The sequence below is a fragment of the Megachile rotundata genome, chromosome 13 (assembly GCF_050947335.1).
Source record: "Megachile rotundata isolate GNS110a chromosome 13, iyMegRotu1, whole genome shotgun sequence".
NCBI classification, from domain to species: Eukaryota; Metazoa; Arthropoda; class Insecta; order Hymenoptera; family Megachilidae; genus Megachile; species Megachile rotundata.
Window position 1 is genome coordinate 10,477,612 of NC_134995.1, and position 288,358 is coordinate 10,765,969.

The following is a 288,358-nucleotide window of genomic DNA, read 5'->3' on the forward strand; positions in this document are numbered from 1 at the left end:
GTGGAAACTTGGAAATTTGGAAATTTGAGAAGGTTGAAATTTGGAGGGTGGAAACTTGAAAATTTAAAAATTTGAGAAGGTGGAAATTTGGAAATTTAGAAATTAGAGAAGGTTGAAATTTGGAGGGTAGAAATTTAGAAATTTACAAAATTCTCATAATTTACAAAATTTACAAAATTAGCAAAATTTACAAATTTACTCTTATCCCATACCATAAAGCACCCATCACCCAACAACCCTTCCACCCCCCATCCCCAATGCACGTACACCCCAAAATCTATGTTACTCTAAATCGACACGTACCCTCCTCAACAGCTGATTCCACGTCACCCTCTAAATTTTCACTTTCCTCGAGTTGAACGAACTTGCACCCCTGACATTTTCCTCCTACTCCTCCTAATTCCCTGTCCTGTTCCTTCCACGTGCCTAATGCAATAACGTTCGACCCGTCATGGGGTTTAGCCCCGTTACCACGTGGTTTATGCGCCCCGATGGTCCCAGAAGGTGACGAGAACATACGTAAATTGCTACCGACATTACTTCCTGGTTATATTTAGTCCCTAAGGAAGATCGGATTTCTGGCTCGAGGCGAAAGCTGCGATAACCATCGAATCCATGGATGACGATGGATCGACGTTATCTGATTCGACATATTCGCCCTGCTTTCACGGCGAACAAATATAGACTAGATTCGAGTGTCCCTTATTTTCCTGACATCCCTTCTTGCTTTTTTAATGCACTTTTTTCCTGCGCTCCCTCAAGTATGCGGTCTTTAAGGCTTCCTGGTGTTCGAGGATGTTAATGCGGGGCACGCGTGCGCCCGGGATGACACGTGCGCTTACTTGTCAAACTTTCTTATGGACGAGGAAGTGGTAGAATGCTATTGTATGATTGATGCGTTTAGATGCACTTTAAATTTTCTATGAAGTGGAATTTCATTTTCTATGAAAATTCCATAATTTCCCAATTCCCAATTCGCCAGTTTCTCAATTTTCCAATTCCATAATTCCCCAATTCCATAACTCTCCAATACCATAATTTCTCAATTACATAATTTCCTAATTCCATAATTCTCCAATTCCATAATTCCCCAATTTCCTATTTCCCCAAATTCCCAATTCACCAGTTTCTCAATTTTCCAATCCCATAATTCCCCAATTCCATAACTCTCCAAATTCCCATTTCGCCAGTTTCTCTATTTTCCAATTCCATAATTCCCCAATTCCATAACTCTCCAATACCATAATTTCTCAATTACATAATTTCCTAATTCCATAATTCTCCAATTCCATAATTCCCCAATTTCCTATTTCCCCAAATTCCCAATTCACCAGTTTCTCAATTTTCCAATCCCATAATTCCCCAATTCCATAACTCTCCAAATTCCCATTTCGCCAGTTTCTCTATTTTCCAATTCCATAATTCCCCAATTCCATAACTCTCCAATACCATAATTTCTCAATTACATAATTTCCTAATTCCATAATTCTCCAATTCCATAATTCCCCAATTCCCTACTTCCCCAAATTTCCAATTCGCCAGTTTCTCAGTTTTCCAATTCCATAATTCCCCAATTCCATAACTCTCCAATACCATAATTTCTCAATTACATAATTTCCTAATTCCATAACTCCCCAATTCCATAATTCCCCAAATCCCAAATTTCCAATTACCAAAATTGCCCAAATCCTAAATTGCCAATTACAAAAATTCCCCAACACCCAAATTTTCAATTACCAAAATTCCCCATTCCTAACTTGCTAATTACCAAAATTCTCCAATTCCTAAGTTTCCAAATACCAAAACTCCCCGACTCCTAAATCCTCACGTACCCGTATTCTCCATTTCCTAACTCCCCGCCTTCTATGAAAATGAAATTTGTGTAGATTTCTGTGGATGTGGACATTTGACGATTTTTTAATTTTCAAAATGGCGAATCAAATGTACTTGCAAGCTTCGTATATTAACAGATTATAAGACTTTGAAGTCTTCAAATTTCTAAATTTGAAAATATACAAATTGAATTGCACAAATCTCAGACTCTTAAGCATTAAATCTATAGATTTGTACATCGGTATTCAATATTCTTAAACCTCAACATGTCCCTAGATCCCAAAATCCATTATAATATTCTTAAAACCCAACTTAGGCAAACTCCAACATCCCTCGAAATCGAAAGACCTTTTTTCACACGTGATATCGAAGCGCGATCATGGGGGTCGTGCACCTCAGCTACCGAGCGGAAATAGAGCTTCCTCTAACTACGGCGATCTCGTTTTTTTCGTAGCAGCGTAGAACAACGTCCCTTTGCGTGTCGAAGGGCGAGCGACGTGTCTAAATCCCGACTTGTCTCCCTTCCTTCCTTTCTGTCGATGGTAATGCTTGTTGCATCCGTAGGTGCGACGCCTTCGAGGGCGCTATTTTTGTCGACGACCAACAGTTACTAGTAGTAGACACCCTCTTGCTAGCAGCCGGAGATCTTGGCCCGTGCCGCGATACCCTTCATTCCTGCACACGCATGCTCCTCGTCTCGTTAGACTCTATCCTCGAACTTACATGATGAATGGTCCAATCAGAATAGTAGCGATAAAAAATGTTGGTTGACTTCAAACGACTTTTCATTTGAGCTACTCTGTAGATTTCTATTTTGTTGAGAAGTGGGGGAATTTTTAAGTTAGGGGTATATGGCAAGTTTTTATAGGTTTGCAAATAGTATTTGAAGTTTGTATGTTATTAGGGGGAGATTTTAATATTTCAGAGGGATAATTGTTGAAATTTTGACATGGTTTCATTTGTTTGTTATTGGTTTATGTTAATTTGTTACTGAATAATGTTTGAAGTGGAAAGTGGAGTTTTATGTCTTTTGGGTGTATGTAAGAGAGGAGCTATTAATTGTGAATGTGTGGACTAAGTTGTTGGGATTATTTGTAGATCTATTAGAGATTGATACATTTTGTGAATTGCAAGTTTTCGAAATTTTTCATTTTTAAACTTGTAAGTTTTCGAATATTGAAATCGTAGAATTCGTCCATTAATATCTGAATTTTTCAATTCCTAAATTTTCATATTTTTAGGTCTCAATTCCATAATTCTCTAATTCCATAATTCACCAATTCCATAATTTCTGAATTCCATAATTCCCCAATTCCATAATCTTCCAATTCCATAATTCCCGAATTCCATAACTCTCCAATTACATAATTATCCAATTCCATAATTTCCCAATTCCATAATTCCCCAATTCCATAACTCTCCAATACCATAATTTCTCAATTACATAATTTCTTAATTCCATAATTCTCCAATTCCATAATTCTCCAATTCCCTATTTCCCCAAATTCCCAATTCTCCAGTTTCATAATTTTCCAATTCCATAATTTCCCAATTCCATAATTCCCCAATTCCACAATTTCCCAATTCCATAACTCCCCAATTTCATAACTCCCCAATTCCATAACGGCTCAATTCCATAATTTCCCAATTCCATAATTTCCCAATTCCATATCTCTCCAATACCATAATTTCTCAATTACATAATTTCTTAATTCCATAATTCTCCAATTCCCTATTTCCCCAAATTCCCAATTCTCCAGTTTCACAATTTACCAATTCCATAATTTCCCAATTCCATAACTCTCTAATACCATAATTTCTCAATTACATAATTTCCTAATTCCATAATTTCCTAATTCCATAATTTCCTAATTCCATAATTTCCCAATTCCCTATTTCCCCAAATTCCCAATTCTCCAGTTTCTCAATTTTCCAATTCCAATAATTCCCCAATTCCTAAATTTTCAATTACCAAAATTCCCCAATTCCTAAGTTTCCAAATACCAAAACTCCCCGACTCCTAAATCCCCGCATACCCAAATCCTCCACTTCCATTTTTCCCACCTTCTAAAATCCCCAACCAATAATTCCCCACCCCTCCAACTCCCCAAATCCCAAATATCCAAACTCCCCGTCTCCTAAATCCCCACATACCCAAATCCTCCACTTCCCAATTTTCCCACCTTCTAAAATCCCCAACCAATAATTCCCCACCCCTCCAACTCCCCAAATTCCAAATATCCAAACTCCCCGTCTCTTAAATCCCCACATACCCAAATCCTCCACTTCCCAATTTTCCCACCTTCTAAAATCCCCAACCACTAATTCCCCACCCCTCCAAACCCCCAAATTCCAACATCGCCGAAAGCTCAATAACCCAAAACCCCGACTCCAATTTTTCATTGATCAAATTTTCACCTTGAAGAGTGCGACCCGCAAATAGAACAGCAGTACGCTCGCGTCAGAGTGGTCAGCTGATCACTCTCTTCCTCAACTTTCCCGTAATTCAACCTTCCACAAATATCCCTAATAAACCCTCCATGCATCTGTTCTAAAAAATTCTCATGCTTGCAAGAACTTTCTTATTGTGTCCCAAGACAATTTTAACTTCACTATAAAGAATCGGTATGCGCAAAACGAAAAAAGGACTCTCGAACGATTCCCTTTTTTCCGTGGCAATACAAAGGCTCGCGAACTATGCACCTCAAGTTGGCGAAAAGAGATTAACTCGGACAAAAGCTCACCGGTTTCAGCCTCGAAATAGCAGCGGACGTCGACTCAGCTATCTCGCGTTCCACGGAGCAACGACACTTTTCCTCTTCTTCTTCTTCGAACGCACTTCGGTTCGCGAGTTACAGGAATTTCATCGGACATAAGTTGGTTTAAATAAATAAATAAGTTACACAAGGTTTTTCCATCATCCCTCCATTCAGAGGAACACCGAACCTGACGACGCGCTTTCGACGACTGCACCACGTTGCAAACGCTCCCTTCGAGACGCGACGAAGCTCTCGTTTGTCCAGCAGCCTTTTTTCTCTTTGCCGCTTTCCCCACCAACTCCATGCTTTTCCCCTACTTCCTTTGGGGTGCAGCTTCTTCCAGACTTTTCTTGACAGTATGTTGCAATGTGTCGATTATGTACTTTATTTAGAAGTTTGTTGTAAAATTGTGTGGTAAAATGTTGAGCAGATTTTTTATTAATGTGATGAATATATTTGGGGTGCAACTTCGGTGCAGCTTCTTTCAGACTTTTTTTACAGAGTCAGTATGTTGCAATGTGTCGATTATGTATTTTATTTAAAAGTTTATTATAACAAAAATTGTGTAGTAAAATGTCAGATACATTTTTTATTAACTTGATAAATATATCTGGGGTGCAAACAACATTGGTGCAGCTTCTTCCAGATTTTTTTTACAAAGGCCCTTCAGTATGTAATGTGTCAATTATGTACTATATTTAACATTTTGTTGTGACAAAAATTGTGTAGTAAAATATCAAGCAGATTTTTTATTAATCTGACAAATATATTTGAGGTGCAAACAACTTTGATGCAGCTTCTTTCAGATTTTTTTTACAAAGTCCCTTCAGTATGTAATGTGTCGATTATGTATTATATTCAACATTTTGTTGTAACAAAAATTGTGTAGTAAAATGTCAGATACATTTTTTATTAACATGATAAATATATTTGGGGTGCAAACAACTTTGATGCAGCTTCTTTCAGATTTTTTTTACAAAGGCCCTTCAGTATGTAATGTATCCATTATGTACTATATTTAACATTTTGTTGTAACAAAAATTGTGTAGTAAAATATCAACCAGATATTTTATTAATGTGACATTTATATTTGGATCAGGTTTATGTAATTTAAAAATGTTATTTCTTCTTCAGGTTTCACTATCTTAATATTGCAAGTTTCAGCATTTTGTTATATTTTTTTTTTATTATATTAAGTTTTGGATAAAATTGTAAGCTAGAACATTGAAGTAGTGCATAATATTATAATTGTATAGTTGTACACATGTGTAACAGAGTTAGAGTGAAGTAAGAATAAAACAATATAATAGTAAAATAACAAAGTTGTAATAGTACTATAATAGAATTGCTGAAATAGAGAAAAGTGAAATTTGTAAGCAAGAACAGTAGAGTAAGACAGTAAAATAGCAGAGTAGTAGAATAAAACAGAATCAGTATAGAGTTAGTGAAGTATTGAAACAACCACTAAGTGTTAGTAATAGCAATAGTACAATAGAACAACAAAAAACAAAACAACAAAATGATAAATGCCCTAAAACTATAAACTGAATTCGAGTAACTTTTAATCAAACATTCAAAATAGCTTTACGTAAAAATTTTCAATTTCAGTATCGCGTGTCTTACTCCTGTCTGCATCTACTGAGGCGCAGCCAAAGTAGAAGCGTCCACACGCAGTAAGACCCGCGATACATTTTCGAGAAGATTGTAATTGGGAATCAGAAATCAAACATTTAAATCAAAGCGAAATTCTTGTTTTATTCATCGAGGACGTAATTCAAGTTTAAATTATTTTATGACGCATTATGGAAGATTCTAGCTACTTTTGAGTGAACTTAATTCTAATCTGATGTAGATTTCCTTGGAGGATATCAGCAAATGTGCATGTCAATGAAATTTTGTTTGTTCTTGTACACTGGTCCCCAGGAGCCATACTTCTCGTTTTTGTTCTTCGGCTGCTGTTGTGTCGCTGCTTGGCTCTTCTCTTTCCTGTACATTAAGACAAATAATTGCAATCTTGGAAATTGAATATAGAGGGTGTCTCATAATTAGTGGTTCCTGAAATGAGGGTGACGTGATTCTGAATGGGATGGGGTTTGAAGCAAAATGGCCCCGTATTTCCACGCGGCGTAATTCCACGCGTTATATTTCCTAAGCCTCCTAAGGCCACGCGTCGTAATTCCACGCGGTATATTCTCTACTCCCCCTATTTCCACGCGTTGTAATTTCACGCTTTGTATTCTCTACGCTCCATATTTCCACGCGTTATATTCTCAACTCCCCCCATTTCCACGCGTCGTAATTTCACGCTTTGTATTCTCTACGCCCCGTATTTCCACGCGTTGTAATTCCACGCTTTGTATTCTCTACGCCCCCCATTTCCACGCGTCGTAATTCCACGCTTTGAATTCTCTACGCCCCGTATTTCCACGCGTCGTATCTCCTACGCCCCGTATTTCCACGCGTTGAATATCCACGCGTCATAATCCCACACGTTATATTCTCTACTCCCCCCATTTCCACGCTTTGTATTCTCTACGCTCCATATTTCCACGCGTCGTATCCCCTACGCCCCGTATTTCCACGCGTTGAATATCCACGCGGCGTAATTCCACGCGTTATATTCCCTACGCCCCCCATTTCCACGCGTTGTATTCTCTACGCCCCCTATTTCCACGCGTCATAATTCCACGCGTTACATTCTCTACTCCCCCATTTCCACGCGTTGTAATTTCACGCTTTGTATTCTCTATGCTCCGTATTTCCACGCGTCGTATCCCCTACGCTCCGTATTTCCTCGCATTAAATCTCCACGCGGCGTAATTCCACGCGTTATATTCTCCACGCCCCCTATTTCCACACGTCATAATCCCAAGCGCTATATTCTTTACTCCCATCATTTCCACGTGTCCGTATTTTCCTCAATAATTCAAAAACGAAGCTTCACACCCCATTTCTGCAAAGGGAAATATTATTCAAAATCACGTCAGCTACCCCCCATTTCAAGAACCTACACTAATTCTAAGACTAAACACTAAAGTAACCCTAAATAAATATAACCCTCAATATAATAATATTAACAGAGTTTAATTAAAGTATATACCTGACACCCTCTTGTGCCTTTTTGTTCATAGAACTGTTGATGTTCGTGAAACCCATTTTCTTCTTCCCGATTACAATCCCGTTCAAGCCAATCGAATTCAGTCTTTGATGCGGACAAATTTTCGGTATACGAAAATGTGTCCGATTTTCCGATCACCTGCAAGAACTAATTTATAAAATTAGTATTGAAACTTGCAATATTATTTCAAGTTAGAAATTTTTTTTTACGGGTCTCTGGGATCGATCCCTCTCTGTAGGATTCGTTTACCGTAAATAGAAACCGTACCCCAGCTTATTTTGTTTGATTATACTCACTCTACGGCACGTGATGCAAATGGACCAGAACCAACAGTTCTAAACGATTTGCGGTGTTTCCTCGTCGACTTCCCTTGCGAGTACTGAGGTTTTTAGCAAGCCTATAATTAAAATGAGTACCGTACTTCTGAATCAAACATTTCTTTTTTAAACTTTGAAGTGATTGCATCTGACTTCAAGTTCTTAAAATATTTGTAAATAGGCCTTGAAACAAAATAACGTTCGGACATTTTCACCCTCGTATCTTAATACAAGAAACAAAAAGTAAAAGCAAGTTGTTCTGCACCGAGAAATTTCAGTGTACGAAAATCATTGATAATTATGCAAGTAAAAGGCAAACAAGTTTCAAGGTGTTCCTCTGCGTGATTCTTAATCAGGGATTAAAATGTTGCAACGGAGTAGATGGTCGAAATGCAAATAGAAACCTGTTTCCACGTACTTACCTAACACTCGGTAAAAATGTCGGGATGTTGCCTTGACAGTCTAAGACTTTGCACCTCATCGACACATAGGTGTTCTTGATATTTCACGAAAAACTATCAGGTTCTCGTCGGCGTTGGCTTGAACGTACGTTCGACGTCTGCTCGATTCGATTGCTTCGGAAAAAATCAAGTCAGAAACGTTTGCACTGTGGTTTTAGAAGGACTACAGGCTCCTCGCAGGTTCTGGCGTCTCTTACATAGTCTCCGGATGTCCCCTTCCTTTTGCCGATTTATATCGAGTGGGGATCGACCACTTCCTCACACTGCTGCAGAATTTCTGATGCGTAATTGTGAAACGGATGGTTTCACTTAATGGGGTTTTTGATTCGAGATTGGTTCCTCGAAAGCTGAGAATACATTTCTGTGACTGGTGTCGCGTATTATACTCTTCAGTTTCAAACTAGATATCTATGTTAAATAAAACTCTTAATACACTGACTTAACGCTGTTGAGAGTTTAATAAAATTTACACAAAAATTAAAATCTTACTTTTTACAATATTATTAGAATTTTTATATTCTCCACATTTAAAACTCTGAGTCGACTTCGACCTTTCACTACGAATTCATCGATGGAAAATTTTCGTATCAGTCGATAGTTGTATTACACCCTAAATCTTAAACTTTGAGTATTTTCCTCCTGACCCAAAAATGAAATTATTACACAAAATCTTTCGAGTAACTTGAAATTGAGTCAATTATGCCATCTCGAGATCTTGAACTTGTTTACTCGAATGACCAGTTCATTACTAATGTGCATTAATTATAGAGAATATTAATTCTCAGGAAAGATTTACCCTGTAAAATTTTCCTTAATCGCTTGCATTAAACATGAAACGGTTTCGTTAGAATATCAATGAATTTGATTGGATAAACAAAGTTGGGACTAATTCTTTTAGGAAATGTAGATCAGTATTATCATTGAGTCTAAAACAAACGAGGAAAATTTGGAGCCCTCGCTGAACTAACTTTAGGGTGAAGAATGGGACACCTAATGGTCGTAAAGGGCGACGGATCTTGACATAAATCGAGGGGACATCAATCTTTTTGACACCTTGAATGACCTCGACGACCTCGTCATGTACTCGGAAAAAATGATTACAATCATTAAATGAAAGATTTGCAATTTCGCGAAGCAGTCGTTTTCAGTGACCAACCCATCGGTATAAATTATACATTCAGGGGAGAATGAAAAAAATAAACAGGTGAAACATTCAACCAAAGGCAAACTAGAATCTGACGCAACATCGTTCCATACTGGCGTCAGACTGTTGTTTTAAAACAACCGAAATTCTTTTTTTTTTAATGAATGAAATGTGGTTAACATTTCTTCCCTCAAACGGTACATACTTCTTAACGTAAACAAGATATTGAATGACGAAATTTTTGTTGAAACTTGGGGAAAATAAATGTATTCTGAACAAAATTATTTACAAATAAATAGAATCTATAAAATTTTGTTACAGGAGTACTAATTAATGGATGGATATGTATCACATTTATGTAAAACAGTGTATAAATTTATTAAACTCTGATCATTTTATAATTGCAATAAAAATGAATATGTAGTCTATCTGGCTTCCACCATGTCACGTTGCTTGACTGGACTCAGATTGATTAGATTATTCGAGTTCTCTACCAGTTCGGTGATGCTGACTCTACCACGTTGCCTCACAAACTTTGCGACAGCTTCAAGTTCCTCTTGAGAGATGTAAATGAATTTTCCTCTGTCGTCGATCACACCAGTTAAAGTTCCAGTGGTTTGAAGTTCCTGTATTCTTTCTACTACACTGATAGTCTTCAGGCCAAAATGTGCAGCTAGGTCTTCAAGGACCACTACTTTGTTTTCTTGGATGTATTGCACAAATGCTTGCAACAAATTTTCTTCTTCATCTCTGTCCTCTTGTTCATACCCTTCTTCCTCTACACTGAATGCTTCTTTCATTTTTATATATTCTTCATATTCTCTCTTTTCTTTCTCCTCTCTGGCTTTCCTCTCTGCTTCTTCTTGCCGTAATTCCTCTTCACGCTCCTTTTCATATTGCTTGTCTCTTTCTTCTTGGAGAAGTTGTTCCCTTTTCTTACGTTCTTCTCTTTCCCTTTCTGCTGCTTCCCTTTGTACTTTCTTTTCTGCTTTAGCTACTAATTTTGCTCTCTTCTTTGCACCTATCTTGTGATCAGGGACAACTATTTTTTCGTCCGCTTCATCATTGCCATCAGATGCATCTTCATCATGGACCTCTTGCTCATTTGTATTTGCTTGCATACGACGTCTAGCATTTCTCTGACCTGCTGCTCGCCTTATTTGTCTACCCTGGCCTACTCTTTCTTCTGCATTGGTTTGTTCCTTTTTTGTACCTGTAATGTATGTAAATAATGAACATTTAATGTCCTGTTTCTGTATTAAATATTCATGACATGCAGAAATATCAATCTTTACAGTACAGAGTAGGATATTTTAAGTCCTTTAAAATTTATTGGTCTTGTAAGAAATAGGATAATAATTCTCTGTTAAAAAATAAATACTACAAGTTGGTTTAATGGATTTTTAGTGGAGGACTTCATTAATGCCACTCTGTAATTTAAAGGTTAGCAAAATTGAAATTGTCAAAACATCTGTTTCATAACAAATTTATAGGTTAGGAAGTAATACAATTACAATGACAAATACATGCTTTTCTAATGGCAAGTGAATTAAAAATATACGAAGAACGTACCGGACCTTCGTCCTGAGAATATTGTACAAACAATAATTAAAACTATAATTAAAACAGCAATAGAAACTAACAACGACACGTCCATTTTTTAAACGAAACTTCTACAGTCGTGATTCGGCCCAGGATGTTTGATTGTCAAACTCGAATTCTCAAACTTCCAAATTTTTAGATTCCCAAATTTCTAATTTCTAAAATTCTTAAAATTCCACTTCCTTAAATTTTTAAGTTTCTATTCATAATTCGAGTGTCGATTATCGAGAAAATTGACATCGATAAGGCTCAGTGGCGCCACGTACGTGACCGTACCGACTGATTTCGAAGGTGACGTGTTCTGTGTACAGGTTTACGTAGAATTTTGCTTGTCGTTTATTGTGCTGTGCTATTAACAATTTAATAATAATGTTAAAATACGGAAGTATATTTATAATTTTCCTTTGCCTCCTCGAATATGGGACGGGTCTTTACTTCCACATCGCTGAAACCGAACGAAAGTGTTTCATCGAGGAGATTCCAGATGAAACGACAGTTGTAGGTACGTAAAACATGTATATGTCAATAAATATATTGTTAATTGTCTTTATTACAGTTTCCGCGATAATGAGGTTTTATTTTTCTTCTCATAGTAAATTATAAGGTCGAATTATATGATCCACGAACCGGTGGATTCGCACCAAGTGGTGCAGGGATGGGAATGCACGTGGAAGTTCGGGATCCTGACGATAAAATGATCCTTTCCAGAGTGTACAGTTCAGAAGGAAGAATTTCGTTCACTTCTCACACACCTGGTGAACACATTATTTGTTTATACTCCAACAGCAGCTCTTGGTTTAGTGGTACTCAATTGGTAAACAACATGACTACATAACTCAAGTGATACGTAACAGTTCAGTGTAATTAATGTCATTTTATTTGTCAGAGAGTGCATTTGGATATCCAAGTAGGTGAACATACTATCGATTATGCTAATACAGCTCAGAAGGAAAAGTTCACTGAGCTGCAGCTAAAGATACGTCAACTTCTTGACCAAGTAGAACAAATAACAAAAGAACAAAACTATCAAAGGGTAAGTACTTGTGTAGTTCCTGATTTAGGTTAGATTGCAATTATTATTTTGTATTATCTGTTGCCAGTATCGGGAAGAACGCTTTAGACAAACATCAGAAAGCACACACCGTCGCGTATTCTGGTGGTCTCTTGCTCAAACTGTGGTTTTACTAATCATGGGTGCATGGCAGATGAGACATTTGAAGAGCTTCTTTGAAGCAAAGAAATTAGTGTAAGATCAAAACCAAATTTATTCCTAAAACATAGTCACTTGACAAATATCAGTTCGATTTGGCCCTGTGTCAAATCTGTGTTATAATTTATTGAACAAAAAAAATAGGGTATGAACATTGAAAGGTCTGTTTTGAAGATATTTGTACTTTTCATATGTAACCAATTTAGGTACATTCACATACGTTCACTGATCCGTGTATTTAAATTCTCATGTAATAAAAACATTGTATGGAGTGAATTATTGTTGTAATAAAATATTAATTTTCAAAGAAATAGTCTTGTATTTATTTCACGTGTAATTTCTAGTGTAATGTAGAAATCCTTTGGACAAGTTTTAGCATAGAGTCTTTCATTACCGGCTTTTGGATTATTCCCAACGCCGCCATTTTACCTACAGTAAGTGGGGACACACATGTGAACATGTCTTTAGTCAAAGTTGTGCAATACGTCTGACACGCACGTGAAATCATGAAAGCTATCATCGTTGGAACATTTTAATATCACTATAATTCAAAAGTGTTTAACATAAAAATTTTCATCAATGAATCTATAACATTGTGAAATTAAAAATTCATTTTAAACAAAGTTTCAACATGTTTTCTTTGCGACAAGCATTTCGTTGTGGCACACGGTTGATTCTGACGAATAAACCTACAAATTTGCATCGGCTTCCATGGACTACTAATGAAAATCTCGAAGTCAATTTTTGCGAACGAATGTGTATTCATTCGAAGACGAATCTCTGCGAATCATCACAAGAGAATAACGAAGAAACCAGTAAGAAACAGGTGCTTGGAAAGCTCGAAGGAAAACTGAAGCTGATGTTTACATGTAAAGTATGCCAGTATAGAAGTAGCAAAATTATATCGAAAGTGGCATACGAAAAGGGAGTAATTATAATTCGTTGCGATGGTTGCAAAAATAATCACTTGATTGCTGATAATCTGGGATGGTTCGAAGATTTAAAACGTAGAAACAACATTGAAAAATTAATGGCAGCAAAGGGAGAGACTGTTCAGAGGATAAGAAATAGCGATGGATTCATTGAAGTTATTGAGAAAGCAGAATATGATTTGTTACAACATAATATGAAATGGGAACAGGATTTAATTGAAAAGCAAAAACAGACAGATAGTCAAATAAAGAAAAGTGGAAATTCAGAGGACACATAACTATTATCTAAGGAAAAGACTTTATTTTAAAAATATAGTGGTGAAAAAATATTTAGGCAAATGTAAATATTTCGAAATTTATTACATTACTATTTCTATGTTTTTTATATTATGTTAAACTTACAAGTACAGAGAAAAATAATATCAAAAATTTGGTCAATATCGAAAGACTAAGATTTATTTTTGATCCTTTAAACTATAATTGTTAAGGAAAATAGCACTGTCCCTATTGTATGCAAATATAATTCTTTAGTTATAGCAAATGTAAATAATATTTCTAATATGTACAATTTAATAAAAAATATATATTCTCGGATAAAACTCTTCAGATCTTATAAAAATTCTATAAAACTTGCCTCTGTGTGCAATAGAATAACCATCCTATAAGTTTTTATTATAAAGTTTGATGCTACAATTGAGTGTAATATCAACATGGTTTCACTCCAAAAATGGCATACCTTGGCACAAGTAGAAGTTGTATGGCAAGTTTTAATTAAGAAACTGTTGAATAATATAAATTTCAATCAAGATGTATATATATGATACATTCTTTTATAAAAATGTTTTACTAAAAATATATGGAACATAATTAAATCTTTTATAAATGTGTATATATATGTATAATATAATACATACGTATGCATATAAAATATATAGTATTAGAAACAGAAGGAATGACTTATTTTTTTCCTTATCATGCATTTATAAAATATATTTTGAAGAAATTATATTCATATAGATTTTAAATATCTGAAGACACAACTTATAACAGTATTATAATAAAGAGCTATGAATAGTTATGATATATAATAATAATATTGAAAATTATAAGTCTCTAAGTACACCAAATGTTGGAATGACATGCAAATTTATTTTTTAACTTTCTTTCACTTTTTCATTAAATTCTACATCATGATATAAGGCACTATATCTTTTTTATAGCAATCAGTCACTTTCATATCATTAAAATACTAATGCTGTATTTTTCTAACCTATCATATTAATAAATTTAAATATATAAAATCGTTTTGTTTCTAAAATAATTATTTCTATACAATTGACAATGATTAGGAAGACTAGTATTTCTTAAACTAATCTTTGCACAAGACAAATGTCATTTCATTCCTGAATTTAAATGACAAAATTATAGAATATCAGCATTTAACTTTTCATTGTTTAAAACGATAGAAATGAACCTATTCTAGTCACAATAAAGACTAGTATGTTATGATTTTCGAAAATTAAGAATCTCTGGTGTAAATATAATTATTATATTTATCGAATTGAATCGCTAATTAAGTGAAATTATATAAAATTCTTTCATACCCTTTTTGGTTTTGACACAATTGCATATTCGCTATTATTGAAGACTTTATGCTTTGGACCCACAGTACTGTTACCAGACACAGATTCAGGAAGACTTGCTTTCTTTCTAATAACACCATATCCAAGATGGCTATCATCTGCTAATCTCACAGCAGACATATCTTCAACAATTTCGTAGTTAGACCAGGCAGTATTAGTATCAGCCACAGAAGTATTTAAAGAAATATTGGAATGTGAGGTTTGCGACGCACCACTGAAATTCCCGAATTTATATGCACCTTTTTGGGCGAGTTTCGACGCAGAACCAAAGTGTTCCAGTTTATCATAATCTGATTCCTCATTGGACTTGCAAGGTACCTGATTTATCGTTGAAGTAGCCACCCCACTATCCGTAATACTAGACTTACTTTTTGAAGAGCTTTGAGAAGACATAAATGGCATCATAGTTTCGTATTGGAAATCATCCTCGTTTTCTTTATTTTTGTCATTATGTAATAACGAGTTTGGTCTCTCTGTGTGATGTATATTATCGATACCGTGCGTTTTCCAAGCATCGTTTCTTACTTCTACTAAATCATACGGATGCTTCTCTTCATCATCAAGGATGGAGCTTCCAATTGTTTTTTGTGACAACTCTGGAGAGGTGTCACGATTTAACGCTTTGTACTCTCCACACGCGGACGAGTCGGACAATTCAGGATCCACATTTTTCTTATCTAGCAGGCCTGTAAAGACACATTTACGCGGTGGCTTCGCAGGTTTTGATTTTCCAATCGATGAAGATGGTTTAGTAGATATACTACTATCTAAATTCGAAGAAGAGGTGGAGTGTTTTTGTGAATTTTGTGGGGAAAAATCAATATCAATTAAATTAGCAGAGCTATTTGGTGATGGAGGTAATGCTGCTCTAGAACCGGCTTCCATAGATAAGGCAGCATGATATTGAGCATCATTACAATCGATGCTGGGACTACTTTCTTCATTCATCAACTTTTTCATTGATCTCATTTTAGAGTACATGCAACGGAAGATCTCATGCTGGCTACTGTGTTCCAGACGAAAAGAACCTTCCCCCGATTCACATTTCCTTCCAGCTTCAAAAATGAACTTTCCATCTTTGTAACCATATCTTCTAATGTATCGATATGGCCAAGTGAACAATACCACATCACCATCCATTAATTTAATGTCAACTGCAGCTACCACAAGAGTATAATTTCTGCTCTCTAAACCACATCGTTTAGATGCATCTGTCTCTACAACTTTAACAGAAAATACTCCTTCCCCACTGGTACAGTACAGATCATTGTTTTCCTCTATTGTTTGATTAGATACACTATCTTTAAATGCCACTAATTGAAATGCAGTGATCCAATGACTCATATCTGATTCGGAATAACATCCGAAATAATGAATCCCTGACTTAGTCACAACCTATGCAGAAAAAGAAATAGATAAGTATTTTTTAAATGAACATTTCTAGAATTCATAAGTCCATACTCACGGTAAAAACATGTGACTGATTACTGGGTGCAATTTTGATACATGCATCTAAGGTGATGATACGAGGAGTATGAAGCTGTAATATAGCTTCCTCTTGATTGTCATAAATTTCCACGCGTTTGATTCCATAATTGCTAGTCCTAAACAGCTGACAGAACCTTTTGTGCCATGTTTTCTGTAAAAGAGAAATACCACGCTTGTCTCATAACGTCGGTAAATGATTTCCAACGAGGCGAAATGAACGTGTAATCTAAATATGTCGAATAAATCATCGTTACGAATCAAGAGCGTGATGTCTTAACATTTAGCACCAACTTATACGAGTCTGAAATGCGTGGAATGTTATCGCGTATGCTTTGTAGGTTATTTCCGTGAGATCACCGATAACGAAAAACCTAATCAATTAACGTGCTCATGAACACGAATAATCGACAGAAAAGAAATCGCAGATTACAGGTCCATTCGTCGAAGAATTATGATAACTCGAAGTATCTTTTTATTCGTATCGACGTAAACCAACCTTGAGTTGGCCTAGCATTCCCTGCGGTGGTAACAGCAGGATCCCTTGTATCAAAGGTTCTTCGGGCTCCATCGTTCCCGCGAAACATCAGCAATCCCACGTTTCACTAGGAGCGTGCCTCTATCCCTTGTGTAATTTCGAAAAAGTAAATTTTTCCACTTTCACTCCCACTTTTCCCCGTCCGTGCTATTCCTCTCACTGGTTCGCCTCTGCTTTCGAATGTTGCTCTATCGTTCGCGCTCGTTCTGACAATTTTCTCAAAGACATTCAACCCATCATAATGTACGGTGCTTGACATTTCACAAAAGCTTGGTGCCCGACGTGAACGTCGACTAGGATTTCCGGGAGAAAAAGTCCTGCTGTATGTGTGTACGTGCTGCGCGAATACGTCGTGTGTGATATTATACGTACACGAGCAGTATAGTTCCTGTGTACAGTTCCCGACGCATTCGGAGCCAACTATCGTCGAGTAATAGAGGCACGCACGTCCTCTGCCGTACGCGTACGATGTTACCCGAATTCTCACGAGCGGATGTATAGAAGCGCGACTATTCCCGGAGATAACTCCTACCACTTGTTATTTTAACTTGTCAACTTCTCTAACTTTGTTTGCATCGAAATTTTTATCACACCGTACGTTCCTGTACCAACCTTTCCTTTAATCCACCACCTTGCATTCCAGCGTAATCGCTGAGAACTCAAATTCTATGCGTTGCTCTCCCGACTTCCGTTTGCCTATTTTCCTTTTCCCGCCTGTTACAATATTTTTAAAACAAACAACACACGTTCTGCATTACGTTCATAATGAATATGTAAAATGAAGTAAAAAATTAAATCAAATTTAATTAATAATAATTTTATAATTTTCTTTATCTGATTTCTTTATATCTATTAATTTTTATCTGTCAATCTCTCCTCAGCCACTTCCGTTTTCCTAAGAATCTTACGTAGAGTATTACCGTGTGTATAAAATGATAACAAAAGATACGAAAGAAAAATATTTTAAGTACGAGTACCTGTATGATTGATTTCGCGCATAATACAGGCGTGTAGTCATCGACGAGCGGAACAAAGAGCAGTATGTTACAATGGAATCTTAAACGCGCCGACGTTGAAGAATAAAGTTGCGAGGCAATGCTTGATCATTTTTTTATGGATTAACAACGACCACGCGTAGGTTGAGGCAGTCGACGCCATCAAGTTTATCTCTGATTTCGCTACACGGAAGTGGGAACCCCTAACCGATATGAAACAATACAATTGTCTCGTGCCGGCTACGGCAATGCTGTCCATACCTTGCTATTTCAAACAATTTTTGGCGGGAAATAAACTAAATTCAAATTTTATTTTAAAATATTGGCTAAATCTTTTTGAGAGTTTGTAGCAAAAATTAATTTATTGAAAATACATTATTTTTGGTTTATGAAAAATGTTAAATTAAATATTTTTAAGGGTTTGTAGCAAAAATTAATTTATTGAAAATGCACTGTTGCTGGTTCATGAAAAATATAATTAAATTAAATCTTTTTAAAGGAAATTTGTAGCAAAAATTAATTTATTGAAAATATATTAGTTTTGGTTTATGAAAAATGTTAAATTAAATATTTTTTAAGGGTTTGTAGCAAAAATTAATTTATTAAAAATGCAGTAATTTTAGTTTATGAAAAATATAATTAAATTAAATCTTTTCAAAAGAAGTTTGTACCAAAAATTAATTTATTGAAAATGCATTGTTGCTGGTTTATGAAAAATATAATTAAATTAAATCTTTTTAAAGGAAGTTTGTAGCAAAAATTAATTTATTGAAAATACAGTAATTTTAGTTTATGAAAAATATAATTAAATTAAATCTTTTCAAAAGAAGTTTGTACCAAAAATTAATTTATTGCAAATACACTACTGTTGGTTTATGAAAAATGTTAAATTAAATATTTTTTAAGGGTTTGCAGCAAAAATTAATTTATTCAAAATACAGTAATTTTAGTTTATGAAAAATATAATGAAATTAAATCTTTTCAAAAGAAGTTTATAGCAAAAATTAATTTATTGCAAATACACTATTTGTTTATGAAAAATATAACAACATTTTTTTTATTAAAATTTGACATTTGTGTTTGAATAAAATTGTGTTAATTTTGTTAAAATTTGAGTGGAAGATAACATATTATGAATGATATTCGTAGAATTAAAAATCTGTTTCCAGTGAATCTTTTTTCTCCTTGAGGGTTGGTGTAATATTAAAAGCGAATTTTGTAATGAGTCAGCAAGTTCACGCAACTAGGTTAAACAATGTCCTGTTCCAATTTCACGGGGATTCGATCGTTGCTCAATAAGTTATTGAAGAATTGACCTTTCCTGCGATTCGTGGTGCATCGTGATCACATTAGGCCTAGTCGGTTCGTGATTGCGCTCTGACGAAGTTGTAATAACACATAGTCCAAACTAATGAAGTGATATATTATTCACAGGTGTCCTCAGTTATATACTACTCGAACGATACTCGTAACTTCATTTGTCAATAGAAATGTTATCGGTTCTTTTGCTTCTTTGGAACGTCAATTACGGGAACAGTTTCAATGATTTTCCATCCTTGATTAGCACGAACGTCACCATGGGTACGAGTCTTTTTTCGTTTTTAAATGATTCATATCGCCGATCAGATCGAACTATCACTTTGTTAAACTGTCTTTGCTATATCAGTGATCAAGGTGAATCTTCAAGCTCGAATTATCTACCGCTTATCAATAACGATTTTTAAATCCTTCTCACACCGAGTTAAAATTTTTTATTGGGACATTGTGAAGTTATAACGTTTGAAGTTTTTAAGGATGAATTTTTTTAATAAACGAAAGAAATTTGTTTGATCAGCGGTGGTGGTCGACAGAAGCCTCTTCGACAGCAAAGAGGAGTACCACAACATCGCCGGGGTCATATACGATCTGATCACCGACACCGTGAAGAAGGAGATGCAAGTCGGCGGAATCGTGGTGCAAGTGTTCCGCGACGGGAACGTCAATTTGCGACAAGGTAAGGATACTCGATGAAGATTAATTACTCGCTAATTCTTCTACTTATTCTTTCGTTCACGTTCGCCAAGATTACACGATACTTTTGTCCTTTGCGTCGTGCTATTTAACGTGGCGTCTGCACGAGGCTGCTGCGAACAAGGAGCTCATGCATCTTGCAATAACAGGTACTAATAAATGTCACACTTTTACAAAATTTCGTTACTAAAAATTTGTACAGAAAATACTAAACCTACCAGCACATGTGTACTTAATTTGAAATTAAAAAATAAATAAACAAACGAGAAAACATAAATTAGTACACACATTTATTCTTTGCGTTGATGAAAATCAATTCTGATTTCAAGGAATGTTTAATGAAATGAGTACCTTATAATAATAAGCTTGTGGAGCGGTCATTTGGGAGTTTTAGTGTTAAATGAAGGTACAGAAAGTATAGAAACAGTAATTAAGGGGGGCAATACCTTTAGACAGATGAAAATAAGCTGATATTTGTGAATTTTTTTGTATAGGACACCTTTGTTTTGCGTTTTCGAAATTTCAGGTATAATTTATTATAACTATTGCCTGTTACAGAATATTTTCTGTTTTGCAAAATATTTCAAAATGCCGGAATTATGAGAATCCTTTCTGGAAGTGTTTTGGCGTGTCTCGTGAATCGGCGTGGGTTCTAGCTTTAGATATATTGGTCTGAAGCAAGTTTGCAGACAATGTTTCGAAAACTAACATTCACAGTTAGATGAACCTCAGAAACGTGCAAAATATGTAAAATTGAAGAAATGGCTTTTAAAGAAAAACTTTGAATTTTATTGAAAATTTTTGCAATGTTTTGCAATTAAAAGGACTTTAATGTTCAATTTATTTCATACATTTAGGTTCATATGTTAGATAGTATTGTCATGGATATGTGCAAAAAATTTGAGCGCGATTGATAAACTAGTTTTTGAGTTATCAGCCACGGCAATTTTAAGAACGTAGTTTTGAGAAAAACGCGTTTAAAGTTTCAGTTCTCCGCAATGAACGCGTGTATACCCGCGGCGCTAATCGGCCATAACTTCAAAAGGGCTTCGTATTTCACTTGAAAATTTTGAGACAATATTTTTCAGATGTTACACTAACATTTTATAGAAAAAAAAATGTAATTTTTTAAGATTCTAAAGGTATTGCCTCCCTTAAATGGAAGTACAGAAAGTATAGAAACAGTAATTAATTAAGTTTGAAACTGTTAATGAAACAGTAATTAACTGAGTTTGAAACTGTTAATGAAACAGTAATTAACTGAGTTTGAAACTGTTAATGAAACAGTAATTAACCAAGTTTAAAAGTGTTAAAGTTGAAAGTGTTAGTAATTGATTAAGTTTGAAATTATTAATTGAAACAGTAATTATTGAACATCTGTCGAAGATCCAGATTGTCCCCGAATCCCAGAAACCGACGGCCTGAGCGTCCCCCTGATCATGCCCGGCAAAGAGCTCTCCCAGATCTTCCTCGACCTCAGGATGACGAACATTCTATCCTGGAACGTGATCAACATTCTCCACGACGATACATTCGGTGATAAGAATAGCTAGTAGTAGATAACGTTGAACGACTCTTTTATCTTCAATCGTTTACGGTTCAGACAGGGACACGATCAGCAGAGTGATGAAGGCCATATCGGATAAGCTACCGAACAGACAATTAAGTCTGGTCTCCAGGTCGATCTTCACGTTGAAACACGAGGACACGGAGATGGCGAGGAAGAAAGCTGTGAAGAAGATACTGGACGATTTTCATGTGGAACAACTGGGACACTGCTTTTTGGTCATTGCGACGGTTGACATGGTTGTTGATGTCATGACGGTGGTAATATGGCTGTTTGGTGTTTAGTTGATGATGTTTAACACTAGATTGCCTAAGGCAGTCATTTTGATTGCTTTTCAATTTCAATTAGAAAAACAATTGTGTATAGAATGACACAGCTTCTTAGAATTTTGTGACTTTTTGTACAACATATAAATGCGTTTATTAATAATTGTAGTTACCTCCCCCCTCCTTTATTTCCGGTATATATGTATGTGTTATACTTATATTGCCCCAAAGCAGTCAAAATGAATCAAAGTTTCAGTCTTTCTAGTGTTAAGAGATGATGTTTAAGAGATTCATACTGTTAGGTTGAATTTAGTGAAGAAGTATTATATGGAGAATTTGAAGTAATTCGATGTTTAGCTTAACCCTTTTGCAATCGAAGGTAATAGCAACTTATTACTGGAAAAGTTAAATGAATTCTTTTGAGGTTATTTCTCTACTAATAATTATTCTAATTGTGGAAATTATTGATAAAACACAGTTTGTTTCACTGTGTGTATACATCACGTGTGTCATATTATAACATCAGTTAAATGCTTATTTCAAATTATTGTATTAAACAAAATGGCGACCGAGAGTCACCTCTCGAACGCAAAGAGTTAATTTTGGGTCTTCAAGGTAGCTCTTCATGTTAAATGAGAAATTAATCATGGAATCATAGAATTGACCATGGAGATTAATCTGTGTTACGTAGACTAACTCTGGTTCTTTGTCTTCATTTCAAGTTTTCATCTTCATCTTAAATGAGTCCTTCACAAATTGACTACAGAATTAATTTGTGTTATGTAACCTAACTGCAGCTCTCCTCTGGTTCTTTAACTTCATCTCAAGTTTTCATCTTCATCTTAAATGAGTCCTTCACAAATTGACTATAGAATTAATTTGTGTTATGTAGACTAACTGTAGCTCTCCTCTGGTTCTTTAACTTCATCTCAAGTTTTCATCTTCATCTTAAATGAGTCCTTCACAAATTGTCTATAGAATTAATTTGTGTTATGTAGCCTAACTGCAGCTCTCCTCTGGACCTTTGTCTTCATCTCAAGTTTTCATCTTCATCTTAAATGAGTCCTTCAGAAATTGTCTATAGAATTAATTTGTGTTATGTAGCCTAACTGCAGCTCTCCTCTGGTTCTTTAACTTTATCTCAAGTTTTCATCTTCATCTTAAATGAGTCCTTCATAAATTAACTATAGAATTAATTTGTGTTATGTAGACTAACTGCAGCTCTCCTCTGGCTCTTTGTCTTCGTCTCAAGTTTTCATCTTCATCTTAAATGAGTCCTTCACAAATTGACTATAGAATTAATTTATATTATGTAGACTAACTGCAGCCCTCCTCTGGTTCTTTGTCTTCGTCTCAAGTTTTCATCTTCATCTTAAATGAGTCCTTCACAAATTGCCTATAGAATTAATTTGTGTTATGTAGACTAACTATAGCTCTTCTCTGACTCTTTGTCTTCATCTTCATCTTAAAAGAGTCCTTCAAAAATTAATTATATAACTCGTTTGTGTTATGTAGACTAACTGCAGCCCTCCTCTGGTTCTTTGTCTTCATCTCAAGTTTTCATCTTCATCTTAAAAGAGTCCTTCACAAATTGATCATAGAATTTGTGTTATGTAGACTCACTCTCTTCTGGTTTTCCTTTCGATCTTCATTTTAATTGATTTCATTTTACTTTAGCTTTCAATCATTCATCTCTTCATAGACAAACTACCCTATTCTTACACTCACATTCCTTTTCAACAAAGAATATTTTAAATCTTTCGAAACTTGTTCATCAAATGCTGCTTTAAGGCAAGATCACTGAGGATGGTTCACCCAGGCAGCCAATGGCTGTACGTAGTAACGAACACCGCCCCGAACAGAACCAACATCACATCCTTCGTGGAGTTACTAGCCGAAGGAGGAAACGTGGCCTTCATATACAACGCGACCGATTTCAATGACTTCTGTGAAGTAACTATTATAATAACTGTCTAACAGAATATTGTATAGAATAATTGAATAATTGTGAAAAGACTCTTCAGGTCAAAGTGACGTACTACGCGAAGAAACTGGTGCAAGCTTTAGCCAAAGCGCTGGAATACTCTTTGACGAACGAGATCGATATGCTGAAGAGAGTCGGTGGAGAAGACTTCGAGATGATCAGGTTGACGAAACGGGAGAGACGGAAGGAAATCCTGACGAATTTCAAAGTCAGTTTCATTCTTAAAAGATTGCAAATTTATTTTCTTAAAAGTTTTACTCTGTGAGTTTAATGGAGTACCAATTAAAACTGTGTCAAAACTTTTGTCAGATGTATCTGGAGAGGGATGTACTGAATTCGGAGACGGTGCATGGTAGATGCGTGTTGTGGAAGTTCACCTCGTCTATAACGTGGGGAAATTTTTTTTCGCACGGTAAAAACGTGGCGCATTTATTGGACATCGGCACGTGGACTCTCGCTGCGGGGGTTAATTTAACGGACGATATTTTTCCGCACATCGTGCATGGCTTCAGAGGAATTAATTTGCCGATCACTACGTATCACGTGGGTAAACACTCTGAAGTTTGATGCATGGGTCATACGCCAAATCGTTCACCATCTTGCTCTAAACAAAATATGTTGTAGTCCACGTGAGATTAGGGGAGGTTTAAGTCATCATTTCGCCGGTTTCGAATTTGTTACAAAAATAACAAGCCTTCAAAGTTTGCAATTTTTGCCCATTCTTACAAAAATAGGTTTTACTCACGAATTTTTTTCTCAGAAACTACTCAACCTATTTGGCTAAATTCTTTTTTGTTTTATTCAAGAAGAATTGGACTATTTTAAAATATTTTTTTTAGTTCCGTCAATTTGTTATGGAATGTCGGAAAACTTAAACGAATTCCTTTTTTGTATTTTTTTTTCAGTGAGGGGTGTAATGATTTTTTTCCAATGAGACACAACAAATTCACGGAAGTAAAAAAAATATTTTAAAATAGCCCAATCCTTCGTGAATAAAACAAAAAAGAATTTAGCAAAATCGGTTGAGTAGTTTCGTAAAAAAAAATTCGTAAGTGAAGCCTATTTTCGCAGAAGTGGATAAAAATTGCAAACTTTGAAGGCTTGTTATTTTTTTAACAAATTCGAAATTGGCGAAATGATGACTTTAAACCCCCCCCCCTAATTTCACATGAACTATAACACATTTTGATAAAAACAAGATGGTGATATCTTAAAGTGATCGATTTGGAATGACCCGTATTCCCCTTGGAAGTGGTCCATTTTTAAAGGGGTTGTTTTAGAACCCACCGTGGCAGGTGATCACCGTAAACGAAAAGGGTGAAAGATCGTACGAGGGGTTAGTTTTCGACGTGATCAACCACCTCAGTAAAAAATTGAACTTTACGTACACAGTTATCCTACCGGAAGTGAACAGTACGAAGCCCTGGAGCTCTTCACGATTTTCCAAACTTGGAGACGTAAGGTCACTTCTACATGAAATAATATAAAATATATTATAACAATATATGTTCTTAGATTATTTGTAATAATTAATAATTGTGAGAACTTGACTTTCCGCAGAAAATTAACGAAATGACGATGTCGAATACGAGGAGGGTGCCTAAAGAGGTGATTAAGTTGGTTCGAGAGAAGAAGGTACTGTTAGCAGCGTGTGCTTATACAGTACAAGAGTATGAGGACACCATTAACTTCACTGTACCCGTTTTCGTGCAGACTTATAGCTTTTTAACTACTAGGCCTAGGCAATTGTCTAGGGCTCTTTTGTTTGCCTCGCCATTTACTAAAGAGGTACCTTCACATTTTATGGAAAATTAGGTTATGGGGTCAATTGTGATTAATGGGAATTTTTAGCAAGTTCGGGTGGTTTTGGAAATTTGGAATTTGGGGATTTTGGACTTTTTTGGGATTTTGGAATCTTTAGGGATTTTTGAATTTTTAGGGATTTTGGAATTATTGAGGTTTTGGGGATTTCAGATTTTTGGGGGAATATGGAGATTTGGTGATTTGAGGGTGAGGGAATTTGGGAATTTTTGAATTTGGAGAGTTTGGGGATTTAGGGGTTGAGGAATTTAGGAATTGGGGAATTTTGGTATTTGGAAATTTAGGAATTGGGGGATTTTGGTAATTGGAAATTTAAGAATTGGGGATTTTTGGTAATTGGCAATTTAGGAATTGGGAAATTTTGGTAATTGGAAATTTGGAAATTGGGGTATTTTGGTAATTGGAAATTTAGGAATTGGGGAATTTTGGTAATTGGAAATTTAGGAATTGGGGAATTATGGAATTGGGGAATTTAGAAATTGGGGAATGATGGAATTGGGGGATTATGGGATTGGGGAATTATGGAATTGGGGAATTATGGAATTGGGGAATTATGGAATTGGGGAATTTAGAAATTGGGGGATTATGGGATTGGGGAATTATGGAATTGGGGAATTTAGAAATTGGGGAATGATGGAATTGGGAAATTATGGAATTGGGAAATTATGGAATTGGTAATTATGGAATTGGGAAATTATGGAATTGGGAATTATGGAACTGGGAAATTATGGAATTGGGAATTATGGAATTGGGAAATTATGGAATTGGGAAATTATGGAATTGGGAAATTATGGAATTGGGAAATTATGGAATTATGCAGTTATGGGATTGGGGAATTATGAAATTGGGAAATTTGGAATTGAGGAATTATGGAATAGGGAAATTATGGAATTATGCAATTATGAGATTGGGGAATTATGGAATTGGGAAATTATAGAATTGGGAAATTATGGAATTGGGGAATTTTGATATTTGGAAATTTAGGAATTGGGGATTTTTGGTAATTGGCAATTCAGGAATTGGGGGATTTTGGTATTTGGAAATTTTGGAATCGAGAAATTTTAGAAATTGGAAATTTAAGAATTGGGGAATTTGAGAAATTGAACAAAAAATTTCAATATTCAGAAATTTAGAAATTGTAGAATATTAATAATCACTTAATTCAGTAATTAATTTCAGTACTTGACTATTTAGAAATTTGCAAGCATAGAAACTTTCTAACGTGAAAATATACTTTGGAATCTAGAATTTATTTTGAAGACTTCCCAATTTGCATTATAATGCAATCAAGATTTATAAATAAGATTTTTCCAAAACTTGAAACTTTGAAATTTGTTTATTTCAATGAAATTATCAAAGAAGAATAATATCTCTTACAGTGACTCCAAAGAAGTGCAATAAACTATACCATTTCATTTTGCTTCAAAAGTTCTGTGTCTTCAAGCCAATTTATTACAGCGTCGTTTCAGACATGGTTCTGTTTGGCTGTGACCGTTATCATAATGGGTCCGATCTTGTACCTGATTCACAAATACAGTCCATACAGCACGAAGACCTCGGGCCTGAACTCATCCTGGCAGTGTGTGTGGTACGTGTACGGGGCTCTTCTTCAACAAGGTACCATTTTATTACCCGCTAAACTGTCTCCATTTCTCTTTCGTACGTGAACATTCACCCGATCGGAATTCGTGTTTGCTCCTGCTGCTCGACAACGATCACGCATTTAACGGCTTGTATACTCACGAATTTTACCAGCTGCGTACCACGGAGATAATTGTATTTGCACGTTGATAATGCTTATGGTAATTATGGGATAAAAATGGAGGTTCGTAACGAGACTTCGGAATAACTGCTAATAACTGTATATAAATTATTATCTGGGGACTTGGTGGTTTTAATTATTATTTATTGGTGCTTTTTTATTTTTTGAGGTGAATTATGGTCTTGGAGATAGGACTTTTTGGAACATTTTAAATATTATTATTGTTATTATTATTATTATAATATTACATTATTATTATTGATTTCAATTATTATTTATTATTGCTTTCTTATTTCTTTCAATGAATTGTAGTCTTGTAGATAGGTCTTTTTGGAATTATTTAAATATTATTATTATTATATTAGTACATTATTATTATTTTTAATTATTAATTATTATTGCTTTCTTATTTCTTTCAATGAATTATAGTCTTGTAGATAGGACGTTTTGGAGCATTTTAAATATTATTATTATTATTATTATATTACATTACATTATTATTATTTTTAATTATTAATTATTATTGCTTTTTTATTTCTTTTAGTGAATTATGGTCTTGTAGATAGGACGTTTTGAAACATTTTAAATATTCTTCTTCTTATTATTATTATATTACATTATTATTATTTTTAATTATTATTTATTATTGCTTTTTTATTTCTTTCAGTGAATTATGGTCTTGTAGATAGGTCTTTTTGGAACATTTTAGATATTATTATTATTATTATTATTATATTAAATTATTATTATTTTTAATTATTAGTTATTGCTTTCTTATTTCTTTCAGTGAATTATGGTCTTGTAGATAGGACGTTTTGAAACATTTTAAATATTCTTCTTATTATTATTATTATATTACATTATTATTATTTTTAATTATTAGTTATTGCTTTCTTATTTCTTTCAGTGAATTATGGTCTTGTAGATAGGTCTTTTTGCAACATTTTAAATATATTTTCAAGGCCATCTCATGTAGAAAATTAATTTGTGCACAGGAAGTATAACTGAATTTGTTTGTGATAAATTCAGAGATTAATTTCATTGGTTAGGTTAGGTTAGGTTTGCTTGTTTAGTTCAATTATTTAGTTTAATTGTTTTAATTTAATTATTTAATTTTATTACTCAAGTTTAATTGTTTCATTTAGTTGCTTAATTTAAATATTTGATATAACTGTTTTTAATTTAATTGTTTGGGTTAATTGTTCAAATTAATTAGTCAATTTAATAATTTCATTTAATTGTTTAATTAAATTATTTGAGTTCTTTGTTCAATTTAATTATTGATTTAATTATTTTAATTTAATTATTGATTTTATTATTTTAATTTAATTATTTGATGTGACTGTTTATTTTAATTATTCAAATTCATTGCTCAATTTAATTATTGATTTAATTATCTTAATTTAATTATTGACTTTATTATTTTAATTTAATTATTTGATGTGACTGTTTAATTTAATTATTCAAATTCATTGCTCAATTTAATTATTGATTTAATTATTCAATTTAATTATTTGATAATAACTGTTCAATTTAATTATTTGATAATAACTGTTCAATTTAATAATTTGATAATAACTGTTCAATTTAATAATTCGATTTAATTATTCATTTCACAAAATCATTATAGAATATTCTTCTTTTTAAGTTGATCATATTAATTGTTTTACATAAATTATTTACAACAGAGGATTAATATATATTAATTTAAATTTCAGGAGGAATGTATTTGCCTCAATCTGACAGTGCACGCATGTTAATCGGAGTATGGTGGTTAATCGTGATGGTGGTGGTAGCAACATACTCCGGAAGTTTGGTCGCTTTTCTCACGTTTCCCAAAATGGACGCATCCATCTTAACAGTGGAGGACCTTATCGCACGCAAGGATAAGATAACCTGGGGTTTTCCTAATGACAGCTTCCTAGAACTGTATCTTCGAAACACCGATGAGCAGAAGTATCAGATTTTGTTGGCATATTCGGAGAGACACAATGATACGGAAGAGGAAACGTTGGTGGAACGCGTGAAACAGGGGAAACATGCTTTGATTGATTGGAGAAGTTCCCTCAGGTTGTTATCAAAGTTTAATATTTTTAAATACTCAAGTTTCTGAATTTTTAAATTGATATTTCTTAGATTTGTAAATTGCAGTTCCCAAATTTCTAAAATTCACGAATTTTCAAATGTTAAAATTTTTATATTTCCACATTGGCAAACTTCTATATTTCCAAATATCAGAATTGTCAGATTCTCATATCCCCAAATCCCTAAATTCCCAAATCCATAATTCCCCAATTCCATAAATCCCTAATTCCATAAATCTCCAATTCCATAAATCCCCAATTCCACAATTCCCCAATTCCATAAATCCCGAATTCCATAAATCTCCAATTCCATAAATCCCCAATTCCACAATTCCCCAATTCCATAAATCCCGAATTCCATAAATTCCCAATTCCATAATTCACCAATTCCATAAATCCCCAATTCCACAATTCCCCAATTCCATAAATCCCGAATTCCATAAATTCCCAATTCCATAATTCACCAATTCCACAAATTCCCAATTCCATAATTCACCAATTCCACAAATCACCAATTCCATAATTCACCAATTCCATAAATCCCCAATTCCACAAATCCCCAATTCCATAAATCCCCAATTCCATAATTCACCAATTCCACAAATCCCCAATTCCATAATTCACTAATTCCACAAATCCCTAATTCCAGAAATCCCCAATTCCATAATTCACCAATTCCACAAATCCCTAATTCCAGAAATCCCCAGTTCCATAATTTCCCAATTTCCCACTTTCCCAATTTCCCAATTTCCCAATTTCCCAATTTCGCAATTTTCCAATTTTCCAATTTCCCAATTCTCAATTCTCCAATTTCCCAAATCCCCAAATCCTCAAATCCTCAAATCCCCAATTCCCAATTCTCCAAATTTCGAATCCTAACCTCAAAAATTCCACAATTCCTCAACTAAGGAATCACTATTCCACTTCCTCCCAGTCACTTCCCTTAGAAAAATCCATCATACATCCACACATGCACTAACACATACACACACATACTAATCAATCAACTAAACTAATAGGTTCTTAATGAGGAAAGATTTGCTGTTAACCGGAGGATGCCATTTCTCTTTGAGCGCTGATGAGTTTCTCGATGAACCGATTGCCATGATCATTCCTCAGGATAGTCCTTATTTGGCCGTCATTGATGCAGAGTAAGTAACACGTCTTCTCTAAAGTATCATGGTACATCATAGTAATTTAAATCGAATACACTGAAATTCTCTGAACCACGTCGAGTATTTACGGTGTAGATTGCGTCGAATGCAGGAATCTGGTCTGATGAACAAGTGGATATCCGAGAAGATGCCGATGAAAGACAAATGCTGGGAAGTTCCGGGCAGTAATCAAGCGGTGAATAAACGGAAGGTCAACGTCGCTGATATGCAAGGGATATTCTTTGTTCTCTTCATGGGTAAATTATCAAAATGAAATTTAATACATGAATAATAACAGTTTATTTATTTATGAAATTCATAAATAATAAATAATAACAAAATTTATAAAAAATAAGACTAGTGTCAAATTCAGGAAAATAGTTTTTTCTTCACAAAGGATAGATCTTATTGATAAAATTAATCATAGCTTGTTTTTCATAAAAATGATGAATGATCACATTACATGAATAAGAATAATTAGAATACCAATAAATAACAATATTTCCATTCATATTTATAACATTCTTCATCTATTTTTATTGATAAAATTAATCATAGCTTGTTTTTCATAAAAATTATGAATAATCACATTACATGAATAAAAATAATTATAATAACAATAATTAACAATACTTCCCTCCATATATATAACATTCTTCATCTATTTTTATTAATAAAATTAATTGATAAAATTAATCATAGCTTGTTTCTCATAAAAATTATGAATAATCACATTGCATGAATAACAATAATTATAATAACTATAAATAACAATATTTCCATTCATATTTATAACATTCTTCATCTATTTTTATTGATAAAATTAATTGATAAAATTAATCATAACTTGTTTTTCATAAAAATTATGAATAATCACATTACACGAATAACAATAATTATAACAATAAATAACAATATTTCCATTCATATTTATAACATTCTTCATCTATTTTTACAACATTTTTATTCATGTGTCCCACTAATATTCATATGGACATTTTTGCAAGACCAATTTTTATAAACGAACAAACAATTACTTTTAAAAATAATATTTAACTTATAATGTAAAACTTGCACTCATCTATTACTTCTGCTACATCTAATCAATTTTCTCAATTATTCCAGGCGTCACGTTGTCTTTCCTGTTCCTGTTCTGCGAATTATACTGGAACAAGCGCAAGGTATCCAAGGAACGCAAACTGATTCGTCCATTCGTCTCCTAAAGCAGTTTCCAAGCTAGTTGTTTCGTTAGACAATGATTTTTCCTCGAATAAACGAAGCAGATCAACGTTACTTCAACAATTATCCCACCTCGTTAATCTCTCCGCGACAATTATCGCTTTTTGTCATTGTAACCGTGCTTGGCACCGGAAGTCGCAAAGGTCCTTGCACAATCCCGTCATCGAACTTCCTCGAACCTTTTTTTTTTTCCTCGTCGGCCATGGGTGAACGACGCGAAATGGCAATCGAACGTTTTCATCGATAATTGCTAGAGACAGACACGAAGCAAGCGCGAAATAATTCTCGCCAATGAAATTGCAATCCACCGATGGTCCACGGACGTTTACGCCACATTTGCAATTACCATCACGAACGAATGGCTAATTTGCGGGTAACGGACGACACCGGATATTGCGTGGATATCCACGCAACGTTCGACATCGGCAATGATCGATCCTTTTGCGTGATGGATGTGTGCATTGGCGTAATGCACTTTTGTGCGGAGGGAGCTTGGGTTTACTGGGATTAGTGGTGGTAATTTGGTGTGGTGGAGTTGAGAAGAGTTTGGGATTTTGGGAATTGGGGAATTCAGGAATTGGGAAATTATGGAATTGGGGAATTATGGAATTGGGGAATTATGGAATTGGGGAATTGTGGAATTAGAGAATCATGGAATTCGGGAATTATGGAATTAGGATGTCATGGATTTGGGGAATTATGGAATTGGGGAATTATGGAATTGGGGAATTGTGGAATTAGAGAATTATGGAATTCGGGAATTATGGAATTAGGATGTCATGGATTTGGGGAATTATGGAATTGGGGAATTGTGGAATTGGGGAATTGTGGAATTAGAGAATTATGGAATTTGGGAATTACGGAATTAGGATGTCATGGAATTGGGGAATTATGGATTTGGGGAATTATGGAATTGGAGAATTATGGAATTGGAGAATTTGGGAATTGGCGAATTATGGAATTGGCGAATTATGGAATTGGGGAATTGTGGAATTAGAGAATCATGGAATTCGGGAATTATGGAATTAGGATGTCATGGATTTGGGGAATTATGGATTTGGGGAATTATGGAATTGGAGAATTATGGAATTGGAGAATTTGGGAATTGGCGAATTATGGAATTGGCGAATTATGGAATTGGCGAATTATGGAATTGGGGAATTGTGGAATTAGAGAATCATGGAATTCGGGAATTATGGAATTAGGATGTCATGGATTTGGGGAATTATGGAATTGGGGAATTATGGAATTGGGGAATTGTGGAATTGTGGAATTGTGGAATTAGAGAATTATGGAATTCGGTAATTACGGAATTAGGATGTCATGGAATTGGGGAATTATGGATTTGGGAAATTGTGGAATTGGGGAGTTATGGAATTGGGGAGTTATGGAATTGGGGAGTTATGGAATTCAGGAGTTATGGAATTGGGGAATTATGGAATTAGGGAATTTAGGAATTAGGGAATTATGGAATTGGGAAATTATGGAATTGGGGAATTATTGTCACGTTTTTACATTGATAATTATTTGGATAGTTTATATTAATTTCATGGGGGGAGTTTGCTAACTGGTCCTCAGACCTCAGAAGTCTGGACCGAGACTTAGCTTGTAGACGTTTAATATAATTTATAATATTTTTAGGCTGTAATCTTCTTCAAGGTTGTATTTAATCACTGTACATTGCCACATTGATTTTCACTGTCATATTAATAATTATTCGATCAGATTGAATTTATTTCAGAAGGGGAGTTTGCTAACAGGTCCTTAGACCTCAGAAGTCTGGTACATAACTTGTAACTTATCGATGTTAAATATCACTTATAATGTTTTTAGTCTGTAATCATCTCTCTACTTCAAGTTTAATTATTGCACATGACCACACTATTGTTTACTACAACATTGGCAATTATTGGATGAAATGTTTAGGTTAGGTTCATTTCAGAAAAGAGGTTAGTGAACTCTCAGGAGCTGAGCATTTTATTTCAACAATAATTTATACTGTTTTACCACAGTAATCTTCTATTTCTTTCATATAATATACACACTACACACTTAAGCACTATATAACATTATAAAAAATCAGCATCGTCAAAAAATAAAATTTTTAAACTGGTCCTCCATGTCTGATACATTAACATACCTTCCATTTTGTATGCATGTATTTTACCAAAGAAAAAAAGAAAAATAGTTTTTATTAAAAGGCAAAGAATATACATGTTATAAAATACGTTTGTAATAATTTGTTTCTGTAAAGACAGCAATTAAATAATCGATGAAAGATGAATTACATTCCCATAATCCCGAGTTCATTGTTCAAATGTAACTTAGAATCTTACTCTCCGTTCTTAGAATCTTCGCACACGTAATTTCCCATTCTTCTGGATGCGATCTTAATAAAGCAACAAGTTGTAGCAACTTCCACCGTAACGTAACAAGAAGCAACCTAAATCATACGCGTCATGTTCATCTTACCCAATCTTATTAAATGCGGAGTCTTTCACTGAAATTAGCACCTTAAGGAAACAATGAAACAACTAACGAAATGCTTGTTCAAAGACTACACGGGCATCAATTTTTCTTTTGCTATCATCGAGAATGGATCTGTATAGTGGGTTACACAATTGAGTGATTTTTATCGCGGAGTAGTAAGATCGTTGTCGGATCGAAGGGAAAGATGGCGGCGGGTAATGGCGGAGGAAACTTTCGTCATTTCTTTCTAGTTTTTTGTAGACTTTGATGGTAACATTAAGGATTGTTGTATTAAGGTTTATACTAAGGATTATTGTATTAAGGTATATATTAAGGTATATATACATACTCGTATATTAACAGTTTATTAAGGTATATTGTTTTCTTTCAAGTAAAGACGATGGATGCTGCATGAATGTAAAGAGGTTAGGAAGATGAGTTTATGGAGAGTTGTTTAAATGGGAAATAATCTTGGTGACTAATATGAAATATTAAAGGGAGAAATTTAGAAATCTTCAAGGTTATCAATTTTTAAGGTTCAACCTTTGATTTTCAAGTTTAAAAATTTTTCAAGGTTAAATTTAAAAAATTAAGTTCAAATGGGAAGTAATCTTGTGGACTATTGTGAAATATTTAGGGAGGAAGTTTAGAAATATTCAAGGTTAAACATTTGTAAGATTCAAGTAATAATTTTCAAGTTTTTCAATTTGTCGAACTCCTCAATATTTAACTAAAAAATTTGCAAATTTTAAATGACTCAAAATGTTCTGATTTTCTAATTTTATAATTTGTTCCTAAGATGCCAAGCTTCTATACTCCCAAATTTCCACAATTTCTATTTTCTCTAACTCCCATGTCCGTAAATTAATTAATCGCTAAATTCCCACGTTGCACGATACTTAATTGTATTCTCACGTTTGCAAACTTCTAAATTTGTGAACTCCCACGTTACCAAATTCCACAATTCCTATATTGTCAAATTCCTTGATTCTCAAGTTTAACAACTCCTCAAATCCCAAACTTCTACATTTTTAAATTTCTAAAATATCAAATTCTCAAATTTCCAATTCCCCAATTCCCAATTCTCTAAATTCCCAATTTCCCAATTCCCAATTCTCCAAATACCCCAATTCCCTAATTCCTCAATTCCACAATTCCCCAATTCCCCAATTCCCCAAATCCCTAAATTGCTACCTTCCCACTTCTCTAAAGTCCCAATTCCCCAATTCCCCAATTCCTCAATTTCCAATTTCCTAAATTTCCAAATTCTCCAGTCTCTAAACTCCCAATTCCCAAATTCCCCAAATCCCTATACTCCCAATTTTCCAGTTCTCTAATTCCCCAATTCCATATTTCCCCAATTCAATAATTCCCCAATTCTATAATTTCCCAATTCCATTATTCTCCAATTTCTAACTTCCCCAATTTCTAAACTCCCCAATTTCTAATTTCTCCAATTCCTAAACTCCCCAATTCCTCAATTCCCAATTCCTCAACTCCCAATTCCCCAATTTCCAATCCTAACCTCAAAAATCCCACAATTCCTCAACTAAAGAACGAACGAAATAAATATAAATATAAATAAATATAAACTATCCAAATAATTAACAATATAGCAACGTGTCAATATACAATAAAGTAAAAAGAATACACACCAAAAATATTAAAAATGTCATCAATGATAAGTTAATCCGCAATCCCGAGGACCAGAGCTTCCGTAGTCAGAGCCATCTCCCATGGTAGGAAGCTATATCCCTAGGAGGGAATCCGAGGAAAGAGAAGGGCGGAGGCGCGATATGACGGCGTACATAGACACGGGTTTATCTACCTGACGACCTTGCCGTTCAAAAAATCCTGGAGTGGCCGGCAGGGCCTGGAGCGGGCGGCATGCACCATCCGCGAGCGAGCCAGTTCCGACGTAGAGCGCAGACGACTAACACTAATCCTAATAGAGCTGTCGGTTCGTTTCCGCAGCGACGTGTGTCATCCGAACAATCGTTTTCCATGCTCCTCGTTTCTTCACCGGTTTCGTTCGCCAGTGATCCTACCAGTCGCGGTTAACATGGAAGCGCGGATGTCCTGCCTCATCTTGATGCAGTGTACGTATACATTTTGTCTTTCTGCAAGTTTAATCAAACCTACATTGATTTACTGTATTTCGTTATGAATCTTAGTGAAAGTTTCAGAGCTTTCATAAATCTTGTTTGGTTTTATTGATGTCGTTCATTTAATCGCTGCTGATTTGGACGCCATGCTGTTGAACATGGATCACTTTTAATTAAAAGTTAATTGACACTGACAATTGAAATCATTTAGCCTAACCTTGTTTACTCCGCTATTTTTGGGTTAAATAATGTCCTTAGTTTTGTGAAATGATATAATAGTATACTGTCAGAGTCACTCTGTATCTTCCATGTGGAGTCATGTATAAATGAAAATCTAGCAGTGGACCTAGCACTGTTTAACAAAATACCCTAAGAAGGTTGATATATTTGTCAAAGAAAGGTGATACATGACTTAGACAAGTATTAAAAAATCTTGTAGTAGCTCCACAACCTTGGTACATTCAGTACAAACAATTTTCACAAAGGTCAGAAAATGACAATAGCCAAATCACGTGATGAGTCCTCAGTGTATCACAACACGGTTGAATGTTCTGAATATATTCTAGCCAGAACGTTAGAATTACGTTAACGAGATAAGTCAATAGCAGCACCCCTCTATATAACTCTATCAGAAATACGAATTTTAACAAAGTGACTGAAAAATATTCACGGAGCAGTGTGGTCGGTGGTCGTCCACGGCTACGACAACGTGGGGTTCGACGGCTGGTATCAACCGGTTCCGCATCGGCCGGTCGACATCATCACGGACGTTATTAACGACCTAGGCGTGAGGATTCTGCAGCAGTACACGTCCCACGGGAACGTCGCATTCTCTCCGACAGGGGTTGCCTTCGTCCTGGCGGCGCTCTACGAGGGCTCGGCTGGCAGAGGAAGGCAACAGATCGCGGATGCCTTGGGTCTGCCACGCGATCGCGATATCACCAGAATCGGCTTTCGGGACATTCATCGCAGACTTAGGGTAAGCGCAATTTACTACGTAATTTAACTATTGATTTCTCGGTTGATCGCTCTTTGAACGAGTTTCGTAAACGTGTTTATTTGTGAAGACGTATCTGAACGCCAATGGATTCCTCGGGGGTCTGACGCTGAATCAGGAGAATACTAATCTGAGACCGGAGTATGAGGACATATTGAGGTTCTATGGGTTCGATTTGTCAATACCGGAGGATATGAATGATACTACCATTGTACCGGAAACTGAACCCACGGAGAAAAATATGGAAACCGAAACTGTGACGGGTACTGTGCCGAGTACATCGACCACCCCTGTGGAGACCTTGGGGACCATGACTGCTGATGTTCAGAACAGATTCACGCAGACCACTTTGCCTAGTACCATGGAGAGTACTGTTACTGTGGAATCGACTGGAGCTGGGGAGACTGATGTACCTGAAGTCTCTACGATGTCATCTGTGACGTCATCTACAACCATGGCATCTGTGACGTCACCTACAACTGTGCCACCTGTGACGTCACCTACAACCATGTCACTTGTGACGTCAACTACAACAATTTCACCTGTGACGTCACCTACAACCATTGCACCTGTGACGCCAGCTACAACCATTTCACCTGTGACGTCACCTACAACCATTTCACCTGTGACGCCAGCTACAACCATTTCACCTATGACGTCGCCTACAACAATGTCAGCTAGTACAGAGCCTTTCATGACTACTGAGGATGTTCTGTCTACGTTGACTGCAGATGATCAACCTGTTACAACTCTGTCTTCAAGTATGAATACATATTTTGATGAGTTTAGAGGTACTGGTATAGTGTGACTGTAAATTGGAGATGATAGGAAACCATTGGATGTGTTGTATAGTTGATATACATGTAGGTATTAATACTGGTATAGTGAGATTGTAAATTGTGGGAATGATGGGCAAACATATGATGTCATACATAGTTGTCATGCATTTAGGTATTGGTATAGTGTGAGTGTAAATTGTGGAGATGATGGGCAAACATATGATGTGACCATAGTTGTCATGCATCTAGGTATTGGTATAGTGTGACTGTAAATTGTGGAGATGATGGGAGAACATGTGATGTGAGTGTAGTTGTCATACATGTAGCTGTTAGTACTGATATAGTGTGGCTGTAAATTGTGAAGATGAAAACAAAGGAAGTATGTATAGTTGCTATACATCTATCTACTGGTATTGCTATAGTGTGGCTGTAAATTGTGAAGATGAAAACATAGGATGTGTGGATAATAATCATGAATCTCCATACTGGTAACGATATAGTGTGGCTGTAAATTGTGAAGATGAAAACAAGGGAAGTATGTATAGCTGCCATACATCTATCTACTAGTATTGCTAAAGTGTGACTGTAAATTGTGGAGATGGAAGCATAGGGTGTATGTATAATAATCATGAATCTCCATACCGGTAACGATATAGTGTGGCTGTAAATTGTGAAGATGAAAACAAGGGAAGTATGTGTAGCTGCTATACATCTATCTACTGGTATTGCTATAGTGTGGCTGTAAATTGTGAAGATGAAAACATAGGATGTGTGGATAATAATCTTGAATCTCCATACTGGTAACAATATAGTCTGACTGTAAATTGTGAAGATGAAAACATAGGATGTATGTACAGTTTCTGCTATACATCTACCTATTGGTCTTGATATAGTGTGGCTGTAAATTATAGAGACGAAAACATAGAGTATGTGTACATATAGTAATCATACATCCACGTACTAGTATTAATATAATCTAACAGTAAATTAAACATCATGGTAAATATATTATATGCCATCTTACGTGTCATATACTTGTCATCTCCCAAATTTACGACCACACTATATCACCTTCCCCACTCTACTAAAACTTCAATCTCCCTCAGCATCAACCAGTGCATCAACCAGTGCATCAACTAGTCCAACAACCAGTGCATTACCTATGGAATCAACCATTCCAACCGATTCTACGATCACTACGGAATCAGGTGTTACTGAACTCCCAGAGTCAACGACCACGTCAACTATCACAGTGCCTACCACAGTTAACGTTATGGAAACCTCGACAAGTTCGACGATCCCAACGCAGACGGGATTACCAGATGTGGATGCAAATACCGTTTCAACGGGCTCCTCGAACAATCAGTCTGTCTCAGACGAGATTGGATCTACCGACTCGCCAATCACGACGATTATCGATACAGGTGAAACCGGGTCGAATGAACAGACCACTGTAGAGTCGACTACGAGCGGCACGATCAATCGAAGGAAACGTAACATCAGAGCCCCCAGGGGATTCTTCTCTAGCTATCCAGGTTTGGAAACTGGCTTCTTAGCATTTTTATTATACTGTCGCGCTGATTGACCGATGTGATGGATCGATGGTATTGGTTGACGAAATTTGGATACTGTTAGGTTGAATATTTAAGTTGGATTGTGGTGATGAATAGTGGAGGTCAATTTTGGAGTCAAGCTATCTAGCCATATTTCAAATATATTTTGTCTACGTCATAGACTTATACTCATATAAGATTGTTATCTTGTATATATAGGATTATTGTCTATATGGATTCACATAAGATTGTGATCACATATGTCACATATGTAATTTTGAAAAATTATTTCATGACAGAAAAGTGTCGCAAAATGGCACTTGTGATACATCAAATTAAAGGTTAAACCTTGAGGAAAACGACTGTATCAATATTTTGTTAATACATTTACTATAAATTAACTAGGTCGTTGTTAAGGCAAACCATGACACGACATTGAAAATTGGATATCTGCTAATAAACAATGTTAATGTCAAACCAGTTAATTTATTGTCAATGCTAAAATTATAACGAGTTATGTATATAGTTATCTTTGTTGAACTTCTAGCTTTAAATTCATGTATCATAAGTGCCATTTTGAGTTACTTTTATGTCATGAAATTATATCAGACCTTTTAGCACAAACCTTACTGAATATGAAGAATAATGAACCTAAAAAATTTCTCAAAAAATCCTTAAATTGCAGACGAAGGAATCTGGATGCAGGACCTAGGAATCTGGAAGCCCTACTCTTCAAGTCTAAACGAGGCCTCCGTCCGCGACTCAACGGAGATCTCATTTCTGGTGAACGGATGTGACGTTTCCTCGGTCACAGCCAGCAGATACATCGCCGTGTTACCGTTCGCGTATTTCCCATCGCTGCACGCGGTCGCCCTTGAATTTCCCCTGGACGTGAGAATCATTTTTACTGTTCATAACTCTGGTTCGTGGAACGTTTCTAATCTGTCCTTTCAGGATCCCAGGTACAATATCCTGCTAATGATGTCCACGGACAGGAGAGACACGTATCGGTTGGCCAGAGATCTCGGTGGGAAGTCATTAAGGTTGTTGAGGAAACAATTACAAGCTACTTGGGTCAGGGCCACCATTCCGTCCTTCATGTTACGCGGTTTTGTCACCTTGACGTCCTTCCTGCAGAGGGTATGAACTATGTCACACTCTTCAAATAATAAAAACTTAAATTACACAGTTCCATAATTTCCCAATTTCGTAATTTCCCAGTTCCTTAATTTCCCAATTCAATAATTTTTCAATTTTATAATTTTCCAACTTCATAATTTCCCAATTCAATAATTTTCCAATTTCATAATTCACCAATTCTATAATTTCCTAATTCCATAGTTTCCCAATTCCATAGTTTCCCAATTCCATAATTCCCCAATTCCATAATTTCCCAATTCCATAATTACCCAATTCCATAATTCCCCAATTCCATAATTTCCCAATTCCATAATTTCCCAATTCCATAACTCCCCAATCCCATAACTCCCCAATTCCATAATTACCCAATTCCATAAGTCTCCAATTCCATAATAACCCAATTCCACAATTTCCCAATTCCATAACTCCCCAATTCCATAAGTTCCCAATTCCATAATTCCCCAATTCCATAATTTCCCAATTCCATAATTTCCCAATTCCATAACTCCCCAATCCCATAATTACCCAATTCCATAAGTCCCCAATTCCATAATAACCCAATTCCACAATTTCCCAATTCCATAACTCCCCAATTCCATAAGTTCCCAATTCCATAATTCTCCAATTCCATAATTCCCCAATTCCACAATTTCCCAATTCCATAATTCCCCAATTCCACAATTTCCCAATTCCATAACTCCCCAATTTCATAACTCCCCAATTCCATAACGCCCCAATTCCATAATTCCCCAATTCCACAATTTCCCAATTCCATAACTCCCCAATTCCATAACTCCCCAACTCCATAATTCCCCAATTCCATAGTTCCCCAATTCCATATTCCCCCTATTCCATAATTCTCCAATTTCATAATTCTCCAATTCCTAAACTCCCCAATTCACAATTTCCCAATTCCATAATCCCCCTATTCCATAATATCCCAATTCCATAATTCCCCAATTCCTAAATTTCCTAATTCCATAATTCCCCAATTCCTAAATTTCCCAATTCCATAAATCCCCAATTCTACATCTCCCCAATTCCATTATTCCCCAATTTCCCAATTCCCCAATTCCCAATTCCTCAACTCCCAATTCCCCAATTCCCAATCTTAACCCCAAAAATCCCACAATTCCTCACCTAAAGAACGAACCACTATCCCATCATCTAAACTAAACAAAATTTTTGTGTAAAAATTTCTGAAAGTATCCAGAGTCAAAGAATTTCGATGCAAAACCTAAGAAAACCTAGCGTAACCTAACGAAGGGTTAATTAAGGTATCCAGAAGGTTTACCAGCGGATTTCAACGGCAGAGTAAGAACAGTATCATTCAGGCCTAACCAAACGTTTCCCCGTGCAGGTTGCTCGATATTTTGCCATTAGTCTCGGACATTAAACTCCTAATTACTTAATCGCGTTAGTCAAGATCTTGAGTGCGCTTTCCGCTTCTCAGCCATGGTTGCCTTCCACGAACCATGTTATCGGTACACGTGGCCTTCTCGACGACACGTAATTGACGATAATTCGAAACAAACGCCACCGGAGGGGAGGGCTGAACGCGAAAAATGAGAATTGCCTAATGGTCGTAATTCAGAGATAGGTACCATTGCCGTCAGTTTTATGGCCGTTGCCGGACGTTTTTCTACGTAATGAGCATTCCTCGGACTGTTTAGCGTCGTTTATTCTTCCGACGTTTTACCGGGATAGTACGTCACTTCTTCTGGTTGATTTCAAATATTCTGAGGTGAGGGTTTTGTAATAGTTTTGGGATTTGGGGTTTGGGGGTTGGTGGATCTGGGGATTTTAAGATTGGGAAGTTTGAGGATTTGGGGATTTAGGGATTTGGAGAATTGGAGATTTGGGAATTTGGGGATTTGGGGATTGGGGGTTTTGAGGAAGGGGTATTTGGGGATTTGGGAATTTGGGGATTTGGGGATATGGGGATTTGGAGATTTGGGGATTTAGACATTTAAGAGGATTTGGAGATTTGGGGATTTGGGTTTTGAGAATTTGGGGATTTGGGAATTTGAGAATTTGGGAATTTGGGGATTTGGGAATTTGGGGATTTGGGGATATGGGGATTTGGAGATTTGGGGATTTAGACATTTAAGAGGATTTGGGGATTTGGGGATTTGGGTTTTGAGAATTTGGGGATTTGGGAATTTGAGAATTTGGGAATTTGAGAATTTGAGAATTTGGGGATTCGGGGATTTGGGAATTTGAGGATTTAGGGATTTGGTGATTTGGAGATTCATAGATTTGGAGACTTAGAGATTTGGAGATTTAGAGATTTGGGGAATTATAGACTTGGATATTTATAGACTTGGTGATTTATACATTTGGAGATTTAGTGATTTGGGGAATTATAGACTTGGATATTTATAGACTTGGTGATTTATACATTTGGAGATTTAGTGATTTGGGGAATTATAGACTTGGAAATTTATAGACTTGGAGATTTAGAGATTTGGGGAATTATATACTTGGAGATTTATAGATTTGGGGGATTATAGACTTGGAGATTTATAGATTTGGTGATTTATACATTTGGAGATTTAGTGATTTGGGGTATTATAGACTTGGAGATTTATAGATTTGGGGAATTATAGACTTGGAGATTTATAGATTTGGTGATTTATACATTTGGAGATTTAGAGATTTGGAGATTTATACATTTGGAGATGTAGAGATTTGGACATTTGAGGATTTGGAAATGTAGGAACTTGGTAATTTAAGGTTACAGGGACTTAGAAATTGAAGCATTTGGAGATTTGAAGATTTGAGGGTCTATAAATTTGAAGCTTTGACGATTTTTTAATTTAGGAACTTAGTAATTTAAGATTGTAGTGACTTAAAGATTTGAGCATTTGGAGATTTGAAGATTTGACGGTCTGTAAACTTGAAGATTAGAAGATTTCAGAATTTACAAATGTGTGAATATGGTCATTTATTAATTTTTGAACTAAAAAATTTGAAAATCTATATACCTAGAGATTTTAGTATCTGTTAACCTACTGACTTCAAGATCTAAAGATATTCAACCACAAATACTTAAAAATCCTAAGATTTGTTGACTTATTACTTCAAGTTCAGAGTTCTCAAAACTTGAATACCCTTTCATACTCAAAATCTTGTAAATTTAAGTAAACTTAAATAAATTCAGTATAACGTGACTATCCCTCTACCAATGCACTCCATACAATAATAAAATGTAATATATTTGTTACAGCTGGGTATTTTGGACGTCTTCGAGCCCCGAGCCGCCGACCTGTCACCAATGACCCCAGATCTCGGCGTCTACGCAAGAGACGTCCAGCAAAGCATCGGCGTCAACATCAGAAATTATATGAAACCCGATAGGACCCACTCTCGTGAGTCGCCCAATTCCAATCTCCGCTTCATTCCACTACGTCGGGACTATTACCGATACTATCATCCAGGTTTCTGTTCTCTATTCTCTACGTACTGCACTTCGTCCTCTCCTTTAAACTTCGAACTCCATAGTCATCAAAATGGCTGAGAAGTTGCTTTAGACCGCCATCTTAACTTCCACTCATCTCTCCTTATCCCCAATCGAGTTTGCCGAAGTTTCTCAATTTTAATGCAACTTTTTGAACCTGCTTAATCCACCAATCATGAAGCACGAGCTCGAGGAGGAAACGATAAGAGGATATCTTGAATTACCGAGAGAGGAAGGAACGACTTTCGATAAAACGTTCAATCATATCATTAACATGATGCAACTTTTGCAACACTGCAATTTCTTTACAAATTACCATTTCTTATTGGTAAAATTGATATTTTTTAAATGAGAACTTTTTTAGAGGATTATACTAATTTTTGAGTTTTAGTGGGATTTGGAAGTTCGTTCGATTTTATGCTATTTATTTATTTTTTTGGTTAAGTTTCGATTTGAGGTTATGTTTGATGTTGGTATTTTTATATGAACATGTGTGACAATATTTTGATTTTTATAGATGCATATAAAAATTGATTTTTATGTGAATAATGTTGTATATTAATATTTTGATTTTTAGACAAACATGTTGTATGACAAGTTGATTTTTAGACAAACATGTTGCAAGTCAATTTGATTTGTAGACAGACATGATGTATGTTAATTTGATTTTTAGACAAACGTGTTGCAAGTCAATTTGATTTGTAGACAAACATGTTGTATGTCAAATTAATTTGTAGACAGACATGATGTATGTTAATTTGATTTTTAGACAAACATGTTGCAAGACAGTTTGATTTTTAGACAAACATGTTGCAAGACAATTTGATTTTTAGACAAATATGTTGCAAGTCAATTTGATTTGTAGACAGACATGATGTATGTTAATTTGATTTTTAGACAAACATGTTGCAAGTCAATTTGATTTTTAGACAAACATGTTGCAAGTCAATTTGATTTGTAGACAACCATGTTGCAAGACAATTTGATTTTTAGACAAATATGTTGCAAGTCAATTTGATTTTTAAACAAACATGTTATATGTTAATTTAATTTATAGACAAACATGTTACATGTTAATTTAATTTGTAGACAAACATGTTATATGTTAATTTAATTTGTAGACAAACATGTTGCAAGCCAATTTGATTTTTAGACAAACATGTTGCAAGTCAATTTAATTTGTAGACAAACATGACGTATGTTAAATTAATTTGTAAACAAACATGTTGTAAGTCAATTTGATTTTTATATTTTTATTTTTTATCATATGTCAACATCTTGATTTTTAAACAAACATGTTTTATGTTGATTTAATTTGTAGACAAACATATTGTAAGTCAATTTGACTGTTATATTTTTATTTTTTATCATACATCAACATCTTGATTTTTAAACAAACATGTTTTATGTTGATTTAATTTGTAGACAAACATATTGTAAGTCAACTTGACTTTTACATTTTTATTTTTTATCAAACATCAACATTTTGATTTTTAAACAAACATGTTATATGTTAATTTAATTTGTAGACAAACATGTTACATGTTAATTTAATTTGTAGACAAACATGTTATATGTTAATTTAATTTGTAGACAAACATGTTGCAAGTCAATTTGATTTTTAGATAAACATGTTGCAAGTCAATTTAATTTGTAGACAAACATGACGTATGTTAATTTAATTTGTAAACAAACATGTTGTAAGTCAATTTGATTTTTATATTTTCATTTTTTATCATATGTCAACATCTTGATTTTTAAACAAACATGTCTTATGTCAATTTAATTTGTAGACAAACATGTCGTAAGTCAACTTGACTTTTACATTTTTATTTTTTATCGAACATCAACATCTTGATTTTTAAACAAACATGTAGTAAGTCAATTTGACTCTTACATTTTTATTTTCCATCGCGTGTCAACATCTTACTTTTTGAACAAATAATTAGCACATTAATATTTTAAATTTTAAACCAACATGTCGACATCTTGACTCCAGTGAAACAAAATGGAGATCGACATTCGAGGCTTAACGTCCGTTTAATCAGTGTCAGTTGCATAATGAAAGAGTCTTCAATCGATAAATGTCGAATGGTTCCCCATTGCTCAAAGAGCCGTTGTTTCCGTTTTATTGTAACGAACGATCGGGAATATTCTCAGTATTGTTATAAAGTTAGCTGGATTTAATCGCTGATATCCGCCGCCTGACTCACACCAAGGGGAAATAAATAAAAAGACCTTGCGGTTACTCTACTAGGAATTTCTAAATCGTTGTCGCAAATGCCAGCCATAAAGTTATGGTTCCCATTTCTGTATTCTATTACCACTCTAATTTTATTTAAGGGGGCCAATACCTTTAGACAGATAAAAATAAGCTGATATGTGTGAATTTTTTTTGTATAGAACACCTTTGTTTTGCGTTTTCGAAATTTCAGGTATAATTTATTATAACTATCGCCTGTTACAGAATATTTTCTGTTTTGCAAAATATTTCAAAATGCCGGAATTATGACAATCCTTTCTGGAAGTGTTTTGGCGTGTCTCGTGAATCGGTTCTAGCTTTAGATATATTGGTCCGAAGCAAGTTTGCAGACAATGTTTCGAAAACTAACATTCACAGTTAGATGAACCTCAGAAACGTGCAAAATATGTAAAATTGAAGAAATGGCTTTTAAAGAAAAACTTTGAATTTTATTGAAAATTTTTGCAATGTTCTGCAATAAAAAGGACTTTAATGTTCAATTTATTTCATTCATTTAGGTTCATATGTTAGATAGTATTGTCATGGATATGTGCAAAAAATTTGAGCGCGATTGATAAACTAGTTTTTGAGTTATCAGCCACGGCAATTTTAAGAACGTAGTTTTGAGAAAAACGCGTTAAAGTTTCAGTCCTCCGCACTGAACGCGTGTATACCCGCGGCGCTAATCGGCCATAACTTCAAAAGGGCTTCGTATTTCACTTGAAAATTTTGAGACAATATTTTTAAGATATTACACTAACATTTAAAAAAAAAAATTTTGTAATTTTTTAAGATTCTAAAGGTATTGCCCCCCGTAATCTCTTTCCTCATCCAAAACTTTCCAATTTCCAATTAAATTAAAAAACCCAATTTGCACTAGAATTTTATAAAACCTCGATATCTTGATAAAACCTTTTAAATGAATTTTCTTTCGCAGGTAATGGATTATTCGAAAGAGCCGGGCCAGTGCCATTCACGGTCGTCCAACCGTACCTTTACTTCATCATCGATGCTGAAACATCAGTGACTTTGATCGCTGGCCGAGTTAACGATCCGCTCAATTCACGGATACTTTAGAAAACGTTGCGCTGTTTAAAGGAGGACAGAATTTCATAGTAGTAATAATAAACATATGTTTATTTGACATACTTATAAATATCGTTATAATCTATAAACAATTATATATATAATATTTAGACGAGTTTTTCTAATTCGCACACACCTACCTTTAAGTATTACGATGTATATCTGTACAAGGATTCGCAAGTTGTAAATAAAAGAAAGACGGACAGACAGACAGAGACGAAGGTAAAGGGATTTTAATTTAATTGATACTAGATGGGCAAGAATTTAGCATTTACAGGCTTCGCTATACACAGGGGAGCTTGCTGCTGAAAATGTCTGCTCTTTTTGTACAGTAGACTTTTGTTATATTGCATCGCGTTGTATGGTCATTTTTACGACTTATATTTTTTGTATGTCAAATTTTTCTCGCGTTAGATTTTTCAGGCGTTAGGTTTTTCACATATAAGATTTTCCACGCGTTACATTTTTCACGTATTAGATTTTCTGCGCGTTAGAGTTTTCATATATCAGATTCTCCACGCATTAGATTTTCCACGTGTTAGATTTTTCACATATAAGATTTTCCACGCGTTAGGTTTTTCACATATTAGATTTTCCACGCGTTACATTTTTCACGTATTAGATTTTCTGCGCGTTAGAGTTTTCATATATCAGATTCTCTACGCATTAGATTTTCCACGTGTTAGATTTTCCATATATAAGATTTTCCACGCGTTAGGTTTTTCACATATTAGATTTTCCACGCGTTACATTTTTCACGTATTAGATTTTCTGGGCGTTAGAGTTTTCATATATCAGATTCTCCACGCATTAGATTTTCCACGTGTTAGATTTTCCATATATAAGATTTTCCACGCGTTAGATTTTTCACATATTAGATCTTCCACGCGTTAGATTCCTCACATATTAGATTTTCCGCGCGTTAGATTTTTCACATATTAAATTTTTCACGCGTTAGATTTTCTACGCATTAGAATTCCATATATCAGATTTTCCACGTGTTAGATTTTTCACATATTAGATCTTCCACGCGTTAGATTTTTCACGTATTAGATTTTCTACGCGTTAGATTTTTCACACATTAAATTTTTCACGCGTTAGATTTTCTACGCATTAGAATTTCCATATATCAGATTTTCCACGTGCTAGATTTTTCAGATATTAGATTTCCCACGCGTTAGATTTCTCACATATTAGATTTTCCACGCGTTGGATTTCTCACATATTAGATTTTCCACGCGTTATATATTTTACACATTAGATTTTCCACGTGCTAGATTTTTCACATACTAGATTTTCTACGCATTAGAGTTTCCATACATCAGATTTTTCACATATTAGATCTTCTACGCGTTAGATTTTTTACATATTAGATTTTCCACGCGTTAGATCTTCACACATTAGGTTTTCCACGCGTTACATTTTTCACGTATTAGATTTTCTACGCGTTACATTTTCCACGCATTAGATTTCCCACGCGTTAGACTTTTCACATATTAGATTTTCACGTGGTATATTTTTCACACATTATATTTGTCTCATATTAGATTTTTTATGAGTTAGATTTTCTGATAATTAAATTTTACATACATAATATTTTGCATTAAATGTACCACTTTTCAGATTTTCTATATATTTTTCTCTGATTAGATTTTCCACACTAAAATTTTCAATGCTTCAAATTATTCATCTATGACATTGTCACATATCCTATTACCAGTCATTAAATTATCCAACTACTATTTTTCTCGTCTCAAATATTCCACGCATTAGACATCCTCTCGTTATATTGCCACATGCAACACTCTCCACACACCACATCCTCCATAACATTCTCCATCACATCTGTACACATAGTACATCCAAACATTCTTCCCTTCCACGCGTTTCAAATAAAACTCGTATTGTCTCGCATTAAATGGCCACGCGTTACATAGCATACCTCGCTACGTTACACCTCAACGCGTTGTGTATGTTAATTACCGTTATCGAAGCATCGCCATACTTCTACCCGTTGTATGTAAATTCGATTGTTGTATTGTCACGCGTTGTACGTAAATTCGATCGTTGTATTGTCACGTGTTACACGTAAATTCAATTGTAGCATTGTCACGTTATACCAAATCGTATATCAAAAGCTCAGATATAACAAGAGTCTACTGTACGCGTTCTAAAAAATAATTTCTCAAAGGCCTTTTCAACGTCAAGCTGGCAACTCTTTTTCATATACACAGGACAGAAGCTGATACAACGTAGCTCGATCCATTTGACGAGAAATATATTATTATCTTATTTATATGTATATATATATAAATACAATTCTTGCGAGTTTCTTCGTTTTGACGACTTTATCGGTCTCGTACGTGAAACCTTCCACAGTCTCGCGTAATCCGTTCGATTCGCTTCGCAATTGAAGCGACAGTCTTCAAAGACGGAAGTTTCTCAAACTTCTATCCGACACGCGTTCTCCCATGCACATTTTATTTGTCTCGAAATAAAATCACGTGGCAAGGAAGCGTTTCGAGTCTCGTGTTCTCTTGCGGGGATTCGACAGGTGTCGAAATGAAAATTTCACGTAGGTATATTTGGCAGTGATTTGTTCCACGTTGAGTAAATCATCGAAGCAATCGACACCCGCAGAGCAACGGACGATCGTTAAGCTGTCAACATCCCGTGATAAATGGTGGGCGACAACGTGAACGGGTCAAGTGACGTTCTTCAGAATCCACGGGACGAACTTCGAGATCCTCGTGCACACGCCTGGCAAGTTGGCCTCCGCGCAACCGATTCCCCAGGATATTATGCCGGCCAGAAAGTAGCGACCGTCTTTTCCCCTCACTTGAAGAGGACCGCCCGAGTCGCCCTGAAGCATGCAGTAAAGTCTCCTTATTATTCCAGGCCTTTTGACAGACTTCAATCGTAAATTAGAGTAGGGTTTAGCTAGTTAAAATAGTTTAAAAATGACTTTGAAAGCAAATAAAAAATATTAATGTGAAATAAAGATGCTTTAATAGTGGATGGAGGTACGATGCGAGGAGATACAGCGCATGGAGATACGATGTGGTGAGATATAGCGCGTGGAGGTACGACGCGGGGAGATATAGCATGTGGAGGTGCGACTTGAGGAGATACAGCGCATGGGAGTACGACGCGTAGAATTACAGTACGTGGGAGTACGACACGTGGAATTACTACGCGTTGAATTAGGGTGCGTGGAGTTACGACGCGTGGAATTACGACGCATGGAATTACAACGCGTGGAAGTACGAAGCGTGGAATTACTACGCGTGGAATTATGGCGCGTGGGAGTACGACGCGTGGAATTACGGCGCGTGGAAGTACGAAGCGTGGAATTACTACGCGTGGAATTATGGCGCGTGGGAGTACGACGCGTGGGAGTACGACGCGTGGAATTACGACGCGTGGAATTACAGCGCGTGAGAGTACGATGCGTGGAATTACAGCGCATGGGAGTACAACGCGTGGAATTACTACGCGTGGAATTAGGCGGCGTGGGAGTACGACGCGTGGAATTACTACGCGTGGAATTACGATGCGTGGAATTACTACGCGTAGAGTTATGGTTCGTAAAGGTACAGTACGTGGAATTACGGCGCATGGACATATAGAACGTGGAACTACGAAGCGAGGAGATACAGCACGCAGAACAGAGATTCACTGCACGTTAAGAAAATTGTTCAAATTGACTTTGAAAGAGTACCTGACAGGAATCTTGTCCTCCACTTTCGTATCCGGCGCACAGGAATATGTCTGGTATGAACTCGTGTCTACCAGCCCTCAGGAACATTGACTTACATCTATCGTTACTCACTATAGGCACGGAAACCTGGAACAAAAGTTGTAAAATAAATTCTCAATTAGCACTTGATCCCTTATGACTCCATATAAATTCCTATGAACCCCTCATGAATTTTCCTTTATAATTCCTTCATCCCCATTTTAACAACGTCAAACGTTATTTACCTCCTGCAGCACCGAGGGTAAAGTACCACCCTCGCTCAATCTTCCCCAACCGGTAACAGTCGCATTTTCTCCGATCAACAAATCATCAGTAGCTGGCAAACAAATCGGCGATATATGCGGGGCAAATGTCAATGAGCTTTCTAGCCTGACCAACGCCAGATCGTACTCGTACGTGAAGAAATTGTACTTTGGATGCACCACTTTCTTCGCTACTCCCCGTTCCACGTATGGTAGTCGCTCTTGGACGGACGAGAAGTCGTATTCGCCAACTCTTATGCGTATTTGAGAGGTTAATAAGCTGAAACAAGGTTAATAATAATTATATTATAGCTGCAAGGTTTAACATTGGGGGAAATATGGGGCGGGAACATATAGGACGTGGAGATACGGCGCGTGGAGATACAGCGCCTGATGTTACAAGGTGTGGTACTATAATAGGTGGTAGTGTTATGCATGAAGTTTCAGAACGGTGACATGCAGTGGATGTTAATGTGAGACGTGAAGATACGGGACGTGGAGATACGGAACGTGGAGATACAATGCGTGGAAATATGACGCGTGGAGGTGCAGTGCGTGGAGATACGGTGCATGGAGATATGACGCGTGGAGGGACAGTGTCTGGAGATACCACGCGTGGAAATACGGTGTGTGGAGATATGACGCGTGGAGATACAGTGCGTGGAGATACCACGCGTGGAAATACGGTGCGTGGAGATATCACGCGTGGAAATACAGTGCATGGAAATATGACGCGTGGAAGTACAGTGCGTGAAGATACCACGCGTGGAAATACGGTGCGTGGAAATACCACGCGTGGAGATACAGTGCGTGGAGATACCACGCGTGGAAATACGGTGCGTGGAAATACGGTGCGTGGAGATACCACGCGTGGAAATACGGTGCGTGGAGATACCACGCGTGGAAATACGGTGCGTGGAGATACCACGCGTGGAAATACGGTGCGTGGAAATACGGTGCGTGGAGATACCACGCGTGGAAATACGGTGCGTGGAAATACCACGCGTGGAGATACCACGCGTGGAAATACGATGCGTCGAGATACCACGCGTGGAAATACGGTGCGTGGGGATACCACGCGTGGAAATACGGTGCGCGGAAATACCACGCGTGGAGATACAATGCGTGGAAATACGACGCGTGGAGACACCACGCATGGAAATACGGTGCGTGGAGATACCACGCGTGGACATACGGTGCGTGGTATCTCCACGCGTGGAAATACGGTGCGTGGAGATACCACGCGTGGAAATACGGTGCGTGGAAATACCACGCGTGGAGATACCACGCGTGGAAATACGATGCGTGGAGATACCACGCGTGGAAATACGGTGCGTGGGGATACCACGCGTGGAAATACGGTGCGCGGAAATACCACGCGTGGAGATACAATGCGTGGAAATACGACGCGTGGAGACACCACGCATGGAAATACGGTGCGTGGAGATACCACGCGTGGACATACGGTGCGTGGAACTATGACGCGTGGAGCTACAGTGCGTGGAGATACCGCGCGTGGAAATACGGTGCGTGAAGGTATGGCACGTGGAGATACTATGCGTGAAGATATGACGTATGAAGATACCGCACATGCAGATACTGCATAGAGATAGAACACGCAGCAATCCACATCGTTGCAACGCCCATGAATACAAACGTGCACAACACACGAAGCCACTAATCTTCGATATATCGCATACCAATACAAGTGGAAAAACAAGTCACAGGAATTCTACGCACGTTACTATAACGCCTAGCCATTTAACGCGAACGATCGCAGCAATCTAACACACAGTAATTTAACATGTAGCAATCTAACGAGTAGTAATTTAACGCGTAGCAATCTAACGCGGCAATAAAAGGAAAGATCTAATACCCGTATCGAGACTTATTTTTGCCGGCGTTTAAAATAGTAATAGGTACTAAAATAGTAACTCACTCGTCAACGCAATGTCCCGCGGTCGCGATCCAGTTCTCGTTGAGCACCGCCCCGCCGCAGCGATGAGTGCTTGAGAAGCCGAAGAACGAGGTGCGCCTCACGGACACCTGCCAAGGCCATCGACCGAACGGCGCGTCCTTGCCACCGACGATCCTCGTCTCTGGACGCGGAAACAGTGGCGGCACACCGCACTGCATATCTTTGCTCTCGGCTGCCGCGGGAACTGTCAACACGGACCCCGTCCTGGTTGCCGCCTCGCTCGTGGTCATGGTCGTGTCTGGTCTCGGAGTGGTCGTGGTGGTGGTCGTGGTCGTGGTAGTCGTCGTAGTCGTGGTTGTGCTGGTGGTAGTCGTTGTGGTGGACGTGGTGGTCTTCGGCGTCGGTCTGGGCCTGGCGGATGTCTCGAAATGGGACGTCGTTATGTAGTGTGCTGAACCGAGTGGTTTGTGGAACTCGGTGTTCTGTAAAAAGAGTACACGCTCGAAAATACCTGACAAGCAGCCGAACGTGTGGCTTCCGGATTGATTAATTTTGCAAACGATCAATCAAGTCCGGTGCTCAATGGACTGTGTAATGGAGTCGAAGGCTAAATCGATGCTTCTGTGTCGCGATTAACAGTATCCAACGTTTAAAGGCTGCTGAGAGGATCTAATAACGTTACGGGATTCTATGGCAAAGAAATAACTTGATGAAGTTGTTTCTGAAGAAAACGATTTATAGATAAGATGCTGCGTAAAATAGTGTATCGAAGAGGGAAGTATGGATTGTAATTATGGCCAGTGGCGCGTGGAGCGGACCGTTCATGTGGACTCTGTTATGTTTCAGCGGGTAGAGAGATGGTTAGCTATTTGTCAAGAACCTTTTAGAAACCCCATCTTATAGCTTTCATCCCTGTGTACTATTGTCAAACTCAAATCCATTGTGGACCACTCAGGGAAATCTTAAGATGAACTCTAAGGAGGATCAGGGTAAACCTCAAAGAGAACCAAGGAGATCTTAGAATAATTTCAGAAGAGACACAGGATGAATCCAGAGGAGGGTACCTAGGATGAACCCAGAAGTGCAGATCCAGAATGAATCCACAAGATACCTAAGTTAAGCCTAGAAGAGTAGGCCCAGAGCAACAGAGGATACCTAGGTCAAATCCATAAGAGGAGGTCCAGAATGAATTCAGAAGAGGTATCTAGGATGAACCCAGAAGAGCAGATCCAGAATGAATCCAGAAGAGGATACCTATGATGGGTCTACCCAGAAGTAGACCCAGAACAACAGAGGATACCTAGGTCATACTCAGAAGAGAAGGTCGAGAATGAATCCAGAAGTGGATATCTATGATGGGTGTACCCAGAAGTAGACCCAGACCAACAGAGGACCTAGGTTAAATCTAGAAGAGGAGATCCAGAATGAATCCAAAAGTGGATACCTACGATGGGTCTGCCCAGAAGTAGACCCAGAACAACAGAAGACCTAGGTCAAACCCAGAAGAGATCCAGAATGACTCCAGAAGAGGATACCTATGATGGGTTCAACCAGAAGTAGACCCAGAACAGAGGATATGATTGATCTACCCAGAAGTAGACCCAGAACAACAGAGGACCCAGATCAAACCCAGAAGAGACCCAGAATGTATCCACAAGGGTATACCTATGATAAACCCAGAACAAACGACCCAGAAGTAACCGATAATAGAATGCGGCTATTAGCGACTTAAATAGGACGCAAAACCATGAAACACATATCAAAGTACATAAAGGCAGACGTACTTCCTGCGGTTCGGTCGGTTTGAAACTCGGTCGCGGTGGAAAGGTTTCAGGTCCATTCTGAAGGAGGCCAGGATTATCCGTCCAGTGTGGTTTCAAGGACGGTCTAGGTGGAGTCCAGCTGTTGTCCGACCAGAAATGGGAACTGGCGACTATAGGTTTAGCGGTTTCGGAGGAACTCATCGGCTTCGTGGACGACACTGGCCTATGCTTCGTCACGAACGCTGGCTCTGTGGTCACTTGCCAGTGAGAAGTTTGTGGCACGGATCCGGCTGCGCTAGAATGAAAGACAAGTTTGAAGTTGCTGTTCCGAGACTCGTGGAGTTGATGCTGTGACAAGGTTGAAACAGATGCATTTGTAACGACAGTTTGTCAAGTTTATACTGGTAACATCTTGACTTAGCGTTTAGAATTTGAGAACTTTGCACAAAGCTTAAAATCAAATATTCTGAACAAAGTCATAAATATTCTACGTCAACCCTGTCATGTCCTACAAGATACTAGTTCATTTATAAAAAAAAATTAACTAGGACCAAAATTACCGCTTCAGAACGTAAGGACATATTCGAATACCTGGTTGTGGTCTGGCTAGTGTGTGGTCTGGCAGTGGTCGTCTTCGTAGAAACATTTAAGGTGCTAGGTTTGGAGATGAAGTTCGGCCTAGTGTCCGACTGGTCGTTCATAGAAACAGGCCTATTAGTGGTCGTCTTGATAGAGAAGAACGGTTTCGAGAACTCCGTGGTCGGTTTAGGTGATACTGGCTTGGTCGCCCACTGAGGACGTTCGGTGTGGATGAAGTTCAAACTGGGATGAGGTTCCTTCGCGGTATCCTGACAACAGTCTCAAACATTCCAAACCTCTTCTCTACACTACAACTACAATATCACAACTACTCACGTCTACGGAATTGACGCTAGGTCGATGCACGGACTCCTGCACGCTAAGATCAGCATCCTCCGTCTTGCTATCGTCAGGTCTGGACTCGGACGGTCTTTGGTTGTTCGGCCTACTGGGCCTGATGTTCTCATTGACGTGCTCCTTGCCGGGTAGCCTAATCACTAACGTGTTGTGTCCCGTGTCCACCTTGTCCTTGAAACTCTGGTGATGATTCGGATAGCTGTCTTTGTCCTTGACAGCTGTGTGGTCATTTTCTGGCCTGGTCTTCTGCTGGGTACTCTGATGACCAGGCCTCTTCGCGTTCTGAGTGCTGTTCCAGAGATCAGAGATGCCAGGTCTCTTAGTACTTTGATGACCCGGCCTCTTCACACCTTGCGAACCCTTCTCCGAGTCGGACGCTGGCCTCTTCACGTTCTGCGACCCCTTGTCCGAGTCGGGTGTCGGTCTCTTCACGTTTTGAGATCCCTTCTCCGAATCGGCCGTAGGTCTCTTCACGTTTTGAGATCCCTTGTCCGAGTCGACTGTTGGTCTCTTCAGGGTTTGAGACCCCTTCTCCACATCGGTTCCCGGCCTCTTGCTCTGGGACTCCCAGAGGTCGGACGGTCTTTTGGTGCTGTGCGACTCCTTCTCCCACTGACCAGACACCGGTCTCCTGGTACTGGCCTTCTCCCAGTGCTCGGACCCGGGTCTCTTCGTGCTCCCCTTCTCCCAAATATCCGACGGTCTCTTCGTGCTCTGCTGGTTCTTCTCCCAGAAATTCGAGGAGGCCGCCGCCACCGAGGTCTGGATCCGATCCTTGTGATCCGAGGCGGGTTTCGCGTGCGGTCTCTTCTGCAACGGCCTGCCAGAACTGCCCGCCAGTGGTCTGTGCGGTCGGCCATGCTCCGCGAAGGACCCGAACGTCTCGGATGAATGGTGTCCGGGTCTGGAGGTGCTCGAATCCGTGACCAGGAAGCTGGACAGGGACGTGAGCGTGGGCCTCGTCGACTCGTTGCCCAGAGCCTCGGCCAGGGTAGGCCTCAGGGGCTCCGAGGGGTGCTGGTGTGATGCGGTGATCGCGTTCGACGTCGAATTGTGCACGCAGCAGCTGCCGAACATGAACGTGTCCACGCACACGCCCACGTGCGTGCCCTCCGACTTGATGCATTCCCACACGAACATGCACGTGCCCTCCTTCGACTCCGGGCCGGGGACTCGACAGGGCTTTGGGGTGATTTTGTAACCTGCGGGGAGACGGCTGGTACAATTATATTAGCTTTCTTGGTTGGGGACGATGTGGATTGAGGGAGGAGTTTATTTGGCTGGAGTTTATGTCACTCAGGTGTAAGGCTCATTCAGATGTGCACACATGTGGAGGATGTGGATGTGGACACATGTGGAGGTGGAGGATGTGGACACATGTGGAGGTGGAAGATGTGGACACATATGGAGGACGTGGATGTGGACACATGTGGAGGATGTGGATGTGGACACATGTGGATGTGGAGGATGTGGATGTGGACACATGTGGATGTGGAGGATGTGGATGTGGACACATGTGGATGTGGAGGATGTAGATGTGGACACATGTGAATGTGGAGGATGTGGATGTGGACACATATGGAGGACGTAGATGTCGATACATGTGGAAGATGTGGATGTGGACACATGTGGATGTGGAGGATGTAGATGTGGACACATGTGAATGTGGAGGATGTGGATGTGGACACATATGGAGGACGTAGATGTCGATACATGTGGAAGATGTGGATGTGGACACATGTGGAGGATGTGGATGTGGACGTGTGAGCATATGTAGATGGATATTTGTGGATTTGGATTTGAATGGTAAAGAAATTATAGATTTATAGGGTGGTACAAGGGATTCAATATTCTTGAAAGTCCCAAAATTCCTGTAGACCCAAATTTCCAAGGTCCTAACTGCATGTGGTCCCAAATTCCAAACTAGCAATATCCCAAAGTCACAAAATCTTAAAATCTCAAGTTCCCCAAATCCCAACACCTCAAAATACAAATACCCTGAGTTTTAAAGTCCTATAGTCCCAAATTTCCAAGCTCCCAACCTCCTAAAGTCCCCAAAGTCCCAAAATGTCCACATCCCTAACCCCAAAACTTTGAATCTCCAAATTCACAATACTCCAACCTCCCAAACACCCTAAACTACTACTCCTACAATCTACCCATTTGATGCATACAACTATAATCCATATATCATCATTCTATCCACATGCCATCTTTCCAGCCACACACACTATCTGCCTCTCTAATTAAATATGTCCACATTTCAGATAAAATGGACACTCTAACAGGTAATAAACTATGAATTCAATCTTTATGTGTTCTTCCAAGTTGACCCACATCGCAGTTGACGCGGTGCGTGATAAGCCACCGTTTAAAGAGTCTCCAGGTAATTCCCTCTATAATTAACGGACGCATTCAGGGACCCGCGAGGTCACGTGTACAAGGAATAATGGCGGATCGATACGTTCGTCCATACATTTTGGATGAGTCGTTAAACGAGTTCATGTTGCATCTTGAAGGAAAGAGGTGTTATAGAACGAGGAAGGAAAAAGGGAAACTTAATCGTCTGGAGTGCGTAGACCCGGGCCAGGTCGTTAACCGAGACGTTACCACGGTTCACAGTGTGTTCACCGTTTCGTTTTCTCCGTTAGAAATACGTTCGCGTATCGTTCGTTGCACTTTGGTCTACTGTTAATTAGAGAACCGCGCTTTTGCGAGAGATCGAGAACGTAATACCAAAATATTCAGTTAGGTAAAATATTTTGTTGCTTTTCTGAGAGAGAAGGTATTAAAATACCAAAGTTAGGTAAAATATCTCGTCGTTTTTTAAGGACTCGCTCACGAGTCCACATAGTCTTCCATACATCTACCATAAATTCTATTATACATATTTTTTTAACTTGCAAAGAGAGTTATTAAGATTTCAGTATAATCATTCAGTATAATCATAACTATCTTCCATAGAAAATTGTGAAGTAGCACAACGAATGTCAAGTTCTACAGAAAAGACAGGTAATAAGGGTGCGTTCTTTTGTTGCGACGAGACCATTTTCCGTGGAAAAATGGAGATAGTATTAAAACGCTTAATTAACGCTGCAAATGAGATACGCCACAGGTTTACGAGTATGAATTATCTAATGTATTGCGGACGATCAATTTCACTTGTTACTTTCTTATAAAATATTTGGATCAAGGATTGCAGAATAAGAAATGACTTCCAACTTGTTAGCCAGTCGGATTAATTAATATTGATTTAGCGTATGTAGATAGTAAGCTTATCTTCTTGACATTCTGTGTTAACTTTTCAATTTGTCTCAATGAAATTCTGTTATTAGATATTAATTTTTTTGTCTCAATGAAATTCTATACACATTAATTTTTTGTCTCATTGTCAATGAAATTCTATACACATTAATTTCTTGTCTCAATGAAATTCTATAGGTATTAATTTTTTATCTCATTGTCAGTGAAATTTGATACATATTAATTTTTTGTCTCAATGAAATTCTATGCACATTAATTTTTTGTCTCATTGTCAATGAAATTCTATACACATTAATTTTTTGTCTCAATAAAATTCTATACACATTAATTTCTTGTCTCAATGAAATTCTATAGGTATTAATTTTTTATCTCATTGTCAGTGAAATTTGATACATATTAATTTTTTGTCTCAATGAAATTCTATACACATTAATTTTTTGTCTCATTGTCAATGAAATTCTGTACACATTAATTTCTTGTCTCAATGAAATTCTATAGGTATTTATTTTTTATTTCATTGTCAGTGAAATTTGATACATATTAAGTTTCTGTCTCAATGAAATTCTATACACATCCATTTTTTGTCTCATTGTCAATGAAATTCTATACACATTAATTTTTTATCTTATTGAAATTCTATAGGTATCAATTTTTTATCTCATTGTCAGTGAAATTTGATACATATTAAGTTTCTGTCTCAATGAAATTCTATACACATCCATTTTTTGTCTCATTGTCAATGAAAATCTATACACATTAATTTTTTGTCTCCTTATCAACGAAATTCTATACACATTAATTTCTTATCTAAATGAAATTCTATACACATGAATTTTTTGTCTAAATAAAATACCACATTAATTTCTCAACCTCTCTCAATGAAATTCCACGTCAATTTTTAAGCTTGCCTCCATTACACCTAACAATAATTATTTTGCAATTTACCTTCATTCAAAAATTGCAGATCACGTCAGAACTTTGATAAATGTTATCTAAAATTGATACGTGAAAGGATAACTTTCTTACTGTCTGAGTAAGAGTATAATATACCGCAGGGTTTTCTAAGATGTATCTTATTTGACCCACCAAGGAATCCGCCCCTTCGTTCGCTTTTCTTTTCTCACGCTCGACCGACTGCACCTTGACCGAGTTCCTCGTTCAATTAGGCGTTACACATTTCAGAGGACGTTCCCGGCACGAAGAAGAAAGAGAAATGTTCGAACAGGTGGGAAAAGGGAGTACACTCGGGTACGATGTTGCCTTTGGATGTGGATTGATACGTTAACTTTGTCATTACTGCATTTCTCAATTATTAGGGTTTAAGGTTTTCATATTTTGGGGATTTTTAGATTTGTGGATTTTTAGAGTTTTAGATTTTGAGATTTTGAGATTTTGAGATTTTTAGATTCTTAGATTTTTAGATTTTTAGATTTTTAGATTTTTAGATTTTTAGGGTTCTAGATTTTGAGATTTTTAGGGTTCTAGATTTTTAGATTTTTAGATTTTTAGATTTTTAGATTTTTAGATTTTTAGATTTTTAGATTTTTAGATTTTTAGATTTTTAGATTTTCAGATTTTCAGATTTTCAGATTTTCAGATTTTTAGATTTTTAGATTTTTAGATTTTTAGTTTTTTAGATTTTTAGGGTTCTAGATTTTTAGGGTTCTAGATTTTTAGATTTTTAGATTTTTAGATTTTTAGATTTTTAGATTTTTAGTTTTTTAGATTTTTAGGGATTTAGATTTTTAGATTTTTAGATTTTCAGATTGTCATATTTTGACATAGTTCTATTGTCATATTGTCAAATAGTTAGATAGTCAGATAGTCAGATAGACAGATAGTCAAATAATCAGATAGTCAGATAGTCAGATAGTCAGATAGTCAGATAGTCAGATAGTCAGCTAGTCAGATAGTCAGCTAGTCAGATAGTCAGTTAGTCAGATAGTCAGCTAGTCAGCTAGTCAGATAGTCAGTTAGTCAGATAGGCAGATAGCCATATAGCCATGTAGCGATACAGTCATGTAGTTATACAGTCATACAGTCATACAATCATACAGTCATATAGTCATATAGTCATACAGTCATATAGCCATATAGTTATACAGTCATATAGTCATACAGTCATACAGTCATACAGTCATACATTCATGTACTCATGTAGTCATGTAGTCATGTAGTCATGTAGTCATACAGTCATACAGTCATACAGTCATACATTCATGTAGTCATGTAGTCATGTAGTCATGTAGTCATATAGTCATACAGTCATACATTCATGTAGTCATGTAGTCATGTAGTCATGTAGTCATGTAGTCATGTAGACATGTAGTCATGTAGTCATATAGTCATGTAGTGCTACAGTCATATAATCATGTACCTACAGTCATATAGTCATACAATCATGTAGTCATATTCTATATTGTCATATTCTTATGTGGTCATATTGTCATATTTTTATAGTCATATCTTCATATTGTCAAGTATACAAACGATCAAATCCCCAGTCTTCAAAAATTACCCAACAAGTCTCTTCATCCCAAGAACATTCTCCCCAGTTAGATCTCTTTTCTTCCCATAAACAAGGGTATAGAATAGGAAACGTTTACCAAGGGTCGACCTGTGAAATGCAACCATAACCACCTACATTGTACTCCAACAAACGATACCTATCTGTTTCAGGTTAAGGCGTGTTTCTTTGAATAACTGTTATTCGCAGCAACTTGCAGTCGTCGATTATTCGATCATTGAACGATTAATACCATGTTGAATATTGAATATCGCACTGGCCGGTATCACGAAACCGTTCCAGAAGACAGGAATGAAAGGAACACGATGGATAAACGTATTGTATATGGTCGCGATCAAATCACCAAAAAGAGTATTACTGACTGTGACCTCGATTCAGCGTGCTGAGAGACCTGGCGATGCCCGACCACCAGAGAATTGTGGCCACGTAACCGATCCACCGCATCCTGATCCCTGAAATCAGAAATGTACCACTTTAGCGTTGTAGTATCATGCGAGGCGTTCTTGTAGAATCGATACATGGCAGTTCGATTTCTACGAACTGCTACCAAGGAGTAGACAGAGGCGACACTAGACAAGAAACCTAGAGAGAGACAGGACCAATTTAAATGCCCGAATCAAAAGAATCGGGGGTGCGCATGCGCACAGTGTAGAAGTATGGCGGTCGAAAAAGAATAGTTTAAACTTGCATATTCACCAGTAATTTATTTCGAATAAATATTTTGTCATATCTCTGTAACACACTCATCCGTAATTTCTTGTGATAGTTTTTCATTTTCTTAGAAGTTATTTGTAATAATCATTTCCGTAATACATATTCTTCAAATATATTTTGTAGAGCAATCATTTTTATTCTTTTCTTTTTCAACTTTTCACGTCGTAAAATTGATAAAAGTACCTCGAAAGACAATATTATGTACGGAAAATTTATTACGAATATATTGCAAATTATTGGAGATTGAAAGTAGATTTGCTCGATTTAAATTTCCCGCTCGTTTGTATGTATAACCATTTTAAAGAGACGCTGCGTTATTAGTTGTTAAATTACCTAGCGTTAAATATCGATTATTGTATCGATCCTATTTTATACTCTACAAGAAACTCAGAGATATTTTACCTGTCTGAAATAATTAATAATATTATGATTGATCGCGATATGTACATAACTAATGCGCATACGCGATCTTCATACGCACAGCGCATGCGCGATGTCCAGACGCATGCGCATTAGAACTCTCTCCACTTCAATTACCCTCCATTTTTATTACAAGCTACATATTATATCTCACACGAAATATATTCCCATTTATATACAAAATTCCCATAAAATGAATGACCAAATAAATTTTCACAGGGATTAAAAATAAACTCCAAACAATTCAGAACAATAAATATTCAAAGTAAAACGTACACTAACATTTGGGCATAGCACAAGATTGTCCGTTTAGGTTAATCTTGAAACATGATGCAAATTGTACGTTAGCTACCGGTAGCAAAACTTTTCAAATCCTTTCAGATAGGAGCACGTGTTTATCCAGTTATTCACCGACCAGTTACACCTGTATGACTCGAGTTATTGCCACTTCCGTACCCGCCAGCTTTGGTCTTGATGCGTTTCTACACACGTATCAGATATGACCCTCTCTTTCCCACCAATTAGCGAGCTTCTGTTGCTAATAAGCATGCCTAATGCTCCACGTTCCTCACGTGCCTTGGCGAGAAAGACTTGTGCTTATATTTTCGATTATTTTGTATTCGCTTTGGATCAACTGCACTTTATGTGTAAATATTTATGTGCAATGGTTTTTAGGATTGTAAAATGGGAGATTGGGAAATTAGCTGATTGGAAATTTGGGAAATTGGAAATTGGGGTGATTGGAATTTGGGGAAATTGGGAAATTAACAGATTGGAAATTGGATGAGTAGGAAATTAGCAGATTGGAAATTGGGAAGGCTAGGAAATTAACAGATTGGAAATTGGGGATTTAGAAATTTGGGAGATTAGGGAATTAGCAGATTGGAAATTGGGGGTTTAGAAATTTGGGAAATTGGAAATTGAAGTGATTGAAAATTGGGGAGATTGGAATTTGGGGAAATTGGGAAATTAACAGATTGGAATTTGGGGATTTAGAAATTTGGGAGATCAGGGAATTAGCAGATTGCAAATTGGGGGTTTAGAAATTTGGGAAATTGGAAATTGAAGTGATTGAAAATTGGGGAGATTGGAATTTGGGGAAATTGGGAAATTAACAGATTGGAATTTGGGGATTTAGAAATTTGGGAGATCAGGGAATTAGCAGATTGGAAATTGGGGGTTTAGAAATTTGGGAAATTGGAAATTGAAGTGATTGAAAATTGGGGAGATTGGAATTTGGGGAAATTGGGAAATTAACAGATTGGAATTTGGAGATTTAGAAATTTGGGAGATTAGGGAATTAGCAGATTGGAAATTGGGAGTTTAGAAATTTGGGAAATTGGAAATTGAAGTGATTGAAAATTGGGAAGATTGGAATTTGGGGAAATTGGGAAATTAACAGATTGGAATTTGGGGATTTAGAAATTGGGGAAATTAGGAAATTAACAGATTGGAAATTGGGGAAATTAGGAAATTAACAAGTTGGAAATTGGGGATTTAGAAATTTGGGAAATTGGAAATTGGGTGATTGAAAATTGGGGAAATTAGGAAATTAACTGGTTGGAAATTAGAGATATAAAAATTGAGGAATTAGGAAATTAACAAGTTGGAAATTGGGGTGATTGGAAATTGAGCAGATTGGACATTGGGGAAATTAGGAAATTAACAAGTTGGAACTCAGGGATTTAGTAATTAGGCACAATAGGAAATTAACAGATTGGAATTTAAGGCTTTAGAAATGTGGAACCTTGTAAATTTGGTAGCTTAGCTATCCACACCCTAACAAATAATTAGCCCTTCAAAAAGAACCCCTTTTTTCACCACTTCTCGTAAAAGATCCCTGATCAAAAGCGTTGATAGATTTCGCAGCAGCACAAAACGCCTTTTTTCCATCGACCATCGATTTCAGCCGGTCGACCGTATTTCCCCGGTGTCTGAAGTTGAAATACGAGGCTCGATAAAACCGCGTTATCCATTGGAACAAAAACGGTGAGGAACCGGTGGTCGGATTCCCTCGCTCGTGAATCGGTGTCAACGAGACAAATTGTCCGAAAAAACGACCGAGAAAGCTCGAAAGTCAGCTCGATGACCCGGTATGCGAAACCAGAATTCGGTAACAAGCTGGCTGTGGTTCTTTCTGCTCCGATCACCGCGTTTTTTTGCTGTGCACCTGCACATTCAATCACCTGCATCATCCCTCCGATACACTTGGATGCGGCTCGATTTCGCGGTTTAAAGGGGGCCTTTTCTTTCCGTTGGCTCGTTATCGAAACGCTGTTCGACGATATTTCGAAAAGAAAAGTGTAATAAATTGACTTGGGGTATAATAGCTTCCAGGGCGTTGATTACGTGAAGCTACAAATTGATATAAGACCTGTTTCGGCATTATGTTATTGAAACATAATCTAAACAGTTACTGAAACGACTGGTAACCTAACAATCTAACCTTTGTATCAATAAAACGAACATAATCTAACCTGACATTTATGTCTGTCAATTTAACCTAACTTGACTTTCATCTTGACTAACATGACTAACAGACTCTAACTTGACTTTCATTAACTTTCAACCTAACAACCTAACATGTCCTCTAATGTAACCTAACAACCTAACCCACAGTCTATAACATTCGTGTCTACTAATCTAACCCAACAATATAATCTTGCTATCTATTAATTTAATTTAACCTGCTTGTATATTAATCTAATTCTCATGTCTATTAACTTAACCTAACTTTACGATTGTGTCTGCTTAACTTAACTTAACCTTTGTGTCTACTAACCTAACCTTCACATCTACTAATCTAACCTAACCTTCATATGCACTAACTTAATCTAACCTAACTTCCATATCCACCAATCTAACCTAACGTCCATATCGACTAATCTAACCTAACCTCTATATTTACTAACCGAATCTGACCTAACCTCCATATGTATTAACCTGATCTAACTTAACCTTCATATGTACTAACTTAATCTAACCTAACCTCCATATCAACTAATCTAACCTAACCTCCATATTTACTAACCTAATCTGACCTAACCTCCATATGTATTAACCTGATCTAACCTAACCTTCATATGTACTAACTTAATCTAACCTAACCTCCATATCAACTAATCTAACCTAACCTCCATATTTACTAACCTAATCTGACCTAACCTCCATATGTATTAACCTGATCTAACCTAACCTTCATATGTACTAACTTAATCTAACCTAACCTCCATATCAACTAATCTAACCTAACCTCCATATTTACTAACCTAATCTGACCTAACCTCCATATGTATTAACCTAATCTAACCTAACCTTCATATGTACTAACTTAATCTAACCTAACCTCCATATCTACTAATCTAACCTAATGTCTATATCGACTAATCTAACCTAACCTCCATATCCACTAATCTAACCTAACCTCCATATCCACTAACCTAACCACCATATCTACTAACCTAACCTATCCTCAATATCTACTAACCTAATCTAACCTCCATATCTACTAACCTAACCTATCACTTCTGATTTATCGTGCAAAAATAAAATAAATGAAATGCATTCAGTTTCCAATACATTCATAACACTTGAAACATGAAAATCAGTGCAGAAGCAAATGTAGAACGATAATACAGGAAAGTAGCATTTGCATCGAGGTTGAAATACAAGCGGATTAAATTTCCTATATTTCCAAACGATCTGATTTCCCTCGTAGCCCGGTTTCAACTAATATTCGCGAATGCTCTGCGAATTCCTGCTAAATCAATACCATGATTGACCGATGCGCGATGCCCGCGGCATGCGTGTACACGCATAAAGCCGTTCCCTTTTCGTAATATTCAAAGCAACACCGATAGAAAACGCGCCCAGACGTCCGTGATGAAGCGTTACGCGATATCTCGCGGTTTTACTGCCACGCGGTTTCTTTTATTTGCATAATTGTCGCTGATGACCCGTCGTAAACGCGATGGGAGCGTTTGCGCGGACCTCGCCCCTTTCACCCTCTCCACTTTTTCTTACATACGTTCGACTTTTCCGATATAACCATTTCCGTTCACCATTTCACCTTCTTTTACCTTTACTGCGATTAGAAAGTCAACATTTCTCATTTGCAACCCTTGTTGTAGATATCGTTACCTCTATGGTAACGTAATTTTTATTAATGCAATTTTACTTACAAGGTTTCTATTTTTATGACAACGTATTTATCATTAATAATATGTAATAATTAAGAAAGATATTTAATATTTTCACTAATATAAGTTTTGAATGATCTAATCTACAAAATTTGTGGCTTTTAAGTTGTAAAGTTTGATTCTGAAAACGTAAGTCAGAAGGCACAAAATGGAGAAACAAATGCGCATGCGCAGTGCGTCTGAAGAACGCGCATGCGCACTACGAACGTACATAGATCGCGATCAATCATAATATATTAACTGTTTTAAACAAATAAAACATCTATGAATTTCTCACAGAATATAAGAATCGAATAAAGTATTAAAAAGAAATAAAATAATCTAATTAATGCATTAACACAGCTTTAATACATTATAGACATACATATGTTCATGTCTCTTCCTTCGACGCCATCTTGTTTTCAAACCTCCACAAAGGATTTCAAATGTATTCACTTCCCGATTACATACGTATAAATATAAAGAACTACAATGAATCTCAACAAAAAGCATTGAATAAAGAATTCATAAATACTGAAGATATCAAATGAACCAAACCAAAATCAATTTTAATGTCTTTAACCATCAAAATTACTACTACAACATTCAATATTCAGATGCATTTGAACGACCGTGATTACGCGACTAGCAGTTCCAAATAACGATGTGAAGTGTTTATGAACCCGTTGGTTTGGAAATTGAGGTTAGTCCACATTTCCCGCGTGAAGCTGAAATTCAGTTCCATAGGTGGTTTGCAGGGTCCATTATGTCAATATTAACTTTCACAGTCCGTAAATTCAAAGCTACTGACATCCAAAATTATTTCAAAATTCAGCAAACAGACAGTTCTCACGAATTCAATTTTTCTCGCGATCGTAGATTACGATTCTCGTAAAGATGAAAGCGATTAATACTCGATAGCAAATGTTACCAATCTCCAGACAAAAGATCCATTTGAAATTCTCTAAAACGGGTTTTAATCGGTTTCATCTCGAACAGAGTTTGGCCGAGCGATATTTACCGGCGTGGCTCATTATCATTTTAAGTGAATCACGCTCGCGATGACGATCAACCTGAATGGTTTAGTCTCAAAACATTGATTCGCATTCATGCTAGCCGCGCGTAAGAAACGTCAACACATTTCACGCCACATAAATCAACGGGCACTGGGTTCGATTGTTCGATGCGCTTTCGACGAAAGGATACCGCAACTGGGTCAATTCCTGCTGATTCGTGTCACCACGTTTTGTATCGTGAACTCTTTACTACGGAAATATGATTCTCGTTCTTTTAAGAGCGCAGTGAATGTAGAGTACAATACATACGTTCTTTTTTACCAGGTAAAGTCGATTGGAAATTTTTTGGTTGGTGGATTGGTGGATTCGAGCATTGATAGATTGGTGAATTGGTAAATTGGTAGATTGGTACATTGGTATCTTGCTAGATTGGTACCTTAGTAGATTGGTACCCTTGGTAGATTGGAAGCTTGGTACATTCGTGCATTGGTAGATTGGTACATTGGTAGATTGGTGCCTTAGTAGATTGGTACCTTAGTAGATTGGAACCCTTGGTAGATTGGAACCTTGGTACATTCGTGCATTGGTAGATTGGTACATTGGTAGATTGGTGCCTTAGTAGATTGGTACCTTAGTAGATTGGAACCCTTGGTAGATTGGAACTTTGGTACATTCGTGCATTGGTAGATTGGTGTATTGGTAGATTGGTACCTTGCAAGATTGGTACCTTAGTAGATTGGAACCCTTGGTAGATTGGAACTTTGGTACGTTCGTGCATTGATAGATTGGTGCATTGGTAGATTGGTACCTTGTTAGATTGGTACCTTAGTAGATTGGAACTCTTGGTAGATTGGAACCTTGGTAGATTGGAATCTTGATAGATTGGTACCTTGGTAAATTGGTACATTGGTATATTGGTACATTGACAAATTAGTATATTATTGTATTGGTATCTTGGTAGATTGACACCTTGGTAAATTGGTACCCTAGTAGATTGATACATTGGCAAATTTGTGCATTGTAGGTTGATACATTGGTACATTGGTAGACTAGTACATTGCTACATTGGTAGGTTGGTAGAGTAGTACATTAGTACATTTATATATTAGTTCATTGGTATACGAGTACATTGGTACATTGGTGTATTGGTTCATTGGTAGACTAGTACATTGGTACATTGTTATATTGGTGAACTAATACATTGATGCATTGGTACATTGGTACATTGGTATACTAGTACATTGGTACATTGGTGTATTGGTTCATTGGTATACTAGTACATTGGCACATTGGTGTATTGGTTCATTGGTAGACTAGTACATTGGTACATTGTTATATTGGTTCATTGGTATACTATTACATTGGTACATTGGTGTATTGGTTCATTGGTAGACTAGTACATTGGTACATTGTTATATTGGTGAACTAGTACATTGATGCTTTGATGCATTGGTACATTGGTACATTGGTAGACTAGTACATTGGTACATTGGTGTATTAGTTCATTGGTAGACTAGTACATTGATTAACTAATACATTGATGTATTGGTACATTGGTACGTTGTTACATTGATGAACCAATACATTAATACATTGATGCATTGGTACATTGGTACACTGCTACATTGGTACATAGGTACCTTGCAACCAAGATACAACAAATGCCTAAGTTTCACTTGTAAACTTATAATGACCATGCAAATTTTTGCATACAGAATGACAGCAGATAAAGGGTGACGAAGAAACCGACTGGTAAAACACGTAGCAAGAGGAGCACGCGAGGAATAGAACGAACGTGTTCCTCGCGGTTGCAGGGGAACTGGGCCGTGGTCTCGTGTTACCCGTTTCCCGTATGGTGCACGAGAGCCCGCAAAAAGTGACACATATTTCAGGGCAACGAGAGGAACGAGAACTCGGTTGACCGCGAGCACGCGGAACGATATCCGGCAAATGATTTTCGCTGGCTCCACAACATCACACTTCCGCGAATTAATTGGTCCTGTACAAACATCTGCAAGTTTTTATACTTCGTCTGTACTGATATTCTGAAGTTTGCAGACAAATACTGAGCTTAATATTTTCTGGATCAGGTTGGTTTTGGAAGAATGCTAAATCGTCGATCAAATGTTTTGTTCATGGATGCTGAGAGTGTGGCTGCAAAGATGGCGCGTGGCTCTGATTGGCTCTAGTATTGTGAATCAATTTTTTAGATATGTATGTTCTCAAGAAAGTGATGAATTGATACAAATGGAGTAAACCAGAAAAATTGAAGTTGTTGAACTTACTCTCGGCAGCCATCTTGTCTTCCATATGATGAGATTGATATTTATTTACTCAAGAGAGTAACGTTTCTATACAATCCAACTTCATATGAGAAATTCACGAGTCTTTTTATGAAAAATAACAAAGATAAACACGGATTAGTCCGGTTTTATCCAGCTATTAAAATTTTTCCCGCAAAAAAGAGAAGCAACCACTCGTGCAAACCGCTGGAAACCGCTTCCGGATATGAAACTGATGTTTGCATACCACTCTCGTAGAAGAGTGCATTTTCTTCAGCAAACAGGAACATCCTCGAGCCGAGAAGTGCATCGACCAATAAGCAAAATAACCACGGAAATTTTGAAACTTACAAAATCGAAGATTTGGAAATTGTCTCTTTCTCCGCAGGTAACAATTTCTCCGGATTGCTGCGTTCGGAATACAAAGTCAAGAACCTCGTTCAAACTTTCCAGCATTTAAATGTAAAGTGGAGAATCGCGAGGGGTAGCATAAATATGCCATTAATCATCCGACTGAAACCACGAATCAAGCATCCTCAGCATCTCAGTGGAAAAATTACAGGCCGTCTCGAAAACAAACTTCTTTCGTCACGAACGGGCAATCTGTCCAGTTATCGATCGCACCCTGCTCATTCAACGTCCCTGTAATTCTCAACGGAAGACAATCTGAAGAATCTTATAGCTAAGATACTCTTCAAGCATCTCAGAGGATTAAAAACTTCAAGGACCGCTTTAAAATGACTTCCAAAAAAATAACATTTAGAGTATCTTTCAACACCACCCAGATATGTTGATGCATCCACGTCAATAAATGTGAGGGTACAAGATTAGTATATGTGAGGCATTATTTAGTCACATAACCTCACTTCTCTTGAACTCAATTATAATTTAACTAGCTTCAAAGCTACATCTTTCAACGCCATCCAGATGTGTTGATGCATCCACGTCAATAAATGTGAGGGTACCAGATTAGTATATGTGAGGCATTATTTAGTCACATAACCTCACTTCTCTTGAACTCAATCATAATTTAACTAGCTTCAAAGCTACATCTTTCAACACCACCCAGATATGTTGATGCATCTACATCAATAAATGTGAGGGTACAAGATTAGTATATGTAAGGCATTATTTAGTCACATAACCTCACTTCTCTTGAACTCAATTATAATTTAACTAGCTTCAAAAGCTACATCTTTCAACGCCATCCAGATGTGTTGATGCATCCACGTCAATAAATGTGAGGGTACAAGATTAGTATATGTGAGGCATTATTTAGTCACATAACCTCACTTCTCTTGAACTCAATTATAATTTAACTAGCTTCAAAGCTACATCTTTCAACACCATCCAGATATGTTGATGCATCCACGTCAATAAATGTGAGGGTACAAGATTAGTATATGTGAGGCATTATTTAGTCACATAACCTAACTTCTCTTGAACTCAATTATAATTTAACTAGCTTCAAAAGCTACATCTTTCAACACCATCTATTGATGCATCTACTTCACTAAATGTGAGGGTGACGAATACTCTTACGAGTTCCACAAAGAAATTTTTACCTACAGAAAACTTCGCAACCATTATACGTATGCTGAGTAGAAAGTTTACAATCCGTAAAAGAAGAAACTTTTCCCATATTTCACGATCAAAGTTTGAATACCCTTCCTATATGTTAGAAAATATTTTTCAGTCATTTGCTGAAAGCAACATCTACGGAATTTCAGTGTGTATTTTTCTTCGAGACATTATCACAATCGAAAGCGAAAGTTTTCAGATTGCGAAACATGCCTGAACTCTTACGCAAACCTGTCAGGAATATGGAACGAAATTTGAATTTTTATTAGGAGCGTCTATGGAGATCGACCCACGTCGATGCAGCCTGTTTCTGAATGTCATGCAATTTCTCCGGGTTTGATGGGGCAAAATTGTACGCAAGGAAAATTGCATTCTGCTTATTGGAGTGATTCTGCGTGGGCTGGATTATTGATGAACTTTAGGAGCGAGTTTGCAAACTTTTAAAATGTGAAATTTTGTAATGTTTACATTTGGACATTTTTGTAATTGTAGGTATTCTGAGTTGTGAATTTTTAGGATTTTTAATAGGAAAATTCTTAAATCTTCAAATTTGTATATTTTTGAATGAATGAATTTTTAAATTGATAGGTTTGAAAATTCTCAAATTATAAAATTATCAAATTTGTAATTTTCCAAATCCTTTAGTTTGTAAGTCACTAAATTAAAAAATTCTGAAATTCGTAATTTTTTTAAATTTTGAATACTTAAGTCCAATAATTTTAATTTTTTTAATTTTACAAATTAACCAAAATCCCTAAAATTCTCTAAGTTTTCCAAATCCCTAAAATTCTACAAATTACTCAAATTCCCCAAATACCTAAAATTCTCTAAATTTCCCAAATTCCCCAAATCCCCCAAATCCCTAAAATTCTCCAAATTCTCCAAATTCCCCAAATTCCCCCAATTCCTCAAATTTCTCAAATTCCTCCAATTCTCCAAATCCCTAAAATTTCACTTTTCCAAATCCCTAAAATTCTCCAAATTCACCAAATTCACCAAATTCCCCCAAAGCCTCCCTATTCCCCCAATTCCCCAAATCCCTAAATTTCTAAAAATTCCCCAAATTCCGTAAATCCCTAAAATTCTCCAAATTCCCAAAATTCCCCGAATCCCCCAAATCCCTATAATTTTCCAAATTCTCCAAATTTCCCAAATTCCCCCAATTCCCCCAATCCTCCCAATTGCCCAAATTCCCCAAATTCCTCAAATTCCTCAAATTCCCCCAATTTCCCAAATCCCTAAATTCCACAAATTTCCCAAATCCCTAAAATTCTCCAAATTCACCAAATTCTCCCAAGTCTCCCTATTCCCCCAATTCCCCAAATTCCTAAAATTCTAAAAATTCCCCAAATTCCTTAAAACCCTAAAATTCCGTAAATTTCCCAAATCCCGAAAATCCTCGAAATTCCCTAAACTCCCCAAATAACTACAGTTATTATCATTTGATTATGAGTAAAAGATCCCGAAGCAGGTTGATCGTCCTGCAGGTTGGTCACTGGGAGATAACTTCAAGGATACGTGGCGTGGCGATCCGATCGGCATGGACCGAGACCGTTAAGCGTCCAACTACGAGAAAGAAACTACTGCTCTACCCTACATGCTTCGAATAGTGTTCCGATCGGTGGCCTCTCTGGGGCAAGGTCAAGAAGCAAAGAATATAAAACTGTCGCTGACCGGTGTTTCCAGACACGCGCACGATGACCTCTTTCCACTAGCAATCGTTCAGAACCGCTCGTACATTCCTTCTAAATAATTGCTTTCATAGACCTCTACTTCCCAACATTTATAATTATATTAACTTTTATTTCTGTTATCTCCAAATCGGAAATGTGTGCATGTATAGACCAGATATCTACTTAACTTATCGTACAAAAATTTAGAACCATACTTCGATGAAAAAATAGTACTTCAAATAGACTTAGAGTACTTCAAATTACACCCTCTTTTATTTCACTCAACAAATCACTTAGCAAAATAAAATAACGTGCTTATTAATGAGAACGTTTACCTCGTCGTTAATTTCTAATATCACGCTTTCCATAAATCGTCCCTCCAGAATCCCCGAACTTAAAATTTAACCCAGTCGTAAATTCGATTTCTGAAAAGGGGGTTCGTAGCGTGAATTATTCTCGAAACGCTCTCCGGCGAGACAGTCGGATGAGTTTCTTCGCCGTGTTTATACTTTCTGCAACGGTCATGGTAAACGTCGCCGCTGTCTAAGTTGCCATTAACATTCATAGTCGCGAGGTTTCATAATGCTCCCCTCCGACTTCCTAAACACGTGCGGGATCCATACGTGACAGGTTTTCGCGAACGTCCGCCGGGAACACCCGCCTGGGGACAAATTTATGCTCGCACATTTTCGGCCTGTCTGCGCAAATAAACGTAAACAGAACATGGACCTTCTGGGATTTCTTGCTACGTCATGTCTCAATGTTTCTACTTCCCTCCTTAACTGCTGGTGCATTCCCTTCTTAACTGTTCATGAACTCCCTTCTTAACTGTTCGTGCACTCTCTTTTTAACTGTTCATGTACTCCCTTCGTAACTGCTCGTGCATTCCCTTCGCAACTGCTCGTTGTTGGACGTTTAATTTTTGATCAATTGTTAAACACACGTTACTTGATTGTTGTGTAGAGAAGAGAAACATGTGTTAGTGTAATTTTAATATTTTAACATTGTCAAACGTTCAACCTAACCTAACCTCAATTTCTGGCTCACACACTGTTACTATAGTCTACTATATTTTCATATATTATCAATACTACAGACATATTTATTATAGTCATACAATCATACTTGTTACGTATAATCATTACACAAGTTCCATTATTTTTCCGTCATGTATATAATCCTAACCTAACCTCAATTTCTGGCTCACACACTGTTACTATAGTCTACTATATTTTCCTATATCATCCATACTATAGTCATATTTATTATAGTCATACAATCATACTTGTTACGTATAATCATTACACAAGTTCCATTATTTTTCCGTCATGTATATAATCCTAACCTAACCTCAATTTCTGGCTCACACACTGTTACTATAGTCTACTATATTTTCCTATATTATCCATACTATAGTCGTATTTATTGTAGTCATACAATCATACTTGTTACATATAATCATTACACAAGTCCCATTATTTTTCCGTCACGTGTATAATCATGCTTGATTTATAAGTTTCATTTTTGACAATTTATGTGCACAGGTCTTGAACTCGTCTTTCAAGATAAAATCATACGACAAGTTAATAGCTGAACAATTAAATTAGCATAAATACCTGTTCAAACGACCTTGAAATATAAATATGTAACACGAAGTGAAAATAAAGTCCATAAAATGTCGGTGAATGTCATCCATTTTGTGAAATAAAGTCACGTGACCGTAAAAAAAACGTTCCGTAACGAGTAGCGGTTATCATAGACACGTTCCCGTTTCCGCGTTAATCGTCTCCGTCCAGACAGCGAAATACCGCGATTCACCAAACGAAGAAGAAGAGCAAGAAAGGTTAAACGCGCCTTTTCATTGTGGCTGAAAGTGTACGAGAAGGTCAGATTTCAAGGAGCAACCGCAATTTAACCTCGTTACCCACGCATTACCGATACCTCGCCGATTCAGAAAGAGAAGAAAAAAAGAAGAATGCGTCAATTAACCTACTAACCGACCAATTAACTGGCCCCTGTCCCTAACGGGGACAATACGTTGTCGCAACGGGGACCGTGGCAGATTTAATGAACGTTTTCGAGCGGATAAGCCGAGCGTTTGACAGCGCGGTCGACCGAGTGAAAAGTTGCTTCGTCCCAGAGAATATCCTTTACACTCGGGTCATACGAGCGTTTAACTTTAAAATGACGCTGCGTTGCGAAACTCAGTTTCCGCGTTTTCGAGACACGTAGTTGACACGTAATAGAGACGTAATGGGGAGCGTGGGGATGTGAAGGTATTTCAAGGTTTGTGGTTGATTATGTGGGGATTTGGGGTTTGGGAAGTGGGAGGTGGGAAATTTGGGAGATGGGAAATTTGGGAGGTGTGAAATTTGGGAGATGGGGAATTTGGGAGATGGGAAGTTAGGAGATGGGAAATTGGGAGATGGGGAATTTGGGAGATGGGAAATTGGGGAGATGGGGAATTTGGGAGATGGGGAATTTGGGAGATGGGAAATTTCAGAGATGGAAAATATGGGAGATGGGAAATTTCGGAAATGGGAAATTAGGGAGATGGGAAATTAGAGAGATGGGAAATTTGAGAGATGGGAAATATGGGATATGGGAAATTTGAGAGATGGGAAATTAGGGAGATGGGAAATTTGAGAGATGGGAAATTAGGGAGATGGGAAATTTGAGAGATGGGGAATTTGGGAGATGGGAAATTAGGGAGATGGGAAATTAGGGAGTTGGGAAATTTGGCAGTTGGGAAATTAGGGAAATGGGAAATTTGGGAGATGGGAAATTTGTGGGTGGGAAATATGGGATATGGGAAATTTGAGAGGTGGGAAATTAGGGAGATGGGAAATTTGAGAGATGGGAAATTAGGGAGATGGGAAATTTGAGAGATGGGAAATTAGGGAGATAGGAAATTTGAGAGATGGGAAATTAGGGAGATGGGAAATTTGAGAGATGGGAAATTAGGGAGATAGGAAATTTGAGAGATGGGAAATTAGGGAGATGGGAAATTTGTTAGATGGGAAATTTGTTAGATGGGAAATTAGGGAGATGGAAAATTTGGGAGTTGGAAAATTAGGGAAATGGGAAACTAGGGAGATGGGAAATTAGAGAGATGGGAAATTTGAGAGATGGGAAATTAGGGAGATGGGAAATTTGAGAGATGGGAAATTTGAGAGATGGGAAATTTGGAAGATGGGAAATTATGAATTTAGAAATTTGAGAAATTTGAAATTCAGGTAATCGAAAATTCTGAAGATTGGAATTTCAGAAAATTGGGAAATTAGCATATTGGAACTCAGAGATTTAGAAACTGGGGAAATTGAGAAATTAACAAGTTGAAAATCAGAGATTCTAAACATACTCTAACCACCGATCAATTACCCAAGAATTTAAAAACAGACTAATACAATAAACATAACGTAATAGATGTAACGGAAATCCAAGGCATGTAAAACACATCGTTGGACAAAACAGCCATGATCGGCGCCACAGATCAGCAATCCCCAACGACTAATAATCTATGATGGATCGCAATTAGCAATGGTTGACTCGTAGCCAACCAGCCCAAGTCCCGTCACACGCTCGTCAAATTAATTAGCCTCCGATCGAACGGTTCATTTCGAGACTCTTTTGACGAACGTTTAGAAACCAACATCGTATCCTTCTCTGTTTTTGCTCGGTGGAAATCATTGGTTTCCGAGTTGGCGAATTATTCCCCATAGGCGGCTACTTGATACTCGATGGTAATTTAATTTATGTCTTTCCTGGCGCGTTCAGACGCGCCGTCTTAACAAGCGGGTGTAGCGGAGCTTGCAGGAAATGGAGGATGATTGAAGGGGAACAGGAAAGAAGAAGCTTGTTCGTCAGCCTGGAATTTGGTTGTTACCGCTACCATGGGAAAGTTCGAGTGTGCTAACGATTCCTTGTTATTATCTTATCGTTCATTCTCACGATTATCGAATTATACCAACATCCATCATTTTCGAATACCTTGGATGAAACTTACTTTGCCATCGAATTTCATTTCATTTCAGGGCCTCTCGTTATATTGCTCATTTTATCTTGTTGGTACTTTATTGACCTTGCAAATTATGTATTTAAACTCGTTAGTCAATTATAATAGCAATTTATGGCAATGTAAGTATATGGCAATATAACGAGAGTTTACTAAATTTCATTTAAAATTTGAACTATCCACTTTTTAGTTGATGTTGCATCATATAGTTACGTTTAATGTTAAATATTTTAGAAGGTACATTGTTATTAGTAAATGGCAATATAACGCGAGTTTACTATACTTCATAGAAACAACTGTATTATCCATGTTTCATTGATGTTGCATCGTATGTTCACGTTTAACATTAAATATTTCAGGAAAAAACGTATTGTTAGTTTATGGCAATATAACGAGAGTTCACTAAATTTCATATAAAAATTTGAACGGTCTATTTGTAGTTAATGTTGCATCATATATTTACGTTTAACACTGAATATTTTAGCAGGAACATTGCTATTAGTAAATGGCAATATAACGCGAGTTTACTACATTTCATTTAAAAATTTGATAGATCCATTTTTTATTGATGTTACATTGTATGTTCACGTTTAACATTAAATATTTCAGGAAAAACGTATTGTTAGATTATGGCAATATAACAAGAGTTTACTAAAATTCATATAAAAATTGAAATGATGCATCCTTTATTAATGTTGCGTCATATGTTTACGTTTTACATTAAATATTTGAGGAGAACACTTATTGTTAGTTTATGGCAATATAACGAGAGTTTACTAAATTTCATATAAAAATTGAAACGATTCATCTTTTATTAATATAGCGTCGTATGTTTACGTTTTACATTAAATATTTGAGGAGAAAACTCATTGTTAGTTTATGGCAATATAACGAGAGTTCACTAAATTTCATACAAAAATTAGAACGATTCATTTTTAATCGATGTTACGTTGATTTAAGTTCCAAGTTTTCGATCGATATTCAATTTTGTTACGGAAGATTTTAAACAGGAATCTGTTGATCTCTAAAGGGTGCAAATGCCATGCGAATTAGAGCGTATCATAATTGCCCGCCTGTTTTTACATGATTTATGCCTATTAATAAACTACCCGGGTATTCATGATCCACCGTGTTGCCTCGAGAACGTCTACTTTTTGTCCATTCGTTTCGGGATACGATCGAGCGAGCACGAATCCTGTACAGTTACTTATACTCTCCTAGAAGAGGCACCTCTCAAGGAAGTTACGTGTTTGTTGTGAAAAATGAATTTTCAGTCATTTCAGGAATTTTCTATGCTGCTTTGCATATCCTGTTGATTATAAAACGACTATCTGAAATCTCTACATTCTTAATTTCTTCAAGACCAGATGCACATTCCTGTTTGGGAAAGTTGCATAGTATACAATTTTATTAAAAAAATTCGTGAAGAATTATTATTAATACTGTTAGAGTTCTTCCTTGTACTGTCAATACTGTTACAGTAATTTATTGTTAATATTGCTACAATTAATATTGCTAGAATTAACAATTAAAATGTCTCTGAAGGTTGTACAATTTGTATGAGATAGGTGCTTCATAGCTCCGCCATGTTTGTATCACGTGACCTCAGATGGCGCGAAAATTCAAATTCATTTATATACAGAATTATGACACAAACATTTTTATTAATTCACTGCTAAATATGTAAACGTATAAGCACGTATATGTCTATGTACGTAATATTTAAAGAACACGTGACCTTAGTTGGCGGGAAAATTCAAATTCATTTACATAAAGAACCATCACACGTTCTTATCAATACGCATATTTAAACGTGTATGTATAAGCACGTAATATACACACGTTCTAACTTATAAACACATCTGACATTAAAATAATTACTAAAATATAATATATTTAAATTCCGTTATTCAGGAAGAAAATGGCGTCGACCCAAGACCAATAATTCCCCAACCTGAGAAGTCTATTATTTCCCAAAACAGAAAAAGCTGAAAACGCGAGAAATAAAAGCGAAAGAAAATGTTCCTGTTTCGATCCGTTCCCGTTACGCTCAGACGAATATAATTACGTTGAGACAGAACCAGTTATTAACAGCGCGCAAAAAGATCGTCTAGTAGCCGACGTACGAGGGTCTCACAATAGCGCGAGAGCGATCGCGGACGCGTTGTATGTCACGCTTAAAATTTCACGGGGACGCGGTTCGTTACGATGGAAGTTTTATTGGTCGATAGAAGATGGTCCGTGGTATCTGGTTGTTCGCGGGTGGAACGATCCACGGTCGGATAACGCGGCGAGTGGAAGCGTTTTTGCCGCGATAGGCGCGAAATCGAGGCACCAAGATCCCGTTGCACGCGGCAAAAAGGAAGAAAACCACGCGAGTTCACCGTGAGATAACGTCTCGATCGGCTTCCTATAACGTGGCGATCGATGACGTGCGCGTTGTCGCGCCTTTCAGAAACGGATCGGACACGACGGCCCGTGAAAACCCGAACCGGGTTGCTTGGAGACGGACACATGCAAGACCAACAGAAACTTTGCTCCGGTCGATAGGCGGGTCTACGGTCTTTCTTTTTTTCACCGAGGTGATGAGATCGTGATTTTATCGAGCGATCTTTTTGCGTAGACTTTGTCTCGATGAATAATGGAGGTGTCATTGATCTGGGTTCTTCTACATTTTTTTATGCAAGATGATATGTATAATGTGCAAAGTATTTATATGTTGTTAAATATTTCAGGAGAAGACGTATTAGTTTATGGCAATATAACGAGAGTTCCTTAAATTTCGTATGAAAGTTTGAACGATCTATTTTTACTTGATGCTGCTTCATATATTAACATTTAATATTGAATATTTTAGAAGGAAGATTACTATTAGTATATGGCGATATAACGCGAGTTTACTATATTTCACAGAAACAAATGAATTATTCATGTTTCATTCATGTTGCATCGTATGTTCGCGTTTAACATTAAATATTTCAGTAGAAAACGTATTGTCAGTTTATGGCAATATAACGAGAGTTCCCTAAATTTCATATAAAATTTAAACTATCCACTTTTTAGTTGATGTTGCATCATATTTTAACATTTAACATTGAATATTTTAGAAGGAAGATTGCTATTAGTATATGGCAATATAACGCGAGTTTACTATATTTCATAGAAACAGATGAATTATCCATGTTTCATTGATGTTGTATCGTATGTTCATGTTTAATATTAAATATTTTAGGAGGAAACTTATTGTTAGTTTATGGCAATATAACGAGAGTCTACTAAATTTCATATCAAATTTTGAGCAATTCATTTTTGATCAATGTTGCATTAATTTCGTTGTTTGGTAGTGATTAGATGTGGATGGAAAAAAAGGATTTATTACTAGGAGATTAGGAAATTAACAGGTTGGAAATTAGGAAGAGTGGGAAATTAATAGATTGGAAATTGGGGGAGTAGGAAATTAACTGATTGGGAATTGGGGAGAGTAGGAAATTAACTGATTGGAAATTAGGGAGAATGGGAAATTAACTGATTGGAAATTGGTGAGAGTAGGAAATTAACTGATTGGGAATTGGGGAGAGTAGGAAATTAACTGATTGAGAATTAGGGAGAGTAGGAAATTAACTGATTGGGAATTGGGGAGAGTAGGAAATTAGTAGATGGGAAATTGGAGAGTGTAGGAAATTAACAGATTGGAAATTGAGGAGAGTAGGAAATTAACAGATTGAAAATTGGGAATTTAGAAATTTGGGAAATTGGAAATTAGGGTGATTGAAAAACGGGGAGATTGAAAATTGGGAGATTAGGAAATTAAAAGGTTGGAAATTAGGAAGAGTAGAAAATTAACAGATTGAAAATTGGAGAGAGTTGAAAATTAGTAGATTAGAAATTAGGGAGAATAGGAAATTAACAGATGGGAAATTGGAAAAGGCAGGAAATTAACAGATTGGAAATTGGGGAGAATAGGAAATTATCAAGTTGGAAAATAAAAAATTTAAATTATAGAATTTATCCCATGTTTGCAAACTTAATTTAAATTTTCTTCCATCATTTACACCTCAGGTACCTAATATGCATCGTCCTCAGTATAATCATAGTGACCGATAATTTCTGAAAGACAAGTGATTGACGACAGAGAAATTCTTCGAGAATTTCTCGAAGACACGCTCAAGGTTCTGTCGTCCGATTCAAATACGGAAGACGGAAGTGGACTATACCCAAGGTACGAGAAAGTTGCACGGAGCTCGTTGCAACACGTTGCTTTCTTTGATCTTCGCCGGCGAGTCGACGTTTTTCTTCTACGATACGCCTACGAGGAATTGTTGCCCGGACAGAGAGTTATCCGTAACTATAAATTCAACGAATTCATCGGCATTAATCAAACCGAGTCTTGCTTTCTGTATTCGACCAAGCGAAACATTCGACTGACAAATGAGTTTTCGAAAGAATGAAACATCCAGATGAATTTTTAATAATGTCAATATTATGATGCATAACTTTGTAGAAAGTTTAATGCGCGCATAATTCTTGTGTCTGACACATGGCTGCGTCTACTGCAAAATGTAACTGAGTAGATTAAGACGTAACACAGTGTCAAAGATAAACCGGATTAGTATAATTATAAATTTCTTATTAGTATAATTAGTATCAGTATAATAGACCTTGTATCAGTATGATTATAGTTTCACTTTTTAATTGGTTAATATAACTTCATGTGCATAATCGAAACAAAGTTTGCATGTTCAGAACAGGTCGCGTTAATTCTAATTACGATTATTTCAGTCTTAATTTAATCTTTCTTGCCTCGTGTAATTACTATGATTTTAATCCTTGCGATAATAATCTGGTGGTTTCGTGACAGGGGTACTCGTATTAATTATATAGATGTAACAGAGTTTATGACTTTCCAAATGTTATCATTACTATACTGCTGTTAATACTGCAAGTATTAATATTGTTGCAACACTGCGAGACTTTTAGACACATTTAAGTAATACTGACAGACTTACATTTTTAAAAAATGTCTTACATCCTGAATCTTATAAATGTGGGACTCATATGATTTTTTGAAAACTTGCATTGTATGACGCTTATACTGCAAGGTTACACTTGCTGTCTTAAAAAGTGCTTTACACTACAAGCTTTATAAATTTGCTTTTTTAAAAATTTGTCCAGTATGACATTCACATTATAAGATATATACACTTACTGTATTAAGGAATAGTTTACATTACAAGATTTATAAATTCACTTTCTTATAGACAGTCTTATAGCATGAGATTCATGATTCTCTTCTAAAAGACCTACAGATCTAGACACTTTCTCAAACATACTAAAAGTAGACTTTGAAGATAAGATTTACATTAATAATAGACTATACGACCTACACTTATAACATACAATAAACATAACCTAACCTCACCTACTTACATTCAGTTAACCTAACCTAACCTACTTAAATTAAGCTAACCTAACCTATTTAAATTAAGCTAATCTGAACTAACCTATATAAATTAAGCTATTCTGACCTAACCCATTCAAATTAAGCTAATCCGACCTAATCTATTTAAATTAAGCTAACATGATCTAACCTATATAAATTAAGGTAATTTCACCTAACCTATTTAAATTGAGCTAATCTGACATAACCTATTAAAATTAAGCTAATCTGACCTAACCTGTTTAGTTAAATTAGCCTAATCTAACCTAACCTACTTAAATTAAGCTAACCTAACCTAACCTATTTAAATTAAGCTAATCTGACCTAACCTATTTAAATTAAGCTAACCTGACCTAACCTATTTAAATTAAGCTAACCTGACCTAACCCATTTAAATTAAGCTAACCTGACCTAACCTGTTTAGTCAAATTAGCCTAATCTAACCTAACCTCCTTAAATTAAGCTAAACTAACCTAACCTACTCAAATTAAACTAACCTACTTAAATTAAGCTAAACTAACCTAACCTACTTAAATTAACTAACCTAACCTAACCTACTAAAGTTAAACTAACCTTAACTAACTTAACCCTCAATGATTTATCTAATAAATATCTTCACACATACTTAAACATGTACATATGTACATACGTATATGAAGAGTATTCAAAATGAAGATCATAGATTAAGAGTAAAGTTGGAAGACCAGTAGCATTGTGGACCAAGCATAAGGCTCACTACACGATTAACGGCCGATGAAGAAGTATTACGGAAGTATGACAACGGTAATAGATAACTGGAAACGAGCATCGACGCCAGGGGCGCGCGTGCACGAGACGTATCGCGTCGGCTTTTCGATCGGAGTCACGTTCGGCGTCGTTACGGTATTCAACCGGCCACCGAGTAACGTGGAAATCATAGCATCGACCATCAAGGACTCGTAACTGGTAGCGGAATTACCGGGCTTTATCGCCGTGCTATTGCCACCGTACCGTTCTCATCTCCTTTCGTTCTCTCGCTTTTTCCCCTCTCTTCATATCTGTCCTAACTGGAAGATTACTAGAACACCTGCTCTAAAATTAACCTACACTTTTACTTTTAACATGACTTTTCTAAAACGTAGCAATTTTAAAACAAATTATACAACCTTTGGGTAAAATGTACAATTTTTATGTAAAACCTATAATTTTTGTGGAAAATGTACAATTTTTATGTAAATCCTACAATGTTTGTGAAAAATGTACCATTTTTATGTAAAACATACAATGTTTGTAAAATATGTACAATTTTTATGTAAAACCTATAATGTTTTTGAAAAATATACAATTTTTATGTGGAACCTACAATTTTTGTGAAAAATGTACAATTTTTATGTAAAACTTACAATGTTTTTGAAAAATGTACAATTTTTATGTGAAACCTACAATTTTTGTGAAAAATGTACAATTTTTATGTGAAACCTACAACGTTTGCAAAAAATGTACAATTTTTATGTAAAACTTACAATGTTTTTGAAAAATGTACAATTTTTATGTGAAACCTACAATTTTTGTGAAAAATGTACAATTTTCATGTAAAACCTGCAATGTTTGTAAAAAATGTACAATTTTTATGTAAAACCTACAATTTTTATCAAAAACATTTTTATGCAAAATGTACAATTTTTATGTAAAACCTATAATTTTTGTGAAAAACATTTTTCTGAAAAATGTACAATTTTTGTGAAGTGCTTCAACTTGCATAAATAAGATGATCCTTGTAAATGTGTATACTTTTAGAATATATTGTTTGGTCAGTGTGGGTTCATTGTGGTTATCAAGCTTGGTAAATTAAGTTAAACTAACATAATTTAATTTGAGCAAATAATATTGGAGTCTTTGATACATCAAATAGTGTAGAGACACCCTTAAGATCGGTAGGTAAGAGATGTCTCAGTGAATTCATTTCTTTCCCCAAATGTATATGTTCAATTTCAATAAATCCTATTTAGGACAAAATAAAAATTAATCTTGACAAGAATAAATATCAAAATCAATCTCAAAAAAATAAACCGTAAGTAATAAATAAAATTCTATAATTATGATTAACAGATCTAGCATTAACTACCATTAACTACCAATAATTACCATTAACTACTAATAACTACCAATAACTACCATTAACTAGCAATGACTACCAATAACTACCATTAACTACCAATAACTACCATTAACTACCATTAACTACCATTGACTGCAATTAACTATTTGGCTTAAATTGACCTCGCAGCATAGTCATCTAGAATTTGAAAGCGATAATAAAGTACCAAAATCAATCTCAAAAAAATAAACCTAAATAATAAATAAACTTCTATAATTTTGATTAACAGATCTACCATTAACTACCATTAACTACCATTAACTACCAATAATTACCAATAACTACCATTAACTACCATTAACTACCATTAACTACCATTAACTACCAATAACTACCAATAACTACCATTAACTACCAATAACTACCAATAACTACCAATAACTACCATTAACTACCATTAACTACCATTAACTGCAATTAACAATTTGTCTTAAATTGACCTCGTAGCATTGTCATTTAGAATTTGAAAGCGATAATAAAGTACCAAAATCAATCTCAAAAAAATAAACCTAAATAATAAATAAAATTCTATAATTTTGATTAACAGATCTACCATTAACTACCATTAACTACCATTAACTACCAATAATTACCAATAACTACCATTAACTACCAATAACTACCATTAACTACCATTAACTACCAATAATTACCAATAACTACCAATAACTACCATTAACTACCATTAACTACCATTAACTACCATTAACTACCATTAACTGCAATTAACTATTTGGCTTAAATTGAGCTCGCCGCTTAGTCATCTAGAATTTGAAAGCGATAATAAAGTACCAAAATCAATCTCAAAAAAATAAACCTAAATAATAAATAAACTTCTATAATTTTGATTAACAGATCTACCATTAACTACCAATAACTACCATTAACTGCAATTAACTGCAATTAACAATTTGTCTTAAATTGACCTCGCAGCATTGTCATTTACAATTTGAAAGCGATAATAAAGTAGCTTAACGACAGCGTGGAAAACGCGTGACGGTATCGCGTGCAATTCATCGAATTCCAGTTGCGCTCGCGCGTGTGCTGTCGGGGATGAAGTTGTACGAAGGCGCGAGAAACGGGGCTCTCGAGAGGGTATCGAGCGATCAGAGACCGCGGAAGAGCGAACACGACTTTTCTGAAGAAAGCACGGAAGAATGAGAGACACGCGGAAGAAGAAGAAGTACCTGGATCTCCCTTGGGATCAGACTGGTCCGTGACTGGTCAGTCCTCGTAATTACTTCATCCGCGCTCGCTCCGAATCCTGCTATCCTGTTGGTTGCTCGTTTCGAATCCCGCTGCCCTACCTCCCTCGTATGGCTCGTTTGCCATTCTGACCTGGACCGAAATCTCCCCCCCTGTTGTCATTCGTTCATCTCGAATTCGAGGTCCTCGAATGTCTGATTGATTCTCTTCTATGAATCTTCTACCTAATTTCCGGTTCTGACTGCCACCATCTTAAAGTGGATCCAAATTTACAAGGTCCCTCGCATAGACTCGGTCACCTCACTCGGACTATTAGTCACAGAATGCAACCACAAGTCATGTTTGGTACACGAAGCTCGCGATAATCGGGTGCATCGACTTAACAGCAAGGATATCCTGGAGACACGGTGCCGAACGACCGAGGTTTAACCGTGACGGACGCCGGCCTGGCACTGAACGGCTTAACCGGTATACAACCACTGACCATCACCATCGCAGCCATCACCGACCCTCCTTGTCTCCTTCCTTCTCTTACGCCTCTCGCTCCTCCGACCCTCTTTCTCTCGTTTGCTCCTTTCGTTTACCCTCCTCTTTTCTACTAACTACTATCGCCACCGTCCTGCTTCCAGCCTCGCCGACCGTCGCGTCTTCTTCGGCTATTCAAGGTCATACGAGGAAATATGTCAAAATCGAGCCGGCACGCGCTACGATTCGGGGAGAGGCGATTTCCCTCGGCGAGAGTTACGTTTTCTCGTTTCATCCTCTTTCCTCTCCTTTCATCGATGATCGCTCTTTGCTGTCTTTGATCGGTCCTGTCTATTTTTTATTAATTCGTTACTTCGGTTTGGAGGTCAGAGGTTCAGAGAAAACATAGAAATTAAATTCAGAGATTGCAATTATATTTTGAACTAATTATTTGGTGCAGATAATTATTTATGGGATACGTCGATGACCTTCAAGTATTTTGTCAAAGACATTCTTAACAATTTTTTTAGATACACATAATCATCTCTGTGCACTGTATAAGGGATATTTGTGAAAATATTTTCAATGCTGCAATTATATACTGAAGGTCACTTGGATGACCTTGAAATATTTTGTCAAAGACATTACACTTAACAATTTTTCTATATACACATAATCATCTCTCTGCTATGTTTGAGAGATATTTGTAAAAATATCTTGAATGCTGCAAATATATACTGAAGGTCACTTGGATGACCTTGAAGTATTTTGTCAAAGACATCACTCTCAACAATTTTTCTATATACATATAATCATCTTTCTGCTTTGTTTGAGAGATATTTGTAAAAATATATTGAATGCTGCAATTATATACTAAAGGTCACATGGATGACCTTGAAATATTTTGTCAAAAACATCAGACTCAACAATTTTCCCTATACACATAGTCATCTCTCTGCATTGTATAAGAGATATTTGTAAAAATATTTTGAATGCTGCAAATATACTGAAGGTCACATGGATGACCTTGAAATATTATGTCAATGACATCACTCTCAACAATTTTTCTCTATACACATAATCATCTCTATACTTAGTTTGAGAGATATTTGTAAAAATATTTTGAATGCTGTAATTACATACTGAAGGTCACATGGATGACCTTGAAATATTTTCTCAAAAACAATATCCTTAAAAATGTTTCCTTATATATATAATCATCTGACAGCTACATTTGAGAAGTATTTGGAAAAATATTTTGAATGCTGTAATTATATACAGAAAGTCACATGGATGACCTTGAAATATTTTCTCAAAGACAATATCCTTAAAAATGTTGCCTTATATATATAATCACCTGACAGCTACATTTGAGAGATATTTAAAAAAATATTTCGAACATGATAATTATTTGCAGAAGGTCACATGAATGACCTTGAAATATTTTATCAAAGATACTCAACAATCTTCTCTATAATCGTCTTCCAGCTTCCTCTGACATTTATAAAAATATTCTGAAGGGTTATTCATAAAGTCACTCGTGACATATTCGCTACATGACAGCAGAAAATGTCACATGTTGAAGTACAGTTAATTCGAGTGTCTTGCAGCAGGTTACCCCAAGTCGATCATGCAAAGCAGACTCCATGAATTATAAGATGGATATAATATTAGTGTCTAGTAGTCTAATAACAGTCTAATAATAGTAACGTCTGATATGTCCACGTCTCCATGTTCCTGCATGTGCACATCTCAGTTTAATCAGAAGTCTGGTAATTCGTTGATCGATACAATTGAATTACCCAGTGCAAGATTAAGACATACGTTAGCCACCGTTCAAACGGACTCGTTTGACAAGAATAAATCGCAACGAACGGCTCCTAATGTCCATAGCGAACAGGAGCGATTCGCTAACCGTCAACGTCACATCCTGACAAAAAAGTAGCCAGCAGATGTTCCAACGATAAACGCGACTCTGTTCTGCTCCGCGGGAGAACTCGAATCCGACAGCGTGACGTATCGAAGCGGTTGCCCGCTTCGTACAACGATTTTCACGCGCGTTTCGAGACACGGAGCGGACAGCCGCGTGTCAGCTTCACGCTCGCGGCGAGATGCTTCCACATCCCGAGAGCCGAGTTCAAACGCGAAGTAGGTCGAACGTTTCTCATTGTGCTCGATGTGCAACTCTCGGCGAGAGACCGTGTTTCCCGCGCGAATTATCACCGTCACTGTCCATCAAAATCAATGAAACGAGTGATTGAAGGTAATCTCGAGAAATCACGTTTTCTTTCGGTAAGGAAGGTGCTGATGTTTATGCAAATTTGACGATTTTGGGACGGGAGGATTTTTGGGTTGACATGTTTGTTTGCGAGTTTATGATGGAGTCGATGTGTGTTTTTTGTATGTTTTCTAGCTTGTGTGCTTAGTAACTCACAAGATTTCAAGCTTTTGTATTTCTAGATTTCAAATGGGGAGTTTCTTCAGATTTATAGTTCACAAATATTAAAACTTCTAAATCTCTCAAGGTTTAGATTCCTAAATTTTTGTAGGTCCAAATTTTTGAATCTCTAAATGTTCACATGCCCAAATATCCACATGCCCATATGTCCATATGTCCATATGTTCACATGTTCACATGTCCATATGCCCACATGTCCACATGTCCACATGTCTACACGTTCACATGTCCATATGTCCACATGTCCAAAAGTCCACATGTTCAAATCTCCACATGTCTAAATTTCCACATGTCCAAACCTCCACATGTCCAAATCTCCACATGTCCAAATCTCCACATGTCCAAATCTCCGCATGTCCAAATCTCCACATGTCCAAACCTCCACATGTTCAAATCTCCACATGTCCAAACCTTCACATGTTCAAATCTCCACATGTCCAAATCTCCACATGCCCAAATCTTCACATATCCAAATCTTCACATGTCCAAATCTCCACATGCCCAAATTTCCACATATCCAAATCTCCACATGTCCAAATCTCCACATGTCCAAATCTCCACATGTCCAAATCTCCACATGTCCAAATCTCCACATGTCCAAACCTCCACATGTCCAAACCTCCACATATTCAAATCTCCACATGTCCAAACCTTCACATGTTCAAATCTCCACATGTCCAAATCTCCACATGCCCAAATCTTCACATATCCAAATCTCCACATGTCCAAATCTCCACATGCCCAAATTTCTACATATCCAAATCTCCACATGTCCAAATCTCCAAATCCTCAAATCCCCAAATGTCCAAATTCCTCAACTCCCAAATCCCCACATCTCCAAATCCCCAAATCCCCAAATCCCCAAATCCCCAAATCCCCAAATCCTCAAATCCCCAAATGTCCAAATTCCTCAACTCCCAAGTCCCCAAATCCTGAAATCCAAATATTCCCAAATCCCCAAATCCCCAAATCCCCAAATCCCCAAATCCAAATATCCCCATATCCCCAAATCCCCAAATCCAAATATCCCCAAATCCCCAAATCCCCAAATCCCCAAATTCCCATATCCCCAAATCCCCAAACCCCCAAATCCCCAAATTCCTAAATTCCCACCTGCACCACTCTAGCGACATTCTCAGACGTTTCTAATCACAATGCGTCACGAATCATGTCATCCCGTCGTAAACGCCAGAAGAATACGCGTTTCGAGCAACGGAGAAAACGCGCGATCGGCAGCCCGTAACGCAATTAACGACGAAATTATTTCCACTAATTGCGAACGGTCGACCACCGTGTTCCGGCGTTGCGAACACCAGTCTCGCTTGCTGGACCTCCTCGTAGCGTGTATAAACACCAAATTAAATACCCAACTTTCGAATTCAATAACAATATTTTAACTTGTGCATAAATATCCATGTGTCATATTGAACTTATGTGAACATTAAGTAGATGTGGGGATGTGGTCTTCATTATCATTGAAGGTCAAGAGAAGGTGTTTAAGATCTAATAGCATTTTATGTTTCTGAGAGTTGTCTTTGGATATTGTGTTCAAGGTTTGATAATATTTTATCTGTAGTTCTTATGTCCTTGAAGATTGACCTCAAGGTCTAATAGTATTTTATATATACTTATGATTGTCCTTGAAGGTTGTGTTCAAGGTTACACAGAATTTTGTATCAACCTCTTAACATTATTCTTAAAGACAATGTTGAAGGTCCGAACATTTAACATTTCTGATCAATTTCCTTGAAGAGTGTATTCAAGGTCTATCACCATTTTGTATCTGCTCCAATTGTCCTTGAAAATTGAGTTCAAGGTCCAACAGCATTTTATGTACCTCATCAATGTCCTTGAGAATAGTATTCAAGGTCTAACATTTTATATATGTTGAACATCCTTGAAGGTCGTCAGTGTCGACTTTGAAATTAATTTCCTAATCACAACTCCACTTCAGTTATTGAATCACCATAACAACATCATTAGCGGCGCAATTAATGATAAATACTATAATATAAATTTCATTAACTCAAACGACGAGGCTCATCAAATCAAGTTCCATCACTTCAGGTTCCCATCCAGCAACCTTCGCATCTGCATAATTTACCCAAGTAATTAAGAGATTCCGAGTAAGACTCCGAGTGTTTCTAAGCCGACGTTAACGAACCAATACCCAGAAGAAAGGAGGAGGTCGTCGCAGGAAAAGTGTCCTCGATTCGACGGATGTACTCTGAAAGACTCGGTGTAAGAAAAATCCGGATCGACCGGATAAGAAGATCGAACGATGGGCGCCGATTAAAAGCGCGGGGAAATCGTGTCACTGTGCCGATCTTTCGCTGAACCGACCGGTACTGTTCGAAATTCCAAACGAAGCTGGAAATTCAGTCGAGAAACCATATGCAGTTGCATTCTGTTGCCGCGGATGCAACGAGCCAGCTGAGCGCGGATTAGCGGTAACTCGCGATGCTGAGGAACTGCGGGCCCATTCAGGTAAAGGCTGGTTTGCAACGACACGCCTGTTCACATTCTACTGCGGGAACGATGAAATACAGGGTGTCTCACAAATAGTGGTCCTTGAAATGGGGGGTAGCTGACGTGATTCTGAATAAAATTTCCCTTTGCAAAAATTGGGTGCGATGCTTCGTTTTTGAGTTATTAAAGAAAAACGCGGACCAATCAGAGCGCGAGGGTTACGCACGTCCCGCCTCTAGGTGGAGTGCGCAGACGCGAGAGCGCAGCTTCGAGCCTAGAGGCGGAGCATGCGCAATCCTCGCGCTCTGATTGGTCCGTGTTTTTCCTTAATAACTCAGAAACGGAGCTACACACGACATTTTTGCAAAGGGAAATTTTATTCAGAATCGCGTCAGCTACCCCCCTTTTCAAGGACATACATTAATTTTGAAACACTCTATATAGCGAGAGGTGTTACAGAAATTTTATAAAGCGATACCCAGGATTTGATTTTTTGTTGTCTTTGAGTTTAAATGAGTCAAGTAGTTTGGATTAATTATAAAGATTTTTACGTCCATAAATCTATGCATTCTTCAAGCACATAAATATTTTACCATCCAAAGTAAGAGAACTATAGAACAATAACATAGCAATCTCGAGACACAGCGTCGCAAAAACTGTCATTTCCTCTAAGCTAACCATTTCTCACATTCACCGTTCGCTTCGCGCTCCTCTAGTTCCCAATCGATCATGGGACTTAACCGAGATAGAACAATCGATGGACGGGTAAAAAACGTCGGAAGATCGAGCGGAGAAGAACGAGGAGGACAGAGATGAACGAACACTAGGACGAGACGATGATCGATCTATCGACAGAAGCTGGAATGTTATCCCTCCTCTATCAATCGCCAAGTACCTGCCACTCTCTAATCACACGCTATCGTCCATCTTTCCGCCTTTTCGCTATACTAACTCGTCTTCGGCTCCCGATCATAGTGCGGCGTTCGTTGCTGCTTGGAATGCGCGATTGTTTCTGGTCAAGTTCTTTTGTATATTAGTTGGACATTTTTTTTATATTTTTTTTTTAATTCTTAAATTAAAAAATTTTTTAATTTTGAAATTCTTATATTTGCAGATTTGTAAGAATGTTTAAATTCTCTAATTTTTAAAATTTCGAAATTCTATTCTTAACTTTTAAAATTTTCAAATTCTCTAATTTATAAATTCTCAAAATTCCCCAGATTCTTAAATTTCTTCAAACTCTCAAAATTCCCTAAATCCCCCAAATTCTCAAATTTTCCCGAACTCTAAAAATTCCCCAAATTCTCGAAATTCCCAAAATTCCAAAAATTCTCAAATTTCCCAATTTCCCAGTTCCCAAAATTCTAAAAATTCTTCAAATTCTCAAATTTTCCCAAACTCTAAAAATTCCCCAAATTCTCGAAATTCTCAAATTTCCCAATTTCTCAAATTTCCCAATTTCCCAGTTCCCAAAATTCTAAAAATTCTTCAAATTCTCAAATTTTCTCAAACTCAAAATTCCCCAAATTCTCAAATTCCCCAAATTCTCGAAATTCTCAAATTTCCCAATTTCTCAAATTTCCCAATTTCTCAAATTTCCCAATTTCCCAAAATTCCCAAAATTCTAAAAATTCCTCAAATTCTCAAATTTTCTCAAACTCTCAAAATTCCCCAAATTCTCAAATTTTCCCAAACTCTCAAAATTCCCCAAATTCTCGAAATTCTCAAATTTCCCAATTTCCCAAAGTTCCCCAAATTCTCAAAATTCCTTAAATTCTCAAATTTTCTCAAACTCTCAAAATTCCCCAAATTCCCTACATTCTCAAATTTTCCCAAACTCTCAAAATTCCCCAAATTCTCGAAATTCCCAAAATTCTCAAATTTCCCAATTCCCCAAATTTCCCAAATTCTCGAAATTCCCAAAATCTCAAATTTCCCAATTTCCCAAAGTCCCCTAAATTCTCAAATATCCCCAAGTTCCCCAAATTTTCAATATTCCCCAAAATTCTCAAAGTACTCCAAATTCTCAAAATTCCCTAAAATCTAAAAATTCCTCAAATTCCACAAATTCTCAAATTTCTAAATTCTAATAATTTCTCAAGAAAAATGTAGCTATTGAAGCTCACATCGTTAGATCTGTCATCAAGGTAATAATGACCCGAAAGCAAGGAATGATTCAAGCGTACAGTGGCAATCCGCCTATTTTCACGATATCACGGTTGGCCTGGCGTATATCCGCCCCTTTCGGTGCCGGTACGCGTTTAATCAAAGATCATTATCATACCGTGATACTGTACCGGTCAACCGGCTGCTCGTAGATACGTGGAGGCACGCCGTGACCGTTCTTACGTATTTACTATTACAGCACGCGTGTACCGTGCACGGTCGTAATGCGATTCTGATGGAAATTATATCGGTCGTATCGTTTCGTTTCGTTTCATTTCGAGGAAACACACCCGGCTACTCGTTCGTTCTCGATGACGAGTCAATACTGTTCGTGTACCGTTAATCCGATTGAGACGAGTCAATCTACAGTGTAGACTGGGGAAATTGTAGAGTATTTTTAGTTACATTTTTTATAAGGGTAGAGGTGAGCTTCATAAACTCCTACATCTTCAAATCCTTAGATCATCAAATTTCTACGTCCTCAAGTCCCCACATCCACAATTTCTCATATTCCAAAATTTGGTAGGTTCACAAACTGTTAACCATATTTCTAGATTGCTATATCTCCAAATCCCCAAATTCCAAAGTCAAATACCTAGGTCCAGAAGTTTCTATGTCCATAACTCTAATCCTCCACCTCTCTAAGTCCTCATAACCTTATAACCCCAAATGCAACAATTCTCCTATATCCTCAAATCCCTACACCCTTCTACATTCTAAAACATTTCTACCTTTTCCCTACATCCACAACTGTCCACATCCTAAACTATCTAAACTCTATCCAACACCTAAACTAACCAAACCACAACTTGTCAATTCAACGAAATGTCTCTCCATAACAGCTTCTCCTAAAGGTTCTATCGAACTATTCGACAGATACAACGATCGATTAAAATCTAGCGGGATCGTATATACGGTTAGACTAAATTAAAACGAATCTTTATCGAGGGCGATAGCTCTAACGTAGATTCTGACCGCGAGCCTCTAGGCGTGGTTGATGCACGGAACATCGTTAAGATTCACGACTAATTGCTAGAATCGCTCAGTCATTGCTTTAACAAGCGATATTCTGGGTTGGTAGGCCGACTGGCTTACATTCTGTAGCTGAAAGTATCTCTTACCATTTGATGTTCCGGGGCAAACGATCAAATTTCCAGATTGGGTTAGGTTATTTCCCGCCATTATTGATTCTACACGTGGTAAATTCTATCCGTGGCGAATTTTACGCGTGATAATTCGACGCGTGGTAATTCTACACGTGGTCATTCGATGCGTGGTAATTCGACGCGTAGAGTAATTCCACGCGTGGTTATTCGACGCGTGGTAATTCGACGCGTGGTAATTCGATGCGTGGTAGTTCAACGCATAGTAATTCCACGCGTAGTAAGTAGACGCGTAGAGTAATTCCACGAGTGGTAATTCGACGCGTAGAGTAATTCCACGCGTGGTAATTCGACGCGTAGAGTAATTCTACGGGTGGTTATTCGACGCATGGTAATTCGACGCGTGGTAATTCGACGCGTGGTAATTCGACGCGTGGTAATTCGACGCGTGGTAATTCAATGTGTGGTAGTTCGACGCGTAGTAATTCCACGCGTGGTAAGTCGACGCGTAAAGTAATTCCACGCGTGGTAATTCGACGCGTAGAGTAATTCCACACGTGGTTATTCGACGCATGGTAATTCGACGCGTGGTAATTCGACGCGTGGTAATTCGACGCGTGGTAATTCAATGCGTGGTAGTTCAACGCATAGTAATTCCACGCGTGGTAAGTCGACGCGTAGAGTAATTCCACGAGTGGTAATTCGACGCGTAGAGTAATTCCACGCGTGGTAATTCGACGCGTAGAGTAATTCCACGCGTGGTTATTCGACGCATGGTAATTCGACGCGTGGTAATTCGACGCGTGATAATTCAATGTGTGGTAGTTCGACGCGTAGTAATTCCACGCGTGGTAAGTCGATGCGTAAAGTAATTCCACGCGTGGTAATTCGACGCGTAGAGTAACTCCACGTGTGGTAATTCGACACGTAGAGTAACTCCACGCGAGGTAATTCGATGCGTGGTAGTTTAACGCGTGGTAATCAATTCTCCACTTTTCCCGGCAGATTAATTCCTAAAAATCGTTCAGCCTTTATTTTCACTCCCACTCCGATAAAAAATCACACTAGTTTATTTGCAACGTTATAGTTTATTTGAAAAACGGTTATGAGAAATGCTCAAATTCAATGAGTCCGCTTAGGCATCCCCCGTAATTAAAGCAGTACACAAGTTCGGGCCTCGGGCACACGATACATCAACGTGTCCAAGTGATTATGGTGTTGGTAGCCCGGCCCTATCGTGAATTAAATCTTACTCTCAAACGGCCTGCAAATGGGCAGTCCCCCTCGTATGGCTTGTTTTTCCTGCTATAAGTATGTTCACCCGCCCCCGTGTCTCGTCGACTTGCGCCAATTTTTATTTAATCCCGTTTTTATGGGGACCTCGTCTAATCGAGTGAAAGCAGCGTGTAACGAGAACGCGTCGAAAATTGGTTTTCGATTAAATTCTTACGTGCCACGGTTGCTCCATGAAATACCTGAAATGATGATAGTGCACGCGGGTAACATGATTTGCATGATTCCTCGGTAAATCTGTCGCGGAGAACCGACTAAACCGGCTTTCTTTACTGTACGATCCTTTCGATTTGATGTGCTAAACATTTAGAGGAATCGTAGGAATATTTGATTCGATTGATTTTGAAGCTGAAATGCTTGTTTGGTACACTTTGGTAATTCTAATAATTCTTATGGCTCAGGTTAGATTAGATTTTGTGGGAATAAAACAGTTGATCGAGGAGGAATATTTCAGTAATTAATTACTGTATGTTCTATATTTATTGATATACTTAGAAGTTTATTTCCAGTGAAAATATGTGCTTATCATCATGCATGCTCGTGTGATGTAGAATAAACGTATGTGGAATTATTATGTGTATGACTGCCATGTGGAGAATTAGGTGTAGAATTGCTCATAGAATTGACATATGGAGAATTACTATGCGTAGAATTGTCATATGTGGAATAACTATAGATAAAATCGCCATATGTAGAATTATTACATACAGCATTACTATACCAATAGAATTATCGTGAGCAGAATTACCACGCGTCGAATTACCACGCGTTGAACTACCACGCGTTGAATTACTACGCGTCGAATTACCACGCGTCGAATTACTACGCGTCGAACTACCACGGATCGAATTACCACGCGTTGAACTACCACGCATCGAATTACTACGCGTCGAATTACCACGCGTGGAATTTCTTCGCGTCGAATTACCACGCGTCAAATTTCTACGCGTCGAATTACCACGCGTGGAATTTCTTCGCGTCGAATTACCACGCGTCGAATTACCACGCGTGGAATTACTACGTGTCGAACTACCACGCATCGAATTACCACGGATCGAATTACTACGCGTTGAACTACCACGCGTTGAATTACTACGAGTCGAATTACCACGTATCGAATTACCACGCGTTGAATCACCACGCGTCGAGTTGCCATGCATAAAGTTACCATGAGTACAATTTTCATTTATGAAAATATCATATGTAGAATTCCCACGCGTAGAATTACCCTCCGCACAATTATCATTTATAGAAACATCATGCGTAGAATTATGACTCCTAGAACTACCCTGCGTAAAATTACTACAAATGTACTTACCAAGCGTAAAATCGTTACAAATAGACTCACAACGTAGAACCACATACAATCTACTGCACATATCACCACCTAAAATTGCCATTGTTCATTCAGTTGTTATTCCTTCCCAAGAAGACCGACGCCCGTCCTACAAATGAACCCTTCATCTTACAAATGAACAAGTAATGATTCCTACTCAATATTATAATTTTATTCGAATGATCAGTTAAATGAGCATTACCCACATTGACCGTAACATAAAATCAATCGTCATAAGTAGTAGATAGGAAGCAGGAAATGGTTTGGATTAGTTGGTGAAAAGCAATTATCGATGCAAGGCCGGCTCTCTTAAAAGGTGAGTTATTAACTCGACGGCGAAAGACGGAGGGGACTACGGTAATTGCCCGCTCGGCTTAGAGTTTATCTACCTCTTGGTACCGAGCCGCATACGGCCTGGACTTTCGTTCGGGATTAGTAAGAGTAAAACGTAAATGCTCGGAGACATCGATTAACGGTAACGGTAAACGACTTACTTCTCTGGTATTCCTGCACGCGTGCACGCCTTCGAGAGGTTGCGCTCGAGTCCCGCGATTTTCCGACGTAATTAATCGTCGAGACAATCGTCGTAATCCTCCCCGATATTTTCATCGATTTTCTGCTGAATTCGTTCGATTAAAAAATCGCCGGGTACCGCTAGAAGAAGTTTACGGGCAGCTTAGTCGATGGAATTCCGATTTTAATAACGTCTGCTAGGAAATTATCTCGGAGTTCTAAGCGCAGCTTAAATATAGATCAACCTATCGATATATCATAGGAACGGTGATAAAAGCCGCACCAGGCCACGGTACCGTGTGTATCACTTGTTCCGTAATTAAAGCTCGTAGCCACCGGTTCGATAGAAACGGTGATAAGAGGTCGATAAGCGTCGATACAAATTAAACGTTTACCAACGACTTGCAACCTTGCCCACCGGCTATGAGGATTTTCCCACGAGACGTATACTTGCTGCGTTATTAATTTTAACGTTGCTCGTTAATTATTGAATTATTCCAGTTTTCATGGAACTTCGTTTTCGTTCGGGTAAATGCTGTTCGACACAACTGTTACTTTAACAGTTTGCAAATTTACGTGTCGCGGGATAAGCTTGAAATTTAGTGCATGTCGTTATTAATTTATGATGTTTAATTATTAATCATTTTTGCTAGTGTGAACAGTGATGGTATTTGATAAATTATGCGGCATATATGTGCATGTGTGTATGTATGTATGTATGTATGCCTGCATGCATGTATGTATGAACATATGTATGTATGTATGAACATATGCATGCATGTATGTATGAACATATGTAGGTATGTATGAACATATGCATGTATGTATGTATGAACATATGCATGTGTGTATGTATGTATCTATAAACATATGCATGTATGTATGAACATATGCATGCATGTATGTATGAACATATGTAGGTATGTATGAACATATGCATGTATGTATGTATGAACATATGCATGTGTGTATGTATGTATCTATAAACATATGCATGTATGTATGAACATATGCATGCATGTATGTATGAACATATGTAGGTATGTATGAACATATGTATGTATGTATGTATGAACATATGCATGTGTGTATGTATGTATCTATAAACATATGCATGTATGTATGAACATATGCATGTATGTATCTATAAACATATGCATGTATGTATGAACATATGCATGCATGTATGTATGATCATATGCATGCATGTATGTATGAACATATGTAGGTATATATGAACATATGCATGTATGTATGTATGAACATATGCATGTGTGTATGTATGTATCTATAAACATATGCATGTATGTATGAACATATGCATGCATGTATGTATGAACATATGTAGGTATGTATGAACATATGTAGGTATGTATGAACATATGCATGTATGTATGTATGAACATATGCATGTATGTATTTATAAACATATGCATGTATGTACGTATGTATGCATGTATCTATGCATATATAAGTTGGACGATTTTAATATATTTTGACATTTGAATATTATGCACTTCAAAATTAAATCTGCTTATTGAATCCGAGGCTATTTTCAGAATTATTTTGCACAGTCCACAAGGACCATAATGCTACTGCTTGAGCAGCTCGTCAAAATCTGAATACACGAAGATAAATCTACGGGGTTTAAGAACGTGCCAAATGTATTTTGCATGGAGCCTCCCAAGAAGCTTCCGTAATGGCGCAGCACCGTGTCATTACGCGTAATTTCGCTTCGAAAGCCCCATTAACCGTCAAAGTCGGTCAGGAGCAGGGTCCTACGAGCACGTCTGAAATCATTTCTCCGGCAATGATTCAAACTTTCGGTTGCCACCGAGGCGTACGTGGAACGATTTTCGGCCATAAACCATCGACGTTAAGCGATCGTAATCGCTCGAGAAATTGGGGTCCACGAAATTCGGGGCAAATATTGTATGTGCGAAGAAATTGCACGAAAGTGCAAACGTTGAATCTTCGCGGTTGATTATTTAAGATCGTGACACTTCCTCTTCCGTTGGCGAGAACGAAACACGTTTTTCGAAGCGTTCAGGGTTGGGTGACGCGAAAGAGGTACGAAAGAAATACGACTAGGAAAGAGCGAGCAAAGGTTCCGAGCGTAACGTGCGCCTCTTTACCGGAAATTCCTCGGGGTTTTCGAGGTAATTCCTTTTTTTCCAACCGTTTCTAGACGTTGCTCTCGTCTAATTACCGAGCCCAGGAAATAATCCTTTCCGAGTCGAAGAAATTCAATTTCTGGACACTCGATACCACCCTCCGTGCAATTTCATCGCTAATTGCGGTTAAAGCTTGAATCTCTATTTCCAGAAATTAGTATCGATCCGTAACGATAGACAGTTTCAGGAATATTCACATCCATGTTTGCGTTAGCGAATGCAAGTTTATCACGGTAGAGTACACACAGCCCGTTGTTATTGTAATCTTATAGGAAGAAGTTAATTCAATAAGTACAGTTCTAGCACTTCCTTAATGCACTTAATCTCAGTGTATTCACATGGAACGAAAGCCAGTAAACACTTTTACATTTCTGATTTAGTAAGAGTGCATATAAAAACAATTCAGCTTTATAAACACTTTGATTGCCTTTGTTGAAACACATAACCTACTCATCTTGGACTAAGATGGCGCCTTTCCTGTTTATGTATCACACATGTGATTAGTTTTGCGGTACACAGGATCAAGTACTGTTTGTACTGTTATTGACTTACTGTTTGAAATACTTACATGCATGCATATGTTCATACATACATACATATGTTCATACATACATACATATACACATTCATATGTTAATACATACATACATGCATATGTTCATACATACGTACATTCATATGTTCATACATACATACATGCATATGTTCATACATACATACATACATGCATATGTTCATACATACATACATACATACATATACACATTCATATGTTCATGCATACATACATATATACATTCATATGTTCATCCACACATACATATACATATTCATATGTTCATACATACATACATGCATATGTTCATACATACGTACATGCATATGTACATACATAAGTACATTCATATGTTCATACATACATACATACATACATATACCTATACGTATATACGTACGTTCATATGTAGATACATACATAGGTACATACATACGTATGTATATGTTACATTCATACAGGCATACCTACATATATGCATTCATACATGCATACATAGCATACACGAAAAATAAAGATAGAAGCAAAGTTCACGTAACCCGAACGAAACGATTTGAAAAGAATACAGTTTTCCCTTTTTCCTCAGACACGGTTTCCGAAGAGATCCCATCCAACAATGGCGACGAAAGTAAAAGGAAAACGATAGCAACCCTATCTAAGCACCGTGTGACGTTTTACCGCTAATTTGGAGAAAGTAGCGAGCATAACAGCGATTATCGACGCTGAATGGACAATCCCGACAATGCTTTCTGCTCGTCGAAATGGCAGAGTTGACTCGCTCGCGCGCGTATTAAGAGCAGCTCGCTCGTTAGTTCCGTTTAGACGATGTTATCGTGCACATGGACACATCAACGGACACACACCGATGCATACGCAGAAAGGATCTCTCCATTCTTTAATTAGTCGTTCTGGAGCAATTAAATCCGCCTGTGATAAATTCGTCGGCCAAACAATTAGGCGTTCGAAGATTAATAACCTTAAGCCGGAATGCGTTGGGATAACGAACTCTTACCTTTTTTTATGGATTTAATGAAAACGATGTTTATTCATGCGATCCGCGGTCGAGCACCGCGCGGGAAATCCATGTGGTAAGCTTTCTCCGATTCGGGTTAGATTGCCTTTTTGCATATCATCCTAGAAATCTGAGGTGATTGAAATATATTGATTTCCAGAGAAAAATACCGAATAATGAGCTTGCTGGAAGTATTAACCTGTGCAGCTGGGTTTTGTTAAGTTAGAAGTACGCTAGATTTATTTTTACGTAGAGTTTTATGTTGTTCGAGGTATCAGAAGCTTGGTATAAGTACACTTCTAATTATTTGAATGTCTAACAGTATTAAAATGAATGTACTTATTGTAAAAGAAATAAAAAAGTAAGGTATAAGGTATATTAGATATACATCGAATATTACTACTACTGCGCATGCGCCGCCCTTATTCCGCGCATGCGCACACCGTATCCTGCGTACAACTCCTGCGTAAAGTCCTCCATTTCCCAAGCTTTCTTTCCGACTCATCAAGCTCCTAAATCTTCACATCCAAAAATCCCAAATCTCAAAATCCGTAAATCCTAAAACTACCACCTTATAACAGTTCTCTCAATACGCCAATGTCATTAAACATAAAGCCATCTGACAATAAATTTTCACTCACGACTCTCACTCGAATTTTCTCGTCGCAAATTGCACACTCATCCGTCCGTTTCTTTTTCCGTTCGATTTCACTCACTTTCCGATTCAAGCAGATTTTACACGGATTTTCCATCTGCAAGTATGATTTGCAACAAGAAAGCCCAACATGTCTTGGGTCACCTATGACCCACGACTGTCTTGGCTTACCTTTTATCGAGGATCGCGCTAAACACGCACGCCCACTTCCTCGCGCTTCGAAGCAGATAATTACCACCGATTAGCCGCAGAGAAATCGTTTTCGTACGAACGATCGAACAACAGAGTCGTAGAGCTTGCATAGAAATGGCTGGTAATCGGATTCGAGATACCGGTAAACGACACCCGGAAATCGAGATATTTGTGTTTGACGATCTCTCCTTGTGCGATCTTGGCATCTTTAAAAATTCGGCCCTTGCCATTGGGAATGGCTGTATAATAACTTTTACTGTGTGTCAATTCTGTTATTTATTTTGCTTTTGTTCATTCAAGAATAAATAAATCAATAATAAACATATGGGAAATCAATGAACGTGTTTTTGTAGAAGTGAGAAGATGCTGAACATCGATATTTGATTTGTGAATGTCAAAAAGAAATTTGAAGTTGAAGTTGATATATGTATTACTCGAGTATTATATTAAAATATTATAAAATATAATAAGAGTATTAAAACAACTCTATTGCATGTTTTTTTATTAGTATTATTTTTATTAGTTATGTTAAATCATTTAAGAAATTTAATTTCGTTCTTGAGTATAACATGAGGAGCCATCAGGTATTGAAATCATCATATTTAATAAAATAAAGCTTGTTTTATATTGTTCGAGGTGTCAGAAGCTTCGTGTAAGTTCAGTTATAGTTATTTGGATGTCAAACAGTATTAAAATGAAGCTACTTATCATAAAAAAATAAAAAAGTAAGGTATAAAGTATATTGTAAGTGTCATACACCGTAGATCTACTACTGCGCATACTACTGCGCATACTACAGCGCATGCGCCGCCCTTATCACGCGCATACGCAGTCTCTCCATCGAGGAATACCTCCACTTCTTTCTCCATAAATATTAAAGTTCTATCGACATTCAAAGCAAGTAAAACTGAACTTAATATTTTAACTGCACCTTAATTAATATTTTAATAACCTCATCAATTTAAAACAACGCAAAGCTTCAATTTAATCTTTCAAACTTACATCTCTACAAAACATGGCGGCTTCAATGGAAGTCGACTGCGTGGTACAAACATCCAAAACAAAATTGAATTCAAACAAAACGTATCAAAGTATTTCATGAAAATTGAAGTGACGAATACGGGTGTAAAAAAGAGAAGACTGATGTAATGGCGCATCGGCGAGGGAAACAGCGATACTTTCACTGAGCACCTGTGACCACGATACTCGCGGACGCTTGTTCGAGAAGAGCACGCGTGGGCGGAAGTTACATATTAAAGTTACGTCGAAGCAGGACGGACAGGTGCACCGGTACACGCATTCTCTTTGCATTGTTCGTCGCGACCCGGTGCATCTCTCGAGCGGCATTCTCGCAAACCTGGAACGGGTATGCCCACGCTTTTATGCAAATCGAACCACCGTGTACGATTTTGCGGCGACTCGGATAACTGTGTACACTCCACGTTCGACATCGTGTCCGAGGGGATGTAAACCGTGCTCGACGTTCTGGAAAATTGGGGCAGGACACACTTTCTGATACATCATCTAATTAACTACAGTGCTGTCAGTCATTTTCGTTTCTTTGAAAATTAACGAATTTAATTTGCAATACTGTCTTTTCATATTTTGTTAGATATTTAAAAATGTTAGCTTATGTAAATTATTTTTAATATTACTGTGCATGGAGTTTATGAATGACTGCATGGTTTGTGATGAACAAGGTTTAACTATTAAGCAAACTGAACTTATTGTTTCTATGATGCTCTCAGATACTTCCATACTGTACTTTCATCTTTGAATGATCTTGAAAAGAATTATTTCTTGTAAAGAGTTATGTGCAAGGATGGTACATGATTATGATGAGGTTCTTTCAACATGGACATTGTGCATCTACCTATGAAGCCTGATGAAAGTATTTCTATCGCCCATGCGACATTCCTTGTGAACTAAAGAATGTCTAATATTAATAGAATTTTTTTGAAGATGATTTTGCTGGGAAGAGTTGTCCAGCATATCCGTAACCGTTCAAGAAGAATTTCTTTTCCCTTATACGTTAGGCGGATCCAGGCGATCCACATAAAAAGAGCCGGGGCATTTTCTCTCGGCCGTTGGACTTCCGCTTGAAAAGCTTTCACGCGATCGTTGAAATTTTTCATCGAGGCGCTCCATTTTCTCCGGACGAATTCGTCCGCTCCCCAAGTCGGCCAATTACCTTCTCCCATCGTGTTATTTCTTTTCATTCCCTTCTCCGGCGTAACGAATTAATACGATATTAATAAATACAGCCCCGCGAAGAGTCACGTTTATCGCGTTTTCTCATCGCATTCCGCCAAGCGTGCACGCGAAATATCATCGGTTGGAAAAAATAGTAGACACGCGAGCTTTCACGAGACCGTGGAACCGAGTCAAAAGCGGTAAAAGGAGAAATCTCAAAGCCTTCGTCTACCGGCGTACAATTAAAAGCAAAGCATGACGCTCGCATTTGCATAATACGCTCGAGAGCCGATCCTATACGATCACGCGTGTCGTTAAGCAGATTAAATGATCCAGCTCTGATAATCAATGAACAAACATCACGCAATCGTGCGTGCGTCTTAAGATGCCTTCCATAAGAATTACGTTTAGAGGTTATGTACAGTGCTGGTCAGAGTTCTATTTGAAGTACTCCTCATTCAAACTTCCCGCCAAAACATTGTCGAATCGTGCAGAAACAAGATGGCGACCATGCGACGCCATGTTAACTTTTTCTACACTTGCGATATTTCTTTGCATTTTTTACTTTATTTTGGTCTGTTCTGACAAATGTTGATTGCAATTTATTAATTTTGCAACTGAACCTTTGTAATGGTACCAAATATAATTTTATAAGTAATGTATATTAAGTAGAAAAATTATATGTAAAATTGCAGGAATTCAATACCACAAAAAGGCCTTCAAAGTCAATTTTTTTTATATCTTCAAAGATGTTCTAAATTCTTAATGCAACCTTAAGAAGATGAAAGTCAAATATTTGTAATTGAGCGATTTTCTCAAAATGTCTGTCTTGAAACTTTAAAACTTTGATATCTGTGTACTTTCAATTTTTATAAATCTATATCTCTGAATTTGTACAGCCATTTTGTTGACCGCAGCCTCGCCTCTTCAAGCACTATGTCATAAAGAATTAATCTAAGTCCCTACCAGCTACTTTAAATGAAAAGAATCTTAAACGAGATGGTACTCGAAGATCGAGGACGCACGGAAAAGTTGGATCTCTCTTAAGAAGGTCGACAGGTGAACGCCATGGGCGTTGACGCGGAAGAAAAAAGACGTGGACAAAATGGCCGGTAAAAAGAATGAATTAATCGAGAAGGGAAAAAGATGGATGTAGGTGGTAGAGAAACAGGAGATATTTGAATCGATGATTGGCAAGGTTAGGTCTCCTAAGTGGCGATCGTTTTGTCCCGGTAGAAATCTCGCGTCGCCATTTAGAGCATGCTGCTCGTAACCGGTAAAATTTATGGCGGGCGGTCTATAACTTAGAAAGGGTGTTTTCTACGGGACGAACGATGCATTTTAATGCATCGGGAAGGCCGGTTACGCCATGGGATATGATTCGTCACCGACGGAACCTTCTGGTTGAATCAATTTTCACCGATTTTTTGCCGACGCGCGGTTTCTAATAGAAATTCTATGAGAGAGATGAACGCTATGTCAACGTGCCGCTTTGGAGAAATTGTCATCATTGGCGTAACTTTGGGCCAAAATTTTCTTAAGGAAAATAGGTAATGAAAGACTGGAGAATTTATCAGGTAGGAAATTATCGAGTGTGTAGGAAAAATGACAGTATGAGAACACTGCATTACTTATGATGTAATATAATGCATAATATAAATGTAACAATATAATAAGTAATAGGCAATGCGAGACTGTAAAGAATTTATCATGTAGGAAATTATCGAGAGTGTAGGAAAAATGACTGTGTCAGAACACTCCATTACTCCTGACGTAATATAATACATAATATAAATGTAACAATATAATAAGTAACAGACAATGCAAGACTGTAAAGAATTTATCATGTAGGAAATTATCGAGCATGTAGTAAAATTGACTGTATGAGAACACTGCATTACTTCTGATGTAATATAATACATAATATAAATGTAACAATATAATAAGTAACAGACAATGCGAGACTGTAGAGAATTTATCATGTAGGAAATTATCGAGTGTGTAGTAAAAATGACTGTATCAGAACACTCCATTACTCCTGACGTAATATAATACATAATATAAATGTAACAATATAATAAGTAATAGACAATGCAAGACTGTAAAGAATTTATCATGTAGGAAATTATCGAGTGTGTAGTAAAAATGACTGTATCAGAACGCTCCATTACTCCTGATGTAATATAATACATAATATAAATGCAATAACATAATAAGTAATAGGCAATGCGAGACTATAGAGAATTTATCATGTAGGAAATTATCGAATGTGTAGGAAAAATGACTGTGTCAGAACATTCCATTACTCCTGAAGTAATATAATACATAATAAAAAAGTAACAATATAATAACTAATACAATTTTCATTATAAAATTTATTAGATTATCGAATTTTTCAATTTTCCTAAATTCCTGTACCTTCGTTTCGATTAAGGAGAAGAGTGACGAGTATCAGTTGACTTATCAGTCAATTAAAGAGAACAATTTTGTTTCTCGTGTTCGGATTTTTAAACGATTGTAAATCTCCGAACGGATATCTCGAATCAGCGAACGAGCTACACGACAACGTAAGTGATACAAGAACAGGAAGAATCGCATGGTCGGATCTCCGATCGATAGCGACAAATGCATCGACGTTGAGATCGTAAATTTATAAAGTAGCACGATGATAATAATTGGTGTTATCATTGTGCATCGGACGCGTAGCCATAAATCTTCGAGGTACACGATACTTTAACGAACGAATTGATCTGTACAGAATACCGCCTACAGATCGATTCAAAAATACATTCACGCACGGACTACTTTCGAATCAAAAATTATTAATCGGCTCAAATCATATGTGTAATGAAAGGTAATTGAACGGATCGCGTGTTTGTTGATAATTGCTTAGAAAGTTCGTTACGGGAATTCATGATAAGATCTTTATGTAATCTTAGATTCAGGATATAATAACATAAGTTCACGTACTAAGTTTTTTTTTAATATAAATAATTAGTTGAATAGAACTAAACTTGGAAATTTATGTTGGGTTATTCCATGTTAAATCGATCACTTTTAGACGTCATCTTTTGCTCTAATCAGAATAAAGTGTAGCCCACGTGAAATTAGGGAGGGTTTAAGTCATCATTTTGCCAGTTTCGAATTTGTTAAGAAATAACAAGCCTTCAAAGTGGAGACTCGAAGATTGACTACACGCTGGAAAAGTCGCGGGGTGCCGCCATTTTGGACGAGTTGCGCGCGCAGCTATAGGTTGTTTCATGCTTCCAGTCCGGATACTTACGGACGGTAGTGTATTTTTAAAAATAGATATTCACAAAACTTAAAAACGACAGTAGAATATGTAACCAATATTACATAATGAAACAATAATAAAATGTACACTAATTATAAAAGAAACTTGTTTAAATTTTGAAACGACCAGTACTCGCACGTGGCAACGATCAATGCCACGCAACATCGTGATCGCTCGCATCACAGAGACCGATCCTGATCATTGATCGTGATCGCGATCCAGCTTGCTACAGGGGGTAAAAGTGACCCACTTCGATGAGTGCACGAGAGCGGCGTGCCTTCGTTCGTGCATAACATCCATTTTTATGGAGTTACCGAGGACAGGCTCGAAAGTTCTTGCATAAATCTGCGAGCATAATGTATGCGTCCACATATCGACCGTCACTTTTAAAATTAATTTTAACTCTTTAACCGGTGCCATCCGAAATTAGATATTCAAATTTCCCCGCCACTTTCATACATTCCTTCTTCTTCGTAAGTGTTTTTTTTATATAATGGTAAATTGCAAATTTTATGGCATGTTTTGGTAACATTCCATGTATTATATAAACTAAAATTATATGACTTGTATAACATATTTTTTGTCATGTTACAATTTTTTATTCTCTCAATTCATGTCAAATCTTTAAATACTGTGTTGTTCATTTTTAGATGTATGAATTTTTACATAGATATATAAACTAAAATTATGTGACTTGTATAACATATTTCTTGTCATGTTACAATTTTTCATTCTCTCAATTCATGTCAGAGCTGTAAATACTGTGTTGTTCATTTTTAGATGTATGAATTTTTACATAGATTTATTTGCATTTTTGGTAAACAAATTTTTATTATAAATTGTACATGATTTTATAATTTTATGATTTTATAAGAAGGTTTATATGAAAGTTACATAAAGGTTGTTTCAATAAAACTGTCTGAAAAAAAAATTGTCTACAACATTTATCAAAGGTGGAATTATTAACTGAGAGAGTCAGAGTACACAATTGTCAATTAACTATAAACGCAGTTTTATAAAAAGCGTCCACGAAAGTGCATCGACGTGAAGCTTAAAAAATGCAGTATGGCGCCACAGGTTAATTAGACTAAGCGAGCAAGCACGCGCAGGAGCAAAAAAGAGAGTATAAAAAATCGAACCGGTTAAATCGACGAGATTCGATCGCAAGGTCCGAATGTGTGCCAACAATTGTAAGCGGCTCGTAAAGCGGTTTCGAGGTGGTCCGTTGCGCCTGGGACGATTCCGCTCGAAAATCGCGGCGATAAACCACGAGTCGGCCAATTACGATTCTCCTCGTACAAAAACACGGGGGTCGTTAATTGCTCGAGCTTAAAAATATCGGCGTGGAATTTTTCGCGAACGGTTCTTTCGATCGCGTGGACCGATCGTGGCTCCGAGATAAGATTTCGAATCGACGATTATAAAGCGTACCGGGTATGTCCCGGCGGCGTATAAATTTCGCGGAAGACGTTTCGCAGAAAACAATTAGCGAAAACCGATCCCTCGAGCGTGCGCGAATGTATGTCAATCGAAAGCCGGTTTCTAGGTGGCGTCCAGCATCAACGGCCATTTTCAACATGCTATTAATGGCCACCATTAATATCGCGGTGTAATTACGCCGCGGGTTGTCTTTATTTCGGTGGTATCGAGCTTAAACGTCGCTTTGAGGTTATGTGTCAAGCTGAGAGTTTAACGAGCTGCCTTCTTTCCGGGTAAATTGGAAGTTGGGGAATCTTTTAGAAACGTGGAAATTACGGACGTGAGATGTTTCTGTTGAAACTATTGAATTCTAATTGAAAAAACACTTCTACATTTCTAGTACACTCTGTACACTTTTAGTTGTAATTTTCGTATATTTTTTTTTCAACCTTTCAATGTGAAATTAATTTAAATACTTCAGAAGTTAATATTAGTGATACAGAGAAAATTTACGACGGAGAGATTTGTTAATTATTAGAGATTAACGTGAAATTTGATATACGTGATTTGAATTTCGCGCCAGTTCGCGCGGCCATTTTAAAGGGACAGAAGATGGCGTCAAAGAATGAAGATGGCGTCTTTACTCTTTGCTAGAATATTACAAATATTATTATGAACTTAACAAACAATTTGTACATAGAATATTTGTAATGAATGTAATAAATATTTGTAAATAAATTTCTACATAAATGTAGAACGATAGTCTTAGCCAAAAATGTATGTTAATTATTTTCAAATGACCGTTTATACATCCTCTGACAAGGATCATTCATCTCGCATTGAATAAAAGCGTGTTTATCACTAGATTTGCCCCGAAGTGCGCAAGTCTTCCACAAGAATAGGTTGAGGCTGTCGTAAATAACGGTGTAAATGCTTTCAATGAACGCTGCTCATGCATACTTTTACTTTAGCTTCAGGAGATTTGCAGCGGAATGAAAGTTGATTGACACGGTATTAACCTTCGTACTTCGTTTGAATGTTGTCAGGTATTCGGGTTAAATCGAGCATCCATTAAAATTAAGTATCGTATAACAACCGTTCGTTGATTAATTAAACATGAATTCGTAACTTGAACATTTAAGAACCTGTAATAAGTTGATGTTTACTGAATTGTCTAAAGACCAACAATAATTATTTTTTATGTACTACTTTTTCTATTATTAATATATTATTTTACTACTTTATTGTCAATATTTTTAGTGAGAGAAATTAACTGGTTTCGAAACGGTAAACGGGGAACGGTAGCTTTAAAAAAGAGAGGGAAAGACGCCACGCGTGCTAAACCGGCGTACGACTTTAGTAACCCTGTTTTACGGTACACACGACTGGCTTTTATTTACAGTGTGACCAACCGGTGGCCTGGCAAGGGACCGCAAAGGGTCAATGGTTGTTGCAACCCGTTAAAGCCGTGGCGATAAATTCAACGCGCTGATTTCACTGCGTGCGTGTTCGTTGATTAAAAGCCGCGTGATTTCGATTGCCGAAGGGCGGAAAGAAATTCGGGAAATTGATTTGGCTATTGATTCTCCAATTTGGAGAATTTAAAAACAGTATCACTCTGCAGCTTAACAGAATTAAACTTAGAAGTAGTTTAAATAATGAGCAAGTCATTAACGAGGAAGTAATATTGATTGCCACGGTGAAAACAAGATCACGTACGTTAATTAGAATCGTTAAGGATCGTTCAATTTTACGATTTAATTATTTAGCTTTCTATTACGCTGCTAATGTATGCAGTACATTTTTCTTGTTGTGTAATTATTAGTCAATAAATATGGTGAATAGTTTTGCAAGTTAATAGACTTTTCATACTGACAACAGTAACACGAATTGCATAAATATTTTACTTTCATCTTCTCAAAGTTGCAAGTTGTAAGGTTGCAAGTCAATTAAGGGTTTAGGACATCTTTGAGGATTTAAAAAAGTTGACTTTGAAGGCCTTTCTGTGCTACTTAATTTCTGCAATTTTACATATAATTTTTATACTTAATAAACATTATTGATAGAACTATATTTGGTACTATTACAAAGGTTCACACGCAAAATTTATAAATTGCAATCAACATTTGTCAGAATTCATCAAAACAAAGCAGAAAATGCAGAGTAACATTGCAAGTGTACGAAAAGTCAACATGGCGTCTCATGGCCGCCATTTTGCTTCCGCACGAGTGGAATACATTTTGGCGGGAACTTTGAACGATTCATACTTTAAACACCACTCTGCACATACTCATAACAAAATAACTATCTTATAAGCCCCATAACGAGTTTCTTCTCAAAAAGAATTAAAAAAATTAATCTCTAGAAGAATAAATAAACCTAATCTCTTAATCACATCCCACAAAAAATTGTCGCATCTCAGCTTACGAATATTTTACGCAACACGTTACAGCAGCATTCCGTAGAATTTCTCACCGTCGTGATAAGAAGTTCGACTTCGTAATTAGCGCTTGTCATGTTAATATCTCGTTCGAGGAACAAAACGAAGGTGGAATCGGTATGCCGATAGCTACCGGTGCTCGACGCGGTTGCAAAAGGAACAATACGGGTCCCGGAAACCGATCGTTTCCCATGAAACGGATATAACGTGGAACCAGCGGACGCCAGACTCGTTCCGTTGCGAGGCTAATAACGCATGCATCATCGTGAATAATTAACGTCTCGTCTACTCGAGCTGCCACGAACGTTGTTAGCTGTGCCAAGTGAAAACGGGAGACATCGTGCTCGTGGGAAGTCACGGACGAGAACGAGCCTCGCATTTTCACCTGTTCGTTGATCGATCCGCCGGTGATCGTGAATCGAACTCGAATCGATCGCGGTTTCCACGAACGGTGCTCGCGAGGAATTCTCTGGTCGCGAGGGGAACTTGAACAATTTTTACTTCTTTATGCGGAATGTAGCTCTGGGATAAATATGAAATCTGATACTGCAAAGGAAAATATAGTACGTTTGTATATTATAATAGTGCATAATATTGATAATATGTAACAATACCTAACCTAATCTAACGTAACCTAACAATACATAGTATTGTTATAGTGTTGTTATGATACGCATCATATTTTATTTTGGGAATTATACAGAAATGTGAGAAATTGAAAAATTGAAGAATTGAAGAATTGAATAATTGAATAATTGAATAATTGAGTAATTGAGTAATTGAGTAATTGAGTAATTGAGTAATTGAATAATTGAATTATTGAATTATTGAATTATTGAATTATTGAATTATTGAATTATTGAATAATTGAATTATTAAATAACTGAATAATTGAATAATTAAGGAATTGAAGAATTTAACTACTTACTAATAATTGAAGAATGAATTTCAGCAGAAATTAAAAACTGCAAAATTGAAGAATTGAACAATTGCATAATTGCAAAACTACAAAATTTAAGAATTGAACAATTACACAATTACAAAATTGCAAAATGTAGCAATGGAAGAATTGAACAATTGAACAATTGCATAATTGCAAAATTTAAGAATTGAATAATTACACAATTACAAAATTGCAAAATGTAGGAATGGAAGAATTGAAGATTTGAACAATTGCATAATTGCAAAATTTAAGTACTGAATAATTACACAATTACAAAATTGCAAAATGTAGGAATGGAAGAATTGGGGAATTGAAGAATTGAAGAATTGAATAATTACACAATTACAAAATTGCAAAATGTAGGAATGGAAGAATGGAAGAATTGAAGAATTGAAGAATTGAAGAATTGAAGAATTGAAGAATTGAAGAATTGAAGAATTGAAGAATTGAAGAATTGAAGAATTGAAGAATTGAAGAATTGAAGAATTGAAGAATTGAAGAGTTGAAGAGTTGAAGAGTTGAAGAGTTGAAGAGTTGAAGAGTTGAAGAGTTGAAGAGTTGAAGAGTTGAAGAGTTGGAGAATTGAAGAGTTGAAGAGTTAGAGACTTGGAGAGTTGAAGAGCTGAAGAGCTGAAGAGCTGAAGAATTGACGAATTGGAGAATTGGAGAATTGGAGAGTTGGAGAGTTCGAGAATTGGAGAATTGGAGAATTGGAGAATTGGAGAGTTCGAGAATTGGAGAATTGGAGAATTGGAGAATTGAGAAATTAGGAAATTGGGAAACTGGGAAATTGGGAAATTGGAAAATTGGGAAATTGGGAAATTGGGAAATTGGGAAATTGGGAAATTGAGAAATTGAAAAATTGAGAAATTGGAGAATTGAAGAATTGGGAAATTGGGAAATTGAGAAATTGAGAAATTGAGAAATTGAGAAATTGAGGAATTGAGGAATTGAGAAATTGACAAACTGAAATATTGAAGAATTGAAGAATTGAAAAATTGAAAAATTGAGAAATTGAAAAATTGAAGAATTGAAAACTTGAAAAATTGAGAAATTGAAGAATTGAAAAATTGAAAAATTGAAAAATTGAAAAATTGCAAAATTGAAAATACAAAAATTGAAAAATTGCAAAATTGAAAATACAAAAATTAAAAAATTGAAAAATTGAAAGTACAAAAATTGTAAAATTTCCATATCTGTCAAAATAACCCGTCAGAGCTAGCATTTTCATGGAAACGTACATCCAACGGAGATCGCGAGCTGTGACTGAAGCGCTTATTCCACCGTCCGTTTCCGCGTTTCGTTTAACTCTTTCCCCCTCGATAGTGCGTATGTAACGTTAAATTTCAATGGGAATTACTCGCCGCGGTAGAATTATCAGCGGCGCGTTGCACTCGATGAATTTCGAGGTGAAATCCGTTAATTAGAACGCGGAGCACGAACCTCCGCCCTTAGCGTCCGTGTACACACAACCTATCGATTTTTCTGTCGATATCGGATTGAAATAAGCGATCTTCGATACGCGGCCATTACCGATCCTGACCCTATTTCCCGTGGCAATCGCAGTCCCGCTGAAATTTATTGAACCGTTCGCTCGCGAAACTGCGTTACTCCTCGTTCGACGTTCGTGATGAATGGGAACCAGGGACGATATTGTGCTTCGTGAAACGCGAAAAATGTTATACCGTCGACGACCGAGTGATCGATTTACTCGCGAGCACTTCTCACGGCAGCTTCGAGATTAGCTGAGCGTATAGATACTTTTAACGTGTCACTCGCGACATTTCTTCCTCTTTCATGAAAAATACTTTATAAAATTGTTTGACAAAGAATCAACAGTAAACGGGTAATCGATTAATTACCGTTTGTCATTCCGCTCTCTACTTTCACCGGCGTATTACCGAAAAATTTCTTCCGAAGAAAGGATATCAAGATCGTGGAGGTTCGAGATTAGCGAAATTTCGATGCGGAACGAGGCAGATACCGCAGAAGAATCACCGTGACCGATGGTTTTAACGGCGTAAAATATTCACCGGCAGCGGTTATAATTCACTGCTAGATCACGGTTAAGCCGACGTTTTTTCGGCTAAATAGCTTCTATAATCCTTGTATATAAAGCCGTAACACTTGAGGAATCGTGATTTTCGGAACGGAGAGGAGTCCGCTCGCCACCACCCGTAGAAAACCGCTTCGTCATAATCATCGATACAATTGCAGAAATTTTTCACGCACCGTTGCCCGCTTCGGGACGCGGAGCGTAATTGGAAGAAGCGTTAACGGTCCGCAGCTGCTAATCGAGACGCGAGAAAGCGCGTGCGAATTGACCGCGTTCGAACGAATTTGCAAACGTTTTGGGTCGACTTTTGAGGACTCAGGGCTAGAGACATTTTGAGAGTTTAGGAGATTTGTTATTTGAGAATTTAAGATTTGGATCTAGGGAATTTGGGATTTGGGGATTTGCAAGTTGGGGATTTGGAATTTGGGAATTGGGGATATAGGGATTTGGGAATTTAGGAATTGGAGATATAGGGATTTGGAAGTTTAGGAATTTGGAATATAGGGATTTAGAAATTTAGGAATTGGGGATATTAGAATTTGGAAATTTCAGAGTTGGGGTAAAGGGATTTAGGACTTTAGGAATTGGGGATTTAGGGATTTTTGGCTTTAGGAATTTTGGGATCTAGGGATTTTGGGTTCTTGGGATTTTGGAATCTAGGGATGTTTGGAGACTAGGGATTATTGGTTCTAGAGAATTTCCGATCTAGGGATTTTGGATTCTTGGGATTTTGGTATCTAAGGATATTTTGGATCTAGGGATTTTTGGAACGAGAGATTTGGTGATGTAGGAATTTGGGTATCTAGGGAATTTGGGATCTAAAGTATTTGGAATTTAGGGAATTTGGAATTTGGGGAATTTGCAATTTGAGGAATTTGGAATTTGGGAATTTGGAATTTGGGGAATTAGGAATTTGGGGAATTTGGAATTTAAGGAATTTGGAATTTGAGGAATTAGGAATTTGGGGAATTTGGAATTTGGGGAATTTGGAATTTTGGGAATTTGGAATTTTGGGAATTTGGAATTTGAGGAATTTGGAATTTGGGGAATTTGGAATTTGTGGAATTTGGAATTTGAAGAATTTGGAATTTGGAGAATTTGGAATTTGGAGAATTTGGAATTTGGGGAACTTGGAATTGGGGGAATTTGGAATTTGTGGAATTTGGAATTTGAAGAATTTGGAATTTGGGGAACTTGGAATTTTCTGGAATTTGGAATTTGGGGAATTTGGAATTTGGGGAATTTGAAATTTGGGGAATTTGGAATTTGGGGAATTTGGAATTTGGGGAATTAGGAATTTTCTGGAATTTGGAATTTGAAGAATTTGGAATATGAGGAATTTGGAATTTGGAGAATTTGGAATTTGGGGAACTTGGAATTTTCTGGAATTTGGAATTTGGGGAATTTGGAATTTGGGGAATTTGGAATTTGGGGAATTAGGAATTTTCTGGAATTTGGAATTTGGGGAATTTGGAATTTGGGGAATTTGGAATTTTCTGGAATTTGGAATTTGGAATTTGGGGAATTTGGAATTTGAGGAATTTGGAATTTAGGGAATTTGGGGTCTAGAGAATTTAGGATCTAGGGATTTGTGGATATAGGAATTTTGGGAATCTAGGTATATGTTGTATCTAGGGATTTAGGGATATAGAAATATTTGGGTTCTAGAGATATTTGGAATCTAGAGATATTTGTGAACTGAGGATTCTGGGTTCTAGGGACTTTGGATTCCAGAGATATTTTTGGGGTTTGGGGATTTTGGGATCTAGAAATATTTAGGATCTATGAATATTTAGGACCTCGGAATATTTGTGATATATAGATATTTAGAATCTAGAAAATTAGAGATTTGGAGATCTAGAAATTTTGGGATCTAGGGATTTGGAAATTTAGGAATTAGGTATGCATGGATTTTTGAATTTAGGAATTAGTGATATACGAATTTAGAATTTAAGGTTTTGAAATTTAAGAATTTAAGACTTTAAGATTCTTAAATTTAGAAATTTAAAATTTAGGAATTTGTCATACAAGAATTTGAGGTCTGTGCATTTAGTAATTTTCTAATTTCAAAATACAGAAATTTCAAATTTATTATCTTGGAACCAATCGATTTATTAATTATACCCTCCCAAAAGAGAATATACGCAACAACCCAATAAAAGTCCAAGTATAATGATCTCGTCAGAAGAGAAAATCGATCCATCGATTCTCGCGTTGCGGCCGATCTACCTACTCCAGGATGAAATTAACACCTGGACTTTCGATGAGAGCGAACTCGGATCGCTCGAGCGCGATATCCGAGGCCAGTGGCACGATTTAATCGGGACACCTGGATCGTATCACCTATTCGTTTTCGCCGCAGAAAACACCGCGATACAATGCGCCATCTTTCCGTGAAACAAAAGGATTTCTCGGTGAAACTACCGATAGTATAGAATTAATTGATCGATATCTCGCGTGTAACGCGAGAAACGATCGGATATCTTCATTTCATTTTCACTGTCGCCTCTTTAGTAGGCTTCAACAACTCAACGCTCCTGTTGCGTTCTGGAACAAAACGATCCCCGGGTGAAACTTGACAGGATTGATCGATATCTGCGGAGGAAACCTCATAATACCACATGACTTCACGGTTTTGCGAGACAGACGGAGATTGCCGGAGACTCTGACCCGAAACGCAGGTCTTATTAGTTTTATGGAAACGAGTTAGACATGATGGAAAGTCAGACTCGACCGTGGGACGAACAGATGGGTTTATCTGATGGAAATTCTGCTTTGGAGAATTTGTGGAAGAAGTTGGTTTTGTGAACTTGTATCATAAAGCTATATTTTGGAATTGTTTGGTGAATTATATTTTTTGTAGGTCCATGTTCACTTTTGGTTAGGTTAGGTTGTAACACTGTGTGATTCATTTAGGTGTAGTGCATTGTTTTGACAAGTTTTGAGATTTTGATGTTTCTGAATGTTGAAAGTCTCAATATGTGGTCTTCATTTTGCAGATTCTAGGAGTTGAAATTAGAACTTGCAAGTTTTGAAGTGTTAATATACCCAAATTGGCCGATCAGCAAATCTCTGAAACAGCTGATCTCAAGATTCTTAAATGTATAGGTCTTCATATCCTGGGTTCTGAAACCTTTAAATTCTGATGTTCCCAAATCTTTAGATCTGCGGGTACTCAAATTACCAAGGTCTCAGATATCTAAATCTTCAGATCCTCAAATTATCTGATCCTCAAGTTCTTAGATACCCAGATTGACAGGTTCTCAAACGTTCGGAACCTCCACATCCATAAATATCCAAATGCTCAGGTCCTCAAATTGTCACATACCCCAATCTCCAGATCTCCAGGTGCTCCAATCACCAAACTCTCAGAGACCCAAGCCTTGAGATCTCCAGGTACCCAAATCTCCAAATTCTCAGATACCCAAATTTTGAGATCTCCAGGTCCTCCAATCCCCAAACTCTCAGAGACCCAAATCTTGAGATCTCGAGGTCTCCAAATCCCCAAAATCCCAAGTCCCCAAATTCTCAGATCCCTGACTCTACAGATTCCCCAATTTTGAGATTCCCAGATCCTCAGATACCCAAATCTTCAGATCTCCAGATCTCCAAATCCCCAAACTCTCAGATACCCAAATCTTCAGATCTCCAAATCCCGAATGGGATCCTGGGTCCCAAATACCTAGATCCCCAAATCCTTAAATTCCAAAATCCCTGGATCCCCAAATCTCTAAATCCCTAAATCCCAAAATCCCTAGATCCCCAAAACCCTAAATCCCGAAATCTCTACATCCAAAAATGCCTACATCCAAAAAATTCCAAGATCCAAAAAAGTCCCCACATCCAAAGTATCCCTAGACCCAAAAATTTTCTCCCTATAAGAATATGAGATGTACAATTTTCTCGTGTAACTTTAAAAGCCTCCCTGAAAAGGTCCTAAAGTGAGGTTAGGTTACAGTTAACTCTTTACGCCGAAGATTCAATAATTCCCGACTTAAAAAGCGTTTAAGTCCGTCAAATACTTGAGCGAGAAAGTGGCGTATTGCAGAAGTAACTGTAAAATGGCCGTCTCGTTAGCCAGATGGCGAGAAGAAGAGCTCGTGAACAGGAGCACAGCTAATCAGTGAAAGTGCCACACAGTCAATACAAGCGCGCTCCTTCTGAAAATCGAATTGACCCCGTTCGATACGCTTATGACCGTTATCGCAATCTCCGTCGGCTAATCGATCGAACGGACGATTGATAGCTACTACAAACGATCGCTTGACAACGAGAACTCTCGGTGCCGATCGCAGCGGCCATTTTCGTTCCTTTATTTTTCCGTCACCATTTTCTTAAGTGGGTTAGGCAGCGTCCCAGTCGCCTACTTGAACGAGCATTTCGTTCGCTGCGATAAAATTTATGCCTCGGACCGAGTGCAATTACCTTTTCAATGAGAGATTAGCGAACACAATGGCAACATAAGGCGGTTTATGAGCTGCTCAGGATTTAATGGCAGGGTAGTGAACTCGACTTTCGGATTCTGGTTTTGGGGACTTTATTTGGGATTCGGGGACTGGAGGATAGGGAAGTATAGAGATTTGGGAATATGGGGAGTTTGGGATATGGGGATTTGAGGAAGTAGGACTTTGGAGACTTGGGGAACTAGGGAATTATGGAATTGGGGAGTTATGGAATTGGGGAATTATGGAATTCGGGAGTTATGGAATTGGGGAATTAGGGAACTGGGAGTTATGGAATTGGGGAATTATGGAATTGGGGAGTTATGGAATTGGGGAATTATGGAATTGGGGAGTTATGGAATTGAGGAGTTATGGAATTGGGGAGTTATGGAATTGGGAAATTATGGAATTGGGAGTTATGGAATTGGGGAACTATGGAATTGGGGAGTTATGGAATTGAGGAGTTATGGAATTGGGGAATTATGGAATTGGGGAGTTATGGAATTGGGGAATTATGGAATTGGGGAGTTATGGAATTGAGGAGTTATGGAATTGGGAAATTATGGAATTGGGGAGTTATGGAATTGGGAAGTTATGGAATTGGGGAATTATGGAATTGGGAAATTATGGAATTGGGAAGTTATGGAATTTGGAATTTAAGATTTTGAAATTTGAGAATTGGGAATTTTAGGATACAGAAATATTTACAGGAAAAAACTTTATAACGATTATACTTATCTTTTACTGTTTTACAGTCATAATAGAAAAAATTAAAATTAGTAATGATTAAGTAAAATTCATAAAAGTACACCAAAAAATTGAATCAGACTAAAAGTACCAATTTGAAGGTTAGAATGAATTTCACTTATTTTCTAAATTGTGACACTTGTCACGAATAATATTGACACGAAATCATGTCAACGAATGCACCATGTTTATGTAACACGTCCCGATAATGATGTACTAATTGCGGAGCATCCTGGTAGCAAAACTCTCTTCTGTTATCGAGTCCAAACTCGAACAGTTAATTAACGAAAGTTTGCGCTCGCACAATAGCAAGGTTGAAGCTAATTCCAGTTGAAATTGTATTCTTAAGCAGCTATTTAAGAAACACACTTTGTTTCGAGGGTAATTAGTCACGGATCTTTTAAGTTGCGTGCCTCCGGCCTCGCCGCTTTATTACATAGTCCGTAGTGTCTGAACCGATTGGACGATTCGAAAAAACTAGCCTAGACAGGTTCTTCTCGGTTCGGAGCTAATTCAAGAGTAGCCAACAGATCTGTTTGGATTACGACACGAACATTGAAATTGAAAACAAAAACTTGGTTCTCCCGATATTTCCAAGCTTTCTGTAGAACTTAGTTTCAATGTGGATGGAAAATCAATTTTCTGAGAATATTCAAGGCGGAGGAAAATCCGGCTTACCTTTATTCTGCCACTCAGAAAGTTCCTCGCAAGATGAGTCTACTTTGCAACAATGCCTTCAGGGCGAAACAGAAACAACCTCCAAAGTCTGTTATCTATGAAACTCTTCGTATAATGCAGATGGTAACTATTTGCAAATTTTCTTTGTGTTTGCAAATTACTTTGTAACGTAAGACAATTTTGTCTTGCAGTTTATGTTGTTTCATTGCACTTAGACTTTTAGGGGATTTTCCTCGCGTTATATTGCCGCGGGTTAAATCTTCAATATGTGCGCAATATGTGTGTTTGTATTTGTTGTAGATTTATTGGAAAAAGTTTTGTCAAAAGTGACGTTTCCTGTGTGTTCTGAGATTTCGGCGATATATCGCGAGTGTTTCAAAGGATGAGCTTTGACGATAACGACACATACGTTTATATAAAATTTACTGAGTTATTGATTAAAATATAATGGATTGTACCCTCTCTTATAAGAATTCAGAGATATCGGCAATATATAGCGAGTATTTCAAATAATAAGTATTGACAAAAACGACAAGCACATGTGTCTAAATATTTGTTGTAGAATTATTAACAAGAGTTTTATAGTCTGTAACCTCTCCTATAAGAATTCTGGGATATCGGCGATATATAGCGAGTATCATAAATAATGAGTATTCATAAAAACGACAAGTACATGTGTTTAAATATTTGTTATAGAATTATTAACAAGAGTTTTATGGACTGTAACCTCTCTTATAAGAATTCTGCGATATCGGCAATATATAGCGAGTATCTCAAATAATGAGTATTCATAAAAACGACAAGCACATGTGTCTAAATATTTGTTGTAGAATTATTAACAAGAGTTTTATGGACTGTAACCTCTCCTATAAGAATTCTGAGATATCGGCGATATATAGCGAGTATCTCAAATAATGAATATTCATAAAAACGACAAGCACCTGTGTTTAAATATTTGTTGTAGAATTATTAACAAGAGTTTTATGGATTTTAACCTCTCTTATAAGAATTCTGCGATATCGGCAATATATAGCGAGTATCTCAAATAATGAGTATTGATAAAAACGACAAATACATGTGTTTATATAATGTTTGCCACATAGAATTATTAACAAAAATGAACTGTAACCTCCACTATAAGAATTCTGTGATACCGGCAATATATAGCGAGTATCTCAAATAATGAGTATTGATAAAAACGACAAGTACAAGTGTTTAAATATCTGCTATAGAATTATTAACAAGAGTTTTATCGACTGTAACCTCTCCTATAAGAATTCTGAGATATCGGCGATATATAGCGAGTATCTCAAATAATGAGTATTCATCAAAATGACAAGTACATGTGTTTAAATATCTGCTATAGAATTAATAACAAGAGTTTTATCGACTGTAACCTCTCCTATAAGAATTCTGGGATATCGGCAATATATAGCGAGTATCTTAAATAATGAGTATTGACAAAAATAACAAATACATGTGTTTCAACAATATTTGCTATCGAATTACTAACAACAATTGTATAGATTGTAACCTCTCCTACATGAATACCGAAACCGGCAATATATAGCGAGTATTTCAAATAATGAAACAAAAACGACAAAAACAAAAATTTTATTAAACTCTCACGACCTGAAGTCTCCCACAAAAATTCTAAAATATGGTTGATACATGTTTCTACTTCAAAATGCATCGAAAAATATCGACTCCCATTATTATGCTCCATGGTGCGATCTTGTTGGACAGGTGTCTAGCACCCACGTACACGTGGACACTGTTCCCGAGACAGGGACACGATGTTCCCTCGCCAACAGGAGAAAGTAAAAGGGACAATAGATATTCATTGTACGCGTTAGCAGGCTGTGAATCACGCGCGATTTATTGCCTTGACCGTGTAAGTACCTACGCGACGATCGAACAACGATTTTCCGTGTCGCCTTGTTTTCTCATCGTTCTTTGCGCCCTGTTGTCGTTCCGCGTCAAATTTTATCGCTTCTCGGATCACGCTCAAACGTTTCGCCGTTCGATCGAAACAATTTATCGGCACCGTGCTTCTCGGTAGAACGCCGTTTTATGGGGTCCTGATTATTTCCACCGATACGATCGTGCTCGCGTCGATTACCGACTCTCGATTTTATCGTGATAAATTTATTTGCGTTTCCGACCTGACCGACAATCGCCTCAACCGACAATGCGGTGTAGGCTGGCGATATATGGAATTGAGTCGAATCGATGGGTCACCGTATTGTCTTTCTCGACTTTCGAAATTTGAAGGTTTTCGTATTTTGAATTAGTAGTTGGTGAGGGAATTGTTAGGGTAGGAATTGGGGAGCTAGGGATTTTGGGATATGGGGATTTTGGGATGTGGGGATTTTGGGATAGGGGGATTTTAGGATATGGGGATTTTGGGATGTGGGGATTTTGGGATGTGAGGATTTTGGAATGTGGGGATTTTGGGATGTGGAGATTTTGGGATGTGGGGATTTTGGGATGTGAGGATTTTGGGATATGGGGATTTTGGAATCTAGGAAGTTGGGAATCTAGGAATTTTTGAATCTAGAGAGTTGGGAATCTAGGGATTTGGGAATCTAGAGAGTTGGGAATCTAGGGATTTGGGAATTTAGGGATTTGGGAATCTAGGAATTTTGGAGTCTAGAGAGTTGGGAATCTAGGGATTTGGGAATCTAGGAATTTTGGAACCTAGGGAGTTGGAAATCTAGGAATTTTGGAATCTAGAGAGTTGGGAATCTAGGGATTTGGGAATCTAGGAATTTCGGAATCTAGAGAGTTGGGAATCTAGGGATTTGGGAATCTAGGAATTTCGGAATCTAGAGAGTTGGGAATCTAGGGATTTGGGAATCTAGGAATTTTGAAACCTAAAGAGTTGGGAATCTAGGAATTTTTGAATCTAGAGAGTTGAGAATCTAGGGATTTGGGAATCTAGGGATTTGGGAATCTAGGGATTTGGGAATCTAGGGATTTGGGAATCTAGAGATTTGGGAATCTAAAGATTTGGAAATCTAGGGATTTAGTAAAAGTTCAAATGCTCTTCCTAACCATTCAAATATTTTAACAATTCTCATTCAATATTAAAATTCAATAGTAAAATGTCTTATGTCTTATTTATTTATTTAAACATATGAGGCCTAGTTTTTTCTTGTATCGATACAAATAATAAAAAAAGAGCGACGCACTTCTTATAAGCACCATATTCATGGTTTCTCCTAGTTCATTAACGTACGTTCCTCGTAATAATTAAGAAGCCACACCCAAGTGTGGTCTGGAATAATATTAGGCTACAGAAGAACATGACGTGTTTACCAACACATTAGAATCTGTGGTCAAACTGACACTCTAAATAGCTAATCATTTTTTACGTCAATATTCCAGCACACAAAGAACAATGATAGATTATGGAATCAAAACGATTATTATTATGAGAGTATTGCTCTTGATTTATTATGAGTTTGTAGTAATTAAAGATATAGGTTAGGAAGCGTTCTAACCTACGGAATTTCATGTTTGTTGAACGATTAGGTGCTCTAGTCGAACGAGTTAATCTTCCATGTTTGTTTGACTTAATCATTTCTCAGTTCTAACCTTGGTGATCTTCTTGTTAATTGAGAGTAATGTGAGGTGGGGTAATTAGTTTAAGTTATAGTAACGTTTGCAAGGTTGTACAGTTTCATGTTGTATTAGGGAACATTTTAGTTATAAAGTTTTTATATTTGTGTTTTACTTTCTCAGGTTTCTTAATTGTTAGATTTGTCAAGTTTTAGGTTTCCATAATTCCTCAATTCCATAATTGCCAATTCCATAATTCCCCAATTCCATAAGTCCCCAATTCCACGAGCTTCCAATTCCATAAGTCCCCAATTCCATAAGTCCCCGATTCCATAAGTCCCCAATTCCATAAGTCCCCAATTCCATAAGTCCCCGATTCCATAAGTCCCCGATTCCATAAGTCCCCGATTCCATAATTCCCCAATTCCATAAGTCCTCAATTCCACAAGCTTCCAATTCCATAAGTCCCCGATTCCATAAGTCCCTGATTCCATAAGTCCCCAATTCCATAAGTCCCCAATTCCATAAGTCCCCAATTCCATAAGTCCCCAATTCCATAAGTCCCCAATTCCATAAGTCCCCAATTCCACAAGCTTCCAATTCCATAAGTCCCCAATTCCATAAGTCCCCGATTCCATAAATCCTCAATTCCACAAGCTTCCAATTCCATAAGTCCCCAATTCCATAAGTCCCCAATTCTATAAGTCCCCAATTCCACAAGCTTCCAATTCCATAAGTCCCCAATTCCACAAGCTTCCAATTCCAAAAATCCCAAATTCCATAATTCCCAAATCCCTAATCTCCCAATTCCTAAATTCCCAAATTCTCAAACCCCAAATTCACAACCTTGAAATTCCCCAATTCCCAAACCCAAAAATGTCCACCCTCCAAACTTCCCTAACTCCCCAAACCCCAATACCAAACCTTCCAAACCCCCAAATCCCAAACTTACACCTCAACCTTCACAAAACCCAACTTTCAAAATAAATCTCCTCGTGATAAAATTTTCACATCAATGCACCTTGCACGCATCCCGTATACTCGTGCCTGCCCATCTCTGTTCTAGAATCACGAATCTCCCAGGCAATTTAAACGAAATGAAAGCTCTGCATCCGTAGAAGGCAAATGAACGCATAATTATGCAGAAATCGCTGTCACGATTCTCATTACTTAACGCTATAAGCTCTCGTTTTTGTTATTCGAACACGGTCGTTCGTGCCGATTCACAGAAATTAAGTCACTTTCGTTTCGGCCTGGTCGAACGGAATACTAACGACCACGTCCCGGGACCTGACAACTCTGACGTGTGTAATTTGTTTTATAACAGTCATCCCGATCCGTGTCAAACGGCGAGTAAATTGCCGAGTTCAAGTCGCGATATTCTCGTTTCTAAACGAGACTGCCTTTGGCCGGCCGATTCGGAAGTCAAGTAGGTCGTACGCCTGCTTCTAAAAGCATCCTCCTCTCTAACGGCGGTGCTAATAAACGTTCTAATTACACCGAGAACGATCCTATTTATTTTCTTTTCGAAAACGTTAATGGACTTTTTATACGCCTTTTAAACATCCTCTGTTATTCCACACGCCACGTTGAATCATTAAACTTCCCCGGAAAAATTTCTACTATTTCGTCACACTTGTTCTAACACCTTCATCTATCAATGTTTATTACCCCTTTTTTTTATGGATACACTTTCTAGTTGTTAACGAAATTGTCGATGAGTAACGGTGTAATCTTCTGCGTCATTTTCGTATGACAGGGCACTTTCATTGTTTCGAAATGGTGAAACCGTTCGAAAATTTCTCACGTGACATATCCTAATAGTATATATGAAAGCAAGGTAAAATATGTACATGTGCATTTTAATCATATATACATGTGGAATTCAATCATACATACACATATGTGGAGTTAAATCACATATGCATACATGTGGGGTTAAATCATACATATATATATGTGGACTCAAGTCAAACATACATATGTGTAGATATAAATGACACATACATACATGTGGAGTTAAGTCATACATACATACATGTGGACTTCAATCATACATACACATATGTGGAGTTAAATCACGTATGCATACATGTGGGGTTAAATCATACATATATGTATGTGGACTCAAGTCAAACATACATATATGTAGATATAAATGACACATACATACATGTGGAGTTAAGTCATACATACATACATGTGGACTTCAATCATACATTTACACATGTGGACTTCAATCATACATTTACACATGTGGACTTAGATCCACATGTATGTGGATGTAACAGAACATGTACTCACGTTCTTCATACAATAACAGTAGTCATGTGACACATACATACATGCATGATTATACACACATGTGGAGAGAAACACATACATGTGGATTTAAATCCACATATGTGTGTGGATCTAGTAAAACATGTACTCATGTCTTTCATACTATAACAGCAGTCATATGACAGTGTCCTTGAAGAAGTTCACTAAGGTATTCAGTAAAGTGTATGTGGATTTAAATCACACATATGTACATATGGATTTCAGTCGACATATGAATGTATTAAAACATTTACTCATATGATAGTCTTCATGAAGAAGTTCACTAAGGTATTCAGTAAGATGTATGTGGATTTAAATCATGCATACACACATGTGGATTTAAATCCACATATGGATGTATCAAAACATGTACTCATATGACAGTGTCCTTGAAGAAGTTCACTAAGGAATTTAGTAAAGCATATGTGGATTTAAATCATACATACATACATGTTCATTTAAGTCCACATATGGACCTATTAGAACATGTACTCATATGACAGTGTCCTTGAAGAAGTTCACTAAGGTCTTCAGTAAACTATATGTGGATTTAAATCATACATACATACATGTTCATTTAAGTCCACATATGAACCTATTAGAACATGTGGATTTAAATCCACATATGTATGTATCAAAACATGTACTCATATGACAGTGTTCTTGAACAAATCCAGTAAAGTATTTACTAACGTCTGAAACGCTATTCCAAAGGCTACAGCAAACGACTCAAAAAGTGCAGGTGCGTCAGAAACATATGAAGTGAAATAAATGAACTCACCGATTTGAAGCAGCTCGTTCTCTCAGTTCACCCTTCCTTCATTCTCGGCGACCCATTCCCGGGTTCCTCCTCAGCGCAGTATAAAAAACCGATCGTCCCCGCGACACTCGACCAGCTTCACGATTACGAATCACATGTGCCACTGAACTCCGACTTCACCAGATGATTTACCGAATAAATCGATTACCACGATACCACGCGCGTAGGTAGATCTGAATGAAAGCTCGATCGTCCGGACGATCGAGGCTACGACCGGCTCCACGTGCACGCGGTTCGACTACCGGTCGCGCTTTGAGGATCGGCTGATTGCGTCCAGCGTGGACGAGGAACTCGAAGAAGAGGGCAAGAGAGTAGGGAGCCGAGGCTGCTGGAACCACGTGTCGTCTCCCGCCAGGAATCGCGGTTTCACGCGGATCGAGAAGTTCGACACAAACCTTTGGGAATTTTATTTACAGGTGCGTTGATTCGAAACGAATTAACTGTACTGTCTGGCGGAAGAAACGCTTCGCGACGCACGGAACCTCGTGCAAAATCGGCGTACGCGAGCGCCGATCCACGCGGTACGATGGCCGCCTCCGTACTGAGCTACGGCGACCTTAAACGCCATTCGACTAATACCGGAATAGGGACGGGACCGGTGACGATAACCCCGAAGATACCGATATCTTCGCGGACGATTGCCTCGAAAATCGAGCGGATCGACTTCCTCTCGACAATCATTTTTATTTCGGTCATCCGAAATTAATTCGAACGTGATTAATCGGTTCTGGAAACCAGTCGTCAATCGATAATTATAAATGTCAGTCTATAATCGACTGATTGCAGGTTCTGATGGAAGTTTACCTTCGATGGCACGTGTTCGTAATTATTCTTTTCCTTCTATTTCGTCGGGTATTAATTTTAATTCTGGGTTTGCAGAAGGGAAATTGATTGCGATTATTAATCAATGTTTGACAATCTGCATATGTGAGCAAGCTGTGAAAATGTGCATATACATACATGTGTGCATATGCATACAAATGTATGCATGCATGTGAGTAATAATATACATACTCACATATGCTTGTATGTAACTATACGTACACATGTGTGCATGTACATATACATGTAAGTGCATGTGCACATGTGATCTTATATGGAGATGTATGCACTGAGGTTGCAATATTGTTCACATTAGGTGTCGATGCACACATGTAGATGCATGTATATGCATGCATGTGTATATACAAATAAATACATTCATGCATATACACATATGTATGGATATAGATACATGTACACATATGTATGGACTATATCATTGCATATACATATGTCCATGTATGCTTATACAAATAAATTCATACATATACACATATGCATGTATGGCTACATACACTACAAGCATGTGTATACATATAAGTACCTTCATATGTGTACATCCATGCATGTGTGTACATTTAAGTACCTTCATATGTGTACATCCATGCATGTGTGTACATTTAAGTACCTTCATATGTGCACATCCATGCATGTGTGTACATTTAAGTATCTTCATATGTGTACATCCATGCATGTGTGTACATTTAAGTACCTTCATATGTGTACATCCATGCATGTGTGTACATTTAAGTACCTTCATATGTGCACATCCATGCATGTGTGTACATTTAAGTACCTTCATATATGTACATCCATGCATGTGTGTACATATAAGTACCTTCATATGTGTACATCCATGCATGTATGTACATATAAGTACCTTCATATGTGTACATCCATGCATGTGTACACATATAAATACCTTCATATGTGTTCATCCATATGTACACATATAAATACCTTCATATGTGTACATTCATGCATGTGTACACATATAAACACCTTCATATGTACACATCTATGTGTACACATATAAACACCTTCATATGTGTACATCTATGTGTGCACATATAAATACCTCCATATGTGTACATCCATCCACATGTGCACATATAAATACCTTCATATCCACACATGTTCAAGCAAGCATAAAGATAAATTCTATAATATTCCATGAACATACCTAAACAAGAATATAAAAGAAACATAATCAGATGAATTGCAGAAGCAAGAAAAACTAAAAAATCAGAAATGAGAGTGTAAGGAGAGGAGGAGAAAGGGTGAGGTAGAACGGAGGGGCCGTTATACGGCGCAAAGAGAAGATCGTAGATATATTTACGTACGTAAGGTGCACGTATATGTACGTAACTGCCTACCAGTACGGTCCCTCTCGCCTTTGGGCGAAGTGGGTCGACCTCTTGGAGAACAGTCGAGGCCGACGGCCTCCTCTCGCGCTACCTGCTTCGTCCAGAGTCTAGTCCTGCGTCTCCTCCCTCTGTGGACATCGCTTTGAGCGATCTTTCTGAACAGAATCCATGATACGCCTTGGGAACCTTGTTATGGAATTGGGAACTCGGTTGATACTAGGTTTGGAGGACAGTTACTTGAGAAAGTTACGAAATTTTAATGTGGTACAGTAATATATTATTTTTGTCGTATTTGAAATTTTACACACGTTGCATTTTGCAGTCTCTATGGTGAATATACACGTTGCATTTTCTAGTCTCTTACATGCGTTGCTACTCACTATGCGTTGGAGTTTACATACGTTGCATTTTCACGCGTTGGATTTTCTGCGTGGTAGATTTTCTATGCACTGGGCTCTTCAGGTGTTGGATTTTCTATGCTTTAGATTCTTTACGTGTTGCATTTTCTATGCGTTAGATACTTCACCCGTTACAATTTCTATGTGGTCGTCGTGTACGAGGTGGACTCTCATTATATTGCCGAGAACGGTATCACATGTTGCATTAATTAGCATTATGTTCTCCAGGTTTTGTTTTTAATGAACTGCATAATTAGTCTGATGGTACATGCTGGATTTCAAGATACAAATAAAAATTTTAGACTTGAGTGTAAATTGAATATTTACCAATTGCATAATTTTCTGATTCCATAATTTCTCAATTTCATAAGTCCTCAATTCCATAAATCCCATATTCCATAAATCCCCAATTCCATAGTTCTCCAATTCCACACGTCCCCAATTCCATAAGTTCCCAATTCCATCAGTCACCAATTCCATAAGTCCCGAATTCCACCAGCTTCCAATTCCATAAGGCCCCAATTCCATAAGTCCCCAATTCTATAAGTCCCCAATTCCATAATTTCCCAATTCCATAAGTCCCCAATTCCACACGTCCCCAATTCCATAAGTCCCCAATTCCACAAGCTTCCAATTCCATAATTACCCAATTCCACACGTCCCCAATTCCACACGTCCCCAATTCCATACGTCCCCAATTCCATAAGTCCCCAATTCCATAATTCTCCAATTCCACACGTCCCCAATTCCATAGGTCCCCAATTCCATAACTCCCAATTCCATAAGTCCCCAATTCCATAAGTCCCCAATTCCATAATTCACCAATTCCATAATTCGCTTTCCCAAATTTCCTAAATTCCCCAAATCCCCTAATCTTCCCACACACCCCAAATTACACTAATAAACATTACATTCTCCAAATCTTGTTTTTAACAAAATCCATAATTACTCTAATGGTACATACTAGATTTCAAGATCCAAATAAAAATTTTAAAGTAAAATAAAAATTAAACCCTCAAATTAAAATTGAACTAAAAATTAAAAATTTAATTTTTCCCCAAAATTAATAACTAAAACTTGAAGTCTCAAGTTGAAAAAAAAACATTAAAGGAAAGGCCCAAATACAAGTAAAAATTAAAAACCTGACATTGCAGTGTTTTGTAAGCATTGGAAAGTCCGTGCCAGTTTCCGGTGTATTCTTTCTTGCCTCTCATGAAAAAATAATTACGCCCAATCAGAGGTGATTAGATTTCCTTATCCAAGTTTCGAGAAACGAGATAGAATTGTTACGATGGCAGACAAGCCGAAACACGGGCTATATGTGGCTTTCGATGCCACTCTCACCAGTTTTTGAAGTTCTCGCTCTAGTTCTTCGGTCTAACGAGTACCGTCTTCTACGAAGCGGTAAGAAAAATTTGCTACGCCCTGCGCAACCATGTCCCCGTTTAATTGTTTCTCCATCGACCGCTCAAAATTCCGCCTCGAATCGGAACGACTTTCTGTGAAACGGGGAGGATTAATCTGTTGCACTATGATTAAGTGCGTCAAGTGCGTCAGGTGCGTCAGAATCACAGCTACAATATTGGGACAAAGAAAGTTGAAATATTGTTTCGATTTAATGTCAGCTTGATTAATTATGTTAATGTAATTGTTGACTATGTCATTGAACTTCAAAATTAAACCATATTCGAATAAAATAATAAAATTGATTACGAAGTGCGTCACGAAGTGCGTCACGAGTAAAACTGCGAGTGTTACCGCAGTCTGCAAGCTTGAGATAACAGCATTTGAATATAAAGTTTCGGCAAAATTGCTGTTTCAACCGAGTGTAATATCTTTACTTGTTCGTGGCGCTAAATCCTCTTCTTAACGCTACAGCGTTGTAATTTGTATTCCAGGGGCGAGAGCGTAAACAATCGTGGAGAGACGATTCGCGCTTGCCAACTTGGCAAAGGAACGCGTTCATCGGAAAAAGGAAAATAGAACGGGAATTTTCGTGGAAGAATTGTCGAGCTATTCGACGGTAATCAACGCCATGGCTTTAATACAGTTGACTCGCGTTATATTGCCGCACTGTACACTTTTATGTATAGTAGTGATGTGTTTCATTGTGGTAAAATACGGAGATTCATTGTCTATGAAATACTTTATATTGGTAGAGTGAGTTTTGTAGAGTAATATAGTTGACTCGCGTTATATTGCCACTCTGTAGACTTGCATGTATAGTAGTGATATGCTTCGTTATAGTAAAATACAGAGATTCATTGTGAATGAAATACTTTGTATTGAAAGTATGAGCTTTGTAGAGTAATACAGTTGACTCGCGTTATATTGCCACCTTGTAAACTTTTATATATAATAGTGATATACTTTATTTTAGTAAAATACAGAGATTTATTGTCAATGAAATACTTTGTATTTGCAGTACGAGCTCTGCAATCCAATACAGTTCTCTCTCGTTATATTGCCACTCCGTACACTTTGATATACTAATGTAAAAAATTTCTGTCTCTGATAACGTTGATGTTTGCAGGATTACTCTCGCGATAAAATGACAAAAACAATAAGGACATTCAACGAGCAGGAGGATAATGCACCGTGTGTATCGAGCGCAGCCGGAAGCAGTCTTCGCCAAATGTATTTCCTTTCTCGGCTCGTAACTGGTGCGTATGCCACGGAAATAATGGCCAATTCTGTTACCAAAACCTGGTTGGCTATTTGGCACAGGAGAAATTTTTCAGTTTTCGTGACATATAAAAACATATCTGATCAAATGTAATTGAGTACTTAAAATAATTAGTAAAATTAGTAAAATTAATAAAATTAGCACAATTAATAAAATTAGTAAAATTAGTAAAATTAGTAAAATTAGTAAAATTAGTAAAATTTGTAAAATTAGTAAAATTGTGAAGCAGTGAAATATTGAAGTAGTGAAGTATTGGAGTAGTGAAGTAGTGAAGTAGTGAAGTAGTGAAGTAGTGAAGTAGTGAAGTAGTGAAGTAGTGAAGTAGTAAAGTAGTGAAGTAGTGAAGTATTAAAGTAGTGAAGTAGTAAAATAGTGAAGTATTGAGGTAGTGAAGTATCGAAATAGTGAAGTATTGGAGTAGTGAAGTATTGGAGTAGTGAAGTATTGGAGTAGTGAAATATTGAAGTAGTGAAATATTGAGGTAGTGAAGTATTGGAGTAGTGAAGTATTGAAGTAGTGAAATATTAAGGTAGTGAAGTATTGAAGTAGTGAAATATTGAGGTAGTGAAGTATTGGAGTAGTGAAGTATTGAAGTAGTGAAATATTAAGGTAGTGAAGTATTTAAGTAGTGAAATATTGAGGTAGTGAAGTATTGAAACAGTGAAGTATTGAAACAGTGAAGTATTGAAGTAGTGAAGTAGTGAAGTATTTAAGTAATAAAGTGTGGAAAAAGTGAAATCCTGAAATATTAAAATTGCAGAATACTGAAATAACAAAATATAAAATTACCAAACCAGTAAAGTAGTGGTTACTAAACTAAAATCTCAAAACAATGACATAATAAACTAATAAAGCACCCAATCAGTAAAACACCAAATCAGCAAAACTGCACTCCAACAAAATAACAAAATAAAGCCTCGAAGCCTCAAAAAACCAACCCAATCGTGCAGTACGTCAAAAGAGCAAAAACCGCAATATCGAGATATGCCCGTTCAATGCATCTCATAGTATCGAACAAAAACTTGACTACCTTAACCGTCAAGGAATCATTGTACTCAGATGCATTCACGGAAGATCGAAAGCACGATCTAACATCATACTTTGAACAGAAAATAATTACGCTGTCGCTAGGTTAACGAGGTAGAACCGTGATTCGCGAAACGTACGACGCTCGTCGTTAAACAACCAACAACCATCCAACGATTCGTTAGTACCGTTGCTCGTTATCGTTTCGTTTTTATCGCGTGGCAACGGTTAACGACGCTCGTTCATTCGTCTGTCGGTTTCATCGATTTTTTCATTTCTATTGTCCCTTTTTTCCCCCGCCTGTTTCGATAACAGGGGCGGAATCGGGTGAAAATCGTGCGTTGTTAATTACGCCGCTACTTTGTATTAAATGCGTCCACTAATTGCGAACGCGGCAGCCAAGATATATTGCGATGAGCTAGATACTAAAACGGAGAAAAGGAGAAAGATAGAAACATAGCAGTATCGCAGCCGGTAGAAAAGTCCGGCGATTCAGAGTGGAAAACGCTGGTAAACGCCTAATGAAACCGAGATTTTTTTTCCTCCAGGTGGTAAATGGGTAATTGACACGGTTAATTAACCCCATTTCTAGCCTACTAACAAACCTCTCGTAATTTCACTTGCGCAATCTTCTATTATCTTGCGACTTAAATGTCAATATCCTGGTAACTCGATTACACAAGTATTTCACGCAATTCCTTATTTTTCTTTTCTTCGTCTCCCACAAATCTTCCACCCAACATAAACACGTAAATTTTAATAAATTAAAAAGAAACTTGAAACTCTGCTAATTGATAATATCCTACTATCTCATAAATATGTTACAAACACATACTAATTGATGCTACATATCATAATTTTAAATAAATCATTTACAATCTGCGAAACATAAACCATGCATAAAATCTCAAAACTAAAAAACAGTAAACGCATCTGGTCAGACAAATTCACCTAATTACAATTAAGGTACCTACATGACTAATTAACAAATGACACAATTAAGTGTTTTATACTAACTATTTAAGATATTCATAATAGGTCCTGAGGTTGCACACAAAATAATGATATTACAAGAAATTTTGAAGATTGTTCGGATAATTTTTGACAGGGTCTAGCAAAAAGGAGTAATTTCTTCGTTAATGGGAGACGGTTCGTAAAGCACACAACAAGCAGATGCATTTTCTTTTCACGGTACACTTGCGTCGTTGATTCCATTGTTTCCAGTCGGACAGTGGTCCCCGACAGGACACGTTGAAAAAGGAATTTCTCCTCGCCGCTCGACAATCGCTTTCTTTTCTTTATTATTCTTTTTTCCCCGCGGCCCGTTCGGCTCACGCGATCGATGCAGGAGATGCAGTTGCCTCGCTGCATACACGATGCATCGTGTACACGCCTCGCCCTTTTACACCGTTTCGTCGTTAAATTATCGGGGCGATGTTTTGCAAACAGTACACGATTGCGTCTGTTCTTTTGCTGTTGCGTTGAGAGGGAGTTGGGGAGTTGGGGAGTTGGGGATTTGGGAAGTGGGGAAGTGGGGAAATAGGGAATTGGGGAATTGGGAAATTGGAGGTTTGAGGATTTTCGGAATTTGGGTATTGAGAGTTTAGAGACTTATGGAATTGGGGAATTGTGGAATTGCAATATTTAGGGATTTGGGAATTATGGAATTGGGGAATTATGGAATTGGGGACTTATGGAATTGGGGAATTGTGGAATTGCATATTTAGGGATTTGGGAATTATGGAATTGGGGAATTATGGGATTGGGGAATTATGGAATTGGGGACTTATGGAATTGGGGAATTGTGGAATTGCATATTTAGGGATATGGGAATTATGGAATTGGGGAAGTATGGAATTGGAAAAATGTGGAATTGGAGAATTATGGAATTGAAAAATTATGGAATTGGAAAAATGTGGAATTGGAGAATTATGGAATAGGAAAATTATGGAATCGCAAAATTGTGGATTTGGAAAATTATGGAATTGGGGAATTATGGAATAGAAAAATTTTGGAATTGGGGAATTATGGAATAGAAAAATTATGGAATTGAAAAATTATGGAATTGGAAAATTATGGAATTAGAAAATTGTGGAATTGGAAAAATATGGAATTGGGGAATTATGGAATTGAAAAATTATGGAATTGGAAAATTATGGAATTAGAAAATTGTGGAATTGAAAAAATATGGAATTGGGGAATTATGGAATTGAAAAATTATGGAATTGGAAAATTATGGAATTAGAAAATTGTGGAATTGGAAAAATATGAAATTGCAAAATTATGGAATTAAAAAATTATGGAATAGGAAAATTATGAACTTGGGAAATTTGTTTACTGCTTAAACAAAAAGAATGTAATCAGCACTTTTGGGGAACCACTAGTTCCTTACCTAGTTACGCCACTGGTAATGGTACCAAGAACGAGGTTTCTCATCGCGCAAACGACCCAGATGATACGCGTCAGTCATCCAGGGTGCAGCATCACAAATTGGTCCCAAGGTGGAAGATTGATTCTGACCGTTGCTGCTTTGTTCCTTCACAAATTGCATCGTTGCAAATTGAATTACTCGGAACTGGTTTCCTGTTCCTACTTTCTATTAACCTTTTCCTTATTATTATTTATTCCCCAATTATTTCCCTGCATTTAAAGATACAACATTGCTGGTACAATTTAATTTGCAATAATAAATTCTTTTATCTCTCATTTTAAAGTTCACATGTTTCTTATTAGAAAATAATAATGATTATCATCTTTGACCTCTCGAAAACTGTCCCTTTGAATTGCTTGTACGAGCGGGAAATTTAAATCGAGCAAATCTTTCATGTGAATCTCTAATAATTTGGAATATATTCGTAATAAATTTTCCGTATATAATATTGTCTTTCGAGGTACTTTTATCAATTTTACGGCGTTGAAAAGTTGAAAAAGAAAAGAATAAAAATGATTGCTCTACAAAATATATTTGAAGAGTATGTATTACGGAAATGATTATTTCAAATAACTTCTAAGAAAATGAAAAACTATCACAAGAAATTACGGATGAATGTGTTACAGAGATATGACAAAATATTTATCAGAAATAAATTACTGGTGAATATGCAGGTTTAAACTATTCTTTTCGACCGCCATACTTCTACACTGTGCGCATGCGCACCCTCGATTCTTTTGATTCGGGCATTTAAATTGGTCCTCTGTCTCTCTCTAGGTTTCCTCGTCTAATGTCTCTTATATCTACTCTTTGTCCCGATTCATTTCCTTCCGACATTTAAATCAGTGTCCTGTCTCTCTTCACTGTGTGTTTCCTCAACTACCCTCTCTTCTAATTCCCACTTTTTAACAATAAAAGAATAAAAAGAACCAACTAGAATTCTGCAGCTTGCACTTAAATCTGTAAAACCACATTTTATTCGTTCAAAACTATCCAACTTCTTCCACTGTTCCCAGAATCCAACCTTTCTGAAAACCATCTACGTGATGAAATGCGTCCCTCCTTTCTAACGCCGAGGGTGTTTTCTTGATACCGTGTGGAACAATCTTGATCTTGTTAGAGTCGTACACTGTTCTATTCTATTATATATTAGGCCTGAGATATTGGACTGTGAAAGAGCACGAGATCAACGGGTAATCCGATGTTGTTCGTCGTCCCTTTGCTGTCGGATCCAGAAGAAAAATGAATCGATCCCTGTCATGTAATCCTTCCTCAACATGTCGAGTACGAGTCCCCAGCTGGACTCGGATCATCCGGGTCGTGACTGGATATTGTGAGACGCGATATGCTTTATGGTGTTGCGTTTGGGGAAAATTTACGATTGTTGAATTCGGAAGAGATGGGTCTACAATTGAATACAGAGATGTTTGAATGCATGCAGATTCTGAAATTTTTTAATTTTTAGGTTTTCAAGTTTTTTAAATTCTCAAGTTTCCAAATTTCCAATTCTCTAATTCCATAATTTTCCAATTCCATAATTTCACTGTTCCATAATTCCCCAATTCCATAATTCCCCAATTCCATAATTTCTCAATTCCATAATTTCCCAATTCCATAATTCCCCAATTCCATAATTTTGCAATTCCATAATTTCCAATTCCACAAATCCCCAATTCCATAATTCCCCAATTCCATAAGTCCCCAATTCCATAAGTCCCCAATTCCATAAGTCCCCAATTCCATAAGTTCCCAATTCCACAAGCTTCAAATTCCATAAGTCCCCAATTCCATAATTCCCCAATTCCATAATTTCCCAATTCCACAATTCGCCAATTCCATAATTCCCCAATTCCATAATTCACCAATTCCACAAGCTTTCAATTCCATAAGTCCCCAATTCCATAAATCTCCAATTCCATAAGTCCCCAATTCCATAAGTCCCCAATTCCATAAGTTCCCAATTCCATAAGTCCCCAATTCCATAACTCCCTAATTCCACAATTCCCCAATTCCATAATTCACCAATTCCACAAGCTTCCAATTCCATAAGTCCCCAATTCCATAAATCTCCAATTCCATAAGTCCCCAATTCCATAAGTGCCCAATTCCATAACTCCCTAATTCCACAATTCCCCAATTCCATAATTCCCTAATTCCCTATTTCCCCAAATTCTCAATTTCCCAAATTCCTCAGCTCAGTATTCCCCAATTCGTCAATTTTCCAATTCCCCAAATTACCAAGTCTCCAAATTCTTAATCCCCCAAATTCCTTAATCCCTAAAGTTCCAATTCCCCAAATCCTTATATCTCTAAACCTACATATCTCCAAATCCACCATTCCAGTTTCCACATGTCTAAATTCCCCAAATCCTCTAATCTCCCCAAACACTCCAAATTCCCCAAATCCCCAAACTCTCCTTCCACCAAAAAATCACCCCTTACGCCACTGAGCATTACACAGGCGTAATTGTATCGCGCGAAATCCAGCCTGATATTAGAGCATAAATCGCGGAGGGCAATCTCCGTTCCCCAAGCTTTGCATACGTTTAAAATACATAGAGGACCCTCTGCGGGGGACCGGCTCATTTCGGATGCGGCGAGCAACGAGGATGCATGCAAGACCCAGGGCCGATTAGCCGAACCGGAATTTACCACGCCAACGGGATGACTTAGAAGCGACTCCCCATCTTCGAACGACCAGCCCCGACCATCCACCTCACGAGAGTTACACGAATGCTCGAAATTGCCGGCCAGACTGGCCTCGTTAATTGCAGCTCGTTATAAGAGCGCCGCTAAAGGGAATGAAAAAGAAAGTCGCCAGGGAACCAGAGTCGATGCATGTGGTACTTTGTTGCTGTTGCTGTTGTTGCTGCGACGACACGCGTACTTTCGGGGTGGTCCGAGACGGGAATTAAATGGTTGGGGTTTTATTTGGAATATTAAGTTTCATTTAGCACCTTTGCAGGCTGCAGAAATTGATGATATGTTTTAGAAATTTGATGATATACAGGTTGAGTAGTATGTGATAGTTCAAGGCGCATTGGTACCTCAAGTCTCAATTTGTACTTCTGGAAAGTGCAAGAGTCATATCCATGTTTTTGGAGTGCTTTGTATAATTCAAGTTTATGGTGTAATTTACAAGCTTCATTTAGCACCTTTGTATGTTGGAGCTGTTAGGAATTTGATGATATGAAGGTTGAGTAGCATGTGATAGTTGAAGACGCATTGGTACCTCAAGACTAAATTTGCACTTCAAGATATTGCAAGAGTCATATCTATATTTTTGGAGTGCTTTGTATAATTCAAGTTTATGGTGTAATTTATAAGTTTCATTTAGCACCTTTGTATATAGGATCATTTAGAAATTTGATGACATGAATGTTGAGTAGCATGTGATACCTCGAGACGCATTGGTACACCAAGACTCAATTTGTACCTCAAGAGTCCGCAAGAGTTATATCCACATTTTTGGAGTGTTCTGTATAATTCAAGTGTATGGTATAATTTACAAGCTTCATTTAGCACCTTTGTATGTTGGAGCTGTTAGGAATTTGATGATATGAAGGTTGAGTAGCATGCGATACTTCAAGACGCACTGGTACCTCAAGACTCAATTTGTGCCTCAAGAGTCCACAAGAGTCACATCAACATTTCTGTAGAATTCTGTATAATTCAAGGTTCATGTATGGTATAATTAACAAGTTTTATTTAGCATCTTTGCATAGAGGATCACATCATAGAAGTTCGATGACATGAACATTGAGTAGCATGTGACACACTGATACCTCAACATGCACTCATACTTCAAGACTCAATTTGTACCTCAAGAGTCCACAAGAGTCACATCAACATTTTCGGAGAATTCTGTATAATTCAAGGTCCATGTATGGTATAATTAACAAGTTTCATTTAGCACCTTTGCATAGAGGATCACATCATAGAAGTTCGATAACATGAACATTGAGTAGCATGTGACCGACACCTCAAGACGCATCAACACTTCAAGCCTCAATTTGTACCTCAAGAATCCAAAAAATAATCACAACCAGATTTTTTAAATATTCTGTATAATTCTACATATTCAAGTGTACGGTATAATTCACATATAGTATCCTTCCTATATACGAATGTAAAGAACATATGCCATGTAAGGAAACCAGAGCAACGTGATTCTCCATATAGTGTCAGATACGATATTAAATGGTTCTTCATTTCCGAAACAATAACTAGTTTCTCTGTCTGCAGATTTGTAGGTCTCCAGCACTGCGTGATACATGAAAATTTAATTAAACAACGGTGGTCTTCTTCAGAAATCATGCATGGCCGAGAGCTCTGCTAATTGTGGATCCGGGCCTTGTAATGATACGAGGGTTCTACCCACAACGTCCCTGAGTAATTGTTAGCCTGACACGGTGCAGGAAAGTAGGTTCATATGTGGTCTATTACAGTTGCGGGTTAAGGAAGATTACATGACATTAATTTCGTGTGAAGTTTGGAAGAAATTTAGGACATGCATATGGTTGGTCTTCTGAACTTATTTGAATAGGGGGTTTGGGGATTTGGGGATTTGGGAATTTAGGGATTTGGGAAATTGGGGAATTTGGAGATTCTGGGATTTGGAGACTGGGGAATTTGGGGATTTGGGAAGTGGGAGACTTGGAATTTGGGGATTTTGGAATTGGAAGACTTGGGAATTTGGGGATTTGGGAATTGGAAGGCTTGGGAATTTGGAGACTTGGGAATTTGGGGATTTGGGAATTTGGGGATTTGGGAAGTGGGAGACTTGGAATTTGGGGATTTTGGAATTGGAAGACTTGGGAATTTGGGGATTTGGGAATTGGAAGGCTTGGGAATTGGAACGCTTGGGAATTTGGGGATTTGGGAATTGGAAGACTTGGAATTTGGGGATTTGGGAATTGGAACGCTTGGGAATTTGGGGACGTGGGAATTTGGGGATTTTGGAATTGGAAGACTTGGGAATTTGGGGATTTGGGAATTGGAAGGCTTGGGAATTGGAACGCTTGGGAATTTGGGGATTTGGGAATTGGAAGACTTGGAATTTGGGGATTTGGGAATTGGAACGCTTGGGAATTTGGGGACGTGGGAATTTGGGGATTTGGGAATTGGAAGACTTGGAATTTGGGGATTTGGGAATTGAAACGCTTGGGAATTTGGGGACGTGGGAATTTGGGGATTTGGGAATTGGAACGCTTGGGAATTTGGGGACGTGGGAATTTGGAGATTTGGGAATTGGAAGACTTGGAATTTGGGGATTTGGGAATTGAAACGCTTGGGAATTTGGGGACGTGGGAATTTGGGGATTTGGGAATTGGAACGCTTGGGAATTTGGAGACTTGGGAATTTGGGGATTTGGGAATTGGAAGACTTGGAATTTGGGGATTTGGGAATTTGGGGATTTGGGAATTGGAAGACTTGGAATTTGGGGATTTGGGAATTGGAACGCTTGGGAATTTGGGGATTTGGGAATTGGAAAACTTGGAATTTGGGGATTTGGGAATTGGAACGCTGGGGAATTTGGAGACTTGGGAATTTGGGGATTTTGGAATTGGAACGCTTGGGAATTTGGGGATTTGGGAATTGGGAGACTTGGAATTTGGGGATTTGGGAATTGGGTAACTTGGGAATTTGGGGATTTGGGAATTGGATGACTTGGGAATTTGGATATTTGGGAATTGGGTAACTTGGGAATTTGGGGATTTGGGAATTGGATGACTTGAGAATTTTGAGATTTGGAAATTAGAAAACTTGAAATTTGGGTATTTGGGAATTGGATGACCTGAGAATTGGAAGACTTGGAATTTGGGTATTCGGGAATTAGATAACTTGTGAATTTTTGTATTTGGAAATTGTATAACTTAGGAATCTGAGTATTTGGTAATTTGAACACTTCTCTTCCAAGTTACATTGTTCTACAACTTCTCATTTATGAACAAAGGAAATCCTGCGCTCTTACGCGCATCGAACGCGGCCATTTCTTGCATCCTCCTCCACACGATGCTAACAAGTGGGTCACTCGTTCGAAGAGACAACGGCTCATTCCGATAACGAATGAATTTATTTATAACGGGAGGATCTGGCTACGTGTAATGCTGCCTTCACAACCCGGATCATTGTTCGGACGTCGAACGGGCTCACAAAAACTGTCGATCAAGGTGTCCGCTGAATGAAGGTTCTCATTGTGACAGAAGAAATAGAGGAAAGTTTCTGGGCTATGCAACTTTCGTATCCAATCGATTCGACATACTTTCAATAAAAATCACTTTGATATAAATTGAACGACTCTATATTGTCAATTTACATGGAAACTTGTTTTTACATTAAGTAAACTCGTCGAAACACATGTTACAATATTAATAATTTACATATGGAAACTAGTTTCCACTTCAACGGTAAGAGCAAGAGACAGTATTATAAATTTACGAAACAAGTTTTCTACGCAGGTAGAATATGGTGTTTCTTTCCGTTTCAATGATCTTTATAGAATACTATCTGATTGTAAATTATTTTAGTCAAGACACATTTATACAGAGATGTGGTCAAGTGATTAGACAAGTGTGATGTGGTCGGACAAGTGTGGAAGTCTATCAGGAATTTCACAAATTGCGTTCAAGTTCAATTTTTTATATGTGACAGGTTCAATGAGAGACACTTAACTAAAAATTAAAACAAAATGGCTACTGCGTTAATTTTAAAAAAATCACATGACATGAGAGTTTTATTATGCAACAATTTTTGGGTCAAGATCAGAAGTATAGGACAGTTAACAAAAATTACTTGGGAATTGGAAGACTTGGAATTTGGGAATTTGGGAATTGGATTGGAATTTGGGGATTTGAGAATTTGGGGATTTGGGAATTGGATAACTTGGGAATTTGGGGATTTGGGAATTGGAACACTTGAGAATTTGGAGACTTGGGAATTATGGGGATTTGGGAATTTGGGTATTTGGGAATTGGATGACTTGGGAATTTGGGGATTTGAGAATTTGGGGATTTGGGAATTGGGAGACTTGGAATTTGGGGATTCGGGAATTTGGGGATTTGGGAATTAGATGACTTGGGAATTTGGGGATTTGGGAATTGGATGACTTGGAATTTGGGGATTTGGGAATTGGATGACTTGGGAATTTGGGGATTTAGGAATTGGAAGACTTGGGAATTTGGAGACGTGGGACTTTGGGGATTTGGGAATTGGAACGCTTGGGAATTTGGAGATTTGGGAATTGGAACGCTTGGGAATTTGGGGATTTGGGAATTGGAACGCTTGGGAATTTGGGGATTTGGGAATTGGAAAACTTGGAATTTGGGGATTTGGGAATTGGAACGCTTGGGAATTTGGGAACTTGGGAATTTGGGGATTTGGGAATTGGAAAACTTGGAATTTGGGGATTTGGGAATTGGAACGCTTGGGAATTTGGGAACTTGGGAATTTGGAAACTTGGGAATTTGGAAACTTGGGAATTTGAAAACTTGGGAATTGGATGACTTTGAATTTGGGTATTTGGGAATAGGAAGACTTGGAATTTGGGTATTTGGGAATTGGATGACTTGGGAATTTGGAGACATGGGAATTTGGGGATTTGGGAATTGGGAGACTTGGAATTTGGGGATTTGGGAATTAGATGTCTTGGGAATTTGGGGATTTGGGAATTGGATGACTTGGAATTTGGAGATTTAGGAATTGGAAGACTTAGGAATTTAGGGATTTGAGAATTTGGGGATTTGGGAATTGGAAGACTTGGAATTTGGAGATTTGTGAATTGGAAGACTTGGGAATTTGGGAATTAGACTGTATTAATTAAAAAATATTTTACAACTACAACTTTGTTATATAATGATTGAGTCAACATCAGAAGTATCAGACAGTTAAAAAAAATTACTGTATTAATTTAAAAAAAAATGTACAACTACAAATTCATCGTACAACGACTAAGTTAACATCAGAAATATAAAACAGTTAAAAGAAATCACTGTATTAATTAAAAAAAAAATGTACAACTACAATTTCGTTGTGCAACAACTAAGTCAACATTAGAAATATAAAACAGTTAAAAGAAATCACTGTATTAATTAAAAAAAAAAATGTACAACTACAATTTCATCGTACAACGATTCGTTCAACATCAGAAGTACAAAACAGTTAAAAAAATCACTACATTAATTTAAAAATAATGTACAACTACAACTTCATCATGCAACGACAAACTCAACATCAGAAGTATAAAACAGTTAAAAAAATGACTGTATTAATTAAAAAAAAAAATGTACTGTAACTTAGTTATGCAACGACTAGGTCAAGATCAGAGGAATAAGTTAGGTAAGAGTAAAGATTGGTTTGAGTGTGGAGCGGGCATAAAGCGTCGGGTTAGTCGAGGCAGCTCCCTCGACTCTCTCTTCTTAATTATCGGCTACGTCCAGAGAGTATCTTGTTCTCGTTGAGACTCTTTCACGGTGGCGCACTTGCGTTTAATTGCTTTTCAAGGACAGAGAAACGACGGAAGCGAATAAACGATTCTTTTCTTCCGCTTTCTGGCGCCTTGTTTTAACCTCGCTTCAAACTACCTCGAGAACCTGGCCACTTTATACTAACCAACTTGGTTTCGAACAAAGAACAGTATTTATTTTGTAGCCCTCTTTTGCTGGGTTTTTTAGTTGGATTTACGGGGAGCTTGCGACATAAGCTTTATATGTTTATCTTGATTTGTTAAGTCGGTTAAGACATTTTGTTCAATATTTGAATTTACGGTGATTTAATTTCAACCTTGTAAAAATTCCAAATCGTAAATTCGTAAGGTTAGAATGTCGTAAAGTCTCAAATCTCCAAATTCTGGAACTCACAAATTGCTAGAAGAGCAATGCGGAAAAGTCCTAAATCCTCAAATTCTCAAATTCTCAAATTCTCAAATTCCTAAAAGAGCAATGCGGAAAAGTCCTAAATCCTCAAATTCTGAAACTCCCAAATTCCTAAAAAAGCAATGTCGTAAAGTCCCAAATCCTCGAATTCTCAAACTCCCAAATTCCTAAAAAAGCAATGTCGTGAAGTCCCAAATCCTCAAATCCTCAAATTTTCAAATTCCTAAAAGAGCAATGCGAAAAAGTCCTAAATCCTCAAATTCTCAAACTCCCAAATTCCTAAAAAAGCAATGTCGTGAAGTCCCAAATCCTCAAATTCTCAAACTCCCAAATTCCTAAAAAAGCAATGTCGTGAAGTCCCAAATCCTCAAATCCTCAAATTTTCAAATTCCTAAAAGATCAATGCGAAAAAGTCCTAAATCCTCAAATTCTGAAACTCCCAAATTCCTAAAAAAGCAATGTCGTGAAGTCCCAAATCCTCAAATTCTCAAACTCCCAAATTCCTAAAAAAGCAATGTCGTGAAGTCCCAAATCCTCAAATCCTCAAATTTTCAAATTCCTAAAAGATCAATGCGAAAAAGTCCTAAATCCTCAAATTCTGAAACTCCCAAATTCCTAAAAAAGCAATGTCGTGAAGTCCCAAATCCTCAAATTCTCAAACTCCCAAATTCCTAAAAAAGCAATGTCGTGAAGTCCCAAATCCTCAAATCCCCAAATTTTCAAATTCCTAAAAGAGCAATGCGAAAAAGTCCTAAGTCCTCAAATTCTCAAACTCCCAAATTCCTAAAAAAGCAATGTCGTGAAGTCCCAAATCCTCAAATTCTGAAACTCCCAACTTCCTAAAAGAGCAATGCGGAAAAGTCCTAAACCAAGTATGTTACAGAAATACAGAAACTAATAAGCAGGTAGAATTTTCCGTAGAATAATAACACGCGCAAAGCTGTGATTAGATAAACTGATTCAAACCGACTAAATACCGGTTCCCCGAGGAAATCCGAGTCGATACCGATCGATACAAAAAGTCGAACTTCGATTTAATATCGCGTCTCCTCTCGCGAGTCGGTTTTTTGCCGCTCCGGCAAGTCAAGCCGGAGGACAAATTAATATCCCCGGCGGGAAATGTTGCTCGTCGTATTTATTATCATTCCATTCCCTCTCCGATGGCGGACAAGGAGCGGGGTCAGAAAATGCCGCTAGAAAATGTGTATTGCGACCCAGTGACACGACGAAGATCCCAGCAACCGTTATCGCGTGCTGCCGCCGCTTTTTCTCCGTGTTTCTGCGACACGTTTCAGGAATGCGAGGACGTTATCGATGCTGAATAGTGGTTCTTGATCTCGACTCCCTAACATATGGCTACCTGGCATGCTAGCTACGCGGGAACAAGCGAAATTCTAAACCTTGCATCTTCGGAAATTTTCAAAATATTTGTATTTTTGGTTTATTTGACATGTCGATGTAGTTCTGTACTTGTTGAGGTTAAAATGTTGGTACTCTCGGGGGAGGAATAGCTGGGATAGTAAATTTAATTGCAAACTAGTTACTGTAAATAGGTTAGGATGTTTGGGGATGAAGTATCTATGAAGGGGTGAATTATACAGAGTCCTTGAAATATTTTGTAAATATTTTAAATATCTATATATAGGACTGATGTAGGTAAAAGGACTGATACTTTACTATCTATGTATAAGTGCTATGTGTTCAAACAATTTACTAAAATTATATTTTTCAATAGTTTTTAAGAAAATAATTATAGAGTACTGATAAATAGAAATGCTTAATAAAAATGTTCAAATAAATAATATTTAATAAGTACTTTTATTTGAGCATTTTTATTAAATATTTTATATTCAGACATTTTTATTAAATATTTTATATTCAGACATTTTTATTAAATATTTTATATTCAGACATTTTTATTAAATATTTTATATTCAGACATTTTTATTAAATATTTTATATTCAGACATTTTTATTAAATATTTTTTATTCAAACATTTTTATAAATATTTTATATTCAGACATTTTTATTAAATATTTTATATTCAGACATTTTTATAAAATATTTTATATTCAGACATTTTTATAAAATGTTTTATATTCAGACATTTTTATTAAATATTTTATATTCAGACATTTTTATTAAATATTTTATATTCAGACATTTTTATTAAATATTTTTTATTCAAACATTTTTATTAAATGTTCTTTATTTGAACATTTTTTTTAATGTTTTTTATTTGAACATTTTTATTAAATGTTCTTTATTTGCACATTTTATAAAATGTTTTTTATATGAACATTTTTATTAAATATTTTTTGGCCACATTGTATGAATATTGTAATTAAAATGATATCGAGAGATATTTCGCAAGGTAAAGACTCGAAACATGCAGCAATTCGAGCAGCCTCCCGATACCGAAAAAACGAATTCGACATTTCGAGCGTGTAACCGATAAAATCGTCGGGACTCCGTGAGAACGTTGGCGGTCAGCAATTAAAGGTGGCGCGAGCGCGGATTTATCATCGCGAGGCCAATTAAAAAAGTGGAAAACGGAGAGAACGTCCGTTCCGTTCTGTAAAGCGGCATTGGCCCAGTAAGAATCCACGTGCAACATTCGGCTGTAAAATCAGCATTCGTTCCGTGCACTGTCTCCTTCCTGGGGCTGGCGTGCACTCGAAATCCTTCGATTTATCGCGTCTTCTTCCAACGAGCCACTCTTGTCCGTGGCAAGTCTTCGGAACGAACGACTCGATATATTCGCGGGTTTAAGCCCCGATCTTTACTTCAGATACGTTGCCACTGCGATCTGGACACAATCCAGCCTTCCTTTGCATTCCCTTCCTTTAATTCGACCCAGTGTGCCATTCAATGAACCAACGGGATATGCACACGACGTTCGAGATATTGATTAAACTTTAACGTGTTCCGGCATATGTGCCGGTTAAATTTCATTTAAATTGAGAATATTATGCTGGTTTGGTAAGGGACAAGTGGGTTAGGTAGATTAAAGGGATAGATAAGGTTAGGTTAGATTGAGGAGGTAAGGTTAGATTGAGATATAAAGTAATTTAGTTTAATTTGAGGAGGTAAAGGGGGAAGATGGGTTAGGTTAGGTTGGTGAGTTTAGGCTAGTTGAGAAGATTAAGTTGTTAAGGTTAGATTGAGATATAAAGTAGTTTAGGTTAATTTGAGAAGATAAAGGGGGAAGATGGGTTAAGTTAGGTTGGTGAGTTTAGGTTAGTTGAGAAGATTAAGTTGTTAAGGTTAGATTGAGATATAAAGTAGTTTAGGTTAATTTGAGAAGGTAAAGGGGGAAGATGAGTTAGGTTAGGTTGGTGAGTTTAGGTTAGTTGAGAAGATAATGTTGTTAAGGTTAGATTGAGGTGTAAAGTAGTTTAGGTTAGGTTAAGGGGCAAAATAGGTGGGTTAGGTTAGGTTGTTGACTGAATTCCATAATCTTCCAATTCCATAATTTCCCAATTCCATAATTCCCCAATTCCATAATTTCCCAATTCCATAACTCCCCAATTCCATAATTCCCCAATTCCATAACTCCCCAATTCCATAATTCTCCAATTTCATAACTCCTCAAATCCATAATTTCCCAATTCCATAACTCCCCAATTCCATAATTCCCCAATTCCAAATTTCCCGATTCCATAATTCCCCGATTCCCCAATCCCTCAATTCCATAATTCCCGAATTCCATACTTCCCCGATTCCCCAATCCCCCGATTCCACAATTCCCCGATTCCCCAATCCCCCGATTCCATAATTCCCCAATTCCATATTTCCCCGATTCCCCAATCCCCCGATTCCACAATTCCCCGATTCCCCAATCCCCCGATTCCCCAATCCCCCGATTCCACAATTCCCCGATTCCCCAATCCCCCGATTCCATAATTCCCAATTCCCTAAATCCCCAAATCCCCAAATCCCCAAATTCCCAAATTCCCAAATCCCCAAATTCCCAAATTCCCAAATCCCCAAACTCCCGAATCCCCAAACTCCCAAATCCCCAAACTCCCAAACTCCCAAATCCCCAAACTCCCAAATCCCCAAATCCCCAAATCCCCAAATCCCCAATTACCCAAAACCCCTCCAAAATCTCCCCAAACAAATGCTCCAAATTACTTTCCCCACTAACATACATCACTCTCCTACACATTTCAATGAAACTCCTATAATTAATCTTGCGAAATTGTCACCCACTTCGCGAATCGCTGCCAGCAACAAAAGAGTTACACAACGCGCATAATTGGAAGAATTACGAGATCCACGCCGCGATAAACGGATCGCGAAAGAAAGACAAAATGGAGGAAAGTGGCGGGTTTCGTAACGAAAATGAAGAGGAAACGCCATTGTCTACCACGGACACAGTCTTGACATTTTAACACGCGTTCATTGTAGCGAATGCTGAAACAATCGTGAATGTTATGAATAATCACAGCTCTGAAAGCTCTCAACCTTCGGATAGGTTGAATAAACTGGAGAGGTGGTCCTTGTTAAATTTGAGCAACCTTGTGTTAAAATATTAGAGGGAAGTATTGTGGTAGGTGGAATATAATCACTTCTTTGTTGAATTGGTATTATAATGTGGACGAATAAAATAAGGTAACGAGATGGTTATACAAAAGGTATGCTTATTTTGTATTGTACTGTACTTTTGTACTTGATTTTATTTTGTATTTTACTATGTTGTGCTGCATTGTGTTGCAAATGTCACAGTTTATACACGTGCAGTTTACTGAAGTCGATAGGTCATTCTCTTCCTCAACTGGGACATCCTCTTTTAATTACTACGAGTGAGCCCGAATAACGCAGGTACAATATTTCCAGTAAAATAGAAACTGAAATAAATTTCTCTCCATTCATAAAATCATTAATATTAACATTGTCAACTATTACAAAAGAAATTTATATTAACAGAATTTATACAAACAAAAATTTATGCTAACGAAAAATTAACATCCACGTTTAATAAAAATAAATATCATACATCCTCAAAAAATAAAAGTAAATCCTAGGTTTATAAAATAGAAAGTTGCAATCGAAAACAGATTGCAGGTTTCAGTATCCTCCGATAAAACGCTGAATGGGTTCCGAGATCTGGCTTAAAGTCTTTTCACTGGCAGACTTCATTCAACGATCTCGTTTAATTAAAAACTCGTCGTTTCAGAAACGAAATAAAACGTTCCTTTAGCCTTGACTATAAAAAACACGTGTGCCTTTAGAAATCTGTGTTTGTTACAAGATTTACAGCCCATTATATATTATTACTGTACGATAGCCGAGTTATCGCACGAGTTGCCTCATTTTGTCGGACCGTCCGCCATCTTGTTGAAACCGATTCGAGATACTCCGTTCTCAACACAGTACTTAAAGGAAAACCGAACATTGCACGAAACATTTGTAACACGAAATGTCTCTGTTCGCGTGCAACGATGCAATTTCGGGAATGACAGCGATAAGTATTCTTCGAGGAAAAAATGCCTGGACCCTGAAGCCAAGTGGTTATTCTCTCGCAAATCGTTCTTCGTACTAAAGTACATGTTGAAATCAGAGAAGAAATTCACTGTATGTTTCTCTGTTTATTTAATATTTATTTTATGGTCTTGTAGCAATTTATAAAATATTTATCTCTGTTTACGTATATAATTTTGTAGGTTATGTATGATTATTACATATGTGCACCTTCATGTGTGTTACACATGTATGATATGTGAAGTTTGACTTCTAATATTATTTATAATTTAATATTCACTTTGTGGTTTTGTAGCAATTTATAAACTATTTATCTCTGTTTACATATATAATTTTGTATGTTATGTATGATTATTACATATGTGCACCTTCATGTGTGTTACACATGTATGATATGTGAAGTTTGACTTCTAATATTATTTATAATTTAATAATCACTTTCTGGTCTGGTAGCAATTTATATATTATTTATCTTTGTTTACATATATAATTTTGTAGGTTATGTATGATTGTTACATATGTGCACCTTCATGTGTGTTACACATATATGACATGTGAAGTTTGACTTCTAATATTATTTATAATTTAATATTCACTTTGTGGTCTTGTAGCAATTTATAAATTATTTACCTCTGTGTACATATATAATTTTGTATGTTATGTATGATTATTACATATGTGCATCTTCATGTGTGTAAGCTTATAACAACATATATGAAATGTGTATCATGTATCTATATATGCAATATGCATATGTATAATACTTTACTGACTCTTTTTTTTTCATACCTCTACATCTTCAAATTCATCACAAATTCTCCTAACTTCAGTTTCAGTTTCAACTGTAAAAAATAATATATGTTTATATATGCATTTACATGTATGCATATGTGTGCATATGTGTACTCTTTCCCTTCAAACCTATATGTACATATACTCTCTCAATTTCCATTTCTCTCAAAAAAGAAAATAATCTGCACTCTCCTAAACCTAAACCTTGATCAACACATCTAAACCTTTATCAACATATCTAAACCTTGATTAAATCCCTAAACATACCTAAACCTCAATCAACCCGAACCTCAATATCCAAAAATAAAAAGTGAAAAATGACTACAATGAGTCGTCTTCGCGACTAGAAAACGTCCACAGTGCTCAAAGTCGAAGGGAAAGAAATCGTCCGTTTTTGAATGAACAAACTGTCGCTAGCGAAACGAAAGCCTATGCGTGTGCATTAGCGCGTGCGAGCTGGCATGAGGACGAGGACAATGCACGGTGGTGAAAGTTCTGCACGCAGACAAGATGCAGAGGCATTCGTCTTCGTGATGCGAGCTGAGAACAAAAATCTTCTTCTTGTCGCCGATCTTTTCAAACGATTGTCTGCGTTTCGTGAACTTGCCAAGCGATTTACACTTTGAACGATGGTCGTTCGACAGACATTGTATACACAGGCATTTGTCAAGGAAAATTGACTGATGTAATGAGAGTTATGGATACATTTACTACGGTGGTTTTGCAATTTATTTATTACTAGTTTTGCATTTGTTATTTTATATTTTTAATGTATGATGAGTCATGTTTTAATTAAATTAGGTTTCGTAATTTTAGTTATTTCACTGTAGGCTTATAATATTGTTTATACAGGTTCTTATTATTAAAGGGAGGATGTGAATATAGTGTGAAAAGGTTTTTGGTACCTGACTAAAAAATTGTTAAATTGTATATTTAATTTGGTGGTGATATGATGTTGAAAAATGTATAAACGTCAATTAACGTATAATGACAAATAGTAAAATATATGTCAGTATAGTTTGTTAGCGCAGTAAGTAGTGCAACGGACTGACACTCGGAGGGCCCGGGTTCGAATCCCCTCCAGGGGGTCGCAATTTTTCGAAATTATATATTTAGTGTTTTTTCATCAAACAAATTTAATGTTAGGCAGTTAGAAAATCTAACAAATTAGTAAATTTTTAACGCGTGAAAATTTTCCAAAAGAAAATCTAATTCATGGCGAATCTAATTCATGGCGAATCTAACGCGTGGAAAATTCCATTCGTGGTGAATCTAACGCGTGGAAAATTCAATACGTGGTGAATCTAACGCGTGGAAAATTCAGTACATGGTGAATCTTAACGCGTGGGAAAATTCAGTACGTGGTGAATCTTAACGCATGGAAAATTCAATACGTGGTGAATCCAACGCGTGGAAAATTCAGTACGTGGTGAATCTAACGCGTGGAAAATTCAGTACGTGGTGAATCTAACGCGTGAAAAATTCAGTACGTGGTGAATCTAACGCGTGAAAAATTCCAACACGTGATGAATCTAACGCGTGGAAAATTCAGTACGTGGTGAATCTAACGCGTGGAAAATTCAATACGTGGTGAATCTAACGCGTGGAAAATTCAGTACGTGGTGAATCTAACGCGTGGAAAATTCAGTACGTGGTGAATCTAACGCGTGGAAAATTCAGTACATGGTGAATCTTAACGCGTGGGAAAATTCGGTACGTGATGAATCTAACGCGTGGAAAATTCAATACGTGGTGAATCTAACGCGTGAAAAATTCAATACGTGATGAATCTAACGCGTGGAAAATTCAAAATTTGACAAATCTAATGCGTGGAAAATTCAATACATGGCAAATCTTAACGCGTGAAAAATTCCAACACGTGGTGAATCTAACGCGTAGAAAATTCAATACACTGCGAATCTAACGCCTCAAAAATTCACCACGTGATGAATCCAACACATGGAGCACCTACGGAACATTTGAACACCTAGCTCCATGTATTACATTTAACACAGCAATATAACGCGTGGCGATATAACTTGCCCGCTCACAACGGTTATTAAAACTGCTACACTCAATTACATTTCGATCTCGATAAATCGCAAAGAGAAAAAAGAAAGCTTCACTTACATAAACCATTCTTATTATATTTTTTCTGGTGTACGCAATGTTCGAGGAATATACGGGCGGTGTTTCCAAGGCATGTGCAGCGTGGTAAGTCGCGCGGAACGCATTATTTTCCTTTGGCAGCTTTAAAATATGTTGCTACTTGCGAGCGTAGAAACAAGGAGAAAGAGTCAAGATACAAGAGAAGCTTAACATTTCGGAGCTTCATATCGTGTAAAACAGAAATGGGGACGCTCAACTTATCTTTGACGATCAATTCTCACTTGCCTTCTGATTTTTTTTTAATAACTTAATACTCTCTGACTTTTTATATATTTTAGAGTTATTAGATTTATTTGTTAGAGTACTGGTCCACAATTTTGAAGGTCCAAATTGTTTTGCAATATTTGAAATTATAGTGTTCTGCAGAAGTTTTATTGTGGAATTATTTTTGTATCTTTAGATGTGATTTATTGATGGTAAATATTATTGTGTTACAATAAATATTTGTTAATATTATTATATATTATTGAATATTTGTAGATACGTATAATATTGAATATTTCTTAATATTACTTTATAATATTGATTGTTTCCTAATATTATTGTATAATATTGAACAGTACCTCTTAAATAAATACTAAAATATTGTGTACCTTTTACGACAAACAAATATAACAAATTCTACTAAATAATATATCTACAAATTATTTTTATTAACTTCTCGCTTATATTATGACACTAAAATGATAACAAAAATAAATAAAAGAATATCGACAATGATAAAAACTTGAATTCAGGCTAAAGTCTCACAAGTAACATCGAGTCTCTCGTTAAGAGGTCGAGCATCGTTTTCACTTTTCGAATGATGCACACTCGTTCAATTTTCCTTGCTATTCCCCATCCATCTTGATCCCGAAGTTGCAATTGCTTTTCGAGGCACGCGATTCGAATCGTATCGTTATCTCGAGTAATTACCGGAGCAGGAGACCGATTTCGAGGCCGTGAAACTTTCTCAACGGGAGCCGTGCAAAGTCAATTCGACGACAGTTAAGTAAATTTGGGTTTGTTGGACAAACCTTCCGGACGAACGAGTAATTACTAGCCTGTTCAGGGACGTATAGACAAAATTCGTGTTTCAGGTAAAAGAGTGACACACATTCGTATCTTTATTATTACTTTATCTTGCAAGTCTTAACCTGAAAATCTTTCACAACAATATTTATTTATATCCTTATTGACTTGAAAATTAGAAAATATTTCAATAAACAATGAATTGTACAAAATAATTTCTATGGATAGCAAAATAATGTCTATGGATATTTTAATTTTGTCTCGTAACTTATAATTGTATGAATGAAATGTTAACATTGTCACAATTTTACCTAATATTTCCGACAAACAACTTGTAACTTTTTACAACAACTTTTTAGATCAGAAAAGCTGCAATGTCTATTTTTCCGAAAAATCTTTCCCATTCCGCCTCAAAAAAATCGAACCATTCCAACTTTGTCCCACTTCGATTCGATCCATCGAATTTACGAGAATCGCGGTTCTGAAAGTCGCCGGTTAATTAACCGCGAGCGACAGAGTATCGATTCAGAGAGGGCGATAACGAGGCCCCAAGGTAACCGAACAATGTCCGCGTGTGTAGCATATACCGTTATTTTTTCCTTTTCCTTTTTCTTTTTATTTACAACGTTGGTCCGTGGGCCTCTCCTGTTACGCAACCTTCGTAACTGTATATCGTGAGCGTGTCACGGGATCAGCCACAGAAATATATATCTAACTTCGAGCGAGCTTTCGGCGAGAACTTACGAGCCTCCTGTACCGGCACCACGTGCCGTACACAACGGTCATCCTTTCAAATCGATAAATCGTTGTTTCGATACATGGACGATTGTGATATACGCGGAGCCTCTTCCATTCTGTTATCGAGAGATCCGTTATCAAATGCGTTGAGAGATTTGTATTTTTTTCATGGGTATTATGAAACTTATTGCTCGTATTTTGACACGGAATTTTGCACGTGTTATATGCGTTATATTGCCACATTATGCAAAATTATACATTAGTATTTCTACGCGCTATATTGCCACGCGTTGCAATCACCACGCGCTATATTGCCACGCGTTGCAATCACCACGCGCTATATTGCCACGAGTTGCAATCACCACTCGTTATATTGCCATGCGTTGCAATTACCACGCATTGGAATTTCCACGCTCTATATCGCCACGCGTTGCAATCACCACACGTTCGAATTTCCACGCGCTATATCGCCACGCGTTGCAATCATCACGCGTTAGAATTTCCACGCGTTGGAATTTCCACGCACTATATCGCCACGTGTTGCAACCATCACGCGTTAGAATTCCCTCGCGCTATATTGCCACGCGTTGCAGTCACCACGCATTAGAATTTCCACACGCTATATTGCCACGCGTTGCAATCACCACGCGTTATATTGCCACGTATTGCAATCACCACGCGTTATAATTCCCTCGCGTTATATTGCCATGCGTTGCAATCACCACGCGTTGGAATTTCCACGCGCTATATTGCCACGCGTTGCAATCACCACGCGTTAGAATTCCCTCGCACTATATTGCCATACGTTGCAATCACCACGCGTTAGAATTCCCTCGCACTATATTGCCATACGTTGCAATCACCACGCGCTATATTGCCATGCGTTGCAATCACCACGCGCTGTATTGCCAAGCGTTGCAATCACCACGCGCTATATTGCCACGCGTTGTAATCACCTCGCGTTAGAATTTCCACGCGCTATATTGCCACACGTTGCAATCACCACGCGCTATATTGCCAAGCGTTGCAATCATCAAGCGTTAGAATTTCCACGCGCTATATTGCCACGCGTTGTAATCACCTCGCGTTAGAATTTCCACGCGCTATATTGCCACGCGTTGCAATCACCACGCGCTATATTGCCAAGCGTTGCAATCATCAAGCGTTAGAATTTCCACGCGCTATATTGCCACGCATTACAATCACCACGCATTACAATCACCACGCGTTACAATCACCACGCGTTATATCGCCACGCGTTATATCGCCACCTGGTAGAATTACCACGCGCTGTATTGCCACACGATGCAATGCCACAAATTAGAATTCCCACGCGTTAGAATTTCCTCGCGCTATATCGCCACACAGCAGAATTTCCGCGCACTGTATTGCCACACGTTGCATCGTCACATATTAGAATTTCCACCAAATTAGAATTGCATTAGAATTGCAACCAAATTCTCAATATTCGAAACACCCAATATTCCAACTTTCCAATACTCCAAATTATTTCCTCCACTCCCAAATACCAATCTTCCCAAACTCCAAACCCAAAACTAAATAATCCCCCACCTCCCAAAACTCCATGTCATCCCCAACTTCCTCTTCAAATATGAAACTCATCGATCGACGACATCGACACTGTTACGACCGGAACAATCAACGTATCGAGGTCAACAAATTCCTCAACCCCCGATACCGTGGCACAAAGAGATCGACACCTACATATTCAATTATCCCGTCTGTTAAAAAGCCCTCCCTCGAGCGGCCCACACGAAACGGTCCGTTAAAAGCGTTCAATCGGGACACGGAACACTTTACGTGGCATAAAACGGCCGGTCGGTTACTCCTACAAGATTAGCATGTCTAATCCACTCTCCTGGATGGATGTTTTCTCGTCCGATCGCGTTCCAATTCGAAACGAGATGCATCGCGTGACGACACGATCCCTTCGGCAAACAATCAATTAGCTGATGCGTCGCGTTCCTCGAGGATGCATGTATTATTCCGTTATGCGTGTATTATTCCGTACTTGAGTCTACGTACATATCGAAAGTGGATGCATTCGATTTTGTGGGCGTTCCATTAAACGGAGACCGATTAAACGTGCGTAGACAATGCATTTTGATAATAATAGGTGATCAACGACGAGATTAAAGGGCGACCTCTTTCGAGGTTCAACTGGCTTGGTTGTCAAGGAGGTGCTCGAAGATACTTCATTTTGGAGGTGCACGTCCTTAATTAACGTTCTATGTTAATTTTGTAGTGGAGTTTTGGGAATATTGATGTTACTAGAGTAAGTTAGGCTGAGTAGTAATTTAGTATGCATGTTATTTATTTTGTGGAAGGAAGTATTTATTAACGCTAAACCTACCGGCATATAATGTACACTTACTTTGAAGTTAAAGAATAAATATACAAATGAAACATAAATTAGCACACTCGTTTATTCCTTATCTTGATGAAAATCAATGCTGATTTCAAGAAACGTACTTTATCAAAATGTGTACCTTATAACAAGATACTTGTGAAGCGGTCATTTGACCGGTTTGGTAGTTTTAGTGTTAAGATTTAAGGGTACTGATTTAGAGAATGGGAGCTTTACTGAGAATTTGGAGAATCTGAATTTTGGATGATGTCCTCATAGGAGGGGAATTTTGGAACATCAGGTGATTATTAAAACATGTCTAGAATCCTTAGAACACCACCAGCAACCAAGACCAAAATTACCACCTAATCAGTTGAGAAGCTTGATACCTTAGCAAACATATGTGAAAGAGGGTGTCACATGTTCCTGACGCAACAAGATACCAATGGAGTCATGAGAATAAGGTAAGTGAACGTTAAAACACATCTAAAATGTCCACATCACAATAAGCGACCAAAAAGTATCTGACAAATTATCAGTTGACAAGCTAGAAACAACCTCAGCAAAGATATAAAGGGTTGTCAGACGTTCTTCACAAAGTACAAACGCACAGCCACAAGTAGGTAAGTGAACGTTAAAACGTATCTAAAATGTCCACATCACAATAAGCAACCAAGAAGTATCTGACAAATTATCAGTTGACAAGCTAGAAACAACCTCAGCAAAGATATAAAGGGTTGTCAGACGTTCTTCACAAAGTACAAACGCATAGCCATAAGTAGGTAAGTAGGCTCAGTAGAATTTCTAACCGTTTTACGATAATCAATAGTTTGCCCGGGCTAATGCCCCTGCGGTTTCGTCTTCTCACGGCTTCAAACATAACAAATTGGCAATAAAGAATTTCACTAGCAATCGCGCTTCTATTTCGATCGATCTTCAAATCTATTTCGTTGATCATTACGAGTTCCGTTACCGATTTCCTTCAGTTAATATCCGTGTTAATAAAACCGTGAATCGGGTCTATGGATATTGTAATGGTTTGCAATAGGATACTTCGGAATGAAGATTCTCGGCCATCTTCTTGGCACGTACACTTTGCAGAGATAAAGCGGGCAAACAGCGTTGAATTGAAGATTCCATTAAGAGTCCAAACAGCCGGGGATCCAATATCCAAAGAGCAAACGGAGGATGAAGAGATTTGATACTCGACGATCGATCTTCCGGTGAGAAAGTGAGACGATTTTACTTCGATTATTTTCGTTCTAGGTTTACCTTGGGTGTTATACGTCGGGAGGGATTTGAGTGTTCATATGGTGTTAATATTCAAGGAGTGGTAGTTGAACGCGTAGTAATTCGATGCGTGGTAGTTTTACGCGTGGTAATTCGACGCGTGGTAGTTCAATAAGTTGTAATTCGACGCGTAGTAATTCCACGCGTGGTAAGTCGACGCGTAGAGTAATTCCACGAGTGATAATTCGACGCGTGGTAATTCGACGCGTAGAGTAATTCCACGCGTGGTTATTCGACGCGTGGTAATTCAACAAGTGGTAATTCGACGCGCAGTAATTCCACGCGTGGTAATTCGACGCGTAGAGTAATTCCACGCGTGGTAATTTGACGCGTAGAGTAATTCCACGAGTGGTAATTTGACGCGTAGAGTAATTCCACGCGTGGTAATTCGACGCGTGGTAATTGGACGCGTAGAGTAATTCCACGCGTGGTAATTTGACGCGTAGAGTAATTCCACGCGTGGTAATTTGACGCGTAGAGTAATTCCACGCGTGGTAATTCGACGCGTGGTAATTGGACGCGTGGAGTAATTCCACGCGTGGTAATTCGATGCGTAGTGTAATTCCACGCGTGGTAATTCGATGCGTGGAGCTCGACGCGTGGTAATTCGACGCGTAGAGTAATTCCACGCGTGGTAATTCGATGCGTGGAGCTCGACGCGTGGTAATTCGACGCGTAGAGTAATTCCACGCGTGGTAATTCGACGCGTAGAGTAATTCCACGCGTGGTAATTCGACGCGTAGTGTAATTCCACGCATGGTAATTCGACGCGTGGTAATTCGACGCGTGATAATTCGATGCGTGGTAGTTCGACGCGTAGTAATTCCACGCGTGGTAATTCGATACGTGGTAATTCGACGCGCTGTAATTCGACGCGTGATAATTCGAAGCGTGGTAATTCGACGCGCTGTAATTCGACGCGTGATAATTCAATGCGTAGTAATTCGACGCGTAATAATTCGAAGCATGGTAATTCGATGCATCACAGTTCGACTCATAGTAATTCAATGCATGGTACTTCAACACATGGTAGTTCGACGCAAGATAATTCAACATACAAGGTACCGTTGCCAGATCTAGAACTGACCTTCCAAGGGTTAAGGTATCTTTCATCTCAGCCCGCTAACCTCGAAACCTTAGCCCTGAATTTCCCACAGCACGTGTCATCTAGCTAAACCACGAAAGTAACGTTTCGTCAAAATGGAGGTTTCTAACCACAGTTGTCCTTCCCGGTAACGTGACGAATCTAAATACAGTTATTACTGTCACGGGTATAATAACGAAAACGTCACGTATAGATACAATGAATAGTTTCGCCTGGTTTCCGGAAACGCCGTCGGCTTTTCCGAGTATCGAGGAGGCGAATGTGATGAACCCGTTCCAAGAACAATGAATCATTCCGTGTTTCCCGCGGCCAGGTTTTAATCAAACTTTCCAGTGAATCCGATCGTTATCGTGCATATACGGTTCCTACCAAGAAATGGGGCGAGAACGGTTTAATGGTTAACAGGTACAAATTTCTCCCATTAAAGTGAAATTTCAACACGAGCCACACAATCGGTACGCATTCTTCTTTTAATCGTCCAGGGAAATGATTCCCTGGGTGAGCGTGTTTTCCTCAGTTTTATCATAAATATGGCCGACGGGCTTAAGAAAATTCCAAACTCATATTTTAATTAAAATTTGATACCCTTGATGTTTATAATTGACATCCTCATAATTGACATCCTTAGCTTGACGTTCTGATTAAAATTTTATATATATTTTATATGTATTCATATAAAGTCAATGATGCTATTTTAAGGTTATAATTGACATTGATATCTGCAGGTTGACATTCTAATTAAAATTGCTTATATTTTATAGTACTGTTTTCTTCGAGTCAATAATGTAGGATAACATCAAGGAAGTCGATGCTGAAAATTCTAATCGAGTTTCTAATTAACGAACCTCGTTTACTACAAACCGAACCGTTGTGTATTTAGCAGAACAAACGACTAGTCCTCAAAATCTATTTTCTCTAAAAGAAAGTCTCGCGTAGAGTCGGAGACAGGAATAACTGCCTTAAAAAATTTTTAATAAACAATTCGTGTGAGATTTTCTTTCGTGTGCATGCACAAGGTATGTGTATATACATGCATGTATACACGTGTGTACGTGAATGTATGTTAATACATTGAATAAAATTAACTTCTGTTGTTTTATGTAACTTGTATTAAATCCATAGTTGTAGCTCATTAAAAATTATTCAGTTGAAATAAATAATAAATGGATATTGTATAAACATGCACAAGGTAGTGCCACCGTAATCATATGTGTACATATGTGTAACAGTAGATGTACACATGAAAAGTATTTGTTTATACTACGAGTTTCAAACTTCTGTTAATTTTGTATAAACTTATATTAACTAAACAGTTGAAGTTCTCAAAAAATTATTGAATTGAAATAAATAATAAATGGATATTGTATAAACATGCACAAGGTAGTGCCACCATAATCATATATGTACATGTGTGTAACACTGTAACAGTATGATGTGCACATGAAAAATATTTGTTAATACTACGAATTCCAAACTACTGTTAATTTTATATAAATTTGTATGAACTCCACAGTTGAAATAAAAAATCTATATGCATACATAAGGTGGTGACACTATAATCATATATGTACATATGTGTAACACTGTAACAGTATGATGTACACATGAAAAATATTTGTTACTACTACAAGTTTCAAACTTCTGTTAATTTTATATAAGCTTGTATTAACTCCACTATTGAAGTTCACAAAAAATTATAAAATTGAAATAAAAAATCTATATGCATACATAAGGTGGTGACACTATAATCATATATGTACATATGTGTAACACTGTAACAGTATGATGTACACATGAAAAATATTTGTTTATACTACGAGTTTTGAACTTCTATTAATTTTGTATAGACTTGTATTAACTCCATAGTTGGACATTACAAAAAATTATAAAATTGAAGTAAAAACCCAACGAGTATTAAATTAATCTTCCCTATAACCCCCACTTTAAAATGAAAAATGAAGTTGAATAATACAAATGATGGAACATAAATTAATTCTTAATTCTTATGAAGACCATTGCAAAGTACAAAACTTGCAAAATTTATCACTTGACTGTCTACAAAATTATGGATATCTGTACAAAAAGTAAATTATGGATATCACTGTAAAATCCCTAGACACGTGTCTACTTCACCCAAGAGTGATCCAGCAGCGGGACGTGTATGAAAGAAAAATAGCAAGGTTGAAAAGCAGATAAAAAAGTAAAAATGAAGAAAGATGTAAGAATTGAAGAGGGTGTTAAAACAAGGAAAGCTGGATATCGAACATAACACAAAATGGCACAGCTTTCCTCGTCACCCAAGGGGTACTGTGCCAGAACGCGTTCCCGTTTTTTTACATGGCGGGTATCCCCAGGAGGCCTACACCATGCCACACGACGTGTGGAGAAAAACAAACGGTCGATAGAGAAGGTATAGAATAAAAAAATAGGTTGAAAAGAGAAGTGTATAATCCTTAAGCCATCAGTCTCGTGGATGTATGCAAATCTCGTAAGAAGTTCATCTTTCTGATTTCTTAACGACACGTCGCACGGACGGTGTCGGTGTAATATTCGACGCGAGTCGAATACCGATCGAGGCACCGGGTGAAAGTATTTCGATCTCCGTGCATTTTTCTCTCGATACCCACGTGCAGCTGCACTTTCTACAACGGACCCACAAAACGGATCGACGGATCGATATTCGACCGTAGGCGTCGTCGAGAGATCGGCACCGAGATCGTCCGTGTGAACGAGAAACTTATCGCTAAACACCGACAGTCTGGCTGCCGGTGCGTGCCTTACTAGCTAATCACTTAATCGACTACCTGCTTGTATACCTCTTCGAGAGAGAGAAATCGGAAACGAAGAAGCCACTAACACGTTCGAGGCCCGAGGTGCGCGACACACCGATCACCGGAACTCAAGAGGTGGCCACGTTACGGAAACAGGATCTTTTATACCGGGGAAATTATTGATTTCCTTCGCTGAGCCGGGACGGTGCACGTGCGCAGGTCCTTATGGTCGGCGCACGAGCACTGAACAAACTGTTTTAAAAGACTTCATTTACTACATCTGTTTCGTGCGTTAATCGTTTATCTCCCTTTATATTCATTTTTGCTACTAAATTAAATTAAATAGGAGGGACGATTCGTGAAGCGTTCATTAGAGCCTGGAAGTTTTGTACATTTTAAGGTTTTAGAAAATGAAACTTATATAAAATTATGTTTTATGGAACGGATGTACAGAGCGTATATAATGGACGTTATGTACTTATTACTTTCTTAAAATATTACAAATTTGAAAGTTGGGAAGTTTGGGAAAGGGTGGTCATCTAGCGGTTGAAGACAGTAACTGTATTTTTAATACAGTGATGAATTAATTAATTTATTCGACTGGTTAAAATTTCTAAAATGTTACAGAATCATTTTAACTTGTTTTTTGGAGTGTACTATTGTTTATAAAGCTGAAAATGATTAATTTTAATGGGGTTAAAAAAATAGGACTGGTGGCGCCATCTCTCCAGCGAACGGGGTGAACTACACGCGTTTGGAACACGGGGTTCGTTAGTTCTGCTTTGTGCCGCTAGAGGGAGGTACGCGTGGCGCCGTCTAGTGGCAGTGTGGAGAACTAATGAAACTGCTATTTCAAAACCGTGTAGTTCACCCTGTTCGCCGGAGAGATGGCGGTACTCGTTTCTTTTTATTTATGACGTCACTTTTTAAAAAACCGCGCGTAAATTTGAATTTTCAAGAACATAGAATAAAAAATGTGAAACTATTATGTGTTAAAAACAGTTAGCAGATTATACTCAGTCTCTTCGGTAATAAATAATTATAAAGAATTATATAAAAATAAATTTGAATACAATAATTCGTAGATAATTTATAAAATATTCCCCTGAGAGGGGTATGAAAATAATTAATTACAATAATGAATTTATATAATGGTGAGTTAAAAATATATCGTAATATATTAATTGACAATCGTTTTGCAAAGTATCTACTAGAGTAAGTTAATAAAGACAGCAAACTTGAATAGTTACAACAATTTTATAAATAAATAACCAAAAAAATTATTAATTACAATAAAATATATCGTAATGGAATAATTGACAGTCGTTTTGCAAAATATCTGCTAGAGTAAGTTAATAAAAACAACAAACTTGAATAGTTACAACAATTTTATAAATAAATAACCAAAAAAATTATTAATTACAATAAAATATATCGTAATGTATTAATTGACAATCGTTTTGCAAAGTATCTACTAGAGTAAGTTAATAAAGACAGCAAACTTGAATAGTTACAACAATTTTATAAATAAATAACTAAAAAATTATTAATCACAATAAAACATATCGTGATACATTAATTAACAACAATTTTACAAAATATCTGCAAGAGTAAGTTAAAAGAAAATAATAAATTTAAACAATTACAATAATAAGTTTGTTAATAAACAATCGAAAAATATAAAATTATGAAAAAAATAACATTAGAATAATTATACAACATGCAATCAGGGTGGTTGCACGCTATTGGTGGATTACATGATGTTTAATTGGTTACTCTAAACCACCTATCACTCGAAGAGATCGAATTAGATCTATTGGTGCATCATTGTGATGTTTAATTGGCTGTTGTGAACTACCAATAACTTTCACAGTAGAGGGAGGTCGAGTGCTCTCAGTTTTATTTTGGAAGTCGAGGAGCTCGGATGGCACCTGTCAACACGTACCGGTACGAGTCAAGGATTTACTTATCCGATATTGTGCTTGTCCCTGTCTTACCTACTGTGCTTTAATAAGTCTTTAGTGTGTTTTAACAAATATTTTTTAATAAATACGTGGGTGTATTAATAAAATTTTACGGTGTAATTCTACAAGTGTCAGTGACTTTAACAATGTGTTACCTGCATGCATATACGGATATATAAGTGTACCTAGTGTATTAATACCAGTGTTTAATGTGCTTTAATAAATATTCTTTATTAATTATGGTGGTGTATTAACAAATTTTATGGTGTAATTCTACAAGTGTCAGTGACTTTAATGGTGTGTTACCTGCATGCATATACGGATATATCAGTGTACCTAATGTATTAATAACAGTGTTTAGTGTGCTTTATTAAATATTTTTTATTAATTATGGTGGTGTATTAACAAATTTTATGGTGTAATTCTACAAGTGTCAATGACTTTACTTGTGTGTTTTATTAAGTGATTGCGCACGTGTATACGAATTTAGTAGTGTGTTTTATGGCGCGCTTATTTAAATGTTTTATTAATTTTTACTGATTTAATGTATTTTGTGGAGTGATTATTTAACTGTTTTTACAAATTATTAGTGGTTATTAGTGCACTTTATTTCATGATTATTTAAGTGTTTTGACATATTGTTACTGGTGCTTTAGTGTACTTTATGCAATAATTATTTAAACGTTTTGACATATTGTTACTGGTGCTTGAGTGTACTTTATGCAATAATTATTTAAGTGTTTTGACATATTGTTACTGGTGCTTTAGTGTACTATATACAATAATTATTTAAATGTTTTGACATATTGTTACTGGTGCTTGAGTGTACTTTATGCAATAATTATTTAAGTGTTTTGACATATTGTTACTGGTGCTTGAGTGTACTTTATGGAATAATTATTTAAATATTTTGACATATTGTTACTGGTGCTTGAGTGTACTTTATGCAATAATTATTTAAACGTTTTGACATATTGTTACTGGTGCTTTAGTGTACTTTATGCAATAATTATTTAAGTGTTTTGACATATTGTTACTGGTGCTTGAGTGTACTTTATGCAATGATTATTTAAACGTTTTAACATATTGTTACTGGTGCTTTAGTATACTTTATGCAATGATTATTTAAATGTTTTGACAAACAGTTACTGACACTTAAACTGTAGTTACCTACACATTCCGGTATATTTTTGCAAACGTTCTAACAAGCTTCCTAAAGTAATTACCCAAGAGTTTTGACATACAATACCAATTATTTTACAATATTTCACGTTGTGACATGAACGTTTGCAAATTTATAACCGACTCCTGCATGCCTCTATATGTTTTTACATCTCAAAATCAAAGCTTATTACATGTTTGCATGAGTAGTAGTCAAAAAACATATATGTTATCAAAATGCAAATCGATAAACACAGTTAATTAATCGTTGTGATTCTTTTATGATTACAGGAGGTCCACTGCCAAACCGCCACATCCAAATCTGACGAAAGCAGCCAAGCAGTCAATCAATCAATCAGCCAACCAATCAATCAGTCAATCGACCTCTAAGATGCAATGCCTACCAGACGTGCTGTCTCAGATGCCTACCGATAAAACGATCGCAATGATGCAAGTCAACGATCGGTGAGTCGCATGCTTTACGATTCCTCCGGTTCCCATCATGTCGTAGGACGAATGGTCCGAAGCGACACGGGAACTGGTTGTATTTTATATCTTTGAGCGAGCATAGTGACCACGACTGTACGATCGTGCAAAATTCGTACAAACTGTTTATTTCATTTATTAGCTCAGGTCAGGGTTTTCTTGTACATCGCGTTTTAACTTCTTTGCAATTTAAAATTAAAATTAGTACATAGAAGTCGGATGACCCTCCGATTTCACAGTAGTTCAAGTCACTTTTATAAAGTTATCGAGTCACTTTCAATTTTTACGCACGCGTGAAAATTTTTTAAATAAATGTACAAGAAAGTATCGCGAGAAACAGATTTCGATATCAAAGTTATTCACGAATGTTTGAGTCATTTAGAAATTTACTTTGATATCACAAATCTGTTAAAAATGAAACCACCGATATACTTAGATTTTTGCAAAGTGATCTTCCATTTTACATTTTGATTTTTTTTAAAGTTAGAGTCAATTTTTGCTGGAAGACACTTTATTAGCATGTTTCTAATCATGTTTTTTAGCTCAGGATTTTCAGCACACATGAAGAAAACTGGTAGGTCAAAATACATGTGGCCGTGTTCATTTTTATGCTCTAAATTCATGCGCGTGCTTAGTTGCTACTCGCATGAGTTAGGGCAGGTGGACACGGTTTAGTTTTAAGATGTTTTGGCGATCGACAAATTGACAGTGAATTATCGACACAAGTTACACGTGTGTGTGTGGTTAGGTCGTGGACCTTGTGTCGATTTATTTTTTAAATTTTGCAAAATTCTATTTGAAAATGCATATAAAATTCAAGTCGAGTCATTTCATAATGCATACAAAATGCAAGTCGAGTCATTTCAAAGTTATATAAATTGATTAAGTAAGAAAATTGTATGAGTAGTTAAAATTATTACGTGTGCATATTACATTGAATATTCGAAAGAGTATGAAAATGAAATATGTTAAGTTCACTGTCGATTGTCGATCGATTTCAGCAAAAAGGTATGAACTTAGAGTGTGAATGTAGTATTGAACTCGGGTGTCGGAGACGTCCCGGGACGTACTCCCTAGGATTAGGCTTTTTTGCACCCGGGTGGTATGTGTGAGAACCGTGGAGTGTGTTTTTGTGAGAATGGACTTTGCAATTTTTTAAATATAGCGATAGGCAGGCAGGTAGCTTACTTCTGGTGTGAATGAGTTAGTTTTAAGTAGGTAGGGCCAGAGCAAGCTTTCACGTTTCTCTGTCCTCTTCTCTCACACGTGAGATGCTTGCATCTGGGGGGTTCACGAAAAATCGAGAAGAGAAAAATATTAAATATGAATTTATTTAATATTCTCTTGAACTCGATTGTTCGTTCAGGCCAGGCCTTTTAGTTTGTAAGTCGCAGTCGGGTTCTAGATCCGACTGCAAAAATGAAGTATACAGTGAAATGCAGTGAAATAAAATATTCTGCTCGGACATTCTTTTACGGACAGCGCATTCTAAGAATCGCTGGTTGTATTTTTATTTTGAGTAATTACTTTTCTTACCAAACTAACTTTATATTGCATAAAATTTCGATTTTGTTATCGATCGAAATAAATGGATAGTGGTGCAATTTTATTTTTGTAAAATTGTCTGCTATCTGTTTACGGAGATTGATAGCGAAATTGAAATTTTATGTGAAAAATAAGAATGTCCGAGTTACCGTAAAAATTCGCGAGTGATTTTCGTGAGGCTTTGCCGAAGAGAGAAGAGGCTATATGCCGAAGAGCCCCGGCAAAGTTGCCAAAGAAGAGGGGAACTATCAATGGCTGTCCATCTTAGGATGGACAGTCATTTTGTCACTATGCTCGCTAATTATTTTTTTGTATTTTACATGTGTTTTTTTGAACGATACAAAATGTATCGTTTTGCTCGAATTTTTACGAGCAAAGCCACTCGCGATTTTTATGCCCTCCCAATTAAATTTCGAGATTAAAGATTTTTGCATAACTTCGCGATTAAATTTTGAAATTAGAGATTTTTGTATCCCTTCGCGATTCGAGATTTTTTTGCCCTCCCTATTAAATTTCGCGATTCGAGATTTTTATGCCCTCCCTATTAAATTTCGCGATTAGAGATTTTTGTACAACTTTGCGATTAAATTTTGAGATTAGAGATTTGCATATCCCTTCGCGATTAGAGATTTTTATACTTTCAAGATTAAATTTCGAGATTAGAGATTTTTGTGTCCCTTTGCAATTATATTACGAAATTAGAGACTTTGTATCCCTTCGCGATTCGAGATTTTTATACCCTCGCGACCATATTAAGAAATTAGAGATTTTTATATCCCTTCGCGATTATATTTCGAGATTCGAAATTTGTATATCCCTTCGCGATTTTAATTTTTCCCAATTTCATGTGTTAATTATTTTTCTCTGTTTCAGGAATTGATTTTGTATAAATTGTTTTATTGTTGGTCGATTTTAAATTCGTAATTTTCATTGTATTTTCTGTTTTTCGGTAGGCGCGTTTCACTTTTTTTCGTACACTTTTATAGGTTCATAAAGTTTTGTATGTTTCAGGTTTTACTTTTTCGTAATTCATGTTGTTCTCTCTTTTTAAATCCGCAATTTTCATTGCGTTTTGTATTTTTTGAAATTCTTGTATGAAATAAAGAAAAATTTTGCTTCCTCTCCCACAATTTTCTGTGTTAATAAAATTTTGTCTGTTTCAGATTTTTATTTTATGTAAGTAATGAAATAATTTATAATTGTCTTAATAACTTTTGTCTGTTTTAGAATTTAATTTTTTGCTAAGTTCTTACATTGTTCTCTCTTCTCAAATTTCTATGTTAATAAATTTTTGTCTGTTTTAGAATTTCTTCTTTGGTAAGATATGTTACCTCCTCAAATCCGCAATTTTCATTGCGTTTTGTATTTTTTGAAATTCTTCTATGAAATAAAGAAAAATTTTGCTCCTCCTCCCACAATTTTCTGTGTTAATAAAATTTTGTCTGTTTCAGAATTTAATTTTTGGTAAGTTCTCACATTGTTCTCTCTTCTTAAATTTCTGTATCAATAATTTTTGTCTGTTTCAGAATTTAATGTTTGGTAAGTTACGTTCTCTCTTCTCAATTTTCTGTATTAATAAATTTTTGTCTATTTCAGAATTTAATTTTTGGTAAGTTCTGTTGAGTGCTTTAGTTTTACATTTAGTCCGAGCTTGTGGGAGGAAGGGTGGGCTCGGGCGCAGGTTTTTCGTCACAATTTGTGGCGAAAAGCTTGCGCACATTGTAAGTACCTCTTATTCTAAATTGCACTCATCTTTGTCACAATTTTTTAACTTACATATTAGACTTGCTTAGTAATAGTTTGTCATTTTCTTTCTTAATTTTTTCAAACTTAGAAGAAAGTTCTTCCAACTTTCTTCCCTTTTTTCTTTTTTTGCAAAGTTTCTTTACAAAGTTTTTTTTAGAAATTTTCTTTTTAAATTTTCTTTACAAAGTTTTGTATATATACGAGTGCAATTTTAGAATAGGGGGTACAGTTAGGGCATATGTATTACAGTATGAGTGAGAGAGTGAATGTGTCCTGCATCCTGTACTCGCATTTTATTTTTCAGGATTTTAGAATTTTTCAGAATCTAACAAATTTTTCAGAATCTAACAAATTTTATTTCTAGCTTGCAAGTTTTCCTCTCTATTTTATTTCTTCTTCTGTGTTTTAGAATTTGACTGGTTTTTAGTATGCATTGTATTTTCACTTTATTTGAAGCTTCGCGACTTTTGGATTTTGATTTTCATTCGGTTTTCAGATTCTTTTGATTTTAATTTGGTTTTCAGATTCTTTTGATTTTAATTTGGTTTTCAGATTCTTCTGACTTTAATTCGGTTTTCCAATTCTTCTGATTTTAATTTGGTTTTCAGATTCTTTTGACTTTAATTCGGTTTTCTGATTCTTCTGACTTTAATTCGATTTTCTCATTCTTCTGACTTTAATTCGGTTTTCAGATTTTTAACTCTCCAAGATTTTATTTTGGGTTTGGGGTTTGCAAACCTCATCGCGATTTTATTCTCAGTTTTGAGGTTTCTGAATCTCCACGAAATTTCATTTCGGATTTTTAGGTTTCAAACTCAGTTTCGATTTTTCAAGTTCTGCTTCGAGTAAGAAAAGATTTCATTCGTGGTTCTTCGATTTTCCATCTTAATTACATTTTGTATGTTTCAGGGTTTTGTTTTAAGTAAGTAATCTTTAATGTTTCATGTTTGTCTAAATTATTTTTGTATGTTTCAGATTTTTATTTTAAGTAAGTAATTTTTAATGTTTCATGTTTCTCTAATTATTTTTGTATGTTACAGGTTTTTATTTTATGTAAGTAATTCATTTTCTCTGTCAATAAATATTTATCTATTTCAGGAATTTATTTTAAGTAAGTAATTTATTTTCTGTCTTAATAAATATTTTGTCTGTTTCAGAAATTTAGACTAAGTAAGTAATTTATTTTCTGTCTTAATAAATATTTGTCTGTTTCAGGTTTTAATTTTATGTAAGTAATTTTTAATGTTTCATGTTTGTCTAATTATTTTTGTATGTTACAGGTTTATATTTAATGTACGTAATTTTTAATGATTGATACTTGTCTTAATTATCTTTGTCTGTTTCAGGTTTTAATTTCAAGTAAGTAATTTTTAATGATTCATATGTGTCTTAATTATTTTTGTTTGTTACAGGTTTTAATTTCAAGTAAGTAATTTTTAATGATTCATATGTGTCTTAATTATTTTTGTATGTTCCAGGTTTTTATTTTAAGTAAGTAATTAAATGATTTATGTTCCTCTAATAACATTTATCAGTTTCAGATTTTTATTTTAAGTAAGTAGCGATTCATATGTCTTAATTATTTTTGTATGTTCCAGGTTTTTATTCTTAGTAATTTTTAATGTTTTATGTTTGTCTAATTACTTTTGTAATTTACAGGTTTATATTTTAAGTAAGTAATTTTTAATGATTGATATTTGTCTTAATTATCTTTGCCTCTTTCAGGTTTTAATTTCAAGTAAGTAATTTTTAATGTTTCATGTTCGTCTAATTATTTTTGTATGTTACAGGTTTTTATTTCAAGTAAGTAATTAACTGATTTATGTTTCTCTAATAACATTTATCTGTTTCAGATTTTTATTTTAGGTAAGTAATGTTTCATATCTGTCTTAATTATTTTTGTATATTTCAGGTTTTAATTTCAAGTAAGTAATTTTTAATATTTCATGTTTGTCTAATTATTTTTGTATGTTACAGGTTTTTATTTAATGTAAGTAATTTTTAATGATTGATATTTGTCTTAAATGTCTTTGTCTGTTTCAGGTTTTAATTTCAAGTAAGTAATTTTTAATGTTTTATTTTCGTCTAATTATTTTTGTATGTTACAGGTTTATATTTAATGTAAGTAATTTTTAATGATTGATATTTGTCTTAAATATCTTTGTCTGTTTCAGGTTTTAATTTCAAGTAAGTAATTTTTAATGTTTTATTTTCGTCTAATTATTTTTGTATGTTTCAGGCTTTTATTTAATGTAAGTAATTTTTAATGATTGATATTTGTCTTAAATATCTTTGTCTGTTTCAGGTTTTAATTTCAAGTAAGTAATTTTTAATGTTTTATTTTCGTCTAATTATTTTTGTATGTTTCAGGCTTTTATTTAATGTAAGTAATTTTTAATGATTGATATTTGTCTTAAATATCTTTGTCTGTTTCAGGTTTTAATTTCAAGTAAGTAATTTTTAATGGTTCATGTTTGTCTAATTATTTTTGTATGTTTCAGGTTTTTATTTTAAGTAAGTAATTCAATGAATTATGTTTCTCTAATAACATTTGTCTGTGTCGCGAGGTAGGTTAGGTGTGAAATGAATAAATATTACTCGCAACAGTGTGTTTGCAAGAGGTAAGGTGTTTTAATGTGAACTATGGAGACTATGTGTGATATTACAGAAATGCTATTGAATACAATGTTACGGAATCAGTATAGAATGTTCGATGATGCAGAATCGGAGGCTCGACTGATTATATCTGTTTTGACGCCCTTCCGCAGTATATATAAACTTTTCGGAGAAGGCGTAACTCCTTACACAGTTGAGGGTGGAGTTATTTTCCTCGCAGAGTCCTCCCATTTTCGACGGGGGAAAGAGTATTGTAAATTAGAATTTGAGAGTCGAAAATGTCCTTCCGGACCGCGCTGACCATGTGGCCTAATGAACCGTAACGGGACATGGCTGGCAGCGTTTATGGTAGGGTAGTCTATTGAGCTACGCACGTCCAAAAAACATAAAATAATTTCGCCGACTTACAGACTTTAGGGTAGGCTTAACTGCCTACACCTAAACATCTGTAAACGGTCAATGCTAATTTCTACCAACGCTGCGAACCATGTGCCGCTACATCACCCCCTTGCCAGTGATAACGCTATACAAAATTTACATGGTCTATATACATACATACATACTTACATACATGAAAATACACTAACAGTAATACAAGATAGAGCGCAAAAAAAACTATATACAGACAAGAAAAACTATTTACATCGGTTACTTATGCCTGATAACGCTCGGTAAATCTAACTATACGGCCATGCCGTGTTTTAATTGGCACAGCTTGTTTCAAAATGCTCTTAGGACTACGGCTTGCTTGATCGCTCGCACTTCGTGTATCGGAAGTATTGTTCGTTACAAGTTGAGTCGGTTCTACATGCGCAGGTTTTAACCTATCGATACTAATGTTTTTCTCACGATCATTAATTAGCACAGTGAAATATTTACTGTTACGGTTGATAACTTTATATGGTCCGTCATACAGCGGTTGTAAAGAACGTTTTTCGCCATCGTGTCGAATAAATACATGTGTTGATGTGTGTAAATCTTTGTGTATAAATGGTGTATGTGTGCCGTGTCGTGAGGGTTTACAAGGTTGTATGTTTTTCATTGTGTGTTTGAAGTGTAAAACAAAATCGGACGTCACTGGACTATTTTGATCTTTATTGAAAAATTCTCCCGGTAATTTTAACGTGCATCCGTATACTAATTCTGCTGGAGTTGCGTGCAAATCTTCTTTATATGTGGATCTAATACCTAATAAGACTAGTGGGAGTACCTCGGTCCATTTGTCGGTCTCATGACAACGGATTGCTGATTTTAATTGTCGGTGCAATCTCTCTACCATACCATTAGATGAAGGATGAAAAGCGGTAGTTCTGATATGATGTGAACCAAGACACTGTGTTAATTCTTTTAAAAGTTGAGATTCAAATTGTCTACCCTGATCTGTAGTAATAATAGCTGGAACACCAAAGCGTGATATCCAACCTACTAAAAGGGTGTTTGCTATTGTCTCGGCTGTTATGTCCTCGACCGGCCAAGCTTCTGGCCAGCGGGTAAAGCGGTCGACACAGGTAAGGCAATACCTGTATCCTTGTGAAATGGGTAATGGTCCTACTATGTCAATATGAATGTGATGAAATCGTGAAACCGGTAATGAAAAATTGCCTAACGGAGATGAGGTGTGTCGTGTAATTTTGTTTCTTTGACAAGGAATGCATTGTTTAGACCAAGTGTTACAATCTTTGTTTATAGATGGCCAAACAAAGCGATCAGTAACCAGTCTGCGTGTGGCTTTAACTCCTGGGTGTGATAAATTGTGTAGTGTGTTAAAAATTTGTTTACGGAGGTTTACAGGTACATATGGACGAACAGTAGGAGAAGAAGTGTCGCAAAAAATTTCCAACTCGCGATCTTTAAACGGGAACCTAATTTTCTTTAATTTAAGGGCAGTCTCAGACAGCAAGAGACTTTGAAGCTCTTCATCTGCCTGTTGAGACTGTGCCAATTCCGATAGATCAACGGGTTTATTAATCTCCTGTATTCTGGACAATGCGTCCGCGACTATGTTGTCTTTCCCTGATATGTGTTGAATGTCTGTAGTGAATTGTCCTATAAAATCTAGATGTCTGAACTGTCGTGGAGTGGAACGCTCTGGCCGCTGTTTGAAAGCGTAAACCAGAGGTTTGTGATCAGTGTAAATTGTGAATGCGTGACCTTCAAGGTTGTGTTTAAAACGACGAACTGCGGTGTAAGCGGCTAATAATTCCCGGTCATATGCACTATATTTTCGTTGGGCTGACGAAAGGCTTTTTGTAAAGAAAGACAAAGGCTGCCAGGTATCATCCACCCATTGCTGAAGTGCCGCTCCGATTGCGAAATCAGACGCATCCACGGTAACACTAAGCTTAGCGCCAGGTACCGGGTGCGCCAGAAGGGTCGCTTCAGCAAGTGCTTCCTTTACCTGGGTGAAAGCAAGTTCGGCTTCTTTCGACCAGGCAATACGAGGATTACCACGAGCAGGTGCACCCTTTAATAAATCTGTTAATGGGACTTGTAATTTTGCGGCGTTAGGGACAAAGCGACGATAAAAATTAAACATCCCTAAAAAACGTCGGAGTTCTTTTATATCTTGAGGTTTTGGAAAATTTCTGATGGCATCTACTTTCTCTGGATTTGGAGCAGTACCTTTACTGTTTACTGTATAACCAAGAAAATCTATTGAAGTTTGACCGAATGTACATTTAGCAGGATTAATAATGATACCGTATTTTTGAAGTCTATTGAAAAGCTGACGAATGTGATCCAAGTGTTCTTCTTCATTACGCGAAGCTATTAAGATATCGTCTAGATATGCATAACAAAAATCTAAGCCAAATAATACTTCATTAATAAACCTTTGGAATGTTTGAGCTGCGTTCATCAAACCAAATGGCATTTTGACGTACTCAAACAAACCAAAGGGGGTAGTAACTGCTGTTTTTTCTATGTCTGAAGGTTCTATGGGAATCTGATGATATGCTTTAACAAGATCTACTTTGGAGAAAACGGTTTTGCCATGTAATAAACTAGAAAAATCTTCGATATGCGGCAAAGGGTAACGGTCAGGTACTGTACGTGCATTTAGTGCTCGGTAATCCCCGCACGGCCTCCAACCTTTGTCCTTTTTAGGAACCAAATGCAAAGGCGAAGCCCACGGACTTTTCGAAGGTCTAATTATACCTTCGGCCAAAAGATGCTCGAATTCCTCTTTTACTATTTTTAATTTATCAGGTGCTAACCTACGTGGTTTCGAAAACACGGATGGTCCTTTAGTCGTTTTAATGTGGTGTGTAATGTTGTGTTTTGTGCCTGTATGTGTACGTGTGGGAATGGTGATATCTATGAACTCTGTGAGGATTTTATGGTATGGAGAGTCACCGACAATTGTTTTGATTGAATTTAAATCGGCAATCCCCAGTTTTCCTCGTGACGTTAATTTTGTTTCAGTGTCGATTAGCTGTTTATTCCTTAAATCTACCAACAAGCCGTAATACTTAAGCATATCCGCGCCGATTATTGGTTTTGTGATATCCGCGATTATAAATTTCCACTTGATAATTCGCCGCAATCCTAAATTTAGATTTAAAACGATATCGCCATACGTCGAGATGGTAGAATCGTTCGCGGCATACAAAGTGTATGTGCTTTTGGGAGGATGTCCCTTGACTAATTTTCGCGGATAAACGCTAATATCGGCGCCAGTGTCTATTAAAAATTCTACCTTACTGTCTTTGTCACTTAAGAATAGGCGGCTCGTGGCTGGATCGACGACTTCTGCCGCATCTAAGGTCGATCGGTCTCGTTTCCCTGGTGTTGCTGTTGACGTTGCGGGTAGGTGCAGGGGATGGTGCACCTTGTTGACCTGTCACCGAACCTGCGATGGTACCAGCATACACCTGGCTGCGACGGGCTGGGGCTGCGGCTGTTGTTTCTACCTCGGCTGGAGCTGCGGCCGTAGTTGCGCCACTTTTTCCGTCCGCGGAAAGTGGATCTCCCTGGATGCGTGGAATTGCTGTGCTTCGCAAGCTCCGCAACTTGCTGTGTTAAACGCGCCATCTGCTCGCACAATAGCTCGAATCGGGTGTCCGTGGACACAGCAGCACATTTCCCGATAGGCGTGATTTCATTGACCTTATCGGCCAATTCCGCCATCTTCTCGAGAGATGCATCCATCTGCGTGGCGAGGATGGTCCGCATTGATGCTGGCAGTCGATTCATCCAGATCGTCCTCAGGAAATTTTCCGGCACTTTAATATCCCCAGCCAGGTTGCGGAGATGGCGTAAAAATTGCGAAGGTGTCCTATCGCCAATTTCTTCATGTTCCAGGAGCTGCTGAATCCGTTGCTCCTGCGATCTGGATAGCCTCCGTATTAGCTCCTCCTTGATTTTTTCATATTTACCAGTGGCAGGAGGATTTTGTATAATATCCTCGACTTCTTGCAAGCACTTAATATCAAGGAACGACGTGACATAAAAGTACTTTGTGGAATCCACAGTTATGTTGTTGAGTGCGAATTGTGATTCCAATTGATGAAACCAGAGCAGCGGGTTACTGGACCAAAAAGGTGGGACACGTATACCCACACGGTCGATGTTCGACACCTCAAAGGGGTTTGATCCTTGCTGCTGATTTCCACTCTTTTGCGGGCTGAAGAAAACGTCTCTATCTTCATTAGCCATCACTAACACTAAATTCGCACTTATTGAACTAAATATAACTATGTGTGTCTCTATGTAAACTAAGTAAATGTCTGTATGAAGTCTTATATTTAACTGTGTCTTTTTGCACTTTATCACTGTGTTTCCACTAAATCACGTAACACTCACGCCGTGATCACGTCGCGGGTCACCAATTGTCGCGAGGTAGGTTAGGTGTGAAATGAATAAATATTACTCGCAACAGTGTGTTTGCAAGAGGTAAGGTGTTTTAATGTGAACTATGGAGACTATGTGTGATATTACAGAAATGCTATTGAATACAATGTTACGGAATCAGTATAGAATGTTCGATGATGCAGAATCGGAGGCTCGACTGATTATATCTGTTTTGACGCCCTTCCGCAGTATATATAAACTTTTCGGAGAAGGCGTAACTCCTTACACAGTTGAGGGTGGAGTTATTTTCCTCGCAGAGTCCTCCCATTTTCGACGGGGGAAAGAGTATTGTAAATTAGAATTTGAGAGTCGAAAATGTCCTTCCGGACCGCGCTGACCATGTGGCCTAATGAACCGTAACGGGACATGGCTGGCAGCGTTTATGGTAGGGTAGTCTATTGAGCTACGCACGTCCAAAAAACATAAAATAATTTCGCCGACTTACAGACTTTAGGGTAGGCTTAACTGCCTACACCTAAACATCTGTAAACGGTCAATGCTAATTTCTACCAACGCTGCGAACCATGTGCCGCTACAGTCTGTTTCAGAGTTTTATTTTAAGTAAGTAATGTTTCATATGTGTCTTAATTATTTTTGTATGTTCCAGGTTTATATTTTAAGTAAGTAATTCAATGAATTATGTTTCTCTAATAACATTTGTCTGTTTCAGAGTTTTATTTTAAGTAAGTAATGTTTCATATGTGTCTCAATAACTTTTGTATATTCCAGGTTTATATTTTAAGTAAGTAATTGTTAATAATTAATATTTGTTTTAATTATTTTTGTATGTTTCAGCTTTTAATTTTATGTTTGTGATTTTTAATAATTGCAATTCCCTTAATTATTTTTGCATGATTTAGACTTTCATCCCAAGTAAGTTATCATTTTTCAAGTATATTTCTATTTTTATTTGCATATTTTTATCGAGTCGACTCGAACTTCAATTTTCTTTTTTACTCAAATTTTAAACATTCATCTCATTTATTGTATGTTCCTATATATTTTTTAGTCTTACAGACAATGATTGCATAGGTAATTATTGAAGACTTCCTTCGAGGAATTCCATCGATGGATGCGCTAATTTTAAATTAGTTTTAAGTTGCGCACAAAATATTGTAATATTATTGTAGTATGAATGATGTGTGAAATGTGTATACACGAAGAATGAAGACATCGCTCGAAGACATCGTGGGATCATCGAGGAATGCGTGCGTTAATTTTAAGTCGATTAAGCTTTAAGTTAGTTTTAAGTTGTACGCTCGTGGGCGGGCGGGTGGGTCCCTGTAAGTACCTCTCATTCCAACTTGCACTCATCTTCACAATTCTCAATCTTTGCACGCGTTAGCTTGTAGTATACTCAGCTATTTTTTGTCAATCGTTCCGAACCCAAGTGGATCATTGGGGGTTCATAGCGCTGTGAACACGCGGCAGAGGTGAGCTGCAAGTGCTGGTGTAGCGCCAGGGACACATCTCTGCGGGGCCGATCGATTGATGAACCATCTCGATCTGCCGCCTCACGGCAGGGGTCTCCTCTCTGCGGTCAGACTTGCTTCAAACGCAAGCGGGGAGAAATGGGAGACCCTCCGCGGATGTGTCACTCGTTCTTGCCAGTATTTTCGGTTCATCTCTGTCTCGTGGTTCACGTAAGCCACTATGGACTACCCTTTGACCCATGGAAGGCGAGGTTCACTTGGCGAAAAATACTGATCCCCTTTTCTCACTGAAAGTTCTTCTAACTTTCTTCTCTTTTTGTCAGAAAGTTCTTCTAACTTTCTTTGCTTTTTGACAGAAAGTTCTTCTAACTTTCTTCCCTTTGCTTTTTGAATTCGTCATAGATCGTATGAGTGCAATCTTAGAATGAGAGGTACCGTGCGGCGTTTAGAATAAGTTAAGCGTATGTGTGTGGGGCCCCATCTAATTAGTATTAAGTTAATGTATGTGTGTGTGATACAAGTTCTTTGCTGGATTGTGGTAAAGAACTTGTATATGCGAGCCTATGAGCTAAGTAGAGTCAAAACTCATTTATCCTTCTGATAAATGAGGTTGCATTTGGAGGGTGGAAGGGATTTGGAGTTAGGGTGGGTCACTATCGTAGCCACCTCCACGTGGTGTGACCCGGTAATCGGTATAGTTCTCTAAAGATTTTCTCGTCTTTAGAAAACTATACCGAGCTGAGAGCTACGGTTTTATTTCGCGATTTTATTTCGAATATTTCACTCCTTTGCCTAATTTTCTATGTTAATAAAATTTTATCTGTTTCAGCATTTAATTTTTCGTAAGTTTCGACATTGTTCTCTCTTCTCAAATTTCGGTGTCAATAATTTTTGTCTGTTTCAGAATTTATTTTTTTGTATGTTAAAATATTGAGTCTATTAGTTTCATGTTGATTCCGAGCTTGTGGGAGGAAGGGTGGGCTCGGGCGTAAGCTTTTCGTCACAATTCGTGGCGAAAAGCTTACGCATTTTTTAGTGCCTCTTGTTCTACCTTGCACTCATTCAACTTTTTACATATTACAAGTTTTTCACTACTTTTATTTATTATAGATTTTGATTTTAAAGCATTAGTTTATTCTTGTAAATTGATTGAAACATACAAGAAAGTTCTTCAAACTTTCTTTCTATTTCCTTCATTTTTCTTTCACTTAATTTTACCTTATACGAGTGCAAGTTTAGAACAAGAGGCACACGTAGAGTCTTTAAAAATTTTAATTTGTATGACTGAAATAGAATTGCAGCTGCAGTTACATTTTTTAAATGTGTAAATGTTTTTATTTTCAGCTTTTATTTGCAGACATGATCGAACTTTTTTTTGCGTTTTAATGTTCTTGAATTTTTCCTCATTTTTTCATGTTCTGAAGTTTTCATATTTAATATTATCGTAGTATGAATAATGTGTGAAATGTGTATAGGTACAGGAAGATTGAAGACATCGATCATCGTGGGATCATCGTGGGATCATCGAGGGATGCGTGCGTTAATTTTAAGTTCATTGCGTGCGTTAATATTAAGTTCATTGTCTGCATTAGTTTTAAGTAAAGTGTGCTCGTGGGCAGGGCGGGTGGGTCCTTGTAAGTACCTCTCATTCCAACTTGCACTCATCTTCACAATTCTCAATCTTTGCACGCGTTAGCTTGTAGTATACCCACTTATTTTTTGTCAATCGTTCTGCGCCCAAGTGGATCATTGGGGGTTCATAGCGCTGTGAACACGCGGTAGAGATGAGCTGCAAGTGCCGGTGTAGCGCGAGTGATATTCTTTGCCCGGCGGGGCGGATCGGGGTTGGCACCTCTCATACTCTGATGTGCCTCCCCGACCCGCCGCCATTCTGCCAAGGGGCATCACGGTCTGGGTATCCTCTCTGTAGTAAGACGCGAGAGCGCTGGGGGAAATGGGAACCCTCCGCCAACTGGGGTGTATCACTCGTTCTCACCAAAGGTATCTTCGGTTCATCTTTGCCGTCGTGGTTCACGTAAGCCACTATGGACTACCCTTTGACCCATGGAAAGCAAGGTTCGCTTGGCGAAAAATAATGGTCCCCTTTTTTTACAGAAAGTTCTTCTAACTTTCTTTTCTTTTAGTAGAAAGTTCTTCTAACTTTCTTCTCTTTTAGTAGAAAGTTCTTCTAACTTTCTTTTTTGCCCCTTTGCTTTTTTACTTCGTCATAGATTATTTGAGTGCAATCTTAGAATGAGAGGTACCGTGCGGCGTTTAGAATAAGTTAAGCGTGCGTGTGTGGGATCCCTTGCGATTAGTATTAAGTTAATGTATGTGTGTGTGTGAGTGATACAAGTTCTTTGCTGGATTGTGGTAAAGAACTTGTATATGCGAGCGTATAAGCTAAGTAGAGTTAGTACTCATTTATCCTTCTGATAAATGAGGTTGCAATGGAGGGTGGTTGGGATTTGGAGTTAGGGTGGGTCACGACGTAGCAACCTCCACGTGGTGTGACCTGGTAATCGATATTATTTTCTAAAGATCTCTTAAAGAATAATCTTTAGAAAATAATATCGAGCTAATAGCTACAAATCATATTTAGAATAAAAATTCATGTATAATTAGTAACATGTATTTAAAGATTTAATAATATATTAAATTTTCATAGTATAATGTATTATTAAAACTACTCAATTTTATACTATATTATTTAGATTATATTTATATTTATACTATATATTTTTATTTATATAATTATGTATATATAATATATTAATAACATTTCAATCATTACTAATTATTTCATTAATTAATGTAAGTGTAGCTATAGTCAAATTTTGAATTTGTCCCGCCTCATGCGCGTAGATCCATGCGTAGTAAGTATGACATAAACCTATAAATTAATTTAGAGGTCCATGTCCCATAATTGTTCCAAACTCTGCCACTAGGTGGGATAATTTTGTTTAATTTTCTCACCAATTGTACTAATGAGGATTGAATGACTTTTGATGATGATTATACTAACTTCAGCTAATTTGGATATTGTGACAGTCGGATAGAAGCTAAAGTTGATCCGAGTTGATCAGTGCTTTGGCTAATTGAATATTGATATCGCTATAAAATTAATTTTAGATGTTTATACTTCGCTCTATGCAATAAGAGAGATTCGAAGTTAATTATTCCCATGTAGTACTTAAAAATTTATATATACATGCTATCTCTACGTGTATGCAAATCGTATTAGGCTAATTAGAATGTATAGTTACTATTTTTAAAATATGGTTAATATGTGCATATGTAATATGTTTACATATATGTCATCAAAATAACACTTCGTCTTGAATTTTCTGTGTGATAATTTTCTTAAAAAGATGTATGTATCTGTTACTTAGTCGGTGGTTTGATAGGTACTGGTCAATGCACAAAATGGAAATAATAACTTGTATAAAAAATTGCCATAAAAAATTTTCAAGATTGAGTTAACATGACATTTTGGTACTACTGACATCGGATTGCATCGAATGTGTTTTTCGTCCATATAAAATCTAATCACTTAGCCGAACAGCGAAATAAATTGTTAACAAGTGACGATGGCTAATCACTATGAAGTACCTAATTGGTAAATTTATAAAACTTCTATACAGATTTATAAGTAACCAATTGAATATAATGTTTGTAAATATTGGAGTGTTCAATACAGATTGTACAGGTTATGTTTTTCAGGGCTGGAAAGCCACCAGTTGGATTACATTTAGATGTATTAAAAAATGATAAATTAATCCAGGTATATCAGTGTTTTATTATATTTAGTAATTAACAGATCCCTTCTTTCGAACAGGAATACCAGAAACATTACTTTTTTCAGAAACTAATGGTCGATGAAAAGAAATGTTATTTATTTGGTCGTAATCAACAATTAAATGACTTTTGTATAGATCATGCATCTTGCTCTCGTGTTCATGCTGCTCTAGTTTATCACAAACATCTAAATCGTGCATTTCTTGTTGATTTGGGTAGCAGTGAGTGTCATGTAATCATTTTTAATTTGTCCTTTTAAAACAGAAACAAATCATGATCAATGTTTCAGCTCATGGAACTTTTATTGGTAATCTTCGTTTAGAACCACATAAACCTACACAGTTACCTATTGATAGCACATTTCATTTTGGAGCTTCTACTCGATACTACATTATTAGGGAAAGACCACAAACTGGTACAAGACCAATTATCGAGGAGTTAGAGAAACTGTCAGAAGATATTGATGCTGGTGGTTTATTGGGTTTACCAGAAACAGAAACAGAACTTGATGTATATATTAATTTGCTTTCGCATCATAATGTTCTAGTGCATAATAGCTAATAGTAATACTTGTATGTAATTACAGAATTTGACAGAGTTCAATACTGCACATAATAGGCGCATATCGATGCTAGGTATAACAGATGATGAAATTCACAAACCAACAAGAAAGCGTAAGAAAAAGGGAATTACGTTTAATGATGATGAAGAAGTAATAAATCCAGAAGATGTGGACCCATCAGTTGGCAGATTTCGTAACCTTGTACAAACTACTGTAGTACCCAGTAAAGTAAGAATCGTTTTGGCATAGCCTTTCAAGTTACTTCCATGTTTTTTAATGCATTTAATTGTTCATATTTTAGAGAATGCGTATGGAAGGAGGTTTAATATCTTTATCAGAGGATCACAATCCTTTGAAACACGTTCAACCCACAACAACAACGCCGCAACTGTACCACGACTTACCCCCAGAGCAGTTTACTCCATCGTCACTATCTCTTAATCCATTTTCCAGTGCTTTGTCTTCGTTATCGTCACGACTTGGTATCGCATTACCAAATCCGGCACCCGAAGTGGAAATGACACCTAATCAAATACCGGCGGAAACACCACACGTACCAGAAATACCAGGACCTACGGAAACGCGAGCTATGGAACCGAAAAAGAAAAAATATGCCAAAGAAGCTTGGCCCGGGAAAAAACCCATACCTACGCTTTTGGTATAGTAGTGTTAAGAAACTTATTTTTGTCCAATAGTTTTATTATTCATATTTTAGAAATTAAGTTACGTAAGAATTCGTGCATAAATTTGTCGTATAAGATTTAAAAAAGATATGTTTAGTTATCGTTGAATAATCGTATCGATATCTTGACATTTCATTCGAACTTATTTTAATCGTAACTGTACAGATGTATCGTAATACGTAAATTTATCTTATCAATTTCGTTTTCGATTAAATATTACTTTAGATTTAATCAACGTTTGTACGTAACGTTTCACGTCAAGATCAAAATTGTAATTAAAATTTCTTGTAAGATAAAGGAGCATGAATAAACAGAATTTATTTTAATTTAGTGTTAAGAAGAATGTAAATCAGAGTGATGTTACGAGAGCTTCTTTGTGATATAATATTTAGATTGTTCCACCGAAAATTTTATTTAATTTTATTAAACCCAAGGATTTTATAGTAAAATATTTTTAAGTTTAGTCTTAAACGTAACATTTATGTGTAAGAGGTATTTACGAATACATACAGTATCTTTATTTTATAATTACGTTATTTCTTTATGGAAGCAGCAAACAAATTTTTGCTCTTGCACTCAGTGCAATAATTGTAAATTAAATATCAATTAAGTTTAAGAGATTTGAAATTCGTAATAAATCCCACTTTTAGTACTCTAATACAGAGTCGAATTTTTATTTTTCAATATTGTTAAAAATTTCTAAATTGTCCATAAGCAACTGATGCAGGAGTGGGAGTGTTTTTGAATAAAAAGACAACAATGTTATCAAAAAGACATTTTATTAAAAAAATAAATAATTTAACAAATCACAAGACAAAGAGTAATGGTACATAAAAATCATTTTTTCATATTTGAATTTAGCCGATGGTAATAGCTTTTTCTTTCCAGGTAGCCAAAATGAGCCGGCTATATTTGAAAGAATTGTAGGTGTTCATTTTTAATATTCCAATGATGCATCTGGTGTGGTCGACGATTCAAGCGCGACTTCTTCATAATCCCTCTCCAATGCGGCAAGATCATCACGTGCTTCGGCAAATTCACCTTCCTCCATACCTTCTCCTACATACCAGTGGACGAATGCTCGTTTATGAAACATGAGATCAAACTTGTAATTCAATTTCGCCCAAGCTTCTTCGATGGCCGTAGTATTCGATAGCATCGACACAGCCCGTTTAACCTGAACAATTTTCAAACAGCAATGAAGGCTTTACATTAGGAACATCATATCAATGATACATTCTTCCAATATCATATTCTTAGGAATTTCAAGATCTTACATTCTTCTTTTAAGTTCTGTACTTTCCCATTTTTCAATGTAGTTACAAGTGTGTACATGAGTCTAGATATTCAGTGTTACAAACCGTGATGCAATACTGACTTGTATGGTACAAGTACTCAAAAACTTTGATTGTGTAATCCACGCAATACGTAATTACTTTGCTCGTTTATCGGTTATCATTACGTGGTTACACTTGACAGTATCATTATAGTAAAGATAAAGTATGACAATGCAGTTATTTCAAAGAAATAAGATGATCTTGAAATATCCTCGGTACTATGAAGAATATAATTTTTTATAAATAAGCATTTCAAAGATATGCATTTGAAGAATGAAAATCAATTGAGGACTTAAAACATTTCTGTCGACATAAAACTTCATTGTTAGTTTCGATCGTAAATTCAGACATAAGAAACTTATGTAATAAAATGGATACCTTCGCAAGGTCTCCACCAGGAACCACGGTAGGTGGCTGATAATTGATGCCGACTTTAAAACCAGTCGGGCACCAATCAACGAAGCGTATGCAACTTTTCCTCTTCATCGCGGCTATTGCTGCATTTACATCTTTCGGTACCACGTCTCCGCGATACAACAAGCAACACGCCATGTATTTACCTTCGCGTGGATCGCACTTGACCATTTGATTCGATGCCTCGAAACATTCGGAGGTTATTTCCGCGACGGACATTCCCTCGTGGAAAGCTTTGTCTGCCGACACCACCGGGGCATAAGTGGCAAGAGGAAAGTGAATTCTAGGATATGGTACTAAGTTCGTTTGAAATTCGGTCAAGTCCACGTTCAAAGCGCCGTCAAATCTCAAGGAAGCGGTAATTGAAGATACCACTTGACTAATTAGGCGATTTAGATTAGCGTACGAAGGTCGTTCAATTCCAAGCTTCCGTCTACATATGTCGTAAATTGCTTCATTATCCACCATAAATGCACAGTCAGAATGACCTATTGTCGTGTGAGTCGTAAGGATTGCGTTATATGGTTCCACGACCGCCGTAGATACCTAAATAGTTACATACTTTTATTCGCCACGATCGCAACCGTATCGAGTAACGTGAGTACTAAGTAACCGTAGAAGGAAAAGAAATTCCCGGAATCGATGTGTGCGTACTTGTGGTGCCGGGTACACTGCAAATTCTAATTTGCTCTTTTTCCCGTAATCGTCCGAAAGCTTTTGCATGAGCAAAGAAGTGAATCCCGACCCGGTTCCTCCTCCGAACGAATGGAACACAAAAAATCCCTGAAGTCCAGTGCATTGATCTGTCAGCCTTCGAACTCTGTCCATCACCGAATCTATCACTTCTCTACCGATCGAATAATGGCCGCGGGCGTAATTGTTCGCAGCATCTTCCTTTCCAGTGATTAATTGCTCCGGGTGATACAGTTTCTTGTAGCAGCCTATTCGTACTTCATCTGTAACCAAGTATCCCTGATTATCTTTCAATGTTCGTATATTGTTTCTACGAAGAATGATTTGTAATACAAGTTTCTCGAATAATGCAAACGTTACGTATAAACATGCAATGTCCCTCTAAATGGTACAAACTTGGCAAATTATCTCCCACCGCTTCCTCGTTTCATAAAAACGTGGCTCACTCCCACTCATTCGCGTTTCTTTCTTCTGACGAATTTACGATCAATGAGTATCGAGTAGGGGTTACTGATAACAGCGACCGAACCCCAATACGGTACCCCTTTAATCGTAAGTAGTACAAATTAGGCTCCTCACCACCCACCCATTTCAGGATTACACGCTGCTACACGTGGTAAGCATAACATTCACATTATTTACTTTACTGCAAAAGCGGTAGGGATAATGATTTGTCACTAACAAAGAAACCTTGTTGCTTCGAGTAATTGCACTGTACTTACATAAATACACCTGTGCTCATGCATATATAATCAGGTTAAAAAATGTTCATTTCACTACACAAGACACGTATTTTTATCAGTGAATCGTATAGGAAAATATTTGACTTGTCAGATATTTTTCAGCTTTACGTATTTCGAATTCCATTGTGTAAGATCCTTGAACGATCATTTTTTAACTTCTGATTGTTGTTGCACGTGTACACGAAGACGTCACGTGAACACGCAATTCGTTCCGCGAGAATATGTTGCGTCGCAGGGTCAATTAAACTAACCAACGACAGTAGGTTCAAGATCAACCATCACAGCACGCGGTACCATCTTTCCGGAACTGGTTTCGTTGAAAAAGGTGTTGAAACAATCGTTTGTACCGGACACTTTGTCTGACGGCATCGTACCATCCGGTTGGATTCCATGTTCGAGGCAATACAATTCCCAGCACGCATTGCCCATTTGAACGCCCGCTTGGCCCACGTGCATAGAAATACACTCGCGCTATAACGGAACATAATTGTCATTAAACGTTTCGATGCCTTCAAAGCGGATACCAGGCGATACTTTGTACAGATGAATTTAAATCAAATTTCACAACGTAATTCAAAAATGAATTGCACAATTAAAATATTGCACAGTTAGATAAACTTATTTCTTCGTCATCGTGTTAAGATTAAAGTTCAGAAGGAAGTCATGGTGTAAGAAAATAAGATATCGTGAATTTCACATATAAATATATCATACCATTTTGACGATTTTTTGATAATATGTTGCTCGGTATATTATTTCGGATTTTCTTGAATCGTGGGGTCGAAAATGGATTTAAAAAGGATATTGATTAATTACGAAAAATTTTGTAAGTCGGCCATCCGCTACCTCGGAGAAAAAGTGATAATTTACTTCAGTTGTCTGGACAACGAAACTGCATAATTTCGAGAAAAGAAAAAAGTTGAAATTCGTTTTATTTGACCGCGGCTGTACGAATGTACTTGTAATAATTGTGTAATTTCTACTATTTATTTTACTTATCTAATTTAAACACGTTGTATCAGTGATATCATTTATCGATGTTATTTCATTTGCAATTTCCGTATACTTTTTTTTAAACAGTTTAATTTTATTGCAATACATTCTTCTTTAAATAGAAAAATGAAATTTGATATTAAATATTTGCTGATCTGCTGTCATGATTCGGTTCATTATGTCAGAAATAGTAAAAAGATTATAAGTTTGTTTCAATTATCTCGCTGTGAAGAAATTGATTACCATGTGAACATGTTCCAATACACTTTAAAAATAGATGGCAAAGTGGAACGTTAACGTTCGGCAAAAGTCAACGACCTTGACATTTTAGCACAGTGTATCTTGATGGGAGTAGTTGAGTAGTGTGCAATCGTTAGGATCTCTAGGGCTATGTAGACGCGTCCAATTGATCATGCGCGTGCTCGCGCACGTGCTATTAGATCATTTCATAGTTCACTTTATGATAACTGTCCTGCACAGGAAAAAGTCTATCGGTTAGTTGGCAGTGTCCGAGTTGTCACTCGTATCTGTTTGATGATGACACGAGGAGTTATTCTTTGATTAGCATGAATCTGATGCTTCAGCGTGACTCGTGAATAATTCGAAATTTTTTAAACGGTATGATTTACTCTAGCATAAGTGCCTGTAGTGCGTGTAAACGAATCAATCATGGATGCTAGCAAGAAGTATGATAATCCTAATCCTCAGTTGTCAGCAAACATTTTTAGTAAATTAATATTTTGGTAAGTCTTTAACATACATTTTAACAATTGATTTAAAATAGTGAAAATAATAAATGTGTACATTTAAGGTGGTTGAAACCTTTGTTCTGGTATGGAAAGGACCATGATCTTGAACTTAAAGATATATATAATGTAATGCCAAGCGATGTTAGTCAACATCTTGGAGATAAACTTGAAAGGTAAAGACGGGCTAATCTTATGTATATACGATTAATATCAGTGGATTTCATAAAATTATTGTTACATTATCACATTTATCTGTAGGAATTGGCTAAAAGAGATTAAAGTGGCTGAGAAAGCTCATAGAAAGCCTAGATTTTTCACTGCGTTACGAAAAACATTTACATGGTCCTTTGCTTATTACGGAGGATGGCAGTGTTTTTTATCGGTCGTTATAAGGTAAAAGTCTTCTTCATACATTGTTTGGCAATAAATAACATGATCTTAATATTACAGAGTTTTACAACCATATGTGCTGGGTCTGTTAATTTGGCACTTTGATCCTAGAGCTGTATCTACTGCCAGTGAAGCATATATTTATGCTACTGCTGTTGTACTTATGACTTTTTGCGGGGCTTTTATTATTCATCATTCAAATTTAGGTTTAATGGAAGTTGGAATGAGAGTTAGGATAGCTTGTTCTTCCTTAATGTATAGAAAGGTGCTGTAGATTGTCTTTTATAAATTTGCTTAATTTATCAAGTATTATTTGGAATATCTCCTTTTCTCAGATTTTACGTCTATCAAAATCTTCTACCAACATTACTACTCCAGGGCAGATTATAAATTTGCTATCAAATGATGTTGGGAGATTTGAACAGTTGTTTATAACATTACATTTCATTTGGATATTACCAATTCAAGGAGCTCTAATTGCGTTTATGATTTGGAAAAATGTTGGAATTGCTGCTTTAGCCGGTGTTGTTCTTATAAGCATCCAAACTATACCACTTCAGGGTACGAATACAATTCTTCATTGACAAGGTTTCATATAGAAAAGTGGTATTAAGTAATTTAATTCTATTTCAGGGTATATGGGGAAATGGATATCAAAATTGCGATTGAAAATTGCGATAAGAACAGACGAAAGAGTACGTTTAATGTCAGAAATTATTAGTGGAATTCAAGTTATTAAAATGTATACTTGGGAACTGCCGTTTGAAAAGCTTGTTAGTCTTGTTAGAAGGTATGTCATGCATTTTTATGAATAAATCGTGTAATATTTAAACGCCTATTTCTATTTTAGTCGAGAGGTAGACATCCTTACACTTACGTCATACTTACGAGGTTTTACTTTAGCCACTTTTGTGTTCACTGAACGATCAACATTATATTTTACAATTCTGACATATGTACTTCTCGGAAACGTTATATCCGCTGATAAAGTATTTTCAATGGCGCAGTACTTTAATATTCTGCAACTTACTATGGCAATTTTATATCCCATGGCTGTATCAGCTGCTGCAGAAGCCTCTGTATCCATTAAAAGGCTCGAGGTGCGATATATGATTATTAATATTTACTGTAATATGTTTTGTATTCTTACAGTAGTACTTTTTTTTTAGGAGTTCCTTACATTGAAAGAAAATAACACTATGATTAATCCTCCACAAACTGGAGATGGCAGTATTATAATGAAAAATATTACTGCATCTTGGTCCGACAACGCGATTGTAAATACGTTACATGACATTAATGTTAAAATAGAACCCGGAAAACTGTATGCCGTTGTTGGTCTAGTTGGTGCAGGAAAGGTATATCAAGAAATCGTATTTTTATAATTAATAATTTATAATATCAAATCAAACTTATATATCCATATTTCAGAGTTCCTTCCTTCAATTAATTTTAAGAGAGTTACAACAAACTTATGGAGAAATATGTGTAAATGGTAGTGTGTCTTATGCTAGTCAAGAAGCGTGGCTATTTTCAGGCACGGTACGAAATAATATTCTTTTCGGGCTACCTTATGATAAAGAAAAGTATAACGAGGTTGTTAAAGTGTGTGCTCTCTCAAAAGATTTTCAACAATTTAACTATGGTGATAAAACGTTTGTTGGAGATAGAGGCGCAGCCCTTAGCGGTGGACAACGCGCTAGAATAAATTTAGCTAGGTAATTATTAATGAAATAAAATTAATTTGACGTCGATAATTACGTGCATAATTATTGTAACAGGGCTGTGTACAGAAGTACAGATATTTATTTACTAGATGATCCGTTATCCGCGGTCGACACTCACGTGGGAAAACAATTATTTAACGAGTGCATCAAAAGTTACCTCCGAGATAAGACAAGAATTCTAGTAACTCATCAAATACAACATTTAAGAAATTGTGATTATATTATTCTGTTAAATAATGTAAGTAACGACTACTAAAATCATAATCGCGTTATTATTAGTTGTACTATCATGGCATTTATTTTAGGGCAAAATCGAGTTTCAAGGGACATTTACAGAGCTTCAAGCGAAACGTATAGATTTTCTAAAAACACTATCATTAGAAGAAAGTAAAGGAGATGCCGAAGTCGTAGAAGTTGGAACAAATAATACGCTTGATGTAGCCATCGCGTCTGGTAACGATAAAGACGACGACGAAGCTGAACCAGAGGAAACAGAGGAATTAATGGCTAAAGGAGATCTTTCTAAATCACTTTACTGGAAATACTTCAGAGCTGGAGGTTCTGTGATGATGATTTTGTGCTTTCTGATTACTTTAATCCTAGGACAAATAGGAAGCAGTGGTAGCGACTACTGGGTTGCTTATTGGTTGGTATATCTTGTCATATTACTTTTAATGCCAATTCTGCATACTCTTATTTTATCTCTTTTATTTTCAGGACAAGACAAGAGGAAATGCGTATAAAAAATGATCACGATAATCGTACATTAGAAATACTTAGAAGTAATTTTACAAATCCACTTGCTTTTACTGAAAATACAAATGAAACAATGAACGACACGTTCCCATTTGATTTAAATGTTTCTACCGTAGAACCGGAGTTATCGACGTCCTTAGAAAACAGAAGTGCTAATAATAGTGTACGTCATTTTACTTAACTTATCTCAAACTTAGAAAATAGCAGCTATTCTGATTGTGTTTTTCCTGTAGGTGTGGACTATGAATGCAATTTCCACAGATACGTACTATCTTGATTACGAAACAGCTTTATGGATTTACGGTGCCTTTATCTTTGCAAGCATATTGTTTACTTCCATAAGAAACCTCGTATTCTATAAGCTGTGCATGAACGCCAGCAAAAATCTTCATAATCTCATGTTTTCTTGTTTGCTTAAAGCCCCGATGTTATTTTTCGACACACACCCATCTGGCAAGTATTAAGCAAAGAAATATACATTAACAATTATTCAGTATTTTTATAATGTTAAATTTTAGGTCGTATCTTAAATCGTTTTTCCAAGGATGTTGGAGCTGTCGATGAAATATTACCGAGAACAATGATAGAATCTGTCCAAATATTTGCAGTGATGGTTGGAATTTTAGCTCAAGTTTTGATTATCAACTGGTGGACACTATTTCCAATGATTGTCATGGGTTTCTTATATTGGCAAATAAGAAATATTTACCTTAAAACTGCGCAAACTATGAAACGTTACGAAGGAACCAGTATGAGTTTCATAATTTATTAAATGCTAATACATTTTGATGCAACATTATTAATAATTTTTTCAAATATTTCAGCAAAAAGCCCTGTATTCTCACATGTCAGTTCCTCCTTATTGGGGTTGACAACAATTCGCTCAGCTTGCGCGCAAGACATGGTTCGTAAAGAATTTGACGTTCATCAAGATCTTCATACTAGCGCTTACTATTTGACTCTAGTAACAGGCGTTGCTTTTGGATTTGCATTAGATATCGTCTCCATTTGTTTCATTACTTTTATTACGTATAGCTTCATCATATTTGACACGGGTAATTTAGTACTTCATAAACATCGTTAGCATGATTCATTCTGTATGATTAATGCATCGGCGCGTATCTTTGCAGGAGATACATACGCGGGAAATGTAGGTTTAGCTTTATCACAAGTATTAATTCTGTGTGGAATGCTTCAACACGGAATGCGTCAAACGGCTGAAACAATTGCACAAATGACAAGTGTAGAACGAATCTTACAATTTACGCAACTCGAAAAAGAGGGACCATTCGAAAGCGAACCAAACAAGAAACCGTCCACGCAATGGCCTTCCGATGGTGGAATCACTTTTGATCACGTTTATTTGCGTTACGCAGACTCGATGCCTCCGGTTCTTAAAGACTTATGTTTTGTCATAAGACCGGGTGAAAAGGTAATCTTATTACTCATTGATAAAATGAACGTACTGTTCACTGAAACCTATACATAAATGTATTTTTGTTCTTTAGGTAGGAATAGTCGGTCGTACTGGTGCCGGTAAAACCTCTCTAATATCAGCCTTGTTTCGCTTAACGAAACTTGAGGGTGCTATTTACATAGATAATATAGATACAAAAGAAGTAGGTCTCCATGACTTAAGAAAGAAAATCTCTATCATTCCGCAAGAACCTATTTTATTTTCGGCGACACTTCGAGATAATCTCGATCCATTTCATAATTTCGATGATGCTACTCTCTGGGCTGCGCTCGAGGATGTAGAACTAAAAGCATCGGTATCCTCACTAGATTATTATGTGGAGCAAGGAGGAGCCAACTTTAGCGTAGGGCAAAGACAATTGATTTGTCTAGCACGTGCAATTCTTAGAAATAATAAAATTTTGCTTCTTGATGAAGCAACAGCTAACGTGGATCCTACCACGGATTCTTTAATACAAAAAACTATTCGACAAAAGTTCAAAAATTGCACGGTACTAACCATTGCACATAGATTGAACACGATAATGGATAGCGATGAAGTGTTAGTCATGGATCACGGTCAAGCAGTCGAGTTTGATCACCCATATATTTTACTTAAAAATGAATCAAGTTACTTTAGCAGCATGGTCAAAGAAACTGGAAAAACAATGGCCGAACAACTTAGAAATATTGCAAAAGAGGTATGCAGAATTTTCTTTTACTCGTAATTTCTATGATTGCAACAATTTATTGTGTATAATTTTACAAATTTTTATCATATTTTAGGCTTATAATAACGTTTCCAACAATACGGAATCACAATTATCGCCACATACTGGCAATGGCAAAGCCATTTCCAAAGATGATTAAAGCATGAATATGCTTCTAAAGATTTATATGAATATTAGTAAATCATGCAACGTCCGTACTTTTTTATGTACTTATTTATGTACTTATTTAATTATTTTTAAGAACAGTACGTACTTATTTTATAATTGCAAACTTTAAAATAATCTATAGAATGGATTTAAAATTATTGTAAAGTCAAATATTTAATTTTGATACATTTTTGGAATACTTTAATGTACTAGCTTAGATCTCGTATAACTTTGACACTTAACAATATTGTTCCTATTAAATATATTCGGATTTACTATTTAACACGACATAGCGACAGTACGTGAATAGTATGAAATATGTTTTTATGCCAACAGTGGTCCATTTGCGAGAAATTAAGCGCTAAAGATTATTGTACCTTATATACTAATATTTTGATATTCTTTGAACACAGAGTATTACAAAACATATTTTATATATTCTGCTTTAATGTTCCAACACGCATGATTTTATAAGCAATATTGTACAATGTCAAGAAAGATTATTATATTAAATATTGTATAAATATAGTATGTATTTATTTAATCTTCTCTTTAATAACAACACCAGAATTCTACTAAACTACTTTCTTAACTCTCTTTTCGATAAGCTAAATTTTATACAAATACATTCTAGAAAAATATCAGTCTCATATAACAAACTTTATTACAAATTATTTTAGGCCATTTTATGTATATTTAAGTAATATGTAAAACATTTAAGTATGCAAAGAATTATATTAATTGAACAGCACCACTTTTAACTAAATCTGCAACAGCTTTGTATGGTACAATATGTTGTGAACCTGGTTCAAAGTCTATTTCTTCGTCTAACGATCCAGGTAGTACAACTCCACTAATTCTATCGTTAGCCCGTAAAAATACATATGCTTGCATGTTGGGTTTTACAATTAGTTGATCTTTTTCGAACGTTTGAAAATTCCCAGGCATATAGTTCAAGGCAGTTGCTTTAAAAAGCGTTTCGATACTTGCAAGAAAGTCTTTTGCAAATTGAAGCTCCGCGGATGTTAGATAACATTCTTCCAAAGATCTATTGGCTTCTTGGGAAAGTATATGAATAGCATATTTTTCAATCTTTTCTAATCGTATCCTAAGATAGCTAGATATCAAAAATCTAATCCTGTCTAATTCCATCATGTGTATCAGTAATCTTAGATCTCCTTTTTCTAACCTCTTCATGTTCTGCTCCATATGTGTGATTTGTTGCAACATACAGTCAACCAGATCAGACTGATGCGGCAAAATTTCAGGTGCAAATTTTTCATTCAACCACGCTTCCTCTATCGCCAACAAAACACCTTGAGCTGTAAATTCTTGCCCTTCGGGTTCCTCATCCTCTGGTTTCGCTCTCGCTTCCGATTCATTCTCCATGTTCTACACCTTTCTTTCTCAACTATTACTCTTATAAAACACAGTACACTCGATTCGTATGAGTATATTGTTACACTTGTTTATATTTTAAATACAATACTTCACTGACGACAGAAACATCAATCGACTGATTGTTATTGGTATACAGAGGCAAGGTGGTCGTAATACCACTTGAAATGAATTGCACGATGTCACGTGATTCAATTCGATATTTCTCGTAGTTTGAATTCGAATCGAGAACTACCTCGTAATAAAAGATTAACGGTAATCGTGACGTAAACGAGTGTACATTTGAAAAACAACTCCTAAGAAAACCATACTGTTCCGGAACCTACGAAAGCTAAACAACAAAATCACTCTCTATTATTATAAGCCGGTTACAGCATGAAACCATATTAAAGTTTAAATCTAAATAAAACTTATATAGATACAAGAATCTCGAATGTGTAATATGCCCGTCTTAATATTCCTTTCTTACGCGTTTCTCAACGCGTGCATGTGCAGAGGGAAGATTGACGAAATGAGTTCGCGCTTTTTAAAACGTAGTCGACCGACTAAGAAAAAATTGAAGATTCCATTATAAGGTTAAGATCGCTGTAGAAGAAGGGTATCAAAGGATAGGGTGATTCTTCGTGTTTTATTCCTATTTTACCCTCGTAAGGTTTCTGTGTGCGGCACTAAAGATACACCAAGGTATTCTTAAATCCTCGTTAACTTAATAAAGACCTTCTTAAGACTGTTTGTCGTCTTAGATCGCGATGACATATAGAAAACCGGACGTAAGGGTACATATGGCAGAGGCGAACCAGGAGGACGGTTCATATTTAAACGAAAGCCGAACGAGATAGACACGAGTCGCATCCAACAGTGGACCTAACAGCCTTCCTATATCCTTCTGTTCAATTTATTTTAATAATCGTGGCAAATTGAAACTGGACCGAGTGCTTGGATTAGTTCGTTTTAGTACGATTTTCTCCAAGTAGCCTACAGGTGAGCTGCATAGTGTTGGTGTTCCCAAGTGTTCTCAGTGTCACGAAACGGTGTTATCGAAACTTTTCAACTGTTTCTAGATTTCAGAATGCCTCACGTTACGGGGCCCATCTACGAGGCGTACCAAGGTGGTACTAGGTACGGTAACATGACGGTGGCCGACAAAGTCCCACCGGAAATGCTCCACCTGATCGACGCCCACTGGTACCAGTATCCACCCCTGAACCCGATGTGGCATGGCATCCTCGGCTTCGTGATCGGTGTGCTTGGTTTCGTCTCGGTTTCCGGAAACGGGATGGTCATTTACATTTTCCTTTCGACAAAAAGTCTTCGTACGCCGAGTAATTTTTTCGTGATCAATCTTGCCATCAGCGACTTCTTGATGATGTTCTGCATGTCTCCACCTATGGTGGGTTCGAACATATTGCAAAATCATAGCGTTGAACAAAAAGAAAGTGAACCGATTTTACCAAAAATATTTAATTAAAAATTAAAAAAAAGTTGAGGCACGAATTTTTTTATTTGATGCTCTGATTTTGTAAAACTTTTGAAGGTTCATCTCGTGAAAGGAAATATAAGTATTTGTACTCTGGACAGGTAATCAATTGCTATTACGAGACATGGGTACTCGGACTAGTCTTTTGTCAAGTTTACGCGATGTTGGGCTCCCTGTTCGGATGCAGCTCCATATGGACAATGACGATGATCGCATTCGACAGATACAACGTAATCGTGAAAGGACTGTCTGGTAAGCCACTGACCATAAATGGAGCTCTCCTCCGTATATTGGGCATATGGCTATTTTCCTTAATATGGACAATCGCGCCTATGTTTGGCTGGAACCGGTAAATCTTCTTCATCTAATCCTCCGTATTTTAACGTTCAATTTTTATTAACAATCGTATGTTTGGTCAGATATGTACCTGAAGGTAATATGACCGCGTGCGGCACCGACTACTTCAGCAGGGATATAGTGTCCATGTCTTATCTCATCATGTACGGCATATGGGTATACTTCTTGCCGCTGTTCCTCATCATTTGGAGCTACTGGTTCATCATTCAGGCGGTCGCTGCTCACGAGAAAAATATGCGAGAACAAGCGAAGAAGATGAACGTCGCTTCCTTGCGATCGTCGGAAAATCAGAGCACCAGCGCCGAGTGTAAACTAGCAAAGGTAGAAAAATTCAATTTCTATTTGTAAGACAATCTTTGCATAATTGGTATATTTTTCTTAGGTCGCCCTTATGACAATCTCCTTGTGGTTCATGGCCTGGACACCGTATTTGGTCATCAACTCCGCTGGAATATTCAATCTCATGAAGATCAGTCCGCTCTTCACCATCTGGGGTTCTCTGTTCGCCAAAGCCAATGCAGTTTACAATCCAATCGTTTACGGAATCAGGTATTTGCGATTCGACAGTGATTCTTATACACACGTCGTTCATATCGTATTTCGTTTTTTATGCAAGTTATATAACCTTGATATTTAACCTTGTTTTAGTCATCCGAAGTATCGAGCTGCATTGTTCGAGAAATTCCCCTCGCTGGCGTGTTCCGGACCAGCGCAAGCCGCGGACGCAACATCGACGACCACCACCGTCGCGGACAGCGAAAAAGCGAACGCGTAAAACAGCTTGTCATGGCCTTCAAACTATGTGCATGCGTAATCATAATCAATCGGCAAATAAATGGAAACTAGATTAACGCATATTCGACTAGATGAGAATTTAATTGCAGACACGATTTGTAAATACTAGCATCAATTATCGTGTTCGGCGATCTTTTTTCTATCATTAAAATTGGTCGGAAATTGAAAATATAAAAATGTGTTCAGAAGATGTCGCCTGACAAGCAAATTCAATTCGACGAAGGAAATTTAAGTGCCTAATATACGGAATCGCTGGTTACGCGATATTAAATTAGCAAATATTCGAATCGCCTATGATTGAATGTATGATTCTCATTTCACCACAATGCGAGTCATTTAACATCAATTCATAGGTAGGATTTTGATTTTGTACATTTTATTGCGTAGCAATATACATGGTCACTTTGGTATAGCAGGTATGTACCAACAGCTCTATGTTTACTGGATTAGTAAGCATATCCTATTGCTGTAAATCATGAAGGGAGCGTCGTATCTGTACCTTAATTTTATAAAAGCAAATAAATTCTGCAGGTAACGATAACGATGCGTTTACTTTAATTATTGCCACTGTTCCTTAAATACAGTCATTAGTAGCGATTTATAAAAAGACAGATTGATTTACAAAAATCTTTTGAATCTGCAATTAAGATTTCCCTTCCGTCTCAGCAGCTTTTTCTCCTCCAGCCGCTTGCTCTTCGGTCGAACCGTAAACCAAAAACGGTAGCTTTTCTTTCAGTGCTGCTCTGTATTTTGGGTGACTGCAAATATTATTTAATTAATAACGTAGTCAATTTACTTACAAAGTACGTACCTGATTCCATAAACGATCGGGTTATATATCGCGTTTGCTTTAGCGAATAAAGAACCCCATATAGTAAACAAGGGTGTGATCAGGGAACGATTGAATATTCCAATATAGTTGATTACAAGGTACGGCGTCCATGCCATAAACCACAATGATATTGTTGTCAGTGCTACCTAATGCAAAAGTGGAATTGAAACTTCGTAGATAGATCACTACCTGTAATTTATACCTTTGCTAACTTTGCTTCTGCGCTGGCGCCTTGATTTTCCCCGGATCGTAAAGAGGCGACGTTCATTTTTTTGGCTTGATCTCTCATTGCTTTTTCGTGCGCAGCGACGGTCTTTTAAATATTGTCAAGTTATGCAATTGAATTATTTTAATTAAGATTAAAATTAAAATTAAATTTTGCATACTCACCGAGACAATGAAATAGTAACTATAAATAATAGTAAATAATGGAGTATAATAAACAAAAAGAGAATAAACCAGAATGTATGATTTGGATCCCCAGTCCTCAGTAAGATAGTCTGTTCCACATGCTGTCATGTTACCTTCAGGAACATATCTAATTGATGCATATGTTAATCATTAAATTAGCCACTTGGCAAAAATTGTGGTATTTAAAATGTTACCTGTTCCATCCTACTAAAGGTAAAATTGTCCATAATAAACCAAACAGCCAAATACCTAAAATCTGGCATAAAGCTCTGTTGATTGTAAGAGGCGTTCCAGACATGCCCTAAAAATATTAGTTTCATTAGAAATACTCATATTTATATTCGGGTATACATACCTTCACTATAACATTGTATCTATCTAATGCGATAGCCGTCATTGTCCATATAGAAGCACATCCGCATAATGAGCCGACCATCGCATAAATGTCGCACATTAACGTTCCTGAAAATGCTTATAATTGAAATACTGCACATCTTATTTTTTGATAATAAATAGATCTATTGTTTCTCACCAAGAACCCATGTTTCATAGAAGCAGCAAATCACCATAGGAGGACACATGAAGCCCATCATTATAAAATCTGAGAAGGCAAGATTTACTACAAGTAAATTGCTTGGTGTTCTTAAAGATGGTGTGAGTAAAAAAACATAAACTACTACACCGTTTCCAAACCATCCAATGATTCCTAACACGATCATTACTAGACCTAAGATTTTATGCCATAATGGATGCATTGGAGGGAACCGATACCTATACAATAAAATATAATAAAGATGAAATAAAGTTTGATAAGATCAATTAAAGTTTCACTGTAAGCAAGGAGTATAATTACCAGTATGTGTCAATTAAATGTAACATTTCTTCAGGTACTTTACTGACAACTGTTTGATTGTTAAAACGCATATACTGCCTTGCAAATGTTGGGCCCATGGTGGTTGTTAAAATAGAAAACTGTGAAGGATTAACTTCACCATGAGAAGTTGTATTGAAAGTGTTTATTGAAACCAATGTTTGCATTTTAAAATATGTATTAAAAGGTAAGAAAAACACACTATTGCCCGTATAGATCGATACACCTATAACTTAGTATTATCACATTTGATAAAAAATAAATGTACAAATTTGTAGTCTGAATTACATGACACATTCCTTTTTTGTACTCTGCTGTTTGTACTTTATAACTGTAGCTACAAGCATAGCATTCTCCTTTTATATGTTCTGTAAGGTAAGATCCAATAAAGTCATCCAATAATATATTCAAATGAATGTAACTAATACTTTCATAAGCATTAGTATGAAATGACATATGGAAAGTACTGTCAGCTGTAATTTAGACTAATCTAGTCAAAGTGAAACTTTACATATGCTTTTATATTCAAGTTTAGATGTATTTCTTGAGATTGTATATAATTTATTACATAAAACATAATTACACAATAGTATTATCATTTTATTACTCTTGAAAGTCTACGAATGTGTTGACTGCGACCTTCTTGAAGAGCCTCTTCTAATTCCTGTGTTATATGTAATAAATTAATAGGGTCAGTTTGAAGTAATACATGTTCAATGCTCTCATCTTTGCCTGGATTTTTTACTGAGAAATCTAATGTAACAAGAGGAGCAACTTGTTTCAATAGTGATCTTGATGCAATCTATAAAAAATATATTCAATATAGATTTAATATTATAGATAAACTAAGATCACAATAAATAATAAAACAATATAAACCTGAACTTCAAATCTCCATTCCATATCATGGTATTCTGGTAACTTAAATCCAATATTTGTAAGTGTATCCAATATTTCATCCTTTTTAACACTGTACAACTTACTCAATATCACTTCTTGTTCCTCTGAAAAACCTAAAGATATTACAGAATCTCTAAAGTCTTCTGCACTTAACTGCAAAAATAAATATTCATAAAGTTAATTATTATTTTGTGTAGTTAGTAATGCACATACAAATAAATAAAATTTATAATACCTTATATTTACAGCTCTCTAATAACAAATTAACAAGTCCTTCTACTGAATTCTTAATTACATTTGCCTCAACCTCAAGTTTCTCTGGAAAAAGTAAAAGATATATCAAAGTGTTTCTTATTTTTATAAAACTCCTGGTATCAACAAATGTTACTTACGAGCAGCTGCATTATACAATTTAACATTTGGCCCTTTCTGCAAGTAATCAATGGCCAATTTGCAGAAATCCTGTAAAACTAAATAAAATAATTCAGGATTACTCTGTAAAATAATAAACTCATAAAGAAAATAAAGTGCACACACCTTGAGATGTATGTTCTACAAGTAGCAGTACATGTTTTTTATGATCTGGTTTTAATGTTAACAACATTTTTTTCTATAAAGAATACAAAAGTTAATTGTTTTTATTTCATATGAAAATAAAAAATTTGTCGATTCGAGGTACAATAGGTAATACACGACATTAATAATCGTGTATTGTTGATATCCCTCTCTACTTGTTCATTTCCCTCAAATAAGCTGTCATTTGGGAATAACCTAACCTTATCTGACAAGTTTGACTTTACTGCAAAAGATTGCAGAAAATGGGAAGAGGATCTTTGCTGCTCAATATAGATGTCACTAGTAGTACTGTTTCAGAGACAGCAATAAACAAAATTTCTAAATTTTGGGATTCTTTTTTGGAAATAAACATTGTCGGAATTCCAAGAATGTAAATTTATATTTGGGTTCAAGAATTACAGTTTTTTTATAAACATGATCTTATAATTAGTATTATCATTTACATAGTATCACTTTTAATCTACAATTTACAATAGCCAAATTAAATAAAATGATAAAATCTTGAAGCGAACTTTATTAATAAACGTAATAAAACATCAGAATAAAAGGATGTTTAAGATTACATAATTTTTATTACAAAACATTTGTTATTAATATAACAAAGTGCCATCATCATAGTCCTTTTATATTTCACTTATAGAATTATGCCTTTGGTTGCGAAAGCGATGCTTTTATTTGAACTTGTTGGAACATTTGTTGATATTTCTCTAATGTTTCACGATGCGTATCTTGTTTCTTATCTAATGTAGTTATTAATTCTTCTACTCGTTTCCTAAATTTATAGAATTCATAAAAATTATTAGATTTCTTGTACACATTGCATATATATCAGACAACTTACAATTCTGAGGAGATGTATTCCATACGCTTAGCAACATTTTGCTTTGCATCTTTCAAGTCCTGCTTAATAAGAACTGGTCCTATCAGCTTAAAAACATCATTGTCTGGTTTCAAAAGATCCAATTCTTTCTTAACAGCAATATTCTCATTTAACTGTCCATCCAACTGCTGTCTTTGACTCAATGCTTTGTGGTAATCTGATACAAACAGAATCTACATGTAACACGACACTAAATTAATTATAATCACAATATATTTCCAAGAATATACTTTGAACACAGAAGTATATAAGTACCTTTTTGGGCTTGTTTATATTTGTCTATTTCTGTTTTTAGATTCTTTTGAATTTCCTCTGTCATGTTTGTCTAAAAAAGGTAATTCTCAATGAAGACTAAATTATGTGATAGTTAGGTTATACTATGTATAATATAATTATTCGATTACATGCCAGAAACTAAATAAATGTTATTTTATTTATTGGATAAATAAACGTAATCTATTAAAATAAAGAACACATTCTATTCTAATATATTTAATATGATCATACCATGTTTAAAAAATATCTTTTGGTAACCTTTTGCTACAAATGTCGTAGGAACCACCTACTATTGAAAAACGAAAAACACGAAATCTCGTGGACACGTATTTTCTTTAATTAAATTTATACGTATTTCGTTAACCTGATTTGTTCTAAACTCTTTCAAACATTAACACAATACCGACATATATACTGACGTATCACGTTCCATTAGTCTATATATGTATATGTCATGTATGCATGAGTGTGTAGCATTTAATAAGTACCGATATATCGAAGAATTACTAATTCTACGATTAAAATAAGATTAATCTTAGAATTAAGTAATACATTCTTAAATAAGATCGTACAAAGAATTTGTAAAGATATATTAATAATGTTCATATACAACGTATCCTTAGTATCGATATATTGCGAGTTATCGATCTCTCGAAACTTAATGCTACAATTTCAAATTTCAAATTTTAAAATATCGAGTTCAAACGTAAAAGTTGTAGACATCATTGACCTACAAACTTTTTCGTGGAATTAGTTTTATCATAGGTATCAATTAGACTGCTTTACAAATGGACATCTATCTAATTAGAATTAAATATGAGCACAGATATATAAACGCATACATGGATCATTAAAAACACATTTTATATTGGTGTTTCGATCGTCAGTAACAAGCAACATACAGTTTGGGAAAATGGTTATTCAAAGTGTTTGGACAAAACTTATAATTGCAATATTGCTTTTTTTAATAAATACGTATTTTTGCGATACAGGTAATCAATATTAACTTAAATTCAAAGTTAAATTAAATTTAAAATCTTAAACCTAAATTTCAGATTCAAATTCGAAAATTCATGAAAATAATATTATTACCGACATAATTCCATCGTGCGTTTTCGGAGTGGAATCGGTATCATATTATTTATACACAAGGTAAATTTATTATGCACAAAATAATATAGTCAAATTTTGAATATAATTGAATTACTTTTTTCTGTGTCAATCCATGTCACAGAGAAAAACCATATGGAGAAGAAGTTCGTTTACAAGATGAATATATCCCATTACGTGCTAACAAAAAGGTGGTGTTCCTTATACACGGTTTTATTTCTGAAGCTAACAATTCGAATTATTTTGATTTAGTCGGCGTTTGGTTAAAGAAGGTAATTCCATAAAAAAAAACGTTCAAAATAACTTTTTCTAATTACCCAAATTCTTTAGGAAGACATCAATATTTTTTCATTAGATTGGTCAAACGCTGCCTGTAGCGATGGATTCAGTCTGTCCGACTTGCTCGCTTATAATAGTGCTGTTAACAATATTCACGTTGTCAGCGAACATCTGACTAAGTATTTCCGTTTATATTCACATGTTACATACCTTAAAATAAATTCAGAATAATTATAATTTCCAGTATGGAATAATAACAATAATTTTATTTAATTTAATAATAATTTTCAGTTTTACTATTAAATTGGTTAACGAATACGGAATGAATGTCAGACAAACCTTAATCGTGGGTCACAGTCTCGGTGCACACGTAGCAGGAATCGCGGGAAAAGCTGTTCAAGAAATATTGTATCAAAAATACCAACAGATTATCGGTCTCGATCCTGCGGGACCAAATTTCAAAAACAAGGATTGCACCGAAAGACTTTGTAAATCGGATGCCGCGTTCGTTCAAGTGTTTCATACTTCGTCTTTGGTCGGATTTTATGACGCAATCGGCGACTACGATTTTTATTTCAACGGTGGCGATAAACAACCGGGATGTATGTTGATAAAAATTTATATCTTGGAGAGTAGAAATTACACCCCTCTTTTACAGGTATATTGCCCGTGTGTTCTCATACCAGAGCCGTGATATATTTTACAATGAGTTTGTTGCATTCGCCATGTTTTATAGCAACTCCTTGGAAAATTGGCTTCGAGTAAGTTGCATGATTTAACACCTTTATTCGCTGTGCAATCACATATGTTTCTTCTTGCAGGAACATTTTAAGCTTAACACATTGTAATTTAAATATTTGTATATATCCGGGATTAGACGTATCTGGACAAACTATTGGAGGAACATATTATGTGAACACAACAAGTACTGAGCCATATTGTACTTTGTTAACCTAAATTATTTTGGTATTATATTTTAAATAAATTTGTATATTTGAATATTTTGTATACATAACTTGAAGGCATTCTTATGTCATTTCCTATATTACCGACGAGATACGGTCAAAATACATTGGAAAGCGATACTAATTAGCTTTCGAATGTTATGCAAGTGTTAATATACAATTAATTTGATATATATTATCGCAAATTATGCCAATTTTACGAACCGGTTTGTAAATGGCACAAGTGGCGCCATCTCTCCGGCGAATAGGGTGAACTACACGCATCTGAAACACTACTTTCGTTAGTTCTTACCTTTCGCCACTAGTTGGCACCACGAGGACGCGTTTGTAGCGCCCTCTGGTGGTGGAAGGTGGGAACTAACGAAGCCGCTGTTTCAGATACGTATAGTTCACCTTGTTCGCCGGAGAGATGGCGCCACTTGTCCATTAAAAAAAAAAAAGAAATTTAATTAATATTAATTTTATTGATTAATATGCTATAATACTTATTAGATGTTTATTAATATTGATTTTGTTTATTTCCAATATCTTCCATGTGTTCGAAAATGCATGTTATGTGTTCAGAACAGTGCGAACATCGACACCTCGTTGATGTGAAGTAGGCATAACGAGCGCCAGTATGTGACATGTGTTACACATGTTATGACGTGCGTGGGGACCCTGTGCCTGACCGCCATTTTCCCTAGGAAAATTGCTGTCGAATATAGAGTTGACAAACAATTTGTGAATATTGTTTTCATAAAAGTTTAGAAAAATGGAAACGATATTGGAACAGCAACGACGTTACCATGAAGAAAGAGAAAGGTTGATGGATGCAATGGTCAAAGAGATGCTGTACAAAAAGCCAGGTCATAGAGAAAATATAAATTCGGAGCATAGGTTGAAAATGTTACTTGATCAGTATATGGACAGTACTTTACATTTACAGGATTTGTATGAAGATAAAGATGGACAAAGAAAGGAAGAAGTAAGTTTACAACGTTGTATTTTATTTACTATTTTATAGTATATTTGTAATACATGAAAACTATTTTGTTTAGGTGCAAGCACTTTCGGGACCAAATGAATTTTCTGAGTTTTATTCTCGATTGAAGTCTATAAAAGAATTTTACCGGCGTCATCCTAATGAAATAAGTATTCCGATGTCTGTGGAATTTGAAGAATTAGCTAAAATGAGAGAAAATCCTACGGAGGAACTTTCAAACCTTGTTGAATTCACTGATGAAGAGGGTTATGGAAAATATCTTGATCTTCATGAATGTTATGAGAAATACATTAATCTTAAGGGAATAGAGAAAATAGATTATATCACATATTTATCAACTTTTGATCATTTATTTGATATTCCAAGGGAAAGGAAAAATGCTGAATATCAGAAATATGTAGAGTCCTTATTAGAATACTTGACAGATTATTTGAGTAGAGTTAGACCACTACTTGATATAAATGGAGAACTGGAGGAAGCAAATAAAGAATTTGAAACACAATGGGAAAATAGTACATTTCCAGGATGGCCAAAAGAGACTGGCAGTGCATTAACACATGTGGGAGCTCATTTAGAGCTTTCTGCTTTTTCTTCTTGGGAAGAACTTGCATCCCTCGGTTTGGACAGGTTAAAATCAGCTTTGATGGCTTTAGGTTTAAAGTGCGGTGGCACACTGGAGGAAAGAGCACAAAGACTTTTTAGTACAAAAGGAGAGGCATCATTGGATCCAAATTTGTTAGCCAAGAATAATAGGAATAGAAAATCTGGAAAAGGCAGAAATTCCGAGAAGCAGAAGGAAATAGCTCGTTTAGAAGCTCAAGTATACAGACTTGCAGAATTGGTATCTTCTCAGAGGGTAGCTACAAAAGAAAATGTTCAAAGAAAACAAGCTAGAACAGAAGGTGAAAGAGGAGATTCTGATGCAGAAGCCAGTGCTAGTGAATCAGAAGAAGAGGATGATAATGAAGTCCCTTACAATCCTAAAAATCTTCCTCTTGGTTGGGATGGAAAACCTATTCCATATTGGCTATATAAGCTGCATGGTCTAAATATTAGTTACAACTGTGAAATTTGTGGAAATTTCACATATAAAGGACCAAAAGCATTCCAAAGGCATTTTGCTGAATGGAGACATGCACATGGTATGCGTTGTCTTGGTATTCCAAATACTGCCCACTTTGCTAATGTGACACAAATAGAAGATGCTTTAGCTCTGTGGGAAAAATTGAAAGCTCAGAAACAAGCAGAACGTTGGCAACCAGAACAAGAAGAAGAATTTGAGGATTCTCTGGGGAATGTCGTTAATCGTAAAACGTACGAAGATTTAAAGAGACAAGGTCTTTTATAAAATGCTGTAACATTGAATAATTATTCATATAATTAATTACTAGGTACCTTTTGTAATCTACGAAATATTATCTGTATTAAAATAAAAATAGCGAATAAAAATGTGTGCAGAAGCAGTTAATAATTTGTATAGCTAGTACTCCTAATATATTTTCGTCCTTTATATATTTTTTGTACACTATGTATATGACCACGAAGTAAGAAATAAGCGGTAGAGGGACATTACTTGATGCCTTCTGATAGAATAAAATAGAACTAAACGTCTGGGGATTAGGGATTTTTCTGGATAGCTAATGTTATTCGACCAATGAGAAATCAGAAATTTTATAACTAGAATTTGCAGAGTGTGTAGTTCATCTTTCAGAGATGTATCCCTATCGTATTATCTCGTAAAAGCAACTTTTGCGATTTCGGGAAAGAAGTACTCGGACTTATAATCGCGTTTTTACTATGATTACATTAATAACTCAATTAATGTAAACGTAGTTCAACAACAAACTTATAAATCGTGCGAACATACGCTTCTAAATGTAATTCGTCATTATCTTACGTTCGGTACTATCAAAAGCACGATGTTTCGTCGATGCGATTAAAACCACGTGCTTTGAGAGGCCGATCGTTTTTATGAAAAATGGCTCAACTGTAAGATTTTGTACTTAAATAAAATTTTTATTAATTCTATTAAATTTTTTAACAAATTTTCTTATTATAGAAGGAGCAATTGAGCTAAATAATTGGTAGTTCAGAGAACATCGATCACGGAACAAAGATCTTTTCTATCATCGCAGAAAAAGGTATGCTGAGGGAAAATGACGGAATTTGTAGATGGCTGGATATTTGGACACACTTTGGGAGAAGGTGCTTATGGCGAGTACGTTTGAACATATTTCATTTCTATGATCAATTTATAATAATGACTACAAATATTAAAAATTTTTAAATTACTTATAAAATATTGTTTTTTTTATAACGTTTTTTAAAATTTTTTAAATGTACATTTCATTGAATTAGTTCCACTATATTTATACATATGTACCTTTCAATATAGCTTTGGTTCATTTGTGATTTTTAAAATTTTACTCTTTATTTTCAGAGTAAAACTAGTTATAAATAAATCTACGGGCGAAGCTGTTGCTATGAAAATGATAGATTTATTAAAGCATCCAGATGCCCGACAAACAGTTAAAAAAGAAACTGTTATTCACCGTATGCTCTCTAATCCCAATATTATTCAGTATTTTGGAAAACGTAGTGAACCCAATATGGAATATATTTTTTTAGAATACGCTTCGGGGGGAGAACTTTTTGATAGAATAGGTAAGACATAATGTTCATTTTAAAAAATGAAGTTTAAAAATGACCATTATTTTCATTAATCAAAAAAATCTGTTTCATTTAAAATAGAACCAGATATTGGTATGCCAGCATGGGAAGCACAAAAGTATTTTAAACAATTAATATCTGCAGTAGAATATCTTCACAGTAAAGGCATTGCACACAGGGATTTAAAACCAGAAAACTTACTGTTAGATGAAAATGACAATTTGAAAGTCTCTGACTTTGGTTTGGCAACAATATATCGTTTGCAAGGCAAAGAACGATATTTGGAAAAAAGATGTGGAACATTACCTTATGTTGCTCCCGAAGTGCTGTTACATCCTTATCATGCTGAACCTGCTGACATATGGTCTTGTGGTATAATTCTTGTGGCTTTGCTAGCTGGAGGTAAACTGATCTTCATAAAAAGATATGCACATATTATTAAAAGATAATTTATTTTATATGTAATTGCTTTTGGGTATAAGGCATTTTGTTTTAGAATATCGCAATAATGTAACTGCCTTCAATGGAGGACTGATACTTAATATCAGTGTATCTCAGATTCTTAATGAAGTCAACTATATCATTAAATTCATACTTATTACATTCATAAAGCCTTGAACTGGAATCAATTTTGAATATTTGGTCATGAAAATCATAAAGCAAGTTTATAACATTATTTAACTTTTGAAATTAGTAGAAATTAGTATAATGATTACTGTATTTGTAAGATACAGACCACTGTGATCTTTAGTCTGATGGTTTAGGTCTAATGCATAACTTACATTTCTTAGTTTTTAACTGGTCCATATCTGAACTATAGAACTGCCTTGGGATCAGTCCTTGGCAGAGTGTCCAGAATATATGGCATGGAGAGATGGAAAATACATGTCTCTTACACCATGGAAAAAGTTGGATAATTCTTCATTGTCTCTGATTAAAAATATTCTTATACACTCACCATCAGCCAGATGTACCATAAAGGATATTAAAAAACATAGATGGTTCGTCAAAAAATTCCAAAGAGGTATGTATTATTTTATGCACGTGGAAAGTTTCGGTATTTTTTTTTAGTGTAACAGCAGTTTAACAAAATTCCAGTGGATAAAATAAAGTATTTACTTAGTCAGGTACTGAGTGACTCTGAGTACGTATATTAAATTACTCAAAGCAGCTTGGTATCTAACTGAGTGGATATTGCAAACAACAAGCTTTTAAGGTACAAGTTTATAGTATATATAATTCTTGTTTTAGATTATTATGTATGTAATTGAAAAATTAAAAGCTATAGTTTTTTCACATTGTCAAAGCTTTTGCCTTTACTTTGGTAATACAGCTCTATGATTTTAATTAAGGATCATAAAGCTAGATTACCAAAGAAAAGAGCACTGGCATATGCAGCTGAAGTATCATAAGTTTTAATTGACATGAAAATCATTTAATTATAAATGTAAAATATGTTTGAGAATTTTTAATAAAATTGAACAAATTTTTTCATAGCTGGAACTATAGAAGGATATATTCGACCTGATGAAACTAATTCAAGACAAGTATTAGAGGATGAAAACCTAACCAGGTTTTGTTTATCACAACCTGAATTACCTACAACGGAAAATGCTAATGCTGTACAAATTAACTTGGAAGAACGACCAGGATTTTCATTCTCACAACCTGCCCATATTGAGGATTTGTTATTGTGCACCCAAGTACAAACTAAATTTACACAAGCAAGCCAAGTTAGTGAAAATTTATATGCAATTAGTATCATGTTCGTATTTTATCATACTGTTGTCACAAAATGTAATGTTATATTTGCAGCAAAATACGTTCCAACGGCTAGTGCGACGTATGACAAGATTTTTCGTTAAAACGGAGTTAGACGAAACCATAAACAGATTAGTAAATTGCTTGAAGAATGAAAGTTACAATTGCCGTATTAACAATGTTGGCACAGTAAGTTGCAAAATAATAATTAGAAATGGCATGTTCTGATAATATTAATTTACACAAATACTCAATAAACTGCAATTACTTTTATAGATCACTGTATCAACTATGGACAGAAGAAAAATGCCTTTGGTTTTCAAAGCAAATATTGTTGAAATGGATGGAAAGATACTAGTTGATTTCCGATTGTCTAAAGGCTGTGGTCTAGAATTTAAACGAAGATTTGTAAAAATTAAATCATTGTTAGAAGATATTATATTAAAAGGTCCTGTGACCTGGCCAATTGCTGTTGCAACAGAATGTATGCCCTAATAATCATGTACACAATGAAGTTTTGAATAAATTTTTTTATATTCTTTTAAAAAAAGTAATCTTTATGCTTTATTTTTTATACATAATTGTTCATAAAATGTTATTGATGTTAGTGAAAATGGCGATTGCAATGTAACGTCAAAGTTTCGTTGATAATAAAGTTATTTTACTAGTATGTATATCCACGATCTTATTGCTTTCTACATACCGTGTCTGTTACAATAACAGATATTCGTTGCATTCTTCTGTCAGATATGCGACGAAATTCTTACAATGATCATACCCTAACCTCAACTTTCAATTGCTATCAAAATGCTGATATTTACAAAGTTTATCGCATTTACAGTTACTAGTTTAATGGTATTTCTGTTTTCTAATTACCTTAGTTTCACATATTTCTTCGACAGTTATACGCATTGGTTTTATAGCAAAATAAATGATTTTGAAATATATGATTATATCATTGGTAAGTCAAACATAAACTTTTATATTTTTTAATATATAATATATATTGTTACATTAGAAAAAAATTAATTAAAACTAAAAATATAATTTTTTATTTAGTTGGAGCTGGCAGTGCAGGTGCAACTTTGTCTGCAAGACTAGCAGAGAATGGGTACAAAGTCTTATTGCTTGAAGCTGGAGGAGCTGCACCACCATTCATAGATATTCCTTTATTAGCTCCTCTAATTCAGAATACTCCATATGACTGGAATTACATGACCGTACCTCAAGATAATGCTTGCAAAAGCTTAATGCATAATGTATTATTATTCTGTTACCTATAATAATACTTAAGGAGATGTTTTATTGAGAACTTGTTTTTAGAGAAGTAAATGGCCAATGGGTAAACTTCTTGGTGGGACTAGTCAATTAAATTATATGCTTTATGTACGAGGTCATCCTTTAGATTATAATGAGTGGTTTCCAGATTTTATTGGTAATATTCAGAATTTGTTGTTGTCTTTTGCTCTCATTGATAAGCTGGAAATATTTGCAGAACCAACTACAGAAAATGGTGGGCCAATGCATATAAGTGACTTACAATGGCATACTGATGTTGCTAATGCGATTTTAGAAGGATTAAAAGAATTGCATCAAGATATTGGCAACATTAATCATGATTTAAAAAATGGTAATTATATTACATATAACAAAATATTGTAACTGAATGGGGTTATTGATTTAGGTTTCATGAAAGCACAAATATTCTCAAAAAATGGGAAAAGATGGAGTACAGATAAATTGTTATATAAAGATTTTAAAGATAAATTGTTTATTAGAACTCATGCTTATGTTGAAAAGGTATATTAAAAATTAGATCTATAAATTACTATTTAGATTAATTCTATTGTATTAATCACTATTTCTTTGAAGGTGTTAATGGAATCAAATAGAGCAGTTGGAGTACAATATACTACATTAAATAAGACATTTAAAGCAATTGCAAACCATGGTGTTATTCTTAGTGCTGGTGCAATTGGTACTCCCAAAATATTAATGTTATCTGGTATTGGACCAAAAGATCATTTAAAAGATTTGAAAGTACAATCAGTTTTTCTAACATTGACTTTAAAAATATACAACTTATATGTTGAATGTGATAATTTACACATTTCAGATAAATGTAATTAAGGATTTACCAGTTGGTCAGAATTTAGTAGATCATATACTTACTGGCATTGATTTAGTTATGCTTAATGAAAGCATAAGTTTTAGTATGCTTAATGCTTTTAATCCTGTATCAGCAATAAATTATTTTTTATTTGGAAAAGGTAAGTTTTCTTTTAATTATTACAATATGTACTTCATTTATACAAACAACATTTGCATACTCTGTTAAAATAACCATATTTTATATAATTTAGGTCCTTGGACATTTACAGGAGTTGAAGTTTTAGGAACATTTCATAGTTCTCTTAAAAAAAGTAAATCAAGTGTACCAGATTTACAGATAATGGTGATGCCAATTGGATTATCAAAGGATAATGGTATTGTTTTAAGGAAATCCATGGGAATTTCTGATAAGGTATATCCAAATAAATCATCAATAATATAAATTTTACAAAATACCTATTAATATATTTAAATACTAACTTCATATGAACTATTTTATAGACTTATGATGAATATTTTGCACCTATTTCATACAAGAATATGATAACAATTGCTCCCGTTTTATTACACCCAAAAAGTAAAGGAGAAATTAAATTAAGTAGCAGCAATCCTTTGGATCCGCCTTTAATTGATCCAAAATATTTGTCAAACAAAGACGACATTAAAGTTCTTACAGCTGGTAATGTTATGGAAATTTATACAATTACATAAACTATAATTTATTTATGACACACATTAAACTTTATAGGGCTGCAATTTGTGAAAAAACTTGTTGGAACAAATGCTATGAAAAATATTGGTGCATCTATTTATGATAAACATTTTCCTGGTTGTGAAAATCAGACATTTGATAGTACAAAATATTGGGAATGTTACATACAACATTTAACTTTAACTTCGTATCATCCTGCTGGAACATGTCGTATGGGTGATGTTGTTGATCAAACATATAGGTAATTAAACAGTTTTAAACGTAAAATAGTTGTGTTTGCTCTAGAAATACTACATAAACTTTTTCTTGTAGAGTTTATGGTACAAAAAATTTGTATGTAGTCGATGCATCTATACTTCCAGTTTTACCAAGTGGTAATATTAATGCTGCAATTATAATGCTTGCCGAAAAAGCCGCGCGTATAATTACAGAAAACACAAAAATTGATATAGACAAGAAATGTTATAAGCCACATAACTATTACTACATAATTAATAATTAACAAATTTGCCTTATTAGACATTCATTTTTAAGTAAATTAAATTTAATTTACTATCATGTCTGTACACGAATTATAAAAAGATTTATACTATCATTATTACATTATAATTTTTCTCATAGATTAATTACAAATTTATCAAGAAATTATACAATTTATACAATTATTAAGAAATTATACAGAATTTTATCAATATTATTTTTTACATAAATCTTTCAGAATTAAAATAATTGAATGGCATAAATGCACATTAATTTAATGAACTGATTATATATGTGTTGCAATAAACAACAAAGTAAATATTGATAATAATAAAAGTTATTATTGTTATGCCTCTTATTTATATTATGCTTGAAAAGATATTAACGATAATTACGTCTATTATTTTTATAATCACGTCTAGAATAGTCATTTGATCTGTGATTATCCTGATTCTTTTTAGACCTATGATTTGTATAGTGATTATCATTTTGTGTTTGTTTTCTATAATAAGGATGTACTCGCCGCGACTTTCTATCATCTTTATAATTATCTATCTTTTTTGTATGTGAAACTGTGCCTGGCAACATGTTCATTCTAAATGTGCTTAATGGTAATTGTAATATGTTATTTCCTAACAACATTTGTTGACCTAGCTCAAGCAAATGATTAATACTCATAGAATCTTGTGTATTTGTAATTTGTGGCGATTCTGTGTTTTTCTTGGTGCTCATACTAAGAGGACGATTGAATAGTATAGTACCATCAAACAGACTTAAAGCATATTTTACAGAATTAATATGTTTATAAGTTATAAATCCATAAGTTCTTTGCCTGCCATCGCGATCTTTAGGAATAATAACTCTTTGTACGGGACCACCCTATAACATTATAGAAAATATTTTTGTAAAAAAAGACATTAAACTTCAAAATAGACTTTTCAAGAATCACACGTATACCCATTATTTACAAGTTAAAAAAATATCTAATCATATGAACTCCAAAACAACAACAAGTATGACTCAAAACTTTGTAACCTTAACTGCACAACAGTTCATATAAAATTACATGAGTCTAATATATCGCTCAATATAAATACATACACATGTACCGATTCATTTAGAAATCATTATTTATTGTTAAAGACAACAACTTAATGGAATTACTACAAAATATCTAACGAGATATTTTTGTTTACGTATGCACATAATGTACGAACCTGTAAAAATAATTCATATAGAATTTCTTCTGTTACTTTCTCACTTAAATTTCCACACCAAACAGTACGAATATCTTCATCCATAATAATGGAATATAATGGAAATACTTTATATTTACAAAATTAATTTTAATCAAAATCGAACTGTATATACGTGACGCAAAATGCGACGATCACATTCCGATTGTAATCCTTATAATTGACACTAGGGAGCATGAAAGTACAAATGCAATGTATGTACAAGGCGACTCAAATGAATTTTATTATTTATGGTTGTATTTCAAAGAAGGAAATTAGGCGGTTCATATGTATGTATTTATATTATCAGTAACAATATTTTACAAAACAAAATATTCTTTTAAAATAAATGTTATATTTTTGATCGAAATTTATTTCACAAAATAAGTATTTAAAAAATATGATTAAAACGTAATAGCAAATGATTTATTATTTTAGGTGACCGCATTTGAAGGAAGTCAATTATATTTATTATACAAAACAATAGTAGTAAGAAAGTGAAATATTAAACTAAAATTTATAATGTCCTCAAAGTTAAGTCAGTGTTCTGTACTTGAGATAGAAGAAATTCTTGATAGGAACTCAGATTCAGATACAGAAAAGCCTATAAATGCAGTAAACAAATTACAGAAGAAAAGTGTTAGAATACAAAATACACAAAAAAATGTATTAAATGTAAGTTCATATATAAAAAATGCAAGTAATTTTGGTAAATATTTATCGAAATATGATGTTTTGTAGGGTGAAGCTACATCTTTGAAACTTAAATTAAGAAGATCTACAGAACAAAGTTTATATAAAATTCAAAGAAATTCTGAAGTTAAAGAGTCCCATCATGGGAAACAAAACGAGACTGAAGTATCCAGAGGTAGCAGAAATAGAAGACCCCCAGTGAGATTTTCCGCTTATCATTGTGATACATTACATGCAGAAAACTCTTCTCCTTCCTTGAGAAATAGAAAGAGTATTAATTATAATGAGGATAAGTTACTTATTAAATCTATTGTATCAACTATGGAAACAGAACAGAAAGTAACAAGATCAAAGGAAAATAAAAAGTCGGATGCTGCTTTTGATAGTCATAATACAGAATGTAAACCATTGAATTCAAATGTTAGAAACAAACGACATCATATTCCTTCTACAAAAGATTCCGAGGATGACAGCGATACAAATATTAAAATTATAAAAGTAAAATTAGTAACAAAACCTAATAAATCTGAATATAATCTGAAAAGTATATTAGATTATTCTCCAGAAAGAAAGAGTATGACAAGGAAATCAAATTTATTAACACCAGTACGAAAAACTGCCACTCCTAGTAAAGCAGATAAACATAAAAGAACAATTTCTAATAGTGAACAGAAAGACATTCAGAATACTAACAATGTCAATGAAGAAGATTTATCTGATATGTACAAATGTATTACAATTTCATCAACAGATAATACTCCAACTACTACACGAAAACAGAGGAAAGTAGTTTCTAACACAGTACAAAAAAATGTCGAATTTACGAATAAAAGTGACATAGAAGAAGAATACTCAACTGACTTGCATAAACGTAAGAAAGTTTCATCGGTAAAAAGGAATATTCTAACACCACAAAATCGAAATAACATAGAAAAAAGTATAGAATCACGTTTAGAAGAAACGCACTTGAGTACTCCGAAATCACGTCCAATAAAATGTAGTAATTTAACACCATCGATGCGAAAAAGAAATAGCGTTTTAATGAAACCAGCTACTCCATTGCAAGAAGCTAAGTCTAGGTTGCACGTTTGTGCTGTACCAAAGTCTTTGCCTTGCAGAGAAGAAGAGTTCAACAATATTTTCACATTTCTTAGAGGAAAATTAGAAGATAAAAGTGGCGGGTATGTTGAAAAAAGATCTACACATTCTTTAAACACTCTTAACAAACTGAAAACATTTACAGGTGCATATATATAAGCGGTGTCCCAGGGACTGGTAAAACTGCGACTGTAAATGAAGCTGTGAGGTGCTTAAAAAAGTTGATAAGTAAAGGCCAGTTAGATGATTTTGATTATGTCGAAATTAATGGTATGAAACTGACAGAGCCAAGACAAGCTTATGTACAAATCTTAAAACAATTGAACGGTAATATAGTCACTTGGGAGCAAGCATATCATGTACTTGAAAAAAGGTTTCATAGGACAAATTCAAAGATGACATTACTCCTTGTAGATGAAGTACGACTTTCATTCATAAGATAAAACTTTTGCATATAATCTTCTTACATATTACTAATACTGTTGTATTATAATAGCTCGATTTTTTGTGTACAAAACGTCAAGATGTTGTATACAATTTGTTAGATTGGCCAACAAAGGCAACAGCACAATTAGTTGTTATTACGATAGCTAACACTATGGATTTACCCGAGAGAGTTTTAATGGGTCGTGTCACATCTCGCCTAGGCTTAACTCGATTAACTTTTCAACCATACAATTACAAACAGTTACAAGAAATAGTAATGTCCAGACTTAAAGGTTTCAACGGCTTTCGGAATGAAGCTGTACAACTCGTTGCACGGTACGAGAATTATACTTTAGTTTTTTTATCAAATTTTAATTCATGAAGTGTTTACATAAACAAATGATATATTTCAGAAAAGTTTCTGCTGTATCTGGAGATGCCAGACGAGCTCTAGACATTTGTCGTCGTGCTATGGAAATTGCAGAAGCACGACATGCCGAAAATATTTCCCTCCAAGATGTGACTGAGGCTGTGTCCGAAATGATCGCCTCGGCAAAAGTACAGGCTATAAAACATTGTTCGAAAATGGAACAAATATTTTTGCAGGCAGTGTCTGCCGAAGTTACGCGGACCTCTGTCGAAGAAGTATATTTTAAAGATGCATATCGTCAGCTTGAAGCGCTATGCTCCTTTGATGGTTCGTTTATTCGTTAAATTGTTAAAAAATATAATTGCATTTTGATTGCATTTATTAATTTGCGTTGCAGGTATAGAGGTACCTACCGTGACAGAAATTCTTGCCGTCTGTGCAAGATTGGGTGCTAGCCGGTTATTAATATGCGAACACTCAAGAAACGATATATATCAAAAAATTTTATTGAACGTTTCCATAGACGATATTCACTACGCTATACACGAGCTCAATTTACATTCAGAATAAGAAACATAATTTTTTTGAAGCAAATGTATTTTTATGCGTGACTGATGTGTTCTAAACAGTGCCTTAAATATATTAGATAATTTTATCGATGATCTATTTTCTACTCGATTGTAATTTTTATTAACGAATTTTGTAACATAGAGTATCTACAGTTCGATTAAATTTTATAATAAAACAAGATATTTTTTAAAATTGTTACTGTTGCACGGAGAACACTTTTCGTATAACGATAATGTTTATTAATAGTAATCGACATAATTATCAATATATATTGGTGAATTATGTAACTCGATGAAATTTTATATTCTATTATTAAGCAATGTGCAAGTACATCTTGAAGCTGAATTCCGTCGAACCGAATTCAGTTTTGAAGTTATGATTAACGAAGATGTCGAGGAAGAAGTTCTTGCGCTTTACAAAAATGAAAGGTGGGAGGATATCGTTAACTTAGATTGTACCTTAAGCGAATTAGATAAGAACAAATTATTTTGGGTGCTACCCACTATCAACGATTTGCAATGGATGAAAGATATAATTGATAAATACAATATAGTTGGATTAGCAAGCATAGGATGTGGATGTGGATTGTTCGAGTGGTTGTTTCAAAAATATTCTGGTAAGTTTATGTCTATGTACGTACATAATTATGTAATATTGCCATTTATAAGTTTTGTTGGACTGCTTGTTTAAGGTTTGAACGTAATCGGTATAGAGTTGGATCACTCGTGGTGGCGCAGTAAATATTCTCCACCTTTATTTTTAGAGAATATGATTTTCGTTCGTGGAAACAGTACGAAAATTTATCTACCAGAAAATTACGCTCTTCTTTTTTGTTATTTTAACAACGGACCAGCGTTTTGTAATTATATCGAGAATTATAAAGGAAATCTTCTTTTTATCGTTGGACCCAAAGATGGTCAAAATCGTTCGACGGATCCAATGCCTTTCGATGCAAAATTTAACAAATATGGCTGGAAGTTAATAAGTTATAAAAACCTAGAACGGACAAATGATTGCGTTGCAGTCTATAGTAAATAATTTTCGTTAATAATTTATGGTATAATGCTACTTTAATTAAAATATGATATCAAGCAACTTTCATCGAAAAAAGAAAGAAAATAAAATAATTAAGACCAATTTATTAATTTCTAATATCAATAAAACCGAATTGAAATAATATGTATCTCGAAAAATATAATTTTGAATACTGCTTTGAAGTTGCCTTCGAGAATCGAAATTATTCGATTGTCGAGCTGTCACTAATATCGATACTTGCAGAAGGAGTTTACAGTCTCATCGAATTCGGTGGAACCTTGAATTCGAGTGTCAATATTATTAATGCTAGTAGCTGTGATTATATTGATAATTTAGAAACATGTCAACAAATAATGATATTAATTCTTTGAAGGATGAAAACGAAAAGAATAAACTCAAAGTGCATTGTACGTTTTGTCCGTCAGAGATGCTCAATATTGGTGCGGCTCGACTAGTAAATATTCAGGTGATTTCTTAAATCAAACAGTTGATTGAAAAGGTTAATTGTTACCGCAAATGATATTCTGAAAAATTTGTGCAGTCGATAAAGTGTCTTCAACTTTAATAACGAATACAATATAATGTTTGTGTTCGATCAAACTTAACCTCAAAGTTTGTTTATTTTGTGCCTTTTTGTTGAGTAGATTTCTTTCTAATTATTAGAACAAAGTAATCGAAACTCTAGGATGTAAGTTGACTAAAGTGTATAATATTTTAGTTTAATTTACCCTATGTGCACTGTAAGGGAGAGGACGAAGGTGATCAACAAGAATCGATAACAGATTATTGGCTGGTGGACGACATATACACGTTTGAAAATATTGGTGTATCTCATACGGTGGACAATGTAAAATACCTGGCATGCGCGGACTGCGAAAGAGGTCCTGTCGGATGGCACGATCTCTCAACAAAGAAGTCTTATATCGCGTTAAGTAGAGTTAAACACGAATGATTTATAAATAAAGTTATTTTTTAATTTTATGGAAATCATGACTCGATTCATTTAATCTAAGTTGTTAGATTAAACAGAAGCAGACAGAAGCAGAGAATCTGAAGAAGCTTGGAGGAAGAACGCACGTTGCTGTTTAAGTTGATAATTTAATATTTAATCACGTACGTTACAAACACAGCCGATAAATCAGATAATCAATCGTCGTTACGATATAATAATTAATAAATTACGCTTACGATTAGAAATGGTTTATCAATGTACTTAATACGTATACATTCCTGTGAATCAATTTTATCATAATGTATTTGATGTTTTTATCGCGACTATTTGGTCGCAAAAATGTTTATGCGCTGTGCATATCGGCATAATTATTTTATGTGACGTGTTGAACGCGTGAATAATATCTAAGTGTACATACTTATAGGTGTATTTGTACATGGATATAAATCAATGCCTTTCTTTTAAAAAAATGATATCGATATTTGAATTTCGCATCTTCGATGTATTTGAGAAAATGTAAATAAGAAACAATGTCATTAAAGTCTCGTCGAATTAATTCTTCGATATTTCTTCAAGATCAGAATAACTTTGTATGGCACTGTACTTAATTGCTGATCGCATAATTTGTTAATCGATTTATTCCTCGGTTACTTTATTTGTTCCATTTATCGAATTACTTGAAGAAGAAAATTTGCTCTCGATACAAATATATCGTGTATACATATACATATACATACATATACGTATACGCGTATACGTATGCATTTGCAAAGCGCTTTCAAAAGACTCAATTACAATTAATCGTTAAGTATGTTCTAATTGTTCTCAATTCGCTTAAAATATTGCAAAAATAGTCGCGTGTTCGTTTCGAACGGTATGCCACGATCACGATTTCAATTACATCACAGTTTTCTTTATTTTTACCTCATTTTTTGTTACCGGTGAAACTTCCTACGTTTCGTCGAAGCTTCACTCTCTTTACCGTATTATTACCAAACGTTCGAATCGAACGAAACATAATACGTATGCGGATGGCAGTCGAGTATGCAACAATTGTAACGACTGTAACGATGTACAAAGTTAACGCGTCGACTGCTTACGAATTAAAATTATCAATACAGGGTGTCTCACAAGTAGTCCCTGAAATGAGGACGTGATTCTGAATAAGACTTTCCTTTGTAAAAATGGAAATTGAGGTTTTGTTTTTGAATTATTTACGCGCGCTCAGTTGCTAATTCGAAGCTGCCGCCCTCGCGTGTGCGCGCGCAACCGCAACGACTGCGCACGCGCAACTCGCGCTCCGACTGGCCCGCGTTTTTCTTTAATAATTCAAAAACTAAGCTTCGCACCCCATTTTCGCAAAGGAAAATCTTGTTCAGAATTACCTACGCTAGCTGTGAAACACCCCGTACAATTCGAAATAGCAAATTTAATTTATTTTCGGCAACTTAGCAGTCGACGCGTTAACCGAAACGATGAGAGCGGGTAAACGCAACGGTCGCATCCCAATAACAATGATAGAAATTTCGGATCAAGAATCGTGAATTAACAGACAAATTAACGATACAACGACAGAGCAGGAGAGCTTGCAGTAAAAATGATAACGTGTCGATAAATATTAGAACGGTGAACATTCGATCAACGACGCATATTCTACTTATACTATGCTACGAGAATGTCTTTTGTTCAAAACTGCATACTTGAACGTATCATCTGGGTAGTAGCGTTTAAGGCTCGCCTAAATACGATTTTCGAACCCGTTATCATTTTAGATTCACTTTTGCGCATCGTTCGATACATAAACGTAGCCATTGTAACAAGCGAATTAACCGGCACCATATATGTATATATCTATATATGAATTTCCGTGTATCGGTATGTACATGTATATTAATACGTTCACGTAATTAGCAGAATCTGTGCTTTCTACCCGTGCCTTTGGTAGACGCAGTGAAAAGGTACAAAAATAAGAATAGAATCGGATAGACTAGAGAATCGGACAAATATATGTATATATATAATATGTATACGTATTTATGGACGTTTATGTTATAGTAGAAATCCGAAAGTCGTCGCTAATTGTCGAACAGTAATATTTTTCCTTTCATTAATACTTTTAAATCGAAGACAAGTAGCGAGCATAGATTTCGGACGTTACTCGAACATACACGCGAACCTACGTATTTTACTTTTCTTTCTGTCTTTCGTAAAAGATCATTCGACCGAATCTCTTCGGCTACAGTAGCGTATTTGCCTACTCGCTAAAAGACCGTGCCGAGGCACGCTCTTCAGCTACCCTCGAGCAATTCTAAATTGTCGATTTAATGGCACTCTGAATGGTTCTAGGTTCTCCTCGTTTCCTTTTCGTTCAGACGAGAAAGAATAAGCGTAATCAAATTCGTCGCGTTCAACGGAACAGGTATTGCACGCTGTGCTTCGGAAGATACGAGTAAGCTAACATAAATCGACGATCAGCGCGAGTTTCATCGAAACGTATTTTTTTCTCGGGAACGAAGCAACGAAAGCGTTTTAATATCGAACACGGTGCTTCAGATTAAAAACTGTGCAAACTCGCGTGATTTAAATTCGATTAGTGCGAAAATTACTCTTCGACGTTTCGAGGAAACGTGTCTTTTTCCTCTGTGCCTCTCAAACTTCGGCCTTGAAGCCTATTCTTCCTTTATTTAAATAGAAGTTTATTCAAATTCGCCTTGCACACCGATAGCGTCGTATATAATCGTTATTTTCCCCCTTTCGGAATTTAACGAATCTGCGTGTACAGCGTCCGAAGGTTAGTCACGTTAAGGGTGAACTTTCAAACGCGTTCTACGAGTTACGCGTTCTTGGATGACTTTAAGCGACTAGAAAGGTAAAGCCGGTTAAAACCGTTGAGAAATTCGAGGATTCACCTTCGTTTCGATCGTGAAACCGTAATTATGAAACTAGGTAAAAAGATTATCTTGTCGAATAACAATTTAAAAAATACAAAGATAATGTTAGAATAAAAGTACGATCGATGAGTAAAACGAAGGATCCTCGCGCAAAGGTGCAACTAATTACATGATTTAGGATTACGTGTCTTGGTCCGTGGCGTATTTAAACGTTAACGAGGTTATCAACGCACCCTATCATCTAAACGACTGCTGGCACGCGTATAAAACTCTTTTTCATCGACTTCGAACCAAACCCGGTCAATTCCGACCGAGTTGGGACGGTCGAAAAAAATTTTCTTCAAGATTTTTAGTTCAAGGAAATAAACAGTGCTGGATCTCTAAGGAGTTTGGAAACCTTTTTCGACCGACCAGTAGATCTACGGCAATATTCGTTGTGTCGATTACGCGTTAATCGCGAAGATACTCGGGAGAAGCTTATACGATCATCGTACACGTACGATCATCTACGAGCCTAATCGTAATAAATATAGCGATCGTCGATGTCCAAAAGGATCGATATTCTTCTTTCGACGATAAGTAGCGTGACAGCGGATATAATTATAGAAAATTCCGATTACTCTAGACGTTCGTCCTCGTGCGATTTTGAAACTTTGAGCGAAATCGTAAAACTCGTCTCTGTTGCTCGATGAAAACATCGAGGTAATGCGAACCGCCATTTTGGTCTAAATATTGCTGAGGTATTAAGGTGGTTGTATCATGAACGTTTAGTAGCACTTTACTGATATTTCAAGATCGCTTTTCTTCACTTTTTTTTTATTTTTACGAGCTCTGATATTTCGAAATACCTTTATTCTTCTTTTATCGGGGAGTATTCAAAATGGCTGCCTTTATTATTTCTGTATTTTTATGATGTTTGTTAGATGCTTAAGTTTACGCAAAATGCATTAAATGTAACGTTGAAAAAGCACTTGGAGGTAGGTTTTTAATTTACAACTCGAGTTAAGTTAAAAAAAATGATTCTTTACCGGTGAATATTCAAAATGGCTGCCTTTATTCTTACTGTATTTTTATGATGTTTGTTAGATGGTTAAGTTTACGCAAAATGCATTTAATATAATATTGATAAAGCACTTGGAGGTAGGTTTTTAATTTACAACTCGAGTTAAGTTAAAAAAAATGATTCTTTACCGGTGAATATTCAAAATGGCTGCCTTTCTTCATTCTTCTTGTATTTTTACCATGTTTGTTGAATGGTTAACTACACCCAAAATGCATTTAATATGTAACATAACGTGGAAAAAGCACTTGGAGATACGTTTTTAATTTGTAACTCGAGTTGAATTAACAAAAATGATTCTTCACCGGTGAATATTCAAAATGGCTGACTTTCTTCATTTTTCCTGTATTTTTACGAGCCTTAAATAGTTAACTATATCCAAAATGTATTTAATATAACAAGGAAAAAATACTTGTTGGAGGTACATTTTTAATTTGTAACTCGAGTTGAATTAAAAAAAATGATCATATAACCGTAATAATTCAAAATGGCTGCCTTTCTTTGTTTTTCCTTTATTCTTACGAGCCTTGTTAAATAGTTAACTATACCCAAAATATATTTAATATAACAAGGAAAAAATACTTGTTGGAGATACATTTTTAATTTGTAACTCGAGTTGAATTAAAAAAAATGATCATATAACCTTAATATTTCAAAATGGCTGCCTTTCTTCATTTTTCCTGTATTTTTACGAGCCTTGTTAAATAGTTAACTATACCCAAAATATATTTAATATAACAAGGAAAGAATACTTGTTGGAGATACATTTTTAATTTGTAACTCGAGTTGAATTAAAAAAAATGATCATTTAACCTTAATATTTCAAAATGGCTGCCTTTCTTCATTCTTCCTGAATTTTTACGAGTCTTGCTAAATAGTTAACTATACCTAAAATGTATTTAATATAACAAGGAAAAAGTACTTGTTGGAGGTACATTTTTAATTTGTATCTCGAGTTGAATTAAAAAAAATGATTATTTAACCTTAATATTTCAAAATGGCTGACTTTCTTCATTCTTCCTATATTTTTACAAGTCTTGCTAAATAGTTAACTATACTCAAAATGTATTTAATATAACAAGGAAAAAATACTTGTTGGAGGTACATTTTTAATTTGTAACTCGAGTTGAATTAAAAAAAATGATCATTTAATCGTAATATTTCAAAATGGCTACCTTTCTTTGTTTTTCCTGTATTTTTACGAACCTTGTTAAATAATTAACTATACCCAAAATGTATTTAATATAACAAGGAAAAAATACTTGTTGGAGGTACATTTTTAATTTGTAACTCGAGTTGAATTAAAAAAAATGATCATTTAACCATAATATTTCAAAATGGCTGCCTTTCTTCATTCTTCCTATATTTTTACGAGCCTTGTTAAATAGTTAACTATACCCAAAATGTATTTAATATAACATGAAAAAAATACTTGTTGGAGGTACATTTTTAATTTGTAACTTGAGTTGAATTAAAAAAAATGATCATTTAATCGTAATATTTCAAAATGGCTACCTTTCTTTGTTTTTCCTGTATTTTTACGAACCTTGTTAAATAATTAACTATACCCAAAATGTATTTAATATAACAAGGAAAAAATACTTGTTGGAGGTACATTTTTAATTTGTAACTCGAGTTGAATTAAAAAAAATGATCATTTAACCGTAATATTTCAAAATGGCTGCCTTTCTTCATTTTTCCTGAATTTTTACGAGCCTTGTTAAACTGGTTAACTATACCAAAAATGAATGTAATAAGTATGTTAAGTTGTACGAAAGCATCGTGTGACACATTTAGGTGTCCTAACAGTGACCTTGACAGATACAACCACCTTAAGTGGCTCGATCGATAAAAATCATCGTGCCTTGGCCTTGTTTCGTTCCGACTCCCAGTGTTTTTCGGCCATCTCCGTGTAATCTTACCGATAACGTACGATAAGAATTAATGCTTACGAATAGCAATAACGACATAGTACGATAGCAGCGGTATTTAGTAACAGTGGTAATAAGAATTATCTCTCGTTCTCTCTCATTCTCTCTTAACAGTAACGATAACAGTAAGAGTAATGATCATAATTAATAAGACTAACGATGACCGAAACGCAAACAGTAATTAACGATCGATGATAACAATGACAGACTTCTAAAGGTACATTCGGAGAAACGTCGAATATGTCAGTTCTCGAATGACTTCCTAAAACATTTTTTTCATCTTTTTCACAAGTTTCAAGCGTTACTTTCCACGTTTCGATAAAATCGCGAAACTACCTACGGTTCGATACTTTGGTATTTCTACGTTCCTCCATGGGCACTTTGTTTGATCTAAATCGCAAGCTTTACCCGTAATACGTTTGAACTTCCCCCTGCACTTTTTTGTCCGAAGCCGATCTTTTTTACTGACTCTACTTTAAAAAAGTTCTCGGGACGTTGAATTTTAGAAGAAGAAAGAAACGATCGAATATTTATTGAAACGATTTTATAAAAATATGTCCCGAGACCGTGCACGTAGTGCGTTAGAGTCGAAAGCGGTTGTCAACAATAGTACGGAAATAACCATTGGCCGAATAGCGAATTTAGCAGGTTTACGCTTACTTTCGATCCCGACTGTACGCGTAACGCGGAATACCTACCGAAAAAGCTTCGATGAAACGACGATTGATTAACCAAATTTGCGTATACACGTACCCGCGGGTGTATACGTAGATACGTGTATACGTATATTTATATTTGTTTCTTTTTGTACAGCGGAATCGCGTGGCCTGCTCCCGAACGTTCTCTCGAAGGTCTAAGGAGTAAGTTGCGATCACGTTGATCTCGATTACAACGCAAATCGGCAAGACACGAAAAGAAAGGTCGATCGTTAAGTAGAAGGCGGAATCACGAGTTAGCGATTTCATGGACGACACTTGCATCGACCTTCTCTCTAACTTGTATAGTCGTGAGATTACGAGCGTAACGTTTTCTTAAGTAGATAAATTTGATTTGTTTCAGCTAGCATAAGTTGTTTAGAAGCACCCTCGAATCAGCGACGCGATTATTAGAAGAAAGAAAAAAGCGAAGGAACGAACGTTTAGCCTCTTTCCGGTCTCTCTTCCCCGGCGCTGCGCTGCGAGAGCGGTTCTAAACGAGCTTTATCGGACCAACATTTTCGAGATTTATCACATGCGAGAGACGAAGAGGCGAATCCCCAGATTCGAAGTCCTTTTCTCGAAGCTAAAGCAACTTTCTAAAGCTTCGCTTTTACTTGCTCTTTTCTTTTATCGGTTGTCAGTCGACATTTCTATGGGATACCTTTTCTCGATTTTACTCGGTTTAGTTCCACCGTTCGCGCACTATCCTTTCACCGTACTTTCGCGAGCTTTACGTCCGTATATTCCCGATTTCGAATTCGCCGACTAAGATCGCAACGATTCGGGATACGGAGGATCGACGATCTACGAGCTGCCTTTGTAGTGGATGAAGAAGAACGTGAGGAACATGAAATAGGCGACCGGAAAGGTAATTCTTGCTATCACGTCGATCGTCTTTGCCACTCTTATGGGATGCGGTGGTTCCTTTTTTCTTAGCTGAAACAAACGTCTCTTGAAAGTTATTTCTCTTTCGATTTTTAACTTTTCATTTCCTAATCGAATGTCGTTTAATCCGATGTCTACAATGTCTCTACATGGACCAGATTGTTGGCCACTTAATTTTAATATTTACTTTGCCTCATTTATTATTTCTTTAATAAATTCTTTTAATATAATAATCAGATAAATTGGCATATATTTATTGAACCTGACAGTCACACATTTTGTCAGGAATAAATATATGTTTAATAAAGTCGAATTTCGGGAGCTGTTCGAGGCAGATGATGTAAACAAGATGGCCGCCAATAATCGTACGATACTACGTTAAGGAGATATCATGTTTTAAATATTTGTAATTTATTGAACTTGTCAGTTAGGTATTTTGTCAGCAATAAATACGTGTTTAATAAAGTTGAATTATAGAAAATGTTTGAGGCAGATATTATAAACAAGATGGACGTCAATAATCGTACGATACTGCGTTAATATTAATATCATACTATAAACGATTATAATTTATTGAATCTGACAGTCAGATATTTTGTCAGCAATTGAGGTGTTACTGTATTATAAACGTTTATAATTTATTGAACTTGTCAGTCAGGTATTTTATCAGCAATAAATAAATGTTCAATAAAGTTAAATTTAAAAAAAAATGTTTGAGGCAGATACTACAAACAAGATGGCCGCCAACAATCATACGATACTGTGTTAATATTATTATCATACTATAAACGTTTATAATTTATTGAACCTAACAGTTAGATATTTTATCAGCAATAAATACAAGTTTAATAAAGTTCAATTTTAAAAAAATGTTTGTGGCAGATATTATAAACAAGATGGCCGTCAATAATCGTACAATACTGTGTTAATATTATAATCATACTATAAACGTTTATAATTTATTGAACCTAACAGTCAGATATTTTATCAGCAATAAATACAAGTTTAATAAAGTTCAATTTTAAAAGAATGTTTGAGGCAGATACTATAAACAAGATGGCCGCCAATAATCATATAATACTGTGTTAATATTATTATCATACTATAAACGTTTATAATTTATTGAACCTAACAGTCAGATATTTTATCAGCAATAAATAAATGTTTAATAAAGTTGAATTTTAGAAAATGTTTGAGGCAGATACTATAAACAAGATGGCCGTCAACAATCATACGATATTGCGTTAAGGGATGATCATACTATAAACGTTTATAATTTATTGAACTTGACAGTCAGGTATTTTATCAGCAATAAATACATGTTTAATAAAGACGAATTTTAGAAAATGTTTGAGACAGACAGTATAAACAAGATGGCCGTAAACGCAGCGTATTCTTTAGACAATAGGGTTTATCGCGTAGGTCGATTCAGTACGACATCCAATTAGGACGCAGCATAACAGTATCAGGAAGCTAGAGGTTTCGAGGCGAACAGTTAATTAACATACCTCGGCGGTGCATCCGTTGGTAGTGGTGTGCGTGCAAGGGTTGGGTCCACAGTTGGTACAGGTGACGATCTCGTTCGGTCCCGTGGTAGCTCCGGTCGGTGGACCACCCTCTCGCTTCTTTTTACCCTGCGACAGGGTCTCCGTAGAAGAAACTTATATTCTTACGATCATTCGTGCAAACAACGATCCATCCTTCGACCAATTTCTCCCCCTTCGTCCTTTATTTATTTCTCTTTTATTCGGTGACCGATATATCGAAGGTCGAGAGAAACGAACAATAACGAATCTACTTCTTCGTTTTCTCATTCTCGCGGTTTCTCGTTCGGTTCAATTGTTTTCCAGGGATATTTAGTTTGGATGGGTTGGACATGGCTTCCACTTCTAAACGATAATTGATCGCTCGAGATGACAAGCGTAAAGTAAGTTAAGCGTGATGAAGGCTTTTGATCGAGGCGGACAAGCGTACAGGCGTGAGAATTCCGGAAATTCGCGAGCAGACACATCGGCCACCGTTCTTCCTCCAATTACGTTAATACAAGGTGATACTCCCTCGACTCTTCCTATTTTCATACATGTCCTTACTATAATACAAATTTTATTCGTTGTATCAACTCTTAAAGAGTAGTCGATATACAATATAATGTATGAGCTAACATTATAGAGTAGTCGATATACAATATAATGTTTGATCTAACAATATAGAGTAGTTGACATACAATATAATGTATGAACTAACAATATAGAGTAGTTGACATACAATATAATGTATGAGCTAACATTATAGAGTAGTCGATATACAATATAATGTATGATCTAACATTATAGAGTAGTCGATATACAATATAATGTATGAGCTAACAATATAGAGTAGTCGACGTACAATATAATGTATGAGCAAACATTATAGAGTAGTTGACATACAATATAATGTATGAGCTAACATTATAGAGTAGTCGACATACAATATAATGTATGAGCTAACATTATAGAGTAGTTGACATACAATATAATGTATGAGCTAACATTATAGAGTAGTCGACATACAATATAATGAGTGATCCAACAATATAGAGTAGTTGATACACAATATAATGTGTGATCCAACAATATAGAGTACTTGACATACAATATAATGTGTGATCCAACAATATAGAATCATCGATATACAATATAATGTATGAGCTAACATTATAGAGTAGTCGACATACAATATAATGTATGAGCAAACATTATAGAGTAGTTGACATACAATATAATGTATGAGCTAACATTATAGAATAGTCGACATACAATATAATGTATGAGCTAACAATATAGAGTAGTCGATATACAATATAATGTATGATCGAACATTATAGAGTAGTCGACATACAATATAATGTATGATCGAACATTATAGAGTAGTCCACATACAATATAATGTATGAGCTAACATTATAGAGTAGTCGACATACAATATAATGTGTGATTCTACAATATAGAGTAGTCGACATACAATATAATTTGTGATCCAGCAATATAGAGTAGTCGACATACATTATAATGTCTGATCCAACATTAGAGTAGTCGACATACAATATAATGTATGATCCAACAATATAGAGTACTCGACATACAATATAATGTATGATCCAACAATATAGAGTAGTCGACATACAATATAATACGTGATAAGTTCGTAACGTTTTGACATTTTCTTTTTTTTACACCGACATTTTGCAATTTGCAAGGAGTTATAATATTCATTCGATAGAGCTCTTTCTGCTCTACAAAACTGTGTTAATAAACGTTGTGTGAAAAGTTTTTCCAGTAGTTTCATTCGTTATTACTATTGAGGCTCAGAAATGGAATATCCAGCAGGTAAAAATTATCACTTTCGACACCTGCTCTTCTTCGCTTTCCATCGCGGCGAAAAAGCTGCTGAAGCAGCCCGGGATATTTGCAATGTATACGGAGAAGTTGTCATAGGTGAGTCGACAGCAAGGGAATGGTTTGCAAAATTCAAAAATGGCGATTTTAACGTCGAAAACTCCGCCCCGGAGCGGAAGACCTGAGTTCGACGAAGAGCGTCTCCGAGAACTTGTGAAGCAGGATGGTCCTCAAACTAGTCGTGAATTGGTCGAAAAAATAAACTGTGACCACAGAACTATTCTCAATCATCTCCATTCAATGGGATTTGTCGAAAAATCGGGAGCCTGGGTGCATCACGAAGTGAACGCTGCGAACTTGCCCAACCTTAGGTTGAATTTTGCAAACCATTTCCGTACTGTCGACTCACCTACGACACCTCCGTATACATTACAAACATCCCGGCCTGTTTCAGCAACTTTTCACAACTTTTTGGTCGCGAAGAAAAGCGAACAAGAGCAGGCGTCGAAATTGCTGCTTTTTACCTTCTTGATATTCCATTTCTGAGCCTCAATAGTAATAACGAAACTACTGAAAAAACGATTAACACAGTTTTGTAGAGCAGAAAGAGCTCTATCGATTATAACCTCTTGCAAATTGCAAAATATCGCTGTAAAAAAAAGGAAAATGTCAAAACGCTGCGAACTTATTCCCCAACTTAATATAATGAACGATCTAACACAGAGTAGTCGACAGAGTATCACCGATCAGAGAAAACTGGTAACAGGCGTTTGATCGAAAAGCGAATCGTTGTTTCTGTTAACGACGCACGTCGTATATGGACCAACGTTATCGTGCCTCTGCGTAACTTACGAATTTACATGCCGTTAACATCTACGTTTAACACCACGCATCGGATTCGGACCACTCGAGGTCCCGATTCCGACGCGAACGTACTTTAATAGCAACTGTACATTTGAGTCATCGTTGCGACGAAATCTTTCCTCGAACCACAGGTTCGCACAAACGTTTCTCGACCAACAATTTCCTTCCGGACTTTCCGCGCAGTTTAATGCACCGACGCTTTCCGGCGAACTTCGGATGAATTTACGAGTTCATTTTGAGGAACAATTTCTTTCAATTTGTAGCGACGTTTCATTAAACTGAGCGAATATTAAAAAAAATAGTTTTTTTTTTTAGAAAGGTTCTTTCCTTTCGATGTCAAGCTTATGCTACGTGTCAAGCTTCAGTCGGGGTAAGTTCAATGGCAAAAAGCGATCGTTAGTATCACAACCAAGGCATTATATATATGTATATATATCGGGATTTATAGAAAAAAAGACGGTATGTATGTATGATTCGATACGATCGATCACGATTGAAAAGGAAACAGAAATTGCACGAATGAGATGACTCGTCGCCGCGCGTTTTCTGCGTGTACCACTGTTTCGCGTTGCTCGTTTCGGTTCTCGAGCGAAACTCTAAATAGCAAGTGTCCCGAAATGATTGTCTTTTGAATGGTACTCGAGTGAAATGAATTCTCAAAGGAAAGATCGCGTTACTCGTATTATGCCCGTTCGAAAAAACGATCGAATCGAAAAAGCGCCGCTCGCAAATCAAAGGACGAGGCAATCGTACTCGGTTCGCTACTCTAATTGCCAAACCGTTCAGAAGCAAAGCATCCGCGAGGCCTACGTTTGCAGACTCGTATTCTTCGGAAACCGTGATGGTTCCTCCCTCGATCACCCTCGCCACTTCCTGCCAATGGACGTCAGCCTTCGATCCGCAAGCGATGACTCCAGCTAACGTCCGACTCGAGCAATCGCTTTCGTTGTCGACATTTTATCAAGACATTTTGTCAAAAGACATTTCATCAAGACATTTTATAAAAACATTTTATCAAGACATTTTATTAAGACATTTTATTAAGACATTTTATAAAGACATTTTATCAAGACATTTTATCAAGACATTTTATAAAGACATTTTATCAAGACATTTTATAAAGACATTTTATAAAGACATTTTGTAAAGACATTTTATAAAGACATTTTATAAAGACATTTTATCAAGACATTTTATCAAGACATTTTATAAAGACATTTTATAAAGACATTTTATCAAGACATTTTATAAAGACATTTTATCAAGACATTTTATCAAGACATTTTATGAAGACATTTTATGAAGACATTTCATGAAGACATTTCATGAAGACATTACATCAAAAGATATTTCATGAAGACATTTTATCAAAAGATATTTCTTTAAGACATTTCATGAAAACATTTTATCAAAAGATATTTCTTTAAGACATTTCATGAAGAGATTTCATAAAGACATTTTATCAAAAGATATTTCTTTAAGACATTTCATGAAAAGATTTCATAAAGACATTTCATCAAAAGATATTTCTTTAAGACATTTCATGAAGACATTTCATAAAGACATTTCTTCAAAAGATATTTCTTTAGGACATTTCATAAAGACATTTCATCAAAAGATATTTCTCTAAGACATTTCATGAAGACATTTTATAAAGACATTTTGTGAAGACATTTTATAAAGACATTTTATAAAGACATTTTATCAAGACATTTTATAAAGACATTTTGTGAAGACATTTTAAAAAGATATTTTATAAAGACATTTTATAAAGGCATTTTATAAAGACATTTTATAAAGACATTTTATAAAGACATTTTATAAAGGCATTTTATAAAGACATTTTATAAAGACATTTTATAAAGACATTTTGTAAAGACATTTTGTAAAGACATTTTATAAAGGCATTTTATAAAGACATTTTGTGAAGACATTTTATGAAGAGATTTTGTAAAGACATTGAACAAAAACATTTCGAAAACGAAAGCTCTTACTCGCTCGGAGGAGAGTAACCGCTGATCCGAACGCGATTCCGTGTCCTCGCGAAAAAGTCTTAGGTAGTTGTCTCGTCGAGGCAACAAGGTACAGCGTGATCGAGCAAAAGAAACATATTCCAACGTGCTTCATGCGCGTGCAGAAATAACGCATCATGCATCGCATGCGTTGAAACGCGTTTAATACGTACGAGTTTGAGGGATCCGTCATCGAAAATTCGTGCACGAGGATTTGTCTCGAGTTGCTCCTCGTCGGACAAAGCACGAGCGGGTGCAGACTCAAAGCTATACCTTTTTAGATAGCTCGCAAAATTCTTCGTAGAGTTTGAAAGCCGCGATGAGAATTTTGCGGTAGCACCTTTGACGTTTTATTACACGGTTGCATCATTCGCGCGTGCATGCACTTGACCATGCGTTTAATTCGGAAGAACAGAGGGACAGAGGCACGGGACAGAGAAAGAGAAAGAAGAGGTGAGGAGGCAGAAAAATTTGGCACGAGCGCAGCCGGGAGTACAATGTGGGTACAATGAGAGCCGAGAGGAACGAGCCGAACAGATCGAACCTCTTTGTCGATCCTAGGATTAACAAGTCGAGCAATTTATCGTACCGTGTGGTCCAGCAAAGTTGGGGAGGATCGGTCCAACGATCCCTCTCGACTCGTTCTCGACAAACCGAGCGGCTAAAAAATCAGTTGGATCAGAGAAAGATAAGGTTTTCCGTTCTCTCGAACGAGAAAGCAAGAGAACAAGTGTCCGTGTGTTGCGACGTACGCGTGTGAGTGTACGGGTACGCGTGGACCTCGTGGATCAAGTGTGTCAGGACGCGGTTAAGACCTTGCACGTGCACGTCGTGGATTTTTCGGGGTAGAGAGAGTACCGTGAGCGAGAGATCCCTGAGAGAAATTCTTCCCCGGAGCGTCTCTCCGATTAAAAAAAACTTGCGAAACGAACGGAATCGCGGCGAGAAAGGATCACGGTGGAACGCGCGAAGTCGTGACCGCGCCCTAATGCTATGGGGGGTCTTACCAAGGGGCTGGCCAATATTATCCCTATCCTGCTGAGCACCGCTGGGAGCCGCTGCAACATCACAGACACCAAACAAAGAGACTTACTCACCAACATTTCCACACCAACCAAATTCTTACTAATCGTGTGTGTGTAACAACGTGTTTGTCTTTTTCCTCGTTATTTACTTTTTTTCTCTGTTCTTTTCTTTCGTTTCGAAAGGGGGCTTTTTCGCATCTGTTTCCTTATCGAATCTCTTTTTTTCCTCTCTTTCTGGCCATTTGCCCGTGCACTTCTATATGTACGCGGTACCGTAAAGCGGCGTTTCAAAGCGTTTCTCTCTGCGGAATTATTTCCTTCGCGCGAACCAACTGCCTCGGTTTAAATCCTTCATCGCGAATTACTCCCGTTACGTTCCGTACTCGCGGGATTTTCGCGACAAAATCGACTCAATTTTGCTCCTCGTTCCTCCTTGCTTCTTTCCCAGTTTTATCGCGAACCTAACGGCAACGTGGTCCCTGGTATTTATCGCGATCACGAACAAACAAGGACGCTAATTTGTTCGCGTATGCGTTACGAGCGCTAGTTTCTTCGTTTGCTCGAAATACAATTTTCTTATCGACGCTCTTGGTTCGAGCGGTCGTGGTAGATTTCGTTTTTCCCGCAAAAATCTGTTGTTGCGCGCGCAGCGATCTTAATGCATCGGGTGCGCGCGCAGCTACGATCTTGATGCTTTGGATGCGCGCGCAGCGATCGTACTGCATCGGGTGCGCGCGCAGTGACGATCTTGATGCTTCGGATGCGCGCGCAGCGATCGTACTGCATCGGGTGCGCGCGCAGCCACGATCTTGATACTTTGGATGCGCGCGCAGCAATCGTAGACCATTGAGTGCGCGCGCAGCGATCGTAACGCATCGAAACGCGCAAGGAAGGGAATTCGTGTACAAACGACAAAGGTATCGGATGGTGCGTCGATATCCGAGAAAGAAAAACTATATCGTTGTTTCGGGTGACAAAATGTAAGGATAAAAAAGAGAAAATAGAGAAGATTATTACAGAGAATAAGAAAAGGGGGGCAAAGAGCGTGAAACTGCCGGAGACATGCAAATACTGCAGCCTCGATCGAAATCGACGAGAGTATCGAACGTTCTCGGAACACTGTGCCGATTGTCTCTTTATTAATATATTTATTCGCCGTTCTTTCCGAGAACGTTCTGAAACGTGTGGTCGCACGAGTCTCGTCGTTGTCGTGTTGATCGAAATTGGAAAGGGATAAAAGTCGTGAGATCTTTCGGGAAAGATAGAGACACAATCAAAAAGAAACTATATAGACATAGGCGTAGTATCGAGAAATGCAGCGATTGTTAAGTAACAAACCATACCGTGTCTGTGCAATGTTCACGCCAACGAGTTCACACGTGCACGATGCGAAACGCGAATATTGAGGAATCGTTTCAGCGATTACTCGAACTGAACTACCACCCGGTACCATCGAAACCCGAACACAAACACCGAGCGAATTCTTCGTTCGTTAATTTCGCTTCGCATGACTCCGCGAGACTTCGACGCGCGTTTGCCAATCTGAGACCACATTTTCTTTCAATTATTTTTTTCTTGGACCGTACATTATTTCTGAGTTACGTATCGTATTGCGACTTCATGTACGCAAGCGTAAAAATTTGAAAAGCGTACAAATTTTGACTTAAAGAGCGAAGGAAAAGAGAGGTCCCAGAGTTTTGGCGGGAAACGCGAAGTCGAGGATTACCTGATTCGTTGCACCTGAGTATACGAAGAAACGAAGGGTTAAAGTTCCTTTTCGCGAGTACCTTTCCACGATTTAGTTCGCGCGTTTCGATCTGCTTACCTCAGTGCCACGCATCGAAACGAACAACACTTCGAACGAACGCTTCGCTCGATCAAGAACAAAGTCTTTTCCGTGTGAATCGAATGAAAGGTGCTGTGGTCGATCGTGTACTGCGAGTGTAACGTAATGTTGTTCCGAGAAAACAAAAGTGTACGGCTTTATTCGTGAAAAGTTTATTATGTTCGAAAATGATTGATCCACGAATAAAGGTATCCTGGAATCCTTCCTCCGAAGGTAAAGTGAAAAAGAAAGGTTAAAGAGCGCGACGACGTAGAAGAAAATGGGAAACGAGAAAATAACGTAAGAAAACCAAAGAGACACGGGAGCAAACGAATAAAAATGACAAGTGCTCGTAAACCGGGTAAAACGAATAACAAAGGACTCGTAAATAAACGTTCAAACGAGAAAAATAATAGGAAAGAAACTGGTAGAAAATGCAACGAGTGTCGGAAGAGAATAAAGATATGCGGGTGGTGTGGATATATCGCGGACGACGGTGAGCAAAAGTACCTGGGTGACAGGATTCTCTCCAGGACGATAGACGACGTTGTGCATCGGCCGCTTGCGACCCACGTAATTCACGCAGACGAACTCTAGCAGACTGGCGTAAATGAAGCACATGCACACGCCGTCCCACACGTTCATGGCAGTTAGGTTCGACACGACGGGCAGCGTCGACCGGAAACCGTTCGACGTGGTGAAAAAGTTGAGCATCGTTGTCACACCTGTGAACATATCGGTGACAATTTGTCTCAATTCTCTTGCTTTCTTAGAGATTGCCTTCTTTTATAGCCAACTGGTTGTCGATGTTCATAAGAATTGTACGTCTTGGGTGAAATAATTTGAAACATTTTTTAAATTGAATGTAGTATGTTGTCTATTATAAAATGATAATTAAACTTGTACATATTAGGTACTTTAATGATAAACATTTTTTAAAATGAATTTAGTATATTGTCTATTATAATATGAAAATTAAACTTGTACATATTAGGTCACTTTAATTTTAAACATTTTTTAAGATGAATGTAGTATATTGTCTATTATAATATGAAAATTAAACTTGTACATATTAGGTCACTTTAATTTTAAACATTTTTTAAAACGAATGTAGTAGATTGTCTATTATAAAATGATAATTACACTTGAATATATTAGGTACTTTAATGGTAAACATTTTTTAAAATGAATTTAGTACATTGTTTATTATAATATGAAAATTAAACTTGAATATATTAGGTACTTTAATAGTAAACATTTTTTAAAATGAATGTAGTAGATTGTCTATTATAATATGAAAATTAAACTTGAATATATTAGGTACTTTAATGTTAAACATTTTTTAAATTTAATGTAGTATGTTGTCTATTATAAAATGATAATTACACTTGAATATATTAGGTACTTTAATTTTAAACATTTTTAAAATTGAATGAAGTGCTTCGTTTATAATAAAATGATAATTGAACTTGTACATATTAGGTACTTTAATATTAAACATTTTTAAAATTGAATGAAGTACTTTATTTATAATAAAATGAAAATTAAACTTGTATATCTTGTACGTTATAATGTGAAACATCTTTAAAATTGACTGTAGTACCTTGTCTATTATAACATGAAACTTGAACTTGTACATCTTGTATGTTACGTCGTGAACAGTTTCCTAAAATAATCCTCTTCCATCTATTCCCAATTTAAGCATGTGCGAACGCATTAACATATTTTACGGTGCTACCAAGTTTTATTGTGCGATTTTTAACGCGTTGCACGACTTGCGGTATGATTTTATTGCAGGTGCATGGTTATGCATTTCTCATGAGCTTTCCTCGGCATCTGCAGTTTTATAAATAATTTCGTGACACTTATAATTGAGCGAATGTGAAACATAAAGTAAAGAATGATGAAAATTTTATTGGTGACGTATTTTTAAATTGGAAAAATAAGTGTGAAATCTGTACGATGATGAGAAAGAGAATGACCTAAGGACGCTTTAGGTGTAGTAGTACGAGTCAACGATCGGCGAGTCGGACGGTGAATGTAGACTGATTGCATCTTTACCTTCTCTACTGTGTATGATGCCATTCGTAGAAATTTCGATATAAAATTACTTCGATAGAATTGCGTGTTAATAAATTAAGTATTTAAAGTCACTTTTTAACTTTGACTCGACTCAATTTGACTTCAATGATGTTGTATGATGAGGGGTTGAGTCCATTATAAATGAGACTCGTAGGGGGTTAAAAATTAATTTGCGCTTATGGTAATCCAACGCGTAGTAACTCAGCGCGTAGTAACCCAGCGTGTGGATATCTAGCGCGTAATAATCCAGCGCGTAGATATTCAACGCGTAGTAATGCAACGCGTGGTAATTCTACGCGTAGTAATGCAACGTATGGTAGTCCTACGCGTAGTAATCTAACGCATAGTAATGCAACGCGTGGCTGTTCTACGCGTAGTAATGCAACGTGTGGTAATCCAACGCGTGGTAATCCAACGCGTAGTAATCCAGCGTGTGGATATCCAGCGCGTAGTAATCCAGCGCGTGGTAATCCAACGCGTAGTAATGCAACGCGTGGTAATTCTACGCGTAGTAATCCAGCGCGTGGATATCCAGCGCGTAGTAATCCAGCGCGTGGTAATCCAACGCGTAGTAATGCAACGCGTGGTAATTCTACGCGTAGTAATCCAGCGCGTGGATATCCAGCGCGTAGTAATCCAGCGCGTGGTAATCCAACGCGTAGTAATGCAACGCGTGGTAATTCTACGCGTAGTAATCCAGCGCGTGGATATTCAACGCGTAGTAATGCAACGCGTGGTAATTCTACGCGTGGTAATCCAGCGCGTAGTAATCTAACGCGTAGTAACCCAGCGCGTAGTAACCCAGCGTGTGGATATCTAGCGCGTAGATATTCAACGCGTAGTAATGTAACGCGTGGTAATCCAACGCGTAGTAATCTAACGCATAGTAATGCAACGCGTAGTAATCTAACGCATAGTAATGCAACGCGTGGCTGTTCTACGCGTAGTAATGCAACGTGTGGTAATCTAACGCGTAGTAATCTAACGCGTAGTAATAAATAAATTAATTTGCGTGTATACATCCATTTGTAAGAATTTTACTTTGTACCAAGTTACACTCCCTAGTACGAAGTTGCACTGCTTCGAATTTCCACACGAAAACAGTTAAAAAGAGTAAAAAATAGCTTACCGATCATTACTCGCGCTGGCACGGCGTTCCATTCGAGCCAGAAGGTAATGAAGGAGCTGGTCACCAGAATAATTCCCGGGATGAAGACCGTCGTGAAATAGAAGGCACGATCTCGCGTGAAAATCAGATCCACCTTCAGGCAGCTGTAGTTACCTATCGTGCGTCACAATCGTTATCATCGCGTCTCTGCGTCCGCGCATACAGCGAGGGATTAAAGCGGCTAGCAATTATTACGAGAAATCGTGTGGCAACTTTAATCGTCAAATTATTTTCCCAGATTCTATTGTTCCTGTTTTAATCGTCGAGTTTCGTCTGACGACGATGGTACCGTTCCTATATTTTAATCCTATAAAACCCTACCCGTGGCTCTTTCTCGAGCGAATAAAAATAATTGAAAAAAGAGAAAAGGAACAAGACACAGTCGCGTCGCCAACTTTCCGCAATGAAGCTCCACATTCGCGAAAGCGGTTTCAAGCCGAGCTAGATACGTGAATGTCTAATAGGTCGATAGTTTTGGGAACAGGGACCTTTAAATCGAACGAGAGATCTTTCATTCTTTGGAAAAGGTACTTGTCTGCTTTAAATTTTTTGATGGAAATCGCTTTCTTCAAATATTTATTTCACATCGAATCATTTTATGCATTGGTTGATGATTTTTGCATTGGTTGTGCTGAAAAATGATGTGGACGTGAATTAAAAGTGGAGAGTCGCACTTTGTTATCGGATATTTTGTTCAGTGACGGCCATTTTGTTCAATGACGGCCATCTTGTTCAACGACGACCATTTTGTTCAATGACAGCCATCTTGTTCAACGACGACCATTTTGTTCAATGACGGCCGTCTTATTTAATGGCGGCCTTCTTGTTTAACGACGGCCATCTTGTTTAACGACGGCCATCTTGTTTAACGACGGCCATCTTGATCAACGACGACCATTTTGTTCAACGACGACCATTTTGTTCAATGACGGCCGTCTTATTTAAGGACGGCCTTCTTGTTTAACGACGGCCATCTTGTTTAACGACGGCCATCTTGTTTAACGACGGCCATCTTTATTAACGACGGCCATCTTGATCAACGACAGCCATCTTGTTTTCATTAGCAACTGTCCCAATCTTGCACCGTCCAAATCTTTATTAAACATGCGATATTTATTGCTGTTTAAATATCTGACTAATTGTGGTGAAGTTTTGTACTCACCAGTAGAATTAACCACAGCTAACGTGAACAAAATGGCCGTAAACAAGATGGCCAAACAGGTACGACTCCAGTTCAATAATCGTCCACGATCCAAGTTAAACGACGGACAAATACCTTCGAATAGCACGTTCGAACGATTGCATTCTGAAAATCGTCAGCATCGTAATTGATCGGCTAGAAACGAGGGAATTCGGGAGAGGCGTAGAATAGATGGTAAACGCGTGCAGCAGATCGATCGAAATTCGACGATTGGATGAAAATTGTTGAATTCCTTTTTGTGGCGTTCAAAGTGAACCAAAAAAAATATAGAAAAAAATAAAGAGACAACTGGGAATATAATGAAGCAGAAGCGAAGCGCAGGCTAAATGAACGTTTGTCTCCGAGCCACGTTCAGCAAATAATAGTCGAATTCGGGAGTGACGCGTGGGAGAACGCTAATTACGATTTGCACAGACTCGAAAAACTATCGAAACGTTATTTCGAGCGAACTCGCTCGCTAATGACGCGTTTGCAGAGTTTTTTGGAGTTCGATATCGATTCTCGTTTATCTCGTAATAAGAATATTAACAAACGTTTCGATGTGGAAACGTTTTACCGAGTCTGTGCACGTACACTCAAAATATACTAATCTCTCGTAACATTCTACACGCTAGACGCGTTCCATCAAGCGATTAACAATCCCTTTTCCCTATAACTTATTGGAGCAAAAGCAACCCTAGAGGCTGAAATTTTTAATCACTTGACAGAGTTTTAATAGTTATGGTCCTTCGACCCTCTGCACCAATCATCTACGCTACAGTTTTCCACTTTGCGAGCCTTTTCGAGTTTTCTCATCCGTGCTAGGATTCCCTGTCGTCGGACGTCTTCTTCACGGTTCGTATACCCTCGAAACTACGCGACGCCCCGTCCGGGGCAACAATTTCGTCTTGGTCGACTAAGGGTAACCGTGGCTGTCCGACAACACGTTGTTTCCCAAATTCCATCTACGAATCCTTTTGCTGTCAAGTTAAACTACCGATGAACTAACAAATTCTTCGCTGCTATATACAGGGTGTAGGTGTAGTTTATAGGTCCTTGAAATGGAAGGTAGCTGATTCTGAATAAAATTTCCCTTTGCGGAAACAGGATTTGAAGCTTAGTTTCTGAATTATTAAACCTTCTGTGCCATTTATTTAACGGACGCGTCAGTCAAGACTAATTCAGGGTTATAACTTTAAAACGAACAAGGAAAATTCAAATATTGTAACTATTTTATATACAGAGATACTTGATAATGTAACTTATAGAGGGACCTAAATTTCAAGTTGTAGAGTATTCAAAATTTGAGTAAGGTTCGTCACATTTGAGCTGTAAGTGCGTAAAACTTGTCAAAGTACGGGAAGAGGTTAAAGAAAAACGCGGGTTAATTAGAGCGCAAGGATTGCGCATGCGCAGACGCTAGAACGGCAGCTTCGGATAACGCGTAGTTATACAACGCATAGTAATCCAACGTGTAGTAATGTAACGCGTAGTATGGTAAGGTTGCTCAAATAGTACCCCCTAAGAAAAAACAATGAGTATTTAGTAAATATTTGCTATTCGATTCTAGTGTAAATATTGTTTTTATTCATTAGAACAACTCTGAACAATCTTTGTGTTGTCATAAAAATTAATCCTGATGCAGCTGTAGTAGCCATAACACTCCAAATATAGAACAGGTACGACTTAAGCAACCTTACCCTAATGCAACGCGTAGTAATGCAACGCGTGGTAATTCTACGCGTAGTAATGCAACGTGTGGTAATCCAGCGCGTAGTAATCCAACACGTAGTAACCCAGCGTGTGGATATCCCACGCGTAGTAATCCAGCGCGTGAATATTCTACGCGTAGTAGTGGGACGCGTGGATATCCCACGCGTAGTAATCCAGCGCGTGAATATTCAACGCGTAGTAATACAACGCGTGGTTATCCAGCGTATGGATATCCAACGCGTGAATATTCAACGCGTAGTAATGCGACGCGTGGATATCCCACGCGTAGTAATCCAGCGCGTGAATATTCAACGCGTAGTAATACAACGCGTGGTTATCCAGCGTATGGATATCCAACGCGTAGTAATCCAACGCGTAGTAATTTCACGCGTAGTAATTCTACGCGTAGTAATTCCACGCGTAGTAATGCAACGCGTGGTAATTCTACGCGTAGTGATGCAACGTGTGGTAATCCAGCGCGTAGTAATCCAACGCGTAGTAACCCAGCGCGTAATAACCCAGCATGTGGATATCCAACGCGTAGTAATCCAACGCGTAGTAATGTAACGCGTGGTAATTCGATGCGTAGTAATACAACGGGTGGTAATCCAACGCGTAGTAATCTAACACGTAGTAATGCAACGCGTGGTAATTCTACGCGTAGTAATTCCACGCGTGGTAATTCTACGCGTAGTAATGCAATGCGTGGTAATTCTACGCGTAGTAATGCAACGCGTGGTAATTCTACGCGTAGTGATGCAACGTGTGATAATCCAGCGCGTAGTAATCCAACGCGTAGTAACCCAGCGTGTGGATATCCAACGCGTAGTAATCCAGCGCGTGGATATTCAACGCTTAGTAATCCAACGCGTAGTAATCTAACGCGTGGTAATTCTACGCATAGTAATCTAACGCGTGGTAATCCAACGCGCAGTAATCCAACGCGTAGTAATGCAACGCGTAGTAATCTAACGCGTAGTAATCCAACTTTTTCCGCATTTTCCTTAATAATTCCAAAACGAAGCTTCACACCCCATTTCTGTAAATTTAAATCTTACTCAGAATCACGTACCCTACCAATCGTCAAACACCCTGTACTTGCTCTATCCTTATACTACTAATTCACAGCAAAAGGATTAAATTGATCGGTAAATGAGAGGCGTTCTCGTCCAAGGGATTTGGGAAGCAACTCGGAATATCTAAGCCTGTCAGTTGGTAAGCTTGGTCCTGTCTCTCCCTCCCTTTCTTATGGCTCGTCTAAACCTTTCCCGCGTTTCGTCTCTTTAGGAGTCCGCATCGAAGGGGAGGATTTTACCTTGCTCCTCAAACCTGCGCTGGCACAGCGAACACTTTGAGTCCCCAAATTCATCGAACTCGTCCTCGTAGTCGACCATGATCTGTCCGTCAGCTGCAACAGAACAGCCCACGATCTTCCTTCCTCTCTTCTTTCCATTTTTTTTACCTTTTGTTTTTGTTTTTAATTATATTCGCTCTCTTTCCGCCTTTTTGTTTCGTTTGTTGCTGTTTCTTTGACGTTGGAACGGATAAATCTTGTCTTGAATTTTGGTGACGATTAAATAAAAAATTTACCAAAATAAAATTTGTCTAATGATTTTATTTAAGTTATTACAACATGGAGCACCTAAATTTTTACAAGAAGTTAACACATTAGCTGTCACGTCTGTCAACTGAAGTTTCCCTTGAGAGACTCACAGTGTGAAATATAATATAAAACTAAAAAATTTACATTGTAATTACATTATAAGGTTTATTAATTTACTCAATTTTTATTTATCACGGTAATGTAAATATTTGTTTTCATCAAATTTCAGTGGAGTTTGCTGACATTTTATGAATGTAGCAGCTAACGTGTTCAGAAGAAGTTGCACGAAACAGAAGTGATAAGTTGAGACAAGTATAAATGTATCTATTAGAGACAAGACCTATCCGCCCCCAGGACCAATTCTTTCGCGTTTCTTTTCTCTTAAAAGTCTCATCGAAATTAATCATCGATAGTCGCGTGACAACTGATCGGGCAAAGAGAAAATTTCAATCGTTGGGCTAACTAGACCAAGCATTACCCGCATACCGCCATGGTTAATCTGTTCGGGGTAAAGAGAACCGCGGCGCATCGAGCCGATTTATTCGATCGATTCAAAACGGTGGAATTTAAAAGCTTGTTCGAGAGAAGTAGCTTCGGCGACCTGAAACGAAGTTTTTCCTTTATCCATGTTTCTCTGGAAGAGAAAAAAGGCGAATGCGTTTCACTCGAGACAAGCTGCTGGATCATTTCGAGAATGAAAAAAAAAAAAAAACTGGAAAAAAGAAACGCGTTCAAGCTTCTCACTGGCTGCGTAAGCTGTTTAAAGAGCTTATAAGCGACCAAGGTAAGGTTACGAAACAATCAGCTCAAACGAGTTCGTTAAACACCGGATGAAACGGAAGAGAATCGAATTAACAGTCTGATTCGAGAGATTCGGGTTCTCGAGAGATCGTGGGACGATCCGCGACGAAACCGTGGAACAGACACAGGGAACACGATGGTTTCGTTAACGATGGGCCGTTAGAAAGGACCTCACCCCAAAAGCAAACCACGGCGGGCTCGGTTAAAAAGCGAGACAGGAACCAAGGTTGCCAATATGCACTTTCTAGAGGAGCTATGTATCATCTAGATATATACATATAAATACAAGCTGTCGCGAACGTGTGTCGCCAAAACTTGCAGCTAATCTTTTTGTCCAACAATTACGATAGTAATGCAATGCGTAGTAACCCAACGCGTAGTAACCCAGCATGTAGATATCCAACGCGTAATAACCTAGCGCGTGGATATCCAACGCGTAGTAACCCAGCGTGTGGGTATCCAACGCGTAGTAACTCAGCGTGTGGATATTCAACGCATAGTAACCCAGTGTGTGGATATTCAGCACGTATTGAGTTGTCCGAAAAGTTCGTGCCGATTTTAAAGGGAATTGAAACGCAGCTCATTTAAATTTGGTACACATTTATTAAATTATATAGGTGCCATTCTGTTCTACAACCTTCCACCATCTTTTATGCAACTTGAAAAGTCCTTCCAGAACATCTCAGGCTTTTTGGTGAAAAATTATTTTAAATAAAATTTCATGCCGTCTACCAAAAATCGATACGAACTTTCCGGACGACGCAATAGTAATCCAGCGCGTGGATATTCAACGCATAGTAATCCAGCGCGTAGAAATGCAACACGTGGTAACTCAACGTGAGGATATTCAACGCGTAGTAATCCAGCGCGTGAATATTTAACGCGTAGTAATCCAACGCGTGAATATTCAACGCGTAGTGATGCAACGCGTGGTAATCCAACGCGTGAATATCCCACGCGTAGTAATCCAGCGCGTGAATATTCAACGCGTAGTAATGCAACGCGTGATAATCCAACGCGTGGATATTCAACGAGTAGTAATCCAGCGCGTAGTAATCCAACGCGTGCATATCCCACGCGTAGTAATCCAGCGCGTGAATATTCAACGCGTAGTAATTCAACGCGTAGTAATCCACCGCGTAGTAATCCAACGCGTGGATATCCCACGCATAGTAATCCAACGCGTGGATATCCCACGCGTAGTAATTCAACGCGTAGTAATCCACCGCGTAGTAATCCAACGCGTGGATATCCCACGCGTAGTAATCCAACGCGTGGATATCCCACGCATAGTAATCCAACGCGTGGATATCCCACGCGTAGTAATCCAACGCGTGGATATTCCACGCGTAGTAATCCAGTGCGTAGTAATCCAACGCGTGGATATCCCACGCATAGTAATCCAACGCGTGGATATCCCACGCGTAGTAATCCAACGCGTGGATATCTCACGTGTAGTAATCTGGCGCGTAGTAATCCAACGCGTGGATATCCCCCGCGTAGTAATCCAACGCGTGGATATCCCACGCGTAGTAATCCAACGCGTGAATATCCCACGCGTAGTAATCCAACGCGCAGTAATACAACGCGTGGTAACCCATCGTGTGGATATCCAACGCGTAGTAATCCAGCACGCGGATATTTAACGCGTAGTAATCAAGCGCTTAGTAATGCAACGCGTGTTAACCCAGCGTGTAGATATCCAACGCGTAGTAATCCAGCCCATGGATGTTCAACGCGCAGTCACATTTCAATAACCGATAAAATACAGAATTCAACTACGATATTCGATTTTGCCACAATTTTCGCGACACATTCGAGACACCCTGCGCGACGAGTGTACGAGGATGTAGATATATGTATATACACGCGTAAAGAGAGAGAGAAAGGCACATGTGTAAGTACAAATCTACGCCAACTATTAAGAGGAACAGAGACGAAGCTTCTTCGTGACGGTTCCGCATGCAGAGTCCTCATCTCCCTGTTTCCTAAATCTTGGACAAGTGTCTGCTCACTCTCAAACACACGCACACACATGCGTTCGGTGCGATCTTGACGCTTTGACCACCAGTTGGCTTACTCCAATTTAGCTACTTGGAGATAGTTAAGAAAAATAAGATTATAAAAAATTGGAGGATTTTTGGTAAAATGGCAGTCAACGCGTAAGGTCGCGAGTACGTTGGCGTTAGAATTTTGCTGAAAAATCTCAAGCTGAGACGCCGACGTATTCGTGGCCTCGATCGACGCTTTCGATTGAAGAATTCTTTACTCTCGCGACCCCTAAAAGTGCAGAGCGTTAGACGCGTTCCCGTTTTCAAAGGGAACGCTCCATCGCGGTGAATGCGGTGCAGAAAAGGTCAAGCAGTCGAACGGGAAGCGACGTGAACACAATTTTGCATGCATTGCGAACTTACCTGACCACAGTGATCGCGAACGCGTTTGTTCGTAACGAGAGTAACGGTGAGAAAAGAAAGTTGGCAACAACGAAAGATCGCGCGGGAAATCGATCGAAGTTTGATCGGAAAATCGCGGTCTTGAAAGGCGGTCTGCGCAGGCCGGACAAAGGCGACGTAATCGGAAATGATCGATAGTTAATAGAGTGGAGGAAGGTGGGCAAGGCGTGAACGAAATTAGGAATTCTTTTTCGGTGGTGGCGGGCGGATTTATTGATCCGTTGCCGTCGTCCATAGAAACGATGGTGGGGTTTTTCCAGGAATGGAGCAAAGGTTCGAGGGATGCAGCGCCTCAGGTGCATCGATCCGGTATCGCGAAACTTCTTTCACCCAGCTTCTTCGATCTCGATATCAATTTTGAAGAGATTCGACCCATGTGCTGGGTCGATTCAGGGTACTTTCGAAAGCGACAATTTGCTGAAATTTTTGCTGAAGAGAAAGTCTCCAATAAGGAGTTTTTTGTCTCTTTTGCCACCTTCACAGTTCGCAGGAAATATTTCCGAAAATATTGATTTTACAGAAAAAAGTTTCAGACAAAAAGTGAAGATTGTGTGAAGCTCTACGAAAAAGGTCCTATACAATTTTTACGTAAATATATAAGAAATACGTGATTAACATTTTCTAAATTTTTTATTGAAAAAATACTTCTTTTTTTTTGTAAATTCTGTAATAGTCAAAATTATAGATTTAAGTAAAAAATGAATGGGACATTTTTTGTAGAACTTTTCAGGAGCTTCATTTTTTGTTCAACAATTTTTTCTGTATAATTGATACTTTATGAGATAATTAACAAAATCTTTACTTCTGAAGGTATATGTAAAGAAAATACTTCTTTTGTTTGTGATAGTCAAAATGATAGATTTACGTAAAAAATGTATAGGACACTTTCTGTAGATCTTTTCGAGAGCCTCATTTTTTGTTTCAAAACTTTTGCTGTATAATTAATACTTCAGGAGATAATTAACAAACACTTTACTTCTGAAGGTACATATATAAAAAATACTTCTTTTGTCTGTAATAGTGAAAATGATCGATTTACGTAAAAAATGTATAGAACACTTTTTGTAGATCTTTTCGAGAGCTTCATCTTTTGTTTCAAAACTTTTGCTGTATAATTAATACTTCATGAGATAATTAACAAAATCTTTACCTTTGAAGGTTTTTATAAGAAAACTACTTCTTTTGTCTGCGATAGTCAAAATGATCGATTTACATAAAAAATGTATAGGACACTTTTTGTAGATCTTTTCAAGAGCTTCATTTTTTGTTCTACAACTTTTTCTGTATAACTAATATTTCACGAGATAATCAACAAAGACCCCGAGAAGAAAAATTTCAGCCTGTCGGTTTCGTAAGTTTCGGCGAAAAATGAAGAAAAATCGACGATCACGTGTTCCGAACATCCGAGTGTCAAGCGATAAAAAAATCGTAGTCGTGAACTAACAAAATTGCCGTGTTCGGTGCATTGCGACAGTACAGAAGCGTGTCATTTTAAGGATGCAGTAAGAATCGACAAGAGAAAAGAGAACCGTCAACGAACGGAATGACGAATAAACGACGTATCGAGTTTCCCGAGTCACCGTACAGCCCGAAGCTGTACAGCTTTTTTCCGTAAAGAGTTTGACTCACCTCGCCAGCTTACTTTGATCGGACAGGTGATTGTCTGGTTTTTGATGAGGTACGCGTTCAGCGATGTCAGGCTCGGACTTTTTCGCAAAGTACCCTCGTCGTTCTTCCACACGTACGTGATCGCAGTTTGTTCGTACGATACTGAAAAAGACAACGCGTTACAATATTCCTTCAAAAACAAATACACGATTCGATCACTTACTGCTCTCGATCGCGAATGAACACAATGGGTCATCGAAAGGGAAGATATTGAGTCTACCCTGGCAGGATAGGATGAGGTGACGCCTAAAACATTCCAACCAGTTTCACCTTTTATTCACGACGTTTAGTAGAGGCTTTACGCTTATGGAACGTCGATTCAAACTGCTCGATTCATCAGCTAATCGGTTCATTGACTGCCGATTAAACGTTTAATTGCTCGAATGTTTCGAATTTGGCCTCGCGTTTAGAAAATTATTTCTCAAAAATTTGAGCGACACGAAAAAAAAGTTGTTAAAATTTTTCCTCTTGACGCGAATTTATTACGGCACCCGTAACGAGGCTGCCACTCGAAGTTGTTTTTTTTTAATTAATAACGCCAGCCGAGAGGCTGTTTGCTTTGTAAATCGGTGGGCACTTTAAACCCTTGCACTATTTGTCAGCTGTGTCAACTAATCATGTATTGAAAGGAAGTTGATACGTGTCGACAAATAACTTGAATATTAGGGTGTGTTACTTCAAAGCGATCGTGGTTAATTAAAGTTGATTACGGGGGTGCGTTAGAAAATAATGCAAGGTTGTGTGCACGTTCTGCTGAACCAAACTATTAAAAGTTATATAAATGTTTTGTTTGAAATTAAATATCGAGACTTATTTAGATTATTTAATGTTTAATTCTGTTCAAAATTTTCGGTTCATTATTCATAAATTAAGTATATTGAAGTTCATTTAAATTGCTTCATATTCAATTTCGTTCAAAATTTTGTTTCAAATCATTATTCATAGGTAAAGTATATCGAGGTTCATTTAGATTACTTCATATTTAATTTTCTTTCAGTCTATTCTTCATAAATAAAGTATATCGAGGTTCATTTAATCCCTTGCATTATTTTGACGAGTCTGCCACGTGACGCACTCGGACTTCGGCCGTGATCAATTTCACTCGAATTTTTAATACACTTCAATTTGGAGTTCAAGTCTAATTATAATTTGCATAGTCAACGATTGCATAATAACATATTGACATAACATTTTTAATTTTCTTGTCCATTTTAATATTGCAGCTGTAATTAGTCAGCTCTGACTGACACACCTGACAAATAAATTATAGTGCAAGGGATTAAATTACTTCATATTTAATTTTGTTTCAGTTCATTCCTCATAGATAAAGTATGTCGAGGTTCATTTAGATTACTTCATATTTAATTTCGTTTCAGTTCATTCCTCATAGATAAAGTATGTCGGGGTACATTTAGATTACTTCATATTTAATTTCGTACAAAATTTTGTTTCAGTTAATTCATCATAGATAAAGTATAACGAGGTACATTTAGATTACTTCATATTTAATTTCGTTAAAAATTTCGTTTCAGTTAATTCTTCATAGATAAAGTATATCGAGGTGCATTTAGATTACTTCGTATTTAATTTCGTACAAAATTTTGTTTCAGTTAATTCTTCATAGATAAAGTATATCAAGGTTCATTTAGATTACTTCATATTTAATTTCGTTTCAGTTCATTCCTCATAAATAAAGTATATCGAGGTTCATTTAAATTACTTCATATTTAACTCCATACAATATCTTGTTTCAGTTCATTCTTCATAAATAAAGAATATCGAGGCTCGTTTAGATTACTTCATATAAAATTTCGTTTCAGTTCATTATTCATAGATAAAGTATCTCGAAGTTCATTTATAAACCTAACGAATGAAATGTTAATCGATGAACCGGTAAACACAGAATAAATAAAGTACCGCATCAGGTAGTTGACCGTGCCGTTGCGATATATCCGCAGAGCGAAATGCACGGGTATGAGCGGATCCTTAAAATCCCCGTGCATTATGAAGTACGTGTCCGGCAACCAGATATCGTCGTAGTGATGAATCGCGTTCAAGAACTCGTATTGCGATCGGTTGCTGTAGCGCAATCGAGGATCGTACCACTGTTGTTGTAACAAGAACTCCACCTCGTATTTCTGTCGATCGAAAAGCAACGATCGTTATAATATATTGGCTTTGAAGGTAAGCCTCGATCGGTGAGGAAACGATAATTACCAGACTGGACTCGTCCGGAGAAGCCAAACTCAGCAACAGCACGCTCACGTTTACTGTCAAGGTTCCTGAAACATAGCGATTACGATTGTAAGCTCGGTCGGGAAATGTGATGCGAGAGAGCACGCTCATTCGAGATACTCTTTCGAGTAACCCTTTGCAACATTATTTAGTTTAATACAATTTGAAATTAATATTTTTTATGTTTATAGTTTTGTTCGTTTGATGCATATGTTAGTATGTACATAATGTATTAACATATGTATATGATGCATACATATGATGTTTACACATATACATATGATACACATGATACATATGACACGTATGATGTATAGACATACACATATGGTGCACATGATACATATGACACGTATGATGTATAGACATACACATATGATGCACATGATACATATGACACGTATGATGTATAGACATACACATATGATATACATGATACATATGATACATTATAAACATATGCATATGACACATGATGTGTAAACATATAGATATGATACATACTAACATATGCATATAACACATGATGTATAAATATACACATGTAATACATATGATACATGTGACACATATGGTACATGATACATATAAACATATGTATATGACCCATATGATGTATGAACATATACATATGACACATATGATACATGATACATATAAACATATGCATATGACACATGATGTATGAACATGTACATATGACACATATGATACATGATACATATAAACATATGCATATGACACATGATGTATGAACATATACATATGACACATATGATACATGATACATATAAACATATGCATATGACACATGATGTATGAACATATACATATGACACATATGATACATGATGCATATAAACACATGCATATGATACATGATGTATGAACATATACATATGACACATATGACACATGATACATATAAACATATGCATATGACACATGATGTATAAAGACACGATACATACGTACATATGTACATCATAACATGTGATGTATAAAAATAACAGAACAGACAATATTCAATTTTTAATACAAAAAATAATAACCTTTAATGAAGTGAAATTAGAATGAAAAGATTTTGAGGTAGATGAGCAAAAATAGGTTGCAAAGGGTTAACCGGTCAATTACCAGCACGAATTAGCGTGACTTGGAACCGATCGACCTTCACCAGACGTAAAGATTAGAACGGTAAAAACCTACGGAAACGCGAAGAAATCTCTTCTACGTCTGCGCAAGCTGTCGCCGTAATTGCAAAAGCGTCGTTAGAAGAGCCATGCTGTGCACATGCTGCGACTAAATTTTGTATTCTGTATTAGCGTGAAACTCGTGGCCGGGAGTTAGGACTCGGGAACCTCCGACCCTAGCTAATCGGTTGATTATTAACTAGTAACGAGCTAGAGGACCAAGGATCAAGGATTGAGAGGATTTCGATCGCGTAATTTAATTGATAACCGGTAACCGAGGCTCACGTTCTCCCCGATCGTTGGTTCGCAACCGGTTAACGAGTCCCAACCGCCGATCCACTCGTCAACGCTAGACACGAGAAACGAGTGTTTGGTACGCTGTAGTGTAGAGAGCGGATGGATCACGGGACAGGAATGAGATGACATTCATAATCGAGGCAGTTTTTATTAGAATCGAAAAAAAAATAGAGAAAAAGATCGATATCGTTGTAAACACACGGTCTCGTGGCTGGTTTTCGATAAGAAGCCGACCTGTGCGCTATTATAGCGGTTAACGAGAGTTAATCGGTTGTCGGATCGAACGCGAACACCCGACCCGGGAAAAAAACGTTAGATGCATTTCGCGATCGGTTAGCCATCGTTTTATGTTTCCTTGACACGAACGTTTCGATCGAGTGCAAAGGGTCGAAAAGTTGTACTCGACCTGTTCAGGGATACGCTTACTGTCGATGGACTTTTTCGTGAACTTCTCGTGCGTGTGTATGCGTGTGCGCGTGCGCGCGTGTGTACTTGCACGCGTTCGAGGTAATCGAAGGTTTAGGTCGAACCTCGTGCGAATCGTAAAAGCAGTTCGTCGACAAAATACGGAACAAAGAACGCTTTTCAAAAGCAGCTTTTTTCTTTTATTTCTTTCTTTACCGCGCGCACGCAAACTCGTTTAGCGAGGGAGAAGAAACGTATACTTTCGATCGACCTAGAAACCCTCGTGAAAATATTAGACGAGCAACCCATTCAGGATTCAATTTCCGCTGCTCGACGCCAGTTCTCGAACAACGGGGTACACTGTTTCGGATTCGTTGCTTTTTTTCGGATTCAGAAGGGCTTTCTTCTCGGTTAGGTTCGTCTAATTAACCCTTTGCGCTCGGGAGGTTTGATTAAAATTATTTGAAATAAGCTTTTTTGGGTGATGTACATAGTGTGTAGCGAGCAACGAAATAACCAAACTCAACCACTCTACAAGTTCTCTACAAACAATCAAACCCATCACTACATAAGTTCTTTATAGATACACATTTTGTTGAAGTACATTCATTGAAATCGACATTGATTTTCATCAAGATAAAGAATAAATGCATTTACTAATTTATGTTTGGTTTGTTTATTATTCTTTAACTTATGTGATGTATAAACATAGAAAAACAATAGTGCAAATCTGTAGACATAAACTCAATTCATTTAACTTGATTAGTAACACTGAAACAGTCAAACCCATTACTACATAAGTTCTTTATAGATACACATTTTGTTGAAGTGCATTCATTGAAATCGACATTGATTTTCATTAAGATAAAGAATAATGTAAGTACAATACTTATATACATAAATGTCTAATTTAGGTTTTATTTATTTTTCAACTTCATTTTAAAACTTTATTTTCAAGCTTCATCTTCCAACTTCATCTTTAAACTTCATCTTGAAACTTCATTTTAAAACTTTATTTTTAAACTTCATCTTTAAACTTCATCTTAAAATTTCATTTTTAAACTTCATCTTAAAATTTCAGTTTTAAACTTCATCTTAAAATTTCATTTTTAAACTTCATCTTAAAATTTCAGTTTTAAACTTCATCTTAAAATTTCATTTTTAAACTTCATTTATGAACTTCATTTTTATACTTAATTTTTAAACTTCATCTTTAAACTTCATATTAAAATTTCATTTTTAAAATTCATCTGTAAACTTCATTTTTAAAATTCATCTGTAAACTTCATCTTTAAAGTTCATTTATGAACTTCATTTTTATAATTAATTTTTAAACTTCATCTTTAAACTTCATCTTAAAAGTTCATTTTTAAAATTCATCTTTAAACTTCATCTTAATATTTCATTTTTAAAATTCATCTGTAAACTTCATCTTTAAAGTTCATTTATGAACTTCATTTTTATACTTAATTTTTAAACTTCATCTTTAAACTTCATATTAAAATTTCATTTTTAAAATTCATCTGTAAACTTCATTTTTAAAATTCATCTGTAAACTTCATTTTTAAAGTTCATTTATGAACTTCATTTTTATAATTAATTTTTAAACTTCATCTTTAAACTTCATCTTAAAAGTTCATTTTTAAAATTCATCTTTAAACTTCATCTTAAAATTTCATTTTCAAAATTCATCTTTAAACTTCATTTTTGAACTTGATTTTAAAGCTTCATTTTTACTATCAAACAATTGAAACCAGTGTGAGAACTAATTAAACCTCCCGAGTGTCCTTGAAATTTTCTCGACAGTCAATCGTCGAAAAAAACGCAAAAAAATCGATCATCGCGAGAAAGGTTAACGAACCGCAAGCCACGAACCACGAAACAGAGAGGAGACAGCAACGCGGTAACTGAATGGGTTGGGTCGGATGAAGATCGTAACAGGCTTAATTATTTTTCTAGACGAGGTTACGAGAGAAGTAAAAGCAGAAGGACGGACCGCGAAGGTGGGTGCGAAGGTGTTGACGCGACGTGTAGTGGTTATTGTTCTGGTTCTTGTACTGGTTCTTGGGGTCGTTAGAGGAGGTCGACGACCGATTTGACGAGCCGGTCGCGTCACCAGGCCATCGCATTCCGCAGCAGAAATCCGCATCTGTAACACCCAACAACCCTTGCCCACGTCTCATCCTTTTCTCCTCTTCTTCTTCTTCTCCATTTTGCTTCCGGTCTGTTCGATCCTACTCGCGAGCCGTTCGTTCCCAACACTAGCAAATATCCCGATAGGATACACCAGGAAAGTACCCTTAACTATTATATCAACTGTGCTTCTCTTATGAAGAATTAATTCATTCTACTCTCGGAGGGTAGTTAAGATACCAAATGTCAGAAAATTTGAAAAAATCACGAGATAGTGTTAATTCTACTATAAAGAATTTCATGCTAGAATCCATGCAAGAATTTTCCATAAAAAATTTGTCTTTCATTTTTCACTCCAAAAGAGTCTTGAAAGATTCTGTAACATGCTTTATCGCGTGTACAGCATTCTGAAGTTCTTTGTAATTTTTGTATGAAAGTAGTGTGTCGATCCTGATATCACAATTACCCCGAAAGTTTGCGACTCTCGTGAAAAGGGTTCAAAGGGACTTTTGATCAGCTGGTGTATCCTTTGCTTTGTCCGATACTTCGACAATGGAAATTGATGAAAAGGGAGCCTCGCAAAGCCGTAGTCGGGATATTTGCCTGACGCCTTAACCCCGAAGACTTCGATAAACGTTTTTCAGTAGGAAAAAAATGTAGGCAAAAGAAAAGAGTGACTACGTTCTGTTCAGAGAGACATTCCGACGCTTCACGTACGTTTAACTTTTTTTCCAAAGTACTTATCGTTGTGCGTTTGGAAGTTCGGGCCATCCCATAGAGACCTCGTCGAACGGCGTTTTACGAGCAACTCGTTATCCGATCGAACAGCAGAGAGAATGGCAACGGGAAAAGTGGAGGTTGTACGTTTTCGTTAGAGTCTCGCCTGTGTGTGAATTTCTGTGACAGCCAACAACTCTCTTGCCCACGTCTCATCCTGTTTTCCGCCTCTATCTTCGCGCGAAACTAAACCGGGTTTCCTCGTCGACGCGCGCAATTATTTTGATCGTTGATTCTCACCGACGCGTCTCTCCGAACGCTACAGACGTTATTACTTAAAAAGAAAATTTCGCGGCCCGGTGACTCGAATCATCCTACCGTGTCGGGCCGACGTTAAGTTGCTTGTCCGATTAACCCGGGGGTATTCGCGTCATTTTTCGTTCGAAAAAGCCGCGTTTTCATCGATCGACGAAAGCGGAGGTAAGCGACACAGCTCGGATAGCAAGGCGTAAAATTAACTTCCAAAGAAAAAAAACAATTCCGGACGCAATTTTCATGCAATTCGAATTCCCGTCTCTCTTTCATTTCGACACTCTGCTCTTTCATTCTTTAATTTCTCTCGCGAGTTTACTTTTTTCTCGTTTCAAGATAGTTAGATTTCGTTGTGTTGACGTAGAGTCGCATTTGTTTAGGGCCATTTTGTTTTTTTACGGCCATATTGTTTGTTTAAGGCCATCTTGTTAGTTTAAGGCCACGTTGTTTCTTTACGGCCATCTTGTTCGCGGCCATTTTGTTTCTTGACGGCCATCTTGTTAGCTTACGGCCATCTTGTTTCTTTACGGCCATCTTGTTCACGGCCATTTTGTTTCTTGACGGCCATCTTGTTAGCTTACGGCCATCTTGTTTCTTTACGACCATCTTGTTTACTTTAAACAACTCAAAATGTCTCAAACATCTTTCAAAATTCTACTTTATTAATCCTTTGCACTAGAAAGTTAAAACTTGCTACTGTCAATACTATTATTAATACTAATTGTTAGTAGAAAAAATAATAACCTCAACACTATTCATTTAACTCTTTAACTATTATTTTTATAGGTGCTATATGCAAACAGTAACAATCTCACAGTGCAAAGGTTTAATGTAAAATTTTGAAACATGTTTGAGACAGACGCTAATCAAGATGTAAACAAGATAAACAAATAAGATGGCCGAAAGCAAACAAGTGCGACTCGTTACCGCGAAAAAGAGAAGTAATCGACGCGTCCCTTGTCTCTCGAATCGAGAAAACGTTCCACAGAGCGAAAAGAAGCATTCGGATACGCGATTGTTTTCTTCCGCTATTCTCGTACCCTTTTCATCCCTCTTCGCGCTCGTTGGCCGAACAAACGACGCCGGTGCTCGAGGGCGTCGGCGACTTTCTCCCTTCCTTCTGACACAAAGAAACAACCCTGACACGGCGTTTTTTTGCGCGAGCGATTCCTTTTTATTTCTCGAGCGAGACAGTTTGCACCTAATCAACGCGAGTTTCTACGACGATAAACGCGCGATATTCTTGGCACTTACGGAGAATCGAGGAACGAAAGACGAGACGGGAAATCGCGAGAGGCAGCTGAAATTCGTAGCACGTGTTCGATCGAAATTATTATTTTAAGCACGAATCTGTTTCACTAGGAAAATTTCACTTCGTTTGGAATGTGTTGCGATGTATAAAATATACAATCATCGTATACAGGGTGCCTCACAATTATATACAGGGTGTAGTGTATGCAACTGTAGCCTTGAAATGAGAGGTAGCTAACGCGATTCTGAAGAAGATTTCCCTTTGCAAAAATGAGATTTGAAGCTCCGTTTTTGAATTATTAAGGAAAAACCAATCAGCGCGATTACGCATGCGCAGAGGTTCGAAGCTGTTCTCGCGGCTGCGCATGCGTAATCGCGCTGTGATTGGTCCGCGTTTTTCCTCAATAATTCAAAAACGAAGCTTCAAATCTCATTTCTGCAAAGGGAAATTTTATTCAGAATCAGGCCCCCTTGGTACCTACGCTAGTTGTGAGACACCCTGTATCACGAGCAGAACCTATCACGTCGCCCGTTTCTTCGAACGGATAATTAGACTCTTTCGATTACCCGGCATCTTTTGTTTGCCGAGATGAAAGTCTTAGGATGTTTCCGCTGGATAATGGATACCGGATAATCCTTTCAGCTCCTCGTTTATCGCGGACGACTTTATTCGACCGAAATTTTCTATTCGACGAGATATCGTGGTCTCTAAGATTAATATTGGCAAGGAGAGCGAAACGAAAACGAGACGTTTTCTACGACAGCTACGAACAAGTTTCGAAACTTTCGAAGTTTTCCCTTGGAGAGCGAGATAAATCGCGGGGAAATAATTCAGCCCGGTTGTCGCTAAACGGAGGAGGCAATTTCTTCGCCCCCCGAGGATACAAAGAAACCGCGGCTGTACTCGGTTAAATTATTAAGAAATAAAATTAGAATCGCGACACGATTTTTTACCGTGCTCCTCGCGTCACGATTCCATCCATCCGCGTCGGGTCTCGGATAGAAAAAGAAAATTCTGTCCTCGACCCGCTTCTGCCTATAAATATTCCCGTTACAAGAACGAATCGAGTGGGAAAAAGATAAGCGAAACTCGACGTTAATCGCGAATTTTCCTGTCGACCGAACCTTCGCCTTTCCGACAAATTCGAATCCACTCGTCGATCAGCTAACTTTATTATTCGTCCGGATAACCGGCGGAGCGTGCCGTGACAATTCGAGCGCGCAAATCGCTCCCGATACGCGCCTCGCCGCAATACAAGGAGCTTTCCTCGAGATGTCCCGTCGCAAAGATTAATCGGTAGGTGAATTCGCGTCCGAACAAATCTGGGCCGAACATGATACTGAATAATGATACTCAAACATGATATTCAATAATGATATTCAAACATGATACTGAATAATGATACTCAAACATGATATTCAATAATGATATTCAAACATGATACTGAATAATGATACTCAAACATGATATTCAATAATGATATTCAAACATGATACTGAATAATGATATTCAAACATGATACTCAATAATGATATTTAAAAATGATACTCAATAATGATATTCAAACATGATACTGAATAATGATATTCAAACATGATACTCAAAAGTGATATTCAAACATGATACTCAATAATGATATTCAAAAATGATACTCAATAGTGATATTCAAACATGATACTCAACTATGATATTCAACTATGATACTCAATTATGATACTCAATTATGATACTCAACTATGATGTTCAACTATAGTATTCAACTATGATATTCAACTATGATACTCAACTATGATATTCAACTATGATGTTCAACTATGGTATTCAACTATGATACTCAACTATAATACTCAACTATGACATTCAACTATGATACTTAATTATCATACTCAACAATGATACTTAATTATCATACTCAACTATGATACTCAATTATGATATTCAACTATGATATTCAACTATGATACTCAACTATGATATTAATGTATGATAATCAACTATGATACTCTACTATAATACTCAATAGTGGTATTCAAACATAATACTCAATAGTGATATTCAAACATGATACTCAATAGTGATATTCAAACATGAAACTGAATAATGATATTCAAACATGAAACTCAATAATGATATTCAAACATGATACTGAATAATGGTATTCAAACATGATGCTCAACTATGATATTAATGTACGATAATCAACTATGATACTCTACTATGATATTCAACTATGATGTTCAACTCTGGTATTCAACTATGATGTTCAACTATGATATTCAACTATGATGTTCAACAATGATATTCAACTATGATGTTCAACTATGATATTCAACTATGATGTTCAACAATGATATTCAACTATGATGTTCAACAATGATATTCAACTATGATGTTCAACTATGATATTCAACTATGATGTTCAACTATGATATTCAACTATGATGTTCAACAATGATATTCAACTATGATGTTCAACTATTATATTCAACTATGATGTTCAACTATGATATTCAACTATGATGTTCAACTATGATATTCAACAAATCTGGGCCATCATCGATTCGTATCGTTTGAAAGCGAGCATTTTCGTGACGTCACCAGCCACTAGACACCGGACGAGGGCTTTATTTCGCCGACAAAACGCTTCAATTTACGCGTAGAATTAGTACTCGTCGTAATTAGAAAGCTCGAATCGAAATTTGTCCTAGAAATGTGGATGGTAAAAACGGGGCAAGTTTTCGCTGGCACGTTCTCAAATTCGACAGAGATGCGACTTCTCGGGAAGAATCGTTCCGCAAATTTATTACCGCCTCGAATTGAATTTCCGACGGTCTCTGTAAACAGCTGTTGGCCGAGAGCCCCTAGCGATAGAGTATTGGACGACGGTTCGGTCAACTCTCGTTCGTCGTACCACGCGTCGCCAGCTCGTTTCGTTCTCCTTTCGGCCAAAAGCGATTTCGCGATCATCCATCCATCCACTCGCTCTCGTGTTCTTGTTCTTGTGCCGTTTCAGCGTGATCGGGTCGATTTCTATATAAGAGTACCCTTTAGACGAGGGGTGAGCAGTGAGCTGTGGTTGTGTGGTGCTGTATCGTGGTTGCGGTGCCGGTGGTGTACGAGGTGCTCTGGATGATCGGAGTGATTGGGTACGAGGTGGTGGTGGTGGTCAGGGGTGTAGTCGTCTTGGCGGGTGTGGGGCGGGGGCCTCAGTGTACCTTGGACCGGGGGCAGAAGCCGCTTGTCGTAACGCGTCGACAGCAGCAGGTTGTCCAGGATCTCCTTGTCCGATTTGCCCTCCTCGAAGCTGCAACACAACGCATTGTAGCTAGCCCCGGAACCACCGTCATCGATCTTCTCCACGGTCTTTCCTTTATCTCCTCCTATCCTTTTCCTCCGAAGGTCGACAAATTCTTTCTGAGGAGCTTCCTCCCGAGGAAAGGACTTTACGACCTTCGCTTTCTGCGTACACGCGGTCATCCGAACAAGGTACAGCTCTAAACGCACTATGCGAGTTCTACCTTCGAGCCAAATTTGTCTGCGAACTAGATCGCTAAGATTCGGAAACTCGTCTACGTGGACTAAACGATGCAACCGACACGCCGATCGAGATCGCTTCATCTTAACATTAATCCTTTATAAGGTTTTTACTATAGCAACTTTAAAAATAGTAGTTGAAGAGTTAAGCGAATAAGTTTTATCTTTATGGTAAATCTCGAGTTCCAAATTTGCAACGATCGGCGTGCCAACGTTTGCGTAATATCGAACGTAGAACGAGTAAAGAGCCCCCTCTTTCTATTACATGCAAAGAAACATCGTTGGAATAATCGAGTAGGTCGTCTACTCTATCCTCGCTATAACGTACCCTCGATCCTATCGCAAGCAACAAAGTGTTCTACGCTAGTCTCCCTCGATTTCGCGAAGCGGTAGATCGAGAGATCGAGAGAGAACGTTGAAAAATGGTAATTAACGTGTTTCGTGATACGTACATGTCCTCGGCGCGCACTAGAGTGACAAGAGTGAGGGCAAGTGTGAGGATACAGAGGATGGTGAAGATGAGGGAGCTTGCGAGGGAGGTGAGAGACAGCGAGAGGACGGACGAGAGGCGGCCGCCACCACCCGCACACCGCCCTAGCGCCACCCAACCCATTCTATGTCATCTGAAACAGAAAGCACGTTTACTTTATTATCTCCTGAAAAATACAGAAATCGATAGACTCGAATAACAAAGGACGTCCAATAAATAACGGGTCCCTCGGTTCAATTATATTTAAAGAGGGTGAAAGGTCGAAAATGCTGCACTTTTGATACACGACCTTTCCCTCCGTCCATAAGTAGCCGACCCACGGGGTACGACGACCCGAGCGGACGATCCCTTTTCGACAAATCGAGGTCGGGGACATGAATAAGAGAACCCAAATTTCAAAGCTCAAACGTCTATCCCTCGACTACCATTGTCTCCGATAATCTTTAGAATCTCAAAACAAAGTAACTCGACCATCATCTTTTCTTTCTTCGTATTCCCTGCTCGTGCCACGGAATTTCCTCTTTACTTCTTTCTCTACTTTCTTTTTTTCCTTTAAAGTATATTTTCGGAAAGCCCGTAATCTTTACAGTTGTTGTTTAAGTTTAACGTACCTTAAAACGGTACTGTAGCATATTTCAAAACTAAAACTACCTAATCGGTCAAATGCTCCACAAGTTTCTCATCATAAGATACACATTTTGTTAAAGTACATTTATTGAAATCGACATTGATTTTCATCAAGATAAAGAACAAATGCGTGTACTAATTTTGTTTGATTATTATTCTTTAACTTATGTGATGTATAAATATAGAAAAACAGTAGTGCAAATTTGTAGACATAACCTCAATTCATTTAAGTTAACTAGTAACACTGAAACAATCAAACCCATCACTACATAAGTTCTTTATAGATACACATTTTGTTGAAGTACATTCTTTGAAATCAACATTGATTTTCATCAAGATAAAGAGTAAATGCATGTACTAATTTATGTTTGATTTGTTTATTATTCTTTAACTTATGTAATGTATAAACATAGAAAAACAATAGTGCAAGTCTGTAGACATAACCTCAATACATTTAACTTAACTAGTTAACACTGAAACGATCAAACCCATCACTACATAAGTTCTTTATAGATACACATTTTGTTGAAGTACATTCATTGAAATCGACATTGATTTTCATTAAGATAAAGAATAATGTATGTACAATACTTTTATACATAAATGACTAATTTATGTTTTATTTATTTTTCAACTTCATTTTAGAACTTTATTTTTAAACTTCATCTTAAAATTTCATTTTTAAAATTCATCTTTGAACTTCGTCTTTAAATTTCATTTTTAAACTTCATTTTTGAACGTCGCCTTTAGACGTCATCTTTAAACTTCATTTTTGAACTTCATTTTTAAACTTCATCTTAAAATTTCATTTTTAAAATTCATCTTTGAACTTCGTCTTTAAATTTCATTTTTAAACTTCATTTTTGAACGTCGCCTTTAGACGTCATCTTTAAACTTCATTTTTGAACTTCATTTTTAAACCTCATCTTGAAATTTCATTTTTAAAATTCATCTTTGAACTTCATCTTTAAATTTCATTTTCAAACTTTATTTTTGAACTTCGTCTTTAGATTTCATCTTTAAACTTCATTTTTAAAATTCATCTTTGAACTTCGTCTTTAAATTTCATTTTTAAACTTCATTTTTGAACGTCGCCTTTAGACGTCATCTTTAAACTTCATTTTTGAACTTCATTTTTAAACTTCATCTTAGAATTTAATTTTTAAAATTCATCTTTGAACTTCATCTTAAAATTTCATTTTTAAAATTCGTCTTTGAACTTTATCTTCAAATTTCATTTTTAAACTTCATTTTTGAACTTTGCCTTTAGACTTCATTTTTAAATTTCATTTTTAAAATTCATCTTTAAACGGCGTTTGATAAGCCGGTAGGAGAAATGTCGGTTTGCGTCTTTCGAGCCGTATTCTTCGAATGTGCGACGTCGTTGTGTAGAAGAGGCGTTATCAAAGCGTTCGCGTCTAAGTTGACCGTGGTGGAAAGCCTCGTAGCTGAAGTCCCTCGCTTTTCGAGCACGTTGTCGCGCACCAGTGTTCCGAGTATCTTCGCGAACGCGTCGAGCACCGTTTTCGCTCTTGTTCTTCGATCCTTCAGTTTCCAGGCTCTTTTTTCGGTCGCGCCGCTGAAAATTTTCCTTGGCTGCTCGAGTTAACGAAGCTCCAAAGGAGACTACCTTCTCCAAAGGAGCTTCCTTAAGAAGCTCGCGTTCGAAAATCCTTCGGCAAACGAGCCTTTCAATTAGGTTTCGAACCGAGTATCGAACGAATTGCCATGTCCTTAATTTACACAAATCCTATCAGTACGGCTAGCCGCGGTAACGAGATTTTAAGCCATCGGGGAAAACGGAAACTAGCCTTTTCCCGCGTCAAATTGGCAATCGGTGTCTTCCAGCTCTGCGGCTTCTAATCCAATATGGCTAAGACCGTACGAATCAACGTTTAGACGCGAAGCTTCCTTTCTGCGAACAAATCGAGCACGCCAGATTAATCGTGGAAGGTCGGACTGTATTTTACTTCACGTGTTCAAACTAGGCGACAATAAAAATTAATTAAAAATTGCCTGATCCTAGGTTTCGTAGTAGGAATAGCTGAGAGTAGGTATAAAATGTGATACTATATAAGGAAACAATTTAGAGACACACGCAATTAATTTTACATACCCAATACTATATAAGGAAACAATTTAGAGACACGCACAATCAATTTTAAGTACCCAATACTATAAAACGAAACAATTTAGAGACAGACACAATCAATTTTAAGTACACAAGTTTAATGAATTGGATGAAGGTACGATTTCGACGGAGTACTTCATAATGCGCATGCGCATACGCATGCGCAGAGTGCACAAATATGGCGGTCGGAGAAGAATAGTTTAAACTTGCACATTCATTAATAATTTATTTGTAATAAATAATGTAGTTGCTTTGTAATATATTCATGTGTATTTTCTTGTGATATATAGCTTGTTATGAATTGGGGATGAAGGTACGATTTAGACAGAGTACTTCGTAATGCGCACGCGCATACGCATGCGCAGAGTGCACAAATATGGCGGTCGGAAAAGAATAGTTTAAACCTGCACATTCATCAATAATTTATTTGTAATAAATAATGTAGTTGCTTTGTAATATATTCAGGTGTATTTTCTTGTGATATATAGTTTGTCATTTTCTTCTAAATTATTTAAACAAATGTGTCGCTTTTTTCTTTATTTTTTGTCACAGGTACGATGTCCTTGAAGATGAAGACAAACGCTACGATGACTTCATAACTTACATTCTTTAATAATGTAGTTGCTTTGTAATATATTCATGTGTATTTTCTTGTGATACATAGTTTGTCATTTTCTTCTAAATTATTTAAATAAATATGTCGCTTTTTTCTTTATTTTTTGTCATAGGCACGAAGTCTTTGAAGACGAAGACAAACGCTACGATAACTTCATAGCTTACATTCTTTAATAATAATTGTAATAATATTGTCTTTAATAATATTCCCATTAATAATATTGTCTCTAATAACAGATGTTACTTGATATTTCGTCTGCGATTCTCATTCACCCCACCTGAAAAGGAATACACAGCGCAGATCGGCTCGATATCGGAAGCGGTTCGAGTAAATATCGTATCCGAAATTTCTCCGCTTCCGTTCTCCAGAATCCGATAACGGTACAAACTAATTTCTGCTTGGCAATCGAAACCGTTGAAATTTCGACCTGGGGCAGGAAAATTAAACGATTACCAATGGGACTGCAGGTAGCCCGAATCGAACAACGGACTAATTAGACTACTAGTCAGCAGGGAACGTGCCCTTTGGAAGAAACGTCGCATCCTTAGAACAAAGGGATGGTTCGAAAAAGGGGGTAGCTCGAGGCGTTCAGTAGCTAAGGGGTTCGCGTCGGAACGATTTAACGCGACGTGTTTTCCAAGTTGCCTCGTTTTCTCGCGCAAAAGACACGATCGGCCTCTCGAAGTCTGCCCCGGGCATTTCCAGAAGTGCCACGTGTTTGCGGTGGCCTACTCGACCAGTTTAAACCGCGCCAGCTAAACTTATCGGGGATCAACCAGTTGCGTGTTTCGATCGATCGACCGCGGACAATTTTTTTTCGACGCGTTACTACGACAATTAACTCTTTAACGCTTTTATCGGTGCAGAGGGGTAAGAGATAGTCATCAAATTTTATTACTGTCGACTTTATTTTGTTATACAAAGTTTTAGGACAGCGAAGCTGAAGTTTAATAGCTTCTGAGGATATGTGGCGGTCACTTAACTAGCGTGCATACGAGTTTAACGCGGGATGTGCGATCGAGATGAGTCTTGGATTTCTTATTTTATATTGTGAAGCTGAGAAGGAAGTTTGGGTAAAAATTTTAACTTTAGAGGAAGAGTTATTGTATGAGACAGAATCATTGTATGAGACAGAATCATTGTATTGTTCATTTATTTTTTTGGTTTAGTTTCAATTTAAAAATCAGTGATGTGACATCTGTAATCACGCCATCTGTGTCTCTGTGTATGTGTCTCTGTGTCTCTGTCTCTGTCTATGTGTCTCTGTGTCTCTCTGTCTCTGTCTATGTGTCTCTGTGTCTCTCTGTCTCTGTCTATGTGTCTCTGTGTCTCTCTGTCTCTCTGTCTCTGTCTATGTGTCTCTGTCTATGTGTCTCTGTGTCTCTATGTCTCTGCCTATGTGTCTCTGTGTCTGTCTATGTGTCTATGTGTCTCTCGGCCTCTGTCTCTATGTCCCTGTGTCTCTATGTCTCTGTGTCTCTATGCTCTATGTCTCTATGTCTCTCTATGTCTCTGAGTCTCTATGTCTCTGTCTCTGTGTCTCTATGTCTCTGTGTCTCTATGTCTCTGTGTCTCTATGTCTCTGTGTCTCTATGTCTCTGTGTCTCTATGTCTCTATCTCTATGTCTCTGTGTCTCTATATCTCTCTGTCTCTATGTCTCTGTCTCTAAGTCTACTAAATCAGTAAATCAAACACCCACAAATCTACTACTAAAACTATAAATACAACCTACACAGAATATACTCCAAAGTATTCATTCACAAAACGTCATTCAGAATTTTCCCTTCTTCCACTAAACCCGCATCGATTTTCCCTGGTTCCAAGAGTTTCCGCCGAAATATGAGATTAAACGGCCCCATTCTATTTTCAATTTTCTTCGTTACACCGAGGAAATCGAGTTAATCCTCGACGGCTGATCGTCGCGCTTACCCGGTAATCTGAATCCGACAAGGCTCGTAACAATCAGGTTACCGGTGTAGCGATCCGCTTCGTTTAAGAACGATGCAGCCGTATCGCTACCGACGACAGCGATATTCTTTGGCTTACTCGTAAAACCCCTTCATCTTCCGGTTACGAATAGCCACGATTAGCGTTGAATTATTACCAGGATGTATCGCTTGACTGCAAAAATGTTTCAACGTTCTGGGAATTTACATAGAGATTATATGCAAGATGTGGTTCACATTTCTAAAACTTATTTTTTCTCTTCTTGCAAAAAGAATATTTCTTTGGTTTTCACAAAATTTCTTTGAGTTCGATTGACTTTGATTGGCTTTTGATTGAGGTGATCGTTGTTGAGTCACACAGGATTGGAGGATTAACTCAACTGGAACACTGAGGATTGAAATACTTTGAAGGTAGACGTCTTCAAGATTGATAGTATAACTAATTTATAGGTTATAGATAAGTTTTGGAAGAGAAGGTAAAATGTAAGAATTCGTATTGTTTATAGAAGTGTCTACTTGTGAGTTTGGCTTTTGGGATAAGTGTGAAGAGGTTCAATGTGGTCCTGTTACCAAAAAACCTCCTTCTTCTCCAGTACAACTGGTCACATTCTTCAGAAATACTGTTTTGTATATGTTGAAGATCATTTTTGAAAGAGAAGGTAAAAAGCAAAGACATGTATTGTTTTCAAGAGTAAGTGTCTTCTTGTAAGTTTGACTTTTATGGATAAGTGTGAAGAGGTTCAATGTGGTCTTGTTACTAAAAAACCTCCTTCTTCCTCAGTTCAATTGATCACATTCTTTAGTACACTGTTTTATACATGTTGAAGATCATTTTTGAAAGGGAAGATAAAAAGCAAGGACTCGTATTGTTTGCAGGAGTAAGTGTCTTCTTGTAAGTTTGACTTTTATGGATAAGTGTGAAGAGGTTCAATGTGGTCTTGTTACTAAAAAACCTCCTTCTTCCTCAGTTCAACTGGTCACACTCTTTAGTACACTGTTTTATACATGTTGAAGATCATTTTTGAAAGGGAAGATAAAAAGCAAGGACTCGTATTGTTTTCAAGAGTAAGTGTCTTCTTGTGAATTTGACTTTTATGCATAAGTGTGAAGAGGTTCAATGTGGTCTTGTTATTAAAAAACCTCCTTCTTCCTCAGTTCAATTGATCACATTCTTTAGTACACTGTTTTATACATGTTGAAGATCATTTTTGAAAGGGAAGATAAAAAGCAAGGACTCGTATTGTTTTCAAGAGTAAGTGTCTTCTTGTAAGTTTAGCTTTTATGGATAAGTGTGAAGAGGTTCAATGTGGTCTTGTTACTAAAAAACCTCCTTCTTGCTCAGTTCATCTGGTCACATTCTTCAGAAACACTGTTTTATACATGTTGAAGATCATTTTTGAAAGAGAAGGTAAAAAGCAAGGACTCGTATTGTTTGCAGGAGTAAGTGTCTTCTTGTAAGTTTGACTTTTATGGATAAGTGTGAAGAGGTTCAATGTGGTCTTGTTACTAAAAGACGTCCTTCTTCTTCAGTTCAATTGATCATATTCTTTAGTACACTGTTTTATACATGTTGAAGATCATTTTTGAAAAAAAAGATAAAAAGCAAAGACATGTATTGTTTTCAAGAATAAGTGTCTTCTTGTAAGTTTAGCTTTTATGGATAAGTGTGAAGAGGTTCAATGTGGTCTTGTTACTAAAAACCTCCTTCTTCCTCAGTTCATCTGGTCACACTCTTTAGTACACTGTTTTATACATGTTGAAGATCATTTTTGAAAGGGAAGATAAAAAGCAAAGACATGTATTGTTTTCAAGAGTAAGTGTCTTCTTGTAAGTTTGACTTTTATGGATAAGTGTGAAGAGGTTCAATGTGGGCTTGTTACTAAAAAACGTCTTTATTCCTGAGTTCAACTGGTTACATCCTACAATACACTGTTCCCGTTCATTTAGCCAATGCAACAAACCTGCCTCCAAGTTACTACATAGTCATCAGTTACCTAGTTCATAAACATACTTCCATCCTTTTCTGTCAACGTACCAAAGAACGTTAATAGTCTATTCCCAAAGTACAATTCCGATTTCTCGCGGGAAATAGGAGTTTGCGCTGCAGACCCATTTTTCCGATTGGATAAGTGTGTCGAGTAACGGGAATATTTAAGGGACGGAAAATTGGGGAAAAGAAGGGGAAGTCGGTGGTAAAAGTGGTCGTGGCCGGTGCTAGTCAGACGGGCGGCTAGGTACGGTACGAGTAAACGCTACCAACCGTACAGCTGATGTTCGTTCGATCAATACGGGGCGTTGCGGCACGAAACGCTATAGAGTATGTCACGTGGCTTAGCCCGGCCCATTCTGAGTCCACGGCTCCATTCCCTCTTCTGCCCTTTCTTCCTTTGCTCCTGCCCTTATCCTGACCACTATTTTCCTGGTCCCTCGATTCTTGAACGATCCAATGACCGATTGACCGATTAAAACGGAGGATGAATAGAAGTGACTTCTATTTTTCGAACCGTTTGGAGATTCGGTACCTTAAAGGACTCGGATCCTTCGGTAGAAAATTAACGAGACGATATCTAGCACAGCAGACATGGAGACGCCATCGTGACCCACACACTGACGACGCCCGGACGCGTAATACGTATTTCGAGCAGCGCGATTCCTTGGGATGCTTCTCCTGTAATTAAGGGATGCTCAAAGAAGCACTTCTTTCGATAGGCGGTCTTGTCTAACGAGACCCTGAAGAACTGCCTTCCGAACGGATTTAAAAATACTTTACCTCTTTCGAGGGAACCGAACTTATTTAGCTTGCTCTGATTTACATACTTGTGATTGGGGAAATTGAATCGATTGGGTTGTAGGTAAATTGTATGGTATAAAGATGTTGTTCTTTAACATCTGCTTAGTACTTTGCTTGTCTTGTATTTAATTTAACTTGTATATTGAAACATTTACCTTTTTCAAAAATATTTCAATAAATGTATAAAATGTATAAAATGTATAAAATGTATAAAATGTATAAAATGTATAAAATGTATAAAATATGTAAAATGTATAAAATGTATAAAATGTATAAAATGTATAAAATGTATAAAATGTATAAAATGTATAAAATGTATAAAATATCTAAAATGTATAAAATGTATAAAATGTATAAAGTGTATAAAATGTCTAAAATGTCCAAAATGTCCAAAATGTCTAAAACATCTAAAATGTCCAAAATGTCCAAAATGTCAAAAATATCCAAAATGTCTAAAATATCTAAAATATTTAAAATATCTAAAATATCTAAAATATCTAAAATATCTAAAATATCTAAAATGTCTAAAACATAAAAAACATCTTACTAAATATCCAAAATGTCAAAAATATCCAAAATGTCTAAAATATCTAAAATATCTAAAATATCTAAAATATCTAAAATATCTAAAATATCTAGAATATCTAAAATATCTAAAATGTCTAAAACATAAAAAACATCTTACTAAATATCCAAAATGTCTAACGCATCTAAAACACGAAAAATATCTAAAACCCCATATCGATATGAGCCCTTGAATATATAAAAAAATTCCTAAACATAAAAATTAAACATCAGAAGCCTTGAATTCTCAAGTAAAAAATTGCGCGATGAGAAAAATGTCAGCAGAGTTCCCCAGCTTTCACGCGCATACAAAATCGAGTTAAGTATCTACCGCAAACGCGTTCTTACGAAATAAACCCAAGTTTAAAGCTGTTCTTTGACAGGGAGATCCGTGAAACTCGAGTTGTTTCGCGAGAACAGGGAGCGGCACGCTTTTGAAGTTCAACGAACTGTAAAAGCTCTCCCGATATGGTTAACCGATCTTAAAATAACCGTCCGGTATCTGTTTTTAATTGAAATTTCAAAGGGCGTCTTTATCGATCGCTTCTTTTCCTCCCACGTTTTTTTTTTTTAACTAACAATCGTTCTAAGAAGGTTCCACGCAATTTGTCCCGGTTACGCGTATCGCTGGTAGTTTCTTAATTAATCTCTGTACGACAACCTTGTTCTAACATGTTCGTTCCACGTTGCGTGATTTTCTGCCTTGAATAAACGTGACGTTGATTAAACCTTTTTTCCACGTATTTTCCATTTTTCTTCCGAAGCTGTTTCACCAAGTTTTTCTTACCTTTTGTTCAATTTGCGTGTGGACGAGTATTGTTGTGTTACAATATGATGCATTATGTATGTTGGATTTATGGTATGTCTTTATGTAACTGCCTCACTATGGTACTCAACTATGATACTCAACTATGATAATCAACTATGATAATAAACTATGATAATCAAAAATGATAATCAACTATGATGATCAACTATGATAATCAACTATGATAATCAACTATGATAATCAACTATGATGATCAACTATGATAATCAACTATGATAATCAACTATGATGATCAACTATGATGATCAACTATGATAATCAATTATGATAGTCAAACATGATACTCAATAATGATATTCAAACATGATATTCAAACATGATACTGAATAATGATGTTCAAACATGACGCTCAACTATGATATTAATGTATGATAATCAACTATGATACTCTACTATAATACTCAATAATGATATTCAAACATGATACTCAATACTGATATTCAAACATGATACTCAATAGTGATATTCAAACATGATACTGAATAATGATATTGAAACATGATGCTCAACTATGATACTCATGTATGATACTTAACTATGATAATCAACTATGATACTCTACTATAATACTCAATAATGATATTCAAACATGATACTCTATAGTGATATTCAAACATGAAACTCAATAATGATATTCAAACATGATACTCAAGAGTGATATTCAAACATGAAACTCAATAATGATATTCAAACATGATACTCAATAGTGATATTCAAACATGAAACTCAATAATGATATTCAAACATGATACTCGATAGTGATATTCAAACATGAAACTCAATAATGATATTCAAACATGATACTCGATAGTGATATTCAAACATGAAACTCAATAATGATATTCAAACATGATACTCAACTATGATATTCATCTATGATACTCAACTATGATAATCAACTATGATACTGAGTTGTGATGCTCAACTATATTGTTCAACTATGATATTCAACTGTGATGTTCAACTATGATACTCAACCATGATACTCAATTATGATACTCGACTATGATACTCAATTATGATACTCAACTATGATACTCAACTATGATACTGAACTATGATATTCAACTATGATGTTCAACTATGATATTCAATTATGATACTCAACTATGATATTCAACTATGATATTCAATTATGATACTCAACTATGATACTCAATTATGATAATCAACTATGATACTCAACTATGATACTGAACTATGATATTCAACTATGATGTTCAACAATGATATTCAATTTGTTATGACGTCACGAGAATTCATTTATTCAGGCAGTGAAGTAGCGACAGAAGTTTGAAATTCGTTGCGTACAATCACATTTCTTTTCCCATCGTTTCGCCCCACCCTCGAACTCGATGACAAAAGTTTGCCGCGTTTCCCGATAAGTTGCAAACTTGTCCAGCAATTGCATCTGCGATCAACTCCCCCGGATATTAGAGAGTTCGATCGATTCGTTTTCATAACACTCGCGAATTAACTGGAAAACGATCGGAAATCTCTCGACACCAATCGTATTAACGGTCGATGTTCATCGTTGCGATCGAAACAATCGACCATGAATTAGTATGCGAATATTTGTACGACCCCCTTTCAAAATCTCGTCCTTAACCTAGCTAGTTAATTCAGCGCCTTCACCTTTGCGTGATGTTATCGACTTCCCGAGGTTGGCGAAATTCCGTGCTGAAGCGGAATCGGTGAAAGTCGAATCGATCTTTTCACCGTGTGAAAATCTTTAATCCGAGTAAGTATCGTTAATTCGAAACGATGAGGGAATAATGTACCGGCTAATTCGAGCGCGTTAATTCGACTTTATTAACTGTGGAAACTGGTCTTCCGGAAATTTGTCTTCTCGGAGGAAGATTAATGAACCCTGAGGGAACGTTCAATGAGGCGATCCGATGGACGCGTGGAAGTTTGAAGAACCCACGAGCCAATCAAACCGCGGTCACGTATTTCACTGAGGAACGTCTTACGTATTTCAGCGCGATTTTGTTCGCTGAAACTTTCATCTTTTTCCCCCCTTTCTTTCGCTCTTATTTTCTCGTAGATGAAGTTTGCCGTATCTCGCGATCACGTTCGTGCCGAGGTAAATTTAAATTTAAAACGAAACAGCGGCACGAGCTGAATACTTTAGCGCCCTTGTTATACGTACAAATATCGAATCCCGCGTACGATCACGAGGTAACTGGCGTAAACCACGCTTTTTATTCTAGAATCGTTTTATCGTAAAGAGAGCTTACCTTAACGTGAGATGTGTGGCTGGTCGCGATGGACGAGGCAGGCTGTTGCTGTTCGTTGTGCGGGCTTTTACTTCAACTTTCGCGGACTCTCATCTTCCTTCTCGCCGCTTCTCTTCAGCGGACCGCTTCTTCACTGTTTCATGCCGTTCTCAGACACCGCTGGTCCCAACTTCCATCTACGAAAATACGCAAACGCGCTCACATTTTTAAGTGCACTCCTACCGCAACTTTGCTTTACGCTTCTCGCCTTCTTTTCACCCTATTATGCGCGAGAGGGATTATAGAGGCTAAATGTAAGGAACGCTATTCCAAACTTAACTTTGACATTTCCATTCCGTTAATGCGCCGCCATGACCCGATTCAATTAAATTATCTAACTGCCTGCCTAACTTTTTACATTTATTGTTCTAACCACGAAAAGCCACTTTATAATATGAACACTTTAACTGAAGTTGCAGATGCATATCATATAAGACCACACATCACATATGACCACATGTGATCACATATGAAAACCATGTTCAAAATGTTGAACTCTTAACATTAATCTTCTTTCATCCACTTTTTCTGTAAATAGTTTTAATGAATTTGCAGAGTAATATCATGTAAGACCACACATCACATATGACCATATGTAACCACACATGAAAACCATGTTCAAAATGTTGATGTCTTAACATTAATCTTCTTTCATCCACTTTTTCTGAAAATAGTTTAAATGAATTTGCAGAGTAATATCATGTAAGATCACACATCACATATGATCATATGTGATCACATGTGAACATCATGGTCAAAGTGTTAATGTCTTGATGTAGACCTAAATCATTGTCCTGATATTCAGTTGCTTTCATGTATTTTTTTTTGTAAATACATTAATTGAATTTGTAGAGCAATATCATTTAAAATCACACATCACATATGATCATATGTGATCACATATGAACATCATGGTCAAAGTGTTAATGTCTTGATGTAGACCCAAATCATTGTCTTGATATTCAGTTCCTTTCATATATTTTTTTTTGTAAATACATTAATTGAATTTGTAGAGTAATATCATGTAAAACCACACATCACATATGATCATATGTGACCACATATGAACATGTTCAAAATGTTAATGTCTTAACTTTAATGTCTTTTGATCTACTTTTATTGTGAATACTTTAAATAAATTTGCAGAGCAATATCATTTAAAACCACACATCACATATGATCATATGTGACCACATATGAACATGTTCAAAATGTCAATGTCTTAACATTAATGTCTTTTGATCTACTTCTTCTGTAAATATTTTAAATGAATTTGCAGAGTAATATCATTTAAAACCACACATCACATATGATCATATGTGACCACATATGAGCATGTTCAAAATGTGAATGTCTTAACATTAATGTTTCTTCATCTACTTTTATTGTGAATACTTTAAATGAATTTGCAGAATAATATCATGTAAAGTCATATGTCATACATGATCATATGATCACATATGATCAAAGTGTTAACGTGTCGACCTCCGAATTTCGAGCCTCCCCGCCATAGATCAACTCTAAAATCGATTCATTTTCCCGGATCACTGTATAGTCCTGCTACACGCGACGTTTCCTACTCGAACACGTTAGGTCGACATTAATGCGTCACGGTGTTCCGTGACTCAGCCTGAGCGTTTAATATTCGCGTGCAAGTGACACGACGTCCACTTTCGTCTGATCGAGATCGAATTTTTCGAGCATCGATGCTCGAAGAATATTAATAGAGCGAAGGATTTCCGAAATTGTGGCCATCGGTATTATGGAAATTGATCACGTTGTACTCTGATCCGCGACGTGTCCCGTTTACCCGGAGACCCATGAAATTCGTTAAAAATTCAATAGCAATCGTTCGCGATTGAAAATTGATGGCAGCCGGAGTCGCGGAGCGTATCGCTGCTACAAAATCGATATCCTTCCCGGTTAAAGGATACGGATTTATTCCTCGCGTTCGTAAAATCGCATGGAAACACGAACGTTCCGAGGAAGTTTGCACGATCGGTCTGCGTCGCGAATCGCCGCCGGCTTCCGAGCTTCCGTCTAGAATAATGAAAGAACTTTTGAAATTTTTACGTCGAGTCTTTCGGAAGAAGTTGCTCGTGCTTCAAGAGGAACGAAAAACGTCCTACTTCCGTTTGACGAGCTCTTTCCGGTAAACAGAGACAATGGTCCGCCGAGAGAGGCAACTCGACGGACTAATTATTCGACGAATTAGCGAAAAGACTAGGACGAGAGGAGTGTCTCGAAGCGTCGACGATCGAGAAATCGTCGGCTAATTATTCCTAGTCTTTTCGTCGGGAAGACGCATAACGAACTAACTAGCGTGGGTTAGCGACGTGCACGAATCGGGCCACGAGGCCAAGGTTGTACGTTAGTCGTTACGTTACTGCCAACACCCCGGTCAGCGGCAATTCCGAGAAAGCTGGCGCGACTCGGCGTCGCGATGCACCGACTACCTTATTTGCATGAAAAATTTCCAGTTAACGAATCCGGCATTCCAACCTTCGATTATGGCCTTGCTTCCTTTTGGAATTTTCAAAAGCTGGAAGTATAATTGGGAGATATGTAGTTTGAGATTTGAGGATTGGAGAGACGGAAATTTGGGGGTGTGGGGATTTGGGGATGTGGGGATTTGGAGGGGTGGAGATTTTGGGGATGTGGGGACTTGGGGATGTGGGGACTTGGGGATGTGGGGATTTGGGGATGTAGGAATTTGGAGGGGTGGAGATTTTGGGGATATGGGGATTTGGGAATGTAGGGATTTGGAGGGGTGGAGATTTTGGGAATGTAGGAATTTGGAGGGGTGGAGATTTTGGGGATGTGGGGATTCGGGGATGTGGGGATTCGGGGATGTGGAAATTCGGAGATGTGGGGATTCGGGGATGTGGGGATTCGGGGATGTGGGGATTCGGGGGCGTGGGGATTCGGGGATGTGGGGATTCGGGGATGTGGGGATTCGGGGATGTGGAAATTCGGGGATGTGGGGATTCGGAGATGTGGGGATTCGGAGATGTGGGGATTCGGGGATGTGGGGATTCGGGGGCGTGGGGATTCGGGGATGTGGGGATTCGGGGATGTGGGGATTCGGGGATGTGGAAATTCGGGGATGTGGGGATTCGGGGATGTGGAGATTCGGGGATGTGGGGATTCGGGGGCGTGGGGATTCGGGGATGTGGGGATTCGGGGATGTGGGGATTCGGGGATGTGGAAATTCGGGAGCGTGGGAATTCGGGGGCGTGGGGATTTGGGGGCGTTGGGATTTGGGGACGTGGAGATTTGGGGATGTTGGAATTTGGAGACGTTGGAATTTGGGGGCGTTGGAATTTGGGGACGTTGGAATTTGGGGGCGTTGGGATTTGGGGACGTGGGGATTTGGGGACGTTGGAATTTGGGGGCGTTGGGATTTGGGGACGTTGAAATTTGGGGACGTTGGGATTTTGGGACGTTGGGATTTGGGGACATTGGAATTTGGGGACATTGGAATTTGGGGACGTTGGAATTTGGAGACGTTGGAATTTGGAGACGTTGTGATTTGAGAACATAGGAATTTGGGGATATAGAAATTTGTGGATCTAGGAATTAGTGGATATAGGAATTTGCAGATGTTAGGAGTTATTATTTGAAGAAGTATAAATTTGAAAATGTAGTGACACAGAGCTGCAAGCATTTGAGCATACTACCATATTTGAGTACCTTTTCAGAGACATACAAATTCATGTCCAATTTATTTGAAAAAATTTGCAATATGATAATGTAAATATTTAATAATATAGTAATTTAGAAATTTTGTAATTTGGCAATGAAAGTATTTGAGCAAATTAAAAATTGTCAAGCTTGTATACATGTTCTGACGTACACTGTACGTCGATGTGCGCCTTCGATCACGCGTAGTCATAACTGGCAACGCTTTCAGAAATATCGAATCGGTTCGCGACGGAATAAGGTTAACGTGTCAGGACTAAAGCTACGCGTACGCGTATTTCCGAGAAAACAGTTATAGCGTGATAAGTATAAAGTTGCTTCCCTTTCCGCGCTCTTCGTCGATGAAATTGGAGTAATTATCACCTATAGGTCGCTTAAACTTTCCAAGGGACTTCTAAGTCGTTAACCATTCCCGCGTTAGTCGATTCTTCATAAGAGGATCGATGTTCAACATTTGTTGAAAAGAAACGAGCTTCTTGTTTTTTGAAAAAGTTAGATATTCGAAACAGATGTATCTGGAAAGTATTCGTTGGAGAATTACAGTATGACGTACATTAATTTTTAGTTATCGAATAAAAGTCTTGGCTAGGGCGTTTTTTAAACTATGGGTCACGGGGTCAACAATTGTTGGAAAACAAGAACATTAAAACGTGATTTTCTTTCATCGATTTCTGTATGCTCGGAGCAAATGGAACTTTTCATACGTGTATTATTTGCGAGAGAAAGAAGTTATTCGTGAGAATATATTGATTCGATATGTGAGTGTGGGGTTAACCCTTGCACTGGTATGACGAGACTGACGTTCTCGTACTTCGTTATTTTATTCGAATTCATATGCTTTTGGAGTTCGAGAGTAATTATGCTTAGACGATCGTATTGATGTTGCGTTTCGAATACGTTTTAATTTTGGTGTGATGCCCTTGACGCACCTGACGCACTTGACGCATCTAATATACCTGACACACTTGACGCATCTAATGCACCTGACGCACTTGACGCATCTAACTTACCTTGCGCACTTGACGCACCTAATGTACCTGACGCACTTGACGCACCTAGTGCACCTGACGCACTTGACGCACCTAGTGCACCTGACGCACTTGACGCACCTAACATACTTGATGCACTTGGCGCACCTAATATACTTGACGCACTTGACGCAACTAACACACCTGACGCACCAGACACACCTTACACACCTGACGCACTTGACGCACCTAATATACCTGACGCACTTGACGCACCTAATACACTTGACGCACTTGACGCACCTAGTACACTTGACGCACTTGACGCACCTAGTGCACTTGACGCACTTGACGCACCTAGTACACTTGACGCACTTGACGCACCTAGTACACTTGACGCACTTAGTACACTTGACGCACTTGACGCACCTAACTCACCTGACGCACTTGACGCACCTAATATACCTGACGCACTTGACGCACCTAGTGTACCTGACGCACCTGACGCACTTGACGCACCTAATACACTTGACGCACTTGACGCACCTAACTCACCTGACGCACTTGACGCACCTAATATACCTGACGCACTTGACGCACCTAATATACCTGACGCACATGACGCACCTAGTGTACCTGACACACCTGACGCACTTGACGCACCTAGTGCACCTGACGCACTTGACGCACCTAGTGCACCTGACGCACCTGACGCACCTAATGCACCCAACTCGCCTGACGCACTTGACGCACCTTACACACCTGACGCACTTGACGCACCTAAGGTACGTAAGTCACCTGACACACCTTAACTTACAATTTTCTAGACAATCATCCCAGCTACTTATTGCTACAATATCAAAATAAATGAAGAAAGTTGAAATTTTGATGACGAACGATGAACGAAGAATGAAAAGAAGCATGAACAGTGAAAAGAAAGGAAAAGGAATTTTTCCAGGAAAAATTCTAATTTGATCGCAGTTAGAAAAGTAACGCGAAGTACGCATCGATGCGACGGTCTTATACCTTGGCACCGTTTCTTCGCAAACACCGGTATGCAAAACTCGGCACGCGAGTGTTTTCCGCTGCACCTAATTGTAAGGTCGAATAATGCAACGCGACGAGTTCTCGCAAATAGACTTGGAAAAATATTATTGTTTCCATCCTGTGTGGTTCGCGTGACGTTCGATAAGCGTGTCCCGGAGGACCGCGTTCAACGCGTCGAACGATGGTTCGTGCGTCGCAACCGTGAATCAAAAATAACGATATTTATTCGAATCGATTAGGAAACCGATATTTCGACAATGTACACCCTTGAACGACTGCAATTTTACGGTGCCGTGAAGGCACACGCTGCACGGCTGTTTACGTCGATAAAACAGGGGAATGAAGCAATTTAACGCGACCTTCGGCGGGTTTTGAGACACGCGCGGAAACGCACGCTTTAGACGCAAATCTTTCGTCTTTAGTTACAAGATAAGTTGTTGATTTTTAAAACATATTCAGTTTAACACTAATACTAACGATAAATCTTGTTGAAATTATTAAAATAAAAAAAATTGTTTATTTATATTAATGTTCATCTGTACACCTAATCTATTATGTTTTTATTGCTTTCAGATTATTAATTGAATTTGAACATTCTCTTATAAATTTGAAGAGACTCTATTGACAATATGTTAAATTTTAAATACATCATTTTTATAAAAGTAAAAAAAAATGAGACCTGACATCAATACATGTTTTATTACTATAAAAAAAATATAAATATATTGCATTTATTGCAACTTTATCCAGTATTATTTTTGCTTAAGAATTTATTAAAATGTATTTATTAGGATTTATTTAATATTTTACTACTCAGTATTATTTTTGTATTGCAGTTCTTGCAGCAAAAAAATTAAAATGTACGCTGCAATAGAAATTATTTAAGAATGAAGAGGTTAAGAAGAAACGTTTTAATATCATCGAAATAACGCTCGTTTCGAAGCAGAGAAAGGGAGCATTAGATTAGAAAATGAATCATTGAAACGTCCTTAATAATTCACGGTATCGTGTGCCGTGCTAGACACGTCCGTATCTACTGTGGCGGCCGATGCATCGAGCTATTCACTTGCTAAATGACCCCCTTAAGTTACGCTTATAAATCTAAACAGCGAATCGAATTCGCTTACAAAACCTTTAACGATTCGGTATCGTGCTGGCCAAGTTTGTAGTAAGCACCTATCTAGTTAATTATTTCAGTTCTTTATGGGATATGAATTATAAACTGGTGTTGGAATTATTATTCAGAATGGTATATTGGTGTTTTTATATGTTTAGAATGGTATATTAGTATTTAGAATTGTTATAATAATAATTAGATGTATTTAGAATTGTTATATTAGTATTTAGATGTAGTTAAAATTGTTATGTTAGTTTTTAGAATTTATTATTTCGATTTATTTTCTCTCGACGCGTTTCGACAGTCGATTCTTCGACGCTGCGCAGTAGACCATTATGAGCGCTACTGCGCAGCCATACGCCAGCGACGCTATTACCTCAATTAATATTAATTATTAATATACCACTCTCTTACAGCACTAATCTATTACAATATATTCCCTTAGAATTACCTTACAATATGTCACACTCATTTCCTGTATATTATATGTATTAAAAATGATGTATAATTTAAATACAAATACATGTATGTTACATGTATGTATTACACATGTGTCCATTCGAAATACACGAGTGTGACATATTACAAAGCAACTGTAGAGTATATTACAATACATTAATACATAAAATGTATGTAATATAATACAATACATGTGAAATGTATATTTCAAACTCAAACTCGTAATTTCATCATAACTGTGTTATAAAACCTTCTTCATTTGTTAACATTATCTCCAACATCGCAGTAATTAAGTTCGAACGACGCAATTCAATAAATTGCAGATAAAAACTTTTATCGAGATATCAAGAAAATGGAACTAGCGAGTTATTCGTGTCTGATTACACGCGTCACGTTTCACAGTCGATTAGAATCGAAACGTTCAATTATTATCACTAGTTGCTCTCGGAGTTTATTTTTAAATTAGGCAGATAAGCGTTAGTGCTCGTGAACGAAAGGGTGAAAAAACAAACGTTTCTTCGAACAAACCTTTCTCGGTTCTGAGAAAACGGAAACGGATATCGTTGATCGAATCGTAAACGTTTATCGAACGATAAACACGTGTTTTGCGATCCAGTTTTGAGACAGGAAGATCATTGATCATTCTTTATCGCGACGTGTTGCGAAATTACCGCCGATTCCGGTGATTACCGATAATCGAGATCTCTACATTTTTTAACGGAAAGATCATAAAAAATGTGCAACCGTATAAACACAAACTTGTCGGAAGTTTTTTCCATCTTAGAAAGAGGGTAAATCGCGACAAAACGGCGGTAAGTCGGACAACGGACAGTTGGGCGGTTCTGGTACAACTTTATCGACGCGTTCTAAAATTACCCGATGGAATAGTTTCCGTGACAAAGGATTACCGCGAGACAAAGAGCCGCAAAAGGGAAACGCGTACGTTGCGCTAAGTAGGTCTCGCTGATCGCGGCTATACAGGGTCGAACAGGTGCGATCTCTCACGCGTAAGTTACTTTTTGCTCCCGGTTTGATCAATGTCGTGGATCACGAGTCTGCTACTTTATTTCTAACTATACATTCTCTATTTTAACAACGACTGTTTTAGACTGATTAGTATTTTACTATTACTACTTTAGAGCAGTAGATTTATTTAAAGGAGAGATTTAGCACCGGCGTTAGATCGTTTAGCATCACTACGATGATAGTAGTCTTTCATATTTTTTGGACACCTAGTATTACCTACTAGACATCTATTAAGTTATTTTTTCCTAATAACAGACAAGTTACTGAAGTAGCTTTACACTCGCTAATTTCATTTACCTATCAATTCTTTAATTTGTAAAATAGATCAAGAAGAGGGTTCTCAATGTAATGTACTGTAACAAGGGGGAGTATGTGACAAATACAGGGTGCCTTACAATTAGTGTGGGTCCATGAAATGCGAGGTAGCTGACGTGATTTGGAACAAGATTTCCCTTTGCAAAAATAGGGTTCGAAGCTTCGTTTTCGAGTTATTAAGGAAAACACGAACCAATCAGAGCGCGAGGATCGCGTATGCGCAGACACTAAAATAGCTAGCTTTTGGAACGCGTAGATATCCAAAGCGTGGTAATTCTACGCATAGTAATCCAACGCGTAGTAATATAATGCGTGGTAATTCTACGCGTGGTAATCCAACGCGTAGTAATCCAACGCGTAGTGATGTAACGCGTGGTAATTCTACGCGTGGTAATTCTACGCGTAGTAATCCAACGCGTAGTAATGTAATGCGTGGTAATTCTACGCGTGGTAATCCAACGCGTAGTAATCCAACGCGTAGTAATGTAACGCGTGGTAATTCTACGCGTGGTAATTCTACGCGTGGTAATCCAACGCGTAGTAATCCAGCGCGTGGCTATTCAACGCGTAGTAATCCAACGCGTGGATATTCAACGCGTAGTAATCCAGCGCGTGGCTATTCAACGCGTAGTAATGTAACGCGTGGTAATTCTACGCGTAGTAATGCAACGCGTAGTAATCCAACGCGTAGTAATGTAACGCGTGGTAATTCTACGCGTGGTAATTCTACGCGTGGTAATCCAACGCGTAGTAATGTAACGCGTGGTAATTCTACGCGTAGTAATGCAACGCGTAGTAACCCAGCGTGTGGATATTTAATGCGTAGTAATCCAACGCGTAGTAATGTAACGCGTGGTAATTCTACGCGTGGTAATTCTACGCGTGGTAATCCAACGCGTAGTAATCCAGCGCGTGGTAATCCAACGCGTAGTAATCCAGCGCGTGGCTATTCAACGCGTAGTAATGTAACGCGTGGTAATTCTACGCGTAGTAATGCAACGCGTAGTAACCCAGCGTGTGGATATTTAATGCGTAGTAATCCAACGCGTAGTAATGTAACGCGTGGTAATTCTACGCGTGGTAATTCTACGCGTGGTAATCCAACGCGTAGTAATCCAGCGCGTGGTAATCCAACGCGTAGTAATCCAGCGCGTGGCTATTCAACGCGTAGTAATGTAACGCGTGGTAATTCTACGCGTAGTAATGCAACGCGTAGTAACCCAGCGTGTGGATATTTAACGCGTAGTAATCCAACGCGTAGTAATGCAACGTGTGATAATCTAACGCGTAGTAATAAATCTTTCCACCCCAATCGTAATATACGATCCCCATTTTCATAGTAATAAACACCGTATTAACGATGCTCTCAAAATTCCGTACACACATAAAATTTTCCAATAAAATATTCGAACATGAAATATTCATATTGGAGTATTTATTTTTGGCTCGCATGAACTAGTATTGTATACATTTACGCAGGTTATCGGGGAAGAACAACGAATAAGTTGAATCACGTTTCGCCGATATCGTATATCCGATATCGTTCTCTTTGAAATTCGATTAATTGCGTCGCATTAAAACCGATCCGAGTGATCGATCGATCGGTCGATAACTGCTTTAATTGCGACAACGATGACAGTCAATTTTGGAATAATGAAATACGACCTAATCGCATCTTCAAATAAATTCTGATCACGGATACATTGAGTGTCTAGACGAGAAAATATCAATATATCTGTTACGTTCATTCTTTCCGTATCGTTTATGAAATATGCACTGACGTAGACGCTTTATCGTTGATGCCCGTCCGTCATCGTTTATTGCCAAACATTTCATATTTTACAAACGACAGTTTTTTTCACTGAATTCTTGTTTATTTTTAATGGTTTAATTCCACGTCCTCTTTGTGAAATATCGCCATTTTTATTATACTTTATCGAATCGTTAAATGTAGAAATTGTGACAGGAAAATTTTGACGCGTGAAATTTTATCAAAAAATATATTCTTCTGTCATCGATATTTATCTGCGAAATGTAATCATTCTTCACTATTTATTGCTGAATTTTGTTGCTAAATTTATTCCTTGTAATTCTGATATATTCTGCCTAGTTGTATCCTGACTGCACTTATTTCAAGTTAACATGTTAGCTAGTTAATAACTGGTTAACAACGTTTCACCAACGTTTGAACATGAAAAAGCTAGTTAACACAGCACATTAAGTTTGCAAGAAATAGTCAATGATTGCCATATCGGTTATGATTATTGGACATCGAAAAGATGGGAAAGATGCGAAGCAGCAGGTGACGCTCGAGGCACGAGAACATCTTAGGATCTCGATATCTCGGCGTTGTAATGTCGATTCGTGAAATCGAGTGGCCACTTGCCAGAGATCGAACTTCCTCTCTATGGAATATACGAGGAACGCGACACCGATACCCAACGAACGATAAATTATGATAAATTCGAGACTTCGTAACATTTAGCGTAAACGCTTAAAGGGAAACTTTATGGATGCTGTATCTCACGAAACTGATACTGTATGCAACCACAAAAATGATGCTATATGCGATAATAAAAATGATGCTGTACATACTTAACTACGTAATAAGATTTTTAAAAGTTATACAGATACGTATATTTTGTTTCGTTACAAAAGAATGAATATCAAAGTTCATTTATATCACTTCATGCTTAATTAAAAAATAATAGAGGTTAGTATAAGGAAGCGTCCCAAAATGGCGGACCAATGCGTGAATAGTAAGTTGAGCCACAAAATGTCCGCGATAATCGTCAGTTTCGAAGAAAGTCCTAATAAGCTTACATAAAGAGCGTTCGATAAAATCGGTGTAAAAGCAGCAAAGAAAGTAAAGGTTCGAATATACGAGTCGGCCTTCGAGAAGGCCGTGACACGGTATCTTGCCGTACCAGTCGTAAAAGAATTTCGAACCCTAGCACATTCGATACGCATTCATAGTTTGCTACTTTCGTTTGAAAAGTTAAGATAAAAGGCTCTGGATAAAATACGTGTCAACCATATTGTCGAGCGGCGTGAAAGATCATCGAAATCGGCGCGGGTCACAAAAGAGGAAAGAGAACACGAATTTCGTGAAACATTGAATGAAAACGGGGTTAATAACCCACTCGAAAAGCCTTAGTTTCCCATTTTTATCTGGGGGTCCTTTAAAACACCGATCTGCTAAAAGCACCTCGCGAGAGAGGAAAGACAGGAACCATTATGCTCATAATTGTCGTACGCGGCCTCTTTTTATCTCGTAAACCATGTTTCCGTAAAGTAGGACAATTATTACTATGCGTAGAATTACTACGCGCTGGATTACTACGCGTTGAATTACTACGCGTTGAATTACTACGCGTTGGATTACCACACGTTGCATTACTACGCGTTGGATTACCACAAGTAGAATTACCACGCGTGGAATTACTGCGCGTTGGATTACCACGCGTTGGATTACGACGCGTTGGATTACCACGCGTTGGATTACCACGCGTTGGATTACCACGAGTAGAATTACCACGCGTGGAATTACTGCGCGTTGGATTACCACGCGTTGGATTACGACGCGTTGGATTACCACGCGTTGGATTACCACGCGTTGGATTACCACGAGTAGAATTACCACGCGTGGAATTACTGCGCGTTGGATTACCACGCGTTGGATTACGACGCGTTGGATTACCACGCGTTGGATTACCACGAGTAGAATTACCACGCGTGGAATTACTGCGCGTTGGATTACCACGCGTTGGATTACCACACGTTGCATTACTACGCGTTGGATTACCACGAGTAGAATTACCACGCGTGGAATTACTGCGCGTTGGATTACCACGCGTTGGATTACGACGCGTTGGATTACCACGCGTTGGATTACCACGAGTAGAATTACCATGCGTGGAATTACTGCGCGTTGGATTACCACGCGTTGGATTACCACACGTTGCATTACTACGCGTTGGATTACCACGAGTAGAATTACCACGCGTGGAATTACTGCGCGTTGGATTACCACGCGTTGGATTACGACGCGTTGGATTACCACGCGTTGGATTACCACGCGTTGGATTACCACGAGTAGAATTACCACGCGTGGAATTACTGCGCGTTGGATTACCACGCGTTGGATTACGACGCGTTGGATTACCACGCGTTGGATTACTACGCGTAGAATTACCACGCGTGGAATTACTGCGCATTGGATTACCACGCGTAGAATTACCACGCATGGAATTACTGCGCAGTGGATTACCACGCGTTACATTACTACGCGTTGGATTACTACGCGTTGGATTACCACGCGTAGAATTACCACGCATTACATTACTACGCGTTGGATTACTACGCGTTGAATAGCCACGCGCTAGATTACTACACATTGGATTACCACGCGCTGGACTACGCGTTATCCGAAGCTCCCGTTCTAGCGTCTGCGCATGCGCAATCCTCGCGCTCTGATTGGACCGCGTTTTTCCTTAATAATTCAAAAACGAAGCTTCATATCCCATTTCTACAAAGGGAAATTTTATTCATAACCACACCGGTAACCCTCCATTTTAAGGACCTACACTAATCATGTATTCTCTACTCGCGTTCACTGAATTAACCAGTGGTAGTATACAAGTATGATACAGAATTGCAAAGAATTTTAGCAACCGAACCGAAGTTTTATTTGCGTCTTTCAAGTGGCAATTACCTTCCGCTTCTTTTTACGAGCGAAACGAAAAAAGAATCGTGAGCAGTCGAAATAAACGTACGAGAGATTTACGTGCTTACTCGTCGGTGCGAGATTGATCACGGGAATACCGACTTATAGATAGACATTTTTGATCGATTTCTTGATTAAATTGTTAAGAGCGCTCATCTTGACGGATCGTTATCGCCCGACGTCCGTAAGCCGTTCAACTACAATCACCATTGTATCTCTATTCGACACTTGTAGTTCATAATTGCGAAAGTAATTAACTTCAACTAACTGTTTTTTTTTTAGCTCTATCGGGTATTGATTGAAAACCGATTACCGAGGACTTTGAAGATTAATTATTTGATACGATCAAAAGGGAATTAGATAACGAGCATTATTCTATCACATTTTTGTTTGCTGTTAAATTAACGCTGACGCGTTCTGGAATAACGTTACGTGAACGGTAATCCCAATGGCGTTGCACCGGTCATCGATAAATACGATATTCCGCAACGGTTTTTATACTTCATTAAAAATCAATTCGATTGTACTGGATTCTCTATTAAGAGCTGACTTTTTAATTGAAATTTCGAATCTGTTATTTCGAAATGTTTAATCTTCTTTGCCGATTAAGTTCTTCAATGAAATTCATTTTCAGTTCCAATTCAACTAGTCTTAATTAAAAATTATGCTTTATATGCTAGACTAATAATCGTTCGATTAAAACGTGCGGTAAAAATGAATCTTTAGTTAATTTTGTT

General features: G+C 36.8%; 24 protein-coding genes and 1 long non-coding RNA gene across 57 annotated transcripts in view; 14 read left to right on the forward strand and 11 right to left on the reverse strand.

Moving 5' to 3' along the window:
- Positions 1–2,627: 2,627 nt before the first annotated feature.
- Positions 2,628–7,857, reverse strand: LOC143265673 (uncharacterized). Of its 2 annotated transcripts, XR_013040359.1 has the most exons (3): positions 7,693–7,857; positions 4,578–6,578; positions 2,628–2,642 (listed from the first exon to the last, which is right to left on the reverse strand). It is a non-coding gene; the product is annotated as an uncharacterized LOC143265673 (long non-coding RNA). The 2 variants fall into 2 exon arrangements; XR_013040358.1 differs by lacking the exon at positions 2,628–2,642 and having other exon boundaries at positions 6,328–6,578.
- A 2,026-nt stretch (positions 7,858–9,883) lies between these two features.
- On the reverse strand, positions 9,884–17,505 carry Dok (docking protein homolog). Of its 2 annotated transcripts, none has more exons than XM_012291387.2 (4): positions 17,004–17,492; positions 16,485–16,658; positions 15,388–16,414; positions 9,884–10,845 (listed from the first exon to the last, which is right to left on the reverse strand). In XM_012291387.2, exons 1-4 carry the CDS (start codon positions 17,073–17,075, stop codon positions 10,058–10,060), a joined length of 2,061 nt encoding a protein of 686 aa, XP_012146777.2. In that variant the 5' UTR covers positions 17,076–17,492; the 3' UTR covers positions 9,884–10,057. The 2 variants fall into 2 exon arrangements, with proteins under 2 accessions (XP_012146777.2, XP_003705908.3); XM_003705860.3 differs by having other exon boundaries at positions 10,667–10,845; positions 14,981–16,414; positions 17,004–17,505.
- Positions 11,272–12,755, forward strand: eca (transmembrane p24 trafficking protein eclair). Its single transcript, XM_003705857.3, has 4 exons — positions 11,272–11,736; positions 11,828–12,048; positions 12,121–12,267; positions 12,335–12,755. The coding sequence occupies exons 1-4, from the start codon at positions 11,604–11,606 to the stop codon at positions 12,482–12,484; spliced, it is 651 nt and encodes a 216-aa protein (XP_003705905.1). The 5' UTR covers positions 11,272–11,603; the 3' UTR covers positions 12,485–12,755.
- Positions 12,921–14,325, forward strand: LOC105663323 (uncharacterized). Its single transcript, XM_012291386.2, has one exon. The coding sequence runs from the start codon at positions 13,076–13,078 to the stop codon at positions 13,652–13,654; it is 579 nt and encodes a 192-aa protein (XP_012146776.2). The 5' UTR covers positions 12,921–13,075; the 3' UTR covers positions 13,655–14,325.
- Positions 17,506–19,195: 1,690 nt separating the features above from the next.
- Ir93a (Ionotropic receptor 93a) lies at positions 19,196–31,990 on the forward strand. Of its 2 annotated transcripts, XM_012291390.2 has the most exons (15): positions 19,196–19,618; positions 19,872–20,030; positions 20,101–20,196; positions 21,434–21,583; positions 21,651–21,874; positions 23,672–23,833; positions 23,896–24,072; positions 24,174–24,407; positions 25,145–25,321; positions 25,425–25,652; positions 27,155–27,302; positions 29,166–29,517; positions 30,551–30,682; positions 30,782–30,942; positions 31,811–31,990. In XM_012291390.2, exons 1-15 carry the CDS (start codon positions 19,528–19,530, stop codon positions 31,906–31,908), a joined length of 2,589 nt encoding a protein of 862 aa, XP_012146780.2. In that variant the 5' UTR covers positions 19,196–19,527; the 3' UTR covers positions 31,909–31,990. The 2 variants fall into 2 exon arrangements, with proteins under 2 accessions (XP_012146780.2, XP_012146785.1); XM_012291395.2 differs by lacking the exons at positions 19,196–19,618; positions 20,101–20,196 and having other exon boundaries at positions 19,950–20,030; positions 21,411–21,583.
- Positions 31,991–35,166: 3,176 nt separating this feature from the next.
- Positions 35,167–47,865, forward strand: LOC100875280 (uncharacterized). 3 transcript variants are annotated; one of them, XM_076539326.1, is made up of 8 exons: positions 35,167–36,492; positions 37,176–37,477; positions 37,566–38,286; positions 39,381–39,809; positions 40,513–40,718; positions 40,782–40,967; positions 44,197–44,407; positions 47,607–47,865. In XM_076539326.1, the coding sequence occupies exons 1-8, from the start codon at positions 36,456–36,458 to the stop codon at positions 47,744–47,746; spliced, it is 2,232 nt and encodes a 743-aa protein (XP_076395441.1). In that variant the 5' UTR covers positions 35,167–36,455; the 3' UTR covers positions 47,747–47,865. The 3 variants fall into 3 exon arrangements, with proteins under 3 accessions (XP_076395441.1, XP_076395442.1, XP_012146790.2); XM_076539327.1 differs by having other exon boundaries at positions 35,169–36,492; positions 37,566–38,256; XM_012291400.2 differs by having other exon boundaries at positions 35,171–36,492; positions 44,197–44,338.
- On the reverse strand, positions 47,789–128,684 carry LOC100875386 (uncharacterized). 4 transcript variants are annotated; one of them, XM_076539324.1, is made up of 9 exons: positions 128,097–128,684; positions 62,534–62,617; positions 56,354–57,576; positions 56,030–56,286; positions 55,460–55,733; positions 53,697–54,157; positions 51,740–52,037; positions 51,477–51,602; positions 47,789–50,618 (listed from the first exon to the last, which is right to left on the reverse strand). In XM_076539324.1, exons 2-9 carry the CDS (start codon positions 62,607–62,609, stop codon positions 50,460–50,462), a joined length of 2,874 nt encoding a protein of 957 aa, XP_076395439.1. In that variant the 5' UTR covers positions 62,610–62,617; positions 128,097–128,684; the 3' UTR covers positions 47,789–50,459. The 4 variants fall into 4 exon arrangements, with proteins under 4 accessions (XP_076395439.1, XP_012146793.2, XP_076395440.1 ...); XM_012291403.2 differs by having other exon boundaries at positions 62,528–62,617; XM_076539325.1 differs by lacking the exon at positions 128,097–128,684 and adding an exon at positions 86,806–87,314.
- A 48,063-nt stretch (positions 128,685–176,747) lies between these two features.
- On the reverse strand, positions 176,748–177,644 carry LOC143265695 (uncharacterized). The gene has a single exon (XM_076539259.1). It carries the CDS (start codon positions 177,642–177,644, stop codon positions 176,748–176,750), a length of 897 nt encoding a protein of 298 aa, XP_076395374.1.
- A 4,639-nt stretch (positions 177,645–182,283) lies between these two features.
- Positions 182,284–184,973, forward strand: NiPp1 (nuclear inhibitor of protein phosphatase 1). Of its 2 annotated transcripts, none has more exons than XM_012291406.2 (6): positions 182,284–182,891; positions 182,996–183,056; positions 183,138–183,291; positions 183,393–183,580; positions 183,657–183,860; positions 183,934–184,973. In XM_012291406.2, the coding sequence occupies exons 1-6, from the start codon at positions 182,863–182,865 to the stop codon at positions 184,294–184,296; spliced, it is 999 nt and encodes a 332-aa protein (XP_012146796.1). In that variant the 5' UTR covers positions 182,284–182,862; the 3' UTR covers positions 184,297–184,973. The 2 variants fall into 2 exon arrangements, with proteins under 2 accessions (XP_012146796.1, XP_003705937.1); XM_003705889.3 differs by having other exon boundaries at positions 182,286–182,891; positions 183,360–183,580.
- A 102-nt stretch (positions 184,974–185,075) lies between these two features.
- LOC100875610 (tubulin alpha chain) lies at positions 185,076–188,870 on the reverse strand. 4 transcript variants are annotated; one of them, XM_012291416.2, is made up of 5 exons: positions 188,739–188,870; positions 187,754–187,973; positions 186,721–187,022; positions 186,031–186,612; positions 185,076–185,492 (listed from the first exon to the last, which is right to left on the reverse strand). In XM_012291416.2, exons 1-5 carry the CDS (start codon positions 188,739–188,741, stop codon positions 185,253–185,255), a joined length of 1,347 nt encoding a protein of 448 aa, XP_012146806.1. In that variant the 5' UTR covers positions 188,742–188,870; the 3' UTR covers positions 185,076–185,252. The 4 variants fall into 4 exon arrangements, with proteins under 4 accessions (XP_012146806.1, XP_012146805.1, XP_012146810.1 ...); XM_012291415.2 differs by lacking the exon at positions 188,739–188,870 and adding an exon at positions 188,217–188,374; XM_012291420.2 differs by lacking the exons at positions 187,754–187,973; positions 188,739–188,870 and adding an exon at positions 187,120–187,144.
- Positions 188,871–189,099: 229 nt separating this feature from the next.
- Positions 189,100–194,978, forward strand: LOC100875722 (ATP-binding cassette subfamily C member 4). Its single transcript, XM_012291410.2, has 18 exons — positions 189,100–189,238; positions 189,307–189,417; positions 189,503–189,637; positions 189,695–189,899; positions 189,970–190,195; positions 190,268–190,424; positions 190,485–190,734; positions 190,804–190,992; positions 191,066–191,352; positions 191,416–191,599; positions 191,667–192,007; positions 192,079–192,280; positions 192,351–192,570; positions 192,636–192,866; positions 192,942–193,172; positions 193,248–193,549; positions 193,626–194,273; positions 194,359–194,978. The coding sequence occupies exons 1-18, from the start codon at positions 189,165–189,167 to the stop codon at positions 194,440–194,442; spliced, it is 4,077 nt and encodes a 1,358-aa protein (XP_012146800.2). The 5' UTR covers positions 189,100–189,164; the 3' UTR covers positions 194,443–194,978.
- On the reverse strand, positions 194,301–195,839 carry Sld5 (DNA replication complex GINS protein SLD5). Its single transcript, XM_003705911.3, has one exon. It carries the CDS (start codon positions 195,837–195,839, stop codon positions 195,183–195,185), a length of 657 nt encoding a protein of 218 aa, XP_003705959.1. The 3' UTR covers positions 194,301–195,182.
- Positions 195,840–196,676: 837 nt separating this feature from the next.
- Positions 196,677–199,018, forward strand: Lop1 (long wavelength sensitive opsin 1). 2 transcript variants are annotated; one of them, XM_003705921.3, is made up of 6 exons: positions 196,677–196,829; positions 196,910–197,238; positions 197,427–197,674; positions 197,745–198,003; positions 198,065–198,231; positions 198,331–199,018. In XM_003705921.3, the coding sequence occupies exons 2-6, from the start codon at positions 196,918–196,920 to the stop codon at positions 198,455–198,457; spliced, it is 1,122 nt and encodes a 373-aa protein (XP_003705969.2). In that variant the 5' UTR covers positions 196,677–196,829; positions 196,910–196,917; the 3' UTR covers positions 198,458–199,018. The 2 variants fall into 2 exon arrangements, with proteins under 2 accessions (XP_003705969.2, XP_076395051.1); XM_076538936.1 differs by having other exon boundaries at positions 196,678–196,829; positions 196,917–197,238.
- On the reverse strand, positions 198,556–200,938 carry Lop2 (long wavelength sensitive opsin 2). The gene is made up of 8 exons (XM_012291409.2): positions 200,574–200,938; positions 200,253–200,491; positions 200,076–200,182; positions 199,915–200,021; positions 199,700–199,847; positions 199,512–199,622; positions 199,289–199,455; positions 198,556–199,235 (listed from the first exon to the last, which is right to left on the reverse strand). The coding sequence occupies exons 1-8, from the start codon at positions 200,756–200,758 to the stop codon at positions 199,121–199,123; spliced, it is 1,179 nt and encodes a 392-aa protein (XP_012146799.2). The 5' UTR covers positions 200,759–200,938; the 3' UTR covers positions 198,556–199,120.
- Positions 200,939–201,091: 153 nt separating this feature from the next.
- LOC105663324 (COMM domain-containing protein 2) lies at positions 201,092–202,296 on the reverse strand. The gene is made up of 5 exons (XM_012291408.2): positions 202,029–202,296; positions 201,884–201,961; positions 201,727–201,809; positions 201,471–201,644; positions 201,092–201,393 (listed from the first exon to the last, which is right to left on the reverse strand). Exons 1-5 carry the CDS (start codon positions 202,093–202,095, stop codon positions 201,187–201,189), a joined length of 609 nt encoding a protein of 202 aa, XP_012146798.1. The 5' UTR covers positions 202,096–202,296; the 3' UTR covers positions 201,092–201,186.
- A 267-nt stretch (positions 202,297–202,563) lies between these two features.
- On the reverse strand, positions 202,564–203,679 carry Pfdn6 (prefoldin 6). The gene is made up of 4 exons (XM_003705940.3): positions 203,455–203,679; positions 203,203–203,272; positions 202,909–203,104; positions 202,564–202,839 (listed from the first exon to the last, which is right to left on the reverse strand). Exons 1-4 carry the CDS (start codon positions 203,455–203,457, stop codon positions 202,710–202,712), a joined length of 399 nt encoding a protein of 132 aa, XP_003705988.1. The 5' UTR covers positions 203,458–203,679; the 3' UTR covers positions 202,564–202,709.
- A 244-nt stretch (positions 203,680–203,923) lies between these two features.
- LOC105663326 (phospholipase A1-like) lies at positions 203,924–205,611 on the forward strand. The gene is made up of 7 exons (XM_012291421.2): positions 203,924–204,215; positions 204,279–204,375; positions 204,458–204,605; positions 204,664–204,791; positions 204,904–205,214; positions 205,271–205,373; positions 205,434–205,611. Exons 1-7 carry the CDS (start codon positions 204,137–204,139, stop codon positions 205,567–205,569), a joined length of 1,002 nt encoding a protein of 333 aa, XP_012146811.2. The 5' UTR covers positions 203,924–204,136; the 3' UTR covers positions 205,570–205,611.
- A 562-nt stretch (positions 205,612–206,173) lies between these two features.
- Positions 206,174–208,015, forward strand: noi (splicing factor 3a subunit 3 noi). Its single transcript, XM_076538916.1, has 2 exons — positions 206,174–206,544; positions 206,618–208,015. Exons 1-2 carry the CDS (start codon positions 206,332–206,334, stop codon positions 207,908–207,910), a joined length of 1,506 nt encoding a protein of 501 aa, XP_076395031.1. The 5' UTR covers positions 206,174–206,331; the 3' UTR covers positions 207,911–208,015.
- A 244-nt stretch (positions 208,016–208,259) lies between these two features.
- On the forward strand, positions 208,260–211,547 carry grp (serine/threonine-protein kinase grp). The gene is made up of 8 exons (XM_003705944.3): positions 208,260–208,551; positions 208,622–208,780; positions 209,003–209,226; positions 209,314–209,634; positions 210,053–210,256; positions 210,730–210,965; positions 211,048–211,182; positions 211,270–211,547. The coding sequence occupies exons 2-8, from the start codon at positions 208,719–208,721 to the stop codon at positions 211,486–211,488; spliced, it is 1,401 nt and encodes a 466-aa protein (XP_003705992.1). The 5' UTR covers positions 208,260–208,551; positions 208,622–208,718; the 3' UTR covers positions 211,489–211,547.
- A 50-nt stretch (positions 211,548–211,597) lies between these two features.
- Positions 211,598–215,243, forward strand: LOC100876060 (alcohol dehydrogenase [acceptor]). The gene is made up of 11 exons (XM_003705890.3): positions 211,598–211,954; positions 212,053–212,252; positions 212,317–212,428; positions 212,489–212,623; positions 212,678–212,793; positions 212,866–213,033; positions 213,110–213,263; positions 213,357–213,517; positions 213,607–213,784; positions 213,854–214,058; positions 214,130–215,243. Exons 1-11 carry the CDS (start codon positions 211,801–211,803, stop codon positions 214,317–214,319), a joined length of 1,773 nt encoding a protein of 590 aa, XP_003705938.2. The 5' UTR covers positions 211,598–211,800; the 3' UTR covers positions 214,320–215,243.
- LOC100876176 (splicing regulator RBM11) lies at positions 213,545–215,657 on the reverse strand. The gene is made up of 2 exons (XM_003705891.3): positions 215,515–215,657; positions 213,545–215,176 (listed from the first exon to the last, which is right to left on the reverse strand). The coding sequence occupies exons 1-2, from the start codon at positions 215,596–215,598 to the stop codon at positions 214,679–214,681; spliced, it is 582 nt and encodes a 193-aa protein (XP_003705939.1). The 5' UTR covers positions 215,599–215,657; the 3' UTR covers positions 213,545–214,678.
- Positions 215,658–215,682: 25 nt separating this feature from the next.
- On the forward strand, positions 215,683–218,883 carry Orc1 (origin recognition complex subunit 1). The gene is made up of 7 exons (XM_003705892.3): positions 215,683–215,822; positions 215,971–216,207; positions 216,274–217,406; positions 217,469–217,742; positions 217,820–218,085; positions 218,163–218,446; positions 218,517–218,883. Exons 2-7 carry the CDS (start codon positions 216,055–216,057, stop codon positions 218,687–218,689), a joined length of 2,283 nt encoding a protein of 760 aa, XP_003705940.2. The 5' UTR covers positions 215,683–215,822; positions 215,971–216,054; the 3' UTR covers positions 218,690–218,883.
- A 97-nt stretch (positions 218,884–218,980) lies between these two features.
- Positions 218,981–219,727, forward strand: LOC105663327 (uncharacterized). The gene is made up of 2 exons (XM_012291424.2): positions 218,981–219,305; positions 219,381–219,727. Exons 1-2 carry the CDS (start codon positions 218,981–218,983, stop codon positions 219,725–219,727), a joined length of 672 nt encoding a protein of 223 aa, XP_012146814.1.
- A 188-nt stretch (positions 219,728–219,915) lies between these two features.
- Positions 219,916–220,711, forward strand: strat (RAB interacting factor STRAT). 2 transcript variants are annotated; one of them, XM_003705946.3, is made up of 2 exons: positions 219,916–220,190; positions 220,443–220,711. In XM_003705946.3, exons 1-2 carry the CDS (start codon positions 220,065–220,067, stop codon positions 220,674–220,676), a joined length of 360 nt encoding a protein of 119 aa, XP_003705994.1. In that variant the 5' UTR covers positions 219,916–220,064; the 3' UTR covers positions 220,677–220,711. The 2 variants fall into 2 exon arrangements, with proteins under 2 accessions (XP_003705994.1, XP_012146816.1); XM_012291426.2 differs by having other exon boundaries at positions 220,470–220,711.
- Positions 220,712–220,802: 91 nt separating this feature from the next.
- Positions 220,803–288,358, reverse strand: part of pHCl-1 (pH-sensitive chloride channel 1) — a 90,434-nt gene continuing 22,878 nt past the window's right edge. Inside the window, exons 2-16 of one of the 19 annotated variants that reach the window (XM_076538892.1) lie at positions 274,223–274,398; positions 262,440–262,610; positions 261,669–261,757; positions 256,036–256,188; positions 252,130–252,194; positions 251,830–252,050; positions 250,076–250,158; positions 249,874–250,014; positions 244,703–244,795; positions 240,456–240,608; positions 237,755–237,969; positions 235,402–235,452; positions 234,984–235,055; positions 229,650–229,766; positions 220,803–228,192 (exon numbers count right to left, since the gene is read on the reverse strand). In XM_076538892.1, coding sequence (XP_076395007.1) covers positions 228,061–228,192; positions 229,650–229,766; positions 234,984–235,055; positions 235,402–235,452; positions 237,755–237,969; positions 240,456–240,608; positions 244,703–244,795; positions 249,874–250,014; positions 250,076–250,158; positions 251,830–252,050; positions 252,130–252,194; positions 256,036–256,188; positions 261,669–261,757; positions 262,440–262,600 — 1,746 coding nt within the window. In that variant the 5' untranslated portion in view covers positions 262,601–262,610; positions 274,223–274,398 and the 3' untranslated portion in view covers positions 220,803–228,060. Of the gene's footprint in view, positions 228,193–229,649; positions 229,788–234,983; positions 235,056–235,401; positions 235,453–237,754; positions 237,970–240,455; positions 240,609–244,702; positions 244,796–249,873; positions 250,015–250,075; positions 250,159–251,829; positions 252,051–252,129; positions 252,195–256,035; positions 256,189–261,668; positions 262,611–274,222; positions 274,399–288,358 lie in introns of those variants that run through there. The other 18 variants (XM_076538899.1, XM_076538896.1, XM_076538902.1 and 15 more) reach the window with 18 other exon arrangements.

Coding starts and splice junctions, on each gene's coding strand:
- LOC143265695 (XM_076539259.1), bottom strand. CDS start 177,644: ATGGCTAATGAAGATAGAGACGTTTTCTTCAGCCCGCAAAAGAGTGGA.
- Pfdn6 (XM_003705940.3), bottom strand. Junction 203,105..203,202: donor ATATAAACAAGCCCAAAAAG/GTACTTATATAC, acceptor TGTTTGTATCAG/ATTACCACAAAGCATTGAGT. Junction 202,840..202,908: donor GAATACATCTCCTCAGAATT/GTAAGTTGTCTG, acceptor CTATAAATTTAG/GAAACGAGTAGAAGAATTAA.
- LOC105663323 (XM_012291386.2), top strand. CDS start 13,076: ATGTTTTCTTTGCGACAAGCATTTCGTTGTGGCACACGGTTGATTCTG.
- LOC105663326 (XM_012291421.2), top strand. CDS start 204,137: ATGGTTATTCAAAGTGTTTGGACAAAACTTATAATTGCAATATTGCTT. Junction 204,216..204,278: donor TACGTATTTTTGCGATACAG/GTAATCAATATT, acceptor CCTAAATTTCAG/ATTCAAATTCGAAAATTCAT. Junction 205,215..205,270: donor TGGCGATAAACAACCGGGAT/GTATGTTGATAA, acceptor CCTCTTTTACAG/GTATATTGCCCGTGTGTTCT.
- LOC105663324 (XM_012291408.2), bottom strand. CDS start 202,095: ATGTTGTTAACATTAAAACCAGATCATAAAAAACATGTACTGCTACTT. Junction 201,962..202,028: donor TGTAGAACATACATCTCAAG/GTGTGTGCACTT, acceptor TATTTTATTTAG/TTTTACAGGATTTCTGCAAA. Junction 201,810..201,883: donor ATTGTATAATGCAGCTGCTC/GTAAGTAACATT, acceptor TACTTTTTCCAG/AGAAACTTGAGGTTGAGGCA.
- Lop1 (XM_003705921.3), top strand. CDS start 196,918: ATGCCTCACGTTACGGGGCCCATCTACGAGGCGTACCAAGGTGGTACT. Junction 198,004..198,064: donor CCGAGTGTAAACTAGCAAAG/GTAGAAAAATTC, acceptor TATTTTTCTTAG/GTCGCCCTTATGACAATCTC. Junction 198,232..198,330: donor CCAATCGTTTACGGAATCAG/GTATTTGCGATT, acceptor ACCTTGTTTTAG/TCATCCGAAGTATCGAGCTG.
- Ir93a (XM_012291390.2), top strand. CDS start 19,528: ATGTTATCGGTTCTTTTGCTTCTTTGGAACGTCAATTACGGGAACAGT. Junction 23,834..23,895: donor ATTTCAATGACTTCTGTGAA/GTAACTATTATA, acceptor AATTGTGAAAAG/ACTCTTCAGGTCAAAGTGAC. Junction 29,518..30,550: donor GATTGGAGAAGTTCCCTCAG/GTTGTTATCAAA, acceptor CTAAACTAATAG/GTTCTTAATGAGGAAAGATT.
- LOC100875722 (XM_012291410.2), top strand. CDS start 189,165: ATGGATGCTAGCAAGAAGTATGATAATCCTAATCCTCAGTTGTCAGCA. Junction 189,418..189,502: donor CTTGGAGATAAACTTGAAAG/GTAAAGACGGGC, acceptor ATTTATCTGTAG/GAATTGGCTAAAAGAGATTA. Junction 190,425..190,484: donor CTTGTTAGTCTTGTTAGAAG/GTATGTCATGCA, acceptor TTTCTATTTTAG/TCGAGAGGTAGACATCCTTA.
- noi (XM_076538916.1), top strand. CDS start 206,332: ATGGAAACGATATTGGAACAGCAACGACGTTACCATGAAGAAAGAGAA. Junction 206,545..206,617: donor ATGGACAAAGAAAGGAAGAA/GTAAGTTTACAA, acceptor TATTTTGTTTAG/GTGCAAGCACTTTCGGGACC.
- LOC100875386 (XM_012291403.2), bottom strand. CDS start 62,609: ATGCGGTGGATCGGTTACGTGGCCACAATTCTCTGGTGGTCGGGCATC. Junction 57,577..62,527: donor CACGCTGAATCGAGGTCACA/GTCAGTAATACT, acceptor GTCTCCCCGCAG/GTTACAAAATCACCCCAAAG. Junction 54,158..55,459: donor AACCGACCGAACCGCAGGAA/GTACGTCTGCCT, acceptor CTCTTTTTACAG/AACACCGAGTTCCACAAACC.
- Sld5 (XM_003705911.3), bottom strand. CDS start 195,839: ATGGAGAATGAATCGGAAGCGAGAGCGAAACCAGAGGATGAGGAACCC.
- LOC100875280 (XM_076539326.1), top strand. CDS start 36,456: ATGGAAGCGCGGATGTCCTGCCTCATCTTGATGCAGT. Junction 37,478..37,565: donor ACATTCATCGCAGACTTAGG/GTAAGCGCAATT, acceptor TTATTTGTGAAG/ACGTATCTGAACGCCAATGG. Junction 38,287..39,380: donor ATATTTTGATGAGTTTAGAG/GTACTGGTATAG, acceptor AATCTCCCTCAG/CATCAACCAGTGCATCAACC.
- Orc1 (XM_003705892.3), top strand. CDS start 216,055: ATGTCCTCAAAGTTAAGTCAGTGTTCTGTACTTGAGATAGAAGAAATT. Junction 216,208..216,273: donor CACAAAAAAATGTATTAAAT/GTAAGTTCATAT, acceptor GATGTTTTGTAG/GGTGAAGCTACATCTTTGAA. Junction 217,743..217,819: donor CATTACTCCTTGTAGATGAA/GTACGACTTTCA, acceptor GTATTATAATAG/CTCGATTTTTTGTGTACAAA.
- LOC100875610 (XM_012291416.2), bottom strand. Junction 186,613..186,720: donor CAGTGTACCCGGCACCACAA/GTACGCACACAT, acceptor GTAACTATTTAG/GTATCTACGGCGGTCGTGGA. Junction 185,493..186,030: donor CTGGTGGAGACCTTGCGAAG/GTATCCATTTTA, acceptor AAAATTGTTCAG/GTTAAACGGGCTGTGTCGAT.
- eca (XM_003705857.3), top strand. CDS start 11,604: ATGTTAAAATACGGAAGTATATTTATAATTTTCCTTTGCCTCCTCGAA. Junction 11,737..11,827: donor AGATGAAACGACAGTTGTAG/GTACGTAAAACA, acceptor TTCTTCTCATAG/TAAATTATAAGGTCGAATTA. Junction 12,049..12,120: donor GGTTTAGTGGTACTCAATTG/GTAAACAACATG, acceptor TTTATTTGTCAG/AGAGTGCATTTGGATATCCA.
- strat (XM_003705946.3), top strand. CDS start 220,065: ATGTCAACAAATAATGATATTAATTCTTTGAAGGATGAAAACGAAAAG. Junction 220,191..220,442: donor CTCGACTAGTAAATATTCAG/GTGATTTCTTAA, acceptor ATAATATTTTAG/TTTAATTTACCCTATGTGCA.
- Lop2 (XM_012291409.2), bottom strand. CDS start 200,758: ATGCAAACATTGGTTTCAATAAACACTTTCAATACAACTTCTCATGGT. Junction 200,492..200,573: donor CATTTAATTGACACATACTG/GTAATTATACTC, acceptor TTTATTGTATAG/GTATCGGTTCCCTCCAATGC. Junction 200,183..200,252: donor CTATGAAACATGGGTTCTTG/GTGAGAAACAAT, acceptor AAGCATTTTCAG/GAACGTTAATGTGCGACATT.
- Dok (XM_012291387.2), bottom strand. CDS start 17,075: ATGGAGCCCGAAGAACCTTTGATACAAGGGATCCTGCTGTTACCACCG. Junction 16,415..16,484: donor ATCAGTCACATGTTTTTACC/GTGAGTATGGAC, acceptor TTTTCTGCATAG/GTTGTGACTAAGTCAGGGAT. Junction 10,846..15,387: donor TTCTCAAAGCTCTTCAAAAA/GTAAGTCTAGTA, acceptor CATACATTACAG/GTACAAAAAAGGAACAAACC.
- NiPp1 (XM_003705889.3), top strand. CDS start 182,863: ATGGCTAATCACTATGAAGTACCTAATTG. Junction 183,057..183,137: donor AAAATGATAAATTAATCCAG/GTATATCAGTGT, acceptor TACTTTTTTCAG/AAACTAATGGTCGATGAAAA. Junction 183,861..183,933: donor CTACTGTAGTACCCAGTAAA/GTAAGAATCGTT, acceptor TTCATATTTTAG/AGAATGCGTATGGAAGGAGG.
- LOC100876176 (XM_003705891.3), bottom strand. CDS start 215,598: ATGGATGAAGATATTCGTACTGTTTGGTGTGGAAATTTAAGTGAGAAA. Junction 215,177..215,514: donor TATATGAATTATTTTTACAG/GTTCGTACATTA, acceptor ATAATGTTATAG/GGTGGTCCCGTACAAAGAGT.
- LOC100876060 (XM_003705890.3), top strand. CDS start 211,801: ATGCTGATATTTACAAAGTTTATCGCATTTACAGTTACTAGTTTAATG. Junction 212,794..212,865: donor CTCATGCTTATGTTGAAAAG/GTATATTAAAAA, acceptor ATTTCTTTGAAG/GTGTTAATGGAATCAAATAG. Junction 213,264..213,356: donor TTATTTTTTATTTGGAAAAG/GTAAGTTTTCTT, acceptor TATATAATTTAG/GTCCTTGGACATTTACAGGA.
- LOC105663327 (XM_012291424.2), top strand. CDS start 218,981: ATGAAATTTTATATTCTATTATTAAGCAATGTGCAAGTACATCTTGAA. Junction 219,306..219,380: donor GTTGTTTCAAAAATATTCTG/GTAAGTTTATGT, acceptor TGCTTGTTTAAG/GTTTGAACGTAATCGGTATA.
- grp (XM_003705944.3), top strand. CDS start 208,719: ATGACGGAATTTGTAGATGGCTGGATATTTGGACACACTTTGGGAGAA. Junction 209,227..209,313: donor AGAACTTTTTGATAGAATAG/GTAAGACATAAT, acceptor CATTTAAAATAG/AACCAGATATTGGTATGCCA. Junction 211,183..211,269: donor GTATTAACAATGTTGGCACA/GTAAGTTGCAAA, acceptor TTACTTTTATAG/ATCACTGTATCAACTATGGA.